At 35.0% G+C, this 245,742-nt stretch overlaps 4 protein-coding genes, 1 long non-coding RNA gene and 8 other non-coding genes across 20 annotated transcripts; 11 read left to right on the top strand and 2 right to left on the bottom strand.

Annotated features, from left to right (window-relative positions):
• The first annotated feature begins 11,040 nt into the window (after positions 1-11,040).
• shd (cytochrome P450 family 24 subfamily A member shade) lies at positions 11,041-170,991 on the top strand. Of its 3 annotated transcripts, XM_069829561.1 has the most exons (12): positions 11,041-11,386; positions 64,481-64,569; positions 94,346-94,467; positions 137,409-137,543; positions 144,542-144,740; positions 147,927-148,117; positions 149,512-149,707; positions 150,252-150,414; positions 155,574-155,740; positions 158,242-158,320; positions 162,144-162,347; positions 164,193-170,991. In XM_069829561.1, exons 2-12 carry the CDS (start codon positions 64,508-64,510, stop codon positions 164,301-164,303), a joined length of 1,629 nt encoding a protein of 542 aa, XP_069685662.1. In that variant the 5' UTR covers positions 11,041-11,386; positions 64,481-64,507; the 3' UTR covers positions 164,304-170,991. The 3 variants fall into 3 exon arrangements, with proteins under 3 accessions (XP_069685662.1, XP_069685664.1, XP_069685663.1); XM_069829563.1 differs by lacking the exon at positions 64,481-64,569; XM_069829562.1 differs by lacking the exons at positions 11,041-11,386; positions 64,481-64,569 and adding an exon at positions 90,390-90,475.
• On the top strand, positions 139,354-139,427 carry TRNAS-GCU (transfer RNA serine (anticodon GCU)). Its single transcript has one exon. It is a non-coding gene; the product is annotated as a tRNA-Ser (tRNA).
• Positions 139,651-139,724, top strand: TRNAS-GCU (transfer RNA serine (anticodon GCU)). Its single transcript has one exon. It is a non-coding gene; the product is annotated as a tRNA-Ser (tRNA).
• TRNAS-GCU (transfer RNA serine (anticodon GCU)) lies at positions 139,948-140,021 on the top strand. The gene has a single exon. It is a non-coding gene; the product is annotated as a tRNA-Ser (tRNA).
• Positions 140,245-140,318, top strand: TRNAS-GCU (transfer RNA serine (anticodon GCU)). The gene has a single exon. It is a non-coding gene; the product is annotated as a tRNA-Ser (tRNA).
• Positions 140,542-140,615, top strand: TRNAS-GCU (transfer RNA serine (anticodon GCU)). Its single transcript has one exon. It is a non-coding gene; the product is annotated as a tRNA-Ser (tRNA).
• TRNAS-GCU (transfer RNA serine (anticodon GCU)) lies at positions 140,839-140,912 on the top strand. The gene has a single exon. It is a non-coding gene; the product is annotated as a tRNA-Ser (tRNA).
• Positions 141,136-141,209, top strand: TRNAS-GCU (transfer RNA serine (anticodon GCU)). Its single transcript has one exon. It is a non-coding gene; the product is annotated as a tRNA-Ser (tRNA).
• Positions 141,433-141,506, top strand: TRNAS-GCU (transfer RNA serine (anticodon GCU)). Its single transcript has one exon. It is a non-coding gene; the product is annotated as a tRNA-Ser (tRNA).
• Positions 170,992-178,536: 7,545 nt separating the features above from the next.
• LOC138702043 (zinc finger protein 585A-like) lies at positions 178,537-195,638 on the top strand. Its single transcript, XM_069829558.1, has 3 exons — positions 178,537-178,731; positions 182,886-184,725; positions 187,284-195,638. The coding sequence occupies exons 2-3, from the start codon at positions 182,987-182,989 to the stop codon at positions 189,172-189,174; spliced, it is 3,630 nt and encodes a 1,209-aa protein (XP_069685659.1). The 5' UTR covers positions 178,537-178,731; positions 182,886-182,986; the 3' UTR covers positions 189,175-195,638.
• A 7,550-nt stretch (positions 195,639-203,188) lies between these two features.
• LOC138702044 (uncharacterized) lies at positions 203,189-206,376 on the bottom strand. Its single transcript, XM_069829560.1, has 2 exons — positions 205,421-206,376; positions 203,189-204,425 (listed from the first exon to the last, which is right to left on the bottom strand). The coding sequence occupies exons 1-2, from the start codon at positions 205,938-205,940 to the stop codon at positions 204,010-204,012; spliced, it is 936 nt and encodes a 311-aa protein (XP_069685661.1). The 5' UTR covers positions 205,941-206,376; the 3' UTR covers positions 203,189-204,009.
• Positions 206,377-207,707: 1,331 nt separating this feature from the next.
• On the top strand, positions 207,708-214,657 carry LOC138702042 (uncharacterized). The gene is made up of 3 exons (XR_011332776.1): positions 207,708-207,929; positions 208,255-208,366; positions 210,308-214,657. It is a non-coding gene; the product is annotated as an uncharacterized lncRNA (long non-coding RNA).
• A 5,158-nt stretch (positions 214,658-219,815) lies between these two features.
• LOC138702041 (uncharacterized) lies at positions 219,816-235,826 on the bottom strand. Of its 6 annotated transcripts, XM_069829554.1 has the most exons (4): positions 227,090-227,157; positions 226,821-226,907; positions 223,668-224,252; positions 219,817-220,540 (listed from the first exon to the last, which is right to left on the bottom strand). In XM_069829554.1, exons 3-4 carry the CDS (start codon positions 224,182-224,184, stop codon positions 220,122-220,124), a joined length of 936 nt encoding a protein of 311 aa, XP_069685655.1. In that variant the 5' UTR covers positions 224,185-224,252; positions 226,821-226,907; positions 227,090-227,157; the 3' UTR covers positions 219,817-220,121. The 6 variants fall into 6 exon arrangements, with proteins under 6 accessions (XP_069685653.1, XP_069685655.1, XP_069685658.1 ...); XM_069829552.1 differs by lacking the exons at positions 226,821-226,907; positions 227,090-227,157 and adding an exon at positions 235,746-235,826 and having other exon boundaries at positions 219,816-220,540; XM_069829557.1 differs by lacking the exons at positions 226,821-226,907; positions 227,090-227,157 and adding an exon at positions 227,740-227,834.
• Between the last annotated feature and the right edge of the window lie 9,916 nt (positions 235,827-245,742).

Genomic DNA, 245,742 nt, shown 5'->3' with positions numbered 1-245,742 from the left:
ACATTGCATTACATAGATTGCCATGAAAGACAAGCAATTCTAATCTCCTTTTCCCCTTTAAGCTAATATGTACGAGTAGATATCTCTAGCTTTACTCTTTCCAATCTCTTAAGTTTGTCAACATTCAGAAGAAAGACTCCCGTTTGTTTGAAGTGCTCTCCTACCAATCACGTAAAGAGCCCGCAGATGATTCGGTTCGTGTTGGTGCGTACGTATAAACTCCCGTTAAACGTTAAAGCGATTGCTGCTGTAGGATAATTATTACTTTCCGTGAAATGTCTCCTAACGAGTGGGACATCTGCTTAAGGCTGCGCTCAGGTGTGGGTTCGAATCCTGCTTATGCTGGCTTGGATTTTCGAGTGATATCAATTTCAACTTATCATATCATACTCAGTCTCTTTTTTTGGGATATAATTTTCTTTATTAATGATGTGTTTCATCCACTTAGTACAGTATAGTTGTACTATTATGGAATTTATGTGAATATTCCTTCGTAACTTTTTATTATGTTATTAACATTTAAAACACAACTGCAATATTAAGAAATTGGTGTTAGTACTTTTGTTTTACAGACAATATAGATAATATCAAACAGGAAGAAGCCATATAAAAATAACGACATAAAATTTCACTTTCCGTTTGAAGTTTGTGCACCACTGTTTTCTTAATCCATCAGGCTGCTCATTTCTCCTTTCATACCCAGCGCTTGATGTCCGCGCACGACGTCAAAGTCAGAAAAAATGCTCTTGTTTTGACATCACTATCGTAGATAATTGGTGCAGTGAGGGTCTCCAGTAACTATCACCAAGCTTCTACCAATTTCGGAAACCAGGTCTTTTGCTTCCTTACACCAGGAACCTATTGTTTCGACAGCAAAGACGATGAAGATGAAATTGTCAACTAGATGTACGTATTTATGACGGCAGATTCTGCTGCAGAGTTTGCGATTTTAGAAGTTGACGGCAAGTGTGATGGAGCTAAGGTATCCACGCATGTCGTATCCCACGTTAGCGATTTTCGTCTGCTCCACGGGACCAAGGTTAATCCATCAGGGCGCTTCCCATCCGTGAGACTAATCCCAGTGGGTTCTAAAATAGCAGGAATACCAAAAGATGTTATTAATTATAACTTGTAATTTAATAAGACGTAATTCTTAAATTTTATTGTAATCTATGATTTTGAAATGTCACGAATTACCTACAATTTGTAATAATTTTATAACTGGAAAGCTCTCCACCATACATTTCTTAACGACCTGGTCGGGGATCGAACCCGGATAGCCTAGAGAAGAGCAGTGTGCTAGTTCTTGAGGCACAGATGCGGTTGGATAAAATATTAAGGTGAAGTACTCTTTAATATTCTCCTGGCATTCCAGTCGAGTCTGTTTTCTGTCACTGGATCGTCGAGGGAGCATTGCTATGGCAACAGGACTAGAGATAAATTCACCATTGGGTCAGTGGAATAACAGCGTATAAATGGTCCGGGGTAGAGAGATAAGGAAGTTGAAGTCCTTGACTTTTTTTCTAGGTTATAATCCCTCTCGTGAAATAAAAGAAAATGAAAGATTAAAAAATAACCACAAAATTTAATAGTCTGCTGTTAGACCATATAGCAAATAATTTAATTTTGTCGTTAATAAATAGGAAGGCGTGCTGCGTGCATAGCAGGAGGTTACGTAATCAACACATGTTGAACGCCTCACGAGCGCCTGCTAGATTTATCTTGCCACTCTTAAGACACGGTACACCTCTCCTAAGAATACCTAAATTTAGATGACATTTTGGCAATTAGTGTCTAACTCCAAGGCGTCATGTTATGTACTACCGTTACGGAGCAAGTGCTAGTTCAAGTCTTCATGGGGAAAAACATTCTCTCATGAAATTTCGGCTTGTGTATTGCATGAAATTTTGTATGGTTATTGTTTATGCCACGATCTACAATATGGATTATTAATAGAAAAAAAATAAAAACATATTTTTGAGTGAAATTTTTCAGGGTAATTAAAAAAATAAAATTACTAGTTACTCTGCAAATAATTTAATGATACTGATTCACGTTGTTGACACAACCGGAAAAAAGATATTTCAAATATTTTTAAAATTGTGAAGCTAAGAGAGAAACGGTGTTTGGTTGTAAAAAAATTGTCAAAATTTCGAAAATTTAAAATACGTCAAACAAGTTTGTATATCAAAGTACTGGATCTCGTAATTAAAAATGTGAATAATAGCTTCGAATTTTTTTTTTTAATTCAGTAATGGACCCTTGAGAAAATTAAGACATTTCAAATATTTTAAAATTGTGAAACTGAGAGAGAAACGGTGTTTGGTTGTAAAAAAAATTGTCAAAATTTCGAAAATTTAAAATATGGCAAACAATTTTGTATATCAAAGTACTGGGCCTTGTAATTAAAAATGTGAATAATAGCCTCGAAAATTTTCAGTTTAATTCAGTAATGGACCCTTGAGAAAATTAAGATATTTAAAATATTTTTAAAATTGTGAAGCTAAGAGAGAAACGGTGTTTGGTTGTAAAAAAAATTGTCAAAATTTCGAAAATTTAAAATATGGCAAACAACTTTGTATATCAAAATACTGGACCTCGTAATTAAAAATGTTAATAATAGCTTCGAAATTTTTTTTTAATTCAGTAATGGACCCTTGAGAAAATTAAGACACTTCAAATATTTTTTAAAATTGTGAAGCTGAGAGAGAAACGGTGTTTGGTTGTAAAAAAAAAATTGTCAAAATTTCGAAAATTTAAAATACGTCAAACAAGTTTGTATATCAAAGTACTGGACCTCGTAATTAAAAATGTGAATAATAGCTTCCAATTTTTTTTTTAAATTCAGTAATGGACCCTTGAGAAAATTAAGACATTTCAAATATTTTAAAATTGTGAAGCTGAGAGAGAAACGGTGTTTGGTTGTAAAAAAATTGTCAAAATTTCGAAAATTTAAAATATGGCAAACAATTTTGTATATCAAAGTACTGTACCTTGTAATTAAAAATGTGAATAATAGCCTCGAAAATTTTCAATTTAATTCAGTAATGGACCCTTGAGAAAATTAAAAAAATAAAATAAATATTATTTACGTAATTTTCATCCATTTAAGCTAGATGTACCCTCCTAAATTTTCTGTGCTTTTGTATTGTTCGTTGAATGGTTTTTAGTAGGTTATTTTACGATGCTGTATCAACATCTCAGGTTATTTAGCGTCTGAATGAAGTGAGGGTGATAATGCCGGTGAAATGAGTCCGAGGTCCAGCACCGATAGCTACCCAGCATTTGCTCATATTGGGTTGAGGAAAAACCCCGGAAAAAACCTCAACCAGGTAACTTGTCCCGACTGGGATTCGAACCCGGGTCCCCTGGTTTCGTGGCCAGACGCGCTAGTCGTTACTCAACATGTGTGGACAGTTGAATGGTGAATACGTTATGAACACATGAGAGTCTTTTTCGTAATCCAGTCTGCTCTTTCATTAATAAACAATCTGATAATTTGGAAGTCTTTTAGTGATTATTTTGGATTAAACTTAATAAACTGACGTCAATAGGCATATTCCTCTATAATTATCGCAATAATGTCCTTCCCCTTTCTTAGAAATAGATACCACCAACACAATTAACCATTATTGTGGGATACATTTGCCATGCCAGCATAAGTTATATATTACGTTCAGTAATCTATGTTTGGCCTTCACATTTGAGGAGTTTATCATCTCTAAATTTATATTATCTATTCTTGGAGGAGTTTTCTGATCTTCATATCGTTTAATGCTTCTTGAAACTCTGCAAAAGTTATATAATCTATTTCATCTGCGTATTGAGACGTTACAAGATAATTAAAAGCATCCATTTCTGTAATAATAATAATAATAATAATAATAATAATAATAATAATAATAACGCTAAGAAAGGAAATAGCATACGACAGTCTGAATAAAAATATAAGTACAACGTTTTATGGACTGAAAGGGTACAACTAGACAAGGACATTTTGGAAAATAAACCAGGCACAATAATTAAAAGCAGAAGAAAAGACAAATTATTCTTATGTATGCATAAAAATCGTGTTATGAAGATGGCACATACTTACACATTGTACGTTTTACACATTTTGCGACATTTCAGTTTTTTGTATTTACTGTATTTGTCAAGTCATGCATTGCATTTGTCTAATATTTTTGCTTCAAAGTTATTTTCTTAAACTGTCTTTCAAGACATATAACTTTCCGGTACATAGCAAATTAAAGTCATATAAGCTTAGTCCATGTGAGAAGAAGCACTTTTTCTTTCTGAGTTACAAAATACATTCTTGAATAAAAAGTGAGACATCTAACTTAAATTAGAAATAGCGCATATATATATATATATATATATATATAATTAATTTTACAGATATGTTTATGTTAGAGCTATTAATATATTGCAATCGCATGCAATGTTCTTTTGCTACTTACGAAAATGGACTTTTAATATTGCCAGCAATGTTAAAAGATATTAGTTAACAGTATATTAGGAGAATTTAATTTAATTATTTACTGGTGAAGTAACCAACGTATCTATGAAAGCAAACCATTCAAGGGGAACGTTAGCTGGCGCGGTATGAAAGTGATGTTTTCAACTGATTGTGGAAAACAGTATTCTTTATTATAAAGATCGATTCGGAATGCTCATGCATGGATTTTAAATTATTTATGGTGAGCAAGAAATTCATGCACAATTTCCGTATGACTGGGGTTATGTTAATAGAATAGAATTAGAATAGAATAGACCAGAATAGAATAGAGCAAAATAGAAGGATAGAAAAGAATAGAACAAAACAAAATAGAATAGAACAGAAATGGGTACAGTATAATAGAATGCAGAACAGTATAACCTGGTTCACAGTAAAATAGAATATAAGAAAACGGAATGTAATAGAACAAAATGAGACAGAATAAAATAGAATGCAGAACAGTATAAAATAGAAGAGAGGAAAATAGAATGGAATAGAACAGAGTAGTATACAGAGTAGAATAAGACAGAACAGGAAGAATAGAACAAAACAGAATAGAATAGAGTAGAACTGAGAACAGTATAAAATAGGACAGCGTAAAATAGAATGAAATAGAAAAGAGCAGTACAGAGTAGGATAGGACAGAATAGGAAGAATAGAACAAAACAGAATAGATTAGGACAGAATAGAGTAGAATTGAGAACTGTATAAAATAGGACAGAGTAAAATAGAGTGGAATTCAACAGAGCAGTACAGAGTAGTATAGGACAGAATAGGAAGAACAGAACAAAACATAATAGAATAGGGCATAATAGAGTATAATTGAGAACGGCATAAAATAGGACAGCGTAAAATAGAATGAAATAGAAAAGAGCAGTACAGAGTAGGATAGGACAGAATAGGAAGAATAGAACAAAACAGAATAGATTAGGACAGAATAGAGTAGAATTGAGAACTGTATAAAATAGGACAGAGTAAAATAGAGTGGAATTCAACAGAGCAGTACAGAGTAGTATAGGACAGAATAGGAAGAACAGAACAAAACATAATAGAATAGGGCATAATAGAGTAGAATTGAGAACAGTATAAAATAGGACAGAGTAAAATAGAGTGGAATTCAACAGAGCAGTACAGAGTAGTATAGGACAGAATAGGAAGAACAGAACAAAACATAATAGAATAGAGCATAATAGAGTAGAATTGAGAACAGTATAAAATAGGACAGAGTAAAATAGAGTGGAATTCAACAGAGCAGTACAGAGTAGGATAGGACACAATAGGAAGAACAGAACAAAACATAATAGAATAGGGCACAATAGAGTAGAACTGAGAACTGTATAAAATAGGACAGAGTAAAATAGAGTGGAATTCAACAGAGCAGTACAGAGTAGTATAGGACAGAATAGGAAGAACAGAAAAAAACATAATAGAATAAGGCATAATAGAGTAGAATATAGCAGAATAGAATAGGACAGCGTAAAATAGAATGAAATAGAAAAGAGCAGTACAGAGTAGGATAGGACAGAATAGGAAGAATAGAATAAAACATAATGGATTAGGACAGAATAGAGTAGAATTGAGAACTGTATAAAATAGGACAGAGTAAAATAGAGTGGAATTCAACAGAGCAGTACAGAGTAGTATAGGACAGAATAGGAAGAACAGAAAAAAACATAATAGAATAAGGCATAATAGAGTAGAATATAGCAGAATAGAATAGGACAGAGCGTAACTGAATAAAACAGAACCGAATAGGACAGGACAGAGCTTTAAATTTCACGAGGGCAATGACCTCTTGTTTACTACAATTCACATGTTCGGTGAGCCATTCTTAACCTACTTACAGTATTTGAGCTAATCTTAATCCTACATGCAAATAGCTTTGAAGATAGGCGGGTATGAAGTGCTGAGCAAATCCGTTGTAATAATTATGCCGACATTGAATAGTATGAATAGTGAATTATTCAAATATGCTAGCCATAAATTTCTACAGAGATTTTTGAGATTTTAAAATTTGATATGGGAAGGACAAGGAATTCCAGAAAGTTGGACTATATCTATTGTAATCCCTATACATAAAAGATGAGATTTGAAAATTACGGATAATTATAGAGGAATAAGTTTATTGAACGCAGGATATAAAATTTATGCAAGTAATTTGAAAAACAAACTCAATGAGCATTACGACAATATTATCAGTGAGGAACAAAATGGTTTTCGTCGAGGAAGATCCTGTTGTGATGAATATTTTTGCATTGGAATTATTGGTTGAGAAACATAGAGAATTTAATCTAGAAACGCATATGGCATTCATTGACTTTAAAAAGGCTTTTGATAAAGTTAATCTGAATAAATTACTTCAGATTTTGGCGGACACCTGGTAGAGTTCACAGAGCAATTTTATGATTAATCACTGTTGAAAAGAAAGTTAGTTTTCTCTAGAACTACATTAACCAGGACAATAATTTTTTCACTGCCCGTTATGGAATGTTTTCCGAGTCCACTGCTATTAAAAGGTTTCTAGCAGTATTAATTCCATTAGTTGTACAATTGTGTTAATCTGTGCAATAATTATATGGGTATAGGCCTATATAATTACTTTCAATTATGGTTTATTTAACGACGCTCGCAATTGCCGAAGTTATATCAGCTTCGCCAGTGTGCCGGAATTTTGTGCCGCAGGAATTCGTTTACATGCCAGTAAATCTACTGACATGAGCCTGTTGCATTTAAGCACACTTAAATGCCAACGACCTTGGCAGGGATCGAATCTGCAACCTCGAGCACAGAAGGCCAGCACTATACCGGTTGCGCTACCCAGGCAGACTTTATATGTATATATATATATATATATATATGTATATATGGGAAATGCGTGTTATTATTCGGTTGAGAAGCTTTTATCATGTAATCTGCTGTCAAAAAATCTGAAAGTTAGAATTTATAAAACAGTTATATTACCGGTTGTTCTGTATGGTTGTGAAACTTGGACTCTCACTCTGAGAGAGGAACATAGGTTAAGGGTGTTTGAGAATAAGGTGCTTAGGAAAATATTTGGGGCTAAGCGGGATGAAGTTACAGGAGAATGGAGAAAGTTACACAACGCAGAACTGCACGCATTGTATTCTTCACCTGACATAATTAGGAACATTAAATCCAGACGTTTGAGATGGGCAGGACATGTAGCACGTATGGGCGAATCCAGAAATGCATATAGAGTCTTAGTTGGGAGACCGGAGGGAAAAAGACCTTTGGGGAGGCCGAGACGTAGATGGGAGGATAATATTAAAATGGATTTGAGGGAGGTGGGATATGATGATAGAGACTGGATTAATCTTGCACAGGATAGGGACCGATGGCGGGCTTATGTGAGGGCGGCAATGAACCTTCGGGTTCCTTGAAAGCCATTTGTAAGTAAGTAAGTATATATATATATATATTAGGCCTACAGTTTCCACTTTTCTCTGAAACTATATAGGCCTATCAAAACATCACAAATTTTTTTATTAATGCCTTTGATAAGCGTCTTGATAGAGCCAGTTAATCATTAGGGCACTTCAGGGCATAATTTGTGTTTTTTAATTTATATTTCTGAAAAATTGTTGTAATTTTTTATATTTAGAATTTTTTGTCATTGGGAATGGTGTATTTTTGTATCAAAATCTTTCACCTGTTTTATGTAGTTTAACGTTCTGTACGCACACAAAAATTTCAGACTTCTAAGTTGAATAGTTTTTGAGAAAAGTGTGCCTGAAATGTAAAAAATCAAACTTTCGGGAAATGGCAATAAAGGGCATTTTTTAATGCTAGCTAGAAATCTTTGATAGCAGTGGACTTAGAAAACATTCCATAATTGGCAGTGAAAAAATTGTTATTCTAGGTCATGTACTTCTAGAGAAAACTAACTTTCTTTTCAACAGTGATTAATAATAAAATTGTCCTACGAACTGTATCAGGTGTCCTGGAAGAAAATAATAAGTGAATGGATGGATAGACGGATGAATGAATGAATGATTGATTATGTAAATAATTAAATAAATAAATATTTTTTTTCATTTAACTAATTAACTTCCTTTCTGGTTCTTACATGCCAGTGTTCTTAGGGGAGGGATAATTCTTTGTCTCATTCACGGGACAAGGACAGTGTACGGACTCCCCTGGTGAGGGGTCAGTTCGACGCAGGGACCACTTTCTAAAGACAACACGAACACGTATATAGACAACGGACAGATCGTTCGAGATAGAATGTAAATTCTAATTGAGCATTCGTCTTTGCGATAGGCAGGCTTCGGGATTTGAACCTGAGCCTTCTGAATGCGAGTCCGGCACAATACCGCGTCGATCACTAGGTTAAATAAATGATACAGTATAATAAATACTTAATAATAGGGCTAGGATTTTGATGACCTATAAATCATAAAAAAAATCTTAAAAACAATGCATTTATGACCTAAAAATCTTTCAGAAATGCCCTTAAAATGCCCTAAAATTGATCTTACATAATTGGTTTAGTAGGAATGTTAATATTTAGATTAGTAATTAAATTGAATTCTAGTACCAACATTCAAGTTTATTTAATTTTACATAATTTTTCTAAGTAGTACACTTTAATTAATTATTTTGCCTGATGTAGTTCACCACAAGGCCTCTCTTATATGGAACTAGCAGGTATAGAGGAGTCTATATTGAAGGGGTGGTTGGACTGATTACATGGAGCTGTACTACGTTAAAATGACAATACTTGCGTAGAAAAACGATTAAAATAATATACAAAATAATGGATATTAATTGACAAAATATCTAGAGAAAATGTCAAAGGAAATAAATACTTTTTTTACATTATTAATGGCGATTTATGGCCAGAATGAAATGAAAATACCCCAAAAATGACCGAATAAAACAAAAAATGCTCTTATGAGTTGTAAGAGGTAAAAAATGCAAAAAATGCCCTAACAAATACGTTCTAAGTTGGAATTTTCAAGTTAAAGAAACGACAAAAAAAATCTGTTCCTCCATTCACTGTTTGAGTCGCTTGAGAAACTTTTTGCCCCAGAAACTAAAACTTACCCTTGTACAAACCCTAGTAATGCCGCACTTCGATTATTGTGACATTTTGTTAAGTGACCTAAGTTCTGAATTGTCAGTCAAGTTACAGCGAGCTCAGAATATATGCGTCAGATACGTGTGCAATATCCGACGATACGATCACATATCACCGTCCTTCGCAAGTCTCTCGTGGCTCCGATTTAAAGAACGCAGAACTTTACACTCTTTGTCTTTACTCTTTCGAATTCTGCACACCTTAACACCAAATTACCTTTCGTGTCGTTTCCCTCATCTATACTCTAACCACGACATAAATACCAGATCACTTATCTGTGGCACGCTAAGTATACCTCTTCATAGAACATCTTGTTATTCATCATCTTTTACAATATCCACCTCGCGACAATGGAATTCCTTGTCACAAAGTATTAGGGGCTGCAAGAGAACAAACACCTTTAAGAACAGCTTAAAAGATAACCTTATTAGCATTTCACTCCAATCATACTGATTTAAACTATCACTGACTACATTGTTACTTTTTTCTTTAGACATCATCCTGATTGTGCTGTATTTTCAAAATTGTCTCATAATAATCTGTTTCTATTATCTAATATTAGGGGAGAGTCGGGTAGTATCGGACAGTGCGTTTCTTTCATCTACCACCACATGGTAGTACCTGAATGACATGGTTACGTTTCTCTATGCGACATCACAGAAACGTAACCATGTCAATCAGGTACTATCATCGTGTGGTAGATGAAAGAAACTCACTGTTCGATATTACCCGATGTCCGATACTACCCGACTCTACCCCATTTGAAATATATTAACATTCTATGTATTTTAGCTTAATTCTGCTACACAGTTTATTTCAGTGTTTAATTAATAGTTCATAGTATTTTGTTGTTTAATTCGTAAATAACTCTTGTATACATGTAACTTTCATCTAAATAAAATTGTTGAATTCTTTGTAAGTTCATGCATATGTATATACACTTTTTGCTGGTTGAGTGGAAGAGAAGGCCTTACGGCCTTAACTCTGCCAGCTAAAATAAATCATTATTATTATTATTATTATTATTATTATTATTATTATTATTATTATTATTATTATTAAAACACTCATTTTATCACATAACATATAAATACTAAAGCAGCTATGTTTCTGGATTACTAGAAAAAAGATGCAATTTCAACAAAATCCTAGCCCTACTTATTAACCACCAGCAGTTAATGTTTCTACAACAAAACTCAGCGCAGAGGCAGATGGATCCATTTATATGTTGGCAGCGCTTACAAAAATCCCCTCGCGTTTCTGATCTGAACAATGCGACACGAGGAATTCGTGTTGCTGAATGAGTGAGACCTACCGCCAATAAGAGATTCGTCAATTTTTGGTAACGACCAATCAGGGTCACTGAAAGAGCCCGGCGGCAGGTAATGGGACGTGAGGAACTGCCGGCTGAAGTTTGCCGATGCGATCAGCTGACGGCGGGCGGGAGCCCTACAGCCTCGCGAGGACTACAGAGAAGCTGTTAGTTCAACACAGTCCGGCGCGGCGCGCGCATGTGTACCGGACGGTCCTACCTCGCACACGTGACCAATTAATGTCACCTTTCATCGAGATAACAGCACTTTCAGCTCGACACTCGTCACCACAATCTTGCTATTTTAAGTATTCAGTCATTTCACTGTGATAAAATAGAAGTGATTACGTAAGATTATCAGTGGTCAGTGTTGAAAACATTTTTGGAATTAAATTACTGCAAGACGTTTTTAAATTGGTTGGTTTCCTGTCGTCTTTGATCTTGGATGTAAAGTTTATCATCTGGATTTCCCAAGGTGAGAAAAATTTAATTTTTGAAAACTATAATTTTATTGAAAAAAAAAATTGTCTACTGTTTTCTTATTTATATTGTTTCATGCAAATTTTACATCACTCACCATCTTAAGATTTTTAATGAATGGATGTTATAGTACTTCTTAATTTATTTTATTTTCGTTAACTTATTACCCGTAGACATTTCAATATTTTTTTCGTCAAAATTCCTCAAATATTTCAAACCCTACACATTTATTGCAAACAGAAGCGTCATTTCAGTTTTTCCTTGGGGGGAGAGGTGGACATAATTATTTTTTAAGGAAGACCATTTAAGGAAATATCGCGTGGCGTACTTCCTCGAAATGAACTATCTTCCATACTGTAAACTGGGGTAAACATGACCATAAAAAATAAAAAGGGTTTAAATCATGGTATCAGATGCACTAATATATTTTTAAGTTATTTTTTTTCTGCATTTGTTACGTATTTTTTTATTTTGTCACAAATAGGACTGATATGTTTTAATTTATTTTGTTTTATGATCAAGTTTACCCCGCTGTACAGTACATTTCCAATTTCCGCACATAGGCCCAGTTTTAACTTCTTATCTCACTTATAAGATAGGCTTTCGTAATTTATATGCACTTACTGTTAATATGACGTAGGTACGAACAAATGAATTCACAATTTTGTTTATTAAAAATTTTAATTTCAGTCAATAAAAAATACACTATTTCCATTTAAAATAAATGACAATCACTAATGTAGCAAAGGGTAACGACTTGGTTTAATTTGAGCGAAGTCATTAACTAGCTCGTCTTTTATTTCTTAAGCTTTTATAAAAGTGGAATATAATAATATTAAGACTACAGTTCTCATATATTTTTCTTTAGTAATAGCACAATCTAGTATATACATTCACGAAGCTTGAGTTATGAGGGTGCTAGGAACAATTGAGTGTGCCGGTACTATTTCGCATTGTCTGTAATGAGGCGATATTAGCGATCCTAGTGGTTAGCAACTATCTATGGATGCATATTTACTACGTATTGAGCTTCGTGACTGCATATACTAGACTGTGCTATTACTATACAATTATTATTTTTTTAAACTTAAATTCAGAAGGGGGGAGGGAATTTGCACTCCTGCATCGTAATATGACGCCCCTGATTGCAAAATAAATAAATAAATTAATTTTTTAGCTACAAATTTCGTATTTTATGTGTTACTGCATGAAGTGGTTCCCAACCTTTCACGTGAAGAGTACGTTAAAATATTTCATAAACATGCTTGACAACGTGTGCAAATATTGTGTACAATTCAAAGGGTGGATTTCACTTCCTCTTTCAATCGGCACAGGCGTGAATATACAGGTTGAACTGTAAATAATGTCATTAATTCCAGAGGTTATTCTTTGAGACATTTCAAACAAAAAAGTTTAATATAATTTTGCTGGTTTTTGCTTCCTTTTCAAAATGAAAATTGTTTTATATTAAACATTTCATAGCGTGTTTTGAGAAACCCATCAGCCAGATAACTTGCCCCAGGTAACTACCACCACCGCTACTACTGCTACTAATACTACTACTACTATTACTACTACCACTACCATTACTACTAATACTACTACTACTACTACTATCAACACCACTACTACCACTAATACTACTACACCCCATTACTATTATTACTACCACGACTTCTACCACCACTACTACTACTACTACTACTACTACTACTACTACAAATGTTACATCAATCCCTGTCAGAACTTTATTAATCTGCACCTAAATATACAGAGTGTTAAGAAAAGTATCCAATATTTTATGAGGTGCTAGTATGCATCAAAACAAGAAAAAAATGTCTAATAAACATGGGTCCTACAACACATACTTTCTGAGATCTGAACACTTGTTTATAGGAGGTGCTCAGTGTGACGTCCATTCATGGCAATGCATTCCTCTGCCCTTCGGCATAAGGAATCACGCACTCTTTGAAATTGACCCGGTTGTTCTTGATAACCAAAAGTCTAGGGGATTTAGATTTGAGGAGCGAGCAGGCCAAGGTGTGGGGCCTCCCCAATCAATCCAGCGGTCCTGAAATGTCAGCGTCAGGTGTTCACGCTCATTGCGGAAAAAATGTGCTGGTGTGCCATCATGCATGAACCACATCTGTAGTCTTTGCTGACATGGCACATACTCCAGCAAGATAGGCAATACGTTAATAAGAAAGTCCTGATAACGAGCCCCTGTGTATCTCTAGTGGCATGTATGGCCCTATTAATCTATCGCCAAGAACGCCTGCCCATACGTTGATTGAGAATCGGTCCTGATGCCTTGTTTCTTCAAGTGCATGGGAATTTTCATCAGTACACGCATGCTGATTACGAAAATTCACAACAACATCTCTGCTGAACCCTGCTCATATCCGTAACCAGATTTTTTTTTCAGTATTCCTTGCGACGTATCACTGTATCAGGGGTGTCAACTACGGTATGATTATCTGGTAGCCTGCTGTATTGTAGGACAGAAAATGCATTGCCATAAATGGACGTCACATTGAGCACCTCCTAAGAACAAGTGTTCAGATCTCAGAAAGTATGTGTTGTAGGACCTATGTTTACTATACTTTTTTTTCTTGTTTTGATGCATACTTTCAAGTTTGTGTTCCGGGTTCAGCGCAGAGCGGTATGGCAGTCAATTGATGAATGTCATCACATTTAAGCACAGTTAGAGTTTTGCAAACGAGATTGTTCCAAGCTTGTAACCTTTAATTACCAGAGATGAACATTTCCCCTCTCGATGTGCGAACTTTACCCCTCCTACAGTTGAATCGTGGAAGGCAAGTTGCGCTGGTACAGCTCTCGGAGTGTGTAGTTACCAGCGGCGTACTAAGAAAATGTGCGCGCAGCTTAGCTTGACTGGTGAATTATTTTGAGTGTTAAATGAAAGGAAGGCTCGATTACGCATGCTCAGCTTCAGCATTAGAATCAACCAAGAAAATCTCCAGTGGTTACGTGGTGTGGACAATTATCCTGTCACGTGGGCGGTCCGGGTTCAGAGTCACGGACAGGCCTGCGGTATTTCATTAGTGGTGCTTATGGCGAACAAGTTCGCAGTTTGAGTTTTTCTCGGGGTTCTCCCATTTAACCAATTTAGGCGAAATAATTCCCTCCGATCTCCATTCCGCCATCATTCATAGTATTCCCCGATCGCCGGCTGGCGAAGCGTGAAGGAGATTGGTCTACGGATGAGCGGGTTGCTTGCTTCGAAAATAAGGATTGTCAGCGATCCTTAGCGCTGTCAACTGGCTTGGGTTGGGAATGCACCAAGCTGTGGTTCGATGTAAAAGTTTTCTCAGACGTACGTAGCGCTAGAATATCTCTCTTTTCCTTTAGGAAGCTGAGTTTGGTCTTCCATCCCGGCTTCGATCCCCGATCAGGTCGTGATGGAATTTGTGATAGACAAAGCAGATATTACTAGGGGTTTTATCGAGACATTTCCGTTTCTATCCTTCCACGAATAGGGTAGATGAGGGTAATTGTAAACAGGGGGTAATTGTAAACAAATGCTGTGAGAAATACAAAACTGTCAATATAAAAATTTTAATTCGGGGAATATTTAAATTAACATGTTGGCTAACCTACAAAGCAGTTTGGCGCCAAATAGTAGTAACTGCTTAGTTGTGAACGAATGTTTTGTAAGAGTCTACAAAAAAAAAATTTGAAAAAGAATTTTGCTTCACCTTCATTTTTGACATTGTAAGTAAACGTACAGTGCTATTTTTTAAGAATGTGTTGTTTTTTTATGACTAATGTATAGTAGTTAACATGTATTTATTACAGTGGTTTTGAGATCTCCCATAACCTCAGTTCATTAAATTATGACGTGTTTACATTTGCCCCATAGTTTTAATTGCTTGGGGTAATTGTAAACATGTTTTACTATGGTTACATTTCGTACTTTTTAGTAATCAAAATACCAAGAAATTATATTAGAAAGAGATCCCCACCCAACTACACTGTAGAGGATTTAGAGAGGGTTGTCACAGATGTGAAAAATAGTAACTACAGTTATCGTGAAGCTCAGGAGAGGTACTGAGTTCCTATATCGTCATATATCATAGGTTACAGGGATGAAATGCACCAGTGACCAAAATTGGAGTTGGAAGGAGTACAGCTCTTTCTTCTGAAACAGAACAAAAAATGTTCAGTGTCAGCCCGTGCGAAAATTGGTGTTTACAATTACCCCCTCTCAAAGGGGTAAATGTAAACAGGTGGGGTAAATATAAACTAGCAACTAAAATATAAAAAAGTCAACCTTATTATTTTAAACCCATTTTCAGGGAACAGAAATATGTAAAAATAACACAATGTTTCTTTGTCATGCTTACCGTTACTGAGGGTTGTGTAATGTTGAAATATATTTGAAATCAGTGAAAAGTGTTTACAATTACCCTGGTCTACCCTACTTCATTTGCTCCTCATTTCATCTATCATCTGCAATAGCTAAAAAGAGGCTGGGGTGAAATCTTGGAGTTAGCACTGTTTTCCGATGAACTGGCTCTGGGCCCCGGGGCTTATCTGAGCATGGGACTTGGCTGTCAGGGCTAAGGCAGGATGGCCCACCTGACAGCATCGGATAGACGAATGATGCCTAGGCCACCTGTCGGCCTTGAACAATCAACGCATATATTGGGTTCAAGTAAGATTATTTCCTAAGAAGTTAATATGGCCGTTTTTTCAATGTTGCCAATTGTTACCAGATATCACCAAAGCAGGTAAAAGTGCAATGCTATGTACTGAAATAATAATTGCTTAATTATTACTTATTTATTTATGATTGATTGATCTAATATTCAAATGTATTTTGTATGGTAACATGAAAATCATTAGTTTGATTGTACATTTTACAATTCATTAGACCGAATATAAAAAATTATTTTGACTACATGAAATCATTAGTACAAACTCCAAAAACTGATATTTTTGGCTAAGTATCGATAGTACAACTGGGCCTGATCGATTGCCACGCTATATTTTGAGCAAAGAATACAGCTACAGCAATATTATTGTAATTATTCTGTGCTCTTTGATTTACTGTTCTATAGTTAGAAGGCAACCATCGTTATAAAATTACAATCGATACAAACAATTATTAGAGAGGCGACCATTTTTTCCCTGTATACAGGGTGTTTCATAATTCCTATTACAAACATCCAGGGGTTGTAGAGGGGACTAAGTAGATAAAGTTTTGATAAGGAACTCATGTCCGGAAATGTATCGTTTCGATGCAAAATAAGTTTGAAAATCGAATCGATTTCACATCTCTCACTTCACTAGAGACAATGAGCTCTTGCAAGTGTGCACTACGAGAGTGGTTCCACGTACCGCCTAACGGATCTCAGGTACTTGACCTTCCTGCAAGAGGTACTGGTAGAGTTAAGTGAAGATTTGCCACTGGCACTACGTCATCAAATGTGGTTCCAACATGATGGCGCACCCGCGCACTTTTCACTTGCAATCCACGAACATCTCCACCAAATATTCGGGGAAAGGTGGCTAGTTAGAGGTGGTCCAACTCCTTGACCACCACGGTCGCCAGACTTAACTCCTCGACTTTTTTCTTTGGGGCCACACGAAGAACTTGTTTATGAGACTCCTGTGGAGTCGAAGTAAGATCTTCATTGTCTCTAGTGAAGTGAGAGATGTGAAATCGATTCGATCTTCAAACTTATTTTGCATCAAAACGATACATTTCCGGACATTGGTTCCTAATCAAAACTTTATCTACTTAGTCCCCCTCTACAACCTCTAGAAGTTTGTAATAGGAATTATGAAACACTCTGTATATATCATTCGTTATCTCGTGAAACCAAATCCATTTTTGCGCTGTAACTCACAGTAAGAATCCTATGGTAGGGGTAAGCGAGCTAGCTAGCTGCAAGTCGAAGCGTAGCGAGGGAGGGAAGCTTCTCTATCCACTTTTTCCTTCCCATCACGCACAGGTAGGTTTCATGAGATACTGAATGGTCTATACTACGCTTAAATATGGTTTCGTATGCATAGCCCTAGATCATATATGTAACAGACATGTCGGGCTTATAGGCTTTGAGGTTAACAACTTTTGTCAGGTTTACTACGCTGCTATCTAGTTGTTACACAAAGAGTCACGTCATAATTCCCATTTAAATTGCATTAGCGACTGTGCTGCCATTTCGTGTTCGTTTACGGCGGACGGGTGGCGATCCTGGCGGCTGTTTTCTACAAAGTGCTGCCGATTTTAACATAGCGAGGAGTTATCTGTTACATATATGATCTAGGGTATAGCTATAGCAAAGGAATTCCCATGTATACTTACACACTGCTTATACAGGAACATCATTTTATTTTTACTAACATTTTTAATATTAACCTGTCTATACCTTTAGAGAACCGGAAACACCGCTTGCTCCCCCCTCCAAGACTGGAGTTCGATGATACTGGCGTAAAACACAAATCACTCTACTAGGTATAGGAAGGAAGAAAAGTAGTTCATCCATTTACGTAAACTAGGAAATATCGCGATTTTGAGTTTGATAATTTCCATTAGGTTTTTCTTTAATCAAAGTACAGTACTGTATTAAGAACAAGTGTTTTTACTCACGAAGTGAGTTATCCATGCGAACGTATTCATTATGCAGTGTATATTATACTGTCTACAGCACATTAGCGTACAATATAGAGAAAGAAGTTAAATTGAAAAATAATCATAATATGAATATTTAAACACAATTTTGAAAATGGTGGCCGTTCATTTCGATACAGGCTTCAGTTCTTTTGTGCATATTATCGCAGTATAGACTATTGCATCTAATTCCAATTGCCAGTTTCGTCCTTCGTACTAGTAACTCATGTTGAAATAATTCTGTACCTACTCTACGTACTGTAAATTCAATCTTCACTTCTGCCCGACCCGAAAATATAAAATTACTCAGACATGCTATCTACTGTCCGTCCAAGTGGTTATGTCGCAGAATTGTAGAAAGGGAGGAAATCACGTGACAGTTAATTACTTAACGAGGCCCTTTTATTTAAGTTAAATTAAACAGCTGTATAATATTACGTAAACTTCCTATTCCTAAGAGAAATTAATGTTTTCAGAAAAGAGCTAAGACAGCCCAGCTATTACAGAGGGGCGAGCAGAAGCAGGTGGGGGAAATCGGGATGCGACGTAGGCAAACGGACAGTACCTGTGCGAAAATATGATTCAATATTGAAAGCTCTTTCGTCACTGGAAAACGCGAACATATTTCTGGAACGTACTATACTCAGTAACTCAGTACTGCTTACTATCTGCGGTCTTGGTTCTGTGTGGAGTTGGAACTTCCTTAGTAGAAGGGGTGGGAGTGAAGTACATTCAAAAACTCGGATACAATAAAAATTGAAGTAAAAATAAAATGATGTCCCTGTACATTCATGTCTTGTGCATGGTTTATTAGAAACGTTTTCTGTCCCAACTCTACATAAGTCTGGTATAAAAATTGTACATGGTTTATTAGTAAGACTGTAAATAAAGTTTTAAATTGTTACTTCAGTTCCCAGACTGCCAGCATGCATTACTTACGATAATCCATTCGAGCCTTTTATTATTTTTTCTATCCTTTGAAATGATACGTCCACACCACACAGTGTTTCTTCATGTTGCTTAGCTACTCACATATCCGATGCAAATCCCAGAGTTTGTTAGTCATCAAAGCTCCCGACAGTTTTCATGATTTTGTCACTGCGTTCCCCACGGCTACAACTGACATCTTTTGTCTTTATATTTTCTGCCGAACTCCTTATATCGTTGTGGTAATGGATAATTGGTAGATACGGTGGATAATAATCTGATTAACATGGCGCATAGTGGGAAGACGGAACTGCAACCATCGTGACTGTAAACAAAATTAATGCAATTAAAAGTAGGAATTTTAAACTACTCTTTTGGTTCAGTGTTGTATCCATAAACTTGAAACAATGCAATGTCATTAAAGATTTTATGCTCGACCATGCCGAAATGTAGTAATTATACACCTGGTAGCAGACCTTTAATACATGTCATTAAAGTACACCTACTCATTAAAGGTCAGGTCTTTCAGCCAATGATGACTCAGGTTACAACTGTTCAGCCAATGACAGGTCAGCTTTCTACCGTTATAAAACCGCAAGTATCGATTATTCTCGGATATGCAATCGAAAGAGAATTAGCGTAAAGTCACGGAGGCTGGAAATCCAATACTGTCGCAGAAGGTTATGTTCTGTTACTATAATAATTAGCGTTAATTGTAAATAATGTTCAAATAAATCCAATTTGTCATCTCGTTTTTCAATGTCAAATTTAATTTCAATGTTATCTCTGTACGTTCTTATGGCCTAGCAAGGTCAATGTGAACATCTGTTCCTCGGAAAAAATCAATACTTTCGTGTCTGCGCACATCTCACAACATACGGGACATTGGTCAAGGTCAGATACAAAGAAAATTAATAATATCAAGTTAGAAATATGGTCGAGCATAAAAAGTCGTATGAAACTCGCCTATAATGGTAATTAAGAAGCTCGTATGAAAATTATGAAACGAGCGCAAGCGCTCGTTTCATAAATATGCATACTCGCTTCTTAATTACCTTCATTATAGGCTCGTTGCATAATGTACTATAATCCTTTTATTATCAAAATTTTTATAGAAGCCAGAGGTAGGCGTCTTATCTTAAATTGTTGTTCATCATCCCAGAACAATAGGAACAAGAAGAAGAAAAAGACGTTTTTAAAATTTACAATGCATTTCATAATAAAAATCTATTATAATCTGAAGTTTGTTTCATCATTGCAATGACATGACAGAACAAGTTCAAGGTCAAGGTTTGTTAAATATAAAAGGGTCAAAAGACAGACATTTCTTAAAACTGTAAACAAAATTTAGTGGTCTTCACGAGTAATAAATACATGTGCATTTATGTTATTTTTCGTTTATCATGTCTTGTTGTGACGCGATCTCACAACGCTTCCATTTTATTGTAGTTCATGCTATTTATATTAGCGAGAGACACTAATAAATATGATGAATTAATCTTAGAAGAGGGTTTAGTTATGGCTAACATACTTCGCATTACAGGGAGTGACTATGTAGGCTACACAAAATGTATGCACGTGCTTTCGAGTTCGCAGAGGGGAATAAAATGTTACAAATGTGGTTCTCCACTCTTATCGCTTTAAAATTGACTGTCCCGGTTTCGATATTCCGCTAGGAAGTGAAGTTTAGACCTTATTTTCCGTACGTACTGGGTGCCTATTTCGATCGTAAACTAATCTCACCAGCGTAAGTTATTTAGCGTCTACCCGTACCTCTTTGTTACTAACGCCTCCAATTTTCGTCTCTTTTCTTGTTGCCGTCCTCAGTTTATGTATCATATAATAATTGTCAGACCTCTCTTTAAGTCTCACATTTTTATAAATATTTTTTTACAGGGGTTAATAATTTTTAGGTTGTTTTTAAAGTTTACAAAGTACAGGGTGTTGAAAAAGTATCCAATATTTTAGGAGGTGCTAGCATGCATCAAAACAATAAAAAAAAGCCTAATAAACATGGATCTACAACACATGGGCCTAGGCCTACTTTCTGAGATCTGAACACTTGTTCATAGGAGGTGCTCAATGTGACGTCCATTTATGGCAATTCATTCCTCTGCCCTTCGGTGTAAGGAATGGCTCACTTTTTGAAATTGACCTGGTTGTTCTTGATAACCAAAAGTCTAAGGGATTTAGATTTGAGGAACGAGCAGGCCAAGGTGTGGGGCCTCCCAAATCAATCCAGCGGTCCTGAAATGTCAGCGTCAGGTGTTCACGCTCATTGCGGAAAAAAAATGTGCTGGTGTGCCATCATGCATGAACCACATCTGTAGTCTTTGCTGACATGACACATACTCCAACAAGATAGGCAATATGTTAATAAGAAAGTCCTGATAACGAGCCACAGTTAATCTCTTTGGTAGCACGTATGGCCCTTAATAACACAATAATAATAATTATATTTCTCACGAGAACATTTTCATAAAATTGTTCACATTTACTAATACTTGCATATTTGGTATACTTTGTCCTTCAGGACAACCCTGTTTTAGGGAAAGTTTGTTTACATACATACATCACTGACATTACAACTAATTTTTAGTGCAAGTTCATCTGCAATAAGGTAAGGCAGTATATGTTCATTTTTAATATTGGCGAGTAAATCGTTGATATACAAGTATAGAATAAAAAAGAGCAGAACCCAAAATTAAACCTTGAGAGTGTTTGGAAGGTATAAAAATGGAATTTCAAGCAAAAATGTTAAAAATTTGTAGGAATAATAGCGATTTTTTAAAAATAATTTAAATTTACAAGATCTGTTAATAATTCACATATTTTTAAACCAAATTAGATTTGGATACAGACTATTTATAAGGTGTACAATAACTACAAAATTTCAGATTTCTACATTTATTTCTTTAGAAAATTGAAATTTCACCTCGGTGTATCCGTTACTACTGTCACTGCAGCGGATAAACTTGGTCCCTACAATCAAGTTGAACTATATAAACTTTTGTTGAAAAGTTTGGTATAAAAACCTTACTGAAAAAGAAATGTCTAAAGCAAGGCAAACTACGTCATCAGGGACTGCTGACGTGGGCCAGGTGTTTCAGTATTACGTGTTTGTTGCCGTAACGCCAATAAATAAAGGAGTTCTCTCGGCATCTTGTGGAAATCAAAGAGAGTTGATAGATCAAGTTGTAAATTATAGGATACTACGAACGAAGAGAGAGAGAGAGAGAGAGAGAGAGAGAGAGAGAGAGAGAGATCTACGACCGCAACACGTTCAGCGACAGTTTGCAGAGAGAGAGAAAGAAATCGCGAAGTCAACCACCGACCCGGAATTCCGTCTGCTTGCTTTAATTAATTAAGAACTAAGTCGTATAACATCTCGCTATTGTTGCGATTACGTGCTAGTCCAGCCCCCTTGTCGTCGTTCTTCCTGACCTCGCTCGTACAGGAATGTTAGCACATCTGGGGACACTGTTTTTCAAGGAATTCCCTAATTTTACTGTTTCTGGAGTTGAAATATTGGTCAACTGGAATTGTAGCCGAGTTTTTCTTTACCGTCAAGCTGCGTGTCTGGCTCAGCGCTACTGCCCTAGTCTTTCATACTACAAGGGGTTCATGTTCGATCCCCAATCTGATAGATTTGTGGTGCATAAAGCAGACGTTGTAGAGAAGTTTTCTCGGAGAATTCCTGTTTCCTTTCCACGTCCTCATTATCTATCACTCTGTCATCTGCAATAGTTAAATATAAAGCAAAGTGTTTCGTTTAATGATGAAAAAATCTGATGTTATGAATTATTATTATGGAGTTCCTCAAGGCTCCGTATTGGGCCCGGTATTGTTTTTGCTAGCTACTGATGACCTAGCCTATAACATAAATGCTGATGCAGTACTGTACGCGGATGATATTACTTTTTTAATGAACCATAGTGATATTAACTATTTGGAAAGCTTTGCTCAACATAATTTAAGAGATGCTGAAGTTTGGTTTAATGCAACTGGATTTTTGTTGAACCCAGCTAAAACTGAACGTGTGATTTTTACTCTTAAGAAGACCGGTCGTGAACAAAGTCAGTTTAATATGTTAGGAATTATTGTTGATTCCAATTTGACATGGGAGAGTCATATTGATAATATTTCTACTAAACTCTCAAGAACTTTGTTTCTCCGCAAGAGATTAAAAACTGTTGTACCTGAAAACTATATTCCTGATCCTTATTTTGCTTACTTTCAAAGTACTCTTACCTATGGAATACTGCTATGTGGCAACAGTGCCTTTATAAATAGGATCCTATTGCTTAAAAAAAGGGCCATAAGAATTTTATCAAATGCAACTTTTAATGAACATTGTAAACCATTTTGTGAAAAACAAAATCATGACTGTAATTAATTTATATATTCTAGAGTTAATTTTTTATGTTAAAGATAATCTTCCAACTTTAACATTAAGAAATGATACTCATTCCTATGACACAAGACAAGGGAATGATTTTAATATCATAACATGTAGTCTTGCTAAATAAAACTTTTTGTCAAATATCATTGAAGGTTGCAAATAAATTTCTATCCCATATTTTTAATTTAGGCAGAGCTGCTCTCAAATTTTACACTTCTAGTTGGTTAATTTTAAATCCGTTTTATAATCTTGACAAATTTTTTGATTGTACAGTCTCTTTGTAATTATCTGACCTTGTCTATACATTTTGTTTTTAGACATGTAATTTAAACTATTAAACTATATAGGCTAGGGTGAAATGTTAGGGGTAGTATTGGTTTCTGATGCTGATGTAAATTCTAAGTACAATGAATAAGGTTTTAATTTTTCAATCTTATGACTTATCAACTTAGTATTTATTAACATTTGCTAATACATGTTAAATATTAAAAAAAATTATAGGCCTAAACGTTTTCGCCTTTTACGACATCATCAGATACAATTTGCGTCTACGATATCTAAATTATCTAGTGGAATCTAAATTATCTAGTGGAATTTTTGTTTTCTCTTATAGTAAACCATCAAATTGGTGTTATACGCGCAATAAGTAGTAATGACTCATGAGTTTTATGTATTTTACTTGTTGGAAAAAATTTTAGGTTATAAATAAGTTTACATTATATCTGATTGTATTGTATTTGGTGATGCCGTAAAAGACGAAAATGTTTATATAGTATTTTAATATTTAGCATGTATTAGCAAATGTTAATATTAAATTGATAAATCATAAGACTGAAAAATTAAAAGATTTAGGCCCAGTTTCACCAAACTTCGTTAAAATAACGGTAACAGCATGTTAACTAACGTGTTGTTAAAAATTAAACATCCTGTTAGTGTAATAGTGTTTCACCAACCATTTGAGGTACTTTGGTTAGGTAGCATGATGTTAAGAGTAATGTAACAGGAATCAAAGAAGCAGTGATTGTATGAAAGTTTACTGAATATACCTATATTTGGTGTAGTCATTTGTTTTAGCGGAGAATTGTATTTTTTACATTATGGAAGTATTGGAGACTAACATAATTACAACGGAAATACATCAGTCGTCTAAGTTAATGCACAAGATGAATGGGGCACCAAAGCAAACGGCACATTCTGATGGCATTCATTTTGCATTTTATTGTTGTTATTGATTGGGAAGGTGACATTGTGATACATTTTTGAACTCGTCTTAATGTGTGTAATCAATGTAACGTGATTAAAGTATGTAGTGCTATTTGAAAAATTGTATCTTCACGTGTATCTTGTACCATAATGTAGTTACATGCACCAAATCTCTACAATCATGTTAGCCCCTCGTTCTAACATAACTCTGAAAAACAAAAATTCCAATACCTATCCAAACAAAAAATTTATAATAGGTGCACAAGATAAATGGGACACTCTGTATATTGAAATTGCTGAATTATGATATTATGCTGAAGGCTACATATAACACTTACCCAGTTAACGTAATAAAAGGAAATAAATTTAATTAGACTATTTATGTTTTACGTATTAAACCCGAAATATTATTTTTGTTATGATTCGACTAATTTAATTACACTTATGTAGGTCTGTATGTTCTACAAATATACTTTCCTCTGGGTATTAGATAAGACACACGCATATTATTACAGTCAATATTATGGCTACATGAACATTAATTTATTTTACATGATAAGGTCCAAATCACTGTATACACAAAGTGGAATTTGTTGCAGGAGGCACGGTTTGGTTGTATAGGCCTATCCATGCATTGCATTGTATACCCATTCCGACGGATCGGATGTGCCGAAAAAGGTTGAGATTTGAGTCGCTTGTAGCTTTACGACTAAAGGGTGATCCACAATAAACCGGGAAACGAGAATGAGAACGAAAACGGGAAATGAATAACGTGAACGTGAAGATTTTTGATTCACAATAAACCCGGAACGAGAACCAGAACGAAAACGGGAAACAAAGAACGTGAACGTGAAGATTTTTTGATTCACAATAAACCGGGAACTAGAACCAGAACGAAAACGGGAAACAAAGAACGTGAACGTGAAGATTTTTGATTCACAATAAACCGGAAACGAGAACCAGAACGAAAACGGAAAACGAAGTACGTGAACGTGAAGATTTTTGAATAATTTCAAGGGAAAAACTGTTCCGGGACCGGGTATCGATCCCGGGACCTCTGGTTGAACGTACCAGCGCTCTGCCAACTGAGCTACCCGGGAACTCCACCCGACATCGTCACAGCTTTTCCCTTTATATCCACACAACTCGCGTGGGCTGACGAAACGCCAGAGACCCACATCGGGTAGCTCAGTTGACAGAGCGCTGGTACGTTCAACCAGAGGTCCCGGGATCGATACCCGGCCCAGGAAACAATTTTTCCCTTGAAATTATTCAAATCTGCTTTACAGAAAGCTTTACCTGAAAGATTAGATTTGCGTGAAGATTTTTTATTCACAATAAACCGAGAACGCGAACCAGAACGAAAACGGGAAACGAAGAACGTGAACGTGAAGATTTTTGATTCACAATAAACCGGAAACGAGAACCAGAACGAAAACGGGAAACGAAGAACGTGAACGTGAACGTGAACGTGAAGATTTTTATTCACAATAAACCGGAAACGAGAACCAGAACGAAAACGGGAAACTAAGAACGTGAACGTGAAGATTTTATATTCACAATAAACCGGAAACGAGAACCAGAACGAAAACGGGAAACGAAGAACGTGAACGTGAAGATTTTTTATTCACAATAAACCGGAAACGAGAACCAGAACGAAAACGGGAAATGAAGAACGTGAACGTGAAGATTTTTTATTCACAATAAACCGGGAACGAGAACCAGAACGAAAACAGGAAACAAAGAACGTGAACGTGAATATTTTTGATTCACAATAAACCAGGAATGAGAACCAGAACGAAAACGGGAAACTAAGAACGTGAACGTGAAGATTTTTGATTCACAATAAACCGGGAACGAGAACCAGAACAAAAACAGGAAACAAAGAACGTGAACGTGAAGATTTTTGCTTCACAATAAACCGGAAACGAGAACCAGAACGAAAACGGGAAACTAAGAACGTGAACGTGAAGATTTTTTATTCACAATAAACCGGGAACGAGAACCAGAACGAAAACGGGAAACGAAGAACGTGAACGTGAAGATTTTTAATTCACAATAAACCGAGAAAGGAAACGGCTATACATATCGATATGTATGTCAATAACGATATTTAAAGTCGATAATACGCATTCTGATGTTATTTGTGTATACTGACCAATGGCGTTCTCTCAACAGTACAAGCCAGCTAAGATAAACACAGGTTAACCAACTTCGAAATTTAAGAGACGGAATATTTAAGAATTCAATTAACATGGCAATCTGGTCACATATACTCCTAGCATGTATGGAAAGTGATTCTACTGAATTTCTGCGTTAGTTACAAGCAATGAATGGACAAAATATTGTCATGGCCTCCTTGCTAAAAATATACGACGACCAAATACCTTTTTGATCAATCTAGTAAGCTGTGATCGGAAACGAGGACGGCAAAGTTAAAACTTGGTCGACTCTCCGTTCTCGTTTCCGGGCTCCGGAAAGCTTTTCATTAAGGTACTCTTTGGAGAAAAACTTGCAATTTTAATCCAATTTTTAAAAACTCTTTTTTTTTTTTCTCTCTGATTTCTTGACTCGCGAGTCAACCCCTTAATACACAAGCAGGGCGGAGAGTAAGGCATGATCTCCCTCCCCATAGCCATCACTTGTTCATTCAATGTTAAGCAGTTTGGATATTCTCCCTCTCCTAAGTTCCCCTTTGCTGTGTATTGCGGGCTGCATTGTATATGACGTAATCTTTGCCGACCACTTAGACCAAGCGGCCAAAGCGCGGGACACGCAATGCTTTAAACCTTTTGACTCCTAATGTTAACTTTAGTTGACAGTAACTCTACCATTGAAAAAATAACCGATATTACGGCATTCAGGTCTCCGTCAGTTATGTATAATAAAGGTATTTAAATTTCGGGTCAAAGGGTTAATATTGTAAAATAGTAGGCCTACATTGATATAAAAGAAATCTTTTGTCAAGTGGCAACAGGTTCAAAATAATAATAATAATAATAATAATAATAATAATAATAATAATAATAATAATAATAATAAACCGGGAACGAGAACCAGAACGAAAACAGGAAACAAAGAACGTGAACGTGAATATTTCTGACTCACAATAAACCGGGAACGAGAACAAGAACGAAAACGGGAAACTAAGAACGTGAACGTGAAGATTTTTGATTCACAATAAACCGGGAACGAGAACCAGAACGAAAACGGGAAACAAAGAACGTGAACGTGAAGATTTTTTATTCACAATGGCTGGGCGGAAGAGAAGGCCTACTGGCCTTAGCTCTGCCAGATTAAATAAATAAATTATTATTAATTATTAATAATAATAAATCGGGAATCGAACTTCGAGCGCCTGCGTGGCAGGCCGAAGGTCCGCAGGGTTCGTATGTTGCCTTTAGTAATTACCTAGAGGAGGTAGGTGGCCCAATAGACGACGTCGTCTGCATATTGTGCCAGTCCTACTACCGGATTTTGGGGAGGGGAATATCTGTCACATGATTTTACATCCCAATGTCAACTGTGATGTTTGTGAGAAAATCTCTGAATCATCATTCTGTTATAGGATTGGATTTACGTAGGGGAGGGTTCTTGAAAATCCAGCAGTTTGACCAGTGGTTCCCAAAGTGGGTGGCACCGCCCCCTGGTGGGGTGGGCGGTGAAATTACGGAGGGGCCGTAAAAATCAAGGGGGAGGTAGAGATGACGGGAATAACAGAGGGCGCTGATGTGCTGCATTGTGCTGAAATGTGCAATTAATTGCTACTGCTTTGATTATTATTATTATTATTATTATTATTATTATTATTATTATTATTATTATTATTATTATTGTCCTTGATGTTCGGATAAATCGCAATATAACGAACGCCAGTAGGAGAAGTTATCCCACCCACATGAAATGTGCATTAGACACAACACTCGCCTATCACGTAGAGTGTCTGGTGAGATAGTAGGGGAAAAGTGGAAGGGGTCGTGGGCGGAGCTTCTACGTTCGCTGTATTGCGATTTGCCCGTTGTGGATTTCTCCTGCTGTAGTTAAATACCCCTTAAATTTTGTACATTGTGTCTAGGTTTTGGTCGCATAAAGTAGGGAGGCGGTTGGATTTGTTGGTGTTCTGTAAACTTTTAGAGATGAAATTAAACTTTTGCAAAATTTACTAGCAGCGGAACACGGTTATTCAAAATTACTAACAATTACTAATTACTAAATAAATAATTCATTCTAATATGGCAGAAAAATATCCTTAAAAGCTTTGAATAAAGATTAAATTTCTTTAAGCCTTAGTAACTTAGCCTACTCTTGTCCACCTCTGTGGAGTAACGGTTAGCACGTATGATCGTGAAACGAGCGGGTCAGGGTTCAAATCCTGGTTGGGACAAGTTACCTGGTTGGAGTTTTTTTTCCGGGGTTTTTTCCTCAACAAATTGAAGCAGAAGTGCTGGGTAACTTTCGACATTGTCCCTCGGGCTTATTTCGCCATAATTAATTCACATAAAATCATCATCATTATCATCATCACCATACCAGAGCCGGATTAAGTTCACAGCTCGGCCATTCGGCTACCCAATCATTGACAAGCACAATAATCCTCAGGTTGCAATGTAAACCTTCGGGTCCCTCCTTCGTGACTATAAAAAAAAAGGTAGGGGGGCCACTGAGAATGAATGTATGGAGTTAAGAGGGCGATAATCCGAAAAATTAAGTTAGGTCATCTCTGGTCCATTGCACTAAGTCCCATCTAGGCGTATTTTTAGTCACATCGATCGACTGTGCTAAGGCACACTGTGTATCCAGAATGCATGCAGGCAACCCTACATAGACTATTTATTTATTTATTTATTTATTTACTACAAGAAAAATTATACACCAATGCAGTTAAGAAACAGTAATAACGAGTTACAGAATAAATATGACATAAAAAACAACTGAACATACAAATACAAATTGAAAATAATAAAAATTAGTCTAACATATTAAATGATGCAAAAAAAAAAAGAACAAACAAAAAGTGAAAACATATACAACAAATACAGACACAAAATAACAGTGTCACTCAGCATTATTGTTACTAATAGGGACCGGATTTTTATGTAAAATCAAGGTGTAAAATATGTACATATTTATGTAAGAAAAATAAGCTGTATATGTACCAAAATATGTAAAATCATGAAAATATTTAATATCAATATGTGGCAGGTATAGGATAAGTAAGACTCTCCAGTTGTGATTTCATAGAGCACCCGACTTTTCTACCGCACACTTGACACATTACTATTTTCCCATCTGTAGTGAAACCTTCGTCCATCGCAATCCATGATTTTATTTTTGTCGTTAGGATTAAAGATACAGAGACCTTTTTAGTTAGTTAAAAGCAGTAGATTAACTCACTTGCACTTTATACTGTAAGTACTAAAACTAGAGAACTAAGCGAAATGAATGACACAACAGTACTGCAAGCACTGTTTCGCTTTACTGGATTAGGAGAAAATAAGAGGGGATGTGGGACATATGTATTTTAGCTGCTCCCTGTAAGAAACAAAGTACCTACTAAAGCCTCAAACTATAGGCATTTAATAACTGTTTGTTTGCCTGGAACTAAGGACGTTGTGTTTCGTGCTGAAATATATCTTTTCTTGGGTAGGTAAAAAGGCCTTTTAAATCTGTGTATTTCAAATTGTAAACTTCCCTAACGGAAGTTTTTTTTTTTTTACTTTTAGAGAAGTAAAAATGAATAAAATCCCCTAAATATGTAGATTTATGTAATATCAAGCCATAATATGTAATGTGGGGTAAATATGTAAAAATATGTAGTATCAAATTTTAATATATTAATGGTAATTACAAGATTCGCAAAGATTTGTTATTTATATACGGTTAGATTGAAAGGAATATAATATGTAATTACATAAAAATCCGGTCCCTAGTTATTAACTAAGGGACAATAAGCTGTTCTAGTATCCTGGCACAAAGGCAAGAGAAAGGGTTAATCTAACAAAAGGAAATTGTTGCCAAAATTGCATAAATCTAGCAACTTCTCAGAAACAGATTTGGTGATTTATGTAACAGCCTTCAATGGAACTATGTCGATGTCTATAGTAAGGAAACGGAAGACAAAAGTCCGACACAAGTGTCCAAATGGAGTTTTCAATCACATAAATTTCCCCGGGCCTAACTGAGACTGAAACCCGGACTATCATCGTGACAGACTGATAGTCTAGACCGCGCAGCCACCAGAGACATTTTAGGATTGGAAGTAATTGTTGCGATAGCACGGTCTACTATATACAGTCGCGAAGCTCAATATGTACTAAAAATGCAAACATGAGTAGTTGCCCACCACTAGGATCGCTACTATCGCCTCATCATCGCAGATCTCTCTCCTAGTAGACGACAAAATATGTTACACTTTCGTTGTGTTCTTTTGGAAAAATTAACACCTTCCTTCCATTATTGAAATATTAAATGCATAAAGTTAATTTATTATTTTAATGAAGTATATTAAATTCCACCATAAACTCGAAGATACCTGCAAGAAATAGGTTAATATTATTTTTGTTTGTGCAAAACGAACTGAAATTTACTATAATCGCTTCACTCATTCAAGATTATAGCGATAATTAACTATGAAACCAATAAATATTAATTTTCATTTCCCTTTACAACAATAATAATGGAAATATGAATTAATGGAGAAACTTACGTGTACCGGTACTTGTAGTGTAGGCTTACGTAGTTAACAAAGTGGGATGAGCTTAAGCAATAATAATCACACCAGAATTGGAAATAAAACGTGATCAATAAATTTTATTGTAACAGACTTTCTCTACGTCTCTAGTAAAGTAAAAAATAAAAATAATAACAAAATTAACAGCTACAATTAAAAACATATCCTTTGAAAAAAAAAAGTAGGCCTAAGCAATAATAATCCCACCAGAATTGAAAATAAAACGTAATCAATAAATTTCATTAAAACAAACTTAATTTTTCTACGTCTCTAGTAAAATATTATTATTCCAATTATTGTATTTCATTACAACCAATAACGAACATTTCACAAGCATCAATGTGAAATACGCAACGAGCTAGCACTCGATGGAAATACGACACAGTCCAAAGTCGACCGTGGACAGTCTATTGTTTCTAGTTGCTAACCGCTTGGAGCGCTTTATCACGAGATTTGCAAAAAATCAGCTCAAGCTTCGCGACTGTATATAGTAGACTGTGGCGGTAGTAGCAGGTATTCATACACCGTTATCTCAGCAATTGCATGAGATTTGACATTGCTCTGTGAATGAGATTGTCGGCCTTCTCGTTTAAGAGTCTGTTCTGTCGATAACGCTCATCAGAGGAATATAAATTATTTACAAGCGAGTAATCAGCTATTTACAATTTATCTCCTGTTTTTTTGAGGTCAACTTTACAGAATGAATCAGAGCTGTCGTCTAAGCTTCACACAAATGCGCAGTGAAAAATATTCACGATACTAGAAATTCATAAACACAAACTTTCTTCCTTGTCTTTCTCTCTGCTTTCTTTTTTCATTCTTTTTTCTTCTGTCTTATCTTCGTTTTTCGCATTCATCGCTTTATTCTATTCTACCTTTTCTTTCATTTTTTCTCTAATCCTTTCTCTTTTCTTTGTGGTGAGATATAATGGTAAAGACTGGATTAAACTTGTTCAAGACAGAAACCGATGGCGAGCTTATGTGAGGGCGGCAATGAACCTCCGGGTTCTCTAAAAGCCATAAGTAACTAAGTAAGTAATTTTAATATTCGTATGCATTTTCTTTTGATTTGTTGTATACAATAGTTTATTGAGGAGTAGTTTTGTATTTTTTACTTCTATTTGCATATTTTATACATGTACCTGTATTATTATTTCGTATTGAATTTCTTTCGATTCATTGTAGATATTTTACTGACTTTTAGGTTTGTGTTTGTATTTGTAGGCCTGTATCTAGTGGCGTGGAAGAGAAGGCCTGACGGCCTCCAACAGTATTTTTAGTATGTTATTTTACGACGCTTTATCAACAGCTTAGGTTATTTAGTGTCTGAATGAGATGAAGGTAATAATGCCGGTGAAATGGGTCCGGGGTCCAGCACCGAAAGTTACCCAGCATTGCTTATATTGGGTTGAGGGAAAACCCCGGAAAAAACCTCAACCAGGTAACTTGCCGGGAATCGAACCCGGGTCACCTGGTTTCGCGGCCAGACGCTCTAACTGTTACTCCACAGGTGTGGACTCCAACAGTATAAATAAATACGTATATAATAACTGTTTTTAAATATCAAATTTCGGAAATTTTCTTGGTGATAATATGCTTTAATTACCTTCATGTCTTCCAATCTTCTACAAATTGAACTACATAATTGATACATCATTCGCATTACTATCTCTCTTTTGCACTTATTATAAAATGTTTGTGAAATCGTTTCATTATTTTTCGCGTCTTGTTTCATGAAATCATAGGTACCGTAGAATGGGGCTACTTCGATCATTTTAAAAGTATAAGTTGCGACAACTTTTTAAACATTATATTTTTTAATATTGAAAAAATTGTCGTAATATTGCACAGATTATAGCTACTCATTAATTATTTATAAGAGTGTTTTATTTAAGCTGATAATTTCGTAGAAAAAAAATCATAGTATTCAAAGTCGTGCTCTGAGTGGGACGACTTTGATACTCATGGTTTTTATACGCTGCTATCAAAGTAACCCATCAGAGAAGTACTTCATTGGAAAAAAAAATTCACTTTTTTAGTTTATTGGAGTTTAAATCTTATTATAAGTTGGGGTGATTCTGATCATATGATTATTCATACAAAATAGAAGAAACTTAATTAATATTACAGCTCAAGGCACAAATAATCACAGTAAGTGAATTAATAATTGTAATATAGATTATAATATATCTGTCTGAACCAAATTCACAGAAAAATATCTCCTTTCGTTTGTTTGAAACAGAGTACAATTGATCAAAGTCCCCCATGATTCCAAAGCCACCCCATTCTACGGTATGAATAAAGTATTAACAGCACGTTAACACATCGTGTATTTTCACTAAGGTTTATTTTTTTATTTTAGTTGGTTATTTAACGACGCTGTATCAACTACTAGGTTATTTAGCGTCGATGAGATTGGTGATAGCGAGATGATATTTGGCGAGATGAGGCCGAGGATTCGCCATAGATTACCTTGCATTCACATTACGGTTGGGGAAAACCTCGGAAAAAACCCAACCAGGTAATCAGCCCAAGCGGGGATCGAACCCGCGCCCGAACGCAACTTCAGACCGGCAGACAAGCGCCTTAACCGACTGAGCCACGCCGGTGGCCTTCACTAAGGTGATTTGCGTTATTTGTTACAGAATATTGCCATTGATGTGACACGGTTTTCATACTTACGTGCCTTTGTTGTTTCCAATTTTATTTTCAAATCTTTTTTGTTAACCCATATTTAGACCCCACTACCTATAGATGACTAGTTCGTATTTTTTTTCAAAAAGTAATTATATGCAAATATCTATTGCAACTATTGACCTTTAAGATTGGAAAAATTGTATATGAATAATTACTTTGTATGTCAATAATGATTTCCAAGCAATATGTCACACCATTTTCCATTATTATGAGGAAAACAAAATGGTAGCCCATATTTCCACCTTCTCGTCTATCATTCTTCCCTCTGCCGCTTCACCTCTCGCTCTTCATCTCGTGAGTTAACAAACAATAGTAGAGGAAGCGCAAAGAAAGCTTGCCCATTTGGCTGATGCGCAGAGAACGATATTCGGCCCTCGTGCCGTCATGCTCGTTACAGGGCTGCTATGAATCACCTAATGCTGATTACAGGGCGCATTCGAAAGCGCGGTCTTGAGCTGTTCGTATCGTGGAGTGTTGCTGTGCAGACCGGGTAGAAGCCAGCGTGTGCGTTACATATTCTGCGTTTTATCCCTGATATCAGTAGTTTTATGTAGTTCAAAGTGTGTTTGTTAAATAACAGAGTTCTGTATAACTTTCTATGTACTTAACAATGCCCTGTTTCGCTCTAAATTGGGAAGTGCTAATAAAACGTTACACAGTCAAACTAGGGAATTATTTTTAACGTTTCAAAAATTTATGAAAAACGAAAGAGGCTCCGCTCGTAACATAAGGGGTATGGACAGATTAAAATAAACCGACCATAGTACCCTAGTTATCGGAACATTTTAATAAAATCACATTATTTTATTACAACGTCAAATATCAATTATTATACGATTACATATTATTTCTTATAACATCTTTGTCATTTCATTCAGTGATTTTATGTGTAAAAAAATTCGTGCTTCTGTATTTTCAACAATGTTATGTTACTAGTTACTCTGCAACAAGGTTTAACGTTACGTTATATGCGCTGTGATAAATCTCACTCGAAACATCAAGCCAGCAGACGACTGAGAACTGCCAATCGAATCGAAGCGAGGTCGAGTGCACCCGAACGTTTCCGAAAGTTCGCGCAGCTTTCCGTGGCAAGCTCTTCTTGCGTCACTTTAAGACAAACTTGTAGTCTCCTAAATAATTTTTAACACTACGTTAAATATTAAATGTTTTGGTTGTGGCAAGGTAATGTTTTGCTTTGTAAATTTGAAACAACAGAACGTATAAGTAGTTGCAAAATTTCACAACTTCACAATTAACCATCACAGGAAGTGATACACACACGTCTGAACACGGTTTAAACACACACAGGCTGTACCTTGTGGCCCATGTATATTATTAAACATAAACAAAAACCAGTAGCTTTGTTTTCTTGAAAGTACGGGAGAGTGACGTTTGGAATGCGATAACAGGACTACCAAGGCTCGTGCACTGGGTTCCAAGGTCAAGGACAAACGCAAAAATCGGTGGCACTGTCTATAGCAGGTCTGGGCGCTAATGCCTCGACCAAGTCACTGTAGACCACCCCTTAACCCTCCACCCCACCTTACTCTCTGAGACAGTAATGTTTTGGCCAGATACGAGTAGACAGGAAAGTAAGCATTGCTCAGTGACGGATTGTACAAGGTAGGCATAATTTTTACGAACTTTCAGACTCTCGTTGTCGCCCGAAATCCTCTAGTGATCTACAGTGCCTTACTGTGCGATTGTTTGCAAGGCGTCGCAAGAGAAAAGGACTTGGGCGGGGGTTTCTCCAGTCCCTTTCACTTCCCCGTTGTGTACAAGCGTTGACTTAAAAATGTAAACGTTACGGTAAAATCAAGAACATTCACGATGGGAACATAAACATAACCGCAAAGATACTTGGTAACCATGGAAACATAGCAACGACGTGATTTCCTCATATTCTGTCGTATACTTCCACGATTGTGTAGGCCCTACTGTTTGGAAATCACGTAGGCTAAACAGCGAATAGGGATTATAAAGAATGGACACTGAGCGAATTTTCCTGTGCTTTGTTTCTCTGTGCACCGGCGTTTAATTCCACTTTCCAGCGCTAGAGGTTAGTGTAATCGAGCATTCTCTAAGATAATAATTGAGTATAGAGTTGAGACACAGGATCCACACATCGCCTACCTTATTGCATAATCCAGTAACGCTTTGCTTCAAATAAATTCAAGTTAACAGCTTTTCCTTATTTCTCAGTGACGAACTAGTTGTAATAATAATTTTTTGTATTCCAGATATAATAAATTATATTATAAAATAATATAATACATTATAAAATTAAGTATCAAATTCGTTTAATATTTGTATATAATATAATATAGGTATATGGTTTTACTTCTCACAAGAGTTTTGTTTTTCCATTTTCAGCGCTATCAAATCATTGCATATTTTAATTGTTTTTGGGGTCAACGTCTCAACTCTCATTATAAAGGAACTCTAGAGTCTAGACATTACAGTTAATGACGGATTTATTATTTTATGGATCCAATTTATTTTATTTGACTACATAATGTACCCAGATGTATTAATTATATGTGTTATATATATATATATATATATATTATTTTATTGGGTTATTTTACGAAGCTTTATCAACATCTAGGTTATTTAGCGTCTGAATGAAATGAAGGTGATAATGCCGGTGAAATGAGTCCGGGGTCCAGCACCGAAAGTTACCCAGCATTTGCTCGTGTTGGGTTGAGGGAAAACCCCGGAAAAAACCTCAACCAGATAACTTGCCCCGATCGGGAATCGAACCCGGGCCACCTGGTTTCGCGGCCAGACGTGCTAACCGTTACTCCATAGGTGTGGACTATATATGTGTTATATTTCCGCTGTGTTGACTGCTAGCTGATGTGATGTCAGCGCCAACTCTAGGGAGAAAGCAGAATCTCACGCTCTAGCTGGCTTGAAGGTCATTGAAATCAGTCCGGCTACATCAAAGGTACCGACGCGAAGTGTCCATACTTAATTACATATACGCTGGGCTAAACATAAGCATGAAAGTTTGGAGTTTGCAAACTTTCATGTTAACGTCTAACGGCAATGTTAATGTCAGTGTTTATGTTAATAAATGTGAATGATCCCATTTGGTAACCTGGGCGCAAACTTCTGTGTTTATGTTATGATTATGTTTAATTTTCATTGTGAATGGTTCTTTAGGCTGTTTATATTTGGACGTGCTCGTATCTGACTTTGAAGGACAACAATACGCCGGAATTAATAATTAATTGAAGTTGGCATAAAGACATGCACACCTTTCTTACGAGTAGAGGAGTAGAGTTAATGTTGGAAGCATTGACCCATTATATGGCAACAGATTGCTAAGAAAATTGAAGATGTAGGATCAACTAACAGAACTCAATTATGTGGCTGTACAGTCCTTGGGGTGGGGGGAGAAGCGGAGGGTGGGACGATGATGTAATGGTACCTAAACACCGACACGCCCCCCCCCCCCCGGGCCTGCGGCGAAACTGTTCAAACACGAGATCTGAAACAACTTATGATGAACCTTGATGGTTTCCGGAATCAGGACGTTTACACTACAGTCTGTTGAACATACAGTTGACTTCTAAAACGTTCTTGAATTGAACTTTCGGGTATCTGCACCGTATGATGAAGGGTAATGACTGCAGTAATTCAGAACAACTGTAAGTTTGTTTTCGATATGTTAATTGGACAGAATTTTGCAACAACAGACCAACCAGAAAAATCATTTTTTAGAAGTATTGAGGTACAGTACAAGTCCTATTCAGTATAAAATCCTTCACACAAAAGAGCCCATCTCTTTTGATTCACTAAGGTCACGTCCACACCTGTGGAGTAACGGTCAGCGCGTCTGGCTGCGAAACCAGGTGGCCCGGGTTCGAATCCCGGTCGGGGAAAGTTACCTGGGTGAGGTTTTTTTCCGGGGTTTTCCCTCAACGCAATATGAGCAAATGCTGGGTAACTTTCGGTGCTGGACCCCGGACTCATTTCACCGGCATTATCACCTTCATATCATTCAGACGCTAAATAACCTAGATGTTGATGCAGCGTCGTAAAATAACCCAAAACCCCACTAAGATCACAGCTACGGAGGCGCAATAGGAAAAGACCTATAATCACGCTAGTACCTCAAATATGTACGCACTGTTATACAGGGACACCATTTTATTTTCACTTCAATTTTTATTGTACCTGAGTTTTTTTAATGCACTTCACTTCTACCCCCTCTACTAGTAAAATTCCAACTGTCCTCCACACAGAACTAAGGCCGCGTATGCATGTAGTCAAAGTCGCTTTATGGTCCTAGTAAACAGTACTGAGTTAGTGAGTATAGAATATATGTTCGCGCTTTCCAGTGACGAAAGAGCTTTCAATATTGAATCATTTTCGCACAGGTACTGTCGTCCGTTTTCCTGCGTCGCATCCCGTTTTACCCACCCGCTTCTGCTCGCCTCTCTGTAAAGGCTAGTGGCTGGGCTGTCTTAGCTCTTTTCTGAAAACGTCAATTTCTGTTAGGAATTGGACGTCTACGTAATATTATACAACTGTTTAAAATAACTTAAATAAAAGGACCTGGTTAAGTAATTAATGGTCACGTGATTTCCCCCCTTTCTACGACCCTGCGACAAAACCACTTGGACGGACAGTAGCTAGCATGTCTGAGTAATTTTATCTTTTCGGATCGGGCAGAAGTGAAGACTGAATTTACAGTACGTAAGGTACTTTTATAGATTAGGCACAGAATTATTTCAACATGAGTTACTAGTACGAAGGACGAAACTAGTAATTGGAATTAGGTACAATAGTCTATAGTGCGATATGTACAAAAGAACGGAAGCCTGTATCGAAAATAACGGCCATCATTTTCAAAAATGTGTTTAAATATCTTTATTATGATTATTTTTCAATTTAACTTCATTCTCTATATTGTACATTAATGTGCTGTAGACAGTATAATATACACTGCATAATGAATACGTCCGAATGGATAGCTCAATTCGTGAGTAAAAACACTCATTGTTAATACTGTACTGCATTTTGATCATACAAAAGCCTAATGAAAATTACCAAACTCAATATTTCCTAATTTACGTAAATGGATGAACTACTTTTCTTCCCTCCTACACCTAGTAAAGTGATTTGTTTGTATTTTACGCCAGTATCATCGAACTCCAGTCGTGGAAGGGGGTAGCAAACGGTGTTTCCGGTTCTCAACCGTTAATACAAATGTATAGGCAGGTTAATATTATAAATGTTAGTAAAAATAAAATGATGTCCCTGTATAATGTAAATTTGCTTTAATACTAAACACAAATTACATCTTCATATATCAAATGTACAGCTTTTTTCTTTTATGAGGTGTAATATTTTTAGAGCTGAAAGAGTTCCTAACAAACTTACAGTTTTATTACGTTCTTGAAGAAAAGTAAATAATATTTTACAAACAGCTCTGATAAAAGTCATGCCTGCAGCATAATGACTTGTGGTTTTACAGAAGGTTTCTTTATTCAGAGGTGGCTCTTTACATTTCATATGTAAGTAATTTATTCCAGCATGTCTCTAAGGTTAAAATGGAAATTTTAGCCCAGCAGGCAGCATTATAAATCGCGTGGGAACTTTAATATTACAATAATAAAATTTTCGCCATTCTCAATTCGACCAAGAACTTGCCGTTTTTGTTTCGCGTTAGACGTCCGCTTGACAGACACATCTTACCATCTGTGATGGTGATAGTGCCTGAATTGAACTGGCATTATCATTGTTTAGCCTACTAAGCCACGGTATACTTACAACTATTCACAGAATTGGAGTCGCACTATATACAGGGTGATTCACGAGGATTTACCGTCCTTTACGGAGTTTATTTCCGAAGGCATTCTGAGCAAAAAATGTCATATAAACATTCTCAAAACATTCTATTCTCAATATTTACAGAGTTAGCCTACGTTTCGTTATTGGAACGCATTGCTGTGAACGCGTGATCTTGGTCAGCGTGCAGTCAGCAGCCAGCGCGAGCTCTACGGAAATCAAAGATAGCCGTACGCAGTTACGTAGAGCGACGAGTGCCGTTCACAAGCGTGCGGCCAAGTGTACTCAAGCGGACGGCGACATTTTTTAAAATGTGTTGTAAACTCTTCAAGACCGTAATTTAGGATTCAAAATTGGAATGCAAATAATTAAGTCGGTGAAACTGGTGTGATTTGTAATAATTGTTGTGATAAGTGCGTAAGAATAATGTAATTTTCTGATTAAAATAGAAAAAGATGTCTGTACGAAGCATCTAAGGAGTTCACAGCACATTTTTAGCTTCATAGTACTTGCCAATTAAAGAAATGATACTTCTGAATGGTTCATTCTCTATTTGTATTATTCTTTTACCTTCAAACTAAAGAAAAAAACGTATTTTACAAACAGCTTTAAATTAGTGTAACTCTGAAAATATTGAGAATAGCAACTATGTTTATATGACTTTTTTGCTCAAAATGTCTTCAGAAATGAGCTCCGTAAGGGACGTTAAATCCTCGTGAATCACCCTGTATAGTAGAATTTAATTATAAATTCATTGTACCAATTATGTTCAAATCCAACTGAATGAGCATTCATTCATATTCATTCATAGTATTCTGCCCAAGGGCAGGTCTTTCACTGCAAACCCAGCATTCTCCAGTCTTTTCTATTTTCTGCCTTCCTCTTTGTCTCCTCATATGATACATATATCTTAATGTTGTCTATCGTCTATCATCTGATATCTTCTTCTGCCCCGAACTCTTCTCCCGTTCACCATTCCTTCTAGTGCAGCCTTCAGAAGACAGTTTCTTCTCAGCAGAGACATAGATGGGGGATAATATTAAAATGGATTGGAGGGAAGTGGGTTATGTTGGGGACTGGATTAATCTTGCTCAGGATAGGGACCGATGGCGGGCTTATTAAGTAAGTAATTATTTGGCTTGGCGTGGCCTTTCGAGAATTGGGCGGGTCCGTACACTTGGCAAATATTCATTTCTCACACTAGTTTATTAAATCTTGTCGGACCGTAAAGAAAACAACTATCGCAATGTCCATTTTTTATATGTTGTGCAATAGGCCTAGTATAGTATCGTGAAATTTTAATTTTTCTACCAATTTTTTTTCTATTGTTATTTTACAATTATAGCATATAGCCTATTAACCTGTTGTATCCTATAGGATACTTTGTCACTTTAAGAGTTAGGCATACTTTGACCCATTATGCGCTCTATATAGGCTAAGCGATGACTGTTAAAGTCCGACAGATGGCCCGGTGTCATTCGTGAATCCGATACTGACAGATGGGTCATCCTGCTTCAGCCCGTGATAGAGCCAGATTCCGTCCGCATACAAGTAGCTTGATAAGTCCCAGGGGCCCCGAGCTCGAAGCCCTTCCTGCATCAGCATCGGAAACCCGTACTACCCCGCAGTCTTCATCCCAATCTATTTTTAATATTGCTGGTAATAGATAAAATGAAGTGGAGGTGGGAGTGTTGGGGGGACATGGAAGTACCCCGAGAAGAACCTTCTACACAAATTCCATTACGATCGGGCTGGGGAGCGAACCCTGGCCGCCTTGATGAAAGACCACCGCGACAGGAATTGAGCCATAGACGAATAACCTAATGTGCCCCATGAGTTTAATTTAAAATATAAAAAGACCTATTTACTACAAACGTTGAGAAAAATGTCTTCAAAATGCCATCTAAACTTTTCTTTTTCACATCTTTCAGTCTATTCCGAATTGTTACAGACCTTGACCGCTTCCAGTGTGAAAGTAGAAGAAAAGAATGCAGTTCACATTCAGTACTAAACAAAACAGTACAACAATGCATACAGATCAGTATGATCAAGTAGGGTGACGTCATTTCTTTTTATTTTTCCTTTTCTCTTTTTCACTACAAAGAAGGAGTAACTTACATTTCTTATTCCAGAACACTGAAACATCTCGCAATCAACTTCTGTTTTCATTCTCGTTGTCTGCGATATTTATTGACGAAGCCCCAGAAAATCGCACCTCTCTGCCATTAATAGTAGTAATAACATTACAGTCACCAGAGCACTGGCTCACGAAGACTGGGGGTTCAAATCCCAAAAAATGGTGGACGTTTTCTAGGGTTTATTTAATTTCCCTCTACCATTCTACCATTCCTCTCCATTTCTATATTCAATAGTAGGCTATCTATCAAAAATAGTGTAGCATAGTATGGTGACTGATGTGTACAGAAGGCAGGAGTCTGAGGAGGTTTAGAAGTTCTTAAGAGACTTTTGAGAATTTGCCTTCCGAAAAAAAAATTGAGTTATTTTACCTAGCAACAGTAGGCCTATAAGTTTGTAATTACGATGTATCGTAACACTTCGTTTCGCTCAAATCCTTCCATACATTAACTTCACTGTTGGTAGTCATTCCAGGATGGAGAATTCAGTGCGAGGATTGTGGCAGAAGCCTCTTGCTATGCTGGCTACGACATTGACACGCAAGCTTGAGGGAGAATAGGAAGGGGTATCGAATCGATACAACTCATTGCGAAACGTGGCTAGTCTACCGTCACAACAACAATAACATAATAATAATAATAATCCCGTGAACATTTTTTAAATCTTTTTAAAACTTAGAATTAACATCAAGTCAGTGATAGGTTGTGTAACAGATTTAAACGTTTCTGTCACACTTAGCAATAACATTTTGCGGACTGATGAGTGATCACTGCCTGCAAATTATAGCTCGAATTCAAATAATGATGCAATGATTCAGTAGAAATGCACTAATTCCCCGATATCCACTCTCCACAGTAGGCTACGGGCGTCACGTGTAGAGGCTAGCAGAGGTCTGCCCTTTGGAGGAGACAATACATGATTAATATGTGTTAACTTTGGATCATAGAAGAAGAAGGTTAAAGTAATATACTTCATGACAATTAAATGAAAATTCAACTATATTAATTATTTTGGACAAGGTAGATTATTCACCGCCCACTGAACGAATATTGCACACTTTTATCACTGTCGCTGTCAATACTTTCATCACAACCACAATACATTACAATTCTTATTGCACTATATACATATATATATATATATATATATATATATATATATATATGGAATTACTGTATTACTACATTAACACATTTAATATAGCCTATCACAAAACTTACACTGAACGAACTAAATGTAATTATTATGAAAGTCGCCATATTATCTTCCTAGAATTACGATCCATTTCCACTAGATGGCTACCGACACGAGTAGCAGGGTCAGCAATACATGCAAAGGAAATTGTACTAAACGTGAGGAATGTTACTACAGGTGTGTAGTATTATGTGACAAGTTAGGTTAGATTAGGTGTGTCGTGTGTATTGTGTGATAGGTTAGATTAGGTTTGATTAGATGTATAGTATTATGAGAGAGGTTAAGTTAGATTTGATTAGGTGTGTAGTATTACTACTACGTTGGCGACACTGAAACCCACTGTTGCATTAAAGAAATATGGCCGTATTCTTCATTCAATCGCGACGATTTTCGTATATAAGGTACGTATTTAGAGCGGGTTGGGTGGGTTTACAGCTCTCCCAGTGATCACATCAATTTCTACTAATCAATACTATAAATCAAAGGCATTTTCAAGGTATTTCATCTATTCCCTATAGTGGCTGGGACACAAGAAACCTTCACCGTTATTTTTGTGCTTTTAATTTAAGAATTGGACACTGAAAACTTAAAATGGCCAGAAATATTTATTTATTTAAATGCACCACCAACAGAAGCAAGCTTCCAATTATAGGTGGCTTACATTAATACATATGAAGAGCTCGCGGGAAAAACGATGAATGTCACATTTCTGTTAAGGATTAGATAATGATCTAATTGAGTCTGTAACTGCAAGATGTAATGCTGTTTCTATAGAAAATAAAGGAAACGATTACTGTATTCCTGGTGATAATTCTCCTTTTTACCATTTTCCATAAGAACAACATTAAATTTCGTAGTGATCCATTGAATTAGATAATGACATCAACCTTAACAAAACTGTGACATTCATCGTTTTTCCTGCAAACTCTTCATATATAAAATACATAATAAGAAAAAAACAAAACAAACAAGACAAACGAAAGAAAGAAAATACATACCGGTAATAGATGCCAGAATATAATATTGCAGTTAATATAGTAATGAAAAATCATTTAAAAACTGGAGTAAAAGACATTATAATACACTTACTGTATTCATAATTTAAATATCTAAGGAAGTACAATTCTTTCTAACATTGTATGAAATTTTTTAACTGTTAAACTGAAATCTAATTGAGAATCACAGTTTAAAGACAGACAGTTGTAAGTATTACACACAACAAACATGGAGAGTTCTCGAAGAAAACAGTTCTAGTTCTTATATGGCTAAATCATATGAGAAAAACAGCTAGGATTGCCACTAGTACCGGGAGCATTTTTTTTCCTCAAACTAGTGGCTAACTGCCATTTTAAAAATGTTAGATCTAGCCATAAAATAGCAAAGTTGGCATCACTGAGTCTATAAAAAAAAACTAACCCCTCCCACTACCATCCTGCGCAGGAACGAAGATTGGTTGACGGCTTTGGTTTTTTTGTACCTTGTACACCAATAGACCAATCCACTGCTCGCATCGCCAGTATGCGATCAGGGCATGATATCAAATAGCAATGTAATTGTCTAATTGAGATGGAACGAAATGACGTGGAGAAATGGAAGAACCTCGAGGAAAACCACAACTGCGATGTTGTCAAGTGTCACTACATCCAGACCTAACCTCACTCAATGACGCAATACAAAATCTTAACGAGGACCTTGAATCTATATCTGCATGGGCCAGAAAGTTTGGTTTGATTCTCAATGCAAGAAAATCACAAGCAATCCTAGTGGGACATCAACGTCTATTATGCAACATTACTCCTGCTCTTCCAGTCAAGTTAAGCGACACAATAATCCCTTTTGCTTCCTGTGTTAAAAACCTTGGAGTTTACTTTGATACGCATTTAAACTGGAATAACCAAGTAACCCATATTACCAAAGAAGTGCTTTCCATACTACATTCTTTAAACAGCATTCGAAAATTCCTCCCGCTATCACTCAAGAAAATACTAATGGAAACACTAGTAATGCCCCACTTCGATTATTGTGATTCTCTGCTGACTGACCTCAATGTCAACCAGTCGCAAAAATTACAACGTGTTCATAATTCTTGTGTTCGCTTCGTTTGCGATGTCCGTCGCGCTGACCACGTTACCCCATCCTTCCAAACTCTAAACTGGCTACGGCTTAACGAACGTAGAAATTTTCATTCTCTTGTTCTCCTTTTCCAAGTCCTTCACTTACCTACCTTGCTTCCCGTTTCAGTTACCTGTCATCATATCATAATTTCTTCACACGCACGCAAAATAGCCGCATACTAGCCATACCAACACATAAGACATATCGTATTCATCATCATACACAATCTCGCTCTCGCTCTTGTGGAATACCCTACCCAGTGACATCAGAGACTGTCGGAATTTAGTAGCGTTCAAAAGCAAGCTTATTAAGCATTTTCTTACTGCGTAGAGTAGGTTTAATTTTTACTTAATCAATAAAAGAAATGCTTCTCTCTTCTTAACTTTTACAATAAACTGTCTAGCTTTTATTAATCAGTTAATCTTTTAGTACATTCATTTTTATTGTATTTGTAAATTTAATATTAATTGTAATTATAATTGTAATTGTATTCTTAATATTGTAGTTGTAATCCCCTGGTAGAGGGGGAGAGAAGGCCTGATGATCTTATCTCTACCAGGTTAAAAAAATAAATAAAAATAAATAAATAATAACCGGGATTCGAACCCGGACCGCCTGGGTGACATGGTAGTCTAACTAACCACACTTTTACCGCAAGGACAACATGGAGGTACTTAAGTGAGGAATATCAGAGTGGGTTGTTGTTGGAGCTGCAGTAACGTGTTTGGGTTACGAAGGCTAGCGTGTTGTGTGTCGACAGTTGCAGTACGTGTTGTTCGTGTCGTTCTGTCCCGTTTCGTCTTCCTGGTACGGAAACCCTGACCTCGACTTCTTCCAGTCTGCCGATAATAACCCACCTTCTGTCTAGTCGCACGTTCCGAACCGTGAACATGCATTTGCCCTGGCTAGCTTGCACTGGTTGGTTTGTTTCTGAATATTATCAACCCAGGATTTGTACAGCTTTTTCAGTAGGACAGATGAGGGTAATTGTAAACAGGGGATAATTGTAAACAATGCTGTGAGAAATACAAAACTGTCAATATAAAAATTTTAATTAGGGGGGAACATTTAAATTAACATGTTGGCTAACCTACAAAGCAGTTTGGCGCCAAATAGGAGTAACTGCTTAGTTGTGAACGAATGTTTTGTAAGAGTCTACAAAAAAAGTTGAGAAAGAATTTTGCTTTACCTTCATTTTTGGCATTGTAAGTAAACGTACAGTGCTATTTTTTAAGAATATATTGTTTTTATGAGTAATGTATAGTAGTTAACATTTATTACATTGGTTTTGAGATCTCCCATAACCTCAGTTCATTAAATTATGACGTGTTTACATTTTCCCCATATTTTTAATTGCTTTGGGGGTAATTGTAAACATGTTTTACTATGGTTACATTTGAGCCGTTCAGAGCAGAAGTGGTGTAAGTCAAAATTGGGTAATGAGGTTTAAAGTAAAAATTCTGTAAAATACAGCGCAAAGTAGCAATTAATATGTTCTTCGTGCTATCCACTGACTACCAATAGTTTAAATAAATTCAATATTAATTGCTACTTTGCGCTGTATTTTACAGAATGTTTACTTTAACCCTCATTACTCACATTTGACGTACACCACTTCTGCTCTGAACGGCTCATTTCGTACTTTTCAGTAATAAAAGAGACCTCCATCCAACTACACTATGGAGGATTTAGAGAGGGTTGTCACAGATGTGAAAAATAGTAACTACAGTTATCGTGAAGCTCAGGAGAGGTATTGAGTTCCTATATCATCATATATCATAGGTTAAAGGGACGAAATGTACCAGTGACCAAAATTGGAGTTGGAAGGAGTACAGCTCTTTCTTCTGAAACAGAACAAAAAATGTTCAGTGTCTGATAGCCCGTGCGAAAATTGGTCTTTACAGTTACCCCCTCTCAAAGGGGTAAATGTAAACAGGTGGGGTAAATGTAAACTAGCAATTAAAAAAGATGAAAAAAAGTCAACATTATTATTTTAAACCCATTTTCAGGGAAAAGAAAGGTCTAAAAATAACACAATGTTTCTTTGTCATCCTTACCGTTACTGAGGGTTGTGTAATGTTGAAATATATTTGAAATCAGTGAAAAGTGTTTACAATTACCCTGCTCTACCCTACAGAAAAAGTGTAGGCTAATTATTATGTAAAAAAAAAAAACGAAAATTAAATTCGACAATGCTTTTGCAATATCAAGTAACAAGCGAGAACTACTGTGTGAGATATAAAAAGTTAACCTATATAAATAAGTCTCCTTTCTATAGTAAATTATCATGATTATTTATTCATAGTTTTCTGCCCTACGGCAGGTCTTTCACAGCAAACCCAGAATTCTCCAACTTTCCCTCTTTTCCTACTTCCTCTTAGTCTCCGCATACGATCCATATTATCTTAATGTTGTCTATCATTTGATATCTTCTGCCACGAACTTTTCTTTCGCTCACCATTCTTTCAGTAGGTAGTTTCTTCTTAGCCTGTGACCCAGCCAATTTCTTTTTCTCTTTCAGATCAGTTTCAGCATTATTCCTTCTTATGTATATATTTCTGCCCCATATAATGCCACACTCCACACAAAGCACGTCACTGGTCTCTTCCTTAGTTCTTTTTTTCCAGAGGTCCACGGAAGACGCTCCTTTTTCTATTGAAAGCTTCCTTTGCCATTGCTATCCTCCTTTTGACTTCTTAGCAGCAGCTCATGTTACTACTTATAGTACACCTCAAGTTTTTGAAGCTGTCCACTTGCTCTACTGTCTCATTTAGAATTCGCAAGTTTACCTTCTTTATTTTCCTTCCTATTACCATAGTCTTCGTCTTGTTTGGATTTATCTTCATCCCATTCTACTCACAGCTGTCGTTTAGCCCCAGTACCATATCCTTTAATATCATCTCCTCTTCTGCGAACAACGCCATATCAACAGCAAATCTTATGCACTTTATTCTTCTTTCCCCTACTGTCACTCCTCCCATGTTCTAAACAGTAACATGAACTGCTGCCAGGAAGTCAAAAGGAGAATAGCAATGGTTGACGAAGCATTTAATAGAAAACGGAGCATCTTCTTCGGAACTCTGGAAAAAGAACTAAGGAAGAGACTAGTGAAGTGCTTTGTGTAGAGTGTGGCATTGAATGGTGCAGAAACATGGACATTACGACGAAGTGAAGAGAAGCGAATAGAAACATTTGAAATGTTGATATGGAGAAGAATGGAGCGTATGAAATGCACAGACAGAATAAGAAATGAAGCTGTGTTGGAAAGAGTGGGTGAAGAAAAAATGATGCTGAAACTGATAAGAAAGAGGAAAAGAAAGTGGCTGAATCACTGGCTAAGAAGAAACTGCCTACTGAAGGATTCACTGGAAGGAATGGTGAACGGGAGAAGATAGCCTACCAGATGATAGACGACATTAAGATATTGGATCATATAAGGAGACAAAGAGGAAGGCAGAAAACAGGAAAGATTGGAGAAAGCTGGGTTTGCAGTGAAAGACCTGCCATTGGGCAGAACACTATGAATGAATGAAATTTGGTTACATATTCCTGACCCAAAACAGATACATTTCTTCGAATTATAGGGGAAATGTTTTCCTTTTCTGTGGAAACAATGGCAGTAACTTCGGCCCAAAATTAAATTTTTCTCTACTTACCACTATTTGTCCACTGCTGAAACGAGAACATAAAAGCCTAATTCTTAAGTAAACTTCGATAACATTTCTGCAATAATTGAATTTATGTATCATACCATAATATGAGCCATGTACGAGACAATATTGATGTAATTGAGATATTTCCAGTCCTCTGACCTTATTTAATTTGTTTTCTGCAGCTGCAACGCCGAGGACCAAAACAAAAGTAAAAGTCTCGACTACAGAAGAGCATGTTTAATGAATTTATAGGACGCTACTCTCAATAACACGCCCATAGACAATCAGTTCCATGACTTGAATTAATTTTTCTATCCTCCTGCCCTTGTCCAAGTATTACATACCTACTTAATTTGTTCCAAATTACGATATCATAAATTTATTAAAGGAATGCCGGGGTCACAGGTCATCTCTGTGATGTTGGTCACCCCGTTTAGTGCCAGACTCAACTGTGTTCGGAATGAGAAAGGTCATGCAGGCTACAGTCTTCATAGCGGACTCCGCGTCGAGCCTTATCGTCTTCCACATTGAGAGCTAGTCGCGACGTGGAGTGAAAACGTATCGCGTTCTGCTTGGCTTATGATTTCAGAACGAATTTTGTACCAAAATCGCCATATAGGACTCGAATTCTATGCGTAATTTTCCGGAATATACGTCCACAGCTGTGGAGTAACGGTTAGCATTCCTGATCGTGAAACGATCGGGCCCAGGTTCAAATCCTGCTTGGAGCAAGTTACCTGGTTAAGGATTTTTTCCGGGGTTTACCGTAAATTCATTAAGAGCAAATATTGGGTAACTTTAGGCGCTGAACTCTGGACTCATTTCGCCGGCATTATCACCTTCATATCATTCAGATGCTAGATAACCACAACAGTTGATAAAGCGTCGTAAAATAACCCACTAAAAAAATTAAACTAGAAGAGTATGGTTTATTTATATACCCGAAGATATATTAGGGTTGTAATTAAATCATACATATTATAGCCCTGTACAAATAGTTACATAAAATATATGCATAATTATAATGGTCATATTACATTAAATGTGTATGACAATAAAAATTACATTTATGTTATACAAATACAAAGATATAAGATAAAATAGATATAATATATAGAAATAGATACACAATATATGAAATGCAGACATATTGCATACAGTACTTTCCCAGGACATATCACACACAGACTTGTTACTTAAGAAAAAAAAAATATGTGAGCATTTCGTAGAAATATACATATTACTTTTGTGCGAGATCGTGCGTATTTGCTTGTTTTCCGCACAGAACCAATACGCGGTAAGTGTGAAATACCACATTCAGTATTCCCAACGTAACACACATAACAATTTCCCTCTTCTCACCGCTTAAGCGCGACATCCATTTTACTGCTTTAGGCTTTTAACATATTATTTTTAGAGACGTTTAACATAGTAATAATTACAAATTGGAAACTTACCACTGCAATTTCACCTAAATTTCAATGTTAATTATTGTTTTTAAATATTTGCAAAAATTAAGTAAAGTCTACTACTCCACGAAACTTATTGCATTCCTGATACAAGTAACATTAAGGAAGCCGTGAAAAAATCAACGAGATTCCAGATGCCGATGTTATTACTGCAATATGTTACATAAATAATATTGTTAAAATATTAAAATGAAAAATAAATCATTACATAACCTTACCGTTTATTTTAAGTTCGCATTTATAGACTGGGGGAAAAAAAGACAGACGTATATCACGACCTGCTGGAATATAGTAAACACAGAAAACATTTTATAGCAACAATGTTGAAGAAAGATATTTTGGTTTTCCGAAGTTGATGTCATTAAGCAGAAACCAACATGGAGATTTCATTGCAACTAATTAGAAATTCGTCTTTCAGGTATGTAACAAACGATCTTCGCACAAAATAATGTACGATACACGAGCGGTATGTTTGTTTTCATGTTCTCGGAAATTAAAAAAGCTCAACTACGTTTCGCTTTTTCAATCTTTTCCTAGACCATAAAAACGTCAACATACCGCTCTTGTAACGTATATTACTATTAAGGATGTATATGACATAAAAATGGCATGAAATAGACATGACATACTAGTGCATGTTCAACACATAGGACATAGACATATACAATACATAGAAAAGACAAATAAAAAGGAAAATTACATAAAACATATATCATATGAAACAGTGATATTATAGCTATTGTTATTATTATTATTATTATTATTATTATTATTACTATTATTATTAATAGTAAAAAAATAGTAGTAGTAGTCTTTCCTTTTATTGCAACCTGTTTTGCTCTGTTGCATGTTAGATTAATGATATAAAAAATAGACCCTGAATATATATATATATATATATATATATATATATATATATATAGAGAGAGAGAGAGAGAGAGAGAGAGAGAGAAACAAAATTAACACATTCATATACCCTTTCTAATTGCATTAACTACAACTTCTCTTACTATGGCAGAAACACATGAACTAGGTATTTATAGCGAATTGTGAATATGTGATATGAATTTCTGAAATTCTCTTGAACAGCATTTCTTTTTAAACATAAAACACAGGGGTTTTTCAAATTGCCCAGAACAAGAAAAACCCTGTTAATAAGTTGCTAGATACTAGAGATGAACAAAACTAACTGCCGCTCTCGCTCGCTGTGTTCGTTTCATTTGTCTTTCGAGTCTCGGCTCGTTCATTCCCGCTGCGCTTCGAGTCTCGCTCGTCATTCTCGAAATAGCATTTGGTCGACGTGGAAAGATTTCGTAACTTTGAATAACATACATCATTGAAGTAAATAACATTATAAATGTTTAAATGAGACAAAAAGACAAAACAGAACAGTATCTTGGATATCAAAATGTTCTGGTTTATTATATGATATTACCTATGGTTATATAAATAAAACAAAAAAATCTCAAATAAATTTGCATTGCTAAGAAACATAAAACATGACATTAATATCTTTTTACTTGAGATTGCACACTTGATCTTAAAGACATGAAAAGAAAATTTCTAGCCTTTTAATAAGGGCCTAGTAATTAAATAAAGACTGGGGAACGGATTATTATACACTGAAAGGTAGAGATGATGATTCAAATAGGCTACTTGATTGTTTATACATATATAACAGTTGTCGAAGTTTATACATATATAACAGTTGCCAAACAGTCAGGGACTTCATCACAATATCGAGTCTCGGAAGACTCACAAGCAGTCTTTACGTCAACGACGCGACGTAATACAACATTGTCGTGCGGGTTTTCGGCTTTGCGGGCGCTGTTAGTCTTGCTTTCTCGATCGTTGTTCATCTCTACTAGATACCGTCCCGTCTGTTCAAGCGACTTACATTTTCATCCACACAAAATTCATATGGTTCACTGACATTCAAAGATATCCGTCCCATGATTTTATGATCGTGTAAGCGAACTTTCCAGCCACGGGATAAGTCAGAACCAAACATATGAAAAAATGACAAACTTTGAAGGATTTCCGTTAGTTCTCAAAAGGTGACACCATTATTGGGAGCCGTTAAAAGTGTCAGAGAAAATGATTATGTAGATTAAATATAAATTATTCTTCTACTAGACAATATCAGCGGTTTCCACCCAAACTCAGTCAGTAGAATGGGATGAAAAATTGAATTCTATAACAAGGGTATATTTATCTACGATTGGCAACAGTGACTATTACTTTGCCATCTATGCATAGAAGTAATAACTAAAGAATCCACGCTTACACCACAGTCTACTATATACAGTCGCGAAGCTCAATATGTAGTAAAAATGCAAACATGGGTAGTTGCCCATCACTAGAATCGCTACTATCGCCTCATCATCGCAGATCTCTCTCCTAGTAGACGACAAAATATGTTACACTTTCGTTGTGTTCTTTTGTTAAAATTAACACCTTCCTTCCATTATTGAAATATTAAATGCATAAAGTTAATTTATTATTTTAATGAAGTATATTAAATTCCACCATAAACTCGAAGATACCTGCAAGAAATAGGTTAATATTATTTTTGTTTGTGCAAAACGAACTGAAATGTACTATAATCGCTTCACTCATTTAAGATTATAGCGATAATTAACTATGAAACCAATAAATATTAATTTTCATTTCCCTTTACAACAATAATAATGGAAATATGAATTAATGGAGTAACTTACGTGTACCGGTACTTGTAGTGTAGGCTTATGTAGTTAACAAAGTGGGATGAGGTTAAGCAATAATAATCATACCAGAATTTGAAATAAAACGTGTAACAGACTTTTTCTACGTCTCTAGTAAAGTAACAAATAAAAATAACAACAAAATTAACAACTATAAATAAAAACATATCCTTTGAAAAAAAAGTAGGCCTAAGCAATAATAATCCCACCAGAATTGAAAATAAAACGCGATCAATAAATTTCATTAAAACAAACTTAATTTTTCTACGTCTCTAGTAAAATATTATTATTCCAATTATTGCATTTTAGCCATTAACATTTTCATTACAACCAATAACGAACATTTCACAAGCATCAATGTGAAATACGCAACGAGCTAGCATTCGATGGAAATACGACACAGTCCAAAGTCGACCGTGGACAGTCTATTGTTTCTAGTTGCTAACCGCTTGGAGCGCTTTATCACGAGATTTGCAAAAAATCACCTCAAGCTTCGGGACTGTATATAGTAGACTGTGCTTACACCAACAAATTATCGATCATTATCGATTAGTAGAGTCAGATATCTTTGAACGCCAGTGTACATCAATTAAAACATTGAGGTGCTCTCAGGTAAAAGATGATTTGTGAGGAGATTTAAGTCGTATGGATGAAGATGAAGACTTTATTGATACTTTGTGGATGTCTGACGAACCATATTTCCATATCAGTTGCAGTCATTTAAAGGATGTCCTTTTCAAGAAATATAAATGGCAGACTATATTTACATTTCATACTATGTTCTGGTCACGAGACATAACCATATACTTTGTTTTTTCGGGATTTACTTCCAAACCTATATCTCATTACTTCCTTCAACTAAAATTTCCGTGTTTTCCCTAATCGTTTGTGAATTTTATCCTAACATATTCACGTCATCCGCATAGACAAGAAGCTGATGTAACTCGTTCAATTCTAAACCCTCTCTGTTATCCTGAACTTTCCTAATGGTATATTCTAGAGCAAAATTAGAAAGTAAAGGTGATAGTGCATCTCTTTGCTTTAGTCCGCTGTGAGTTGGAAAAGCGCCAGACATAAACTGACCTATACAGACTCTGCTATAGGCTACATTTCACCGAGACACATTTTAATTAAGGGGTTAGGTGTAGCTCACAGCAGTAAATTTTTTGGAAATATTCAACATTTTTTTCCTCCATTACTGTATCTTGTACACTAATATTTATATATATATTTTTTTCAAAATTCAAAGTTCACTGTGCAGTGATGAAGCGTTTCCCTCATAACTCATAAACTTGTTAACTTTTTCATGTTCTCTCTCTTTTATTTTATTGTTGAAATTCATGTTTAGAATATCATGCTCTTTCAACTATATTCCTTAATAAACATTTTTTTTTAATTTTGTGTTATATAGCCTCCTATAAAATTGAGTACCGGTACCGGGTCTTTCTCGGGGGTAAAAGGCGGTCAGAGCGTGGTGCCGATCACACCACCTCATTCTAGTGCTGAGGTCATGGAAAGCATGGGGCTTTACCTCCATGCCCCCCAAGTCCCTTCATGGCATATTACGGGGATACCTTTACTTTTTTTTTTTATTTTGTGTTAGATATTTGAGCATTTTTAAAAATGAATTTATTTTTATCAGACAATCTATCGAAGGTAGAGGAGTGATTTTTCACCATATTGTAGATATGATATGCATAAATACACACAAAACATTTCATCACAGAATGTTGGATACTTTTTGAGTTATGAGGGAAACGCTTCATCACTGCACAGTGAACTTTGAATTTTGAAAAATATATATAAATATATTTTTTTAAATCGTAAAAATATGTTTATCATATAGCAGAATGACGTGTTTTACACATACTAATTTTCATTATTGCACAAGATAGAAATGGAGGAAAAAAATGTTGAATATTTCCAAAGTTTTACTCCTTTAAGCTGTACCTAACCTCTTAATCGTATTAGCTTTTTGGGAATACCAAATTCAATAAGAATATTATATAAAACTTCTCTCTTAACCGAGTCACATGCCTTTTTAAAATCTATGAATAGTGATGTTTTGTGCCCTTATACTCCCATTTTTCTCCAATATCTGTGGAATACAAATAATAATAATAATAATAATAATAATAATAATAATAATAATAATAATAATAATAGCCGGTTCCGGCAGATAAGCTGATTAGAAGAGCAGGCGAGAACTGAGCTATCAGTCGCCATCGCGTCTCGGACTGTGACTGCAGCTGAATCTGATACATTTCGTGACCCGATTCCAGTCACGGATTCCCTTATTTATTTGTGATAGCTCCGACACTCGCACGTGTGTACTGCACACTTGTCTTTTTTTATCTGTCTAGCTCGTTAAGTCTGTAGTATGACTCCTGCTAGGCGTTACTCCGTAGACTGTAGTGCTTGCCAGTTTCTTTGTCTGTGGAGAGCCAAGGTTAACTCATTCACACACGAATTGGGTTCCGCACTCGCAGCTAAACACTCTACTCCTGATTTCCCCGGTTTTGGCAAACTACTCATCCACAAATTGAAGGGTTTTTTTTGGGAGGAGGGGGAAAACATAATCTAAAAAATGCAAATTTGAGATATTAAGTCTATTTATTTATTTATTTTGCTAATAATTGTAACATAAAATCTATATATATAATTTGAACTGGTAATGGAAATTACGGGAAAACGGCTGAACGGATTTTAATAAAAGACCCCTCATTTTGAAGTTTGGAACTCAAAGTTTTTCAGAAAAATAGTAGTTTTCAGTGAAATGTCAATTTTTCAACATAATTTTCCTATTTTCCAAAATCCATCTGTCGTCAGTTTTGAGAACTAGCTAAACTAGCTAATTGCATTTCAGAATAAAACGAAACACACACTACAGTAAACAATATTACACGAAGGCCATGATCTGCAAGAATGCTGACATATTTAGAGCTCAAATTAAATTGGTTATTAAAAACTTAACTTAATAAAAATAATTTAGAGGTTCGATTCTGTGGTGTGTAATTTTCTGGGTACAGCTGTATATTGGATATTAAAAACTACAAAACTTGAGGTGGTTTGATGACATTATTACCATTAGAAATGAAATATTATTGTAGTTAATGTCATGATGTGACTATTTTTCATTAATTATACATATTAATGCTATATTGATGATATGAAAGTGAAACGTTTTGGGATTATATAAGTAGATGTAGAGAATAACTTAAATTAGATTTTGATTTCTATATTTTACTGAGTGGCGGCTATACAGTATATATAGTATATGTTACTGAAAGCTATAAAACTTACGTAAGATAATAATATTATTAAAAATCAAATATTTTTATAGTTATTAATCAAGTGGGGTTTGGTCTTTTTAATATATTTAATGGCGGTGTGGTGTAGATATTTATATGCGTGGTTCTCTTCAGTATTGGCTCGAGAGAGAGTATCTTTCATTAGTATGGAAGCAAATAACTTTCAGAATGCCTGGTATTCTTCATTGAAAATAAGTCTGAAAAATGTTTATTTGAACGTCTAATGAACTTAGTTTGCAGCATTTTCTGCACAAGCCACTAGTACAATATACAGTAAACAGAAAAACTTTAGCTCGCCCATGAAAGAGTACAACTCGTGCTCAGGGGCGGATTCCTGAATTGAAATTAAGAAGTATGCAATACAATTTGTCTTATGTTTACTACGCAATAAGAATATATAAATTTAAATGTATAATATTTAAATTTTTATACATCCATAGATAACGTTTTAAATTTAATACTAGAACTATTAGAATTGACAAGATTAGGATATTTAAATATAAATTTGTTGTATATTCTTGGGCCTAAGTTACTACTATGATTAAATACTGTAGTAGTGTTGCATTTTGGTTCAAACAATCTTAAAGAATTCATACCTTTTGTTTCATAACTATGAGAATACAATTCAAAATTATTTCGATTTTTATATATGAATTTTATCAAGGGGTTAGGTATTCCTTACAGCAGTAAATTTTTTGGAAATATATTCAACAATTTTTCCCCCATTACTGTATCTTGTACAATACAAGGTTAATTTTTGGTCCTACCGAATTTATCTGTTATGGTAACAATGGTTATTAGGGGAGAAATATTCGCTCCGGCACCGGGGATCGAACTCGGGTCCAAGCGCTCTAAGCACTGAGCTACGCAAAAGTTTCACAGCACTGGATCGAATCCCCCTCCTCTAGTGTTTTTCCCTTTGTGGCCTGACACATATAGGCTATGTTGACTATGTTAACTGTCATTACACAAGGAGCGCACTCAATTGAGTGACTTGGTGGCCGGGATTCCACAGTATATGCACTGTTAGGCGAAGAATCTACGTAAAGATTAATTTTTAGTTCTACAGAATTTATCTGTTAGAGGAGAAAAATTCGCACCGTCGCCGGGGATCGAACCCTTGGCAGTTGACTTAATATATGTCAGTGTAATTAAGAGGTATAACTCCATCCACACTCGTGACGTCAATAAAGCACTCTGTGTAGTAAATCTGTATTCTCTCAATACGTACCCCACTTGCGCTCTTTACTGATTACCTGTCTAGATTTTTCCGAGTTTTCCTCAGTTGTAGGGCTAATGTCAGGTAATGCCTTGGCAATACAACTCATCAGAATATCTTCTCGCTATCACCCATTTACATCGACTCCAGCTGACAGCGTATTTGATAAGAATAATCGTTAAATAACGGATAAAAATAAAAAAATCATGAGGCAGAGTTGTGCTCAAGCAGTAAGGAGAAAATACGTTTACGTAACTTACTGATTTCCAGCTGATCGAAGTGAGACTGGCGCTAATTGCATAGCAGAGAATTGCTGTGCGAAATGAAACTTCCCTGCGACGACTTGTGCGGGGTCGACGAACGGCGATGAGAATCCATACACGACCGATGTTATCAGAAATGAAAGCATTGCATTATTCCTCTTACCCGTTTAGAGCCACAAACTTTAAGAACCGTGCTGAAAGTGAATGGCGATGAAAGAGATGCAATTCACACTTCCTTGGCGTGGCTGGGTCCTGGTATCAGATCTGAGAATCATCACCCGCGGTTTACACACGTGTTTCGTGTGAATTATGGCCATCATTTTTATCCTCCCCTGGGTGACTGGTTTTGTTATAACGTTTTTGTGACATTCTTTGCCAATTCTGGCTCACAAGCAAACATCCTCACGGGGGAAGATAAAAAGTTACTTTTTTTCTTCCACCATGGTTTTTTAACTGGGTTATTTAATGACGCTGTATCAACTACGAAGTTATTTAGCATCGATGGGATTGGTGATAGCGAGATGATATTTGGCGAGATGAGGCCGAGGATTCGCTATAGATTACCTGACATTTGCCTTACGGTTGGGGAAAACCTCGGGAAAAACCCAACCAGATAATCAGCTCAAGCGGAAAGCGAACCCGCGCCCGAGCGCAACTCCGGATCGGTAGGCAAGTCCCTTAACCGACTGAGCTACACCGGTGACCTCCAACATGTTAATAATATCATAACAAATGCTTACACAAATTTTGACCACTCGAGCGCAATTACGAGGGCCGTGAAGAAAGTAAGATTGCCTGGGACCGTTTACAGAAAGAAAACAATTTTAGGGAAAGATTTATTGTAACAGATACAGCAATTGTTGAGGTATTTTTCAACATATTCCCCACCGGAACTGAGGCATTTATCATACCGTGGGATTAACTTTCGTATCCCTATGTCGTAGAAGACTGCCTGGGGATCGAAACCAGCGTGTGACAGCCGTCTGCACCTCTCTGTTGATCCCACGGTATGATAGAAATGTCTCAGTTCCGGTGGGGAATATGTTGAAAAATAGCTCAACAATTGCTCTATGCTGTATCTGTTCCAATAAATCTTTTTATGAAGTTGTGTTTTCTTTCTGTAAACGGCCCCAGGAAAACTTACTTCCTGGAGCCCCTCGTAATTGAGCTCGAGTGACCAAAATTTATATAAGCACTTGTTTTGACATTATTAACGAGTTGCAAGGAGAGTAAAAAAAAAAAAAAAAAAAAAAAAAAAAAAAAAAAAAAAAAAAAAAAAAAAAAAACTTTTTATCTGCCTTCATGAGAATGTTTGCTTGTCAGTCAACGATGGGTGTGGTGTGGATTGTAGCTGTGCCAAATTTTGACAGGGCGAAAATGACCAGTAAATTTTGTCTGGAGTTCTCTCCTACAAGGATAGAGCTTTTACATATCGGAAATCCGCGGAAATCTCGATTTTTTTCTTACACAATCAAAATATGTTCTTTATGTATGTACTACATATCTTAAGTCTGATTAGCGAGCTATGTAACTAGTTAGCAATGTAGGCAATGGATGGGGAAGAAACTGGCCACCGTATCCATTATTTCCTGGCTTAGTTGCCTCATTAGTGATGCTTTATTGGTGTCACTTATGAGGTTCCAACCAGTCTTCGAACTGTTGACTAAACACATACTACATAGACCTATGAGAATGTAAAAAGTATTCCATAGTCAATTTTTCTTTTACAAAAAAATAAATAAATAAATAAATAAAAAACAAACAAAACAAATGGCCGAGTGTGCGGGGATTGTAAGCCATATGTAATTAAAAAAATTGTTGTAGCAATCTTTCTAGCTACTAATTTAGTAGCCAGTAGCAACCGGTTTTAATGTAGGCCTACACAACAGTTAGAGATCATCTACGACGCAGTTTGAAAGCCATTGCTGTTTGGACACCCAAATTCGTGATGATTACACCATAATGGCAAAAGTACGGAACGACCAAAGAAATACGTGATTGATGAAAGATAGATTGTTACAGCCAGTAGATTTCTAATGCAAAAGCAATTATTGAGACTCGAGAATAGAACTGGTTTTTTACTTGGTTATTTAACGACGCTGTATCAACTATTGGGATATTTAACTTCGATGGAATTGGTGATAGCGAGATGATATTTAGCGAGATGAGAGCGAGGATTCGTCATAGATTACCTGACATTCGCCTTTCGGTCGGGGAAAACCTCGGAAAAAACTATGTAATCAGCCCTGTCCCGCGCCGTGGCGTCGTGGTCTAAGGCATCCTGCCTAGGACTCGCGTTACGGAATGCGCGTTGGTTCGAGTCCTCGTGAGGGAAGAAATTTTCTCATGAATTTTCGGCTAGTGTAGGCCTATGGGACCCAGCATCGTGATGCACTTGGGGAGCTACGATAGGTAGCGAAATTCCGGTATCGCAAACCAGCAATAACGGCTGGGGGGATCATCGTGCTAACTACACGGTACCTCGATTCTGGTTGGATGATCGTCCACCTCTTCCGGTGGGCGTGAGGCCAGCAGCCGGCTGGTCGGTCTTGCCCCTTCATGGGCTGTAGCGCCACGGATTTACGGATGTAATCAGCCCAAGCGGGGATCGCACCCATGCCCGAGTGCAATTCCGGATCACCAGGGGAATACGCTACCGATTGAGCTACACCGATGGCTGAGAATTGAATCTCGAACTTGAAGTATAAAAAGCCATCAGTTGTACAACATCGTTCTACTCAATCACGTGTTTCAACCAACATGCGTGCATACACAAACCTCTCGAGTGTGTCTTGAGCACTTACCTTGCTGAACTGACAGATTGTTCTGACAGCCAGAATAACAAATATTACGAGGTAAAAGCCCTTAGACATACGCACGAGAATGACAGTAAATACTCATCAGTTTGTGAACGTTGGAGAAAGCAAGAAAGGTGGCGACTGCTGAGGTAGCAGATAGAGTGCGCCCGGCCCTTCAGAGTCAAACAATTTCGACGCGATTGGTGCTACAGCCACGCGTGCTGAGACTTTCAGCCCGAGACTCGGGGATCGGACCCCGGCGAGACCAAATTCAATTTGTATTAAACAAAAAATGGCGTGAATCAAGTTTGATGTGTGTGTCCTTCCTTTTCAGCTATCATTCCTTTATTTAACATCAATATTCAAACCGTAAGGCGTGAATTTAATAGGAAAATAGCATGTAAATCAGCCGTGGCGAAAATGCGACTCGGGAGCACATTGTGGCTCGCAATGATAGCTACGCATTTTTCTTGCTTCCTATCTCCCCCAACCCCCACTCTCTCACTCAATGGAGTCAAACTCCGTTCCATTTGTATTTGTCTCTGACCTGCGAGTGGCGTATCGTCGCATTATCTCTCTCGAAACCATGTACCTCTACAAAAACGAAAGTTTCAAGTAGGATGGGAGGACGCATTTTTTTGCTGCCAATATGATGAGAATATTAAATGTATGATTTGTTCACAAGTATTACGAGGAAAACGGCTGTGTAACATAAAACGGCATTATACTACATGTCACTCATGAAACATTAAAAAGGTTAAGTGTTATTGTTATTATTATTATTATTATTATTATTATTATTATTATCATCATCATCATCATCTCTGTACGTCGATCCTTTTTCAGCAGATGTACGACTAATGCGGTTAGATCTTCAATTTAAACTCACAGATTTTAAATGTAATGTTAAATGAAAGCTAGATGTAAGGACTTGACAAATGTTGAACTTTTCAAATCTTTGTCAAAAAATAAATATCCGAAGCTTCGTTCTTTCGCTTGCTCCGTTGAAGCCATGTTCGCTGCAACTTACGTTTATGAAAAATTATTTTCAACAATGAAAATAGTGAAAACCAAATTTAGATCACGACTGACAGATAAATAACTTCGTGATCAACTACGACTGGCAGTAAGTGACATAATTCCTGATTTTGAAACTCTGTCGCAGAGACATTCTGAAGATCGTTAATTTTAGGTTATGATAATGTGTCCTATGTTTTCTTATTAATTTCTTTCTTCTTTACACGTACTAAACATTAGTTTGTAGCCTTGCACTGTATAAAATTATATTTAAGTGCTTGATGTGAGGAAAATGAAAATCCGTTAATAAGTCAGACAGTTGCTCCACTTCCCCTTCGGGTGTCCGCCTCCCTCCACAGGTGCTATGCACGTTGCAGGTTACACAGTAACTCGGCGCACGATTACATTTTCGCCACGGCTGATGTAAATGCACTATAAAGTACAGCAGTCACATTTTGCTCTGTATCTCATCAAGTTTTAAAGCTATTCATTTGTAATTTTTAAGACAGATTAAGGTAATTCTGGTGTATATTACCTGTAAATTTTAATATTTTAGTAAACGCTTATAATAATTTTAGTAAAATATTTAAAAAAAAATCTGCGATATCTACATATATAATTTAATTTATGTATCTAGAAGTATTTTCCTGTATTAATCTGCGAATGAGATGCGATTTTTCTTAATTTTTAAAAATTAATGAGGCCTTAATTAATGTAACTTTTCAAATTAAAAAAAAAAAACAAAAACAAACAAAGTAAAATCCTTTGTAACTACTTTTACATGTGCTAACTATCTTTATATAATTCTTGTTTAGCTCTAAATATTCTCCGTTAAAATTATTTTCTTTACAATCAATTGAGAGGTTTGCCGGAAAAAGGGCGTATACGTCAATATAGTGAATTGAGATACATGCAATCTAAGATTTTAAAACGCACCTGAATAAAATGTAATACATCCACGCAGCCCTGTCCTGCAGGTATGTACAGTACAATCAAAACAAAATTTCGCTACTATAATTATTCACTACAGTTTAAACCGTTTTCCCGAAGAAGGGCGTATAGGTCTATCCGCCTTTCTTCCGGCAAAGCCCTCAATTGTCTCTCGCTTTATTAAATGAAAATATCTCGGTGTTGCTTATGAACACCCTGTATATGGACGCTTGGAACTGCAGAGATAATTGAGCATCGAAATTCCACGTGGAGGAAAAATAACCAACAAATTTTGTCTGCAGTACTCTGTTATGGGTCCCGCGCCGTGGCGTCGTGGTCTAAGGTATCCTGCCTAGGATTCGCGTTACGGAATGCGCGGTGGTTCGAGTCCTCATGGGGGAAGAAATTTTCTCATGAAATTTCGGCCAGTGTATGGGACCGGTGCTCACCCAGCATCGTGATGTACTTGGGGAGCTACGATAGGTAGCGAAAATCCGGTTCAGCAAACCAGTTATAACGGCTGGGGGATCATTGTGCTAACCACACGATACCTCCATTCTGGTTGGATGATCGTCCACCTCTGCTTCGGCATGTGAACGTGAGGCCAGCAGCGGTCGGACTTCGCTCTTCAGGGCTGTAGCGCCACGGATTTCCTTTTACTCTGGACGGGATTCTTTCACATGCTGTCAGTCACTGGATCAACAGCTATACTTCCCTCCAGAAGGAAGCCATGCCGAACATTTTATCGTCCTTTCAACAAAAGAAGTGTTTTATTAACAATTTTCTTTTAGTTGTGTCAAGTGTACCTTCTTCGAGTAAAGTATAATATACTTGTTAATGAAAATACTTATGATTATGTCTCGTGACCAAAATAATGTACGAAATGGAAATATAAAAATTGGAGATTTATCCTTCGAAGAGGTGGAAAAATTCAAATACCTGGGAGCAACAGTAACAAATATAAATGACACTCGGGAGGAAATTAAACGCAGAATAAATATGGGAAATGCCTGTTATTATTCGGTTGAGAAGCTTTTGTCATCTAGTCTGCTGTCAAAAAATCTGAAAGTTAGAATTTATAAAACAGTTACATTACCGGGTGTTCTGTATAGCTTTGTAACTTGGACTCTTACTTTGAGAGAGGAACAGAGATTAAGGGTGTTTGAGAATGAGGTGCTTAGGAAAATATTTGTGGCTGAGAGGGATGAAGTTACAGGAGAATGGAGAAAGTTACACAACGCAGAACTGCACACATTGTATTCTTCATCTGACATAATTAGGAACATTAAATCCAGACGTTTGAGATGGGCAGGGCATGTAGCATGTATGGGCGAATCCAGAAATGCATATAGAGTATTAGTTGGGAGACCGGAGGGAAAAAGACCTTTGGAGAGGCCGAGACGTAGATGGGAGGATAATATTAACATGGATTTGAGGGAGGTGGGATATGATGGTAGGGACTGGTTTAATCTTGCTCACGATAGGGACCGATGGCGGGCTTATGTGAGGGCGGCAATGAACTTCGGGTTCCTTAAAAGTCATTTGTAAGTAAGTAAGTACCTTCTTCGAGTACCGATAATTCGAGACGCGAGAATACAATATTTTAGCCGCATGAAAACAAAATATAAAATCTCATACAAATTTTTAAAGTTGCCGGTGTTCTTCGTTCGGGTTATGTGGTCAAATTTTTAACACTATTTTGCTCAAATTAATCGAAATTTTTCCTCAAGTAAGATCCTTTGAATTTTGCGTGTCGTAGACTCCCAGTCCTTGCCTGTTTTTACAGTCCAGTCTTTCCGCTTACACATAAGACAGACCACTCTATCATAAATAATTTATTCGGTTGGTTTTATGTTACAGTTTTACGGCTCTATGTAACGCTTGGCAATGGAAACTGGGAGACAAGGACATCTTATTCATCCCCCTACATCACAGGCCCTACAATCCTGGTGAGTAGTGCCATCGCATCGGCTTCAAGACGGGCCTCGTGTGACAGTAATATGATATCGGAGTAATAAAATTCTTTGTCCTGCTTGACGTCAAACTGACCCGGATTCAACCCAAGGTTTTATTTTTTAATTTCTTTTGTTTCTTGTGTCGAGTCCAGACAGCAAATTCGCATTATAAATGACGTATATCATCATGACACGTAGGTACTGTATAGGTTGTACAGGGACATCATTTTATTTTTACTTCAATTTTTATTGTACCTGAGTCTTTTAATGTACTTCACTCCCACCCCTTCTACTAATGAAGTTCAACACAGATCCAAGACCGCATATACAGTCATAGTAGCCATACGGTCATAGTAAACAGTACGTTCCAAAAATATGTTCGCGTTTTCCAGTGACGAAAGGACTTTCAATATTAAATTATTTTCTCAGTTACTGTCGTGCATTTGCCTACGTCGCATTCCGGTTTCCCCCACCAGCTTCTATTCGCCTCTCTGTAAAGGCTAATGGCTGGGTTGTCTTAGTTCTTTTCTGAGTACATTAATTTTTGTTAGGAATTGGACGTCTACGTAATATTATACCCATACAACTGCTTAAAATAAGTTAAATAAAAGGGCCTCGTTAAGTAACTAACTCTCACCTGGTTCCCCCCCCCCCTTTCTACGACCCTGCGACATAACCACTTGGACGGGCAATAGATAGCATGTCTGAGTAATTTTATCTTTTTGGATAGCGCAGAAGTGAAGATTGAATTTACAGTACGTAAGGTACTCTTTTATAGAGTAGGTACAGAATCATTTCAAGATGAGATACTGGTATGAAGGACGAAACTGGTAATTGGGATTAGGTACAATAGTCTATAGTGCGATAATATGCACAAAAGAACTGCAGCCTGTATCGAAATGAACGGCCACCATTTTTTTAAAATGTGTTTAAATATCCATATTATGATTATTTTTCAATTTAACTTCATTCTCTATATTGTACGCTAATGTGCTGCAGACAGTACAATATACACTGCATAATGAATACGTTCGCATGGACAACTCAGTTCGTGAGTAACAACACTTATTGTTAATACTGTACTGTATTTTGGTTAAACAAAAACTTAATGAAAATTATGAAAGTCAAAAGCGCGATATTTCATAGTTGACGTAAATGGATGAACTACTTTTCTTCCCTCCTATACCTAGTAAAGTGATTTGTTTGTATTTTACGCCAGTATCATCGAACTCCAGCCGAGGAAGGGGGTAGCAAACGGTGTTTTCGGTTCTCAACAAGGTATAGCCAGGTTAATATTAGAAATGTTAGTAAAAATAAAATGATGTCCCTGTATTAATCCTGCGGCTGGCGCCATGCCGTGATTTTCCGGTTGTGTGTGGAGGGCATAAGTTTCTATTTCTTCTGCGCGCGCTATTCCTCCATCCGAGTGTTCGCTTTGTATTAGAATATAATAATACTTACTTTGGCTTTTAAGGAACCCTCACATAAGCCCGCCATTGGTCCCTATCCTGAGCAAGATTAATCCAGTCTCTACCATCATATCCCACCTCCCTCAAATCCATTTTAATATTATCTTCCCACCTACGTCTCGGCCTCCCCAAAGGTCTTTTTCCCTCCGGCCTTCCAACTAACACTCTATATGCATTTCTGGATTCGCCCATACGTGCTACATGCCCTCCCCATCTCAAACGTCTGGATTTAACGTTCCTAATTATGTCAGGTGAAGAATACAATGCGTGCAGCTCTGCGTTGTGTAACTTTCTCCATTCTCCTGTAACTTCATACCTCTTAGCCCCAAATATTTTCATAAGAGCCTTATTCTCAAACACCCTTAATCTCTGTTCCTCTCTCAAAGTGAGAGTCCAAGTTTCACAACCATACAGAACAACCGGTAATATAACTGTTTTATAAATTCTATCTTTCAGATTTTTTTACAGCAGACTAGATGACAAAAGCTTCTCAACCGAATAATAACAGGCATTTCCCATATTTATTCTGCATTTAATTTCCTCCCGAGTGTCATTTATATTTGTTACTGTTGCTCCAAGAGATTTGAATTTTTCCACCTCTTCGAAGGATAAATCTCCAATTTTTATAGTTCCATTTCGTACAACCCATCACCGTAAAAAAACAGCTTGTTACGAAACCTAACAGTAAGAATATAATAATAATAATAATAATAATAATAATACTAATAATAATAATAATAATAATAATAATAATAATAATAATAATAATAAAGTGTATAAGAACCCTTTTGAAAATATTCAGTTAGCATTATAGAAAAGGACGTTTTTAATGAAAAATTGTGTGGCGCACAGTGTGCTCCGCGCGCCTGGTAGTGTTACCAGAAAAGACGCGCCCGCCGAAGGGTTAATAAGTTATTTTAAATGCATATCCGTGGAGCACAATTTAGTGGAGGCTCAAAGGCGATGAAATTTACAGACGATCAAATGTTTGGCATGGCTTACTTAGAAATGGTAGGGTTCCGTATTCTGCCTATCTGCTTACCTACGTAACTACCCATTTATCTACCTATTCCGCGCCGTAACGTCGTGGTCTAAAGCGTTATGTCTAGCATTCACGTTACGGAATTTGCGCTGGTTCGAGTCCTCATTGGGTAAGGAATTTTCTCACAAAATTTCGATCAGTGTATGGGTCCGGTGCTATCCAACATCGTGCTGAATTTTGGGAGCTACAAAAAGTAGCAACCTCTGTTTTGCTAACCAGTAGTAATGACTTGAGGGATGATCATGCTAATGATTAGACTTCGGATTCAGGTTTTATTTCTAGATTTGCCTAAAGGAATAAATAAAAACCATTGATGTAGGTACACGTTTCATGAAAAGTTATACCACCTGGCAGAGTTTAACTGCGCCTAAAATGCCTATGTTACTCATTAGTACCTATTTTGTGTTTTTGAGCCTAAAATTGTCTAAATTAAATATTTCCGGAGATCTTCGGAATTTTTTGATTTCCCGAAAAAAAAAAAACGAAGTTAAAATGCAATCTCAGAATTTTTTTTTTTTTAATTTATGAAATTATTTTTTTAAACAAAAACCAATATCTGACATACGAGGTGTGTTAAAGAATATCGAATCTTTGATCGACAAAAAAAAACATATTTTATTCATACACAATACATTTAGGCCTACTCTAATTATTTTGTGATAGTGACTGAGTTTGGTGAGAATGTATTTTCTACAGATGGATTGTCCTGTTATTCTGTTTGTATTTAACTATTAAAATCACGGCCATTTTTTAAATTTTAATGTCATATTTTCAGAAATTTAAGGGCGATTTATAGGTCATTTTTCTGTGATTTTTAGCTCATCAGACACCGGAATTTTGGCAGAATGCCTTTTTAAATGTGTTTAATCTATCTTCATTTTGAAAGTAAATCTGTACGAAGTATATCTTTGTGATTGAAACGTCACAGTTTTATGTTGCCCTTTTCTGCCTTTTTTAATATAAATGCCTAATTTGCAAAATAAATGCTTTTTTGCCTTTATTTGATTATTTATCTACTATTTATTAATTTATTATTAAAAATTGCCTACAGATATATTTTAATTTATTTCTATAACCGCTACAATGAAAGTGACTTCACCGAATGTATATTATTGTCTTTCAGTCAGTTCATATTCTCTTTGCAACAATGAGTGCTGCCGTGCAAAAATGTATAACAGTAAGCGTTTTAATTATCGCTTGTGTTTATTTGACAAGGCAACAATGAGTGCGGGTCTAACGTTATTTTTAACGGTTATTATTTTTTTTTTTTTTAGTTTTCATTGCGACGTTGTTGTAGCTATATATTTCATATCGCAACATATCAGTACAACCAAACATAAAAATGCACTTTTTCAAGGCTAATGGGAAGAAGATTTCTTTGCTTCCAACAGTAATTGCAACATCGAGTCGAAAAGCTCAATTGTCATTCGACTTATGTAAAGCTTTTCTTGCTGCCGAAATAAATCCCTTTGTGGAAAGTGGAAGGTAGTGGGTCTAGTGCAAGGTTTTTGTAATTGCCTTTTATTGCGTATTTTAGCTATTTATAATGCCTTTTTACCTGCCTATTTGAGTTATTTATGATGCCTTTTTGCCTGCCTATTTTAGCTATTTATAATGCCTTTTTACCTGCCTATTTTAGCTATTTATGATGCCTTTTTGCCTGCCTATTTTAGCTGTTTATGATGCCTTTTTGCCTGCCTGTTTTAGCTATTTATATTGCCTTTTTGCCTGCCTATTTTAGCTATTTATGACGCCTTTTTGCTTGCCTATTTTCGCTATTTATAATGCCTTTTTGCCTGCCTATTTTAGCTATTTATGATGCCTTTTTGCCTGCCTATTTTAGCTATTTATAATGCCTTTTTGCCTGCCTATTTTAGCTATTTATGATGCCTTTTTGCCTGCCTATTTTACCTATTTATGATGCCTCTTTGCCTGTCTATTTTAGCTATTTATAATGCCTTTTTGCCTGCCTATTTTAGCTATTTATGATGCCGTTTTGCCTGCCTATTTGAGCTATTTATAATGCCTTCTTGCATGCCTATTTTAGCTATTTATGATGCCTTTTTGCTTGCCTATTTTAGCTATTTATAATGCCTTTTTGTCTGCCTATTTGAGCTATTTATGATGCCTTTTTGCCTGCCTATTTTAGCTATTTATAATGACTTTTTGTCTGCCTATTTTAGCTATTTATAATGCCTTCTTGCCTGCCTATTTTAGCTATTTATAATGCCTTCTTGCTTGCCTATTTTAGCTATTTATGATGCCTTTTTGCCTGCCTATTTTAGCTATTTATGATGCCTCCTTGCCTGCCTATTTGAGCTATTTATGATGCCTTTTTGCCTGCCTATTTTAGTTATTTATAATGCCTTTTTTCCTGCCTATTTTAGCTATTTATGATGCCTTTTTGCCTGCCTGTTTTAGCTATTTATGATGCCTTTTTGCCTGCCTATTTTAGCTATTTATGGTGCCTTTTTGCCTGCCTATTTTAGCTATTTATGATGCCTTTTTGCCTGCCTATTTTAGCTATTTATGGTGCCTTTTTGCCTGCCTATTTTAGCTATTTATGATGCCTTTTTGCCTGCCTATTTTAATGATTCATAATGCCTAAACTTCCGGACTCTGAACATAATTAATATATTTTCGAGTCTACATATTTTTTTTTCGGATCGGTAACAGCGAGTTTTTATTTTTTACAGTACTGCGTACCGTCCCAACTACAGCACTGAGAACAGTCAATTTATTATTATGGAATGTCAAAGATTTTCTGACGGAATTTTACGGATGCTGACAAGTCTGCATGGGAGGTGTGATAAACAGACGAATAGAGTTTATTACCTCCCGAGCTCGAAATAGCTGTTACTCGCGTTTGGCAAGTACCCCCCTCCTCAAGCATTCCCGGCGTCTGAACGACTCGGTTCCGCAGAACTGACTTTATTGCGTGCGTAGAATTTATGTCGTCTGGAACTATTAAAAGACGTTCGTTCGGTTTATTGTGGGTCAAGTGCCCAAGGCCCGGCTCGAGACGCGCGCCGACCTTGACATGAAGACGGGCTGAGCGCAGCGCTTCCAACAGGTAGTTAAACTGCACAAATGTTGCAGAGCGAAGCGGATAACTGCTTCCTAGGATGTCGAGCGGACGGTAAGGCACGGGCAGCGCGGGCACAGAATCGCGACGCCTCTGTGCCACTTGCACGTGCTGCGCTGTGCTGTACTGGCCGTTGGCTCAGTAAATGCCTTTTGTTCTGTAATGGAAAAAAAAATGGTTTACTTAACGACGCTCGCAACTGCAGAGGTTATATCAGCGTCGCCGGTGTGCCGAAATTTTGTCCCGCAGGAGTTCTTTTACATGCCAGTAATTCTACTGACATGAGCCTGTCGCATTTAAACTAGTGCTGTTGATGGATCAAAATATTTAATCGATTAACTGTTTGAATTTAATCGATTAGTCGATTATACTGTAATACACAATTATTGTCAAATTTAACTTGTGTTCGATGATAAACTTAAGTATTAAATGTTGTTTACCTGTATATATTGTATAGTTATATTACAAAACAACTATTTTTATTACTTACTAACATTATTTATTATGAGGCTTATAATTTATTGTGTCAATTTCTCAGGGAATTGTTCTGTAATGGAAAAAAAATGGTTTACTTAACGGCGCTCGCTACTGCAGAGGTTATATCAGCGTCGCCGGTGTGCCGAAATTTTGTCCCGCAGGAGTTCTTTTACATGCCAGTAATTCTACTGACATGAGCTTGTCGCATTTAAACTAGTGCTGTTGATCGATCAAAATATTTAATCGATTAACTGTTTGAATTTAATCGATTAGTCGATTATACTGTAATACACAATTATTGTCAAATTTAACTTGTGTTCGATAATAAACTTAAGTATTAAATGTTGTATATCTATATATATTGTATAGTTATATTACAAAACAACTATTTTAATTACTTGGTCCGGGGTTCGATCCCAGGTGGTGACAGGATTTTTTCTCGTTGCCAAACTTTCAGAACGGCCCCGAGGTTCACTCAGCCTCCTATAAAATTGAGTACCGGGTCTTTCCCGGGGGTAAAAGGCGGTCAGAGCGTGGTGCCGACCACACCATCTCATTCTAGTGCCGAGGTCATGGAAAGCATGGGGCTCTACCTCCATGCCCCCCAAGTGCCTTCATGGCATGTTACGGGGATACCTTTACCTTTACCTTTTTACTAACATATTTATTAAGAGACTTATAATTTATTGTGAAGTAATTGTATGTAGCAACAAGGTTTTTTGATTACTGCACAGGACTCCACTATGTGAAGCAATCAAAAAACCTTGTTGCTACAAACAATTTATAGACTTGCTAAAATTTATGTTCAAAAGACTGTAGACACATATTTCACCATTATCTGTGTAAAAATTAGTAGTATAGATAAGTAGTATACAGTATAACAAAAACTAAAACCCTAGCATACCGCTTGGTGAATTAGGGTTCTTTACCGCGGATATTTAATAATAATAATAATAATAATAATAATAATAATAATAATAATAATAATATAATTTATTGTGTCAATTTCTGAGGGAATTGTTCTGTAATGGAAAAAAATATACTGTATATGGTTTACTTAACGACGCTCGCAACTGCAGAGGTTCTAATCAGCGTCGCCGGTGTGCCGGAATTTTGTCCCGCAAGAGTTCTTTTACATGCCAGTAATTCTACTAACATGAGCCTGTGGCATTTAAACTAGTGCTGTTGATCGATCGAAATATTTAATCGATTAACTATTTGAATGAAATCGATTAATCGATTATACTGTAATACACAATTATTGTCAAATTTAACTTGTGTTCGATGATAAACTTAAGTATTAAATGTTGTATACCTGTATATATATTGTATAATTATATTACAAAGCAACTATTTTAATTATTTACTAACATTTATTAAGAGACTTATAATTTATTGTGAAGTAATTGTATGTAGCAAAAAGGTTTTTTGATTCCTTCACAGGACTCCACTATGTGAAGTAATCAAAACACCTTGTTGCTACAAACAATTTATAGACTTGCTAAAATTTATGTTCAAAAGACTGTAGACACATATTTCACCATTATCTGTGTAAAAATTAGTAGTATAGATAAGTAGTATACAGTATAACAAAAACTAAAACCCTGAATTAGGGTTCTTTTCCGCGGATATTTAATAATAATAATAATAATAATAATAATAATAATAATAATAATAATAATAATAATAATATAATAATAATATAATTTATTGTGTCAATTTCTCAGAGAATTGTTCTGTAATGGAAAAAATAATATATGGCTTACTTAACGACGCTCGCAACTGCAGAGGTTATAATCAGCGTTGCTGGATGTGCCGGAATTTTGTCCCGCAGTTCTTTTACATGCCAGTAAATCTACTGACATGAGCCTGTCGCATTTAAACTAGTGCTTTGATCGATCGAAATATTTAATCGATTAACTATTTGAATTTAATCGATTTAATCCTCCATTCACTCTTTGAGTCGCTTGAGAAACTTCTTGCCCCAGCAACTAAAACTTACCCTAGTACAAACCCTAGTAATGCCGCACTTCGATTATTGTGACGTTTTGTTAAGTGACCTAAATTCTGAATTGTCAGTCAAGTTACAGCGAGCTCAGAATATGTGCGTCAGATACGTGTGCAACATCCGACGATATGATCACATATCACCGTCCTTCGCAAGTCTCTCGTGGCTCCGACTTAAAGAACGCAGAACTTTACACTCTTTGTCTTTACTCTTTCGAATTCTGCACACCTCAACACCAAATTACCTTTCGTCTCGTTTCTCTTATCTACACTCTAACCACGACGTAAATACCAGATTACTTATCTGTGGCACGCTAAATATACCTCTTCATAGAACATCTTGTTATTCCTCATCCTTTACAATATCCACCTCGCGTCAATGGAATTCCTTGCCACAAAGTATTAGGGGCTGCAAGACAACAAACACCTTTAAGAACAGCTTAAAAGATAACCTTTTTAGCATTTCACTCCAATCATACTGATTTAAACTATCACTGACTACACTGTTACTTTTTTCTTTAGACATCATCCTGATTGTGCTGTATTTTCAAAATTGTCTCATAATAATCTCTTTCTATTATCTAATATCATTTGAAATATATTAACATTCTATGTATTTTAGTTTAATTCTGCTACACAGTTTATTTCAGTGTTTAATTAATAGTTCATAGTATTTTGTTGTTTAATTCGTAAATAACTCTTGTATACATGTAGACTAACTCTCATCTAAATCAAATTGTTGAATTCTTTGTAAGTTCATGCATATGTATATACACTTTTTGCTGGTTGAGTGGAAGAGAAGGCCTTACGGCCTTAACTCTGCCAGCTAAAATAAATCATTATTATTATTATTATTATTATTATTATTATTATTATTATTATTATTATTAATCGATTATACTGTAATACACAATTATTATTAAATTTAACTTGCGTTTGGTGATAAGCATAAGTATTAAATGTTGTATACAGTCTGTATATATTGTATCGTTATATTATAAAACCACTATTTTAATTACTTACCAACATATTTATTGTGAGGCTTATAATTTACTGTGTCAATTTCTCCGGGAATTTTGGAGACAACCATAAATAACAAGAAGTTTGAAGACTCACCTAGTTAATACTGCTTCATCCATGATTTTAAACATGTGAGTGCATTCACATGCTCAGAATTAAGTGCCGCACTACCGAGTTTACCTCTAAAATTCTCATACGACAGAATGGAGTTTACAATTTTCACAAACCACAGAAAACTGATTTTTTTTTCTTTATCAAACTAAACACATAACATTCATATACAAACTCAGTACAGAAACTGCAAAAGTACAACGGTCGAAACAGAAGACTGGTCCCTATTGTAATCGAATTACCAGATTTTAGAAAGAGAAGAAGGTTTCATTTGCACACATTGTAGATATGGCTATTTTATAAGGGATGAGGGGGACGAATCCTAGAAAAGTATGTATTTCATATGCTATGAAGATGAGCTGACAACAAGGTGGAAGTTTTCTTGGAAAACCATAACACTTAATAAGGGTTTAGCATTGTGTTTCAACTTTCAATAGAGGTAGACTAGGTCACTGTCCTCATATCTCCACCTCTTTCTTAAGTGTTTGTGCAAAGATTTTTCTACGCTACCTGGTTTACAGTTAGAAAATAACAATACTATTGTGCTTTTAAGTAAGCAATTTCCGAGAGAGAAATATTTCCGGAATTTTAGTAAGAGTTTGTATTAACAAAATAATAATTAATATCAACTACAACCGATTAATTTTAACCGACTCGATTATTCGATTAAATATTTTTGATCGATTAATCTTACAACAGAAATTGTTCGATTAATCCATTAAATCCCACAAAACTAATTTAAACACACTTAAATGTCGTCTACCTGGATCGGGATCGAACGCACAACCTCGAACATAGAAGGCCAGCGCTATACCAACTACGCTACCGAGGCCGATTGCTGTAATGAACATCACGAGGCGCTGGACGTTGTGATTATTAAGATTCTGTGCAAATGCGACCTGAGTTATTTAGGGAATGGATTTTAAGGTAAAAAAAAGCGATTTTGGACTTTATAAACTTCATTTTAGGACTTTTAGGCGTTTATAATAAATTAATAACTATTAAATTTATTTGATTTTATTATTTATTAAATCGGGGAACGCCTTTTGAGCGACACCAATTTTTCATATATTTATTTTGAGTGAGTGACTTGGAAAATTTATTGCGGTAATTTTATCTATTTATTAATTTACTCATTTTTATAAACGTATTTATTTGGGTAGACCAACCAAAACAATAAATATTTTATCATGTCTTAAAAAATTGCAAATAAATTTCTTATGTTTTCAGTCTGGAAAGGAGGTCTTTTAGCAGATTTACCTCTGATTCATTGATGACCAAACCTTTTTATGACATTATTGAGTTTGGTAATGTTAACATTGTTTAGTGTTTTTGATACGATTTTTTCGTCTTTTCTGCCCTCTGCTTGTTTATTTTATATTTTATTGTATGTATCCTATTGACTTTGTCGATTGCACGTATTTGTGCTTACTGACTGTAATGATATTCAATAAATTCTATCTATCTATCTATCTGTCTGTCTGCCTGCCTGCCTGCCTGCCTATCTATCTATCTATCTATCTATCTATCTATCTATCTGTCTGTCTGTCTGTCTGTCTGTCTGTCTGCCTGCCTACCTACCTATCTATCTATCTATCTATCTATCTATCTGTCTGTCTGTCTGCATATCTATCTATCTATCTATCTATCTATCTATCTATCTATCTATCTATCTATCTATCTATCTATCTATCTATCTATCTATCTGCCTGCATATCTATCTATCTATCTAGTCTGTCTGTCTGCCTGCCTGCCTGCCTGCCTATCTATCTAGTCTGTCTATCTATCTATCTATCTATCCTGATTGAGTTAAAGCTAATAGCCCAATTAAGACCGGAAGAATTTATTACAGGTGAGTTCTTCCAATCGCCGTCAATACTTCACGACTCTCCCAACTTTTTTCCCCTTTCAGAAGAAAACAACGCTACACTTTTTTTTTTCTCGGCCGGATTTCAAACCGGGAACCTTGCATCTTGACGATAGACTATCGAGGATGATATCAGTGCCCTTGGTGGGATACGAACTCATAACCGTGGATTCTACAGGCCGTCAAGTTTGCGCTCCTTAGCGACCTCGTGCACCAGGGCCGGCGAATTCTTTCAGCGGTGCGCGACAGTCTTGTAATCTCCCTGACCTGTATTGTAAACAGCAGCGCCCACCCGAGATATAGCCTAGGCCTACGTGAACTTGCTCGCTGGAACTTCCCCTGTATTGTTGACGCTCTCTCGGAGCACCAAGGTCAAGAGCAATGAGAAACAGCACAAAGGGCGCAGCTGTGTCTGTCTTGTCGAGAGCCAACTTCCGCCTCCACAGTTCCACCCACACCAGCAGCTATCTGCAATCCGCAATTAACGCAGTGCAGCAATAGTACTCCTATCGGATTACGCTGAGAATTGGGAGACGCTGTTCTATATTGTGTTAATAGACGAGACCATGTGTCGCAGCTTTTGTGTTTTATCATTAGAGGAAGTTTTTTGATGCTCCAGAAAATCAAGTTAGAAATTTCGCGGAACTACTTTTCAGCGTGCTGATTCCGCGAAAGTGGCTGGGCATACCGTCTGTCTGTGTTTGTACAGCTATTTCTGCTTAACTATTTTTCGGATTTTTTTGACAATCAATCAATCAATCAATCAATCAATCAATCAATCAATCAATCAATCAATTCGAATTTATTATCATGGGCATGAGTATACAGGTATGGTCAAAATACAATATAAATGAATGGTGAATTTGCAAAACGACTTAAGTCCTTAGAAGTATATTATTTCAATGTACCGAAGTACATATGATATTTCCATGCAGATATTCTGCGTCATCATACGATGAAAGAAATTGAATATATGAAGAAATATATATAAGAAATAATATATGATATGCGTAAATCACGAAGTCATTTAAGATGGCGCTTATTCCGTCGGATCCCGGCCAACTAGTCACTCATAACGAGTGCACCTCAGCACATGTGTGGACTTCGGTCCTATGTTCATAGACATCTATGACGTAGTGCAGAGGGCGGCCACTAGAGGGAACCCAAGAGTTGGAACTCAATCAGAGACGATTCTGTCCGACGTCGGGGTTGTATCCGGTGTGGCTTAGTGGATAAAGCATCAGCACGTAGAGCTGAAAACCCGGGTTCAAATCCCGGCGCCGGAGAGAATTTTTCTCCGTTCCATTACTCTTTCATCCTTAGAAGTAGTTTTGAGAAAATTAAAGAAAACTGTTTTTGACCTCGCTGAATCATATATTGTTACAATATAATTTTTTTTTATGCTCGATCATGCCGAAATGTAGTAATTATACACCTGGTAGCAGTCCCTTAAGGCATGTCATTAAAGTACACCTACTCATTAAAGTACAGGTGTTCAACCAATGACAAGTCAGCTTACAGGTGTTCAGCCAATGACAAGTCAGCTTTGTACCGTTATAAAACCGCAAGTATCAATTATTCTCGGATATGCAATCGAAAGAGAATTAGCGAAAAGTCACGGAGGCTGGAAATCCGATACTGTCGCAGAAGTTTATGTTCTGTTACTATAATAATTAGAGTTAATTGTAAATAATATTCAAATAAATTCAATTTGTCATCTCGTTTTTCAATTCTAAATCAATTTTCAGGTTATATCAGAGTAATGTTCATCTTATTCTGTGCCAAGGTCAATGAAATTCGGCCTCGGAAAAAATCAATACTTTCGCGTATGCGCACATCTCACAATTCAGGTCAGTTCGCACATAACCATAATTTTGAATACTTTCAAGTTAGAAATATGGTCGAGCATAAAAAGTCGTATGAAACTTGCCTATAATGGTAATTAAGACGCTCGTATGAAAATTATGAAACTTGCTTGCGCTCGTTTCATAAACAATCATACTTGCGTCTTAATTGCTACCATTATAGGCTCGTTGCATAATGTACTAATATGTAAGAGAAATAGTTTTAGTATAAAAATTCATACTTTTGTACTCTTCTATCTATTTAATTATCTTCAGGACTTAAGTTGTTCTGCAAATTAACTTCAATCCTGCATCATAATTATTAGGTTACCGACACATAAACATCTTTAACTAAAATAACCTTATTGCAATTGTTGAACAACGTTATTTTGAACAATTTGTTAATCACAAGAGCACAGACCTCTGATGGAGAAAAGTATGATGTTGAAGAAACGTTTCTGAGCACTTATTGCCATTAAGAATTTGGTTAGTGTGTTGTTCTTATTTTGCCCCGGACAACTGTCTGCAAAACAACCACAGTTCTTTAATCTACTGGATGGGACACAGTTATTGAAGTAGTGTGCAGAGAAAATTACATACCTTATTAAGACTTTTCTTGGCCTGTCCCTCATGGTAGACACAAAAGGACATTTCGCTAGTTTTCATGTTGTGCACAGACAAAGCTGGGACGGTAAGCTGGCGATAGTAGTACATATCCTGAACTGTTGTTTAGACAACCATACATTTTTCATGTAGTCAAATGTGACAGCAAGAAAATCCTCGATGCTTAACTTGGCTCCATTTTGCAATACTTCAGCTACAAGTTTAGCACGATTACTGAGTATATTGTTTTTCATTTGCATGCTCTGTTCTTCAAACGTAATAAATTTTCTCAAATAAAGTATTACCAATAACAACAGACAAAAAACATTTTGTTTGTCAGCCGATTGTATGATTAAAATTACATATTATGTAAGTTTGTTTAATACTCGACAGGCAAAACAACTTAAGTCCAGGACTAAAGTCTTTTTACCCCTTAACCAAACATTCTACTGCTAAGAAAAACTATACAAAGTTCTGCTACTAAACGATGCTCCTTGCACACAGTAACATAATCATGCTCTCAACTCAAAACCCCCAAAATGTGGACTTAAGTCGTTTTGGAAATTCACCATTCAAATATGTGGAGTGTATAATAAAATAATGAAAACATTTAAATAGATTGAATACAACGTAAGTGCAAGTATTCTACACATAAAATAAATTAGCTTAATTAAAAATATTTACACTGCTATAAAAATACAGGGACATCATTTTATTTTTACTAACATTTTTAATATTAACTTGCCTATACCTCTGGATCAACGCCGTTTGCTATCCCCTTCCACGACTGGAGTTCGATGTTACTGACGTAATATACAAACAAATCACTTTACTAGGTATAGGAGGGAAGAAAAGTAGTTCATCCATTTATGTAAACTAGGAAATATTGCGCTTTTGAGTTTAATCATTTTCATTAGGTTTTTGTTTAATCAAAATACAGTACAGTATTAACAATGAGTGTTTTTACTCACGAACTGAGCTGTTCATGTGGACGTATTCATTATGCAGTGTATATTATACTGTCTACAACACATTAGAGTACAATATAGGGAATGAAGTTAAATTGAAAAATAATCATAATATGGATATTAAACACATTTCGATACAGGCTTCAGTTCTAATGTGCATATTATCGCACTATAGCATATTGTGCTTAATTCCAATTACCAGTTCTTCGTACTAGTAACTCATGTTGAAATAATTCTGTACCTACTCTATAAAAGAGTACCTTACGTACTGTAAATTCAATCTTCACTTCTGCCTGATCCGAAAAGATAAAATTACTCATACATACTATCTACTGTCCGTCCAAGTGGTTATGTCGTAGGGTCGTAGAAAGGAGGGATATCACGTGACAGTTAATTACTTAACGAGACCCTTTTATTTAAGTTATTTTAAACAGTTGTATAATATTACGTAGACGTCCAATTCCTAACAGAAATTAATGTTCTCAGAAAAGAGCTAAGATAGCCCAGCCACTAGCTGGCGAATAAAAGCTGGTGGGGGAAACCGGGATACGACGTAGGCAAATGGACGACAGTATCTGTGCGAAAATGATTCAATATTGAAAGCTCTTTCGTCACTGGAAAATGCGAACATATTTTTGGAACGTACTGTGGCTACTAAGACTGTATATGCGGTCTTGGATCTGTGTGGAAGACGGTTGAAGGGGTGGGAGTGAAGTACATTCAAAAACTCAGGTACAATAAAAATTGAAGTAAAAATAAAATGATGTCCCTGAATTACCTCATATTATTCTTATAGTTTGTTTGTTTCTTATATACAGGGTAAACCGTAAGTAACATCATTAATTTCAGTAGGTTATTCTTTGAGATACCCCAATCAAAAAAGTTTAATACAATTTTGTTCGTTTTTGCTTCCTTTTAGAGATAAATATTGTATTGTATGAAAAAAGAGTCCCGCGCCGTGGCGTCGCGGTCTAAGGCATCCTGCCTAGGACTCGCGTTACGGAATGCGCGCTGGTTCGAATCCTCATGGGCGAAGAAATTTTCTCATGAAATTTCGGCCAGTGTATGGGACCGGTGCCCACCCAGCATCGTGTTGCACTTGGGGAGCTACGATAGGTAGCGAAATCCGGTTGCGAATACCAGCTATAACGGCTGGGGGGATCATCGTGCTAACCACACGATACCTCCATTCTGGTTGCATGATCGTCCACCTCTGCTTCGGCATGTGAGGCCAGCAGCCGGCTGGTCGGTCTAGGCCTTTCACAGGCTGTAGCGCCACGGGTTATTATTATTATGAAAAAAGAAATCATAACGTGTTTTGCAAAAGCCAATTATTTACTTCCCGATATGTTCAACGCGCAGAGCTGAGAGGTCCCGGGTTCGATTCTCGGTGCCGGAACGAATTTTTCTCAAATGAATAGATATTTACAGTATGGCTGTATATGCTCAGTCAATTTAAGAGAGCAGTGTGTTATGATAATAAATTACTGTAAAAATTTTAGTATTGTCCTTGAAATGAACAGAAATTTTATCCGAACAAACGTAATATATATTAAAATCCCTTTTCAAAACGAAATTGACATTTGTTCAGAATACCTTGCGAACTCATTCACATGAAGTCAACTGTGTGAACTCTTTCTAGAAAATGTTCCAGGCTTACCCATACTATAATAGTACATTATGCAACGAGCCTATAATGATAGTAATTAAGACGCGAGGATGTTTATGAAACGAGAGCAAGGGAGTTTCATAATTTTCATACGAGCGTTTTAATTACCATTATAGGCAAGTTTCATACGACTTTTTATGCTCGATCATATTTCTAACTTGAAGTTATTCATAAGTATTCATGTAATTCTTATGTGACTGGGGAGCGAACTGACCTTGTGCAATCTCGTAAATTGTGAGATGTGCGCAGACGCGACAGTATTGATTTCTTCCGGGCAACGAATGTCGACGACCTTGATATAACCTAGAGAGTAAGCTAAACGTTAAACTTGAATTCGACATTGAAAAACGAGATGACAAATTGAATTTATTTGAATATTATTTACAATTAACGCTAATTATTATAGTAACAGAACATAACCTTCTGCGACAGTATTGGATTTCCAGCCTGCGTGACGTTTTGCTAGTTGTCTTTCGATTGCATATCCGAGAATAATCGAAAACCTGAACTTTAATGAATAGGTGTACTTTAATGACATGCATTAAAGGACTGCTACCAGGTGTATAATTACTACATTTCAGCATGGTCGAGCATAAAAATACAAATCGCATAATGAATGCCTATATTTAGAAATATGGCGGAGGGAAAAATACCTTTGGGGAGGCTGAGACATAGATGGGAGGATAATATTAAAATGGGATATGATGATAGAAAGTGGATTAATCTTGCACAGGATAGGGACCGATGGCGGGCTTATGTGAGGGCGGCAATGAACCTCCGGGTTTCTTAAAAGCCATTTGTAAGTAAGTAAGTAAGTATGTTCGAGAGGTGTGGAAACTCGCATTGTCTTGTAAGAGAATTCTGTTTCGATTAACTAATAGTCTACCGTTAACGATGACTTGAATTCTATATCCATATGGTCGAAAACGCACGGACTTAATCTAAATGCAAGTAAATCGCAGGCTGTCTTAATAGGACATCAAAGATCGAAGTGTGACAAACAAAATTTGCCACCGATAATTGTAAATAATACTACTATTCCATACAGCTCGACTGTGAAGAACCTTGGCATTTATATGGATTGTCACCTGGAATGGAATGAACAAGTGAATCACACTTCCAAAAAAATATTTTCTATTATTCACTCATTAAAGCGACTGAAGCACTTTCTTCCTGATAAATTAAAATTAATCCTTGTACAAACACTCGTGATGCCACACTTCTACTACTGCGATATTATATTAAGTAACCTAAATGCAAATTTGAGCAGCAGGCTACAACGTGTGCATAATGCGTGCGTCTGTTATATTTGTAATATTCGTAAGTATGATCATGTTTCCCCGTCTTTCCAAACTCTGTCTTGGCTAAGGCTAAGCGATCGACGAGCCCTGCATTCTCTTGTTCTCTTATTTCAAATTCTGCTTCTCGTTTTCAAAATTTATCCGCATATCATCAGCTAAGTACAAGATCTCATCAGAACAATTTACTCATTATACCCTACCACAAGACATCTTTATATTCTTCATCCTATACAGTTTCAGTTGCTAGAAATTGGAACTCGCTACCGAGTGATGTAAGGGGTTGTTGGACAATAACTTCATTTAGGTCAAAATTACATAAATTCTTACTTAACAAATTAATTGCTGATTGATATTTATTACATATTATAATGAAACTAACACCTGTCCATTCCTATTATTATCATTAATTTCTCTAAATAGACTTACAAAACCTCTAATGGCAATTACATTAATATTTTCTTTATATAAATATATTTTAGATTGACGTATATATATTTTTTTTTCTTTCTCCCTGTAACACAGTTCTAGTAAGCTTATATTAAATTAATTTTCATCATTTTACTAGCTATCTCAAACCACAAATTAATTATAATTGATTGAATTAAATTAGCTCATAAATTAAGTTACTACTTTACCTTATAGGTTTATCTAAATTTAAATAAATATGTAGTCTATTAGTCGTTAACTTAACTGAAGAATATTGCTGGAGAACCTTTTAAGTGTAGTGTAAAAATTCGTAATTTAAATATGTATTGTATTGATTAAGGCTGGTTGAGTGGAAGAGAAGGCCTTATGGCCAGCGAAAATAAAACATTATAATTATTATTATTATTATTATTATTATTATTATTATTATTACCGGGTATCATTTTCTTTAAAAAACATCTTGGAAATTACACCAGACACACATTACTTTGATCCGAATCGATTTTGTTTAACGACGACTTTGCCAGGGTGACGGGGATCGAGCTACTGTTCTTAGGCGTCAAGGTTGCGGTAATATACGCATTTTTCATCACATGTGACAATTCCCCTGATAAATCTATCAACTGTCAGATTAGCGATAACCTGACGACGGATATCCACTCTACGTTGAGCCTGATCAGGTGTCAATTTATGAACTACAACTTCTGTACAGGTATGATTTTTCTAAGCATCTTATTGTGGTGATATATTATTATCTTCTTCTAACAACGTACGAGTACTTTTTTGTGGATTTTCTTCCAAAACTATGCGTACATTCTCGATTTTCCTTACCTGACGTCTTCCAGACGTTATAAATCTTTAATATCTCCTTATCTATTATTGAAATACAGTTCACGCTCACTGACGACACTTTCACCCTCGACTTCAGATATTTCTTGAGCCGCTGCAGCACTTTTATGATCTTGTCTTCAGTAATGCTTTAGAAGTAATCTAACATCAAACTCTACCACCTCCATTTTATATTTTTTGTATTAAAAATTGACGCCTGTCATTTGCTCACAATACGCAATAATAATAATAATAATAATAATAATAATAATAATAATAATAATAATAATAATAATAATAATGATAATAATAATAATAATAATCCGTGGCGCCACAGCCCTTGAAGTGCCCAGACCAACCAGCCGGCTGCTGGCCTCACGTTCACATGCCGAAGCAAAAGTGGACGATCATCCAACCAGAATGGAGGTATCGTGTGCTGCACGCTCACTGACGACACTTTCACCCTCGACATCACATATTTCTTGAGCCACTGCAGCAGTTTTATGATCTTGTTTCCAGTAGTGGTTTAGAAGGAATCTAATATCAAACTCTACCACCTCCATTTTGTATTTTTTTGTATTAAAAATTGACGCCTGCCACTTGCTCACAATACACAATAGTAGTAGTAATAATAATAATAATAATAATAATAATAATAATGATAATAATAATAATACTTACTCACTGGCTTTTAAGGAACCCGGAGATTCATTGCCGCCCTCACATAAGCCCACCATTGGACCCTATCCTGAGCAAGATTAATTCAGTCTCTATCATAATATCCCACCTCCCTCAAATCCATTTTAATATTGTCCTCCCATCTACGTCTCGGCCTCCCTAAAGGTCTTTTTCCCTCCGAACTCCCAACTAACACTCTATATGCATTTCTGGATTCGCCCATACGTGCTAATAATAATAATAATAATAATAATAATAATAATAATAATGATAATAATAATACTTACTTACTGGCTTTTAAGGAACCCGGAGGTTCATTGCCGCCCTCACATAAGCCCACCATTGGACCCTATCCTGAGCAAGATTAATTTAGTCTCTATCATAATATCCCACCTCCCACAAATCCATTTTAATATTGTCCTCCCATCTACGTCTCGGCCTCCCTAAAGGTCTTTTTCCCTCCGAACTCCCAACTAACACTCTATATGCATTTCTGGATTCGCCCATACGTGCTAATAATAATAATAATAATAATAATAATAATAATAATAGTAATAATAATAATAATCCGTGGCGCCACAGCCCTTGAAGGGCCCAGACCAACCAGCCGGCTGCTGGCTTCACGTTCACATGCCGAAGCAAAAGTGGACGATCATCCAACCAGAATGGAGGTATCGTGCGGTTAGAACGATGTAAATCTTTAATATCTCCATTTATTATTATTGAAACACAGTACAAAAAGATCGTTGTGCTGCACGCTCACTAACGACACTTTCACCCTCGACTTCACATATTTCTTGACCCGCTGCAACAGTTTTATGATCTTGTTTCCAGTAGTGCTTTAGAAGGAATCTAATATCAAACTCTACCACCTCCATTTTGTATTTTTTGTATTAAAAATTGACGCCTGTCACATGCTCACAATACACAATAATAACTAGGGCTAGGATTCTTAGGTAAATAAATATTTTACTTACGCTGCAATAGAAACTCGTAATTGTGTTTTAAGATTCGGACAAGGTCACCTGAGCATATATTTTAAATTTTATTTCACGTAAAAACACATATTTTGAATTTTTTTTAAGTGTTAATACATATTTTAAATATTCACATAAAACACCTAAAAATTAAGTTTTAATCAAATAGTTTTCGACAAAAGCCCCATTTCAGATTAACCATCACCCGAATGTTCAGTGCAGTTGCTTAGACGTGACAGTTGGCAACTGTTTCTCGGAATTGCCTATTTGTGGATCTGTGGAACTGCAGTCTGCTCTTTCACCACAAGCAATATGAACTGTCACTACTAAACAATCATACTGTAACTAACACACATAAACATTGATGTGTCATTTAGGAATGCCTTGTAAGTTATCATAACGATAATTCGGGAAGCAATTATAATTTCACAAACATCAGCTGCCTCTGCTTTCGTTTCCAATCATAAACATGTCTCTAGGGAGTGCATGTTGCTTCTCAATGGCCAGGGCGCTCTTTTTTCCAGTACAAGGCAGTGTTCCACATAATCGTCAGTGATTTGTGATAGAAAATTTGAGGATGAATCTCATTATGTACTGAAATTCTTCAGCAGTTCGTGAGACAGCATAATTTATACTAGTGAGTAATGCATACTGTTTTGTGCGAGATCGTGCGTATTTGCTTGGTTTCCGCACAAAACCAAGTCGCGGAAAGCCTAAAATTCCACATTCAGTATTCCCAACCTAACACACATAACAATTTCCCTCTTCTTACCGCTTAAGTGACATATTGATTTTACTGCTTTAGGCTTTTAACATATTATTTTTAGAGACGTTCAATATAGTAATAATTATAAATTGGAAACTTACCATTGCAATTTCAGCTAAATTGCACTGTTAATTATTGTTTTTAAATATTTGCAAAAATGAAGCAAACTCTACAACTCCACTAAAGTTACTGCATTCTTGATGCAAGTAACATTAAGGAAGCCGTGAAAAAATCAACAAGATTCCAGACTCATCATAGACTGGGGGAAAAAAAGACAGACGTATATCACGGCCTGCTGGAGTATAGTAAACACAGAAAACATTTTAAAGCAACAATGTTGTAGATAGATATTTTTGTTTTGCAAATTTGCCGTCATTGAACAGAAACCAAGATGGAGATTTCATTGCAACTAATTAGAAATTCCTCTTTCAGGTATGTAATAAACGATCTTCGCACAAAATAATGTATGATACACGAGCGGTATGTTTTCTTTCAATTCTCGGAAATTAAAAAAGCTCAACTACGTTTCGCTTTTTCAAACTTTTCCTCGAACATGAAAACTTCAACATACCGCTCTTGTAACGCATATTACTATTTGTTCACATAAAATAATTGAAACATAATTAAATATTTTTCCTTTTTTGTCACATATTTTCCCGATTTTTGGCATATAAAAATGAATATTTTCCCGATTTTTAGTACCTAAAAATCAGAGTCCTAATGATAACCATAGCGGCCTGTAAAACGCATTACCCAATTAAAGAAAATCATTAAAAATCTTACAAAACACCAAATGTAAAAGACCGACATTAGCTGTCTATGATACGACCTAATCGATCGTCTAGTTCAAAAGTGCGACAACTAAAAAAAAAAAAAAAAAAAACAAGTTTTGAGATATCTTCAATTGAAATTTTCAAATAAATCACCTAGAAAGGAACAGAGTTCTGGTTCATAACCACAACACTTAGAAATGAGTCAGTATTCAGGATGAGTATATCACAATCTTCCAGTTCATTATTAATACATTTCGAAATGTATTAATAAACTCCATAGTTATAATTACTTCTAAAGCGGTTTATTTCGTTTTTCTTTTCTTTTTGGTTGTAAATATGACTTAGGGTAAACTAGGGTCTGTTGGACAGTCGGGCATGTTGGACACTCTGTACTGTAACGTGTTACCTCGCCACTTGTGGGCACCACATTCTGCTAGAAGTCAATGACGAGTGGAGCTACTTTCGTCATTGACTTCTAGCAGAATGTGGTGCCCACAAGTGGCGAGGTAACACGTTAAAGTACAGAGTGTCCAACATGCCCGACTGTCCAACAGACCCTTGTTTACCCTATCTCAATATTGAATCGGAAAGAGCTCCGAAAGGGGCTTTCAGTAGTATAAATAACTAAAAAATGGCAGTTTTTGAGTTGTCGCACTTTTGAACTGGACGATCGTAATATTTTGTTCTTGTTATATTGTATGTAATATTAGTATTTGTATTAGTATTTATTTATTTAACCTGGTAGAGATAAGGCCGTCAGGCCTTCTCTGCCCCTCTACCAGGGGATTACAACTATAACATGAACAATAAGATTACAATTAATATTAAATTTACACTTACAATTACAATAAAAATTAAAGTACGACAAGAATACCTGATTAATGAAAGCTAGACATTTTATCATAGAAGTTAAGAACAAAGAATATTTTTGTATTTACTAAATTACAAATTAAACAATAACAAAATTCTATAGTGATGAAATTACCGGATATTGAAATATTTTGTGATAGATTAAGAGAACTATTTACAAGAAACCATGTCTGAACGAGTCTCAATTACTGATCATATGTTACTAATCGTTATGATTGAGTTTGAAATTTATTCTTGCCATCAAGAAATGAGGCTAGGGACTCTGTCGCCCACTATCAATATATGGATATAAAATTTCCGTTAAATCAGTGTACCTGCTAATTATCACATACAATCATGCTATAGATGATTCCACGTTAAGAAAAAAGCATTTGTTTTATGAGCCTTGCCTAGTACATTGTACAAGCTATGTGGTAGGTAGGCGTTTCTATGGTAACTGGTCATTTAATGGAATAGCCCCATTTGCTGAATGCTTATTTCTTAACGTAAAATCCTCTATAGACAAGTATCGGAAGGAAATCTCAAACTATAGACCAGCAAGACGCGGAATCTCATGTGTGAAAATGACGACGTGCACTGCAACTCCGAACCGTGTGTTTTCTTTTTTATGGTACTCGAGGCAACGAGATCTGGATCTGATGATGATGTCAAGCTATCTTGTGTCTATGAAGAATGAAGTTAGAAACATTTTTGCGAATAATGGAAACAGTGTTACATAACACCGACGTATGCAGAATTCTATACTTGTGTTTCACTTTGTTCCAGACTTTGTATACTTCTCAATATCTCGAGAGAAAAAAAATGTCTGAATCACAGTTTCTTGTGAAAGAAGTATGAAATTTGTCTGAAAATCCGTTTTATTTTCCAACTACATAATGCGCTATCATTATTAAAATACAAAGAATAAGAAATTGTATTGTACGTTCTCACCTAAATACATTGAAGAAAGTATACATCTCAAAACTTTGCTTAGTGATTTTTCTACTCAAATCTCGTAATTTTATAAGTGTTGAAAATAATTTGTTAATAATCATGCGTTGTTATCGATTGTATTCAAACATTTCAGGACTATATATTGCGTTGTAAAGTTGCGTCAAATAAATACAATCTTCTGCAATCCATATGGACCTTCCTGTCTGTTTCTATATTTAATTTAGAATTAACTTTTTAAAGACCGCCAGTGTAGCTCAGTCGGCTAAGGCGCTTGCCTGCTAATATAGAGTTGCGTTCGGGCGTGGCTTCGATTCCCACTTGGGCTGATTATTTGGTTAAGCTTTCTTCCGAGATTTTTCCCAACCGTAAGGCAAATGTCAGGTAATCTATGGCAAATCCTCGACCTCATCTCGCCAGATACCATTTCGCTATCACCAATCCCATCGACGCTAAATAATAATAATAATAATAAAACAATAACAATAATAATAATCTTCTTCTTCTTCCCTTCATGTATTAGGCCAAATGGCCTGCTACGATCTCACAGTTGAATTTTCAATCCAGCGCTTCTTTGGACGACCGAGAGATCTCTTCCCGTTTGGACGATAGTGGAGCATAACTTTTGGGATTCTATCTCTATGCATGCGATGAAGATGATTTATCCAGTTGTTCTGATAATACTTTACGTGATTAATTACAGGTTTAATAATAATAATACTAATAATAATAATAATAATAATAATAATAATAATAATACTTTATTGCCAGAACAAAGATACATATTGATTTTGTTATATAAAACACTCTAGTACCCCCCAGAAAGAGTAAGTAACATACTCTTGCTTCGGGGGTATTCCACATAATATTAAGACATTTAATTAAATGATGAGTTAAATGTAAAGAAGAAGAAGAAACACAGATATCACAATAATTGAACTTCTAATTTTCTCTGTTAACAGCAATTTTTTAATTGATTTATTGAACTAAGGAGCATTATCAAATTGTATGTTTGGGAATAATTTAGCTATTATCATGTTATGAAGCCTTGGACCGAAGTTGCTACTGTGATTGTATGCTACAGTTGTAGTACATTTAGGAACTGTCAAGCATATGTTGTCTGATCTTTTGGTTTTATATTTATGTGAATATAAATTAAATATATTTCGGTTTTTATGTACAAAATTCAATAATACGTTGTTATAAATTTGATGGAAGCTTCAGAACACTAGCCAATTAAAGAAATGATACTTCTGAATAGTTCATTCTGCATTTGTAATATTTCTTTACCCTTAAAACTAAGGAAAAAAGGGTATTTTTACTAACAATTTCAAATTGATGTAAATTTGAAAATATTGAAATTAGGACAAATGTTTATATATTAAAATTTTTGGTCAGAATGTCTTCGGAAATAAGCTCCGTAAGGGACGGTAAATTTTCATGAGTCACCCTGTATTTATAATCACACAAATATTTGCAATAAACTAAACGGCTATTTTTCCAAAGAATTCTTTCAGACATAAGTAGAGGGATATAGTTCACTTTTATACTGAAGAAACGTGATCTGAATTGCGATTTTTTACTACCAGGATGTGCTTTTTATTACAAACGCTTACTTCCTTGCAAAAAGAGCCCGTGTATACAAGAAACTGGTAAGGATAATGAAAAGCATTGCCAACTTTGTGGGTAGAAGTTTGGGAGTTGGGTTACTATGGCAACAAATTGCAGACGACGAGATTGTCTGTACGGTACATCCAGGTGCTGGTTACCGCACATTTATCAGGAAAGAAGGTAAAAAATACAGGGGCTTCTTTCATCTAAAAACTCCGAGCCAGGAAATCCGGACAAGAAAAAGAAGACAGAAGATAATGGAAAAAATAAGAGGGAAAAGTATCAATGATTTTCCATCGCATAGTATTTGTCTGCATTTGCAGATCGCTTAGCCAATAATGGATTTACCTTAGCTACCAGCTGATCTGGACATTAACCTCAGCTGTCGGTTACGGGGGATGGCAAAAGGGTGTGGGTGGGGGGAGATAGAGGGGAGACTAGTGCTGAATATATAGCAAGGAGTAGCGAAGCATTGCAGACATTTGCAAGTTTTGCATCGTGGTGTTCAGCTGTTGTTTGTGGACTGCAACGAGTTTACCTGCGGATATCCGATCGTCTGCAGACGTCATCAAAATGACGTATGTATACAACATCGCATTACAACAAATTACCTTACTTAATTGGTTTAGCACTTTTCTTAAATCTCTGCAAGGTGACAATCACTTGTTACGTAGGAGTGTATTTAATTTGTTTTAATTATTTTACATGTGACTATAACAATATTCTGAAAAGAATTTCGTGACAATACAGTATTGTTATAAATTCGTAATAATTAGATCATTATAGCTTCGAGTAATTAAAATAACGTTGAATTTGATCTTTATATATCACAACACAAAGCTAAAATAGGTTTGAAATTGTCAACATTAATATACCATGTATATTATTAATACAGTAATGTGATAAGATTGAAAACTACTTGTATTTGAACAGTCAACAGATATAACCAGGATGTGAATAATAGTAATGATGATTGTATATAATATTCACGTAACATTAATGCTAAAACATAAATGTTAATATTAACATTAGAAAGCATTATTGTCACATTAATATTACCAATGTAATATGAGTTAAATTTAGTTTTAGCCCGTCAACAGATATACTCCGTGACGTGAATAAAAGTGACGATTATTATACAATATAATATTCGCCTATTGACGTATATATAAATGTTAATATAAAAAATTAGGAAACAGTACTGTAACGTTATATTAATAATGCAATAAGAATTAAAAGTACTTGTAGCAGAAGAGTCAACAAAATGCCACAATCCGCGATATGAATACTAGTAATGATGATATTATGTATTATTCACGTAACATTAACGTATAAACATAAATATTAATATAAAAATTAGAAAATATTACTGTAACAATAATATTAATAATGCAATAAAAATTAAAACTACCTGTAGCAAAAGAGTCAACAGATAAAATTATGATGTAAATAATAGTAATGATGATTGTATATAATATTCACGTAATTTTAACGTATAAAGATAACCTTAATATAAAACTTAGAAAATATTACATTAATATTAATAATGCAATAAAAATTAAAACTACTTGTAGCAAAAGAGTCAACAGATAAAATTATGATGTAAATAATAGTAATGATGATTGTATATAATATTCACGTAATTTTAACGTATAAAGATAACCTTAATATAAAACTTAGAAAATATTACATTAATATTAATAATGCAATAAACATTAAAACTACCTGTAGCAAAAGAGTCTACAGATAAAATTATGATGTAAATAATAGTAATGATGATTGTATATAATATTCACGTAATTTTAACGTATAAAGATAACCTTAATATAAAACTTAGAAAATATTACATTAATATTAATAATGCAATAAAAATTAAAACTACTTGTAGCAAAAGAGTCAACAGATAAAATTATGATGTAAATAATAGTAATGATGATTGTATATAATATTCACGTAATTTTAACGTATAAAGATAACCTTAATATAAAACTTAGAAAATATTACATTAATATTAATAATGCAATAAACATTAAAACTACCTGTAGCAAAAGAGTCTACAGATAAAATTATGATGTAAATAATAGTAATGATGATTGTATATAATATTCACGTAATTTTAACGTAAAAAGATAACCTTAATATAAAACTTAGAAAATATTACATTAATATTAATAATGCAATAGAAATTAAAACTACTTGTAGCAAAAGAGTCAACAGATAAAATTATGATGTAAATAATAGTAATGATGATTGTATATAATATTCACGTAATTTTAACGTATAAAGATAACCTTAATATAAAACTTAGAAAATATTACATTAATATTAATAATGCAATAAAAATTAAAACTACCTGTAGCAAAAGAGTCTACAGATAAAATTATGATGTAAATAATAGTAATGATGATTGTATATAATATTCACGTAATTTTAACGTATAAAGATAACCTTAATATAAAACTTAGAAAATATTACATTAATATTAATAATGCAATAAAAATTAAAACTACTTGTAGCAAAAGAGTCAACAGATAAAATTATGATGTAAATAATAGTAATGATGATTGTATATAATATTCACGTAATTTTAACGTATAAAGATAACCTTAATATAAAACTTAGAAAATATTACATTAATATTAATAATGCAATAAACATTAAAACTACCTGTAGCAAAAGAGTCTACAGATAAAATTATGATGTAAATAATAGTAATGATGATTGTATATAATATTCACGTAATTTTAACGTAAAAAGATAACCTTAATATAAAACTTAGAAAATATTACATTAATATTAATAATGCAATAGAAATTAAAACTACTTGTAGCAAAAGAGTCAACAGATAAAATTATGATGTAAATAATAGTAATGATGATTGTATATAATATTCACGTAATTTTAACGTATAAAGATAACCTTAATATAAAACTTAGAAAATATTACATTAATATTAATAATGCAATAAAAATTAAAACTACTTGTAGCAAAAGAGTCAACAGATAAAATTATGATGTAAATAATAGTAATGATGATTGTATATAATATTCACGTAATTTTAACGTATAAAGATAACCTTAATATAAAACTTAGAAAATATTACATTAATATTAATAATGCAATAAACATTAAAACTACCTGTAGCAAAAGAGTCTACAGATAAAATTATGATGTAAATAATAGTAATGATGATTGTATATAATATTCACGTAATTTTAACGTAAAAAGATAACCTTAATATAAAACTTAGAAAATATTACATTAATATTAATAATGCAATAGAAATTAAAACTACTTGTAGCAAAAGAGTCAACAGATAAAATTATGATGTAAATAATAGTAATGATGATTGTATATAATATTCACGTAATTTTAACGTATAAAGATAACCTTAATATAAAACTTAGAAAATATTACATTAATATTAATAATGCAATAAAAATTAAAACTACCTGTAGCAAAAGAGTCTACAGATAAAATTATGATGTAAATAATAGTAATGATGATTGTATATAATATTCACGTAATTTTAACGTAAAAAGATAACCTTAATATAAAACTTAGAAAATATTACATTAATATTAATAATGCAATAGAAATTAAAACTACTTGTAGCAAAAGAGTCAACAGATAAAATTATGATGTAAATAATAGTAATGATGATTGTATATAATATTCACGTAATTTTAACGTATAAAGATAACCTTAATATAAAACTTAGAAAATATTACATTAATATTAATAATGCAATAAACATTAAAACTACCTGTAGCAAAAGAGTCTACAGATAAAATTATGATGTAAATAATAGTAATGATGATTGTATATAATATTCTCGTAATTTTAACGTATAAAGATAACCTTAATATAAAACTTAGAAAATATTACATTAATATTAATAACGCAATAAAAATTAAAACTACTTGTAGCAAAAGAGTCAACAGATAAAATTATGATGTAAATAATAGTAATGATCATTGTATATAATATTCACGTAATTTTAACGTAAAAAGATAACCTTAATATAAAACTTAGAAAATATTACATTAATATTAATAATGCAATAGAAATTAAAACTACTTGTAGCAAAAGAGTCAACAGATAAAATTATGATGTAAATAATAGTAATGATGATTGTATATAACATTCACGTAACTTTAACGTATAAAGATAAACATTAATATAAAAATTAGTGTCGTATATCTTTATTATATAATAACTAACTCAGCCTTCATTTGAATGTAATGTTGCGTATCCGTTTCATATGTATAATTAACACAAGGTTTCAATGAATTTTGCGTTACACATTATTTTATGCAACTAAATCAGGTTTTCAATAAAGGTTGTGCTGCAGATCTGTGCTACTGCTTGCAATATATACATTGAATATTTATAGGAAATAGGCTTAGTAAATGACTTAACTTGAAATTACTTCTGCTTTGTTGCAGGATGCTGCGGTTGCTCAAACTGAGTCTCGAAGCCCTGGACGTGGCGGCGGTAATCGTACTCGCCCTCGTCATGTTCCTGACGGAGTGCCGCCCAATGTGGAAGAACAAGGCGTCTCCCCCTCGTGAGTACGAGACCAAAGCTATACTTATGCAGAAATTACCGAAAACACGATACTTTGAAAATATATCCCAGTTTGTGCATATATATATATATATATATATATATATATATATATATATATTCATATACGTTGACGTATTGTGGAGTCAAGTTTGCGTGCCATCTAACGCTTGTGCTATTTAAATCTTCTTCTAATGACATAATAGTACATTATGCAACGAGCCTATAATGGTAGTAATTAAGACGCGAGTATATTTATGAAACTCGCTTGCGCTCTTTTCATAATATTCATACGAGCGTCTTAATTACCATTATAGGCAAGTTTCATACGACTTTTTATGCTCGACCACATTTCTAACTTGAAATTATTCATAAGTATTCATGTTATTCTTATCTGACTGAGGAGCGGAACTGACCTTGTGCAATACCTCGTAAATTGTGAGATGTGCGAAGACGCGAAAGTATTGATTTTTTTCCGAGAAAGAAATGTCGACATTGACCTTGACATTGAAAAACGAGATGACAAATTGAATTTATTTGAATATTATTTACAATTAACGCTAATTATTATAGTAACAGAACTGACATTATTTCAAATATAGGTGATTTATTGATTTATTGTTGTCTTTCGATTGCATATCCGAGAATAATCGATACTTGCTCTTTCATATTGCTACAATGGTATTTTCTGATTGGTGGAACACCTGAACTTTAATGAATATGTGTAATTTATTGAGGTCCATTAAATGGCTGCTACCAAGTGTATAATTACTACATTTCGGCATTGTCGGACATAAAATTATATTATACATACAATTTATTGATACGCAATGCTTTGGAAAAGATGGTATAGTAATCTCTTAATTTAGCATGCTATTTCAATATTGGGAAAGTAGAATTACTAAAAAGAATCTAATTGCAATTAGTCCTAGAAATGATCCACTTCAATAATATTTTCAGCTAAGCGTTAAAAATCTTGCTGCTTCAAAACCAAAATAGCGATTAGATGAAACGTTAGAATTAGAATTCGAATTAGAAAAGCGCATTACATACTTAGCAGGCAAGGGCCTCCTACCATCGGTAGGGCAGCTCTACTTTTGCTCACGGGGTGCTAGTCCCTGTGGGCCTTACTCAAAGTTGAGTCACTTCACTTCACTTCACTTCACTTCACTTCACTTCACTTCACTTTACTTCATTTCACTGTTTTGTGTTCTACTGTTGCTTATTCTAAATCTAAAATTATATCTTTCCACTTTTCTCTGTCTCTCGCAATACGCATCCACTGCGGTCCTATCACGTCATCGAAATCCTGTGTCCATCTCCTTCTTGGTCTTCCCCTTCCTCTTCTTCCCCTCCTTGGGTCCCAGACTGTAGTGGCGTATGCCCATCTGTCGGTGGGTAGTCTAGCTACATGTCCTCCCCATTTCCATTTTAGTCTTCTCAGATGAAACATACAGTACGATATTAACAGCGCAGTTTTGTCTTGTAACACCGCCTGTTTTATGCAACACTTCCTACATAAATGTTTGCCGGAAAGTCTATTTTCTAAGTTGATACATTAATGATTGATGTGTTGATATTCTAAGCTTTTGTGTAATCATAAAAGACAAGAAACACGTGTGGGAAATCGTGAGAAAAGAAGTAAAGATAGAATCAATAATGAATAAAATGGGTTTCTTAAGATACAGCTGTCAATTAAATTTGTGTGATTTTTGATAACGTTTTCCCACTGACCAGTAAGTCACAGATGCCCCGGTTATTCTGTTTTCACTTCATTGAAATTCTAGCTACTGGGGCGACAGCTGAGCAAATATCAGATCATGACTAACTCAACGTCGTGTTTCAGGGTAGGGGCCATCCATGTTTACCATTGAAAGCTTTCCAATATAATAACCCTTTATAGAGTGGCTACTGTAACGACCATCTGTCTTCGACAGTCCACCACCGAAAATTTTGCAAAATTAGAGTTATTCTAATTTTCCCGTAAAAATTTATTTTTAAATCTTTGCGAAAGTTTTGAATGTTTGACATAATTGAATCGGTGAGTGGAAAAGTGGTAACATTCCAAAATCATGCTTTCGAGATAATAAAAGAAAACTGTTTTGTGACTTTATTTTTAATTTAATCAAAAAACTTATAATGGGTCACATTTACTATAAGTTACAAGTATCTCAGCCTTTATATTTGTTTGTTAACATATAAATTGTTTTTGTGCGAGATCGTGCGTATTTGCTTGTTTTCCGCACAGAACCAATAGCCTACGCGGTAAGTGTGAAATACCACATTCAGTATTCCCAACGTAACACACATAACAATTTCCCCCTTCTTACCGCTTAAGCGCGACATTCATTTTACTGCTTTAGGCTTTTAACATATTGTTTTTAGAGACGTTTAACATAGTAATAATTATAAATTGGAAACTTACCACTACAATTTCACATAAATTGCAATGTTAATTATTGTTTTTAAATATTTGCAAAAATCAAGTAAAGTCTACTACTCCACGAAACTTATTGCATTCCTGATACAAGTAACATTAAGGAAGCCGTGAAAAAATCAACGAGATTCCAGATGCCGATGTTATTACTGCAATATGTTATATAAATAATATTGTTAAAATATTAAAATGAAAAATAAATCATTACATAACCTTACCGTTTGTTTTAAGTTCGCATTTATAGACTGGGGGAAAAAAAGACAGACGTATATCACGGCCTGCTGGAGTATAGATATTTTTGTTTTCTAAAGTTGCCGTCATTAAACAGAAACCAAGATGGAGATTTCATTGCAACTGATTAGAAATTCGTCTTTTAGGTACGTAATGAACGATATTCGCACAAAATAATGTACGATACACGAGCGGTATGTTTGTTTTCATGTTCTCGGAAATTAAAAAAGCTCAACTACGTTTCGCTTTTTCAATCTTTTCCTCGAACATGAAAACGTCAACATACCGCTCTTGTAACGTATATTACTATTTTTAGATTTGATTGTTTAAAGTTTGGGAATGTTACTCTTTTTCCAGTCAAATGGAATATTGGTTAAAATGAACAGAAATATTTTGAACAATTAGTAAGTTTTCTTTATAGCGTAACTGTCGAAAAAAGTGTAGGCCTACAAATACTTTTTTCCAATGTGGAAAAAAAAAAACAATCATAAAAACGGTGTTACAATATTGTTTTTTTGGTCTCGACTAACACATCTTTGTAGGTTACAAACTCTTGTCTCCTACTCCTAGATATTTTCTCCAGTTCTTTTGTATGTGTATCCTTGTTCACCTTTCCTTTCTTTCTTCTTAGTTCATTATCTTCCTCTTCTGACATTGTTGTTTTTTACTCGAAGACACTAACTTCAAAAACTATTTTCCAAATCTTGCAGACAGAACACCGATGATCAAACAGTCCACACCTGTGGAGTAACGGCTAGCGCGTCTGGCCGGAAACCAGGTGGGCCGGGTTCAATTCCCGGTTGGAACGAGTTACCTGGTTGAGGTTTCGTCCGAGCAATTGCAATATGAGCAAATTCTGGGTAATTTTCTGTGTTGGATCCCGGACTCATTTCACCGGCATTATCACCTTCATCTCATTCAGACGCTAAATAACTTAGATGTTGATAAAGCGTCCTAAATAACCTACTAAAAAAGAATGATCAAGCATAACCTGCAACACCTGTGATAACAAAGCACTAAAACAGTTAAGAAACTAAACGATTATTACAGTGCTTGCCAGCGGTCGAAGCATACTATATGAGAACTAACACAATAGTGCTCCACTACTGAGTGGAATAAAAGTAACATTCCTGGAATGTTACCGCTCTTCTACTCAACTGCAAAACACGGGTCATACCATTGGCATTAGCATGATAGGAATATTACTCTTTTTCTGCTCAATAGGTAGGACTATGATATATGAACAATTTTGGTTCTCAGTTTATTTTCGCATTTTTTGGAATGTTACCCCAGCGAATAGGGATTATAAAGAATGGACACTTCGCGTCGGTACCTTTGATGTAGCCGGACTGATTTCAATGACCTTCAAGCCAGCTAAAGCGTCAGATTCTGCTTTCTCCCTAGAGTTGGCGCTGACATCACACCAGCTAGCAGTCGACACAGCGGAAATGTAACACATACAATTAATACATCTAGGTACATTATGTAATCAAAATAAATTGGATCCATAAAATAATAAATCCTTCATTAACTGCAATGTCTAGACTTTAGAGTTCCTTTATGATGAGAGTTGAGACGTTGAGCCCAACAACAATTAAAATATGTAATGAATTGATAGCGCTGAAAATGGAAAATCAAAACTCTTACGAGAAGTAAAACCATATACCTATATTGTATTATTGTACAAATATTAAACGAATTCGATACTTAATTTTATAATGTATTAGGCCTATATTATTTTATAATATAATGTATTATATCTGAAATATAAAATATTATTATTACAACTAGTTTGTCACTGAGAAATAAGGAAAAGCTGTTAACTTGAATTTATTTGAAGCAAAGCGTTACCGGTACTGGATTATGCAATAAGGTAGGCGATGTTTGGATCCTGTGCCTTAACTCTGTTCTCAATTATTATCTTAGCTTATGCTCGATTACACTACCTCTAGCGCTTGAAAGTGGAACTATCCGCTGGCGCACAGAGAAACAAAACACAGGAAAATTCGCTCAGTGTCCATTCTTTACAATCCCTATTCGCTGGTTACCCCTTTTCTACTCACCGATTCAAATAAAATGTTCGATACGGGTGGAAAGGACGGGCAGTCTGCGCTGGGTGACTTCTTGTTCGCCATCAGGAATGCAGCGGTGTGGGCCTATTAGTTCCTCCTCACTGCCAGCGCCACGTACAACATATAAAAGTCGTAATTATTTACAAGAGCTCCAACATGGCCTCCTGTGGCCTGCACATCCAGACTTCCAATTTACTTTTTTAGCCTGTCGTGTGATGATATCGTAATTACGTGTGCCAGCCGTAAGAGCGGGTAGGTTTATTCGCAAGCAACGTTGTACCCGCCTAACAACTGAGGCAGATACTTCCAATACATTTTTAGTACAAATATAGCCTAATTAATTAACATAATTTATATATTGTAATTAAATTTTTCCGCTCTTTGTAACAAATAAATACGATATGTATACTATTAATATTAAACACAATAATAATAAATATATAAAGTACGTTTAAAAATTCAACTTATTTCGGAAATTAGTAAAATATTCGTGATATCACCATATCAGCACCAGACATCATACCTCAGTCACTGCACATATATGTGTTGGATATAAGATCCAGATTGCATAGCTTGGAAGAATTAAACTTGAATTTGTTCTAGGAATCAGTTACCTTGGACTTTTGCCACATTCTTAAATCCTCTCTATGTTGAAGCTTGAACTTGACAGTATCTTCTCGTATAGGGATAATTTGTGGCATTTTTAAGAAGTATGGTAACAATGATAAGAATAGCACCGACAATTAATAATAATAATAATAATAATAATAATAATAATAATAATATTGGTAATAATAATGATAACAATAATAATAATAATAATAATAATAATAATAATAATAATAATAATAATAATAATAATAGTACAAATATGTCACTAAAAACAAAATAATTAAATACATTAAAAAAATAAATTGACTGTTATTCATACTTTCTACCCAAAGGCAGTTCTTACACTGCAAACCCAGCATTCTCCAATATTTCCTATATTCTGTCTTTCTTTTAGTCTCCGCATACAATCGATATATTTTTACGACGCTTTATCAACATCTTATGTTATTTAGCATCTGAATGAGATGAAGGTGATCATGCCGGTGAAATGAATCCGGAGTCCAGCACCGAATGTTACCCAGAATTCGCTCATATTGGGTTGAGGGAAAACCCCGAAAAAACCTCAACCATGTAACTTACCCGACCAAGAATCGAACCCGGGCCACCTGGTTTCGCGGCCAGACTCGCTAACCGCTACTCCACATGTGTGGACCAATCGATAAATCTTAATGTCTTCTATCATCTGATATTTTCTTCTGACCCGAACTTTTCTCCCGTTCAATATTACTTTCAGTACATCCTTCAGTATGCAGTTTCTTCTCAGCCAGTGACCCAACCAATTCCTTTTTTTCCTCCTGATCAATTTCAACATTATTCTTTCTTCACTCACTCTTTCCAGCACAGCTTCATTTCTTATTCTATCTGTCCATTTCACACGCTCCATTCTTTTCCATATTCACATTTCAAATGCTTCTAGTCGTTTCTCTTCACTTCGTCGTAATGTCCATGTTTTTGCCCTCCATACTATGCCACACTCCACACAAAGCACTTTACTAGTCTCTTTCTACTTCTTTTGCTACAGGTCCACAAAGATGCTCCTTTTCTATTAAAAGCTTTCTTTGGCATTGCTGTCCTTTTCATTTCCTGACAACAGCTCACATTACTGATTATAGCCCATCCCGAGTATTTGAAGCTGTCCAGATGCTCTACTGTCTCATTTAGAATTCACAAGTTTACCTTCTTTATTTTTCTTCCTATGACCATGGTCTTCGTCTTGTTTGCATTTATCTTCATCCCATACTGCTCACAGCTGTCATTTAGCTCCAGTAGCATATCCTTTAGTATCATCTCCTCTTCTGCTAACAATGCCATATCATCGGCAAATCTTATGCACTTTATCCTTCTTTCTGCTACTATCACTTCTCCCATGTTATGAAAACAGTTCTAAGTACATATTCTCTGTCCTCTTTTTTCGGACAATGTCCTCCTTTTTTAAACTTTGTGTCCTCTTTTTTTATCGATGTGAATCTGGCCACCCTAGCCTTAAGGGGATGCGAGATAATGACCGATCGGCAACACGAGAAGCCGTCTCAACTTTTGAAGCGACTATCCCGAAAGCAAGCCCTGAAGAAAGACGATGTCTCGCGTCTGTTAGGTAACAGAGCAGAGAGAAGGACGTTAAACCGTGGCACTGGCCTTGCAGGACCAGCGACCTGCAGATCCTGACGCCCAGTACAAGTTGGGTGACAACTATATCATAACTCAGCTGATTCTTGCGGGTTCGCCCAAACCTTCACGCCTCATGTCTGCCACCACTCGAGTCTCGGAAATGTCCATTTTATTTTTAATAATTAGCGAAACGTGGAAATGAGCAAGGCCCAGACAAATGATAAGCTTCTTATCTGCCTTCAATTCTAAATTCGTACTTCTACTACGGATACTGTCGTCCTCAACTCATCTTCTTGTGGACACGGATTAAGGCTATGGATCTGTGAAATTTCTAACTTCTATATTTTTACACCAATTAATCTGAAACTTTTACCACACATTTCTTACAATGTGGACATGCAATACACAAATTTTTACTTTGATATACCAATTAGTTTCTTATAATTAATTTTTGTTATTTTTTAAAACTGAATTATAATTGAAGGGTTCAGAGCCATAGTGGGCCAAGCGCCATTTATAAAAATGGAGAGAGCAAGGGTTAAAGTTAAGTGAATACCGTAGTTTAATGAAGATTGACATATCATTTAGTTGGAATGTGTATATTTTATATTACTTGCTATATGTTTCCATTGAATTATGGTGACTATTACACTTTTACTACGTCATAATACTTTTGACCAATAAAACGGTACGAAAGGATGTCTTTCAACCAATCATGGCTGCTTATCGCACGATTTTATCGCGTCCCTAGTATTTGTTTAATTTTATCGCTTCCCTAGCATTTGTTTATTTTTATCACTACCCTAGCATTTGTTTCTTTGTTTGCCAACATTTCAAACTGCACTGGTCTGGACGTCAAAAAACAGAAAATTACAAACTACTCCATCGATGCACAGCAGTTTCAAATATGACTCGCATTGGCATTCAAGAACAAGAATTTATAAAGATCACTCGTCATACCTATGCATCTTCCCTGAAACCCTATTTACAAATAAATGAAGAGCACCATTCGGAAATCCTGAATAAGTTGAGGAATCAACGAGGTCCACTTCTTTTACGCACACGTCCAATATAACATCAACTGAACCAGCAACCACTAAAACATTCAAATTTGAAAATTGTACTTTCAATAATTATTCCTTTTAAAATTATTCATGTTTATTTTTTATGTCATCATCGTTAATTAACACTTTTCTTGTTTATTTCATTATCTCTAATTAAAACTTTTCTAAAACTTGTTTATATTATTTAGGTTATGTTATAGCTTCTGCTATATGATATTATGGATAGTCACGTATCAGAGATTGTTTAATAGGCATATTAAGATTTATTGAAAATCATCTGTCAAGTGACGTTGATTATTGAGATCCGGATAATTGAAGAGGAATGCAACTATTTTAATAAAAATGAAATTGAATCAACAAAGCCTTCTTGACTAGTGACCGTCTACAGAGTTCAATTAATGAGATTTCTGTAGATAAATCAAAACCTCTAGTGAGATTACTGTTGATAACTTAATTTAACCCTTGTTTTCTACGGTTTTAGTAAATGGCACTTGGCCCACTATGGTTCTGAACCCTTCAATTGTCTCAATTTGCAAAGTTTATATAATGTTTCTTTAAATTTATATAATGCTGCTCTTAAAAACCTGTATTAGAACTCCCGGTGGCCATTTTGAGCACTATCTCTAGAATTATACATAGACTTTTTTGGAAAAATAAAATTGTAATAAGTAAGCATGTATAAATTTTTTTAGTACCAGTAATTAACTACAAAAGCGAAATTGACTATATATTTAAATAAACTTTTTTTAGGTCCTCTAGTCGTTGTCCAAATCTTTTTCAAATATTACTTAACTTCCTGTATAGTTTAGTGCAGAGTCGATCAGAAATATGATTGATAAAGGAAGTGAATATGGACGTCAGTTCAGACTTATTGAAATGGGTGTAACTGTCAACCATTTATGACCTTGAATTATGACCTGCAAAGGATTTTCAATGTCTGCTATACTCACACACGAAGCTCAGGAGTCAGCGCACGCAAATAGACGCGTCGATGTGCCGGAACGTCACGGTCACTTCTCATCAGCGTCGTTTGTGCTCAAGCAATTCGCATTAAGTGGATCTGGAAAATCCCCGTCGCAGATAAAAGGAAGTTCGAGGCTGGATCTGCGTGCGACGAACTCTAAAAGCTGACGGTGAAATTAAGTTAAAAATACGATCAAAAGTTACTCATCTGCGTGGATAAACAACAACACAAGCAATATAATACATAAGCCTGCCATAAATGTCTCATGAAAATACTAAATACTTTTATTAGGTCTATTGACGATTTTTGTAAGGAAATTGAAGTTAAAACTTACTGAAAAATGTATTAAGTAAGATTAAAATGAAGGGGTCAGAGCCATGGTGGGCCAAGCGCCATAAATAAAAAGCGAAGAAAACAAGGGTTAAAATTAAGTTATTATTATTATAATTTAATGAAACATATAGCAAGTAATATAAAATATACACATTCAAACTAAATTATATGTCAATCTTCATTAAACTATGGTATTCACTTAACTTTAACCCTTGCTTTCTCCATTTTTAATAAATGGCGCTTGGCCCACTATGGCTCTGAACCCATCAAATAAGGGAGTTAACAAATTATACTATTGCCTTTAAAAAATGTTTATTCATGTCTATTTACACCACTTGACTGCACTTTACTCTTATCTTTTTGTGTAACAGTACCCTACTATCCTTCATACATAGTTCATTCATGTTTGCTGATTTCAAGGTCAAATATTTGCAAATATTTATACAAATCAAAACAATAATTTCAACATTAATTTATGAAGTAAACATCAGTTAGAGAAATTATTAATTTTTACATTAGGAAATAAAGTTTGATGAAAATATGGGACTTTTACACGTCCTGACGAAAATTATGGGAACGAGGTCGGATTGTACAATGTTAAAAATTAATTCAGGTTTCAAAAAAATGTAAAGATAGTTAAGAAAAAGAATTGACATTTATGCTTTCTCTTCATATGTACTGCGGAGATATTTGGGATTTAACCCAGGCATATTGGTGCACAATCTAGTGAATTAGAAGTTGTGCACTACTAGGGTAGACCAGGGTAAATGTAAACAGAGGGTAATTGTAAACAAATGCTGTGAGAAATGCAGAATTGTCAATATAAAAATTTTAATTCGGGGGAATATTTAAATTAACATGTTGGCTAACCTACAAAGCAGTTTCGCGCCAAATAGGAATAACTGCTTAGTTGTGAACGAATGTTTTGTAAGAGTCTACAAAAAAAGTTGAGAAAGAATTTTGCTTGACCTTCATTTTTGGCATTGTAAATAAACATACAGTGCTATTTTTAAGAATATGTTGTTTTTTATGACTAATGTATAGTAGTTAACATTTATTACAATGGTTTAGAGATCTCCCATAACCTCAGTTCATTAAATTATGACGTGTTTACATTTGCCCCATAGTTTTAATTGCTTGGGGTAATTGTAAACGTGTTTTACTATGGTTAAATTTCGTACTTTTCAGTAATAAAAGAGAACCCCACTCAACTACACTGTAGAGGATTTATGGAGGGTTGTCACAGATGTGAAAAATAGTAACTACAGTTATCTTGAAGCTCAGGAGAGGTACTGAGTTGCTATATCGTCATATGTCATAGGTTAAAGGGGCGAAATGAACCAGTGATCAAAATTGGAGTTGGAAGGAGTACAGCTCTTTCTTCTGAAACAGAACAAAAAATGTTCAGTGTCTGATAGCCTGTGAGAAAATTGGTGTTTACAATTACTGCCCTCTCAAAGGGGTAAATGTAAACAGGTGGGGTAAATGTAAACTAGCAATTAAAAGATGAAAAAGTCAACCTTATTATTTTAAACCCATTTTCAGGGAAAAGAAAGATCTAAAAATAACACAATGTTTCTTTGTCATGCTTACCGTTACTGAGGGTTGTGTAATGTTGAAATATATTTGAAATCAATGAAAAGTGTTTACAATTACCCTGGTCTGCCCTACATCCCCTAGTCCAGAGATAGAAAATTACAGACCTTGCCGGAAATCAAACCTAGGTCAGCTAGTCTAAAGGCAGACACTCTACCACAGATCTAACCCGGCGGACTAATTTGAGATTGTTCAATTCTTAAATTATGTCCTTACCAGTTTGGTGTACAACTATCTAAAATGTCTAGTATAATCAGTATTTTCAACTTTTAATAAGATACAGTCATCTATGTACAGTACAAGTCTGTTTTTACATGTTAAATTCTTGTTTTTACTTGTTATATGCCTAATGTTTAATTTCGTTATTAACTCAGAGGAAGCTCTCAAAGTCTCCTAGTGTACTGTACCGTATTGTTATCGGTATTTCAGCATCGTAAACAGTTGAGCGCATATGGTCGCAACCACTGCCCTCTGCTCCAAATGTTGTTGCACTGTTATAAAAGCTTTGCTTCGGCACGAGCTCCCATGAAAGGCCGAGGTCTCTTTTGACAATTGTACGAGTAAATTGTCAGAATGAGTTCTTTTATAACGGCCCAATAACCCTTCGCCATTGTGAGGGCACGGGGGTTTCGGCTGATACAAACATGGATTCCCTTGTTTCTTGAAACAAGCCTCGACCTCGGACGAAATGCGATCGCTCCTGCCGTCCCTGTTGTTATGGTCTGACGGCGCTCCTTGTAAACAGGCTGCATATATGTAATAGCGCATTGGGTCCAACAAACAATTTAACATTTTACAGCAGGGTTACGCATCCAGGTAGGCTAAGATCTCAAATGCTGATTCCTCAAGATAAGCACACAACAGTAGTAACTCAGTTCGCAGAACCCTGGCTTTTGATGGCTGTGAATCCGAGTTCCAATCCCGGCGGTCACGGATTCGTAATTGTGTTGGACAAAGCAAAGGTTTCTGAGCGTTTTTCTCATTGTTCACCCGTTTCCCTCCATCACTCCACCGCCTCTATACTGTTTTCGCTGTAAGAAAAATCCTAATATAAACATAAGCACGTTGCTGTCATACCTGTGATTGGCTCCCAGTCGAAACACTCACATGACGCAGGAAAATATAGTTCGTATTTGGAAACCACAATCTTGTATTATTTGAAAATAAAAAATGGAATTCTAGTTGTTAAATACGATGAAACATATAACTGCACTCATGTGTAAAACGCTATGTAAAAGAAAAGCTACTTTTATATTTTGTTATGTACTATGAACGCGGATGAATACCAACAGTAATACCGAGGTAGTCTGTTCTTGTAACAAGCTGGCATCATTTGAGCTCGTAGTTGTTCACGTAAGCACGTGGTTCTGAAATATGGTTTCTGCATCTTCGGTGTGTATGGTTATTAAACATAAGAGTGGAAACCCTCTCAAAAGCAGAGAAAAACAAATAGTCTTAAAGATATATAATAAGTTATGTGATAATTTAATTACAGTAATTATAAACTAAATGTTTCCTAAGCAAACGAATGCATAGTAGTGAGGTTAGGCCTACTTGACGAGTAACGGGAAATGTTTAACATGAAACAGAATGTACAACAGTGGGCGGGAACACGTACTGAGAATCTATGGCGCCAAACAGCGGCCAATGAAGCCTCACTTCAGTCACGTGCTATTGTTTACATTAGGATTTTTCTTACAGCGAAAAGATTATAGCTATTTATTTAAACATTCATTGCTATTATTGCAATGTACTAGATTTGTTTAGATCTTATTTATCAAACCGTAACAGCGTGTATGTTTAAATGGCGTTTATTCCAATTTACTCAATGTTGGATGTGGAGTTCCTCGAGGTTCCATTTTGGGACCATTCCTATTCTTGATTATGGTGAATGACCTTCCAGAAAATGTTAGTTGTGAATCTGCATTATTTGCAGATGACACAACTCTTTATTCATCATATACTGATATAAAAATTTTATATTCTACAATGAATTAATTATAATTAAGATTAAGTAAGGACCCGAGTTCCAATCCCGGCAGTGACGGATTCGTAATTGTGTTGGACAAAGCAAAAGTTTCTGAGCGTTTTTCTCGGTGTTTACCCGTTTCCCTCCATCACTCCACCGCCTCTAGCTATTTATTTAAACATTCATTGCTATTATTGCAATGTACTAGATTTGTTTAGATCTCATTTATCAAACCGTACACAGCGTGTATGTTTAAATGGCGTTTATCCAATTTACTCAATGTTGGATGTGGCGTTCCTCGAGGTTCCATTTTGGGACCATTCCTATTCTTGATTATGGTGAATGACCTTCCAGAAGTTCACACCTGTGGAGTAACGGTCAGCGCGTCTGGCCGCGAAACCAGGTGGCCCGGGTTCGAATCCCGGTCGGGACAAGTTACCTGGTTGAGGTTTTTTCCGGGGTTTTCCCTCAACCCAATACGAGTAAATGCTGGGTAACTTTCGGTACTGGACCCCGGACTGATTTCACCGGCATTATCACCTTCATATCATTTAGACGCTAAATAACCTGGATGTTGATACAGCGTCGTAAAATAACCAAATAAAATAAAACCTTCCAGAAAATGTCAGTTGTGATTCTGTATTATTTGCAGGTGATACAACTCTTTATTCATCACATACTGATATAAGAATTTTAAATTCTACAATGAAAAAATCATATAATTAAGTAATTATAATTAAGATTATTAAGTCCAAAATTGGTTCAATTCTATTGCTATAACAATATTTAGTAAGTTACCACAAAAGGCTCATGATGCAAGTTATAGACAATTTAAATCTGTTTTGTATAACTGGTTAATCAACCATCCTTTCTACAGTATTGGTAATTTCTTGACGCCACTGTAAGTGTTTTCTAAATTTATAAGCTGGATTGCTCTTTATTATTACGATTATTATTAGTATTGGTTACTGTTATTACATATTATTACCAGTATTATATTTCATTTATATTGTAGTATTCACCTGTTTTTATATTTTGTCAAATATTATCTCTTGTAATTTAGTGTAGTTTATGTCTATTTCAACAAACTATTGTTCATGACATTAATAAACGATTGATCGATTGATTGATTGATTGATTGATTGATTGATTGATTGATTGATTGATTGATAAAAGGACGCGTACAGATGGCATCAGCCTGAGAGTGTGTATGCCTATTACACTTTTGGGGAGCGAGGTCGAAGAGAAACCTAGTGGGAGTCCACCAAAATCTTAAAATAAGCAGTCTGAATCGACAAATAACAGCACACAACTGAATTACGATATCTACAAGAGCGTGATCTTCCGAACTTAAAAAATCATTCTCAGTGTAGGACCGGTAAAGCACAATAAGCCCACTGGCGGTGCAGTGCTTGCCTTCGAACCACCATATAAAGATAAGCATATCAGTGGCATTTTCGGAAGACAATAATAATAATAATAATAATAATAATAATATATTATTATTATTATTATAATTATTATTATTATTACTAGAGGGCGGATTTTAAAGGGAATCCCTTTTTTATTTCAACACGAAACATAAAATAATTAATTACAATGTTCAAAACTATCTTCCACCGACCAAATTATGTGGTTTTGTCTTCCATTTTTTCCCTTTTTTAGTGTATATTCCTTTTTTTTCCCCTTTTTAAAAGCAGCTCTTATTTTGGTCCTTTTTTAACAGAATGTCGTAAACATTTAGATAATTTTCCTATATTTTTTTCTGATAGGCCTATAACTTACTGAGCAATCGAAAATAAATATCGTTCTTCTTCTGATTCCAGACATTGAAAAACTAATAAAGTGTGCTGATTCAGAGTTCAGGATAAAAAGAAAATTTTCACCGCTGGTTTCAGTTGATGTTGAGCGGTCATTTTCTGTTTATAAAGACATTCTGCATTCAAAGAGGCAGAATCATATTGAAACATATTGAAATGTTCAATGTGATCAAATACAACACTTTCCTTATGTTGTGAAGCGATAAATATAAGCTTGTGTGGCTATGTGTATCAATGAATGTGCTGAAATGTGTCTTCAATTAAAATAGTACCCTTTTGAGGGAGTAATGTAGCCTTTTTGAAGTCCTTTTTTGATTATATCAAATACAACACTTTCCTTATGTTATGAAGCGATAGATATAAGCTTGTGTGGCTATGTGTATCCATGAATGTGCTGAAATGTGTCTTCAATTAAAATAGTACCCTTTTGAGGGAGTAATATAGCCTTTTTGAAGTCCTTTTTTTGATTATATCAAATACAACACTTTCCTTATGTTGTGAAGCGATAAATATAAGCTTGTGTGGCTATGTGTATCCATGAATGTGCTGAAATGTGTCTTCAATTAAAATAGTACCCTTTTGAGGGAGTAATATAGCCTTTTTGAAGTCCTTTTTTGATTATATCAAATACAGCACTTTCCTTATGTTGTGAAGCGATAAATATAAGCTTGTGTGGCTATGTGTATCCATGAATGTGCTGAAATGTATCTTCAATTAAAATAGTGCCCTTTTGAGGGAGTAATATAGCCTTTTTGAAGTCCTTTTTTGATTATATCAAATACAGCACTTTCCTTATGTTGTGAAGCGATAAATATAAGCTTGTGTGGCTATGTGTATCCATGAATGTGCTGAAATGTGTCTTCAATTAAAATAGTACCCTTTTGAGGGAGTAATATAGCCTTTTTGAAGTCCTTTTTTTGATTATATCAAATACAACACTTTCCTTATGTTGTGAAGCGATAAATATAAGCTTGTGTGGCTATGTGTATCCATGAACGTGCTGAAATGTGTCTTCAATTAAAATAGTACCCTTTTGAGGGAGTAATATAGCCTTTTTGAAGTCCTTTTTTGATTATATCAAATACAGCACTTTCCTTTTGTTGTGAAGAGATAAATGTAAGATTATGTGTGCCATGTAGGATCCATGAATGTACTGAAGACTGTTTTGGGGAGTAATATAGTCCTTTTTCAAGTCCTTTTTTTTTGGCTATAACTTTCCCTTTTTTTGTCCTTTTTTGATGAAAATTTTTCCCTTTAAAATCCGGTCTCTAATCATTACCTACCAATCTACCTGTTCACTTACACACCTATCTGTCTGCCTGCTATTCCTACCTACAGTAGAGGAGGTAAGACTTCTTCTATGACCGTGCCGTGGCTATATCAGTATGGAGGGGAAGTTAGGTTTTAGTGCGAAATAAACTTTCGTGTCGGCAGATTCTTACACTCTATGAACTACAGTTAGTGGAACACGGAACTATCTGGATGCCCTCCGAATCGACTTTTTTGACTTCGCTCAAACGATACGCGAACTCTTTGATATCTTCATCAATTTTATCAGGTTTCCCACTTTTTTTTCTCGAAGAATACTACTATTCTCCATGAATTTGTTTTACAAAGCCTCAATGTTTTGTGCAAAGTGCTGGGTCCCGATGGTACATCATTTTGAAGTACTCACGGCGTTGCTATAGATGTATAGAAACTACACACATATAGCGGAGTATACAGACACTTTTTGAGTTGACAAAAACCAATGCAGAAAACCACAAGTTGCTGTCTTCAATACTTTGTGCGTTATTAATGAGTGAAAGCCGTCACAGATATTAGGAACGCGGTGTTTATCTATTATCAATTCCTTCTTTGTATACTGGATAACCTCGCAGATCTTCTACGAGTAAAAACACCTGAGATGCTGACATTACTAAAGCTATAATCAAAATAATAGCAATATTAAACCAGTTACATCATTGAAATTGTTACAGTGTATAATACTGGTAGTTACCTATGTAAAGTAGACTTGTACAAAAATTACATGGTAACTTTCTCCATTCTCCTGTATCTTCATCCCTCTTAATCCCAAATATTTTCTTAAGAACCTTATTCTCAAATACCCTAAACCTCTGTTCCTCTCTCAAAGTGAGAGTCCAAGTTTCAAAACCATAAATAACAATCGGTAATTTAACTGTTTTATAAATTCTAACTTTCAGATTTTTTGACGGCAAACTAGATGACAAAAGCTTCTCAACCGAGTAGTAACAGGCATTTCCCATATTTATTCTGCGTTTTATTTCCTCCCGAGTGTCATTTATATTTCTTACTTTTTCTCCAACATATTTTAATTTTTCCACCTCTTCGAAGAATAAATTTCCAATTTCTATATTTCCATTTCGTACAATATTCTGGTCACGAGACATAATCATATACTTTGTATTTTCGGGTTTACTTCCAAACCTATCGCTTTACTTGCTTCAAGTAAAATTCCTGTGTTTTCCCTAATCGTTTGTGGATTTTCTCTTAACATATTCACGTCATCCGCATAGACAAGAAGCTGATGTAATCCATTCAATTCCAAACCCACTCTGTTAACCTGAAATTTCCTAATGGCTATTCTAGAGCGAAGTTTAAAATTAAAGGTGATAGTGCGTCTCTTGCTGTAGCCCGCAGTGAATTGGAAAAACATCAGACAGAAACTGGCCTATACGGACTGTACTGTACGTTTCACCGAGACATATTTTAATTAATCTAACTAGTTTCTTCGAAGTACCAACGTATATAAAAATATTATATAAAACTTAGCTCTTAACAGAGTCAGACGCCTTTTTGAAATGTATGAATATAACTGATGTACTCCCATTTTTTTCTCTAATATCTGTCGAATACAAAAAAATCTTATGAATATTCGATCTATTACGCCTAAAACCACATTGATGATTCCCAATAATTTCATCTACATATGGAGTTAATCTTCTCAAAAGAATATTGGACAAAGAAAATGCAAATCAAAACCACCTGTATCTTTGAAATAAAAACTAAGTAAACTTAAGATTCCGTGAGTAACTATCAAGAGGTCTACTTTCCCTTGAACACGACTGTGTTGTTGTTTCTTTATTGCACCGTGCCACGAAATGGATTACCAATATTTAGAGGACATAGACCCTACATTCCTTTATTGCATTTAAACCTTGTAATTTGTAAATTGAGTGCTACAGGTAGCGAGCAGCTCGCAGGTCGTCCATCCATCAATTCGTCAAGTTTTATGGCGCCCCAGGTTGATGACAAGGTGCTATTGATGCTTGTCTGTTATATGACGGGCTACTAAACCCGAAAATCCGTCGGGTTGCGACAAAGAGACGAATGCCAATGTCACTTGCAAACCTGATATAAGAGATTCTGCTGCGGTTCATTCATTTCGTCCATGCTTTTTGATTGCGATTCGGTATTTCGTATCATTAAATCAGGCCACGTTGAAAGCTATTAACTTTAACCCCAATATGTTTTTCTGCAGCCTTCTGTCAGGCACAGGCTTCTGTATAATTCGATATTCTACCAATGGTAGCTTAATTTGTGATGAATTATTTGTATAATCCGATAATCTACCAAAGGTAATTTATCGTGAATTATTCTGTATAAGGTAGATTAATTTATGGTGAGTTATTCCGTATAATCCGATAATCTACCAATGGTATATTAATTTATGATAAATTATTCTGTATAATCCGATAATCTACCAGTGGTATATTAATTTACGGTGAATTATTCTGTATAATCCGATAATCGACCTATGCTATATTAATTTATGATAAATTATTCTGTATAATCCGATAATCTACCAGTGGTATATTAATTTATGGTGAATTATTCTGTATAATCCGATAATCTACCAATGGTATATTAATTTATGATAAATTATTCTGTATAATCCGATAATCTACCAGTGGTAGATTAATTTATGGTGAATTATTCTGCATAATCCGATAATCTACGAAAGGTAGATTAATTTATGGTGAATTATTCTGTATAATCCGATAATCTACCAAAGGTAGATTAATTTATGGCGAATTATTCTGTATAATTCGATAATCTACCATAGGTAGATTAATTTATGTTGAATTATTCTGTATATTCCGATAATCTACCAATGGTAGATTAATTTATGATGAATTATTCTGTATAATCCGATAATCTACCAATGGTATATTAATTTATGGTAAATTATTCTGTATAATCCGATAATCTACCAATGGTATATTAATTTATGGTGAATTATTCTGCATAAGGTAGATTAATTTATGGTGAATTACTGTGTAAAATTCAATAATCTACCAAAGGTAGATTAATTTATGGTGAATTATTCTGTATATTCCGATAATCTACCAATGGTAGATTCATTTATGGTGAATTATTCTGTATAATCCAATAATCTACCAATGGTAGATTAATTTATTTTGAATTATTCTGTATAATCCGATAACCTATCAATGGTAGATTAATTTATTTTGGATTATTCTGTATAATCCGATAATCTACCAATGGTAGATTAATTTATGGTCAATTATTCTGTATAATCCGATAATCTACCATAGGTATATTAATGTGAATTATTCTGTATAATTCGATAATGTACCAATGGTACATTAATTTATGGTGAATTATTCTGTATAATCCGATACCAATGGTAGATTAATTTATAGTGAATTACTCCGTATAATCCGATACCAATGGTAGATTAATTTATTGTGAATTATTCTGTATAATCCGATAATCTACCATAGGTATATTAATTTATGGTGAATTATTCTGCATAATTCGATAATCTACCAATGGTAGATTAATTTATGGTGAATTATTCTGTATAATTCGATAATCTATCATAGGTAGATTAATTTATGGCGAATTATTCTGTATAATCCGATAATCTACCAAAGGTAGATTCATTTATGGTGAATTATTGTGTATAATTCGATAACTTACCATCGTTAGATTAATTTATGGTGAATTATTCTGAATAATTCGATAAGCTACCAAAGGTAGATTCATTTATGGTGAATTATTGTGTATAATTCGATAATCTACCATACTTAGATTAATTTATGGTGAATTATTCTGTATAATCCGATAATCTACCAAAGGTAGATTCATTTATGGTGAATTATTGTGTATAATTCGATAACTTACCATCGTTAGATTAATTTATGGTGAATTATTCTGAATAATTCGATAAGCTACCAAAGGTAGATTCATTTATGGTGAATTATTGTGTATAATTCGATAATCTACCATACTTAGATTAATTTATGGTGAATTATTCTGTATAATTCGATAAGCTACCAAAGGTAGATTAGTTTATGATGTATTATTCTGTATAATCCGATAAACTACCAATGGTAGATTAATTTATTTTGAATTATTCTGTATAATCCGATAAACTACCAATGGTGGATTAATTTATTTTGAATTATTCTGTATAATCCGATAACCTATCAATGGTAGATTAATTAATTTTTGATTATTCTGTATAATCCGATAATCTACCAATGGTAGATTAATTTATGGTCAATTATTCTGTATAATCCGATAATCTACCATAGGTATATTAATGTGAATTATTCTGTATAATTCGATAATGTACCAATGGTACATTAATTTATGGTGAATTATTCTGGTGGAACTGCGTTGATTCCTTCTGGACAGAAGAGATATCCAATGGATACTTGTGCTGGTTGGCAATACAGAACGTTCCGTTGCCTAAATTACTGGGCGAGATAACGTGACAAGTTGCAAGTTGCAGTGCTTTCGTTTCGGCCAGATCCGGTATTGGGTTCAAGGCAGTTCAATAACCAGGGCTACGTGTAAAATGTCAGTCTCACTCTTAATGCATTATTAAAGCGATTGGTAATTACGCTTGCACTGGCCATTATATGTGGCAACTGTTGCAATAACCGTTTTTAAGCCGTATAAATTTTTATGACATCAAAATTATAATCACAGTTTCGCGAACGATGTATAGAGCAAGGAGAATGGCAAATGACTAAATCTGATTGATTTAATGAACAATACGTGGCCACATGAACAGAGACATGGTAGGGTAGGGTGGGGCAAGTAGCCTTGTGTTTAGGGGATGCGCAGGAGCGTCATTTCAGATTTTGTTTGGGAGGGGGCAAGATTATTTAGGCCCGATTGTATAAACCATTTAATCTTAGATCAGAGGTTAAATTGATCCTTGTTTCAGCTGAACTTGGAATTTTGTGTTGTATGAAGTCTAATCTGAGATTAATTTGTCTCAAACTAAAGTCAACTTTGACTGAAGAAATTTCTCCGATTAAGTTAGATGATCCAAGTTCAGTTATTTCTTTTCTGTTTGAAATATACGAGTGACAGATTGTGCAAATAAAATATCCATTATTATTAATATTAATAGATATGTTAGGTACATTTATATATATTTCTTTCAATTTCTTGCCTTAATACACAAACATTCTTATATTTTATAAGGCTCTATCGTGTTCAGCAGTATCAAATAACATAACCTATAATTATATTATGTTTATAACAACCATTAATTATTAATGGATATGATAGGTACATTCATAAATGTTCAATTAACTGTATTACTAAACGAAAATTGTGGTTTTATAAAGCTTTATTATGTTTAGCAGTATCAAACACCATAACATGATAACAACTTGGAGAACAGTCAACCTTCTTCTTATTGCCCGCCATTATTTACATTGCAAAAAAAAAAACCAGTGTCTCCAACAGAGTGTAATACGGAAAGTCGCGAAAAAGTAGTTGTAAAGTCGCCATATTTCTCATTATCAACAAAGAAAGATTAAATTTTGTCACTATGGGGTGCTAAAAAGGTCACTAAATCCCTATTTAAGCAATATAAAAGTTAAAAGGAATTGTTGAAAAAGAGTTAAAATCGCTAGATTGGCAACACTGAACAAACCTGTATAACATGGTCCGCGCATCGCGTATTTCACCTGTTTATGCGATGTTGCCAAATCCTTTTCACGTGAACTTAGATTGCATTTGAACCAAGGTAATTTGATCGCAGAAAAGTTTTATACAATAGAAGAAGTGTCTGAACTCGGTTTACTTTTCGATCTTCGATCAAAGTTGATCTTTAGTCAGGGAGTTTTATACAATTGGGCCTTAGTGAAGACCTTACGAATGAGCTATTCCATCTCAAATCGACCGAAATATAGAGAAAATTGACCTTACAATTTCTAAATACAATGAAACTTTTTTTGTACGTAGAGAACTGTGATACAACGCTTTGTGCAAAGTTTGAGGCATCAGAACGTCATAGTGTTTAAATTAAAAATATTTAAATTTATCGTATTTTCATAAAATTAGCAAGTTTAAACTGTTGTAGCTCCGAAACCCTTTCGCCCAATGATCAAAATCATGGTTTATTTTGATGCTGAGAAATTAAAGTTTATATTGACATATAAACAGATTTTCTTACTTTTTATGGAAATGGAGAAATTTAGATTTTTCCTCATTAAGACGCCTTTGCCTAGGAAAAAATATTTAAAAAATATATAGTTAGATTCCGCTTTGAAAGTACAAATAAACATATTTTTTACTGATGGTATGTTGATAAGAAAGTATTGAAAATATCAAATAAAGAAAATAAATAGTACGCGCGTGAACTAACCAGCTGACTATGAGACGGGAGGTAGCCGAGACAAGCAAGGCCAGGAGACAAACACGTGATGTGTCGTATAGCAGTCATGGCAGATTTTCATAAACACAGGAGTAAAATGACGCCCAACGCTCGCTATCTTCAGCTCTCGGCCAGTGCGTGCGGTACTGCGCCGTTCAAGTCTAGGCGTGTGAAAATAAACTATTTAATACTCTCGAAACTTATTGCCGTACCACTAAGCAAACAATGCCGAATCCCTCTTAATAATGCAAGGTTTTTTTCTCAATATTTTTTTACATTTGTACAAATGATCAAAAAGCCTAAAATCAAGTGAAATCAGATTATCTATCTCTCTGTGTACAATAAAAATAAGGATTACTTCTTAACATAACCTAATAAATGTCAACTTCAAAATAAGCTCTCGTTCAATGTTCTGCAGTAAATGGTTCCAGTGTTCTGAGCGCTGAAAGAGGCTTGTTTTTATAAAATAAGCTAAATTTGTCGCTCAATAATACGAAAACCGTTTGACTTTCGATAGTATATTTTTGAAAATGCACTTTCCTCAGCACCTTGTATAAATAGGGAAAAAAATTAGAGTATAAAAAATGCGAGGTTTTTTACTGATCGATTTCATATGGAATACCCCGAATATATATTGAGGTTCACATAAGAATAGTTCTTAAAAGGATAATTATTATTATTATTATTATTATCATCATTATCATCATGGATCAGTGGAATGAATTTTGAAAAAAAAAAATGTAAATAATTTTTTTAAATTGTAAAAATTGTTTTTTGTAAAGCAGAAGTAACTCCGTACGTAGATGAAACTATTGGGATCATCAGTGCGGTTTTAGACGTAATAGATCGACTATTGATCAGATTTTTTGTATTCGACAGATAATGGAGATAAAATGGGAGTATAAGGGTACAGTACATCAGTAATTCATAGATTTCAAAAAGGCATATGACTCGGTTAAGAGGGAAGTATTATATGATATTCTTATTGAATTTGGTATTCCCAAGAAACTAGTTCGATTAATTAAAATGTGTCTCAGTGAAACATACAGCAGAGTCCGTATAGATCAGTTTCTATCTGATGCTTTTCCAATTCACTGCGGGCTAAAGCAGGGAGATGCACTATCACCTTTACTTTTTAACTTCGCTTTAGAATATGCCATTAGGAAAGTTCAGGATAACAGGCAGGGTTTGGAATTGAACGGGTAACATCAGCTTCTTGTCTATGTGGATGACGTGAATATGTTAGGAGAAAATACACAAACGATTAGGGAAAACACAGAAATTTTATTTGAAGCAAGTAAAGCGATCGGTTTGGAAGTAAATCCCGAAAAGACAAAGTATATGATTATGTTTTGTGACCAGAATATTGTACGAAATGGAACTATAAAAATTGGAGATTTATCCTTCGAAGAGGTGGAAAAATTCAAATATCTTGGAGCAACAGTAAAGGTAAAGGTAAAGGTATCCCCGTAACATGCCATGAAGGCACTTGGGGGCATGGAGGTAGAGCCCCATGCTTTCCATGACCTCGGCACTAGAATGAGGTGGTGTGGTCGGCACCACGCTCTAACCGCCTTTTACCCCGGGAAAGACCCGGGACTCAATTTCATAGAAGGCTGAGTGAACCTTGGGGCCGTTCTGAAAGTTTGGCAACGAGAAAAAATCCTGTCACCACCTGGGATCGAACCCCGGATCTTCCAGTCCGTAGCCAGCTGCTCTCTTGGAGCAACAGTAACAAATATAAATGACATTCGGGAGGAAATTAAACGCAGAATAAATATGGGAAATGCGTGTTATTATTCGGTTGAGAAGCTTTTATCATCCAGTCTGCTTTCAAAAAATCTGAAAGTTAGAATTTATAAAACAGTTATATTACCGGTTCTTCTGTATGGCTGTGAAACTTGGACTCTCGCTCTGAGAGAGGAACATAGGTTAAGGGTGTTTGAGAATAAGGTGCTTAGGAAAATATTTGGGGCTAAGCGGGAGGAAGTTACAGGAGAATGGAGAAAGTTACACAACGCAGAACTGCACGCATTGTATTCTTCACCTGACATAATTAGGAACATTAAATCCAGACGTTTGAGATGGGCAGGGCATGTAGCACGTATGGGCGAATCGAGAAATGCATATAGAGTGTTAGTTGGGAGACCGGAGGGAAAAAGACCTTTGAGGAGGCCGAGACGTAGATGGGAAATAATATTAAAATGGATTTGAGGGAGGTGGGATATGATGATAGAGACTGGATTAATCTTGCACAGGATAGGCACCGATGACGGGCTTATGTGAGGGCGGCAATGAACCTTCGGGTTCCTTAAAAGCCATTTGTAAGTAAGTAAATAAGAAGGACAGTGTTTTACATATACTAATTTTCATTATTGTACAAGATACAGTAATGGAGGGGGAAAAGTGTTGAATACTCCCAAAATTTTACTGTTGTAAGCTGTACCTAAACCCTTAAATAACTTAAATAGTGATACAGTGAACAATAAAATCTCCTAGATGTAATTATATTTCTTTCTTTCGAAAATGTAAGAATTCACAATCTCCTATGTGACTACCACTGCCATGGAATGAATAAATGTGTTTTTCTTCCTACTGAATATATATATATATATATTGCACATAGGAGTTATTGCAGGAATACCGACGGGAGATCTGTGTATGCAGTTTGAGAGGAGGTTTGAACACCAGCTCATTACTATTTCCCTTATGTAATAAAATACGATTCACTCTCACATGTCACGCCTGATATAGAAGTGCAGGATCTCCTCTTAGAAGGCACCCGTGTGACACACAGCAGTAGCAACTTCTCAACCTGGTATCTTCTCTTCATGTCGTGACGCTCATACTATAGATTCTCATTGACATATACAGTATCAGCTTTTATGCTATCCAATTTGTTCCCCAGTAACATTCTAAGTGGAAAGAAAAGTTTTGCTGAAAATGACAATAACAACGATGATGATGATGATGATGATGATGATGATTATGATGATCAGAACTACAAACTCATACGAAAGGAAAGTTTGTAGATTCTATCCTAGCCATATATCTTGACCATAACGGGAGTAAACACCGATTCGCTTTGCAACCTTGTTTGTTATTTTTTATTTATTTATTTACTAGAGCTTCCTCAAATTTGAGGCTGCCATTAGAAAAGCATACAAAACAATACAAGAACAAATAGATTATGAAAGATAACAGAGTAAGAAAAAATTAAACAAGTACACAAACAAACAAACAATGGCAGTACACAGAATAGAAAAAAGTTACAAGTAAAGAAGCTTTGAAAGCTAATAAGAAAAAGAAAAAATGATGGTGCGTCAGTTTTTTCAGTACACTGAATTAGAGTCCATATAGGTGGTTCCGTAAACGTTTGACTGACTCTCTAATTATGAGGAGGGCCAGTTCTTTCAGAAACGATTTGTGCAGTCCTAGGGTCTTACAGAATCGAGAAGAGAAGTTAGGTATCGTTCCTCTTGCTCCAAACATCAATACCGTAACACTGATATCGTGAAGTTGGTATTTATCTTTATAATACGGGATGGTTGGAACGTAGATTGCTCGTTTCTCCTCATGTACGTCTTCAGGCTGTCCTTTACACGTTTCAAACCTGATGGTGGAGTCGATTATCATACCCTGAGACAGGGATTAGCTAATGGCGATTATGTCAATTCGTCTGTTACTGCCATTGTCGGCAGTTCCGTGGACTTCTTCATAGACGGTGTATTTTAGTTTTCTAAGGGCATCGGCCAGTTCAGTTCTAATTGCATGGTGCCTATGTATACGCAATATTTCGCCATAAGGGCAGGCTCCCAGGCCATGTCCAAGGGTTTCTATCTCACTGAGGCATCGCCTGCAGTGGTTGTCCTGAGACCTACCGGGTATGGCTCTTACAGCACTTACTTGATAGCCTCCTTCCGTTCACCGCTGGTCTTGGGACTGGGGGATGTACGATTTATTGTTGTTACATTATGCCACTTTTAAGGACCATATTTTTGATAACAGCGATACGCGTGAAATTTTCACAATTACTTTTACTTGCCCTTCTAGATATCTGAAATACCATATTTACGCAAAATAAACTCGCGAAATAACGCGAAATTAGGATATTGTGCGAAATATGTCAGTATAAACACAAAAGATACCGACCGCCTCTACCGCAAAAAGTACCAAATATGCACCTAAATTTTATTCAATATTGTTAATTTGTCAGTCACTTGATGACGCCAATATTTCTGTATTGCCCTATGAATATTGTATATACTCACTTTTACTACCTCTATGCCTATGGAGATAAGATCGATTTCTATAGTCAACTGCAGCGAAGATTAAAGAATATTGGAGAAAACGGGAGTGTCCTAAGAATATGTGTCTCAACAATGTGTTTCTTCATCGAAATTTCGTCCTCCCGGGGTCTGAACTCATGCCTCCGGCATGGAAAAACCGATGCACTAGTCATTGCATGTGTGAGTCTGTCGTCAATCAGTAATTCCGTGACTACATAATAGTAGCTTATCAGTATGATTTGTAATTCCTCTTTTTTCATTAATAAATGAAAGACAAATAAAACGATGTTAGAGAAAACGGGAGTGTCCCAAGAAAAGTGCCACAAAACCGTATTTGTTCATTGCAATTTCGTCCTCTCGAGGTTTGAAAGCATGTCTCCGACACTGAAAAGCCGATGCACTAGTCATTCCATGTGTGAGTCTGTCGTCAATCAGTAATTCCGTGACTACATAATAGTAGCTTATCAGTATAATTTGGAATTCCTCTTTTTTCATTAATAAATGAAAGACAAATAAAATGATGTTAGAGAAAACGGGAGTGTCCAAGAAAAGTGCCACAAAACCGTATTTGTTCATTGCAATTTCGTCCTCTCGGGGTTTGAAAGCATGTCTCCGACACTGAAAAGCCGATGCACTAGTCATTCCATGTGTGAGTCTGTCGTCAATCAGTAATTCCGTGACTACATAATAGTAGCTTATCAGTATGATTTGGAATTCCTCTTTTTTCATTAATAAATGAAAGACAAATAAAATGATGTTAGAGAAAACGGGAGTGTCCAACAAAAGCCACAAAACCGTATTTGTTCATTGCAATTTCGTCCTCTCGGGGTTTGAAAGCATGTCTCCGACACTGAAAAGCCGTTGCACTAGTCATTCCATGTGTGAGTCTGTCGTCAATCAGTAATTCCGTGACTACATAATAGTAGCTTATCAGTATAATTTGGAATTCCTCTTTTTTCATTAATAAATGAAAGACAAATAAAATGATGTTAGAGAAAACGGGAGTGTCCAAGAAAAGTGCCACAAAACCGTATTTGTTCATTGCAATTTCGTCCTCTCGGGGTTTGAAAGCATGTCTCCGACACTGAAAAGCCGATGCACTAGTCATTCCATGTGTGAGTCTGTCGTCAATCAGTAATTCCGTGACTACATAATAGTAGCTTATCAGTATGATTTGGAATTCCTCTTTTTTCATTAATAAATGAAAGACAAATAAAATGATGTTAGAGAAAACGGGAGTGTCCAAGAAAAGTGCCACAAAACCGTATTTGTTCATTGCAATTTTGTCCTCTCGGGGTTTGAAAGCATGTGTCCGACACTGAAAAGCCGATGCACTAGTCATTCCATGTGTGAGTCTGTCGTCAATCAGTAATTCCGTGACTACATAATAGTAGCTTATCAGTATGATTTGGAATTCCTCTTTATTCATTAATAAATGAAAGACAAATAAAATGATGTTAGAGAAAACGGGAGTGTCCAAGAAAAGTGCCACAAAACCGTATTTGTTCATTGCAATTTTGTCCTCTCGGGGTTTGAAAGCATGTCTCCGACACTGAAAAGCCGATGCACTAGTCATTCCATGTGTGAGTCTGTCGTCAATCAGTAATTCCGTGACTACATAATAGTAGCTTATCAGTATGATTTGTAATTCCTCTTTTTTCATTAATAAATGAAAGACAAATAAAATGATGTTAGAGAAAAACGGGAGTGTCCAAGAAAAGTGCCACAAAACCGTATTTGTTCATTGCAATTTCGTCCTCTCGGGGTTTGAAAGCATGTCTCCGACACTGAAAAGCCGATGCACTAGTCATTCCATGTGTGAGTCTGTCGTCAATCAGTAATTCCGTGACTACATAATAGTAGCTTATCAGTATGAATTAGAATTCCTCTTTATTCATTAATAAATGAAAGACAAATAAAATGATGTTAGAGAAAACGGGAGTGTCCAAGAAAAGTGCCACAAAACCGTATTTGTTCATTGCAATTTCGTCCTCTCGGGGTTTGAAAGCATGTCTCCGACACTGAAAAGCCGATGCACTAGTCATTCCATGTGTGAGTCTGTCGTCAATCAGTAATTCCGTGACTACATAATAGTAGCTTATCAGTATGATTTGGAATTCCTCTTTTTTCATTAATAAATGAAAGACAAATAAAACGATGTTAGAGAAAACGGGAGTGTCCAAGAAAAGTGCCACAAAACCGTATTTGTTCATTGAAATTTCGTCCTCTCGGGGTTTGAAAGCATGTCTCCGACACTGAAAAGCCGATGCACTAGTCATTCCATGTGTGAGTCTGTCGTCAATCAGTAATTCCGTGACTACATAATAGTAGCTTATCAGTATGATTTGGAATTCCTCTTTTTTCATTAATAAATGAAATACAAATAAAATGATGTTAGAGAAAACGGGAGTGTCCAAGAAAAGTGCCACAAAACCGTATTTGTTCATTGCAATTTCGTCCTCTCGGGGTTTGAAAGCATGTCTCCGACACTGAAAAGCCGATGCACTAGTCATTCCATGTGTGAGTCTGTCGTCAATCAGTAATTCCGTGACTACATAATAGTAGCTTATCAGTATAATTTGGAATTCCTCTTTTTTCATTAATAAATGAAAGACAAATAAAATGATGTTAGAGAAAACGGGAGTGTCCAAGAAAAGTGCCACAAAACCGTATTTGTTCATTGCAATTTCGTCCTCTCGGGGTTTGAAAGCATGTCTCCGACACTGAAAAGCCGATGCACTAGTCATTCCATGTGTGAGTCTGTCGTCAATCAGTAATTCCGTGACTACATAATAGTAGCTTATCAGTATAATTTGGAATTCCTCTTTTTTCATTAATAAATGAAAGACAAATAAAATGATGTTAGAGAAAACGGGAGTGTCCAAGAAAAGTGCCACAAAACCGTATTTGTTCATTGCAATTTTGTCCTCTCGGGGTTTGAAAGCATGTCTCCGTCACTGAAAAGCCGATGCACTAGTCATTCCATGTGTGAGTCTGTCGTCAATCAGTAATTCCGTGACTACATAATAGTAGCTTATCAGTATGAATTAGAATTCCTCTTTATTCATTAATAAATGAAAGACAAATAAAATGATGTTAGAGAAAACGGGAGTGTCCAAGAAAAGTGCCACAAAACCGTATTTGTTCATTGCAATTTCGTCCTCTCGGGGTTTGAAAGCATGTCTCCGACACTGAAAAGCCGATGCACTAGTCATTCCATGTGTGAGTCTGTCGTCAATCAGTAATTCCGTGACTACATAATAGTAGCTTATCAGTATGATTTGGAATTCCTCTTTTTTCATTAATAAATGAAAGACAAATAAAATGATGTTAGAGAAAACGGGAGTGTCCAAGAAAAGTGCCACAAAACCGTATTTGTTCATTGAAATTTCGTCCTCTCGGGGTTTGAAAGCATGTCTCCGACACTGAAAAGCCGATGCACTAGTCATTCCATGTGTGAGTCTGTCGTCAATCAGTAATTCCGTGACTACATAATAGTAGCTTATCAGTATGATTTGGAATTCCTCTTTTTTCATTAATAAATGAAAGACAAATAAAATGATGTTAGAGAAAACGGGAGTGTCCAAGAAAAGTGCCACAAAACCGTATTTGTTCATTGAAATTTCGTCCTCTCGGGGTTTGAAAGCATGTCTCCGACACTGAAAAGCCGATGCACTAGTCATTCCATGTGTGAGTCTGTCGTCAATCAGTAATTCCGTGACTACATAATAGTAGCTTATCAGTATGATTTGGAATTCCTCTTTTTTCATTAATAAATGAAAGACAAATAAAATGATGTTAGAGAAAACGGGAGTGTCCAAGAAAAGTGCCACAAAACCGTATTTGTTCATTGAAATTTCGTCCTCTCGGGGTTTGAAAGCATGTCTCCGACACTGAAAAGCCGATGCACTAGTCATTCCATGTGTGAGTCTGTCGTCAATCAGTAATTCCGTGACTACATAATAGTAGCTGATCAGTATGATTTGGAATTCCTCTTTTTTCATTAATAAATGAAAGACAAATAAAATGATGTTAGAGAAAACGGGAGTGTCCAAGAAAAGTGCCACAAAACCGTATTTGTTCATTGCAATTTCGTCCTCTCGGGGTTTGAAAGCATGTCTCTGACACTGAAAAGCCGATGCACTAGTCATTCCATGTGTGAGGTTGTCGTCAATCAGTAATTCCGTGACTACATAATAGTAGCTTATCAGTATAATTTGGAATTCCTCTTTTTTCATTAATAAATGAAAGACAAATAAAACGATGTTAGAGAAAACGGGAGTGTCCCAAGAAAAGTGCCACAAAACCTTATTTGTTCATTGCAATTTTGTCCTCTCGGAGTTTGAAAGCATGTCTCCGACACTGAAAAGCCGCTGCACTAGTCATTCCGAGACTCGCGCTGTGTAAACAGCACGTGCCCGTCCCGAAAGATGCATACTAAATGTGCTAAGCTTTGACAACAAAGAAACAAACGCTCTATTGAAGCTATCTTTAAGACATGTGAAAGTGTCGACAGTGCCTTGTCATTCTACCCATCACGCTGTATCAAATACCCACGGTTACGCAGAATAATCTAATATTTTATCTGTAACGCTTATTATATAATGATAGGTGACGTAAGCGTTTTGTGAATAGTGTAACGCAACACTGGCTCCATACAGTGCAGTCAAAAGAAATTAAACTGCTAATCCTGGGTAGCCCAGAGGTCATAATTTGACTTTCGCAAGGATTATCTCTGTCGCGCTTTCAGGTATGAAATCACATTTTAACATGTTCTATGCATGCGAAGTGCATAAACCTCGGTTAAAAATGTAGTAACCATGGGTCACGCAACCACGTTAAAGTAATCATGGTTAAAATTTTAGTTTACTATTTTCATAATCAACGGTTATTTACACATGATTAACTGACACGTGTTTTAACCGTAGTAAAGTCTGTGATGGTACACTATTTCTACAAAATGACAAAAGCATCCTCTAGCTCTACAAAGATGACAGTCAATGTCCAAAAACGACTGCGCTTACTCCGTTCTACATCGAAACGAACGTATCTTATTTTTTCGAATTACATTTGTTTGCCTTTGGGCGCTGTTATGCTTTCAGGTTGCATTTCTTTGTTTTTCAATGCTGTTTTCCTATTTTATTCATTAAGTCAGTCATTCATACATTTATTTATTTATTTATTTATTTATTTATTTATTTATTTATTTATTTATTTATTTATTTATTTATTTATTTATTTATTTAATCTGGTGGAGTTAATGCCATCAGGCCTTCTCTACCACACCATCAGAATGTAAATATACAAAAAAATGCATAAAAAAGAAATAAATAAGCAAAAGCAAGGAATATAAATTCTTATATGAGGACCTCGCCTTCCTCTATTGAATGTTGTGTAATCAATGAATTTATGTAGTCATTCACCTACTGTAGATACTTATTACTGGAGAAAAATTCGCTCCGTCACCGAAAATCGAACCCAGCACCCTCAGTTTGTCGCGCTGAGTGCTCTTACCATCTGAGCTATGCCGAGACCCGATACACAGTGTCGGCCGAACTCCCCAAAGTGACGATCCAAAGGAGGGGAGTTCGGCCGGCAATGTGGATCGGATCTCGGCATAGCTTTGATGGTAAGAGCACTCAGGGCGCTAAGCTGAGGGTCCTGGGTTCGATTCCCGGTGTCGGAACGAATTTTTCTCCATTAATAAGTGAAAAAGTAATTAAGACAAAGAAATAAAAATATAAATATAGGTACAAATAAGATACAAATGCAAAAAGAGGGGATGAAAAAGTACAAGTACAGTACAGGAATAAAACCACAATAGTACAGACCCGAAACAAAATTTGGGCCACCTGAATTTCCCAAGTTCCATTTATAACATACTGTACTGCCCATGCTCAAACTTAGAAAATTCAGGTGGCTCACATTTTGTTTCTGGCTCTGTACACTACTTTTTTCATACTTTTCTTAATATAATATAATATAATATAATATAATATAATATAATATAATACAACCTGGTTGGCGAGTTAGTATAGCGCTGGCCTTCTATGCCCAAGGTTGCGGGTTCGATCCCGGGCCTGGTCGATGGCATTTAAGTGTACTTAAATGCGACAGGCTCATGTCAGTAGATTTACTGGCATGTAAAACAACTCCTGCGGGACAAAATTCCGGCACATCCGGCGATGCTGATATAACCTCTGCAGTTGCGAGCGTCGTTAAACAAACCATAACATTTAACATTTATAATATAATACATTGACTGTCTAAAATATTTAGTGATTAAAGGAAATGACTAAACATCTAAAAATAAGTAATTAACTGCACAAATTTCAAAGGAAACAAAAAAGGTGCAAAATCCGAACATTTACAATAAAGTTAAAATATTCCGTTTGTTGCAATACACTCTACTCAGTAAGAAGATGTTAGGTTAGAATTTTACAAAATGGAAAATAAAAAAAAAAAAACGAAAATAATTCTATCCCAACGTGAGTCCTAAGTATTAATAGACTTAATTATCTATATATATATATATATATATATATATATATATATATATATATATATATATATAATTTGAACTGGTAATGGAAATTACGGGAAAACGGCTGAACGGATTTTAATAAATGGCCCCTCATTTTGAAGCTTGGAACCCAAAGTTTTTCGGAAAAGTAGTAGTTTTCAGTGAAATGTCAATTTTCCTACATAATTTTCCTATTTTCCAAAATCCATCTGTTGTCAGTTTTGAGAACTAATTTTATTCAATCACGGCCGACTTGATTGAATTTCAGAACAAAACACACACTACAATAAACAATAGGTATTACACGAAGGCCATGACCTGCAGGATTGCCGACATATTTAGAGCTCAATTCAATTTGTTATTAAAAACTGATTCTGCAGTGTAGGCCTATAATTTTCTGAGTACAGCTGTGTATTGGATATTCAAATCTACGAAACTTGAGGTGGTTTGATGACATTATTACCATTAGAAATTAAATATTATTATAGTTAATATCATGATGCGTCTATTTTTCATTAATTATACATAATATTGATGCTATATTGATGACATGAAAGTGAAACGTTTTGTGGTTATGTAAGTAAATGTAGAGAATATCTTAATTTAGATCTTCATTTCTATAATTTACTGAGTGGCTGCTATATATATAACTACAAAACTTAAGTAAGATAATAGTATTGTTATTAAAAATCAAATATTTTTATACTTATTAACCCAGTGGGGTTGGGTCTTTTTCATATACTTAATGGCGGTGTAGTGTAGATATTGATATGTGTCATTGTCTTCAGTATTGTCTCGAGAGAGCGCAAAAATTACAGTTCCTAAGGAAAGATCAAAAGGTATTACTTTCTGATAAAATAAGAGGCCTAGAAAATTTTGTAGTCTCCAGATCATTTCAGCAAGATCTCTTAGTAGGATAAAATGATTTTACGCTCTACATTTCAAGTTCTACACGAAAATGCTATTGTTCGAAAGCTTAGCAAACCTGACATTTTTTTTAACTTTTGCCTACAATCCACAATGACCTGAAATAGCTACTGCTATCGTCCTGACATTGATACTTGCGTTTTCGCGTTGAAACTAAAAAACTGAAGTTGGATAGGTTCAAGAAAAAGTATTTGGCATAAAAAAATCCATTCAGAGGGAGTATGTTTCATTATTATGGAAGCAAATAACTATCAAAAAGACAAGTATTCTCCATTGAAAATAAATCTGAAAAACGTTTATTTGAACGTCTAACGAACTTAGTTTGCAGCAGCATTTGCTGCACAAGCCACTAGTTAGATATAAACTTATGGACCTAATACGAGAAAAAAAGAGATGTAATATCCACAAACAAAAGGAATGAAGCTTAGACCTTCAGGATATTAATATGAATATTGCACAATCCAGGGTCACAATTACACCACGGAACCCTGCAATTACCTCTCTTCGTTCAATCTACGACATACACAGGAAAGGTGATACTGGTATATCTTGAGCCATGCAAAGCTACTACATTGCTTCTTACAGCATAAATGATTAGTACTGCATTTGTTCTATCTATGCAGTGTTCCTTCTAAAAAAATACTGAAAATATCAGTTGCACAGAATCGTAATTAGTCAAATCCACTCTCCTCACCTCACCGCAGGCCGAGTTTGATAACCAGTCAAGTATCGTAATATGAAGTTACGATAAGTATATCGTACAACGTTTTATCCACTTTGATAAAAAAATTTAAATAAAAGTAATTGTATCATTTTTATTAGTTTTAAACACCTCTTTTGCGGAGAGGTGATTGTGTTATTATGACTTTCTTCCTTCAAGAGGCGATTCGCTTATGTTTATTTTATTAGTTTTGAACACGATAGGCTTTTGTTTATAACAGAAGAACAGCTGTACTAGGAGAAATAAACAAACATGTTAAAATTAGTTCAAGCGTGATTCACATATTGAAAACTAGCCGTACCCTTGCGCTCCGCTGCACCCGTTAGAAATAAATATAAAGTAATTACATAATTAAAATAGGACATTTGATCCAGGGTACATTCGTGCTTCATAGAAGGATAAATCGTTTAATATGTTACTTAATTTAAATTGTATTTAAAATATTAAAATGCGATCATTTTGAGACCACTCATTTGGTGCAATGACAATTTCTTTAACATGTTTCTTAATTGTTATTACCAATTATTTTTGGAAAAGCGAAAATTAACAGAAAAATTTTAGCTACAGATTTATTATTATGTTTATATTATATTATATTATGAAAAAGTGTGTTGATAACGGATGTACTCGAATTAGAAAGTTTTTAATTTGTTGTGGGAGCTCTTGAATCTCAGGAGGAACAGCTTTTACAACAGCGCAACATAATCTGCTTGGCTCATTACCCAATTTTTTTGCATTGCATTTATTGCATATGTATTTTATGTATTTTAACACGATTCAATTGAGCATAGTTAAAATCTGAATTATAAAATAATGGATTGCTAAGCTAACGTACTATTACTGCATACTAAATCAATACACTCTCGTTGTTCGTTAATTCTCTGAGATAAAAATGAATATGTTCATGAACATTATTATAAGAAATACAGGAAATGAATATACAAAATAATCTATCAAGTTTTCTGTGCATAAGAAGCTATTTTAATCTTACCTGTCCTCAATTCACTCACAAGTTACTGTAATAACATTATAGCATTATGTCCATCCAGAGAAACTACACTTTCCAATGATGAAATAATAATTAATTATACCAATCGGTTAATCTTACAAACACAGAAACATTGTCTGTAGGCTATGTTTCATAGCTTTTGATTGTTGTGTCCAAGGCCCCTTATAGACGAAGTCATTTGTTTTTTATTTCAATACACCGCCTTAGATGGCAGTTATTTTAATTTTAAAACTCATTTATCTCATTAAATATCATTCCTATCAAAATTTTTCAGAGAATAAAACTTATTAGAAATCATTTTTAAAGAAACGTTTGTTATGTAACATATTTCACAAAAATCAATAATAAGCGAGATATTTCGATTTATTTAATTCAGGCCCCCTTATAACCCCCCTTTTAAATAACGTATTTTGAATGCCATATAGCCTATAATCTAAGTTACAACGAACTTAATTTATATTCCAATTTTCATCGAAATCGGTTCAGCCATTATCGCGTGAAAAAGTAACAAACATACAGACAGACAGACAGACAGACAGACAGACATACAAACAAAAATTTCAAAAAATGCGATTTTCGGTTTCAGGGTGGTTAATTATATATGTTAGGACCAATTATTTTTGGAAAATCGAAAATTACCAGAAAAATTTCGGCTACAGATTTATTATTAGTATAGATGCTGCAAATTCTGCAATTGAATGTTTAATACCAACGAAATCCCGCGAAAGATATGGAGTGGAATATAAGAAATTTGAAGATTGGTATTCCAAGAAAAATGCAGAAAGTGTGTCGAACATATTGTTAATGTTTATAAAAAATAAGATCAATTTCATTTTAATTTAATGTGTGGTTCACATTAAGCAACCAGTTAGGTAATAGCAGTATCATTACCTAACTAGTTGCGTAATAGAAGCTTCATTACTTAACTAGTTGCGTAATGAATGTGTTTACAACATTTTTATTCGTGATATAAAGTCCACATTACATAATCAAAGTGGATAAACAATTTTAAAATGTTTTCAAATTCCACATTACATAATCAAAGTGGATAAACAATTTTTAAAATGTTTTCAGCATTTATGGCAAAGTAAAAGAACAAAGAAATCTCACTCAATGCTTAATGACGCTGAAGTCTCAAATCATGCTTAATGTCACAATTTTATTTGCCACATGAAGGATACCACGTTTGAATCCTTATTTCTTCATTTTTGTTTAAATTCATGTTTTTATTGAGCTGTGTAGTAGGTAGCTGTCACTTTGTAAAACTTGAGATGTTCCTTTTACATTCCACTTTCGCTATTAAAAAAAATACTGCTGTCCACTCGTCAAAAGCAGCTGGCGGCACTTCACAAACACAATGTGGCAAGTTTTTTTGTCGGGACGCACTCCTTGCCTTGTGGAACGTGCCAGCCGTCAATTCAGCTGCGTATAGAGATGGACTCCAGCTCTAGTGTGCATCTTCCCTGTAGGAGTCAAGTTGTTGCTGACTGCGCGACAGGAGGGTGACCAAACTCGTTTGTGTGGCATCAAAATGTATTTAACAGTCTGCTTGTCTCAGGTTGTTTAAAACGTTGTTATAGCTATTAGGTAAACAAAACGTGTTAGAAATTAGTCTTCTGCTAACCTTGTTGCATGTATTTTTTTTATCGTAAAAGTTGTTTTCGCGTGCTCTTTACTTTTGTGTAACTCTTTCACACAAATAATTAGACATGTTTTCTTTACTTCATATCCAGTATTTCAGAGTCAATTTCTTCCGAAAAGTATGCACACAACGCATTAAAAGCCAAAAGCTTTCTTAGCGCTGTATCATCATAGTTTCGTTTTCCTTTCGTTATTATCGTTTTACTCATACGTGAATATATTGTATGTTTGGTAAAATTAAACTAACACATGAAAACAGAATTCTAGAAAGTAATTGTTTTGACCACGTTACTATATGACAGTGGAACCTGGATTTCAAACAAAAATTAATAAAATTCAAGAGGTATAAGTTAAATTTTTCAGGAATAGTAAAGGATGCAGAAGACATGCCAGTATTGGAAATGAAGGTATTAGTGAAGGATTAAATGCGGAAAAATTATATAGTAAATTAAAACAATGCAGAAAAAACTGGGTGGACCAACTAACAAAAATAGGAGGAGAAGGATTTTCTAGGATTTTATCGAACTACAGACCAACGAAACTGGAGATAATTAGATATGGGAAACGATGGACTGGTTTATGAAATCGGAACGGGATATACAAGTTGAATTATCATAATGAAAATTGTGATGGAAAAGAAGTTAAATATGAATATTCAAGTAAGGAACTACAAATTGAATATAGAACTTCCGAAAAAGAAGTAATGCATGAAGATTCAAACAAGGAACACTAGCCTGAATAAATTAACTTCCGGGATATAAGTTTAACATAAAGATTTAAGCAAGGAACTGTAACTTCAATATAGCAACTTCCGAAAAGAGCTGTAACTTGAATATAGTATCTAAGTTCTTGTAATACTGCCATCTCTTACTTATATGGTAGTGATTTTGTTACTAGGATACCTGTACTTTGCCAAGAATAGAGAGTAAAGAGGAATAGAGGATGAGAAGTAGGAAGAGTAAGAAAAGGAGAGATTATTATTATTATTATTACTACTATTACTACTACTACTACTACTACTACTACTACTACTACTATTACTACTACTATTTTGTGCTATATTTCGTCCAGAACTAAGCAGAGTCAAAGAAAAATGGTGTTTCTTCCAGATATTATTACAAATTTTATGAGAAATTCGAGACTGTAAGTTATCTTGAAGTATTGTTTACTTACTTACAAATGGCTTTTAAGGAACCCGAAGGTTCATTGCCGCCCTCACATAAGCCCGCCATCGGTCCCTATCCTGTGCAAGATTAATCCAGTCTCTATCATCACACCCCACCTCCCTCAAATCCATTTTAATATTATCCTCCCATCTACGTCTCGGCCTCCCTGAAGGTCTTTTTCCCTCCGGTCTCCCAACTAACACTCTATATGCATTTCTGGATTCGCCCATACGTGCTACATGCCCTGCCCATTTCAGACGTCTGGATTTTAAGTTCATAATTATGTTAGGTGAAGAATACAATGCGTGCAGTTCTGTGTTGTGTAACTTTCTCCATTCTCCTGTAACTTCATCCCGCTTAGCCCCAAATATTTTCCTAAGCACCTTATTCTCAAACACCCTTAACCTATGTCCCTCTCTCAGAATGAGAGTCCAAGTTTCATAACCATACAGAAGAACCGGTAATATAACTGTTTTATAAATTGTAACTTTCAGATTTTTTGACAGCAGACTGGATGATAAGAGCTTCTCAACCGAATAATAACACGCATTTCCCATATTTATTCTGCGTTTAATTTCCTCCCGAGTGTTATTTATATTTGTTACTGTTGCTCCAAGATATTTGAATTTTTCCACCTCTTCGAAGGATAAATCTCCAATTTTTATATTTCCATTTCGTACAATACTCTGGTCACGAGACATAATCATATACGGTACTTTGTATTTTCGGGATTTACTTCCAAACCTATCGCTTTACTTGCTTCAAGTAAAATTTCTGTGTTTTCCCTAATAGTTTGTGTATTTTCTCCTAACATATTCACGTCATCCGCATAGACAAGAAGCTGATGTAACCCGTTCAATTCCAAACCCTGCCTGTTATCCTGAACTTTCCTAATGGCATATTCTAGAGCGAAGTTAAAAAGTACTTGTAAGTTGTTTTTTTTCTCTTCGCACCTGGTACAGGTATCCTAGCATCTAATATGAAAATCACTACCATATAAGCCAGGAGTATTTGAGGAACACAAAGTAGGTCTGTACTTCTCATCTTAGAGTAAGAGTTGCATTTCGCAATATACAGGGGGAGAAACTAATCAGAACGTCGATACGGGAAATGCACGAATGTCTGCCTTAATTACCTCATCTGCAAGTTAAGTTGATATTTTTCGGTGTATCTGGGCTGAGGAGAGATAGAAACAATTGCACTAAATGGGGACAGTTTTGTGATGAGTGCGATGTAATTGAGCATAATGAAATTGTTCACATTGTTCGAAATCCAATACTCTGCACATATCTGTTCCATTGTATGAGGGAACAATGTTCAGGTGCCTCGAGATGAAGTGACCTACAATCTGCTCGTGTACGACAGTCGCCTGTCTTCGTTTTTGTGGAGTTGATTTCGTAATTGAAAATGCTATTATACAGGTAGATGCTCATGTATGGAGAACCTGTAAGCGAAACTTTAGAAAAAGCCATCATGGCTGATTCAGCTAATATTAGTGTAATCTACATAGACTACAGAGTTTTCAATTCAAAACTTCCCAGTCTAAACTATTTATTTAAAATAGAATTCAGAAAAGACCACCTATGTTAGAAGGTAAAGGTAGGCAAGAATGCAAGGCCCGGTTGATGGCTGCTTCAGTTGGTGGTGTTTGCTTCCCTGGTCTTATGGCCAGTATGCTGGCTTCGAGATCGGGAGAGCCTGGGTTCCATTCCCAAGCTTGGTTGTCGGGGAATTTTCTCTTGGAAAATGAAAGTTTCCTGGATGTCTACAGTCGGTAAATTTTTTAGAATACGATTGCGAATATGCCGGGTTGTTAAGACAACTAATCTTCAAATAAAATACATAGGCTATCAGGTCTGTCGCTGGGCAGAAATCTTTTCAACGTTACATTATTGACAAACAACGGACGTCATCAATGATCATAACCAGAAAACACTGAAGGTGCATCTACACGGCTTAACTTTTCTTTCAACTTTACGTAGATGCAAGCAGTGCATGCCTTTTTCCAATAAAAAATGATGAAATTAATTGGAAAACAAAATCTATTTCATTATTATTAGTAGCACGTCATAGTTCTACGGGTCCACCGTTTTCGAGTAACGGTTAGCATATCTGACCGTGAAACGAGCGAACCCGGGTTCAAATCCTTGTTGAGACAAGTTTACTTATTTATTTATTTATTTATTTATTTATTTATTTATTTATTTATTTATTTATTTATTTATTTATTTATTTATTTATTTATTTATTTATTTATTTATTTATTTATTTATTTATTTATTTATTTATTTATTTATTTATTTATTTATTTATTTATTTATTTATTTATTTATTTATTTATTTATTTATTTATTTATTCTTTTGCTAATAATTGTAACATAAAATATACAGAGAAACTTTAGCTCGCCCCTGAAAGAGTAGAACTCGTGCTTAGGGGCGGATTCCTGAATTGAAATTAATAATTATACAATACAATTATAATTAATAATTATACAATACAATTTGCAATTATAGTATATAAATTTAAATTTACAATTTTTCAATTTTTATAAAATCCATACATAACTTTTTAAATTTAATACTGGAACTATTCGAATTGACAAGATTAGGATATTTAAATATAAATTTGTTATATATTCTTGGGCCTAAATTACTACTATGATTAAATACTGTAACAGTATTGCATTTTGGTTCAAACAATCTTAAAGAATTCATACCTTTTATTTCATAACTATGAGAATACAATTCAACATTATTTCGATTTTTATGTATGAATTTTATTAATACAATATAATAAATTTGTCTTACGTTAAGTACATTAAAGTCTAGAAACAAATTTTGAGATGGAAAATCAATAGGTTTATGAAGACATAATTTAATTATTTTCTTTTGTAATAAATAAAGTGGATTAAAATTTGATTTAAATGAGCTACCCCATCCTATAATTCCATACATAATTACCGATTGAAATAAAGTTAAATATATTTTACGTAATAAACTTATTGACAAGTAATTCCTCAATAAAACAAAATAATATACTATTTTACGTAATTTATTACAAAGGTAATTAATGTGTTGCTTCCATTTTAAATGATTATCGAAAATTATGCCTAAATATTTAACTTCAGAGGACTCTTTAATAATCGTACATTTACACTGTATAAGACAACAATCAGAATTATGTAATTTAATACTTAATATAGATATAGGAGGTTTGTTACATTTTTCAGATAATGAGAATGGAATAATTATGGTTTTATTTTCGTTGATAGAAAGATAATTTATGTGAAACCATTTTTTTAATTAATTTAAGTCCATTATTTGAATTATTATATGCGTCATACCAGGTTTTTCCACCAAAAAGTAAAACTGTGTCATCTGCATAAGTATAGTGAACACCATTGTATTGTTGTAAGTCAATTTTTAATAAGTCATTAATATATATTAAAAATAGAATGGGACCTAGAACTGTGCCTTGGGGAACACCTATATTAATAATTAAAGGTTCACTTGAATAATTGTCAATTTTCGTTATTTGAATTCTGTCGTTAAGATACGATTTTATTAAGTTTAAAGCATTACCTTTGATTCCTAATAAGTCTAATTTCTCAATTAAGATACCATGTTTCACAGTATCAAATGCTTTTCTTATGTCCAGGAAAATACCAATACATTTGTTACCTTGATCAAATTCTCTAAAAATTTTTTTAGTAACTTGATGTATTGCATTATATGTACTGATTTTTTTTTTCGAAAACCAAATTGATTATCACTTAATATATAATGTTTATTAAGATAATTCATTAATCGAACTTTAATACATTTTTCTAGTAATTTTGAAATACATGAAAGTAATGATATTGGTCTATAATTGTTCATATTTCTTTTGTCTCCTGTTTTAAAAACAGGTTTCACAATTGCATTTTTTAATTTATTTGGGAATGTGCCATTTAGAAAACATAACATAAGTTATCTGGCTTTTTTTTTTCGGGGTTTTCCCTTAACGAAACCAATTAAAAAGTAGTTCTACGTGTAAAGGCTTGCATCATATCACAGCTATGATCCTGATGATATTGAAAGGAAAATTTGTGAAGTACATATGTAAGTATAATTAAGGGGGGGAAACAGAAAAATCCCCAGAAAACCCTCACAACTTCGGTTTTGTCGACCACAAATACAACAGCTATGCCATTGCCGCGATTTGAACTGGGTTCGTCATCGTCGTAAGCCAACTAGACGTCAGGGCGGCCTGTGTTACGTTGTAATCTGAAGTTAAACTTTTTGTCTACAGCACAATTGCAGCACAGACGCCGGTCCGTGCGTGACATCCCGGGACCCCGACCTGCCCTACCCGTGTTGGGCACACGGTGGATATACTCCGTCTTCGGCCGTTACAAAATGAACCAGATCCACGAGGCCTACAGAGGTGAGTACCACCATCACGCTCACCTACTGAACCAACTTGGAAAGATACTGTATTTCAGGGTAAGAAATGCCGATACGAAATTATATCGCTTTCCGAGGACTTAGCAAACATGGCAAGATGGAAAGTTATTTTCCTGAAATTAGTTCTTTAAAAACATGTAATAGTAATATGCGTTACAAGAGCGATATGTTGAAGTTTTCATGTTCGAGGAAAAGTTTGAAAAAGCGAAACGTAGTTGAGCTTTTTTAATTTCCGAGAATTGAAAGAAAACATACCGCTCGTGTATCTTACATTATTTTGTGCGAAGATCGTTTATTACATACCTGAAAGAGGAATTTCTAATTAGTTGCAATGAAATCTCCATCTTGGTTTCTGTTCAATGGCGGCAAATTTGCAAAACAAAAATATCTATCTTCAACATTGTTGCTTTAAAATGTTTTCTGTGTTTACTATACTCCAGCAGGCCGTGATATACGTCTGTCTTTTTTTTTCCCCCCAGTCTATGACGAGTCTGGAATCTTGTTGATTTTTTCACGGCTTGTTTAATGTTACTTGCAACACGAATGCAGTAACTTTAGTGAAGTTGTAGAGTTTACTTAATTTTTGCAAATATTTAAAAACAATAATTAAGAGGTGCAATTTAGCTGAAATTGCAGTGGTAAGTTTGCAATTTATAATTATTACTATATTGAACGTCTCTAAAAATAATATGTTAAAAGCCTAAAGCAGTAAAATCAATATGTCACTTAAGCGGTAAGAAGAGGGAAATTGTTATGTGTGTTAGGTTGGGAATACTGAATGTGGAATTTTAGACTTTCCGCTGATTGGTTTTGTGCGGAAACCAAGCAAATACGCACGATCTCGCACAAAATATAAATACGACTTTTATAACATGTTCACGTTATTATTTAATATGAATTGATTTTAAATTATTCATACCGGTATACTTTTATTTTACAACATTAATAAGAATAATACGCGAAACTGCAGTTTATATCACAGTCTAGTATATACAGTCACGAAACTCAATACGTAGTAAATAGCATCCGTAGATAGTTGCTGACCATTAGGATCGCTAATATCGCCTCATTAAAGACAATGCGAAATAGTACTGGCACAGTCTATTGTTCCTAGCACGCTCACAACTCAAGCTTCGTGTCTGTATATACCAGACTGTGGTTTATATGATATTCCACAGCCTTCTTTATTATCCATGCAAGCTGTCATTGTTACAATCGATATATAAGGTCAGTTACGTTTCATATTGTATTAACAAAAAGAATAATCAATTTTATTATAAATATAAATATAAAATTTTATTATAAATACAGATACAGAACTGAAAATTGAATGCAATGCCTTCTGCGTATCTCTATTTCTATTGTTTCCTAAACGGAGTCTTCATAACACAATAATATTTCAAATCGATAGCGACTTCGACGCAGCATTTCTTTTGCAGCTCAGTGTATGTACGTATGCGTTTGTTTTTATGCTCTACCACAGTCTAGTATTATATACAGTCGCGAAGCTTGAGTTTATGAGGTACTAGGAACAATAGACTGCGCAGATACTATTTCGGCGCCGGAACAATTTTTCCTTGAAATTATTCAAACCTGCTTTACAGGAAGCTACTACCTGAAAGCCAGATTTGTATAATACGAGTACATTCGTTACTGGAGGTACGTTAACAGAAAGCCACAAATTAAGTCACACAGTATTGTGTGCACTCATAGTTGAGTTCTGGCGTCTTGTTAGCTCATTTGAGTTGTGTGGATATAAAAGGAAAAATTGTGACGGTGTCGTATATAGTTCCTGGAGTAGCTCAGTCGGTAGAGCGTTCGCGCGCTAAGCGAAGGGTCCCGGGATCGATACCCGGCTCCGGAACAATTTTTCCTTGACATTATTCAAACCTGCTTTACAGGGAGCTACTACCTGAAAGCCAGATTTGTATAATACGAGTACATTCGTTACTGGAGGTACGTTAACAGAAAGCCACAAATTAAGTCACACAGTATTGTGTGCACTCATAGTTGAGTTCTGGCGTCTTGTTAGCTCATTTGAGTTGTGTGGATATAAAAGGAAAAATTGTGACGGTGTCGTATATAGTTCCTGGAGTAGCTCAGTCGGTAGAGCGTTCGCGCGCTAAGCGAAGGGTCCCGGGATCGATACCCGGCTCCGGAACAATTTTTCCTTGAAATTATTCAAACCTGCTTTACAGGGAGCTACTACCTGAAAGCCAGATTTGTATAATACGAGTACATTCGTTACTGGAGGTACGTTAACAGAAAGCCACAAATTAAGTCACACAGTATTGTGTGCACTCATAGTTGAGTTCTGGCGTCTTGTCAGCTCATTTGAGTTGTGTGGATATAAAAGGAAAAATTGTGACGGTGTCGTATATAGTTCCTGGAGTAGCTCAGTCGGTAGAGCGTTCGCGCGCTAAGCGAAGGGTCCCGGGATCGATACCCGGCTCCGGAACAATTTTTCCTTGAAATTATTCAAACCTGCTTTACAGGGAGCTACTACCTGAAAGCCAGATTTGTATAATACGAGTACATTCGTTACTGGAGGTACGTTAACAGAAAGCCACAAATTAAGTCACACAGTATTGTGTGCACTCATAGTTGAGTTCTGGCGTCTTGTCAGCTCATTTGAGTTGTGTGGATATAAAAGGAAAAATTGTGACGGTGTCGTATATAGTTCCTGGAGTAGCTCAGTCGGTAGAGCGTTCGCGCGCTAAGCGAAGGGTCCCGGGATCGATACCCGGCTCCGGAACAATTTTTCCTTGAAATTATTCAAACCTGCTTTACAGGGAGCTACTACCTGAAAGCCAGATTTGTATAATACGAGTACATTCGTTACTGGAGGTACGTTAACAGAAAGCCACAAATTAAGTCACACAGTATTGTGTGCACTCATAGTTGAGTTCTGGCGTCTTGTCAGCTCATTTGAGTTGTGTGGATATAAAAGGAAAAATTGTGACGGTGTCGTATATAGTTCCTGGAGTAGCTCAGTCGGTAGAGCGTTCGCGCGCTAAGCGAAGGGTCCCGGGATCGATACCCGGCTCCGGAACAATTTTTCCTTGAAATTATTCAAACCTGCTTTACAGGGAGCTACTACCTGAAAGCCAGATTTGTATAATACGAGTACATTCGTTACTGGAGGTACGTTAACAGAAAGCCACAAATTAAGTCACACAGTATTGTGTGCACTCATAGTTGAGTTCTGGCGTCTTGTCAGCTCATTTGAGTTGTGTGGATATAAAAGGAAAAATTGTGACGGTGTCGTATATAGTTCCTGGAGTAGCTCAGTCGGTAGAGCGTTCGCGCGCTAAGCGAAGGGTCCCGGGATCGATACCCGGCTCCGGAACAATTTTTCCTTGAAATTATTCAAACCTGCTTTACAGGGAGCTACTACCTGAAAGCCAGATTTGTATAATACGAGTACATTCGTTACTGGAGGTACGTTAACAGAAAGCCACAAATTAAGTCACACAGTATTGTGTGCACTCATAGTTGAGTTCTGGCGTCTTGTTAGCTCATTTGAGTTGTGTGGATATAAAAGGAAAAATTGTGACGGTGTCGTATATAGTTCCTGGAGTAGCTCAGTCGGTAGAGCGTTCGCGCGCTAAGCGAAGGGTCCCGGGATCGATACCCGGCTCCGGAACAATTTTTCCTTGACATTATTCAAACCTGCTTTACAGGGAGCTACTACCTGAAAGCCAGATTTGTATAATACGAGTACATTCGTTACTGGAGGTACGTTAACAGAAAGCCACAAATTAAGTCACACAGTATTGTGTGCACTCATAGTTGAGTTCTGGAGTCTTGTCAGCTCATTTGAGTTGTGTGGATATAAAAGGAAAAATTGTGACGGTGTCATATATAGTTCCTGGAGTAGCTCAGTCGGTAGAGCGTTCGCGCGCTAAGCGAAGGGTCCCGGGATCGATACCCGGCTCCGGAACAATTTTTCCTTGAAATTATTCGAACCTGCTTTACAGGGAGCTACTACCTGAAAGCCAGATTTGTATATTTCGCATTGTCTGTAATGAGGCGATAGTAGCGATCCTAGTGGTTAGCAACTATCTATGGATGCATATTTACTACGTATTGAACTTCGTGACTGTGTATATGAGACTGTGGCTCTACTTCAAAAATTTAAGGGTCACGAACAGAAGTTTGAAATTTTTACAATTTTAAACCGATTTCGTTCATTTTTTAACTACTTGTTAGATTCATTAAAAATAAGATGTGTGTAAATTTTCAGCTCAATCGGACAGCTAGTTTCGAAGTTATTTTTTAATTATACAGTAGATACACATTAGTGATATAATCAAATAATTGTTCTAGGAGCATTAGATTTAAATATAGGAAGTTCATATTTTTATATTGATTCTGATTCCTGGAAAATATTTTAACGTTGAAAAATTAATGGTATCTATGGTAGTTTAGACGTAACAATTTTTTATATCATACATTTATTTTTTCACATTTTTTATTTATATAATAATTTTCGAGCTCTTAATTTTCAAGATACATAAGTTTTCTCAACGTTATATCTTAGGTAATAATTACATTCACGAACAAATATCTAAATGTTCATGAAATTTGGTGAAAACTGTATGCGCCTGGAGTATTTTGAACATTATATAGTTTTGAGAAAAAGGCAAATTTGTGAACGGGAATGCAATAGTGGCGTTTGCATCAGGCCTATATAAAAATCGCTCCTGGGCCTCAAAAAATACATAGATGCAAACAAATCTTACTCTCAACTTCTCAAGTGACCAAGGAACACAATAAATAAAGTTAATCTTTTCACCATTTCTTGTAAAAACTCGTACTAGCGTCTCTTAAAAGGACGATATAGCAGAGAACAGAAGCAACTTAGAGATATTGATAATTCAGTTTGGCAGATACATACTTTAGTGTCCACTGATCAGGTTTAGGCCTATATATTTTGCGTTCTCTTAGAAAATCTTATTTACTTTGGAAAGCGAGCTAGATAGTCAAATCACTACTTGTAATTTTTATACTGTATAATATAATGGTATCGAAAATCGTACCAGTCTATAGCCAAGGATTCCGTGCACCAGTCGATGAAAAGTGAAACTCTCACATACGAAAGTTGCTGCATGCGGCAATGGATTTCTTGCACGGGCCAGGTTATGATGTAGTCCTATCACTTCAGTGACACACTTTCAGAACCCACCACTTGCAGTTTCCAGGTCTGGAGAGCAATGACTCCAGCATTCTGGTTAGTGTTGTGAAACTTTCATCCTACGTCAACTTGTTTCGTTTTCATGCACTACAACTTGTGTGGCGAAGACATCGGTTAAATCTGGCTTGATAGTGCTTTTGCTTTATCCACTGTTGGGCCATTCCATGAGAAAGTGAGTCTGCCCTCAAAATTTTAAAACATCGTATATTACATCGAATTTTGAAGATTTTGCAAGAGAAAACACCGAAGTTTTTATGTAAAAGAAGAAACATGGATATCAGTTTACCATTTATAAACAATTACTGTTTATATTATAGAGCAGTGGAAATTTGCAGGCCTGAACTGGATTTTGTACTGTAAGTTAGTATTACTGTATAAAGCCCCCCATTCCATTTGTTTGCCATTTTATTGTGCTGAATGATAGATGATAGACCACTGTTACAGCTGCAATAATATTTTGTTCTCAAGGGTAGGCTTACTTACTTACTTACTTACTTACTTATTGGCTTTTAAGGAACCCGGAGGTTCATTGCCGTCCTCACATAAGCCCGCCATTGGTCCATATCCTGAGCAAGATTAATCTAGTCTCCATCATCATATCCCACCTCCATCAAATCCATTTTAATATTATCCTCCCATGTACGTCTCGGCCTCCCCAAAGATCTTTTTCCCTCCGGCCTCCCAACTAACACTCTATATGCATTTCTGGATTCGCCCATGCGTGCTACATGCCCTGCCCATCTCAAACGTCTGGATTTAATGTTTCTAATTATGTCAGGTGAAGAATACAATGCGTGCAGTTTTGTGTTGTGTAACTTTCTCCATTCTCCTGTAACTTCATCCCTCTTAACCCCAAATATTTTCCTAAGCAATTTATTCCCAAACACCCTTAATCTATGTTCCTCTCTCAAAGTGAGAGTTCAAGTTTCACAACCATAAAGAACAACTGGTAATATAAGTGTTTTATAAATTCTAACTTTCAGATTTTTTGACAGCAGACTGGATGATAAAAGCTTCTCAACCGAATAATAACACGCATTTCCCGTATGTATTCTGTGTTTAATTTCCTCACGAGTATCATTTATATTTGTTACTGTTGCTCCCAGGTATTTGAATTTTTCCACCTCTTCAAAGGATAAATATCCAATTTTTATATTTCTATTTCGTACAATATTCACGTCACGAGACATAATCATATAGGCCTACTTTGTCTTTTCGGGATTTACTTCTTCACTTGCTTCAAGTAAAATTCCCGTATTTTCAATAATCGTTTGTGGATTTTCTCCTAACATATTCACGTCGTAGGCTTATTTGCTAAAATCTGTGCATATTATAGTGCTTGTTTCAATGTTACGCCTGTGACAAAATTACTTAAAAAAAGTTAAAGCTATGTGAGAAATTGCATTTTCTTTGAATTCAGTCAACCTCTGATTGTATTACAGGAAAGCCAGATTTGCATAATATATACGTTACTGGAGGTACGTTAACAGGAAGCCACAATTTAAGTCACACAGAATTGTGTGCACTCAAAGTTGGGTTCTCGCGTCTTGTCAGCCCATTTGAGTTATGTGGATATAAAAGGAAAAATTGTGAAGGTGTCGTATATAGTTCCTGAGGTAGCTCAGTCAGTAGAGCATTCGTGCGCTAAGTGAAGGGTCCCGGGATCGATACCCGTCCCCGAACCTGCTTTACAGGGCGCTACTACTTGAAAGCCTGATTTGCATAATACTATCATCTCTTAAAATATTGAATTCCTTTTTAACCCCCTATATATTTTGCAGATATGTTCCAGCGTTATGGCAGAATTATCCGCGAGGAGGCGTTCTGGAACTTCCCAGTCGTGAGTCTCCTGGAACGCAGAGACATCGAGGCGGTACTCAAGCAGCCAAGCAAGTATCCACTGAGGCCTCCTACGGAAGTCATCGCCTACTATCGGCAGTCCAGGCCGGATCGCTATACCACCCTCGGGATTGTCAACGAGTATGTTGAAAGAACTCAATGCAATAGCAAGAAAGCTGCTCGTAGTACTCCCACATTGTTCCTATCCCTATAATTCTCTTCTTTTCCTCTTATTCTTGTTTTGTGGAAGGCAGTCGTAAATGCACTACCTACCAAAAAGTAATTGGGCATCGTTTTTGCCCCTTTAGAACCTTGTGGTACCGCTCTTGTTGCAATAACAGCAGCCATCCTCTCAGTCATGCTCTCCACTAGTTTGTGTAGAATATCCATTGGAATGCGTCGCCATTTATCTTGTAACATGGCACTCAGTTGGCCGCATCTTCCGAGACCTCAATCGCCGGTCCAAATCGTCCCAAAGTTGTTCAATGGGATTGAGATCGGGACTCCGTGCAGGCCTGTCCAACAGGTGAGCATTATTGTCTGCATACCACTGCATAGTAGCCGCCGAAACATGCGGCCAACTTCCATTGTCCAACTGAGTGCCATGTTGCAAGAGGAATGGCGACGCATTCCAGTGGATATCCTACACAAACTAGTGGAGAGCATGCCTGACAGGGTGGCTGCTGTTATAGCAACAAGAGGTGGTACCACGAGGTTCTAAAGGGGGAAAACAGTGCCCAGTTACTTTTTGGTAGATAGTGTAGTTTGATATTAGGCCTACTTCAAATATTGTATTGTATTTATCGCTGTATACTAAAAAAAATAATACACAGAATAAACTTACCTCACACCCGTCTAAGCAACCTCGTGTTCAGGGGGAGTTCCTATATATAGCTATTTTGTACTAAAATGCAATATAATAAAAATTCAATAAAATTACAAAAGAGGAGTTATTAAGACTATTAGCTCTATACTTTTACCACGTCATACTACTTTTGACCAATAAAACGGTACAGAACGACGTGTTTCAACCAATCATCGCTGCTTGTCCTTCAATGTTCATCACCTCCCTAGCATTTGTTTCTTTGTTTGACAACATTGTACTTTCAATAATTGTACCGTTTAAAATTATTCACGTTTATTTCATCATTTAAAACTTTTCTATCATTTATCTTGTTTATATTATTTAGTTTATGTTATAGTTTCTGCTGTATAAGATTATGAATAGTCACGTATCAGAGATTGTTTAATATACCGGAGGTTTCAAAATGATTATCGGGGTTTTAAAGCTTTGTAGTATTTATTAAATTTAACATACAATCATAAATAATACACCAAATGAAAGAGCAACTCAAACAGTTTTGCTACAAGTGCTCAATGTGAGCACCATTCGTCACATCGAGTCGATAAGCGAGTTCTTCCCTAACCTTGATCAGTGTGTCTGTAGTAATTGTTGCAACAACTGCTTCAATCCTCTGTCTTCAGTCTGGTAGGTCAGCTGGTAGCGGAGGTACATACACACGATCCTTTATGAATCCCCAAGGTAAAAATCGCATGGCGTAAGATCTGGTGAACGTGGAGGCCATGCGAAATAAACTCGGTCATTCGGCCCCTTTCGGCCAATCCAGCGGTCGGGTACAACGTATCGCGTACTTCCTTAAAATTCTCCATACAGACGTAGCTGGAATTGCTAATTCATGACTAGTCTTCCGAACAGATTTCTTGGAGCTACGCGTGAGAGACTCTCAATCGTTCAACGCGATTTCTAACGGCAGACAGAGGAAACAGTGCATGCGCGTACAAAACTGTTTGAGTTGCTCTTTCATTTCATGTATTATTTATAATTGTACGTTAAATGTAATAAATACTATAAAGCCTTAAAACCCCGACATTCATTTTGAAACACCCGGTATATTGATAATTGAAGTGGAATTCAACTGTTTTAACAAAAATGAAACTGAATCAACAAAGCCTTTTTGACTACTAATCGTCCATAGAGTTTAATGAAGATTGTATAGTTGGCACAACTGATAACAAGAGAACAACTCATCATAACACACTACTGCTAAAGCGCGGAATATGTGTATGATGAGATGGTACAATAATACATTTCAAGGCAGTTTAGTGTTTTATTAAGTCAATTAATATTTTATTGTATTAGAGTACTTTATTTCTTCTAATCTGTATATACTTTCTTCTAATCGTGTAATAGTCAATTAAATCCCACTCAAGTTTTGATTTTCTCTAGATAAATCAAAATCTTTAGTGAGATTGCTGTAGATAAAAATCAGAGAACAAGAACAGAATATAAGTTTGAATGAATTAATATGTTGATAATAAGAAAAAGAAAGAAACAGTAACATGAATATTAAACAATTTGCTTAGTGTTATCCTCAAATTTATAAAAATTAAAATCACCTAGTTCTGCATTTATTATCAATATGGAATTGTATAATCTTGGCCCGTAACTCTGGCTATGATTTAGTCCAGGGGTTGTGTAACATTTAGGTTCACCTGAAGAATACGTATGTCAAAGTTCTTCTGGTAGGATGAACATGTTTTTTTCTTAATATTTCGTTAGAATTTTATGACACCATTTTTATAATTATATATCTATTTGTTCGATTAAATAAAAGCATTAAAATCGGGCTAAATCAGATTTTGTTAGAATTATGTTCTTTTGAAGTAATATCATTGGAGAAACTGTAAATGTTCTTGTTCCTTCCAATCGGATTGTACTATATTAGATGAAATATTGAACCAAACCTAAATCAACTAATCGCAGAATATTTTTGTAGGGATGTAAGAGCGAAGAATTAGAAATTTATAAATAGTTTTACGAAGCCTGTTACATAAATAAGAAACATGTTTGTCCTACCTTAAATGCTGGTCAATAATAATTCTTGAGTGGATTCCTTCAGTACAGGACATTTGCAATCACTATTAACTGATCATTCAGAGTTATGAAATATTAGATTTAATTTATCACAAGAATTTAATTGTTGTAAGCAACTGGCATTTAATACAAATGTAATCAAATTACTGTTGGAAACATTTGCGGAAGAAAATTGCTATCTAGCTATTTTTTAAATTTCATTTTTACGATTGTTGGTGTTTTGGGCTACACTAGCCCAGGTTGAACAGCTAAAAATGACAACTGTATCATCAGCATATGAATATAAAGAGTCATTAAATTTTCTTAAATTAAAATAAAACTTTAAATTACTTACAATAAGCCTATATTTCATACAAGGCAAAAATTAATAACAGTTGCATACCTACAGCTGTTTTTTTATAATACGTTAGTAATATGACACTTTCCTCCAGGCAGGGTGAAAAATGGCATATGCTTCGGAATATTCTAACCCCTGAGCTGACCAGTGCCAAAACCATTCAACGGTTTCTTCCAGAACTGAACTTGGTTGCCGAAGACTTCATATCGCTTCTGAGAACGACGCGCGATAAACAGAACATGGTGGCAGGCTTCGAGGAAATGGCGAACAGGATGGGCCTGGAGAGTAAGTGAGAGTCACTGTTCTCTTTGCGAGAGCACAAAAGGACTCGTTCTTATTTACTGGGCATATGACAGACAGAGAAAGGGCGGTAGGAAGGGAGATAGATAAGTGAATGGCTCAGTGATCTGAATGTGGAACATTATTATTATTATCATCATTATTATTATCATCATTATTATCATTATCATAGTTATCATTATTATTAGCATTTGTATTGTCATCATATTATCGTTATTGTTATTACTATTATCATTATTATCATCATTATTGTTATCATTATTATTATCATTATCATAATTATCATTATTATTAGCATTAGTATTGTCATCATTATCATATTTTCGTTGTTATTGTTATTATTACTATTATTATTATAATCGTTATTGTTATTATTATCATCCTTATTGTTATTATCGTTATTATTATCATTATCATTATCATAATTATCATTATTATTAGTATTAGTATTGTCATCGTTATCATATTATCGTTGTTTTTGTTATTATTATTATCATCATCGTTATTGTTATTATTATCATCATTATTGTTATTATCATTATTATTATCATCATTATCATAATTATCATTATTATTAGCATTAGTATTGTCACCATTATCATATTATCGTTGTTATTGTTATTATTACTGTTATTATTATTATCATCGTTATTGTTATTATTATCATCATTATTATTATTATCATTATCATAATTATCATTATTATTAGCCTTAATATTGTCATCATCATATTATCGTTGTTATTGTTATTATTACTATTATTATCATCATCGTTATTGTCATTATTATCATCATTATTGTTATTATCATTATCATTATTATTATTATTAGTATTAGTATTGTCATCATCATATTATCGTTATTATTATTACTATTATTATTATCATTATTATTACTATTATTATTATCATCATCATTATTATTATTATCATCATCATTGTTATTATTATTATCATCATTATTGTTTTTATCATTATTATTAGCATTAGTATTGTCATCATTATCATATTATCGTTGTTATTGTTATTATTACTATTATTATTATCATCATCGTTATTGTTATTATTATTATTATCATTATTATTAGCATTAGTATTGTCATCATTATATTATTATCGTTGTTATAGTAATTATTATTATTGTCATTATCATTATCATTATCATTATTATTATTATTATTATTATTATTATTATTATTATTATTATTATTGCATTACACATACCTATATTATGCCGTAATTCATTCCTCTCACAACTCATAAACTTGAACGTAATCATTTTAGAATAATTAATTATTGTGCCGCGTTATGCATGACGGCTACGCAGTCAGTAATGCATGACATTGAGTGAAAGAAACCAAGACTGCTGTGTGTATCCAGGCACGTGTACCCTGATCCTGGGCAGGCGCATGGGCTTCCTGGACAGCGAAGTGGACCCTCTCGCTGCCAGGCTGGCATCTGCCGTGAAGAACCACTTCTGTGCGTCACGTGACACTTTCTACGGGCTTCCCTTCTGGAAAGTGTTCCCCACGCGCGCCTACAAGATGCTGGTCAATAGCGAGGATCAGATTTATGAGTAAGTAGTTTGCACTATACGGAGTGGCCGATAATTGGACGTACGCAAGGTTTATTTTCAACACTATGATGGTTATGATTGAATGCTTGATATGGACACTTACCTAACGGTTTAAGAGTCCAGAATATCGGTATGGACGTCTCATTGTCGTAGTACATCTGACTTCTGTACCATGTTCTGACGTGCGCGCGCAAATTCATCTTCCACAACTGTCCGTAACTCTTCCGTTGTACGATACCGGTTATTACCTTCACTGCATGGTTACCAAGGTTACCAACAAATCATCGCGAAATAAATGGGATTACGCCCATTTCTTGACCACTCTGTACAAAATATCACTTTTACTATTTTGTTTTGAACTATTTATCTCATTTTATCTTCGTTTGGTCACAAGAATATTAATTCTATTGGCAAATTAGACTATATTATCGATTTTTGGCGTGGAGCATAATCCCTTGAATCGAAGTCCGCTTTCCACTGTCGCGGAAAATAATTTTAATGTGAAGGGAAATGTATACCTAAAATTTGGTTGCGTCCTTTGCAGCATCGTGTCCGAGCTGGTGGAGTCCGCCCTCAAGGAGGAGCGCGACACGTGTGCCCTGGATGCAGTGAGCAGCGTGTTCATGTCCGTGCTGAACGCCCCGGGACTCGACGTGCGGGAGAAAAAGTCTGCCATCATCGACTTCATAGCAGCTGGCATTCAGACAGTCAGTACATACCTACAGATTATTATTATTATTATTATTATTATTATTATTATTATTAGACTATTAATATTATTATTATTAATATTAATATTATTGTTATTATTATTGTTAATATTATTATTATTGTTATTATTATTAATAATATTATTATTAATATTGTTATTATTATTATTATTAATATTGTTATTATTATTAATATTATTATTGTTACTATTATTAATAATATTATTATTATTATTAATATTATTATTGTTAGTATTATTAATATTATTATTATTAATATTATTATTGTTATTATTATTAATATTATTATTGTTATTATTAATATTATTGTGCTAAACTGTAATTGGCCTTGTGCTGTTGTTTCGCACATTAATATTATAAATAAATAAATAAATAAATAAATAAATAAATAAATTATTGTTATTATTATTATTAATATTATTATTTTATTATTGTTATTATTATTAATATTATTATTGTTATTAATGCTATTATTATTAATATTATTATTGTTATTATTATTGTTATTATTATTATTATCATCATTATTATTATTGTTATTATTATTATTAATATTTTTATTCTTGTTAGTATTATTAATATTATTATTGTTATTAATGTTATTATTATTATTAATATTATTATTGTTATTATTATTAAATAATAAGATCCAAGCTTTAACATCTACTTATCTTCTGAAACCAGAACAAAAACTCAATGTTTTAAATATGTATATTTGGCCTATACTTGTTTATCCTCTTCAAAATGCTCCCCTTCACCAGCTTTCTGACCGGTTTCTCGAAGATGTGGATAAGTTAATTAAAAGTTCGGTGAAGGAAATTTTATGTTTGCCAGGAGACACGCCCGACGCGATGTTGTACACCGAACGTAAATATAAGGGTCTCAGCCTTTTCAAAGCTCAATGGGAAGCATATTTACAGCATCTCAATATTTGCAACACATTATTGAGAACCTCGAATCCTCTTGTCGTTTCTACAAGGAACATAGCAGCAGAAAAGAAAGTATGTTCCAGGAAGTTAAAAATTCCACCTGAAGATCTGGATATAAGTAACATCAATGTCCATAAACTACGACAAAATCTTAGGAAACAAGAGTACGACAAATGGTGTGCGCTTCCACATAAAGGAAAAGGTGTTATTTTATTTCAAGAATATACTCCCGGAAATAAATGGATTTTTTCTAAGGAAGGTCTATCTTCCTCTGAATGGCGGGACGCAATTAAGATGAATGCTAACGTAGCACCAGTGAGAAGTCTTCATGGGAGATCCTTGGACGGTTTCCGTTGCAGATACTGCAACGAGATTGAAACCTTAGCACACGTCCTAGGATCCTGTCAGCATGGAGAACTCCTGAGAAATTCACGCCATCATAACATCCGAAAACTAATAGCACAAGCCCTTAGAAACAAATCCTTCGAGGTCCATGAAGAGGTGCACTGCGTTGCGTCTGAAGGCGGCGGAATTAGAAGAGTGGACATCGTGGCTCTAGACAAGACTAATAGTAAAGGCTTTATACTGGACCCAACTGTTAGATTTGAGATGAGCCAGACCCAACCATCCGAGGTCAACAAAGAAAAACAACAAATTTATGAGCCTACTATTCCGTATTTTCGAGAAAAATATCAGATGGAAGGCACCTGGGAAGTACATGGTTTAATGGTCGGAGCGAGGGGCACCATCCCACGATCAACTGTAAACACTATCAAAACATTTGGAATCCATGACATCATTCCAAAAATAATTACTTCAACCATTAAAGGGTCTGTGGAAATTCTGAAAAATCATTTATACGGAATATCATAATACCCCCCCCCCTTTTCTATTCGTTAGTGTGTGATTGTTACAAATATATGTACAAATTTATTATTTCTTAAACTTAAGCTCCTAGTTCACATTTAAATTTGGCTCATCTATCTTACTGTAATCATTACTATTCTTATATGTGTGTTATTCTGTGTTTTTGGCAACCCAGGATGCCTGGGCAGACTATTTCTTGAAATAAATTATAGTAGTAGTAGTAGTAGTAGTAGTAGTAGTAGTAGTAGTAGTAGTAGTAGTAGATGGATTTATTGAGTAATATTATACATACAGATTTTATATTATCATAATTTTCTCTAAAATCCAATGCACGGGTCTTCTGACCGTCCGTGCTTTGTACCCAAAACAAGTCCTCCTTTGTAGATTCCCCCCCATCTATGATATATTCAACTACTCTCTAAAAGAACACACATATTAAAATGAAAATGACACAATAAAACATATTATATAATATATCATAACTTAAAAAACATAAAAGTGTACAGTTGGGTAGTTACTTCCTCAGTTCGCGTCACAAACTTCAACAGCTGAAGTTCTAATCTTTCTCGCCTTCAAGAGGAACAGCCCAGTCTTGTAGTAACAATAGCAGTAGTAATAGTAGCAGTAGAAGGAGAAGTAATATGTATGTATGTACAATATGCTCCCGCGTATCCGTGAGCGAATTATCCGATTTTCAGATTAACCGAGCATGATTTTGTAGCCCAATAATTAATATTTAATGAAAAAAATCTAGTCATGCTTTCTGATCTGCTCGTGGACATACGTAAATCTTGAAAAGAAAGAGTGACAATATGTTTTTTTTTTTTTTTTAATTTATTTGACAATTTTTGTACATTAGTACTATCAATTGTGCTTAAATAATTAATGTTACAATAATATGAGACTTGTAGAGAGGGTGACGTCCATTAACGTTCCTCAAAAACAATATGTTGTGGTAATTCTTCGGCAGACCACGATCTTCTAATTGGAAATATGATCTTTACAAATATCTACAATAAAGGAGGATTTTTAATTAATCTTTCTTCTTGATTATCCGTACACATTCATCCTTTCATTAGCAAGGACAATTGGAAGTACGCATGTTTGTATTTGTTCACACTGCATATGGGTGAACAGTGGTAATTAATTGGTCGTAAAATATAATTAAAATAAAATTAAAATAATTACAATATTTACAATAGATAACAATAATCGAATGTGAAAACTTAAAAAACTTAATGCTTAAAACAAGCATCTTTGATAAATGGAGAACATTAAGGGAAGCAAAAATAAACTGAACCAAAAATAATGTATGCAACTCAACCCAACTATTATAACTTAAACTTATTTCCAAGCTAAAACCCACAAGAGTGCAGTTAATGACCTACCGCCTTATGCAAACTAAATTAATTTCATATCAACCTAATTAACTACTGTACATTTATTTATCTATTTTATTGGGTTATTTTACGGCGCTGTATCAACATCTAGGTTATTTAGCGTCTGAATGAGATGAAGGTGATAATGCCGGTGAAATGAGTCCGGGGTCCAGCACCGAAAGTTACCTAGCATTTGTTCATATTGGGTTGAAGGAAAACCCCGGAAAAAACCTCACCCAGGTAACTTGCCCCGACCGGGATTCGAACCCGGGCCACCTGGTTTCGTGGCCAGACGCGCTGTCCGTTACTCCACAGGTGTGGACAGTACTGTACATATCAACTTAATTGTTTATATGTGAACTTAATAATAAAATTACATATCGACTCATTTACACATTTAATTATACATCAACTTAACTAATTACAGTCAACTTAATTAACCACACATAAACTTAATTAACGTATTAACTTAACTAATTCCAGTCAACTAAATTAATTGAACATCATTTAATTATGTATCAAATTAATTAATAACACGTTAAGTTAATCATTCACATATCAGTTTAATTACATCTGAACATGAAAACCTGAAAAATCACTCTTTCCGTACCACAGGTCCAAGACGTGATGCCTTAGATCACGCAGCTACGGCGCGAGGCAATCAGTGCGGGATGGAGTATGTATTGTGTAGCTACAGTACGTACGGATGTAACGCCTTGCATGGCAGGCAACTCCTCCGACATTAGTGTATGGAGGTGTGAAGCGTCAGGCGTTATCTGTATTAATGTATTCATTGAAATAAATCGATTGTTGGCGCTTAACAAAGAAAGATTTAATTTGAATTTTTTTTATTTTGACTTTTAGAATTCAAAAAGTTACTTTTTGAAATCAATTATTGTACATTATATGCTGAATGTTTTAAAGTAATGGCGGTACTTGGCTGTCAGTCATTCACCCATATGACTTCGGAACGTAGATCAGCTATGGGGAACAGCCTCTCTCAGAGAGCTGAGCTTCTCCCGCTACTTTAGTTGCTGTTGTATGTACGTACTAATGATGACTGGTCTGTTTACAAGAAATTCCCCGTCCCTGATGTAGACCGATTTACCAACAGAGTCGTTGTCGAGGGTGAGACATAGGAGGCTGGTCTAGGCTATATACGCGATGAGATGAGATGAGATGAGATGAGATGAGATGAGATGAGATGAGATGAGACGAGACGAGACGAGACGAGATGAGATATGAGATGAGATTTATTGGGATGCCACAGGGGAACCGGAAGTCCCGGAGAAAACCCCTGTGTTACCCGGGCCACGAGCTTGCTCAAGACAAATTATAAACCGGAGGTAGGTCGGAGATCGAACCCGGGTACACAGGCGCGACCGTTCGGCTGCCCAGTCATTCACAGAATAGGAGTGGTAAGCACAATAAGCCTCAGGCTGCAGTGTAAGCCTTCGGGTTCTTCCTCCGTACAAGAGAAAAAAAAACTTTCTCCATTCTCCTGTAATTTCATCCCTTTTAGCTTCAAATATTTTCCTAAGCACCTCATTCTCGAACATCCTTGGCCTCTTTCCTCTCTCAAAGTGAGAGTCAAAGTTTCACAACCGTACAGAACAGCCGGTAATATAACTGTTTTATAAATTTCAACTTTTAGTTTAAAAAAAACAGACTGGATGACAAAACCGAATAATAGCAGGAATTGCTCATATTTATTCTGTGTTTAATTTCCTCTCTAGTGCCATTTATATTTGTTACTGTTGCTCCAGTATATTTGAATTTTTCCACCTCTTCAAAGGATAAATTTCCAATTTTTATATTTTCATTTGGTACAATATTCTGGTCACGAGACATAATCGTAGACATATGCTTTTTTTTTAGATTTACTTCCAAACCTATTTCATTATTTAAAATGGATTTCCTTTATAAATTTTCCTGCAGTTTAATATGCATATTTTTTCAGCTCGGAAACACGGTGGTATTCGTGCTGTACCTCATAGCCAAGCACCCCCGTGTTCAGGAGCGCCTGTACGAAGAAATGCATCAACTTGCCCCCGGACGTTGCCCGTTGAGGGCAGAGACCCTAAGAAGTGCCACCTACCTGCAGGCCTGCATCATGGAAGCGTTCAGGTGAGTTCAAACAGACTGCTTAAAGCAGAATACAAACTTGAACGACCAAGTCGACTTGTGATTTATGCCTTCACGTATGACGGGAATCGAACTCCGGTGCCGTTGTGACAAGAAGATATACAAGGGAGCAATCAATAAGTTTCCGGACTGCCCTGAATGTAGGCAACACACAGGACATAGGAAATGAAGAAATTATCTAGAATCAGGGAAACGCCTGGAATCTATACTAAATGTACCGCTTAAAAGGCAGAGAAGAAGACTAGGAATAAGGCGTATATGGAGAGATTCTAAGAAAAATCGCAAAAAGTCCTTGATATGTTTGTCCAAAACGACGTATAGAAGCTCAGTTTTTAAAGACAATCTGACGCTATTTGATAGACCGACTCAACAGGCATGGAAGCAATGATCTTCAGTAACACGCGCATGTATGTTTAACGGTACAATAAATACAAGTGCAGTTCGGAAATATATTGATTGCACCTTGTATCACTGAGCTGGCTTAGGATTATGATACGATTGTATCTCATTTGTTACATCTTTTGGAGCAAATGTTTAGGGATGGACAATTAAGACAATCTATTTTATGCTTTCCATAAAAATATTAACTCCAATCTTGAGGAAATTGAAAGGTGATAAATAGGGTGCGGATGTTGATGAAAAGTCATCTTATTTTCCACATTAGGACGATGCCTATTAATATAGAAATTCTTTCTATGTTAATATCAACGCAAAAAGAAATAATTTCTTATATTGCATTTCTTGCATTTTTTGACGTTTATGAACTAATAGGTCATTTTTATATTTTTTTTTCGGCATTTTTTGGTCATTTTTAATACTTCGAACAACTTTTAGATCATTTGGAATGCATTTTACTTTCTTCTTTATCGATAGGTCTGTTAAATCATTTTCTAACCAAATAGGTCAGTAGTAATTAGCTACTGAATAAGTGAATAACAGTGAAGTTTGAGTTTTATAGTTTGGAACAGACTCTAAAGTCCATCCCTCATTCCACTGAAGGCTTCACTTCACACAACGGAAGTAATATAAAATGCTTGACAACAGCTTAGTTTAAGTGAGGACTTTGACCGCTACTGATATTTTGTTGGTACGAGGGTGTCTTTAGAATTTATGTTTAAAAAAGGGGGGAAGCTTTCACCATATCCTGAACAGGACGTTGTGTCCCCAACATGGTTCGGAAGGAATGTCTACTGTAGTAGACAGTATTTTTAACACAAAGATTGCAAGAATGCACGCTGCGCCCACAATTTGTTTTGTCGTTCACATTCCCTCATCTGGAAGATCTGATAACAAAAGTGAAGGGCGGAAGGAGACGAAGAATGAAGGCACTGACATGGACCTTCCCTGATTGAAACACATTGTAAACCCTCATTAAAATCTATAGTTTTCCCTTAAAACTTTTATTTTGTTGCATGTTATTTTCCTTTATCTTAGTTAAATTCCAGGGCGTTGTCTCCTCTCTCCGAGATTTGCAGGGCAGTCATTGAAACAAGGTGACTGATTTTTAAGAAGTTGTGGTGCGAGTAGGTGAATAATATTTTTATGCTCGACCATGCCGAAATGTAGTAATTATACACCTGGTAGTAGCCCTTTAATGGGCCTCATTGAAGTACACCTATTCATTATAATTCAGCTGTTCAGCCAATGACAAATCACCTTTGTACTGATTGTACCATTATAAAACCGCAAGTATCGATTATTCTCGGATATGCAATCGAAAGACAATTAACGAAAAGTCACGGAGGCTGGATAATCCAATACTGTAGCAGAAGGTTATGTTCTGTTACTATAATAATTAGCGTTAATTGTAAATAATATTCAAATAAATTCAATTTGTCATCTCGTTTTTTTTCAATTCTAAATCAATTTCCAGGTTATATCAAGCCTAATCTCCATGTTATTCTCTAGATTATATCAAGGTCAACGACATTCGTGTTTCGGAAAAAATCAATACTTTCGCGTCTGCGCACATCTCACAATTCAGGTCAGTTCCACTCCTCACTTACATAACATAACATGAAGACTTCTGAATAATTTCAAGTTAGAAATATGGTCGAGCATAAAAAGTCGTATGAAACTTGCCTATAATGGTAATTTTCATACGAGCGTCTTAATTACTACCATTATAGGCTCGTTGCATAATGTACTAAAATGTCATTTTATTTTATTTTTATGTTACTTTTCCGTTAGTTTTAGGGCATTTTAATGATCATTTTAAGTAGATTTTTAGGTCATCAACATCCGTCCCCTAGACTGATAAAACATTAAACTTCCAAATACGATTGATTCCGATATGAAACACAAAATCCTCAGTAAGATAAGGAAAAGCCAATGGAAATGAATACATTTCAAACCGTCTTTAAGGTGTCTTGTTAAACCCCATACACACTTCATTTAATGGCCTGGAGGCGGTCTAAGGATTTCCCAATGGCTGCCAGAGAAAAGCTCATACATAAAATAATTGTCTATGTTCTCTATTCCAGGGTTCTTCCGACTGCGACCTGTGTAGCCAGAATACTCGAGACGGAGATGGAGCTCAGCGGGTATCAGCTGTCACCAGGGGTAAGTTTCATAAATAAACCACAAGCATATTTCCAAGAAAATCACACGAAGATTAGTAATATTTGTTACAAGAGCGGTATGTTGAAGTTTTCATGTTCGAGGAAAAATTTGAAAAAGCGAAACGTAGTTGAGCTTTTTTAATTTCCGAGAATTGAAAGAAAACATACCGCTCGTGTATCGTACATTATTTTGTGCGAAGATCGTTTATTACATACCTGAAAGAGGAATTTCTAATTAGTTGCAATGAAATCTCCATCTTGGTTTCTGTTCAATGACGGCAACTTTAGAAAACAAAAATATCTATCTTCAACATTGTTGCTTTAAAATGTTTTCTGTGTTTACTATACTCCAGCAGGCCGTGATATACGTCTGTCTTTTTTTTTTCCCCAGTCTATGATGAGTCTGGAATCTTGTTGATTTTTTCACGGCTTCCTTAATGTTACTTGCATCACGAATGCAGTAACTTTAGTGGAGTTGTAGAGTTTACTTAATTTTTGCAAATGTTTAAAAACAATGGAACAACTGGATAATACGCACGGCAGACCAATATCGATAGTCGACTCTACTCGCTGGCCACTAGTCACCGGGCCGTACCGAGCCGTATCAAACAAAATATAATCGAAATTGTGGTAGTCAAATTCGCGACTATATTCTTAAATAATTCACTCCATTAGTCAAGTTCAAGGTTTTATGTAGTACAACGGCGGTTTTTTGAATGCATTAAAAGAAAATGAAGATGTAATAAGATAATAAACTAGGTTATCACAAGGAAATTAACAGGAAAAAAGGTGTCTTTCACGGAATACAATTAAAATGACGGAAATTAAATTTCCGGTTAATGTTCGCCAAAGCGTAAAGTACGTAATTACGACGGCGTTGCTGTTTTATTTCTGGCCTATAGAAAAATACCTAGCCTTTTACGAAAAAAAATTTAAGGACCATGAAATTATTCACCGCTTTCATTATAGGCCTATTATTTTTTAACAATATTACGAATCAAAAACTGTCATATTATATAATTTTAACTACTACATGGACGAATCAAATCAAGCTAACCTAACCAAAGCTAACCTAACCTAACCAAAGCTAACATAACCTAACCTAACCTAACATAACCTAATCTAACCAAAGCTAAGCTAACCTAACCAAAACTAATCTAACCTAACCAAAGCTAATCTAACCTAACCTAAGCTAACCTAACCTAAGCTAAGCTAATCTAAGCTAACCTAACATAACATAACCTTCGTAAATGCAAGGCCTGTAACCGGAGCAAGAAGGGATCTCAATCATTTAATCTGCAAGTACACGCAAAAATAAATTCAAGTAAGGATCACGTTCCCACTGCATGAGAGGTCCGCGCATGCGCTACAGCAAAACTGTTTCTGTCCCGAGCCTCTCATCTAAGGCACTCGTCATAATTTACTCGCAATATTTACGCAAATACACATTGTCGCTAACAGTGGTGCTATCTCTCAATAATGTTCAGAACGAAGGAGGTAGACAGAGAGAGAAAAAATTTCTCCCGCCAACTACGCGACACACCAACGTCATGTTCTTATGTTGGTGACATTGTGTATTTACTTAAATTTGGTGGTAAACGTAACGGCACGGTTCAAAGTGACCGTGCTTATTCTCCAGTATAGCGAAAACGATAATTAACAGTGCAATTTAGGTGAAATTGCAGTGGTAAGTTTCCAATTTATAATTGTTACTATATTGAACGTCTCTAAAAATAATATGTTAAAAGCCTAAAGCAGTAAAATCAATATGTCGCTTAAGCGGTAAGAAGAGGGAAATTGTTATGTGTGTTAGGTTGGGAATACTGAATGTGGAATTTTAGACTTTCCGCGGATTGGTTTTGTGCGGAAACCAAGCAAATACGCATGATCTCGCACAATAGTTATTTACAATACCTGTGTTAAAAATTACATTTTATTTTGTGAACAGGAATGTTTACGAAACTAGTATAGGTAACACCTACCAACAAAATAAAATTAGTTTTGTACGATAGTGCGCAAAGTTGCATTTTACCCACTGTTATCAGTGCGTAAAGTGAGCCTTTAAAACACTAGTGCGTAAAAAAGTAACTAATCTCTTTACACGCTGTAATTAATTTTGTGCGAGAACCGCTACCACTTGAGCTCACAAGCAAACGTTCTGATGGGGGCAGATAAAAAAGTTAAATTTTTTTCTTCCACCATGTTAATAATGTCAAAAGAAGTGCTTATACAAATTTTGGCCACTCGACCGCAATTACGAGGGCCGTAAAAAATAAATTCTCCAGGGGCCGTTAACAGAAAGAAAACACAATTTCATTGGACAAATTTATTGAAACATATACAGCAATTGTTGAGCTATTTTTCATCGGAATTGAGACATTTCTCACATCATGGGATCGACAGAGAGAGGTGCAGACGCAGTAACACGCTGGTTCCGATCTGAGGCTGCTGACTTCTACGACACAAAAATTAATCCTATGGTATGAAAAAGTCTCAATTCCAGTGGGGGATATGTTGACAAATAGCGCAACAATTGCTGTATCTGTTCCAATAAATATTTCCATGCAATTGTGCTTTTTTCTATACACGGCCTCAGCGAAAATCACTTTGTGGACGGCCTCGTAATTGCGGTCGAGTGGCCAAAATTTGTATAAGCACTTCTTTTGACATTATTAACATGGTGGAAGAAAAAAATTTAACATTTTTATCTGCCCCCATCAGAATGATTGCTCGCAAGTGGACAATTATAATGTAATATAATCTATACTGATAATAAATCTGTAGCCGAAATTTTTCTGGTAATTTTCGATTTTCCAAAAATAATTGGTTCTAACATATACAATTAACCACCCTGAAACCGAAAATCGCTTTTTTGAAATTTTTGTTTGTATGTCTTTCTGTCTGTCTGTCTGTCTGTCTGTCTGTATGTATGTATGTTTGTTACCTTTTCACGCGATAATGGCTGAACGGATTTCGATGAAAATTGGAATATAAATTAAATTCGTTGTAACTTAGATTTTAGGCTATATGGCATTCAAAATACATTATTTAAAAGGGGGGTTATAAGGGAGTCTGAATTAAATAAATCGAAATATCTCGCTTATTGTTGATTTTTGTGAAAAATGTTACATAACAAAAGTTTCTTTGAAAATAATATCCGATAAGTTTTATTCCTTCAAAAATTTTGATAGGACTGATATTTAATGAGATAAATGAGTTTTAAAATTAAAATAATTGCCATCTAAGGCCGTGTAATGAATTAAAAAACAAATGACTTCGTCTATAAGGGGCCTTGGACAGCAACAATCGAAAGCTATGAAAGATAGCCTACAGATAATGTTTCTGTGTTTGTATGAAGTAATATCAGAAGCTAAATTAACCGATTTGTATAATTAATTAATAATTCACCATTGGAAAGTGTAGTTTCTCTAGATGGACATAATGCTATAATGTTATTACAGTAACTTCTGAGTGAATCGAGGGCAGGTAAGATTAAAATAGATTCTTATGCACAGAAAACTTGATAGGCTATTCTGTACATTCGTTTCCTGTATTTCCTAAAATAATTTTTATGACCAAATGAATGTCTCTGGATCAAAATGATCGCATTTTAATTATGCAAATACAATTTAAATTAAGTAACATAAAGAACGATTTATCCTTATATCAAACACGAATGTTCCCTGGATCAAATGTCCTATTTTAATTATGTAATTACTTTATATTTATTTCTAACGGGTGCAGCGGAGCGCACGGGTACGGCTAGTAGAATATAAAACCATTTACAATTTCATTGAGTAGATATATGGTTTCTCTGTGTGCAGACTGTAGTGCTATGCCACACGTGGTTGGCGTGTCAGGAAGAGGCCAACTTCACGAGTGCCAGCGAGTTCTTGCCCGAACGCTGGCTGCATGACGGGGAACTCATGCGGACGAGTCCCTTCCTGGTCGTCCCTTTCGGCTGTGGGAGACGCATTTGTCCAGGAAAACGTTTTGTGGAGCAGGAGCTACATTTGGTATTGGCCAAGGTGAGAACGACACTACTTTGAAACTTTTCTGTGCGTTCAATTCAGTATTACAGCCTACTACTACTACTCACAAGAAAAATATTAACGAACTCATGTCGAAACCTCCCTTCAAACTAGCTGTAATACAGCGTAAAAGTTCTTTCATATGGACGTAGAGATAGGGTCTGAACTTTCCTTTCAGGATAAAATAAGTTAGTTTTTACAATTTTAGCTTCAGTAAGGGTAACTAATTTTCATATACTTGTTTATCTTTTGTGGAGATTTGTATGCTTGGTTTGGTGGAAGTGGGTGAAGATATTATGATTGATTTCATCACCATATTCTTCTACTTTCACTGCCGCTATATTCGTCAAAAATCTGGTCTAGCAAAACTGTAATAAGTTTGAGACAAACATACTCAAGGGCTTGAAATGCCCAATACAACTTTTACAATATACAGAGTGATTCATGACTAACGATCCGCTCTTTAGAAATCAGTTCTATATGTCATTTTGAGTATAAAATGTCATAATATGAACATGAGCCTGATTATCAACCATTAAGGAGTTACAGCTGATTGAATTCTACGAAACGACGAGTGGTTTTCAACAGAACTAAATATTATTCACTTAAGAGGTTAGGTACAGCTTACAGCAGTAAAATTTTGGAAATATTCAACATTTTTTCTTTCCTTCATTACTGTATCCTGTACAATAATGGAAATTAGTATGTGTAAAACACTGTCCTTCTGCTATATGGAAAAAAATTTACGATTTAAAAAAATTATTTAATTTTTTTTTTAATTCAGTTCACTGTGCAGTGATGAAGCGTTTCCCACATAACTAAAAAACTATCCAACATTCTGTGATGAAATTTCATGTGTGTATTAATGCATGTCATATCTACAATATGATGCAAGATCACTTCTCTATCTTTGATAGATTGTCTGATAAAAAATAAATTCATTTCAAAAGGTCAAATATCAGTATTTTCTTCTAACACAAAATAAAAAAGTATAATTTATTAAGGAATGTAGTTGAAAGAGCATGATATTGTAAACATGAGTTTCAGCAATAAAATAAAAGAGAGAGAACATGAAAAGTTAACAAGTTTATGAGTTATGAGGGAAACGCTTCATCACTGCACAGTGAAATGCACATTTTGAATTTTGAAAAAAAATATATATATATATATATATATATATATATATATATATATATAACTTTTTTAATCGTAAAAATATTTTTTTCATATAGCAGAAGGACAATGTTTTACACATACCAATTTTCATTATTGTACAAGATACAATAAGTTAATGGAGGAAAAAAAATGTTGAATATTTCCAAAAATTTTAACCCCTTAAAATAGACAAAAATATTAATTCAAAATACTGTATTAATAATAAAATAAATATTCCTCAGTTTGGAAGCAGATTTTTAAATATCTCTCTTTCCACTTCAATGCACTTGGCCGTATGGGTGTGAATGGCACTTAGAAATCCATACCTGGGCACTGTCCCTGATAAGTGCAGCTGATAATTACAAAGTCACAGCGCAACCCTCCATTTAGTTTACGTTCCAATGTTTGCATTACGATGCAAGCAACTTCAAAGCCTAATTCACAGCGTAACGTTTGAATTTTTACCAATAACTTTCAAACTAATGATAACTGGACCCATGTTCATATGGTATTTTATGCTCAAAATGACCCTAAAACGCATGTCATTAGTCGTGCGTGAATCACCCTGTATATCACGGTAATCTACTTTTCAAATGCTTACCGTAATTATTTAATTGGTATATTAATTAATTAACTTTTCATATAAACACAACATTTAATAACTTGAACTGCTTATGCTCGTCACAGATTGTTCGAGAATTCCACGTGGACTTTGAAGGGGAGCTTGACCTCCAGTTCGAATTCCTCCTCGCTCCGCAAGCCCCAACAAACTTCATCTTCCGTGATCGAAACGAGTGACTGCATTTCGAAACTGCAGATTTCATCACAGAACGTTCTACCTCTCCAACGGCTATGATCAGCAGACGATCGATATAATAGCCTGCATCACTTCTTCAGGGGGCCACGAGTACTGTCCAGTGCCAGCAGTATTATTGGTCCGGTTGTCCTCGTCAAATGCCAACGAGCTCAGTGAATTGTGATTGTTGTTTAATTTTTTTTTAAGTACAGCGACTAAGAATAGCATACGAAAAGCTTAATTTCTGAGTCAAACGTTGTTTGTTAGATTGAGTGTACGTTTTTGGTATTTACATGCTGACGAAAAGGAAATTGTTTTACATTTTGAAACGCTTTTCTTGCCATTTTAGGTAGATATTTTCTACTATTTTATAAAAGAGGAGCTTGCTATACTTTACAGTGTGGCCATAGATAGCGTGAGTATTCCACATCCTGGTCTACATTTTCCAAGCAGTTCCGCGCCATAGCATTATGGCCTAAGGCAGCGTTTCTCAAACTTTTCTGAAGTGGGGACCACTTTTTTAAGTGAGAACAGTTCCACCGACCGCCTTACTCTTGTTCCCTTCGAAAGCAAATTTACAATTTACGTAGCATATTTTAATACCAGCATACTTACATTTTAATGTAGAAATAATTAATTAAAATTAATTTAATTCAATTAATTTTATATTGATATTAACTAATTAAGTTAATGTTAATAGAAGAAAATTTCTTATATCGTCATTTGCGAAAAACAGAAATAAAAAAAAAATGAATGCAGAAACATGCCCGATTTTCAACAAGTAAAGATGCAATTTTGCATGTTCTATCATTGGTATATGACGTACAGTACGTGACCATTTGAATGTGCAGACTGGGTATCAGCAAAACTATTAAGAAAGTCATCAATACAGGAAAAGGTCCGGTACTTCGGTCCTGTTATGAATTCGGGTGGTCCCTAGCTGGGTAACATGCACAGCGCCAGATGTGCAGGGAAAAGATGGCGAGAAACACCACGTTCATAGTGCTTTAAATCCCTCTTTTGTTGCTGAGAGTAGAGTGGGAAGGGGATAGATGGGTAGGTAAATAAATTTCATAAAATGTCAGTACTGGGAGAAAAAGTGAAAGGCGATTGCCATGTGTCATTTACAAACTCTGAGACTTTCAGCTATAGTGTGATACGCAATTCGACTGAATTTTATTTTTTCTTCTGTCTTTTTTGAAGGACCACAAGGACAGACCTCGAGGACCACAGGTGGTCCCCGGACCATACTTTGAGAAATGCTGGCCTAAGGCATCATGCCTGACTCGTGTTATGGAATGCGCGTTGATTACAGTCTTCATGGGGGAAGAAATTGTCTCATAAAATTTCGGCCAGTGTATGGAACCACTCAACTAAATTTGGGAGCTATAATAAATAGCAAACACCCATTTCTGTAAATTAGCATTAACAGCTGGGGATCATTGTGCTGATCACAAAATTCCTCTGTACTGGTTGGATGACGTTCACCTCTGCTGAGACATGTGGACGTGAAGCTAGCAGTCGGCTGGTCGGCCTTGGCTCTTCGTGGGCTATCGCACTCATATGTTTTTATTTGTTCAGTTTTAACAATGACTATTAGTATTTTATCTCAAAACAACTTACAGTATTTTTGCATTCAATCACGATATGCCATTAATTTTTTTAATAATAATGAAAACTAGATTTTGACGGGGCAGTTCAAAAGGGAAGTAACTCAAAATTTAAAATTTTGAGAAAACTGCGTTTTAAAGTTTCGTATTGCTGTGGAAAATCAAAGAAACATTGAAATTGCTCAAAATTCTATTAAAGTTCCAATTATAATGATGTTAATTGGATTTTTCACAGCAATTATGAAACTTTAAAATGTAGTTAACTCAAAACTTTAAAATTTGAGTTGTTTTCCGTTTGAACTTGTCCGTCGATATACATATTTACAAATAATTGAAAGTAAGATTTAAGAAAATTGTTAGTGACAAAAATATTGAGGTACCTACTGAAAAATTAGGAAAATTAAAACTGTGTGAAAAAGCTGTATCAATCACAGTTTCTGCATTTCAACAAATGGTCATGAAATATAGGTCTATAGCGTGTGGTTTCCAGTGACTGGAATCTTTAAAATATCAGTTCTATATAAACTGAACTAAAATTGAGACAATCTATTGCCACACTATTCTACCTATAGAGGCTCTATACATTCTAGGAAGCATTTTGTTACATTCAAGTGAAAAAAGTGACAAATACAAATGTTCAGAGTATATAGAAATGTTTTCTTTATTTTTCAAATAAGTGTATCATGTTTTACAGGACACAATTTCTTTTTCGACAAAGTATAGATACCGGTACCAAAAATGTTAACTCAGTGACATAAACTAACTGAAAAGTGTGAAAGATCAGATTAATAATAATAATAATAATAATAATAATAATAATAATAATAATAATAGTAACCAATAATAATAATAATAATAATAATAATAATAATAATAATACACTATTTAATTTTAAGAAATGGCAGCTGTATGCATTGTAACATGTGAAGGAGTAAATTTCCCTCTACGAGTTCCAAGTTTGAAGCTTCATTTTTTTTTTTTCGTCTATTGTAATGCTAATTATAACTAAATATGTAGCATAAAAATGTGAAGTCGTTAAGACGTTACCCTTAGCATTTTTCGCATATTTAATTTCTTACTCTAATTTGTTTATAAAGTTCGCATAAAATTAGCAGTATTATGAAAGATAGAGTACGGAATTACTTGAAAATAAATTAGATTTAAAAAAAGATTGGTGAGTTTAATACTGTCAATGAAACTAAGCAGTAAATTTAACTTAAACAGATTCTGATTTAGAAGAGGTTTCAAGTGATTTTTGATTTAGCTCTTGAGATAAATTTCTGGGTTTTTACGAAAAATGTTAAAAAGGTATTAAATACTGTCAATTCATTATAGATATTCAGTTGTAAAGAGTTTCCCCCTCCCCTCAACAATATGTATGCCGGAAAATACAGTAAGATGTGTTTAAGAGGCTTGGAATACCTACATCTATTATTCCGATTGTAACTTTAGCTGCATTGAAAGGATCAATTGCTCTCCTGAAGCATCACCTATATTCGAAATGAAACCAAGTTCATTAGCATTCTTTACCTTTTTGTAACACTTGCCTCTCTAAAACTAGGTATATTTCCACCAATCTCAAAATGTATTTGCAGCTATGTACTTGTAGGAGTTTCATTGTCAAAACAAAATTAATGGTTCACTGAACTTGTAAACATTTATATGGTTAAGTACTCTTTGTCCCTTGTGGCAGCTCACGAAAAGTGACATTTCTAAATTTTCCTAGAACCTACAAGTCACAATTGCTTCTTTTCCTTATCTGATACTTTAAGAAGAGAAGAGAAACTGTTCCTGTATATCAGTCGATCAGTTGGAACATATGGCTGTAAATTAATTCTGAGTACCTGTGAATATATTCACAAATTATTATTGATATGATCTACACTCTTTCCTGAATTTGTACTAAGTGTTGGAAATGAAGTTGTAAGATGGTGTTGATTTGTAAGTAGTATCTGTGTATTGTACCTGAATTACTCTGTTGAAGAGAAACCAAATGAAGTGCATAGTTTATAGTGTTATTTACATGAACTTTACACGTGATTTACCATTTAATTTTATTGCATATAGAATAATATAAGTTTGACATTATTCCTTTAAATGTTGAAAGTTAGAATAATATACTATTTTATACATATAGGTGTAAACTGTCAAATATATATTTAGTTTCCGAAATGCAATAATTTTAGGGACAGTACTTATAAAGTATTTTTTTAGATATAAGAATTAAAATATCTTCATTCAAAGTGTCTCATTAGGATAGGGTCATAGAGGAACTGCAGAATATGTGAGAATGCTGGGAAATGAAGAAAGGGAAAGTAATTGAAAGTAAAACACGTCCAAGCTTGTGTTACGAGGGGGATCCAGGAAATAACGACCGTTTTGTTGTAATAATTAAAAAAAAAAAATTATTTGAAAAAACAAAGTCTGTTACATAACAGAAGCTTCCTTTACTTCTCTACATAATCACCACCTACATTTAAACATTTGTCGTATCTGTTCATTAGCTTTAGAATTCCCGTGTTATACTCCTCTGCCGCCAGTTCATTAAGCCAGGTGTTCACTGTCTTCTTCAACTCTTCATCACTTCCAAAACGCGTACCACCCAGAAAGTCTTTCAGCTTAGTGAAAAGGTGAAAATCGCTAGGAGCAAGGTCTGGACTATAGGGCGGATGATCAAAGATTTCCCAACCGAATTGATCCAGCAATTCTCGACTTGAAGCAGCAGTGTGTGGGCGGGCGTTGTCGTGAAGAAGCACAACTCCTCTCGAAAACATTCCTTGCCTCTTATTTTGGATGGCTCGCCGTAGTTTTCGTAAAGTCTCACAATAACGATTTGCATTGATCGTAATGCCTTTTGGCATGAAATCCAGCAAAAGAACACCTTTGCGATCCCAAAAGACAGTAGCCATGACTTTTTGTGTTGAGAGAGTCTGTTTGAATTTTCTCGGTTTCTTGGGTGATGAGGGATGATGCCACTGACGTGGTTGGCGCTTGGTCTCTGGGGTGTTGTGAGACACCCAGGTCTCATCACCAGTCACAATTTGATCAAGAAAGGCGTCTCCATCTGTGTGATATCGCATCAAGAATGTCAATGCTGAGGCCATTCTCTGAGTTTTGTGTTGGTCACTCAGTTGCCGTGGAACCCATCTTGCACAGATTTTGTGTAGCCAAGATGTTGCGACACAATTTCACCAAGCAAAGAACGAGAAATGTCAGGAAAGGCAATATGCAATTCGTCGAGTGATGTGCGCCTGTCTTGCAAGATTCTGTCGTTCACTTTAGTCTTCAGGTCTTCTGTGATGAGTGATGGGCGTCCGGGTCGAGTTTCATCGTGGACATTTGTTCGCCCATTGTTGAACATTTCGCACCATTTTCTCACATTTCTTTCATTCATTACAGTATCACTATACACTTCTTTCAATTGCCGGTAAATTTCTGCAGGTTTCAAATGTCGGGCATTCAAAAATCGAATCACACTCCTCACCTCACAGTCGGCGGGATTATCAATCACGTCGTTCATTTTGAAGTAACACAAAATGCACAATGGCGACTTGTTGCAGCCAGTACTCACAACGTTATGAGAACACATGTTAAGGAAGCCAGTTGACCTTCAAACAAGGAAGGGGAGTCAGCTGCGAGGCGGGTATGCGCGAACGGTCGTTATTTCCTGGATCCCCCTCGTACATATTTATTTATTGTCTGCCAGCACATACTGGTACCAGTACTTTAACAACAATAAATGAAAATTACGTAATATAAATTGCTTAGTAAACAAAGGTGTTTACTTCTGAACGCAGGAAAAGTTATTTCCATGAAAAAATTAAATACTGTACAAACATTTAAGCATTCGTTTATGCAAATAGCATAAATAGTTGAAATCTATATATATATATATATATATATATATATATATATATATATATATATATATATAATTTGAATTGGTAATGGAAATTACGGGAAAATGGCTGAACGGATTTTAATAAATAACCCCTCAATTTGAAGCTTGGAACCCATATTTTTTTTTAGAAAAATAGTAGTTTTCAGTGAAATGTCAGTTTTCCTATATCATTTTCCTATTTTCCAAAATCCATCTGTCGTCAATTTTGAGTAATAATAGCTTTTCAGAATAAAACAAAACACACACTACGATAAACAATATCACACGAAGGCTACAACCTGCAGGATTGCTGACATACTTAGAGTTCAGATGGCTCAGATTCTCTGACATCATAATGCCAAAATGTCGATCTTGATTTGTGTAACTTTTTCAGAACGTTTCTGTAAGATCGTTTTTTTTTGTGATATAAATATGAATCCACAAAATTTTTCTGTTGTTTCGTATGCTGACAATTGAAAGAATTATAAGTTATTCATATTTTGTAATTAAAGGGGATTAAACAAATTCATGACATATCAGTTTTTACAACATAAATATAGAAACAGTTCTAAAGAAAATGCTGAATAGTTACAGTATTATTTCAACATAAACCTATAAATTGATTATTGTTGCGAAAACAGACTTAAATTGAATCACAATATTGAGAAACGCCACATCTCCATTTTTTACGAAACTGAGTTATACATGATTTCGTATCCTAACATGTAGACTCATGATGTTATGAAGAGAAACCTCACATATTCCCATCAACATTCATTTTAGCTAAAGTGTTAAGAAAAAAATAATTTGAGCACAAATCTAGGATCTGAGACTTTTTTGTATTTCCTGAAACGTTTAGTTTATCTAGACATGTTAACTTTCTCAACATTTTTTTTCTATGACCCATGGCGTTTATTATGATTTGTGAGTATCATAAACATGATCATTGGATAATTTTCGAGTTTTACGGTGATCGGCTTCACTGTCAAACAATTTAGTGGGCCTATAAAATATATATTGAAATAGCCTCGCATATAAGTTAAAAAAAATTGTAATATATAGTGGGGTAGTTATATTTTAGCCTTAGAAATGAAGTATTTATATTGCATATTGATTGCATTTTATCATACATATCAACACAAAGTGAATGAAACATTGTACATGTTTTTGAACGAAACAAATACAGATTCATTATTTCCATATTGTGCTGTTGTGTTATATATTCCTACCATTATCCAGTAGCGGCCGGTGATCGAAATCCTCGGTGAGGCCAGATGCAACTAGTTTAAGTGCCTCCGATAGGAAATGTTTATTTATGATATTAATTATTGTTATATTATTAATATCATGATTACTGTATTATTATCATTATTATTATTATTATTATTATTATTATTATTATTATTATTATTAGTCTATTATTATTAGCCTACTATTGATGAAAAATAATGTCACTCACCAAATAAGCTGTTATGCTGTGAGTTTCAGTGATTGTTTCAGTGTGCTGAAGCAACCCATATTATGTGTTGAAAATCCCCTCCTTTCTGTTCTTTTTATTTTTTTCCCTTGACAGCAACGAACAAGGCCAACAGAGAAGTTTATTTTGCACCACATTACCACATAACCATTTATGTGGCCCATACCAGGATGCAATAGAAACTCACGTTTTAAGATTATCTGTCAGAAAAATTATCAGCGATGTCGTAGGTATCTCGGTAGTCTCACTCTTTATTTAAAACTTCCTTTATTTCAGTATTATTTCTTCTCGAAAAAGGACACTCTAACAATGAATTAACTGCACCAGCATTATTTCTGGCAATTTGTTTCTGTTTATATTTTCCCGAAATATATAACAACATTGACCCAGATTCACTACTATACTACGAATTACAATAGTACAACACCCTCACTTAAGTCATAAACTGAGACATAAGGGGAGGGAATAGTGTGGTTCTCTGCCTGCCAAAGAGCTGGAATTTGTGTTATTTATGACCTATTTAGGAAGACAAGTCACCATTGCTATTCCCACCCCACTCTACCCTTGAGGCCGGCCCATGGATGGGAGGAGTGAAACCTGACCAGGCCAGACGAATTGTGCCTCGGCTACAACGTTTTAAGCGCAAGCTCAAACCCCGCGAAAATACAGGAAATTCAGAAGACAGACCCGGCACTAACGATTCTGGCCTCAGGAACAAATTTTACTGTAAAACAGGTCTATATACATCACAAAGTTTTAAAATGCTTCTACAGCAATGCTTCATTCAAATAACTAATACATTATATAAAAACACAAAATTTGATTTCTGTTAAGCCAAGTGACTGAGGCCCGGCCTCACTTGCCTCAGTCAATCAGCTGCCACTGCCATTATCCCTGCTTATATAAACATAATGAGTGTGCTATTGACAATTGAAGACCTTCCTCAAAGAAGGTTGTAGGTCACATTTTGACAATGTTCAGTTTCTGGTGGTATAAGATTGTACATCAAAGAACTGACAATTTTTTCTATTTTCTGTAAAATCATAAAAATGTGATGTACAACCTTCTTTGAGGGAGGTCTTCAATTGATTCCAGTCTAATCACTTCAATCACTAGATGATACTACAATCTAGTATATACAGTCACGAAGCTCAATACATAGTAAATATGCATCATTCATTCATTCATTCATTTATTTTATTCCATATATCTTACATGAGCAATGAAGCTTTAAGATGTGGAACATGTCAACCTTTTACAATATTAAAATTACAATTTTTACAAATTTTTATAGTTTTACAATTTAGTAATTTCTACAATTTTTACAATTTTATACAATTATTTTACATTTTTTTTTTATATTTTGGCGAGATGTAGTGAGATGAGATGAGGTCCGAGGATTCGCCAAAATATTACCCGGCATTTGCCTTTTCGGTGGGGGAAACCTCGGAAAAACCCAACCAGGTAATCAAATCAAAGGGGATAATCAAATCAAAGGGGTTGATGCCAAGGACTCGCCATAGACCATCCGGCTTCAGTCCCACGGCTGGGGAAAACCTCCGAAGAAACCAAAGTCCAAAGGGGGATCCAACCCAAGTCCGAACGCAGCTCCGGATCAGCAGCCCAGCGAGTCTGCCGACTGAGCTACATCGATGGCTCTACTAAAAGTATACAATACATAGCCAATCAGATTATTAAATTTACAAACGCAAACGATCATTCATAAGTTGAGCTATATTATAATACAAAACAATTTAATTAAATTTAAGACATAAACAATTCAACCAGTTGTGATATACAGAAATTGATAATACATATCATGTAAACTACTTCAAATTACAAACACAAACAATTTATCAGTAGAGCTATATAGATAGATAGTTGCTAATAAATTTTAATTATCTAGGTTGTGAACTGTCTTCTGGATATGCAACAAGAAATGATATTGATAACAAATTATCAAAATTCCAAATGATATGTGGCACCATTCATAGAACATTAAAACAGAAAACAAGGAAAGATAAAAGATTGAAGTTTTACAAGACAATGGCGGTACCGATGCTTCTGTATGGTAGCGAGTCCTGGGTAATAAATAAGAACAACTCGAGTAGAATACTAAGTGTGGAAATGAACTTTCTAAGAAGGACCAAAGGTTGCACAAAATTAAACCACATAAGAAATGAGGAAATTAGAAGAGAATTAGAAATATACTCAATAAATTATAGAATTCAACAACACCGCATTGGTTGGGAACAGCATGTCCAGAGAATGGAAGAAATAAGATTGCCCAAAGTAGCATATCAATATAAACCAAGAGGACTAAGGGATGTAGGAAGACAGGGAGGGAATCATTGTGAATTCAGAACAGGCGGTTCACCTAATCCTTGAAGTGAAGAAGAAGAAGAAGATAATTACTAACCACTAGGATCGCTAATATCGCCTCATTACAGACAATGCAAAATAGTACCGGCACAGTCTATTGATCCTAGCAACCTGACAACTCAAGCTTCGTGACTGTATATACTAGACTCTGATAATACTATTTACTCCTCGGTCATGATAAAAAAAAAAAGGCCAGAGTGGTCAAGAAACTTCCTTCACTCGTGCTGTGGGCCCCATGTTCAGTGTGTATCTCAGCATTTATTCAAGGGCTCCAAATAACATGAAATATGCAGCAATAAATGAAAGAGCAAATCCAGATTTTAACTAAATTAAGTTCTCTGATGACCAGGTCAATACTAGATGATTGATGAGTAATTATTTTCTTCCTGGCAGCTTGTGAATTGAATTATTCTACTTAAATGACATGTACAATTTTATATAGCTCAACTAAAATATGTTTTTATATTGACTTAATCTGTTTACTATGTATTGTATTTTTTGTTTAGCATAACTGATGAATTGTATGTACTGTATACGTCAACTGATGAATTGTTTAAGCTTATAAATTGAATTAATCTACTTCATATGAATTGTATAGCTTAACGAAAATAAGTTTGTAAATTGAACTAATTTGATTGTATATGTTTGTATAGTTTGGCTGATGAATTGTATACCGTATGTTCTTAAAATGATTACTAGTCTGTGTAGCTCTACTGATGAATTGTATATAGACCTACTGTAAATTGAATGGTAATATGTATAGCTCAACTGATGAATTGTTTATGATTATAAATTGAATTAATCTACTTGATATTAATTGCACAAATTTGTATAGCTTAATGAAAGTATGCTACTTTGTATTGTATATATTTGTATAGTTTTGGCCGATGAATTGTATATGCTTTAAATTGAATAGTAATCTATATAGCTCTACTGATAAACTGTTTGTGTTTGTAATTTGAAGTAGTTTGCATGATATGTATTATCAATTTCTGTATATCACAACTGGTTGAATTGTTTATACCTTAAATTTAATTAAATTGTTTTGTATTATAATATAGCTCAACTTATGAATGATCGTTTGCGTTTGTAAATTTAATAATCTGATTGGCTATGTATTGTATACTTTTAGTAGAGCCATCGATGTAGCTCAGTCGGCAGACTCGCTGGGCTGCTGTTCCGGAGCTGCGTTCGGGCTTGGGTTGGATCCCCCTTTGGACTTTGGTTTCTTCCGAGGTTTTCCACAGCCGTGGGACTGAAGCCGGATGGTCTATGGCGAGTCCTTGGCATCAACACCTTTGATTGATTACCCCCTTTGATTTGATTACCTGGTTGGGTTTTTCCGAGGTTTCCCCCACCGAAAAGGCAAATGCCGGGTAATATTTTGGCGAATCCTCGGACCTCATTTCATCTCACTACATCTCGCCAAAATGTAAAAAAAAAAAAAAAAAAATTGTACAACATTGTAAAAATTTTAGAAAATTACTAAATTGTAAAACTATAAAACTTTGTAAAAATTGTAATTGTAATATTGTAAAATGTTGACATGTTCCACATCTTAAAGTTCATTGCTCATGTAAGATCTATGGAATAAAATAAATGAATGAATGAATGAATGATCCCTGGTTTGTGAACATCGCTAATGATTAGAGCCCCGATTTGTATGCGCAATCAAATTGTAAAATACGCATGAACGAAAAATGTAAAAAATATGCACCATAATATGCAATTAAAAAAAAATCAAATAAACTATTTGTTTTGTAGGCAGGGTGTGAATTAATGGGAGTATGGGGGGATTTCCCCCCCTGTTGGAAAGTTGTACCCCTCTCATAAATTCATATTAACATCCCTGTCATCCCCCTCACAAAATATAATTGTTTCATATATACCATAGGGTTCCCAGACATATTGGAAAAAAATACGGGACACATCAGTTTTCATTGAGTAAGTTTAGTATGCGCACCAGGGGCGGCTTTCGAAGAGGGGCTGCGGAGCTGCAGCACCCCCAGACATTTGTGGCTCTTGTATCGTTTTATGTTATGAAATACAGTTATTATACAGTCTCTATTTAGCGACTCGAATTTTTTAAAATTTCGCTCTCTTTGACATGCACGCAATCGTTAGTGAAGTCACTTTCTCCCCTGGAGCTGCCAGAGCGAAACCAGAGACAAAGACTATGGGTGAAGCCACTTCCTCCCCTGGAGCTGCCAGTCTCGTCTCGGATGCTTTGCGCGTTAGTTTTACCCCTCCCCCTGCTGCCCCTGGCCATGAATCCACAGTTTCCAGGGGCTGCAAAATTTGCAGCAGTTTGTCAGTAGCACGCAGTTTTAAATACATTTTCTTTAATGTTGTGAGTATAACAAGTGCGACAATGTTTAATTCTGTACAATATTTACAGTCTATTCAGTTCAGAACCTTAACAATTCAGGAGAAATGTGAAATTAAGTGCCCATCAGTTGAATCTCATAATGGAAAGAGCCGCTAAACAAAATACAAAGGCTCGCATATTTTTGATAATTTATCCAGTATCCCTGCTTTATTCTCTAGATCTCCACTCAGTCTGTATTAGATTAATGTGTTTCAAAGACAATCCCATCAGCTGGGGCAGCAAGATGGAGTTTTAAAATAAGAACAGTGAATGTTGTTCATGAGAAGAAGGAGCCATTGCTAGAATGTTTTCAAACCATAATGGAATCTGAAACATCTAACAACATCGTAATAAATGAGACAAGCGCCCTGGTGAGTGCTCTTGAAGATCCTGAATTCAATTTCTGGCTCAGATTTTTTTTTCATTTATTGATGTATCATGTAGATATATTATACAACCAACTACAACATCGCCAGTTGATATTTCTAAGGTTCAAATCTGTATATAAAAAAATTAAATTATGGTTTATTTGACACTCGCAACTGCAGGAGTTATATCAGCATCGCCGGTGTACCAGAATTTTGTCCTGCAGGATTCTTTTAAATGCCAGTAAATCTACTGACATGAGCCTGTCTCATTTAAACACACTTAAATGCCATCTACATCGGCCTGGATCGAACCCGCAACAACTATGCTACAGAGGCCGACTCTGCATATCAAGCTTTGTTAATGCCATACAGACAATACGAAACAGTGCACAGTTCAGCAGCGAGATCTGTGAAAATGAAAACCCTAAAAAAGCGTCGTAAGGTCAAAGGGATTCAGACAAGGGTTCCGGCAGCCAAGGAAGTGTGTGACCTCATTATCACATAAGCTAACACCCGATTCCAGTTCATAGATCATCTGATATTATCTTCTCTTCTGTGTCAAGAAAAATTTGAATGCTACAAAAGCTCATTTCCTGAAAATGACCTAAATGTATGTGTGAAGCTTTTTCTAATGCTCGATAAAGACAAACTAAAAACGGAAATCACTGTGTTATATCAGAGACAAGAATTCAGAAATATCAGTGACGCAGTCAAGCTCTTGCAGTTTCTTCTATCTGAGAACTTGCAGGCCTCATTTTCAGAAGTTGTGAAACTACTACGCATAGCTATCACCATACCAATGACAACTTCCGAACCAGGACATTGCTTTTCGTGTTTGAAGAGAGTAAGATCCTATCTCAGAAATACGATGAGAGAAGAGAGACTGACCGCATTAGCTATGTTTTCCATTGTAAACTATGTTAAACGACATATCGGATTTTAATAAGAAGATGATTCAAAAGTTGCAACCTACAAGACAAGGCGCATGGAACTAATCTTTAAATAAGGTAAGTTGCATGGTTTATTTTTGTATACAGCACCCTGAATTCAATACCCACGAGCCGCCACTGATGCGTACCCATCAAAATGCCAATCTTTCAGAGTGTGTGTGTAGTAAAGTTTACTACACAAACACTTTACTAACTAAGGGTAAGTAAACAAATAGTAAAAAAAAAAAAAAATTGTTAGGGATCATATTTGCATTAAGATTAAGCTTCTTTATGTAAGTTGCCTATAAGTTGTTTTTACTAAGTTATTACAGAAATAGCTACAAAATAGACTACTCACGTAATAATATCTTATAAATCAATCTGCCTTGCAATATTCCTCTGAAGAATTAATTTCACTTAACAATTGTTTATTTTGAAGAATCATCACAGAGGAATAATTCTGCGACAAGCATTGATTTTACAGACAATTTATTTTTCTCATCAGTCCATAGAGCATTCATGCGAGAAAATAATCTTTCGACATACGCATTTGTTCCAGGGATACACATTGTGAACTCCACTACCCTCTTCAAATTTGAGAGTTCTCCTTCAGTACTTTTAAAATAATCCACCCAGACCTCATCTAAACATTTGGTGTTGCCATCACTCGCCTTGAGAAATTAATAACTCACAATAATTGTTTCATAATAGTCCATCTACAGTCATCTGCAATGATGAAGTGCGATGTTTGTAATTTGTAATGTAGAATAGACATTGTAACTTTTACATTTTTTCTCAGTTTAGAACTCTAAAATATGGGACGGATAACTGTCCCGAAGACTTTTGTCGGGACAACGTGACATAGTAGCGAAAAACGGGACGATCCCGTATTTTATGGGATGTCTGGGAACCCTATAAAAGATATGGGCTGAAACTTACGGAAAATTCAGGGGCCCCAAGTTTTGTTTCTAGGTCTGTATAATCTCACTAGCATTTGGGCCATTATCTCCAAATTTTGGCGTTGGTGTAAAATATCCCGTAAAATTATTATTATTATTATTATTATTATTATTATTATTATTATTATTATTATTATTATTATTATTACAAGCACTTTCTGTTCGTTCTCCACTTGTCCAATAGATGCCAGAATTAATTTACTGTTACGTGCTGCCACCTAGTGTCAGTTTAGAGAACCCCTTCTCGATCGTATTTTGTAGTTTAAAAATCTAAACCTAAAAATGTCATCTTTGGTGCACACAATGTGTATTGTGTATGTAATTATTTTTTAATTCGAGTAGAGACCAGGTCGAAAATGAATTATAATTGAAGTATTCCTTATTGTTAGCGAATGGTTATGTTGTTATTTCAGTGAAGACCGTGACAAGATGAAGTAACTGAGATCGTCATTAAAAGGTTGAATTGGACAGCAAAACATTTACTATTATTCCTCACAATTTTTATATTTGAGGTCATATCTGTTAGTAATTTTCATTTAATATAATTGCAATAGGTGTACGAATACTTTTAAGTGAACTAGGAGTTGTATATTAGGTGTTTTGAGTAGGTATATATTCCATACATAACCTATAAATGTAAATAATTTATGCAGGCCTACTTCAAGTTTGAATCATTCTACTCAATTATGAGTGATAATATTAAGAGTTACGAAGTGATTCGGGGTTAATATATCAGCTTAACTGTATGTAATGTTAGGTTAGAATTTTGTAAATTGGAAAATGACAGCACCTCACTGACAACAATTATCTTAAAATACTTAAAAGAGTATATTTGTCTGTATTTGTTGAATGCACATCATCATGCTTACGCAAAGACACTTTCCAGTGCCAGTAATTTATTTTGTATGCAAAAGATTGGAATTTTTGAGTAAGGAAAAGGAAGATATCCGTGTTCTGAAATTTATCCAAACTAACCAAACCTGTCACAGATTCGTATATGTAAGGTGTATGAGCGGAGTACGAAGGGAGCTACCTCAGTCTAGTTTAGCTGGATTTGATGTGCCTTGCATATGCTAAGTGAAGTTTTAACATTAGCACATTGTATAATTTACGAGAGACATTCCAAAAATAAGTGTACAAGACTTATTTCTACAATGTGCATTTTTAATTGTAATATTGTAAAATGTTGCTTGCACTGTTACTAGAATAAGTTTCCAGATTACCATGATAATGTGGTTGGGTTAAATGTTTGTTTCTATGTCTGTATTTATTCATTAAATTTAATTATGGTTTTAAAAGTATATATCAGAGCAAGCGAAGTTTACTGCATGATTACCTAAGCATCTGCCTACACGTGAGAGTGTTTTTCGATTTCCTCGCAGAATTCGGTGTCCTGCAAATTCAAATCTCTATTTTAAACTATCTACGCCTTCATCACTTTCAAATCTATGGGCACAATGATGATCCTAAAAGTATGAAACATGGTTGACATTTGGCATTAGATCAACTGACTATATATGGCAGATGTTCCAAGATCCTTACCATAAGTAATGCAAGACATGATTCACAGCTGTATTGTGCAGCTGAGAGTTGTTATGAAGAAGCAAAACACCTTTTATTAGCAGTGTAGGGCATTTCTGTTTAAAGGAAGGTCTTATATTTTTTACACCATATGCGACTTATTAATTAAGTGTTGTTTTCTGTTACATGAAATCAACCAAGTAGATGTCCAGGGGTGTAATTTCAGTTTTTGTTTTGGAGAAGGGGGGGGGGGAGCAAGATTCTTTAGGGAAAACCTTATAGGTATGGTATACTGCTTGGTGTACCAGTACTTACCCCCTATTTTCTCAGAAATGAACTACATTCCATACCGTAAACTGGAGTAAATGACCATTAAAAAAAAAAATGATTTGAACCGTGATATCAGATGGTTATAGTTTTTAAAGAACCTGGAGGTTCATTGCTGCCCTCACATAAGCCCGTCATCATTTCCTATCCTGAGCAAGATTAATCCTAGTATCATATCCCACTTCCCTTAAATCCGTTTTAATATTATACTCCCCTCTACTTCTCGGCCTCCCCAAAGGTCTTTTTCCATCAGGTCTTCCAACTAACACTCTCTATGCATTTCTGGTTTCACGGTTTTGTGCTACATGCCCTGTCCATCTCAAACATCAGGATTTAATGTTCATAAGTATTAGAGCTTGGATTTTATGTAATATGAAAATAAAAAATATGTAGCTAAAAATGGCAAAATATATACAGTAGATAAATATGTACTTACTTACAAAAGGCTTTTAGAGAACCCGGAGGTTCATTGTCGTCTCACATAAGCCAGTCGTAAGTCCCTATCCAATCTGGAAATTGATTTTATGCAGCATCAATATGCTTTCGCTTTTATAGTTAGTACAATAAAAAAAAAAAAAATAAAAAGAAGGAGAATGGCATATATCTCTCTTTGGCTCACTGCTCTGGTCAATTTGCCATCTTTAACTGGCAGCTGTTGCCAGATTGGTGGTGTAAGATATTATTATAGTCCCGTCGCTCTGATTTCCGGCAACCAATCACGTTGCAGGTCGGCTACATTTAAACGTGTGCGTCTTGTGATTCGCTGATGAAGACGTTATGCATTTCCTAAAGCTCGATAAGTACTTAATATAATCCCCCGCCATTTTGACTCTTTCGTTGGCGTTCACAGAAAGCACATGAGGACGTTATTTGCCGCTCAGTTATTTGCTGAATTACAGTGCATTTGATTTATTATCATAAGAGCTACGACATGATAATATTTAACGGTGTGGCAAATAGATTCCTCGTCTGGCAGCTAGGCAACGAAAGAACAAAAATGGCGAATGATACTACCTACCTAGATTTTATAGAGCCTTCACTTCCTAAGACGTAAGCAAAGAGGAGGAGTCATGCCGGGAATAACAGCGTCGCGACTATAACTGTCAGCACGAATTGCACTGCTACAACTCCCATCAGTGTAGTCTCAATTTTAGCCACCCCTCATGACTTGTAAATTTATGTTCTTAAATACCCTTCATAATTTCTTAAAGGGAACCATATGTTAAAGTTTCTCAGTTTTTCATAAAATAAGAATCCTCATTAAATTCTGAACAGTTCCATATTTGGATTATATATATTCCTACATTTTAAAATGCCTCTGGTTGCCTTTGAATGACCTCTTGCCATGAATATTTAAATGGCATGCCAGGTTATGAAATGCTTGTTTCTCAGAACTATATTTCCTGTACTTTAGGTACACTTATGTCGGAAAATATTAAGTCTGTCATTGTGAAATTTTCTACAGGCATATGCTAGTAATTGGAGAAAAATGTAATGCATGATGATTGTATTTTCATGGATAATTATTATGTCAATATTAAAAGAAAACTTTATGCAAATTAGCCTGCATGAAAGAAAATTAATATGTTAGGTTTTTTGTTGCACAGAAACTTCAAACTGCAGTGATTTATTACTAAGTGTGTTGTTATATGTACGGTATCTAGAAGTTTCAAGCCCATTGTTTTAGTATTTTCAGAGATATTGGTTATTTAATATATTAATTGTGCATAGCTGTTTATTTGATATTTTTGACTGAATTAGCATTCTAAAACAAATAAAGGTAATTGTATATAATTTTGACCACTGCTGCTGTTATACAGTGAAACCTCTCATTTACAGTCATCGAAGGGACGTAACAATCTGTCTGCATCTAGGAGGTGTCTTTATTGGGAGGGAGTGTATCCCATCACGCTTTAAATGAAATGCATTACTGTAGTTTAATTCTAAATACAGTATATTACAGTAAATTCTTTGCAACTTTGAACAGTAGATAAGCTCGAAAAAAGGAAAATACAGTACTGTGCCATGCAATTTTATTCTAGGTCTACAGTTATGTAGCACTGTAATTTACAGTTTTCAACTTAACCTTTACGTTCAGGTGCCATGTCTCTCGAAACCGAACAACTGATTGAAGTGAAGAGAATAATCCTACTAACTCTATCATGTGTCGAATACAATTTCACGATCGCAGAAACCTTGGACCCATCAGACAGATTAAATTTTATGACTTTGTTTATCCACCCGCTTCCAGCTAACAAGGGGTAGCCGGCTGGGCTAGTGGTAGCCTACGAGACCCTTATTGTCTTCTTTCATGTTAAGGAATTTCTGTACAGTTCTCAAAACTAAATTTTCTATTTTTGTAACACATTAGGTCTTGAAATCCAAGTTCTGTCCGCAGTCAGGAGGTAAAGCAAGCTTTAGGACTGTGAAACAGCTGTCCATGTCCTTGTCTGAGAGTGTCCGTAAACGAGAGTTAAATTTATCATTATTTCTATATTATTTCAGTTGGGACATAAAAATCCGTCTTTATATGAGGAGTGTCCGTATCTTGAAGGTGTCCGTAAGTAGAGGTTTCACTGTATTTGAAGATTTTCAGTTTCAAATCTTTTAATTTCATTATATTTGGCTGAGATACATTCATATTTGTAGCCCCTAAAATTCAGTAATTTTAGCAAATGGGTTCTCTTTGACACATAATGTTTTTTGTTTACTGTTTCATAACAGCAGGAGGAAAATTTTATAACACTCTTTTGTTTCTTTCAGCTCATTACAAATATGCTGGCATATTCATGAAGTGATTAATAAAAGTGATGTGGGGAGAATGACGATGCCGGAGGACTCTGATGGGATTATTTTAAAAGAGAATGACATCAGTTTGCATTAGCGGAAGAATAGAAAAGAATGGCATTGGATATGAAGCTGAAAATACAGATAATTCAGATTTCCTTCCAACCTCGTTTTTAAGTGTTACTTACGATGAAAATGCAAGTGAAGTATCAACATGCAAAAATGCTTCATTTCCTGCGGGTTCCCTTTCTGAGGATGATGTTCATTTCACCATTCTGGAAAATGATGACAATGATAATGATGATAATCATGAATGTTACTCTGAAAATAAATTTAAGGAAAGGAATAAAAGGCTGGCTACATTTACGGCATCAGTGCGTGAGAAACGTGGGGACATAGAATTGGATAAGTATCAATTAAAGACAGAACAGCCCAAGTATTATAGTTGCACCTTTTTTGATAAATTTTCGGCCGAGAAGCATCTGAGGAGACCATCGAGATTACACGGTTCAGCTGGACGTAATCGAACGAATACGTCTGGAAAGGAGGAGGAATTTCAGATGGATGATCCGAAGGTTGATACTCTTAAGGATTCATCCCAAAATTATGAGACTGACAGTTTGAATTCTAAGAACAATTCATTAAATATAAAATGTAAGGAAACTACTAAGACAAAAGAGAAAAAAATATTGTCTTGTCATTTATGTAGCAAAGAATTCAAATTTAATTCTTTATTATTGCACCACATTGAAAGTCATAAGCCGAAATCAAAAACTAAAAAATCTTTATCGTGCTATACCTGCGGAAAAAAATATACTAAGAGTGGCAGCTTAACCAAACATGAGCTCCAGCATGAAGGCAAGGGAAGTTTTCGATGTCGCCCGTGTGGAGAAGTCTTTGCAACAGAAGCCGAAAGAACAAAACATCGCGATGAGAAACATGAGAAGCCCTGGAAATGCTCAATTTGTAATCACTTATTTGCAACCGAAGAGAAACTTGAGTCTCACGTTAAATGGCATGAAAGCAAAGAGACAGAAGTCTTTGTTTGTAATGTGTGTGGCAAAGAATTCAAACTGAAAGTAAATCTTAAAGTCCATGTTGAGAGTAGATGTGGTACGGATCCACAACATGTCTGCAAAGTGTGTGGCAAAGCATTCATGACTAGAGGAACCCTTGTTACTCATTCGCTTCTTCACACTGGAGAAAAAACATTTCTGTGTCGATTCTGTGGGAAGAGCTTCCGTCTCAAAGTGGAAATGCAGAGGCATGAAAGATCTCATACAGGTGAAAAACCTTTTGTCTGCAAAGTTTGTAATAAAGCGTTTGCTCACAGAGAAAGTCTTGTCACACACAACACCATTCACACAGGAATCAGGCCCTACATGTGTGAGGCCTGTGGTTCCACTTTCTCATGTATTGGGAACCTCATTAAGCACAAAAAAACCCATCGTAACAGATGTGCTCTAGTCACCCCTGCCTTGAATTCCAGTAAACCCAAAGTGAAATCTAACTTGAATCAATTAAAAAGGAACGAGAAGATTAGCACAACAAGAAATAAAATGCTTGTGGACCATTCAGTCAATCCACTACCTTTTGACATACAGAGGCCTAATAACATTGCAGCATCGCGTGAAATTGCACCTGTTGTGTCTGGCACCTGTTGTACTTACAGAAATTCAAACTATGAAGAGAATCGTGATTGGATGCCACAGTCTTTTAGCACCAGTGAGCATACATCAGAACGAATTGCAGCAGTTGGTGATAGATTTCATCCGGTTGGAGATCATATCAATAGCATGGATCGGAATATCAAAGGGTAAAGTATACAGTTAATGTTATACAGTTACGGTCTTACTAATAAACCGTGTATAGTTTTTATACGAGACTTATGCAGAGTTGAGGCAGAAAACGTTACTAATAAACCATTCATAAGCGATGGATGTATAAACAGTCTGTAACTATAAAATGGGAATTGCTTTGCAGTAGTTATATGCATGAAACCCCTTGTTTAAGCGTTGTATATAAAGATAAAATGGCCGCCCCTCTAACAGCTGTTCATATCGACTGTCACTTTATGATGATGGTTTCCTTGTAACCACAGAAGAACAAACCAAAGAGCACACAATAATTAGAATAATATTGCTGTAGCTTGTACTCTTTGACCAAAATATAGTGTGGTAATCGATCAGAGCCAGTTGCACTATCGATACTTAGCGCGGCACACCAGAGCGCTCTACTGGATGCAATAGAGAACCTCAGATATTCTATTACCTTTCGTAACGAAGTAATGACGAAACTATGACGTAGCTGTGTAACAGTTATACTGTTATACACGACGTACGTAGTGATTATTAGTAAGGAATTTACACACGACTTATAAACGAGCTACTCATTGTATAAGTATAAGACAGTTAAACGTCTGTATATAGAGTTTTTATTAGTAAGACCGTTAAGTTATAGTAGAATTTATAGAGCAACTGGCCATGGACTGGAAGGTTCTGGGTTCAATCCTGTGCAGTGATGGGATTTTCTCGTTGCTGAAATTCTAGAATGGTTCCAAAGTTCACTCAGCCTCCTGGCACTACTCAAGACAAAATAGCTTCAGCCGCCACTGGATAGAAATGGATCAGAATCATATGTTGTCCAGCCCTTTCCTCTATTGTGAGAAATATTAGCGAACAAGCTAGTTAATGGCTTTATTGCCAAGAACTCAGAATTAGTTAATGCCAGTGACGACGACAACAACAACAACAACAACACATTTTAAAAACGTACTGTTTTATGGCACTGTTTAAAACAAAAAAAAAAAAAAAACATGTTTTTTGATTTAAATTTTTTTTCCAACCCTGACTAGGATTGACATTAATTGTCTAAATAACATATTATTTAATAAACATATTTTTCCACCTTGCAAGTACATAGCCTAAATGTAAATGAAGATCAGTGGCGATTCGTGATATTTTTTGTATGTAGGATATGAGATTGACAACTGATGACCAAGACAGAAACTAATATTAATAATAATATAATATTAGTAAAACCAATATTAATAATAATAACGATAAAAAAAAGGTAAAGGTATTCCCGTAACATGCCATCAAGGTGCTTGGGGGGGCATGGAGGTAGAGCCCCATGCTTTCCATGACCTCGGCACTAGAATGAGGTGGTGCGGTCGGCACCACACTCTGACCGCCTTTTACCCCCGGAAAAGACCCAGTACTCAATTTTATAGGAGGCTGAGTGAACCTCGGGGCCGTTCTGAAAGTTTGGCAACGAGAAAAAATCCTGTCACCACCTGGGATCGAACCCTGGACCTTTCAGTCCGTAGCCAGCTGCTCTACCAACTGAGCTACCCGGCCACCCAATAATAATAATAATAATAATAATAATAACAACAACAACAGAGCATGCAAAATCAATACAAGTAGGCCTATGTTAGTCTTTGACTCACCATTCTGGAACTGGCAATTTATTAGTAGTGAAGTTCGGTTCTCCTCCCCGTTTTACTTGCGAATATGGCTCCTAAGCCATTGTACTGCCCGATATTTACCGATGTTCTGTCGTACATTAGCGCAATTAATTTCTTGCTACAGCTAAATTCTTCTAAATGATCAAATACAACTTCAGATATTCTTTCGGTTGTCCTGTCATCTGAAAGTCCTGTTAATTTTTGTATTTATTATAGCTTATTTTATTTATTTTTATGTAATTTTGTTTTTTATATTATATCATTTTAAATTATTTATTATTTAATTTATTCTGTTCTTTTAAAATAACCAATGAACTGCATTTAAGGAGGCTAAGGGCACTTGAAAATTCTTATTGTAGTCTCTGACAGGGTCTCCATCACCCAGAAAGAAGGGTCGTAGTATTAGGATACGCGGTCATATCCTCAAACACGGCTAAACTCAAGCCATATTCCGCACTCCCCCCTGCAACTAACTTCACTGTTAGAAATACCGTTTGCTGTAAGATATTTGGATGCTTCCTCGGAAATTATTTCTGAGCTGTGCTGTGGTGACAACTCACACAGAAAGTGGAAGCTTAAAGGAAATTAGTATGTCGGGATGCATTGAAAATCAAAATCTGTAATTAAAATGTTTTCTACCCTCAGAGGCACGAAATTAAACTGTAGGATCATCCTCATATCCTTCGTGGAGGAATCGCCACTGATGAAAATAAACAATACGAACTACTGTAGATACAGTCACAGTAGTAATATAAGTCGTGTGAAATTCCCTTTGGGAAGATTGTTGATCACGTCCAGTTCAAACGAGTCCAGATATTTTTTGAGTAGTTGAAATTCTGATGTAAAAGAAACCGAAATTCATCCAATGCAATTGTTTTCCATAATGTGTGTTATTTCTTTTCCAGTTCACAATATTTCTGGGGATCTGGAAATATTATGGGACTCCATCCTGAAGCAGTACAATCCTTAGGAGTGTATACCACAGTTCCCAAGGACATAAAGCCTGATTCAACATCAAGAAGTCTTCCATATTCTTGTGCTACAGATGGGTTACTTGTTAGTAATGGCAAGCCAGTACTGGGCAGCTTCTTCCAACATTTAGACAATCATAGACTTCAAACTTATGGTCCAGAAAAGTATCCTCATGAGTATCGTATTCAAAATGTGGTGGATCATAATACATTTTCGTACAGTAGCAAAATAGCAACTGAAATTTTTCAACACAATAATTTTAAGTCATCAGATAATCTCAATTCAAATATAGAGTCTAATCAGAAGAGAGAAGGATTTGAGGCAAGCTCTGGGTGTGGAAATGAGACAGAAGCTGTGGTTACTCTTCCAGAAAGCCATACTACGTGCAATAGTATTATAGATAATGAAAATGATAGATTTGTGAATCATTCTTTTAAAGTTGAAAGCTCCACCAACAATGCAGAATCAGAGACCGTGGAAAATAAATGTAACAGTGACCTGGCAGGTTCCATACCTGAAAATAAAATGCATGAAACAGACGATCTGTCGAATTTAGGATCTCCTCTTAATTGTTCAGATAGTGAACTATCAGAATCAGAACAAATTGATACGTCTACCTCAAAAGTACAAATAGTTTGTAGTGAATCAGTCAAAGAACAAGTTGAAGAAGGTGAGAAAGATGATACACCAGAAACTGAACCAGTAACAAAAACGCAGCGGGAAAGAAAACAAAAGTATCCTGTAAAATGTGATGTTAAAGATGAACATGTAGAAGAAATTACTCCTCCAAAAATTGAAGCTGAATTGTCAGAAATTCAGGTGACATGTGTTTTTTGCGGTTTACATTTTGCTCAAGAACAATTATTAAATGATCATATGCAGTCTCACGGTGAAGAAAAGCACAAAAATTTAGATACAAATAGAGAAATTGAAGACATGAAAGTGCTCTGCTCAGATGAGGATGAACCACTTGATAAACGTTTAGAACGCTATCTGAACAAGGTAGAAAGTGTTAACACAGATATGGTGCCAAAAAGATTTCTTTGCCAATATTGTAATAAGTACTTTGATTTTGTGTCGCAATTAAATCGTCACAGGAAGAGTCACTCCGCAGAAGAGAAAGAAGCAACGCCTTGTCGCCACTGCGGGAAGAAGTACACAAACAAAGCATGTTTACTTAAGCACGAGTCTCAACATACCGGGACAGGGGTCTTTAAGTGTAGACAGTGCGGTGATGGCTTCAACTCAAAACAGGAATATCGATCTCACCGAGCTAAACAACACGGAAAACAGTGGAGCTGCTCAGAGTGTCAGCGTTCTTTCTCAAACTCTAGTAACCTGAAGAACCACTATAACAACAAACACCTCGGCCGAGAGGCGAAGTCATACGCGTGTAATATCTGTGGCAAGCTGTTCAAACAGAAAGGAAATCTCAAAGTGCATGTGGACAGCCGATGTGGTTCAGAACCACGGCACGTGTGCAATATATGTGGCAAAGCGTTCATGAGTGGCGGTTCCCTAGGAACTCACTTACTTCTTCACACAGGTGAGAAAACTTTTCTTTGTAGGTTCTGTGGCAAGAGTTACCGACTTAAAGTGGAGATGCAGCGGCATGAAAGATCTCATACAGGTGAAAAACCATTTGTCTGCAAAGTCTGTAATAAAGCGTTTGCTCACAGAGAAAGTCTTGTCACACACAACACCATTCACACAGGGATCCGGCCCTACATGTGTGAGGCCTGTGGTTCCACTTTCTCGTGTATTGGGAACCTCATTAAGCATAGGCAGACACATAACAGAAGATGTGATATTGCCAGAGTATGATAGCGATTTTTATTTATATTTCTGTGTAAAGGAATTTGGGTATATGCCTTGTATTATGAAAAGGACATCTATACAGCTTTTCATGTGACTTACTTCATACATCTCGTCTTTGAGGCTAGAATATTTCTTTGGTTGGTGGGAAAAGGCACATTAGTAAAAAAAGTCGATTTTTCTGTTCTACCTAATCACATAAGTCTAGTATTTTTTTATTTTTATTTTACTTGGTTATTTTACGACGCTGTATCAACATCTAGGTTATTTAGCGTCTGAATGAAATGAAGGTGATAATGCCGGTGAAATGAGTCCGGGGTCCAGCACCGAAAGTTACCCAGCATTTGCTCGTATTGGGTTGAGGGAAAACCCCGGAAAAAACCTCAACCAGGTAACTTGTCCCGACCGGGATTCGAACCCGGGCCACCTGGATTCGTGGCCAGACACGCTGACCATTACTCCACAGGTGTGGACTGTGTTTTAAATTGAAAAGGGTCTTACTTTAACCAACATACATGAATTTCATTATTATACTTATATTCAGTTAAGAATAAATTAAAAAGAAAATCTCTCCTGAAATATTAATTTTTTTTTACTTGTGTGCCTCTTCCCGCCGACCAAAGATTTCGTCTTGGCGCATGTAATATTTAACTTACCATAACTAACAGCAACTGAGTCATAACATTACAACGGGTCTAGGGCATTTCGTCACCGTTACAGTATGTCACCTGTTTTTCGTCATTAGTTTTTTAGTCATCAGATACATTTTGTCATCATGTTTTTTTGTCACCGAAGATATTTCGTCATCATATACATTTTGTCATCATTTTTTAATACTGAGAGGATTTTGTCACAAAAATAATGCGGAAAATTACATTTAGCCTGTTTTCATTATAAGGCCAAAACCATCACTGTATTTATTTTAATGCTCTGTATTAACATGGATTTTGAAGTTGCATACATTCATCCTGTTTTATAGAGTTTCAACCAAAATTTCCACTGAAGTTGTGATATATGACACGTAAGTAACCAAGGATGTTATTTTCTGTTCTATAGACTTCATACCTATTGACAGTTCGTGCAATTCCGTTATCTAAGGACGTGTATTTCTTATTTTTCCTGCGTGGAGACTGACCTGCTTCTAATTTCTCAATGTCCTGATGTAGGCCTATCCTTGCAGTCTTCTCCTGTAGCAACTGAAGGACATGGTAAAAGGAGGGATGTGCTTTGCCCATTAAAGTATTGAGACATCTATGGCACGCTTCGCAAGTATTTGTTCTGTGTACGAATGTAATAATTCCATGTATTTGGAGGGAACATAGGCTGCTGCCTACCTCTGCCACGTCTACGATCCATGACATAATTATCCTCAAAGTAATCGAAGTTTGGGGTTAGCTCATCCATAACATTTTGTATAGGTATCAACAAGGGAAGTGACATGAAGGGAGGAAAAATTGTGGTGGCAAATAGTGATGAGGAAATTAAATTGGTGACAAAATATGGTGGTGACAAAAGTGAATCAGTGACAAAATGTTGCAGTGGCAAAATGTAATATGTGACAAAAATTGCCGGGTAACAAAAAATCAGTGACGAAAATTCCGAATTCCCATTACAACTAGGCATCGTTGCTCAAGCTAGAATGGCTCGTCTTGTCCTGGGCAGCTAAAAAACCGCGACCTCCAAGAAGCAAGTCGCATGAAAAGGAATATCACAGTTGGTAGTATGGAAGAGAGAAATGGGGTTATAGCCAAGTCATCGTAACTATCGGTGCATTTTTTTTTTAAACCAAGACGTAAAGTGCCGCAGCAAGACCGTTCTTTTATTACATTTGCTTCACCGTCGCTGTAGCAAGCGTGCAGCAAATCAAAACTTCGCTTTACGAGTTTGCTGCACAATCCATCATGGCGGAATGTGTGTTTTGGTCTTTTGCAACGTTTATTATTGTCAAAATCGTCTAGTAATAATAATTCCATGTCGTTATCATGGAAGTCGAAATTATTTAACATGTTTGGTTCTTTTAGGGTTAAATTTATTACGGCAGAAATAGAAGCCAGTATTAATTGTCCACTATTTTGCAGTCAGTTGACCTACTTACGTTTTTTTCGACCCTCATTTTGCTGCAGCAAAGGCCTGAAACGCTTTAAAAAAAAACGCACGGTATGCACTTGACAGTTGTTATTTGCGTTGACCACCCTTCCATGAAAAAAATGAACTCTATGCAGTAGCCTTCTGAACCAATCAAAATGTAGCATTTTCTATCAGCTCCTGTGTTGTCAGTTTGCTACATGCTATGTTTCATGAAGTTATTACCATGTGCGAAATTTGTGTTTTAGTATTATAAACAATTCGTAGCATTGCTGGGAAATGCTGTAAAAAAGCTCTTCAGAGAATGATATCTCATAGAGTGAGAATCCTATGTGTTAAGGCATAGCATTAGTCAGGTGTCAGAATTGCTGCGAAGGAATAGTCAGCTGTTTTGTAGTGGTTGCTGTGGCAACTTCACATCTCTCGCTACCAACATTATGCAAAGCTGTCAGGTGCAGAGTTACAGCAACTTGGGTATAGTGGCCAGGCAAGTCAATGAACAGAGGTAATAGGGCATCTTAGCACACTATCAGCTTTGCAAATGGAATGTGTCTTTCATAATACAAGCATAGGATGTGCAGTCACCAATGTCGACCCTTGATTAATTCTCATCACATTAAAAAAATCAGTGTTTTTGCCAACTTATTATTTATTGGCTATTGTAAAATAATATTACAAGTTTTCACCAATAGTGATGTGGACCTAAGGTGACAGTTCCACGTCGTAAATTTGTTTAGAAGTTCAAGGAGACGCAGCTAAAATGTGTGTGGTTGGTATATACCATAACTGCACGGAAAGAAATTGTAGTAAACCAGTAGAAAAGGGTTTAGATTGAACATACTCCAACTTCAGCTGCAACATCATGAGTTAGCTCCATGGTTTCCAACATTTTGTAACTGGACCCCATTTCTAAGTCCCACAAATTCCACACCTATCCCCCCTATTTTTCTTATAAATCTTTTCTTCTCAGAAATCTAATAATCAGAGGTGTGTCATTTGGAGCAAGAGGTTCCCTCCCACCAGTCTACCTACCAACTATTAGTGAAATTAAAATTCGAAGGCTTTGAAATGCAAAACATTGTTTTACAGATTTTTAGGGAATCCTTACACATTATCCAATATCATTTATATTTTCAAAAAAGATAATTTCTTTTCAGCATGGTAATTTTGCAAGAACTGAATTCCAATTTTTTTTATCAACTTTTGATTTTTCTTTTTAAACATAGCTGTTCTCTATTTAGGGTCCTTGTGGTCACTTTCTCTGGAGAGCTGATGATTTAATAAATCTTTCTTATTGTAGAACTAGCCGTACCCGTGCGCTCCGCTGCACCTGTTAGAAATAAATATAAAGTAATTACATAATTAAAATAGGACGTTTGATCTAGGGAACAACTTTTACAACAGCACAAGATAATCTGCTTCGCTCATTACCCAATTTTTTTTGCATTGCATTTATTGCATATATATTTTATGTATTTTAACACGATTCAATTGAGCATAGTTAAAATTTGAATTATAAAATAATGGATTGCTAAGCTAACGTACTATTACTGCATACTAAATCAATACACTCTCGTTGTTCGTTAATTCTCTGAGATTAAAATGAGTGTACATAAATATTATTTTAAGAAATACAGAAAACGAATGTACAAAATAGCCTATCAAATTTTCTGTGCATAAGAAGCTATTTTAATCTTACCTGTCCTCTATTTACTCAGACGTTACTGTAATAACATTATAGCATTATGTCCATCTAGAGAAACTACACTTTCCAATGGTGAAATAATAATTAATTATACAAATCGGTTAATTTAGCTTCTGATATTATTTCATACAAACACAGAAACATTTTCTGTAGGCTATGTTTAATAGCTTTCGATTGTTGATGTCCAAGGCCCCTGTTTCGATTGTTGTTGTCCAAGGCCCCTTATAGACGAAGTCATTTGTTCCTAATTCACTGCACCGTCTTAGATAGTGTTATTTTAATTTTAAAACTCATTTATCTCATTAAATATCAGTCCTATCAAAATTTTGTAAAGAATAAAACTTATCAGAAATCATTTTTAAAGAAACTTTTGTTATGTAACATTTTTCACAAAAATCAATAATAAGCGAGATATTTCGATTTATTTAATTCAAGCCCCCTTATAACCCCCCTTTTAAATAAAGTATTTTGAATGCCATATAGCCTAAAATCTAAGTTACAACGAACTTAATTTATATTCCAATTTTCATATAAATCGGTTCAGCCATTATCGCGTGAAAAGGTAACAAACATACAGACAGACAGATATACAAACAAAAATTTCAAAAATGCGATTTTCGGTTTCAGGGTGGTTAATTATATATGTTAGGACCAATTATTTTTGAAAAATCGAAAAATACCAGAAAAATTTCGGCTACAGATTTATTATTAGTATAGATAAATGAGAAAATTGCAAAATTCACATTACATAGTACAGTAACTAATTTTAACAAAAGTTCAGTATTTGAAAGGATATGTTTCTTAAACATGAACATACATAATAATTTGTGCATTGAGTCTTCTTTCTGCTGTAGAAGGGGCAAACATCTTTCCCAATGTCTGCTGTTTCGTTCCTAAAATTCTATACATATTCCTAACTGCCACCATGATAAACTCATCTATTCTTCCTTGGAATTAACTCTTGTATCTACTTCTTGACTACAAAATTTTCATTTCCATATAATTAATTAATGACGGTAACTTAAATCACTATAAAGTTCGTGTCTAGCTATCTCATCGCTCCTCTTCTATATGTTTTTGCATTATAAAGTTATATTCATTTTCTCTATTTCTTTTCATACTCAATTTATGCCTAATCTGTTAACATCATATTCTAATTCTTTTAGCCAATTCTATTTTATTTTCGTCGAGCACAAAAATGTTACGCATGTTTGCATATTATTATTGTCCTATTTCTTTGATATGTATCCAAAAAATAGTTAATTTTCCTTACTAAAATAATTCCCATGCTACTATCTGTACCCATTTCATAACTATAGTTGCGTCGCTGTAATTTCTGGCATGATACCTTCTTTGCTTACGCCTTAGGAAGTGAAGGCGCTATAAAGTCTAGGTAGGTAGTATCATTCGCTATTTTTGTTCTTTCGTTGCCAGCTACCATACGAGGAATCTATTTGCCGCATCATTAAACATTATCGTGTCGTAGCTCCTATGATAATAAATCAAATGCACCGTAATTAAGCAAATAATTGAGCGGCAAATAACGTCCTTGTGTGCTTTCTGCAAATGCCAACGAAAGAGCAAAAATAGCGGGCGATTATATTAAGTATTTATCGAGCCTTAGGAAGTGCATAACGTCATGACCAGCGAATCACGATGCAGACATTTAAATGTGATTGGCTGCCAGAAATAAGAGCCTTGGGACTATAGCTACTATATTTGGGAAATTCCAAGGAACTCCTAAATATTTTTTACAAAATTTGGCTCTTACTCATTTTATCAATGTAATTTGAAGGTTTAACTAGAGAGACAAAAAAATCATCTTTATTATGGGACATCAAAGGAGAAATGGTGTAAATTCACAACAGTTGTGATTTTGTTGGGGTAAGAAATGCTTTAGTTTCATTATTCTGGTCTTCACATTGTACTATAAAGTAATAGATCTTAGTATGTTGCCAGAAACACTGAATTTTTAAAAGTGATGAAATGTTGTACACTTGTATTATCTGTAATATTTCAGTAATATTTTAAATCAATTTACTCTTAATTCCTACATTCAGAATAGGAATTCCAGAGAAAATTACAACATACTGCCAAGTTGCTTAAGGGCATAAGATTAGAATAGCATAAGTTTGTTAACATTTTTAATGATATTATTCTGTTTTATAGATATTTTATTCATTCTTACAGACAGTATATTTGAGACGAAAAAACTGCTTTCAGTAAAGTTTTCTGCTCTCAGGATGCTAAACAGAGAATTTGGGAACACCTTTCAAGTGCTAAAATATAGAAGTGCTTTTTATATGTGCTAAAAATCTTTAAAATATTTAGTAAAAAAGAATGGTCTTCTTTCTTTTAATATGATTATGAACTTCATATGAATACAAAAATCCTTTATTAACCAGTCTGCATTAGCAGATTTTGACAGGGAACGCTGTGGAATTTTAATAATGATTTAACTTCGTGCAACCTAGCAGTTGGTACAGCATCGAAAAAAAAATAAGTATCCTGAGAGTGGAAACTTCTACTCATTCTAATGAGACAGACTGTTATTGTTACTATAAATTAATTTATCTGCATTACAAAATGCATACACATTTTTGTTAGTGCAATCTAATATGCAAGTCATGTACCTCAGTAAAGTCTAATGCTTGTTGTTTCTAGATATATTTTAAAAGTTTCTTAAAACCAGTATTCATTATTATAAAATAATAGTGCTTATTTCTCCATGCTTTGCATTTATATTTCTTTAAACCTCTGACAGAAATTTATTCTTTTGTTTTCTTTCCTTTCTGTGCAATCTATAGTATTATTTTTGGAGAAAGAAAATTTATGCCCATTGTTTTCTTTGTAGTTACGATTTTATAGTTCTTTTTATATTGTATTTTATACTTTTGTACAAGATTTCCTATTTTTTTTTAAATTCTGTAACCTTATTTATTTTAATGTGGCATGGAACAGATGAATAATTTTATTCTGGGTTGTTATTTTCGTATTATTTGCCTCTGACGTTTTTATTGATTTTAATATCGTTTTTGAAAGGCTTACAGTGTAAATTTCATGACAGAATCATTATTAAAAGTATATGAACGTAATATAAACACATCAAAATTTTCTAAGGAACACCTTGGTTTGGTTTTTACTTAGTTCTCAATTAAAAACTGCAATACATACATACATATATTGTAAGTAATGTTTATGTAATGAGGATTCTAACGGGTGTTAAACGGGATATTTGCTGCAACAATAGCTTGGCATAGTTCAGCATGAAATTCGTTTTTGTTCGAAGAATTATTTAATCTGTGAGTTAGTAGAAACTGGTACTTTTTTTTTTGTAGCACCTTCTACATGTTGACTGGATACCTTCACACAGAAAACGAAAAGATTAACAGCTTAGGTAAATATTTTCATATTTTAAATAATTAGACCTAATTTTAAATACTTTGTAATAATTATTGAACATTTCGGATTTCAAATAAGATTTTAGTAAAGGAGATTTTAAATTAAAGTCTCAGGAAACACTGTTGCTTCATTTGTAATATGCCACTCTATGACAAAACTAGTTAAAAATTTAAAGGAGAAAATTATGCCATTTATCCCAGCAAAGAGCGAAAAAATAAATACACCAACGGGAATAAAACTTTCTTCTGGCTTGTAATCATTCTTTTACTTTTAAAATAAAAATTCAAAAGTTACAAACATTCTTGCTGTAAATATGTTAATCACACAACAAAATCCAGAACAATTCTTAATTGTCAAAGTTTGTAGTAATTACTGACCAAATTTGAGTAAAATAAATAAATAAATAAAATAAAAAATTTCAATGCAAGGAGCAGTATACATTATAAGGTATATATACTATATGTGATGATAAAAATTAATAGAATAATTTTAATAAATAAAAACCTCTTTGACCTATGAATTTCAAATTTGGTATGATAGCCTGCATATGTTAACTGTGTGAGTGTATAATAAAAATTTGAAGATTGCTTCAGCAATATAGGAGTTGAAAAAACGTAGAAATCTGTCCTTTGCAGCATTTGTAATACTTGGTTTACCCAGCTGTTGTTTTTCTGAACTCCCAAATTCTTGATAGCGACTCCACAGTCATGCTATGATATCTCGTTTGGTGTTCAAAATTCTATTCAGCTTGAATTCTATCACTTTCAACTATTCCAATGTCCTAAACATGTCATCATGATATGTGTGTCTATGACCAGCATTTATTTCAATTATTTAAGTTTTTTTTCTCTTGAAGTTCGTATTTCACACTATTCAAACTCAGAAAATTCCTCTGTTTAAAACGCAATGTCATGCTAACGTATATTGCAGCATTGCAAACAAAATCGGAAGTTGTCATGGTAACAGCACAGTCTAGTATATACAGTCACGAAGCTTAAGTTGATGAGGGTACTAGGAACAATAGACTACACAGGTACTGTTTCACATTGTATGTGATGAGGTGATAGTAGCGATCCTAGTGGTTAGCAACTATCTATGGATGCATATTTCCTATGTATTGAGCTTCGTGATTGTGTATACTAGACTGTGGTAACAGTAAAAAACAGACCAATCAATTGCCGTCCCATATTTACTCAGTATTAATTTTAATTTGAGTGTAGATTTTTCTTAAAAATAAGTTTTGTATTCATTAGACAATTTTGATGTGTGTATTTTCATACATGAAATTATGTACTCTTATTTGCTATCGACAGTTGCTCTCTTGCTAACAAGGGAACTGTTAATGAGCTCATGTCGAAACTTCCCCATAAACTGCATACATTATTAGATGTCAACACCAGATGAACAAAAACATGTTGAGTGGAGGAGCTTATTTCACATGTCACGTGACTGGGTGGTTATTTACAAGGACAGCATCTGAACTACTCTCTCTAAGTAGAAGTCGTTAATTTTTATAAACATTCAAAATATAGTATTTTATATTTGTCTGAAGATGTTTGCAGTTTAAGGGGAGATTTCGACATGGGGTCATTAATAGTTTCATTGTAAGAAATATTTATGAAATATTATTGTATATGCACGTCTGTATTAAGTCATATGTTTTTAGTAGGTTAAGTTATTTTGGTTACAATTGTAGTTTTTGTGCCATACATGTACTATTTGAGAGTTTTTTTTTAATATTTAAGTGGATCTGTACACTGAAATCATAAGCATCACAGACTTTATAATGAAGATTGTAAACCATTTTTAAATTTATGGTAATTAGAATTTTGCCATTGTTAACAACAAAGAAACATAAGAATTTTTATTATTATTTTATTGTGATAAAAATATACGTAAAATGCCTGGCATAAGTATTTAATAAAATGTTTAATGAAGAGGAATTGTATTGGGGAACAGAACTATTTCTACTTAAACATGTTATTTTGTGAAAGAAATTAATTTACTTGCGTTTTCTGTTAGTGTGTATTTAATATACACTGAAAGTTACATTATAATTTGAGTTCATTGACACACATTTTTTAGTCTTTTTCAGTTCTTTCAAAAATCGAATGTAGGACAACAGACTTTTACCGCAATTAGATCTGTATATTAGAAGTATATATATACATATTTTTTTTAATATCAGTATAATTTTGAAAGAATGATTAGTGGTGCTTATTAACCTTTTTGCTGCTTAGACCATCAGAGTAACGGTAGACAAATTCATTAAATATCCTTGTGCCATCCGTTACTCTGATGGCACGGGTGATGCAATAGAAACAAGGCTTCAAAAGCATAGAATGGACACATCTTAAAATGGCAATTTCTGAAAATGTGGATCATCTGCAGTGATGTACATCATTATTGGTTAAAGTATCTCTGCAAGGAGGGTTTGGCAGGTTGCAAAAAATCAGCAGTTAAAAGGTTAAAAAGTCATTAAATTTGTTAACAACTACACTGCCTAGTGAATGTTTTATAATATTAATTGAATTTTAGAGTACATAATGAAGATAATGCTTATGGTGATACAGTAAGTGAATTAACTAAATTAAATTGTGGTTAAGTTAATTTTAAAAATATCAGTCATTGTTGTGATTAAAGTGCTCAAAATTTAGGGCTAGATCTTAAGGTAATAATTATGCTTAATATTGCAAATTGGAGTTTACTTTTATTATTATTATTGTTATTGTTATTATTATTATTATTATTATTATTATTATTATTATTATATCTTGGAGTTATTTTCGATAGTAAGTTAACATGGAGCAACTATTTGAAATACATTTCTCAAAAAGCTCGTAGAAGATTCTCCCTTCTAAAAAGACTAGCAGGAAAGAAATGGGGATGCTCTAGGAATACTTTGAACACTACATACAAAATGTTTATACAGCCAGTGCTGACATACTGCGGAGAAATTTTAATTACTTCACCTTTCATAAACGACATAGAATATGTTCAAAACCAAGCTCTCAGATTCATTACTGGTGGAATCAAAACAACTCCAATAGATTCTATGAGATTCCTCACTAATATTAACAGTATCAAAATGACAATAGAAGAAAAAGCACTGATTCAATATGAAAAACTTATCAGATTACCAGGAAACAATTGGCATTCATACAGTCCTCTCTGTAGATTGAAAACTCAAAAAAGTTTCATATCCATTGTTCAAGAATTAAAACAGAAAATCAATATCCCCAATTTAAAAGAAAACTTACAAATTAAACCAAACCCTTTAACTCTATTAAATATAGAATATAATCTAAATTTAACAGAAGAAATACTGAAATCAGAAGTAAACACTGAAATACTGAAACAATTGTCTTTAGAGACAATTAATATTAGGTACCCTCCACAAAACTGGCTTCATTTATACACCGACGGATCCTTGATCTCCAGAGAACAAGGTGCCAGTGCAGGTGTTACGTGCTGTCTCTTCTCACTTTATAGATCTCTTGGATATGGAACAAGTTTTGATGGTGAAATCATTGCAATAAGGGAATGTCTCAGGAATCTTCTATGCCACATCAATAAATTTAGGAATGCAGTTATATTGTCAGACTCCAAAGCAGCTATTCTATCAATCGTCTCTAAACACACACCTTCATCTCAAACAGCAGAAATAACTAAAATGCTCTCTCAATTAATATCACTCAATAAAAGAATTGTATTCCAATGGATACCATCCCATTGTGGAATCCTGGGAAATGAGAATGCGGATGCTTTAGCAAAGAAGGGCAGCACTGTTACTTACAAACCTGTTACTAAATCTATGTATTACTTTGTGAAGAGATTTATTAAATCTACATACTTAGACTTCAACAAACAAAATTTGATAACACAATCCAAAGGGAAAAAATGGAACTCTCTGCATCAAAATCCACAGTTAATTCCCGATTTACCACGAAAATCGTCTGTAGCTGTATTTAGATTGGCAACAGGCCATGATTGTTTGGCTAAACACCTGCATAGAATTGGAATATATCAGTCCCCTAACTGCCCATTGTGCAACTCAAACCAAGAAATGGATTCAGAACACCTCAAAATCTGTGCTTCATTGGCTGGTCATGATAATATCTTTGAAAAATATTGGAGTGCAAGAGGTCAAATGACTTTATTGTCAAACGCCTGGCATTAGAAAACAACAACATTTAGTTTATTTCCATCCTTCAGTTGTTTCTGTACTCTCAAACCCCCTCTGTTATGTACTCCACCAATTTCTCGTAACCAAGTAAGTTTAGACCTACCTTGTTCCCGTCTTCCTGGTAGAGACAATTCCACAACTTCTTTTGGTAACCTGCCTCTTCCATGCTCTTGACATGTCCATACCATTTCAGTTTTTTGTTTTAATATAATCCAAAAAGGACTTGGTTACGTTCATTTTTGCTTAATTACTATATTCTTAATTTTGGCTTTCCTAGATATCCTAGCAGACTGTCATCAAAAGTCCATTTCTGTGGAGTTTAATTTTGATACCTTTCTTGATTTTAAATTTCATGTTTCTGCCACGTATGTAATTGTATGTTTCACTATTTCATCGTATTTATTCTGAATTTTATTCAGCTTCCTCCAAGTGAAGGCTGCCTAGAAGAAAAAGCTTACCAAAAAATTGTTGTTTTTTTTTTTTGAGTAAATGGTAGGTACACAATTATAATGAAAAAAACAATGGAGAAGGAAAAGAAAAAGAAATAACACAATTATAAATAATTGAAGACGACTAAACAAAAGATCATTAATTCCAGAAGAAACATAAAATTTCCTAGTACGGTATCTATTTGCTATCAGGTGATCACAGTCGTCTATTTAGCACTAGTTGCAAGACCCAACTTAAGTGAGCAGATCGCCATAGGAAAATATCAATCTATTTACGTGTAGAGATGGTTTCTTAGGATTTTTATAGATCCCTTCACTGCAGACAGAGATACTTCAGTGACAAGAGTTTGTCCTAGACCAAACTGCTTGCAAAAATGCGCGAATCTTTTTGTGATGGTCCCTCTAGTCCCAATCAGTAATCCAATAACATTGATCGATGTTAGATGATATTTTTCCTTATAATATGGTATAGTTATGAAGATTATTTTGGATTTTGCGATCGTATGTCGAAATTGTATAGCTGTGATGTTAAAATACAGGTTCTTTCCATAAAGCTATATTGCTCGTGATTTGAAAAGATTGCCTATTATACTATTTTTTTTTGTCTGTAATCTTGACTAGTTCAGTTGTTTGAGACTGTTCCAGATTTTGAGCAGTGTAACACTGAGAGTGAAATCTTGAAATATTAACATGATTGCAAACCCAAAATTCTCACAACCCAATGCCGCAAAAGCTTGAAATCTCATAATTTAAGCTGTTATTTGCTATGTACGCCATAACATTATCTTCATAAGGAGGTAGTAGATTGTATTTAAAGTCACTTTAAGACGAAGTACATAAATGATTCATAATGTGCTTTTAATTCAAAACAAATTTTAAAAGAGGAAAGTTATAATGTAGTTCTAATTACTCATGAGACTGTCTTAATAGTAATATAAGGTGTAGTGTTTGTATTTACTTGTGAAACCTTTGATATTATTTAAGGCCATGGAGATTCGTGAATGATATTTAATCAAACAACAAAAAGGTGCCATAAAAAGTGAAGACTTATTAGTACTCGTGATTTTCTTAAGAAAAATTTTATGCCATATAATACTCCTTCCTCTGCTTTGTAATTACGAGTTATTTTTAGTGTCAAATATTTTTTATGTAATTTAAGTATCTGGGTTAAAAATTCATTAATGCTGTTATTTTTTGTATATTTTTTATAATGTGCTTCAAGCTTTTTGCTTGTTCTCCTCACTACAGGCACCGATTCTGAAGTTGAAGACTAAGATGTGCAAAAAATTGCTTTTAGCATAGACTGCATAATGAACATACTTGTATAAAATGTAAGGTGCAAGCATTACCTCTGCTTAACATTGTCAGCTTTTAAGGGGACATTCCACTAAAAATTACTCCTTTCTTAATCATTTTTTTCAACCAAATTTTGAGAGCATGTTTACTATGTAAAGGACTAACAAAATCCAAATTTTCAACTCCCAAATGTTTTTGGCTTTTTATTTTTTTGTCAATTTCTTTTTTAAATTCTGTACTTTCAAACGCAAGCTTTAGTAGAATATCTAAATTTTTAAGCTTCCTATTTTTTTTGTTACATTCACAAGACATAGAGAAACATTTCTATGCATTCATTTTATGTAATTTCTCATTTATTCACTTTGAACATTTTTTTTTGAAATGTTGAAAATATCTTTTTTGCTATAATTCATAAAAAAAATACATTGATAAAATAAACTACTTACAAAATAAATACATACAACATGCAGCTATCTCATAAATACTTGCAATAAAAATTTCATCCAGATTGATTAATATTTGGAGTAAAAAAAGTTGGTGTTGAATCAAGAAACCCATTAAAATTCTCCTTCACTACATTCATCCAGAAACTTCAGAGAGCCAACTTTAGAACAAAAAGTTACTAGATTTGATAATCAGAAATATGCAAAGAATTCTTTAATGAAAAAATAATTTTGACAGCTCTTTATTTAAGTGCCACGCCCCCTTACAGCATTAATAAAAAAGATAAACACATTTTTAATCAGAATTGAACTAAATCCATTTGAGGTATGAAAATATACATTTTAAAGAAGAAAATAGCCAATAATTTTTTTTGGAAAATTTTCATTATTTTCAGTGGAGTCTCCCCTTAAATTTGGGTAATATTTTGTTTATTATACACATCAACAAACCGAATACTACAAAATAAAATGCCATTTCTATCCCAAATGTATTTTGATTTTATTCTCATACAAAGTATTGCTATACAATAGTGAAATGACACTATAAGAATTCTGTAGGTAACACAATTACTTCATTACACTGAAACTGCTACAGCAAAAAATAATGTATGGTAATTAAATTAAAGATTAAGACGCAGTTGAAGGACAGTTTATAAAAGAGACAAAGGTTTTGTCGCTAGAAAGCTTTGTGACATTTTCATTCGCTTTCTGGCAGTAAGAAAATTTTTTTCGAGGTATTTAAATTTCTCCTGGCATTCTGAACATTAGCACAAAAAGTTATGGCAAAAATGAAGACTTGTTAATCAACTTCAGTCTTAGATTTGTATGTTTAATGGAATTTTAATCTCTATTCATTAGGTAATAGCTAGAAAAGTAACAAAGAATGTATTAATAATTATAAAAGTGAATGATATACCTGCCATATATTTCAGATAATTGTGTATGTGAAGTTTGTGTGTGAAAATAATGTATATAAATATTTAGTTATTTTTATAGTATTTTCTTTCTTTTATTGATATAAAAAATACTGTAAGCATGTCAGAAATAGAAAATTTCTTTACGTGATTTGTTCAAAGGAGGAAGTTTTATAAAAGTGCAAATATAAAACTTGTACGTAATCTGTAACTGTATTTTATAAAACTTTTTATTTACATGTTGGTTTAAAAATATCCATAATTAAAAATGGATGAAATAATATATCTGAACTTAAATAGACTATGAACTACATGTATCTTACTTCATTCCATTTACTTTTAAATGTTAGAATCAGGTCCAGAATCAAATGCACTTTATCTTTTCCTCAAATTCTTTTTCTTTAATCTTATCTCTGCGACTAACAGATGAGTTTCCCAGCAAATAAAATCGAAGAGGCTTTGAAGCCCATTTAATGCCAACTGAATCAATTCCAATTCGTTGTGATACAACTATGTGATTAGAATTTAGCGATTTTTGTCCTGATTTGTCTTCCTCAATCCACATTCCATCCCACGAACAGAGATCTTGTTCATTTGATGTTGATTTAGTAATATTGAAACTAATACATAATTTAGCTGGGCCATTGCAAAGATCATGCAGTTCTAATTCTTTTGATTTTTCAGGAGTTGTATTCTTTTTTCTTTTCCCTCTTTCCTGCTGCATGTATTCAACTCCTTCCAAAGGATCCACAGCTCGTAAAAGGACTGCTGCACCTGGTCCTGTAAATAAATATATATTTTCTACGTTAACACTATCCCTTTTCTAGTTGAAGTATGTGAAAAGAGAGGAGCCATAAGAAAGTTAAAAAAATGTTCTTCTCCTCTGAAATGTATAGATACAGAAATAAAATTTCGAGCTACTTTTGATCATGTTTACAGCGAAAGGTGCACATTATTACGTTTGCTGTCCATTTAATACTGGAACTGGACCATCGTCAAGAGATCGACACACCACGCAGAATGACAGAGTTTGTCTTGTCTGAGCGACCTGCAAAAAATCATGAGTTTGGTCCCCATAGACGAAAAATTTTTTTGTCTTAACATAAAACTGTTTCGGACAACTGTGACGAATGTTTCAGTTTTTTATGTGGAATAAATTATTTCCTGCATCCCATGGGATTGTAGTTGCTTCACCCCATAAAAAGAACAGTACAAAAAATATATATCAGAAGATCCATTTTGTCTTTCTAGTGAAAAAATAAAAAAAAAAAGTTAATCCTAATAAAGAAAAAAAAAATAAAAAAAAAACCACTGGAGGTTCTAATACTTCGGCCATCATCCATCCGCTTCCACTGGTGAGGCATGGAATCAACAAGGCTGCTCAATCAATGGCAATGCCATGTAGCTACCGCTTTGGAGAACTGGTGTATTGTAAGCGAACTTCTACAATAAGGTAGCTCCAAATTTTATTTCCATATCTGCACAAATCGATTTTTTCATGATTACTTTAACATATTAAGCTGTTACGCAATTTTTTTTTACTATCCAGATGGGCAACAAAAATAGTATCTTTGTTCCTAGCTATAAACCAAAGGTCAAGCATTTTGTATCATTTCTTTATCTTGTTTTCCTGGTTCAGAGAAGTACACCAAAGAGTTTTCTGCATTTAGGCCTCCTTCCAGAATGTGGAGCAGAATAATTTGATTTAATTAAAAAGTTCATAATTATGTTACCAATTAAATAAACGTTCTGCGCAATAAAAAATTAAAGCTCACCCTGACTGGATATATTGAAGCAGTGGTACATGCCGTACGTTACATACACGTACATTGTTCCTGGTTTCATGTACACAGCTCTAATTTTTTCTGTAATCCTTCCATCGTGTGACACAGAGGCTTTGTCATCCCCTCCGGGGTAGCATTCTGTTTCTACAATACGACCTTTTACAATAGTTCCATCATCTAATCTTCTTACAAGAACTGTACCAAGAAGTTTTTTTGCCAGATCTTCACATGGCACATCAAAAAAGCTATATCCAAGTCTCTTCAAACCATACTTTGGAGTTTTATTGCTAGTAGCATATGATGAACGTAATACCTCTTCTGCATTTAATGATTCGGTAAGTTTAATTTTTTTTGGAGTACTAGCAGCCTTCCTTGGTTCACGTTTTCTATCGTTAATTATATTTTCAGTTGAATGCGTTAAAGTAGAAATTCTGGGAGACTTTCTGATTGGTCTGTTCCTGGAAGCTGGCACTTCACTCGAATTGTCATTAGTAATAGTCACTTTATTCATTTTGGATAATATTTGAATATACAATACACGCGGTACACGGCATCAGAGCTGCAATGCACTTTTAATCCTGAGAAGATAAAAAATTTTAATCTCATTGCGCATTAGAGATGGGTAAAAAATAACACAACAGTTATTTTGGAACTGTTCCGGTCTCGGAACTGTTGCAAAAATGAACAGTAGGTCGGAACCTCCTGTTCCGAAATAACAGTGTTCCGACTCCGAGCTGCTCACTTGCCCAGCTGTTGCGGGCTCGCAGTACCGCGTTGCACAAGGTATGTTCCGACTCCCTCGGAACTGTTGCAAAAATGAACAGTAGGTCGGAACCTCCTGTTCCGAAATAACAGTGTTCCGACTCCGAGCTGCTCACTTGCCCAGCTGTTGCGGGCTCGCAGTACCGCGTTGCACAAGGTATGTTCCGACTCCGAGATAACAGTCGGAACGTCGGAGCTTGTTCCGATGAACCAACGACAGCTGCAGTTACACTGTTCTCGTTGTTCTTTATGTTATACTTGGAACTTCGTTAGATGAAGTTGGTACTTGAAACTCTCACGTGGTTGGAGGGGGGCGCATGGAAATTGAAATCCTTGCGGTGGCGTGAACTTTAATATCAACATTTGTAAGACTGGCCAATCATCTGTAATGTTATAGTAAGTATTTAATAATCTGTAATATTCATTCCCGCTTTATGGTTTATTTCACCATTAGTTGACTAATTCTGTTTTATAAACATTCTACAAAGTCATAAAGTACGCATACTATTATTAATTCATTGATCAGCTGATTTTATACAAAGGTTAAAGTCGTAAATGGTAATGAGTGGTTTAGTTACAATGTCTGTATGTCGTTTGTTGAGGTTAAGTCTGACAAGCACAAATTTTTGTGCTATCTTCTCTGTTATCAAAGAACGACAAAAATGTTGTAGCATTATTTGTTGGAAACTACCCATATAAGTACTGATTTGGAGAGCGAGGTTTAATGCGAAGTTTAAATTACACTTTGGTAAAGATGCGATTCCAACATTTTACTAACCCACTGCGGGGTTTCCAGGTTTCAGTACTGCCAATATATATCTTTTTTATTTATGAAATTGTAATATATATTATTATTATTATTATTATTATTATTATTATTATTATTATTATTATTATTATTATAACTGTGCATTAAGAAAAGTAAAAATAAAAATTAATGATTTGTTTTTTTTTTTATTATGTAATAGAGAGAACAGAAATTACATACCATATGTTTTAAATGTTATGTTATTTTTTTTTTTTAGTCGGCTACCATGTCTTTATAACTTTATGTACGAAAACAAAGTGTTGTATTCTGTCCTTATAGTCAACAGCTGTGTAATTACTAACATTAAGCTTTTGAGTTCTGTCCACATGCACAGCAATTTTCCAAAATCGATTCGAATGTGCATTGCAGTGCCATCTATAGATAAGAATGTGAACTATGTCATGCCTATGCGTGCTCCAGTGTGAGCAGCATGGTGAAGAGGGAAGGTACTGTACCGTTCGTTTGAACGACTCAACGACTCCGACTCATCACCACTGGTGACTGTTATTTCGGAACTGTTATTTGGAACATAGTATTTTTTCGGAACCGGAACAGTCGGAACTGTTCCGGGAAAAGAACAACTTCGCCCATCACTATTGCGCATTTCAATATTTCTCTTTTTTACAATCAGGAGAGCAAACAGAGTCGCCAACCGAGTTTGTGAAAAGTTGCTAAATTACTATTATCAATGGAAAACATTTTATTCCTTTAGCTAACGACATTTGAAAACAGTCGTTAAATTATACTTAATACAGCAGTTTTATTAATTTTGTCGCTGAAATATTGTTAAAAGTAATTAATCGATCTTATCATTTGTGACATGTTGCAATTATTGGCGAGAAATTGTCAGCCTGCCATTTCTGGCGCCATGATTGCAAACCATGAGTAGCTGTCGAGAGCAGCAAGTTATTTCTATAAATTGATTTTCAGGTATTTATAATATTCTTAGATATAAATCTGTGACGTACAGTATATCACCTGGGTGTTATTTTTATTTTCGAGTAATTTTTTTGTGGAATGTCATTTTCATTATACACAGTCAATTACATTTACATTTTATCTCTTTTAAGCATTTTTGTGAGGAAAATTAACAGACAGATTATGTCGTTACTTGTGTCTGTGTTTGATATATAGAGCTAAACGACAACAGTACAATATATACTGTCATTTTTCGGGTGTGAACGAAATTTATTGTGTAAGCAATATTTCATGGCCAAAGTTTATACATAATTTCTTCAAGACACTGGCATTACAGATAAGCCCAAGATGCTCGTTTGTGTGACCATATTCATAAAAGAGAAATTCTGAGGAGACGACCTTAAAGAGGGGAAAAACCCAGTCATGGGAGCTCACAATGCGCATACGCTGTAAGTAAATAATTAATATTAGTGCAACATAACCAAGAAGTTGAGTATTCATTGCGGTATTTTAAAGCATAGACAAGTCACCTTCCACTCGGTAATGAGTTTTGGAATAATATTCTGGGGAAATTCCACAGGTAGTAACAGTATATTCCTATTATAAAAAAGAGCAATTAGAATAATAGTAGATGCCAAATCTAGGGAATCTTGTAGGACTATTTAAAAAAAACTACAAATAATGCCCATGGCTTGTCAGTATAGCTTTTCATTAATAATCTTCCTCGTATGTAACCGTGAAAACTTTGTAACTAATTCAACAGTTCATAGCATAAATACACGTCAAAAAATGACTTTCATACTCCATCGGCAAGTCTATCGTGCTATCAAAAAGGAGTGCGTTATAAGGCAGTAAAAATTTTTAATAGCCTCCCTATCGATAGGCTATAAAAAATGAAACTCAAAACATAAAATTATTTAGAGCCAAATTAAAGAAGTACCTAATTTCTCACGCCTTCTATTCTGTAGGTGAATTCATGACATTCAATAACACTTCATGAAATTGATACTAAAACTATGTGTTGTACTAGTAGACTATATTGTAAATCTCGTCTATATATATTTCATCTAGACTGTGACTATAAATTAAGATTTTATAATAGTATTAAGTTTTTTGACTTGTTCCATATTCTAGCTGTAAGCAATGTATGAATGCCATGGACTGTTAATAAATACAATACAATACAATACCGCCATCGTGATGGCCTTCTAGATCATGATGGCAGTGAGACTTACATTAGGTTTAAAATGCCCGACCATGTGACCTAATATAATAATTTATTTTATGACACAGCGAAAATAAACATTAATTATTACTGATTCATTTTCCTGGTAATTCCCTAGAATATGTCGGTTTTGTACTCGACTACGAGATATAAATAATTTAAAAAGCCGTTCTGAAACTCTGAGCATTCTGAGACCAGTTTCGACTTATCCAAGGGAGCTTCAAGTGCCTTAAGTCTTTCTTGACTATCTGAAAGTATAAGAATGTGTCTACGATTGTAGTCTTTCCTAATACTCTCCTGACACTAGCTAAGATAGCAAAAATCTCAGCCTGAAAGACTGTGGCATATTGATCCAAGCTAAAAGAAAGCTCGGTGCCATTTCCGAATAATGCAGCACCAGTTCTTGCTTTGGTTTTGGAACCATCAGTGTACCAGACTGGACCCTTATTGTTCTCAGGTTTAACATGACTCTCCTATTCACTGCACTCTGGTTCCAAGATGTCAATTCTCATGTTGAGAAATTAAAATTCATTCATGAAATCTGTGCCTAACTACAGGATCATCAAATCATAGTTCTTGCACCATGCAAATTTATATGCTTTTAACCTAGACAACTTTGTAGCAGTTCTCACAGAACTGTAAGATAAATCAGCTTTCTGCCAAAAAAGAAAAGGAATTTTCCTAGTGATGTCCAAATATTCCTCAGTGAGGACAGTACAGTATGCCTTCTGCGTTTCTTCTCTATAGTACTTCCTGTTACCCAGAATTTATTTACGAAGTCATGCATAAATGGGTGATTTGGCAAGTTAATACAGTCAAATGTCGTTTTAAATTATTTCTGGGGATATTTAAATTATTTTCGTTGAACTGAAATTTTGTTAAATTGGTCAATTAATTAACAATTTTAGTTTGAAAGAATGATTTTCACATATTTTTTAATTTAATATGGTATCTACTTAAAAGAGTTGAATATTATATTTTGGGGATGCATATGGAAGACCAGAATAAAATTCTAAATGAGTTGTAAAAACAAGAGCAATCAGTTATTTTAAATTTAAGAAATGTTAAAAGGCATGCAATAACACAATAATACAGACTACATTGTCATTCTGTCACTACACTTGATATCTTTTACACAAATGTCATAACTCTTTCCTCTTTGCAGGTCTCCGCCAACTTTTCCACACACAGTGCGATGAATAATCTCTCAATAGATGTCCATCTGTTGCTGCCATTGAAGTTGGTTACGTTAAATGTTGGTGTGAAAGATCTAGCTTCAGCACATGTAAATGATCCATCGACTTCAACTTCCTTCTCATGCATTTTCCTTCTTTTCTCATCACGTGAGACATCAGTATGCAGGTGGAAACCATTAGATGGTTGGGGATGAACAAACCACTCATTGAATTAGGAAACATTACTGTACTATTTGTGAAGTAGAGTAACGAAACTACACAAAACAAATTCGTTGATTCAGTCCTATATTCATGAAGAGGAAGATTTTATTCTCGTTGTACTGAGATTTTCGTAACATTGACATACTGATATTCGTACAATTGAACTAATTTAACATAGATCCTTATGGAGGTAAGGAAGGGGAATACAATTTTTTTTTCGTTGAAATGAAGTATTCGTTAAAGTAACGTTTGTTAAAACATCTGATTTTAAGTTATCTGGGAATTTTTCCTGATATCGTCTTTGAACTTCACTTGCTGGGTATTATGTCATTTTAAGCCAAAATTATATTTGCGTCTTGGGTTCCACTCATGATTCCCATGAGCTGTGACCTTTTCCAGCACTGCTAATGCCGGGTGCACACAGAATCAGATGTGGCGCGGCGCGGCACGACACGACATTTTGTCTTATTGTACTTGTCTCCCATTGATTTCTTATTATGTGGTGCACACAAAATCAGATGCGGCGAGATGGTCGCGAGCAAACACAAGGAGACAACATCGAATGACTGCTAAAAGTTCGTCGCGAGGAGACTATCTGATAGCTGCAGTGTACTGCGCATGCGTTAGTAATGGCTATGATTGCACGCTTTTACTATAGTCGCGACGCTGTTATTCCCGGCGTGACTTCTCCTCTTTGCTTACGTCTTAGGAAGTCAAGGCTCTATAAAGTCTAGGTAGGCAGTATTGTGCGCTATTTTTGTTCTTTCGTTGCCGAGCTACCAGACAAGGGATCTATTTGCCACACCGTTACATATTATCATGTCATAGCTCCGAAGTCTCAAAGCTCCTAACCATTACTGGTAACTCGACTAGGGACTGGAATGCTTTACCTGCAGACTTACTAAAGGCTTTACCAACAACCAAAAATGTATTTAAAAATAGGCTTAAGGACCTTACTAATAGACGGTAATTATACACAGTACTTAAAGGGTGTAAATGATATGTTGTTATTGAAGTGTTGTATCAGTGAAGAATTATGTTGTGTCAGTGAAGTGTGTCGTATCAGTGAAGAAGTATGTCGTGTCAGTGAAGTGTGCTGTGTAAGTGAAACGTGTTCCTGTCAGTGAAGCTTTATAGTTTATAGTGACAGTGCAAAGTATTTGAACAGTGAAATGTTTTTGAAGTGTTAGTGAAATCAGGATAGAATCAGTGAAATGTGTCGTAGTTTCAGTGCAGTGAGTGAGTTGACAGCGAAATGAGTGTAATGTTGAAAGGTACTTGTGCAGATATGAACATATACTCGTGGGTTTTAGTTCGATCTTAGTTTTAAGATAGAAATTAGAATATTTCAAATGTTATTTTAAGTGATTGTTTCATTTAATTTAGTATATTCCCTGTTGTTGTTGTTATTATTATTATTATTATTATTATTATTATTATTATTAGTATTAATTATTAGTATTATCATTAATTGTATTTTTAATTAATAAGTTTATTATTGTCATTATTGAGTGTAATTAGTTACCACTGCCACCGGGTATATACCTATTGCAGTGTGAATAAATACATACATACATACATACATGATAATAAATCAAACGCACTGTAATTCAGCAAATAACGTCCTCGTGTCCTTTCTGCGAATGCTAACGAAAGAGCCAAAATGGTGGGCGATTATATTAAGTATTCATCGAGCCTTAGGAAATGCTTAACATCTTCATCAGCAAATCACAAGACGCACACATTTAAATGTAGCCGACCTGCAACGTGACTGGCTGCCAGAAATTAGAGTGACGGGACTATATCTACGAATATTATGTCGTGTAGTGCAAATTATTCATAATGGAGCTCGATGCGGATAAATTAGTTGTTTTAGTACAGGAAATATACGTTCTGTAAAATCTTTGAAACAATAATGGGGTTTCTAAAAATATGTGATAAATTGCAAATGAGATGAAAGCACCAGGTGAATAATAATATTGATAATAATAATTTGTAGTAGGTCTACTTCTCTGCTCTATACTATCACTCATTATTGATTTAATATATTATTTTTCTTTATTGTGAGTCGTGAAGTAGCCATAAACATAGAAAATGACATTTGTGCACTAAATTAGTAGTATTTAATTTTAGGACACTTTCAATCTTATAGATTTTTAGGCGTATTAGGCATCCTTAGGAAATAATAACCAAATAAGTTACAATAGAATTTCTCATATAGACAGTCCTCTTTCTTTGACGCCATTTTCTAGCCTAGGCCAGTTTTCCAAATCCACACAGCCAGCAAAGCAGTTGTCGCGAGCAGATCGTGTTAAGCTGTTGCGAGGCGTTGTAAAGCAAAACATCGCATCTCGCCTCGCCGCGTCACGTCTGATTCTGTGTGCACCCGGCCTAATGGATCGGCAATGGATTCTATGCCAGCAATGTTGCTGCTTGCCTGTAATACTCATTGAATTCTGAGAGGTATTTGGTGGACCCACTAGCCATGGGGCAGATTTTCTCCAAGTATTCAATATTCTCTGCTACTGTGAACATGAAACAAAAAATTGTGGAAAAATCAAGATGCACTGTCAGCTTGTCTTTGCTTTGTACTGTTGTGTTTAGATAGTTTGGCTGGTCATAACATTATGTGTAGTAAACCAGGCAAGTTCATTTTATACTAATAAGGGAAAAAAAGGGGTGTATGGGTTAGTCGCTGTGCAGTTCCTGTAGAGTTCATCTTTTCCTTGTGCAAATTGTAGTATACTAACTATTGCAAAAACATTAATATTGTAATGGAACCAATGAAGATATTATACCCGTACTTTATTTTATTGTGAATGGAAGAGTGGAAAGGGAGGACTGCGTTAAGTATGAGTGTTTGTATAGCAGTGAGTGGAAAAACTGTGATTGTCCATGGAGTGCAGGTACATGACCAATGTTTTTCAACATATCTATAACTTAAAAGTCAGCATGCATAAATTTCTCCTCCTTTCCCTCTGAATATGCTGAGAAACTAAGTCATTTCACATCACCTCTACTCAAATGTTGGCATATAACACCGACCAAATGATCTAAATACAACAGTATACAGTATGTATATTAATTTTTTTTATCATCTTTTATTCTTTTGAATATCTAGAAAAATAACTAACAGAGAATGTGTTGATAATATTTGTAAAAATGATTGACAATACTGGCTTCATATGTGAAATTTCTTTGTGAGAATAAAAAAAAAAAAATATTTTGTTTCCACGATCGTGTTTTTTGTTGTACTTAACTACTATTGTTGACAGGTGTTGTAAGTTGGATTTAAAACACGTGGACTGATAGCTAGAGAAACATTACTGTTACAACTCATAACAACACCAGTATATATTACATCCAGTTTTCCGTAACTCTTCAATATTTATGTCCACAGATACGAGAATCTTCACTTTCAATTATCTCAGCTGCTATGATATATTGGATGTATTATAACACCAACATTTACTAATCTTTTTAATCTTGAATGTAAATTAGTTACTTATTTACTTTTAAGGAACCCGGAGGTTCATTGCCACCCTCACATAAGCCCGCCATCGGTCCCTATCCTGAGCAAGATTATCCAGTCTCTACCATCATACCCCACCTCCCTCAAATCCATTTTAATATTATCTTCCCACCTATGTCTCGGCCTCCCTAAAGGTCTTTTTCCCTCCGGCCTCCCAACTAACACTCTATATGCATTTCCGGATTCGCCCATACGTGCTACATGTCCTGCCCATCTCAAACGTCTGGATTTTATGTTCCTAATTATGTCAGGTGAAGAATACAATGCGTGCAGTTCTGTGTTGTGTAACTTTCTCCATTCTCCTGTAACTTCATCCCTCTTAGCCCCAAATATTTTCCTAAGCACCTTATTCTCAAACACCCTTAATCTCTGTGCCTCTCTCAAAGTGAGAGTCCAAGTTTCACAACCATACAGAACAACTGGTAATATAACTGTTTTATAAATTCTAACTTTCATGTAAATTAGTTACATTGACTAAAAATGGGGCATCATCAACAAACTCATTCTTGGAGTTACTTAGTTACCTATTGGCCTGTAATGAGATAACATGTAAAACTCGAACAATAAAAAAAATGTATTCAATCTTTATGATATCTTTTGCATTGAAAATACAAGGTGGAAACGAAATAATCCTACAGATTGGAAGGGACGATAGGGTACACTTAAATGAATAGAAAACCTATATTACGTTTTATGATTAAATACACGGTTAATTGGAAAATTGAGTTGGAAGTTTCAGCAGTATGGCAACATTGCCGTTAACACAGTCCTCTTTCATCTCGTAATACAAATGTAAGAGGTCAACGAACTCAGATCTGTCTCCCTATGTGAACTACATCCCTCTCTGACTATAGGCTCCGTGCGTATAGCACTTTGCTGCTACAGGCGGACACTACGAGAACTACTTGTAGGCTTGTCTTCAACAGCTGTGTGTGATCTGTGTTGACAGCCGACTGCTGGAAGATTCGAGTAGGAGTGATTTTATACGCATTTATTTAATCTTTCATAAAGTGTTGCCTTATATTGCTATTTTAAAAATGTCAAAGCGGTCCAGCAAAATTATGTGCTGTGTTTTTAGCTGTAATAATAGATATTGTAATACAGAGCAAAATGTGAAGTTTTATAGTTTTCCATCACGACCCCACGAAATGGATTTGAAAAGACGGTGGATAATAGCAGTAAATCGGAAAGAGTGAGTTTAAATTAAGTATTTGGGATTTAAGTATTTTAATTAATACCTAATTAAGTTTTTACAGAACTTATCGTAATCGAGGATTTTACAATAAACCTACAGTAACTATTGCATGCAAATAATCACGTTAATGTTATACTTACAAAATAAGCAGCTGTAGGCCATATTTGTAAACACATCATAATAGTAGGGCGCATTATATTCAGTAATTGTAGCAAAGTCTTTATGATAGCCTGTATTATATAATTACAGAAATAGGCCTATATGAGAAATACGGAAAAATAGTATCATTACATACATACTTTACAATTACAGAATCATATTATGAATATAGAAGGAATTACAAATACAGAAAAATAATATAAATAAAAGTACATTACAATATTGTAATAGTCCTAAAGATATATCATTACGAAGACATATAACAAAAAATAATTTATACTCATTACAACAGAAATTACAAAACATTTAATAGAAACCAAAGCTACATTTTATGAAATCTATTTGAAGTGATTTTCTAAATATCATCTGCCTTTATAGTTTTGTCAAACATTAAACAATATGTTTACATTAATATGTCACATTTACACGAATTATTTTTATAGGGCAGACGGCACTTTATGGACACCTTCCAAATCATCTAGAATCTGTAGCGAACATTTCATAGGAGGGTGTAAATCTCAAAATCCTGCTAGTCCAGCATATGTTCCAAGCATCTTTCCTGAATGTTACAAAAGGGAGTCAACAGGAACAGACTCTCTCAACAGATTTAAAAGACTGAAGAAAAGAACTGAAATAATTTCACAGCCGGATACATCAGACCCTTTGGAAGATAGTGCGTCTATCCTAGTGACCACCAAAACTGATGCCCAAACTCAGACAGATAGAAATTATGACAAAGAAAGCAAGTTTGAATTCAGTTGTGTGGTGGATGGAAACAATGTCAGCACACAAGCATGCATATCAGCCTTCCACGCATTGTATGCCAAACCTAAGTGTTCCAGTAAACTGTCTGGGTCTGACTCCCCATATGAAAAAAAGAGGATTTTTAGGTTATAGTTCAATTTCTGATGAATCACAATTAAATGTCCTGGCTGGTGTTAACACAGAAATTTTTAATTTATTTTTGAACTTACTGTCAGACAGTACCCAGCGTAAAATTAGTAAAGAAAATAAACTTTTAATATTCTTAATGAAAATGAAGTTAGCCTTGCCATTTGCTGCCCTTGCTGTAATTTTCAATGTTCACCGTAGTACTATTTCTAGAATATTCCAATCTGTTTTACCTACACTTGCACAAGCAACTAAATACTTTGTTTTCTGGCCTAGCAAAGATACTGTTAATGCAACATTGCCTACTGTGTTTAAAGATAATTATCCAAATTGTAGAGCTATTATTGACTGCACTGAAATTAAAACAGAACAACCTCCTGAAATCAGTCAGCGTGTATATATGTACTCTAACTATAAGTCTGCATATACTGCAAAAGTTCTTATTGGAATTGCGCCTTGTGGTATGGTAACATTTATTTCCAAATGTTATGGAGGTAGAGCCAGTGACAGTTTTATCACAAATGACTGTGGAATTTTGAAACTGATAGAACCAGGAGATCAAATTATGGCAGATAAAGGTTTTCCCGGAATAAAAACTGTATTGGAGGAGAGCAATGCAATTTTGGTAATGCCACCCTTTATGAATGAAGGTCACTTAACACCTGATCAAGTTGATGATACTTATAATATTGCTAGTGTGCGGATCCACGTTGAACGCTGCATTCAAAGAGTGAAAGTGTATAATATACTTCAAAAATGTTCAAGTCAACTATTACATTGTATTGATGACATTGTGCACATGTGTTGTGTTATGACTAATGTACAGCCTCCATTGATTTCTGAAGATCATTGTTAGAACGGTATGCCAGTTCTTTTAAATAGTGTGTGAAGTAAAACTGTTGCAACTTTTCAATACAGCCCTTCAGGAACATATCATTTCTTTGAATTTCTATGAGAATGGAAATATGATTCTCTGTATAAATGAAAAAATCACAGAAATCAACGCCACAACAGTACATCAGCAGTTGACACTGAGTGAAATATGTATGACTTTGTTTTAGTTCCAAATTTCCTCGTGAATTTTTTATAATATAGGATACATTAATGTCCCCAATCTCACCGACAATGGGTTTTTCCTTACATGAAATAGGACATTTAATTTCTAATACTCTTTCTGGCTTACCATTCATCATTACTATCCCATCAGGACTAGCACACAACCAAGGTTGGGTTAAGTGAATGATAAGACCACAACCAGCAACTGTTCTGTCATATGAATTTGTGTATTTGTCAAGTGCAGTTTTTTCTAATTTACTTCCAAAAGTTACATTCCTAAGACCCCTACCATGAAGCAATTTTGGGTTCATGAGGGTATTTACCAGCTTCTCATGATCTTTTTTTCTAGTTTTAATTGAATGTGCCCTACTCGCAGAAATCCTTATTTTTCTTTCTTTAAACCATAAGTCTGATTTTGATTGATGCAAGGTTTTTACACAAATTTCAGTTGCTCTGGTCTTATCAATTAGGACATGATTATCATAAAAATCATTTTCTAATGCAGAAATGTTGCTACTACATTCATTAATTATTATAGGCCTAGTTTCTTGTTTCATTAATAATGTTGTGATTAGCCCTTTACATGCATTATTCTCAACAATAGCTGTGATATCTGTTATTAAATGTCCCAGCAGTTCATTGACAACTTTAAGTGATTCTGATTTTTTCTCTTCGTTTAAAATTTTTGTCAGTATACATGGGGTTTTCAGTGCAGGAATTTCAATTGCTTCAACTTAAAGCCTCTGCTTTTTTTTGGGAAAAAGTTCTTCTAATCTCTTCCCCTTGCTATATTTCTCTTTCCCCGCATTTGAGATATGGGGTCGAGACCATTCGCAGGGCTGATCAGTTCGCGAAGTGATGCGTTCGGAGTTAACTGCATAAACAACAGCGGAAATGTGTTTACACTTTCCTGACGATCCAGCAGGACATTCGCAGGAACTATTAGTCGCTTCTCTAGCAGCATTAACCTATGATAACATGAGGTCGTCTTTTTAAGTCAGCATCGTTTAATGTATAAATTAACATCAATCACAAATAGTAATAATACATAAATAACTACGTTACCTCTATGGTGACATGATAAGGTTTCAGGCTAACTGATGTCTGTCTTATTACATTTGCAGTTATTACACTCTTGCAAATTCCAGCGAAATATTTTTCTTGTAAATTTAATACATGACCACTTTCTGCAAGTAAACGACCTTTCTTAGAAGAATTTGGCCGATTATTGTCATAGAAAATACTTTGAAATCCCACTGTTATTATTAAATCTGCCATGGCAATACACTGTGAGATGACAGCTGATGCTCGCGCGGTAGTACGCAAGAACTTACAATTTTCGCCACTCAGAACGCGGCGGTGCATTTCTCCCTGCAACGCACGGAGCCTATAACGTTGCAATCTGGCTGTATCATTCAGTGACTTGAAATTAGTGGTTTTTAAATTAAATTTACATGAAAACCGTCCACACTATTGAAATACGCCAGAGGGATAAGTGATTATTAGATTTTCTATCGATATGGACAAAAATCACGATCCTATTCGCAAAAGTTACCGAATAAGAGGTTGTTAAACATTTGGAGAAAAACATTTTTTCTGAGAAAACTATGAACTTTCCACTAATATGGTATTACACTTTTTTTGTTATATACAACATGAGCTATTTGATCTGAAAATCTGCCGGGTTTTTTCACTTCCACCCTGTATAAACTCGGAAATAGAAAAGACTTGACTTCGTCTCATCTTTTCTAACTTTTGCTTGATTGTGTTATATACATGTACTTCTCTTGCATTGCAATATACTACAGTATTTAGTGTGTTGTTGTTTTCTAATGCCAGGTGTTTGACAATAAAATCATTTGACCTCTTGGACTCCAATATTTTTCAAAGATATTATCATGGTCAGCCACTGAAGCATAGATTTTGAGGTGTTCCGAATCCATTTCTTGGTTTGAGTTGCACAATGGGCAGTTAGGGGACTGATATATTCCAATTCTATGCAGGTGTTTGGCCAAACAATCATGGCCTGTTGCCAATCTAAATGCAGCTATAGACGATTTTCGTTGTAAATCGGGAATTAACTGTGGATTATGATGCAGAGAGTTCCATTTTTTCCCTTGAGATTGTGTTATAAAATTTTGTTTGTTGAAGTCTAAGTATGTAGATTTAGAGTGCAAGCCAATCACTATTTGAGTGTCCATGGCAAGAAAGTGAATTACTCTTGTCATGCAATCAAATTTCGTGATAAGCAGGTACATCAACATAAACAAGATTCACTCATTGGGATCAAGAGATAAGCTGCTGCTAAGCTAATTCCCCAGTGAGTCACGTGGAGTCTTTATATTTGTGTAATTGTATCAGCCAATCCTTCACCAAGTCTCCATCCTCCACAATACCTGTACAGTGGCCATACATACAACACTAACGTCACTGCAACAAGAAGCAATCAAATGATACATGACGTTTATTTTATTTTACTATTTATATACAAACAGAATGTAAGCATATCAGACATAGAAAATATCATTACAAGACCTGTTCATAGGAGAAAAAAAAGTAGGCTAAAAATATAAATCTTGCACATAATCTACTTCTGTATTTTGTACATTTTTACTTAAATATTCATTGAAAACATTTAAAAATCACTATAAATGCACTAGGTAATGCAATGCGAAAGAATATTTAAATTTAAAATCAATTATAAAAGACACACACGTAACTTTTACTTGATATACATTAGTTCTGAATATTAAGAAAGGTATTTCATAATTTCCTCGAGTTCTTTTTCCTTAGTCTTATCTCTGCGACTAACAGATGAGCTTCCCAGCAAATAGAAACGGAGAGGTTTTGAAGCCCATTCAAAACCAGCTGAACCAATTCCAATTCGTTGTGAAACAACTATGCGATTTGAGTTAAGTGATTTTTGTTCAGATTCATCTTCCTCAATCCACATTCCTTCCCATGAACAAAGATCATGTTCATTTGATGTTGATTTAGTAATGTTGAAGCTAATACACAATTTAGCTGGGCCATTGCAGAGATCATGTAGTTTCAGTTCTTTTAATTTTGTAGATGATGTATTCTTTTTTCTCTTCCCTCTTTCCTGCTGCATGTATTCAAATCCTTGGAGAGGCTCCACTGCTCGTAACAAAACCACTGCGCCTGGTCCTGTAAATAAACATTTTTGTTGTTAATTTTCTATGACCGTAAAAAAAAGTTTCCACTGCACATAATCAAAGTTAAGGGAGAAACATCTTTGCTTTATCCATCATTTCCCAAAATGTTCCCAGAAATCTTGCTTGCCCTATCAGCAGAAATTTCAAAACTGTTAATTGATGACATGTGGCAAACTGTCTATAGGAAATGATCCTTATGGAACACTCTCCACTATCCAAGGAATGGTAGGAGTGGATTCCAGGATACTTCCTAAAGTAAGCATATCTCTAAAATGTTTTATGTTTGTTTATGTACAGTTCAAAAGTAGTTGTTGTTTTCTAATGCCAGGCATTTGACAATAAAGTCATTTGACCTCTTGCACTCCAATATTTTTCAAAGATATTATCATGACCAGCCACTGAAGCACAGATTTTGAGGTGTTCCGAATCCATTTCTTGGTTTGAGTTGCGCAATGGGCAGTTAGGGGACTGATATATTCCAATTCTATGCAGGTGTTTGGCCAAACAATCATGGCCTGCTGCCAATCTAAATGCAGCTACAGACGATTTTCGTGGTAAATCGGGAATTAACTGTGGATTTTGATGCAGAGAGTTCCATTTTTTCCCATGGGATTGTGTTATCAAATTTTGTTTGTTGAAGTCTAAGTATGTAGATTTAATAAATCTTTTCACAGAGTAATACGTAGATTTAGTAACAGGTCTGTAAGTAGCAGTGCTGCCCTTCTTTGCTAAAGCATCCACATTCTCGTTTCCCAGGATTCCACAGTGGGATGGTATCCATTGGAATACAATTCTTTTATTGAGTGATATTAATTGAGAGAGCATTTTATTTATTTCTGCTGTTTGAGATGAAGGTGTGTGTTTAGAGACTATTGATAGAATAGCTGCTTTGGAGTCTGACAATATAACTGCATTTTTAAATTTACTGATGTGGCATAGAAGATTCCTGAGACTTTCACTTATTGCAATGATTTCTCCATCAAAACTTGTTGTTCCATACCCAAGAGATCTATAAAGTGAGAAGAGACAGCACGTAACACCTGCACCAGCATCTTGTTCCCTGGAGATCAAGGATCCGTCAGTGTATAAATGAAGCCAGTTTTGTGGAGGGTATCTAATATTAATTGTCTCTAAAGACAATTGGTGACATGTGGCAAACTGTCTGTAGGAAATGATCCTTATGGAACACTCTCCACTATCCAAGGAATGGTAGGAGTGGATTCCAGGATACTTCCTAAAGTAAGCATATCTCTAAAATGTTTTATGTTTGTTTATGTACAGTTCAAAAGTAGTTGTTTTCTAATGCCAGGCATTTGACAATAAAGTCATTTGACCTCTTGCACTCCAATATTTTTCAAAGATATTGTCATGGTTAGCCACTGACGCACAGATTTTGAGATGTTCTGAATCCATTTCTTGATTTGAGTTGCACAATGGGCAGTTAGGGGACTGATATATTCCAATTCTATGCAGATGCTTGGCCAAACAGTCATGGCCTGTTGCCAATCTAAATGCAGCTACAGACGATTTGCGTGATAAATCGGGAATCAACTGTGGATTATGATGCAGAGAATTCCATTTTTTCCCTTGAGATTGTGTTATCAAATTTTGTTATAGTTCAAAAGTAAGAAAATACATAAAACATGTTACGGTGACTTCAGAGTTTGAACTTTCTTATAAAGTTTTATTTTTTTATTGAAATATGAGCTAATTTTTTTGTAACAAATATTATAATTTTACTAATATAGTTACCACACATCTGCTTTTATTGTAAAATAAATCAAAAGTTATGAATTATTTTACAATAAAAGCAGATGTGTGGTAACTTCTATCGATAATTAAATCTATTAAGTCTGTGGTATTACAAATTTAAACACCAACATTTTAATATTATACAGAGTGATTCACAAATAAGTTTATATATTGGATGGAAGTAAAAAAAAAAAACAGACTAAAATACCTTTTAAAACTTTTTTCTGAAAGTACTTTAAAACTATTTTTCTCCACTGTAATATTTTGTGTATTTCTCTTCGTCCAAATCACTAAGGCTGCTACAATTTTGTTTTTAAAAGAGAACTTTGAATAATTCTGTTTATCAAGTATCCTTCCATTAGCATAATTAGGCTGTATAACGAAATATGCTTCTGTCAGTATCTTTAAAACACCTTTTTTATTTGAGATAAGCTGTCAAAGTGATAACAGAGCTCTGTAATACATACATAGGCTATATAATTTTTATAAGTTTGAAATAATTAGGCGCATTTCCATTAAACTCTTTGTAAAGATATGAATATTTTCAAAAGTGTATTGAATAAGATACATTATGCTCGACCATGCCGAAATGTAGTAATTATACACCTGGTAGCAGCCCTTTAATGGACCTCATTACAGAACACCTATTCATTAAAGTTCAGGTGTTCCACCAATCAGAAAACACCATTGTAGCAATATGAAAGCGCAAGTATAGATTATTCTCGGATATGCAATCGAAAGACAACTAGCGAAACGTCACTGAGGCTGGAAATTCAATACTGTTGCAGAAGGTTATGTTCTGTTACTATAATAATTAGCGTTAATTGTAAATAATATTCAAATAAATTCAATTTGTCATCTTGTTTTTCAATGTCTAAATCAATTTCAAAGTTATATCAAGATTAATGTTTATTTTATTCTCTAGATTATATCAAGGTCAATAACATTTCTTTCTCGGAAAAAATCAATACTTTCGCGTCTGCGCACATCTCACAATTTACGAGGTCAGTTCCGCTCCCCAGTCAGATAAGAATAACATGAATACTTATGAATAATTTCAAGTTAGAAATATGGTCGAGCATAAAAAGTCGTATGAAACTTGCCTATAATGGTAATTAAGACGCTCATATGAAAATTATGAAACTCGCTTGCGCTCGTTTCATAAACATACTCGCGTCTTAATTACTACCATTATAGGCTCGTTGCATAATGTACTATTTCATTTTTCAGATTCATACAGGCATATCAGAATGCTTCCTGCATCTATGTCAAGCAAGTGAAGCAGAATAATATTAAATTAATTTGAAAATTCACGGCAACATTACTAATTAAATAAAAGTTCTGGGCGACCCAAAAGTGAAGCTCACCTTGACTGGAAACGTTGAAGCAGTGATACATGCCATATGTGAAGTACACGTACGTTGTTCCTGGCTTCATGTACATGGGTCTACTCCTCTCTGTAATCCTCCCATTGTAAGAATGAGAAGCTTTGTCTTCTCCTCCAAGGTAGCATTCTGTTTCCACGATCCGACCTTTCAGAATAGTCCCATCATCTAATCGTCTTACAAGAACTGTACCAAGAAGTTTTTTAGCCAAATCTTCACATGGAACATCAAAAAAGCTCTCTCTGAATCTTTTCAAACCATAATTTGGAGTCTTATTATCAGTATATGACGAACGTAATATATCTTCTGCATTTAAAGGTGTAGTCAGCCTTATTTTTTTCTGTGCACTGGCCCTATTTGTTTTACGTTTTTCATTATAACTTGTTATAGTTTCGCTTGCATATGTTGATATAGAAATTCTGGGAGATTTTTTATTTGTATTTTTGGAAGATGACGCATCACTTGAAAAGTAGTCACTTGTAGTAAGTACATTGTTCATTTTGCCTAAAGCTGACCAGATGTTTAATGAAGTAGATGATGTTGACAGTGTCAATCCATGTGGACGACCTGCAAGAAAATTATGCAATGTTAGGGAATTTGAACATAACTGTAGTAATGGTGGTTGTGGTAGTAAGTAATAGTCTTCAAGGAATTACGGAAAAATAACTTACGACGTGGAAATAAATATTTTAGGTCTGAAATGTTTTCATTTTTTGTGGGAAATGTCCAGTTCAGGATAAAGTATGTTTAAACAATAAATTGTTGGAGATTTTAAACACCTTTACATATTAGCAAGGTTAATGACTAGGTATTGTTTAAGAAATTAAATTTAGTATCTAGACAAAATTCTTAAATATATACATAAAAAAGTTTGGAATCAACAGAGTTGTATAATTATTATATTTTCTTTCTTTAAGGGGTTAGGTACAGCTTACAGCAGTAAAATTTTGGAAATAATCAACATTTTTTTCCTCCATTACTATTTCTTGTATGATAATGAAAATTGGTATGTGTAATACACTGTTCTTCTGCTACATGTATGTATGTATGTATTTATTTATTAACACTACAAGGGTATACATCCGGTGGCAGTGATATATAATATACAATAATACCATTACAATAATATAATAATTACAGCAATAAAAAAATAAAATAAACGTTGTTGTTTTCTAATGCCAGGCATTTGACAATAAAGTCATTTGACTTCTTGCACTCCAATATTTTTCAAAGATATTGTCATGGTTAGTCACTGACGCACAGATTGTGAGATGTTCTGAATCCATTTCTTGATTTGAGTATAAAATAAACGTAAATTTACTTCTAACTATAAATAAATAGACGCAATAAACCTAGGACTATAAATAAAAAACTATGCTATAGTGACGTAAGCAAAAGTAAATTTAACTTCTAAGTACTTCTATTTCACCCAACTATTACCAACTTAAGTAATTACATATTACCTTAATTAATTACATATGATCTTAATTAATTACATATCAACTTAATTAGATATCATCTTAATTAATTACATATCAACTTAATTAATTACATGACACAACTTGTGAACTGCCACAATTTTGAATTTTGAAAAAAGATATCTTAATTAATTACATATAAACTTAATTAATTACATGACACAACTTGTGAATTGCCACAATTTTGAATTTTGAAAAAGCAAAATATAAATAATTTTTTTTAAATCGTAAAATTTTTTTTTTTTCATATAGCAGGACAGTGTTTTACACATACCAATTTTCATTATTGTACAAGATACAGTGCCGAGGTCATGGAAAGCATGGGGCTCTACCTCCATGCCCCCCAAGTGCCTTCATGGCATGTTATGGGGATACCTTTACCTTTTTTTTTTTTTTTTTTACAAGATACAGTAATTGAGGAAAAAAAATGTTGACTATTTCCAAAAATTTTACTGCTGTAAGCTGTACCTAATCCCTTAAAAGAAATTCGTGTTATCCCACTGATTGTATAAAATATCTTTCCACTCTATTAAAATTAATCATGTTACTATGGTTACCAAATTTTAATAAATAAACTTTTGTTTTGCAGGATTATGTATAACATTGCATAATTTAATCCTACATATACACGATATTAAACAGTTTTCCCTTAAAATAAAGGATATTGAAGGGATTCTGACAACAAGATTAGTATGCCTGAACACATAACGGTAAATGATTGTGTAAGCATTATCACCTTATGTGAAGAAGGGCTAACACATAGGCAGATTGCCCTGCATGTTGGCATTAGTTATAATGCTGCTGGAAAGACCTTAATCGTTATCTGGACACAAATGGAGTAGCAGATAGGCCCTGAGAAGGTTGCCTTAAAAAACCAAGGGTTCTGAATTTTCCACAAATAACAGCACGACAATGTAATACAGTATGCTTCTTTACATCCCCAGAATCTACACTTTTTTTTAGTCCTATATTAAACAAATCAGATTCACAGATTGTGTGACCTATTAATAGCTGCGTTATCATTCTAATGCTTCTACCGGTATCTTTCAAACATTCACTTAGTTGTCTCAACCTGGGGCATGCGCCAGGATGTTATTTCAATGATTTTGAACCCATTACTGAACTATATATTTACAGTTACAGATACAACATATAAATTTACAGTAACTGTCAAATTGTAAACAAGTGAAAACAGATTGGGAACTACTATGACATATTAGAACTTGGAGTGAAGACAGACTTTTCACTTGGCTAGGTTCTCCTGTCTCAAGTAGTATCTGTATCCCTGCCAGACTGTCTGCAATTTTGTCTGGTCTCTGCTAATGCTCCCCATAGCCACATTGAGGTTGACTTGTTGGATATCTATTAACTAGAGGTAATGGTAATTTAGTAGTTGTCTCGGCAACTGTTGCTAGTGCTGTAGATGTGAATCTTCTCCTTTGCAATATTTTTGACAGACAAGTTCCGTAAAGTTTGCACGGTGAAATATGAATAGGCGGGAACAACATCGCGGCATACGAGAAATGTCAAATCTGGGCTATATCACAAACCTGGTGCCTGTCAAAATCTTGGGGTGTCACTTTGCTAACCGCTCATCAAACCTTCTCTAACCTTATCACAAACTTCGGCGTAGAACTACCAGTAAAGAGGTGCTTACCCGTATTCAAGTTTGGCAGTTGCCAATAAAATTATTCCACCTATTGTTATCGTTCAAGAGCATTATATATACGCATCATTGATCCATCTGTGAATCAGAAGTTCACATAAGGATCCGTTATTTTAGTTGGAACATTTCACTTCATAATGTCTGTATCCATGCCTTTAACAGTAATATGTAAAATTATAAAATATTCTGAACCAGTTCAGTAAAAGTTTAGGCTCAACTACAATATATGTCCACCTGTGCTATAATATATGAAGGCGTACCAAGATAATGCCAATACTAATAACAATGCAGGGTAGTTTGTAATGTAAACACTAGAAAGTTTGGTTATGTTAATATAAATACACACTGACATTTATAAATTTTTTGCGTAAAGCCTTGCCGCTATTCTGTCGTATCCAGCTCAGTGTCGCCAATTCGACTGTTGAAAACTCGCTACAAAACAGTGTAGAAATCGCTAAATTGATATGTTATCAATGTACAAAAACAATTTTTACTGCTTTGAGGGATTAAAAGAGACCTCTTAAATTTATAGATCAACAAAAAAAATTGAGAAATGTTATCCGCTAAACTTACATAGAAAAATATCACATGAGCGGAAAAATCACTGTATTGGCGACATCGATTCAGTGTCGCCACATTCAATACGTAATTGTTACAGGTCTATTATGAATATTTCATGTTAGAAAACTAGTCCATTAATTATTAATCTGATAATCATACACATTTTATTAATATAAATTGCCCCAGTTATGTGATCAATATTTAATAGAAAATTATACTTTGTTGCAAAATAATGTCATGATGGATGTACGGGTTAAGAACTGTGTGTGTGTGTGTGTGTGTGTGATTCACGCATGCATGAGAATTGACATAGCGACAATAATGGAAAAAAGTATCTTATTATGATTACTTAAAAACGTGTTGCTATTCAAGTAACAGGGGTTTTCTACGGGAGCTCCGGCTCCTCCTATGGCATTCCGACATCTCCGTAGTGAAGAACAGCCTCCTATGGTTCACCCTGGGCAATGACTCTGTCGGTAAATTGGTCTACGGAATTGGCTTCATATGGGTGAACGACGAAGAGTCAATTTCTTATATATATAGGAATTTATTATGTTGGCAATGCACACTGTAACCAAAGAGTTCCCGCAATTTTTTTTCAAGTAATTGGTGCACTTACTAACCGTGTGTTTGCATTCTAAATATCGTGATTTTGCATTCTTTTAATTGCTATCTGCCACCGTCTGCTGAATCTTTTAATTTCAATCGCATTCAATATTTTCTGTCCGCGTCGGTGCGTCACTTCGTTTGCATTCGTTCACGGAATATTAATTTTTACTTGACCGTAACCTCTTCTTTTCTCCCAGGAAAAAGCCTTGTTCATGAACAACAAAAGGTAAGCCTATTCAATACATTTATTCTTACGTCCGTTTTGATGAAGTGTGAACATCAGCAGTGTAAATAATCATATTTTTACATTCGAGGGGTGCTCTGCAATAACAAGGTATGTACACATATAGTCGCCACAATTAATGTATCACAGTCACAAATTCAATGACGAGATTTTGAGGACTAATGCATGAAACTATTAATAATAGCCTACTAATTCAAAAACGCAGATTTTCAAAGATCTTTCTTTGTTAATGAAAATGATGTTACTTTACTTACGGTACTGCCAAACATCCACTTCCTACTCATACAGTACCAGGTACTGAGTACCTGGTTATTGCAGAGCTGAGAGCACCCCTCATTTGTGATATCGGTACAGTAGTTATTTTTACATGCCAGTAACTTTATATTTAACAGGATTATTAGTAATTTGTACTGGTATATAAATTTACAGAATATCTGGTTTCTTAGTTTAAATCAACACAGACGTTAAAATTCTGACCTGGATATTGTTCACATTCAGGATGTTCGAGCCACCGCCATAGATCAGGCGGTAGCGCGTTTGTCTACTGTTCTGTAGTTGCGTTCGAGTGTGGATTCGCTTACGGCTTGGGCTGATTACATAGTTTGTTTTCTCCTAGGTTTTCCCCAACCATAAGGCGAATGTTAGGTAATTATGGAGAATCCTCGGCCTCATCTCGCTATCACCAATTCCATCGACGCTAAATAACCGAGTAGTTGATACAGCGTCATTAATTAACAAAACTAAAAAAATACTGTAGTTAATGTTTTCCTTTTCTTTCCCATGTTTCGGGCTTGGTTTGATGTAGAGTCAGCTGCGGGCTGCCACCGAACTTGGACCCTGTGGATATGTGGTCATTAGTTGCGGGTGGTAGTACTATGTACCGTGGGCTCTCCTCTGGGTTCATGGTAGCTTGTGGAACCAAGTTAATTATTTTGGTCAATGTAGAGTATCCACCGCCCACTGAACGAATATTTTACACTTTTATCACTGCCAATGCTGCGCTATAAACCAATTTTCGGCAATCTAATGTAAAATACTGCCTATAGATATTTGGAAAGTTTCAGACAAAGTACACAAATTCAATCTTGTAACACGATTTTTTTTGTTTTTATGAATTAAGTAATTTGCTGGGAGACATCGTTAGATATAGACCACTCTTACACTAAACCTGGAGTAATTTAAGCTTATTAATCAGATATGATTCTACTTACTGATTTGTATATGCTCACCTGTATGTAATTTCTATTTTATACATAATTTCATTGTTATTTTCCATCCAAAGATCATTAAGAACGCTGAATATTACTTCATATCTCCTATCTTTCTTCAAATTGTGTTTATATACCATGTTAATTTTCATTTGTTTTCATAAGTTAACAATGAGACACATTGGGAGCAACATATAAGAAATTATTTTCCTACACAATCCACGCTATATTCACGTTGTTTTTAAATGATTAATTGAAGATGGTTTGCTTATTGTTTATTACACTCACATGAATTGTATGTAATTTCTATTCCATACGTTTTTTTTTCTATCCCAAGATCATTGAGAATGGTGAATAATATTCTTGCTTGTTTCCTGTATTTCTTAAAATATGTGGCATGCTAGTTTTTATTTGTCGTTATTTACGTAAAAATGATGCGCCAAAAATAATAATAATTTCATACTCACTCCACATCCCTATTCACATTTCTTTTCAGTGATTTATTAAAGAATGTACCGGTATTTAAAAGACTAATAATTTAGAACATGTTACATAAATCATCCTTGTGCCAAAAGAGAATGCTCCCTGGACCAAATTATAGTAAAGAATGTACCGGTATTTAAAAGATTAATAATTTAGAAACATGTTACATAAATCATTCTTGTGCCAAAAGAGAATGATCCCTGGACCAAATTATATTAAAGAATGTACCGGTATTTAAAAGACTAATTTAGAAACATGATACATAAATCATCCTTGTGCCAAAAGAGAATGCTCCCTGGACCAAATTGTCGTATTTTGTAGTAGTCGTCAGTACTCGCTGAAATGGGTAATAATATAATTATGTTGTAGGTAGCAAGATCGATTATTTAATTGATAGGATATTTTATGAGGTTGTCATGACTGAGATATCTATTGTCAATTGCTTTTATTTGTCAGAAGGCCTTGACTGACAGGTATATAAGGACTGGCGCTCTTAGGGATGGAGGTCGGGGTTTGGGATGCCCCACAAGCAACAAGTTATACTAAATATGTTTAGGATTAGTGTAAAACTGGCCTATGTCTCCTATAGTAATAATAATAATAATAATAATAATAATAATAATAATAATAATAATGGTTTATTTTAACTGGCAGAGTTAAAGCCATTCGGCCTTCTCAACCAGTATGGTAGAAAATTACTACAATGCTATGAATATAATATAGTGGGCGGGATATAAGTAACATTCACCGAATTTTCTTTTCCCTTGTACGGAAGAGGGACCCGAAGACTTACACTGCAGCCTGATATTTATTGTGCTTACCACTCCTATTCTGTGAATGATTGGGTAGCAGAACGGCCGCGCTCTTATCCAAGTACAGCATACCGCACCGTGCACTTAACCTGGACTGTTGGTTGGATGATGAATTGATGACGATATGTGAATTAATGATGGCGAAATGAGTCCGAGGTCCAACGCCGAAAGTAACACAGCAATTCTGCTTTAATTGGTTAAGGAAAAACCTCGGAAAAACCCCAACCAAGTAACTTGTCCCAACCAGGATTTGAACCCGGGTCGGCTCGTTTCAAGGTAAGACGTGCTAACTGTTACTCTACAGCGGTGGACAAGTATGTGTTAAATTCGTGACAATATTTCCTTTTATTATTATTATCATCTTCGTAATGGCAGGCATTCTTTTCGGTAATGTAATGCAACACGGTCATGGTTTTTAACTTTGTGTCGGAGAGAGATACAGTACATGTTTGCTTTCTGTGATAGTGGTCAATGAAGTTAGATCGAATACATCAAAGCAATGTAACGCCGGGTGAAACAGGCCTTCACTGTCTGGACTCTATCAACTGTACATCTTACAAATATGCCTTTCACCGCGGTGAAACAGACTGCAAACTCCCTCCACCCTACAACACATTAATTAATACTGCAGAACTCATCATTTTTTATAACATTTATATTTTAATTTTAACCTTTTGACATATAGTGTAAGTTCATTACTTGACTGCACAAGTTTTTAACATTAGGCCATAAATGCCAATAGTTTCATATACACGCAAATGAGAGATTTCAGTTATCTATGTAAATAAGTGTTTTATTTTGTATGTGAACCATTCATTCATTTCATTCATTCATTTATTTTATTCCATAGATCTTACATGAGCAATGAAGCTTTAAGATGTGGAATATGTCAACATTTTACAGTATTACAATTACAATTTTTACAAATTTTTATAGTTTTACAATTTAGTAATTTTCTACAATTTTTAAAATTTTGTACAATTTTTTTTACATTTTTTTACATTTTGGCGAGATGTAGTGAGATGAGATGAGGTCCGAGGATTCGCCAAAATATTACCCGGCATTTGCCTTTTCGGTGGGGGAAACCTCGGAAAAACCCAACCAGGCAATCAAATCAAAGGGGGTAATCAAATCAAAGGGTTGATGCCAAGGACTCGCCTTAGACCATCCGGCTTCAGTCCCACGGCTGAAATTTAACCTCAGAGTCATGACAACTATATATGTGTAATATGCCTGCATGTGCATTCAACTACTAGATCAAAATGTACCTGATTAGTCCCTCACTTAATTTCAAACTTGTTTGCTTAAGGATTCACCTGAAGATGACTTTTTATATAAGTCGAAAATATTTGTGACCTTTAAATTATAATATGATGTAACAGAATTATTTTCTGACTTCACATACTGATAAGTGTTTTGACTGAAAATATAAACTATTATTGAATTATACATCAAAGCAGCTTTAGATGTTATAAATACACAATAAAAGTAATGTAGTGGCTATTCTCGAAAATAATTCATGCAGTATTTTCATTTTACACTGTCGGAAATTTATGGACGTTAGGAAACTTTGAGAATTTTATATCACATGTTTTAACAATAAAAGAAAATACTGAAGTTTGAGTGGTATATTTGGCGATGTTCTTGTTTTAACAATAGTCCGAAGACAGTCTGAACCTCACAAACGGTATCAAGAAGGCGCCATTTATGAGGCAACTAGGCCAGGAGATACTGGGGTAGGGTGGCCAGTTCCTTTCCCTCTCCATTGCATACATCGCCGATTAGCTACATATTACACTAGTCAGACTTCAGATGTATACAAATAATTGTTCTTCCTTTGACACATATCGCACTGCCTGATAATAGATGTACAGTAGTGGCAAAAAAAAAAAAACCGGACCGACCCTTGTAGCTGATTTCAGAGCCTTGTTCACTCCAGAGCACGATAGACTGGTAACTAAGACTTTCGTGGTTCGAATCCTGCCTGGTAAGGAAACTTTTTTGTTCCTTATTCAAATTTATTTCGAATACTTTTCTATTGCAACGACATTTTACTACTTAACTTATTATTCCCAGAACATGAATTTTACCAGCAATCGAAAAGTATTGGGAATAAATTTGAATAAGGAACAAAAAAAAAAGTTTCCTTCCCAGACAGGATTCGAACCACGAAAGTCTTAGTTACCAGTCTATCGTGCTCTGGAGTGAACAAGGCTCTAAAATCAGCTACAAGGGTCGGTCTGGTTTTTTTGCCACTACTGTACATATCAGCCAGAACCTCAGTCAGAGGAGAGGTAGGCCTATTTGGTGATATTCCTTTCAAATTTGTCATGTTTAGTTTAAGAGTTGTAGGACCTGAATCCATGTGATATATTATATAATATATTTATTGCTGCCAAACTATGAAGGATATAAATATAATATTGCGTGAAATTCATATTTAGGGCATGCAGAATAACCTGCTACAATATTTTTAACTTTTGAGACATCATGGTTCAAAAACATACTTTTTTTTTTTGCATGGACTGATCTGCGCATGCGCGGACTTCTCATGCACTGCCAGCTGGATTTATTTTCGCGTGTACATTCAAGAATTTCCCTTCACACTCCTATTATACAGCTTGCATATACCTGTGACAGGTTTTGGCTATTGTAGGTTTATTAATATATGAAGAGAAAAATTCGCTCCGGCGCCGGGGATCGAACCCGGGTCCTTGGTTCTACGTACCAAGCGCTCTGACCACTGAGCTACGCCGAATTCAATCCACAGCACCGGACCGAACCTTCCTCCTTGAATGTTTCCCTTTTGGCCTGAATTGGCCCTGTGGACCCGGGTTCGATCCCCGTCGCCGGAGCGAATTTTTCTCCTCAAATATTAATTGTCAATATTACAGATATTATTCTGTAGGACAAATTAATAAAATATGTATGTATGTATTTATTCACACTGCAATGGGTATATACCCGGTGGCAGTGGTAACTAATTACACTCAATAATGACAATAATAAACTTATTAATTAAAAATACAATTAATAATAATACTAATAATTAATAATAATAATAATAATAACAACAGGGAATATACTAAATTAAATAATATACTTAAAATAACATTTGAAATATTCTAATTTGTATCTTAAAACTAAGACCGAACTAAAACCCACGAGTATATGTTCATATCTGCACACGTACCTTTCAACATTACACTCATTTCGCTGTCAACTCACTCACTGCACTGGAACTACGACACATTTCACTGATTCTATCCTGATTTCACTAACACTTCAAAAACATTTCACTGTTCAAATTCTTTGCACTGCCACTATAAACTATAAAGCTTCACTGACAGGAACACGTTTCACTTACACAGCACACTTCACTGACACGACATACTTCTTCACTGATACAACACACTTCACTGACACAACATAATTCTTCACTGATACAACACTTCAATAACAACACATTATTTACACCCTTTAAATACTGTGTATAATTACCGTCTATTAGTAAGGTCCTTAAGCCTATTTTTAAATGCATTTTTGGTTGTTGGTAAAGCCTTTAGTAAGTCTGCAGGTAAAGCATTCCAGTCCCTGATAGTACGATTGAGAAAAGAAAACTTTCCAGTGTCCGTCCTCTGCCTTCTTTTCCTCAATTCATATGAGTGGTCGTTCCTTGAAGAGTAATTTGGCGGCTGCAACCTATTTTTTATTTCTCTCCAGGCAGGCTCACCTCTGTATGTTTTGAACAGTGCGCATAATCGAATTCGCGTTCTCCTGTCCGTGAGTGTGTCCCATTTTAATGGTGAATTTTTCCGACAACACTTAAGAGCCCGTTTTTGAATCTTTCCCAGTGTCTTAATATGTTCTAATCTATAAGGATCCCAACATGCAGCACCATATTCCATTACTGGACGTACTAGTGATTTATATGCAATCTCTTTGGATTTATCAGAGCCTTTTCTTAGTACCCTCATCACAAAGTGTAACGCTCTCCATGCTTTTCCCGCTGTGTCTGTAACGTGTTCCCCCCAGCCGAGATCGCTGCTAAATGTTATTCCGAGGCATTTACATTTGTTAACTTCCGGAATGGTTTCACCCCCTAACGTATACGATGCGACTATTTTATTTCTTTTCCTTGTAAAGCTGATGGCTTTGCTCTTTAGAGAATTTATTTTCATTTTGTTGGCTATTGCCCAATCGTTTAATATTCTCATAGCTAGCAGTGCATATTTCTGTACAGATTACTGTGCACTTAACTGCGGAATCCCGGCCAAACAAGTCACTCAGCTGAGTGCGCTCCTAGTATAATGGCAGTTGACATTGGACATATACGTCAACATATATGCCTAACTTGGAGTCAGGCCACAAAGGGAAAAATTCAAGGAGGAAGGTTCGGTCCGGTGCTGTGGATTGAATTCGGCGTAGCTCAGTGGTCAGAGCGCTTGGTACGTAGAACCAAGGACCCGGGTTCGATCCCCGGCGCCTGAGCGAATTTTTCTCCTCAAATATTAATTGTCAATATTACAGATATTATTCTCTAGGACAAATTAATAAAATATCTTTAATATTGTAGGTTTGTATTAACCAAGTCCACGCATGCGCAGTTTTGATCTCAGAGCCAAGCTCGTCCTGTCGTGAGCCGCACGTAAATTATCCTAGTGACGTGTATTCAAACTTTATTACGTTTTGTTTGTCTGCCGCATTGCCACATTAGTTATCAATGTAGGCTAATTATGAATGTTGAAATCATTTTACGCACTGAAATATGTTAGGCCAACATTATCTCTTTCATTGATGTACAAAATTAGATGATTAAAACTGTACAAAATTTGATTTGATTTGATTTTTAACGATTATAATACGTATTTTTGTTGTTATCTGCCCTTTTATAAAGCTGTAAGATACAGCTACACTAGTTATTTGAGCCAAAGAATTTTATTTTTTATACGAGTAGTTTATTTAGAATTATAAATATAATAATTATTTTTTTACTTACAGTATACATTATATAATGGATGCAGTATACGAAACATTTCACTGTTGATATATTTCGCCCATTTAACACATTAAATAACACATATCAATCTTCTTACATTATGACGTGATGTGGTATCTAAGGAAAACAAATTGTCAACAATATTGAAAATTGTAGTCTTTACTTGAAAGGAGAATGTATTATTTGTGTGTGTTTTCGTCTTTAAATTTTATTGTCCATTGAAAAGTGATAGGTGTACAATTTTTATAACATATTTCCATTAATTAACTTTCTATAATACCACAACGGAGCTCTCAAATTTAGTTCACAGAAATCTTAATAACGCTATTTGCATTATATTCCTACTGTTTGTACGAATCATTTCAGTAGGCCTACTCGATACTTTTATTTACAGAAAATGTGGGTCAGAAACCAGCTTAGTAGGCAGAGAGCTGGTTTATTTTCTGAGTGGTCACACAAATAGGTCTTCCAAATGATCTGCGTTTTTACTGCAGCGTATAGGTAATTAAGTATGGACACTTCGCGTCGGTACCTTTGATGTAGCCGGACTGATTTCAATGACCTTCAAGCCAGCTAGAGCGTGAGATTCTGCTTTCTCCCTAGAGTTGGAGCTGTCATCACACCAGCTAGCAGTCGACACAGCGGAAGTATAACACATATAATTAATACATCTAGGTACATTATGTACTCAAAATAAATTGGATCCATAAAATAATAAATCCGTCATTAACTGTAATGTCTAGACTCTAGAGTTCCTTTATAATGAGAATTGAGATCTTGGCACCAACAACAATTAAAATCAGTGTTGCCAACTCAGAATTCCATTTACCGCTGAACAAGCTTAGAAAAACCGCTAAACTGTAGTTGAAAAACTCCAGATTTTTCTTAACACATCACTTTCAAATTTTAAATACAAACAATACAGTTTTAGGAACTGGAGAATTTTATAAAAATGTAGACTAAATTATGGAAAGTGTGTACTACTTTGTAGGCTCTATGTTTCATACAAAATCGTATGAACAATTAAATCTGAATATTTTTCATTCAATATATCACCTTACACCGTTTACACCGAGCTTTCCAACTATCACCGGCACCTTCTTCCACCCAGTCTTTCAACACATTATGTTTTTTTCACACGTCTCTAAACTTTAGAACGTATGGAGTTTTACGCGGCATATTTCTTCAAGATTGAATGAAGTAGCTCAAGAATATACTGGACACTTCGGAAACAATCACATTCACAATCACACCATTCGATTCGTAATCTGATTTTACATTGAGCTGGAGACGTACCTGCCAACAATGAGTCTGGTTTTAAGTTTTTAAGTATGTCTGTGTTACATAAACTATAATCCGGAATGATAAATTAAATAATATATCATAATATACTTACTTACTTACTTACAAATGGCTTTTATGGAACCCGAAGGTTCATTGCCGCCCTCACATAAGCCCGCCATCGGTCCCTATCCTGTGCAAGATTAATCCAGTCTCTATCATCATACCCCACCTCCCTCAAATCCATTTTAATATTATCCTCCCATCTACGTCTCGGCCTCCCTAAAGGTCTTTTTCCCTCCGGTCTCCCAACTAACACTCTATATGCATTTCTGGATTCGCCCATACGTGCTACATGCCCTGCCCATCTCAAACGTCTGGATTTTAAGTTCCTAATTATGTCAGGTGAAGAAGACAATGCGTGCAGTTCTGTGTAACTTTCTCCATTACTTCATCCCGCTTAGCCCCAAATATTTTCCTAAGCACCTTATTCTCAAACACCCTTAACCTATGTTCCTCTCTCAGAGTGAGAGTCCAAGTTTCACAACCATACAGAAGAACCGGTAATATAACTGTTTTATAAATTCTAACTTTCAGATTTTTGGACAGCGGAGTGGATGATAAGAGCTTCTCAACCGAATAATAACACGCATTTCCCATATTTATTCTGCGTTTAATTTCCTCCCGAGTGTCATTTATATTTGTTACTGTTGCTCCAAGATATTTAAATTTTTCCACCTCTTCGAAGGATAAATCTCCAATTTTTGTATTTCCATTTCGTACAATATTCTGGTCATGAGACATAATCATATACTTTGTCTTTTCGGGATTTACCATAATATAAGCTATCATAAATGAAAATAATAACTCAGTTCATTATCTACCCCTTATGATTAAACATATCAATTCACTTACAAAAACAATGCCTACATAATTAAACTAAGAGTTTAACAAATGTGGCATACCTTATTTGTACAGCAATGGATGAGGCAAGAAATGAACGTGGTTGTACCAAATCGAGTTAACATAAAACGTTGATATTTTATACTCGCACAATGAAAAATTGTGATAATATCATATTAAACTTTGGTGGTTTATGATTAATTAATATTATTATACAAATCTGGCTTTCAGGTAGTAGCTCCCTGTAAAGCAGGTTTGAATAATTTCAAGGAAAAATTGTTCCGGGGCCGGGTATAGATCCCGGGACCCTTCGCTTAGCACGCGAAAAATTGTGACCCGGCCCCGGAACAATTTTTCCTTGAAATTATTCAATTAATATTATTATCCACAAGAATATATATAAAACAATTATATCTTTACAGAAAAAAACTTAAAAATATCGTCTTCTTCTGCTGGAATCATCAAAAACGCCAAATAAATAGCTAGCCGCTGACGGTAAAATTCTGTAGCTGACCATAGTCCTGAAAACACCAGATTTAGCTACAAAACCGCTGACTTGGCAACACTGATTAAAATATGTAATGATTTGATAGCACTGAAAATGGAAAAACAAAACTCTTATGAGAAGTAAAACCATATACCGTAATTTCCCATAACTATGGTCCAGGCACCCAACTATGGTCCAAAACGCATTATGTACTACTTAGTCCCCCATGAGTTCGGTGTTTGCCATTTAAGGCGCCACTGTGATGGAATTATGTTCCCCATAGATGCTTCTATCTACCATTACACGTGGCAATGATATGGATGCTTAACAAGGTCAGTGTGCATCGTTCTATTGAATGTGTGAAGACACGAAATCATTCAGTTTGTGATTTTCTGTTTTATTAAGCTCTCCTCTGTAGAATTGGTACGTTATAAATATACGATTTTTTGTACAATTAAACCTGCTATGTAGTGTTTACTTTCACGTAATAATTAGACTGGCAGAGGTTAAGGACTCTGCGTGAAAAATGTTTAACCTCAAGGCTACAAGTCAGTCCTCAACTATGTATCACAATTTTTCGTGGACCATAGTTGTATTTCATTTTGAAATATTTGTTTTAATGAAATGTGAACAATTTGATTATTTACTTCTGCAAATACGGCATCTCAGTATATTCTAAAACACCATTTAACATTATAGTCCAGTAAATAAAGAAACAGGCTGTTCCAGGATCAATGGTACTAGCACGAATAATGGTCCGGTAAAACGAAAACTATAGGGTAGAAGGATCACAACCGTCCCTGTAAGTGACTATGAGAGCGATGAAATTGAATTGGATACAGATTATGATGTTTCCGGTGTACTCTCCATATTTACAGACAATGAGTCAGATGTGGAAAAGAAAATGAAATCTGTTAAAATAATGCTAAAGGCACATAGTTATGTGGTACCGGTAGTTACTTATGAGGAAGAATTGTAGCCATGGAAAGTTTTGGAAATGAAGAACAATGGAGCTGTTGTTTCATGTATAGTAAGAAGCGGCAATTACTGAGGGGAGGTAATATCCGCTATTAGTAACATCTGGGTGGCCACAAAATCAGTTGAACATTTGGAAGAAAATTGAAACAATTTGTAAGTTTTTACACCTTTTAATTATATCCACTGTTTAGCGTTGAAAATAATAGCGCAAGTGTTAATAAAAAAGAGTTTTTTTTTTCTGGGAAACAATGTTTTCTTCATTTCATAATGGGTTTTCTGATTCTCACCTCATAAAAAAAATTGAGAAACTTTAGGTGGCCCGGTATTTTTGCCGGTGAGTGTAGTTGTTCATTATTGCAGGAAAATGACTTTCAGATTTCACTTGTTTATTGTGTGTTTATGCAATGTGTACTAATAAAAAGAATCCATGTACTTTTCATTTATTTTTAATATTTCTGTGCTAGATTATGTTTCTACCCTTAAATTAGAAACTCAATTTATTGATTTACGAATAATTACAGATCCAGTTATAGTCCATTCATGTTTTCAAGCATGAATATATGAGTGGACAATAGTTGGGCAACTCAGAATACAACTATGTACCAATGCTTATTATTTTTTCAACACTTGTAAATAAATAATTTCAAACACATATGTCAATTTTTATGTAATATACACTTACAAGTCGACCTGGTTGGCGAGTTGGTATAGCGCTGGCCTTCTATGCCCAAGGTTGCGGGTTCGATCCCGGGCCAGGTCGATGGCATTTAAGTGTGCTTAAATGCGACAGGCTCATGTCAGTAGATTTACTGGCATGTAAAAGAACTCCTGCGGGACAAAATTCCGGCACATCCGGCGACGCTGATATAACCTCTGCAGTTACGAGCGTCGTTAAATAAAACATAACATTTACACTTACAAGAGTCCGAAGCCAAAATTTCACTTAATCTGGATGAATAGTATTGAATATACAAAGAAAAATGTGACAAATGTGGACCATAGTTAGGGGAAACTACGGTACCTATATTATATTATATACAAATATTAAACGAATTTGATACTTAATTTTATAATGTATTATATTATTTTATTACTTACTTACAAATGGCTTTTAAGGAACCCGAAGGTTCATTGCAGCCCTCACATAAGCCCGCCATCGGTCCCTATCCTGTGCAAGATTAAGCCAGTCTCTATCATCATACCCCACCTCCCTCAAATCCATTTTAATATTATCCTCCCATCTACGTCTCGGCCTCCCTAAAGGTCTTTTTCCCTCCGGTCTCCCAACTAACACTCTATATGCATTTCTGGATTCGCCCATACGTGCTACATGCCCTGCCCATCTCAAACGTCTGGATTTCAAGTTCATAATTATGTCAGGTGAAGAATACAATGCGTGCAGTTCTGTGTTGTGTAACTTTCTCCATTCTCCTGTAACTTCATCCCGCTTAGCCCCAAATATTTTCCTAAGCACCTTATTCTCAAAAACCCTTAACCTATGTTCCTCTCTCAGAGTGAGAGTCCAAGTTTCACAGCCATATAGAAGAACCGGTAATATAACTGTTTTATAAATTCTAACTTTCAGATTTTTGGACAGCAGACTGGATGATAAGAGCTTCTCAACCGAATAATAACACGCATTTCCCATATTTATTCTGCGTTTAATTTCCTCCCGAGTGTCATTTATATTTGTTACTGTTGCTCCAAGATATTTGAATTTTTCCACCTCTTCGAAGGATAAATCTCCAATATTTATATTTCCATTTCGTACAATATTCCCGTCACGAGACATAATCATATACTTTGTCTTTTCGGGATTTACTTCCAAACCGATCGCTTTACTTGCTTCAAGTAAAATTTCCGTGTATTATTTTATAATATAATTTATTATATCTGAAATATAAAAAATTATTATTACAACTAGTTCGTCACTGAGAAATAAGGAAAAGCTGTTAACTTGAATTTATTTGAAGCAAAGCGTTGCTGGATTATGCAATAAGGTAGCCGATGTTTGGATCCTGTGTCTCAACTCAGTTATTATCTTAGCCTATGCTCGATTACACTAACCTCTAGCGCTTGAAAGTAGAACTAAACGTTGGCGCACAGAGAAACAAAACACAGGAAAATTCGCTCAGTGTCCATTCTTTATAATCCCTTTTCGCTGATCTTAATAGCATTCATTTTTTTTTTTTGTGCATGTAAAGCTGTAGCAGCGGCAGCGTGTTACTAAGTTACCAACCACAGCCCTCTATATCGTGCCGATATAAGGAAAGTTGGGAACTATACCTCTCTGCCTCCATCCTCCTTCATACAGTGAAGACGGGGAACTTCAATGTCTATAGGTGTGTGTGTGTGTGTGTGTGTGTGTGTGAAGGGCATTCACTTTGAAATTTCGACGAATAAGTTTGGATAATCATGGAATTGATCACGAGAGTATTCTAAGAAATGGAGCTGAGAAGAGAGGCTGTACATTAAACCGGAAGATGGTAGGAAGTTGATTATAATGGCGGTATAATACAGAAAAGGGTGCACAAGCCTCGGCAGCTCTCAGCCATTGCTTTCTGAATGGACTTACATATATACGTTTTAGATCTTTCAGTGCATGGAAGAACAAAAGCGTTAGGAAGAATGGACATAGAAAATGGGAACCCTTAGCTTGAAAGGAGATTTTTGTGAAATGGCAGCAGTAGTAGTATAAAAATATCAAGAATAAAACGGGAGATCTCAGAAAGAGATAAGTGAAATGGTATATAATTGAAAGAAGACATACATGCTGAAGGGAAATAAAAATGATATATACTCTTAGGGAAGAGAGAGGGCAGTGTGGGCAGAACAAAGCTAGAAACTGCTTTCAACTGTTAGCCGAGAAATATTTGTGCTTTTTAACTGGACTCCATTACTGGCCAATAAGAATGGCCACGCAATGATCTAATGCAAGGGGCGTAGTCATGGAGATAGAAGTAATAGCTTTCATTTATTTACTTAATATCCATATACTTCCATATATTTAATATCCAAGGGGAAATAGCGTAATTAATGTGATAGTTTTTCCTGCTATGATCATCATACTGTTAAATATTTTAATAGTATAAGGAAGTTAAAGGGTTAGGTACAGCTTACAGCAGTGAAATTTTGGAAATATTCAACATTTTTTCCTCCATTACTGTATCTTGTACAATAATGAAAATTAGTCTGTGAGAGAAAGACAGTTTGTCAGCTGTCCTTCTGCTATATGAAAAACAGTATGTATTTACTTTTTTTTTTTTTCAAAATTCAGTTCACTGTGCAGTGATGAAGCGATTCCCACATAATTAAAAAACTATCCAACATTCTATGATGAAATTTCTTGTGTGTATTAATACATGTCGTATCTACAATATGATGCAAGATCACTTCTCTATCTTTGATAGATTGTCTGATAAAAAATAAATTCATTTTACAAAATGGTCAAATATCAGTATTTTCTTCTAACACAAAATCAAAAAATATTTATTAAGGCATGTAGTTGAAAGAGCATGATATTGTAAACATGAGTTTCAGCAATAAAATAAAAGAGAGAGCACATGAAAAAGTTAACAAGTTTATGAGTTATGAGGGAAACGCTTTATCACCGCACAGTGAACTGCCACCATTTTGAATTTTGAAAAAAAAAAATCTTTTTTAATGGTAAAAATGTTTTTTTTTTCCATATAGCAGAAGGACAGTATTTTACACATACAAATTTTCATTATTCCACAAAATACAATAATAGAGGAAAAAATGTTGAATATTTCCAAAAAATTTTACTGCTATAATCTGTACCAAACCCCTTAATACATAAACAATGTGGTTATTAAAAAAAAGGGGCCAATTTGTTATTTTGAAATTTTACAGAAAGCAAAAAACTGAATATCTCTTTATCAAATACCGACACAAAATCAATTCTTTAACATCATACTATACAGTATTTAAAGTATTTTCAAGAAGATATGATATAAATTTATTCTTTCTGTGACTGAAAAGGGTTTAATTATAATGAAAATAATAGAATTGGCCCCTTCTTCTATAATACTACTCTTTTAGAAATAAAATTACTTTTCAATCCTTAATATGAACATAATTTGAACACAAATCAAATTCTAAGTTATTATATTAAGTAAATTCAAATAGATACTAAGAAAACTGGAACACCAAACTACAAAATATACCATAATGTGAACTTAGTGAGTTATATTAATGAAATAACAGTCTTATAAATAGAAACTGGTACTATGCTTGACTATGAATGACAGGGCCATTCTTCTACAAACGTAGTAGAGACATGAGTAGAGACATGAGTACTGGATGTTCGGCGAATTTATATCATTGCCATTAAGAACAACTCGGCATACATTCTCGATCCCACCATCAGATTTGAGACACATGCAGATCAACCGTATGAGGTGGACAGTGAAAAGAAACTGATCTATGAACCAACAATCCCGTTCTATAAAGATAAATATAACCTGTCCCACATTGATGTGATAGGTTTGATGGTGGGAGCACGAGGTACCATACCCTCCTTCTTTGCCAACAAATGTAAAAACCTGGGGCTAACACACAGCATTGTGAAGGAAATAGCCATTAGTGCCCTCAAAGGATCGGTTCAGATATTGAGAAATCATTTGTATGGGAGTGATAATGGAAATTTCAAGTCATCTTAACCGATGGCTGTTGATTGGTTTAGATATCAATGCCAATAAATCCGTACTATTATTTTTCTCGCGGTATATGGCATTCAAATCATTCTAACCTATCTGATGATATTCCCCCCCCCCCCTTTCTTAACTGTAAATGAGCAGAAACGCTGCTTAGGTGTAAATTTTTCTGACATTTTACATATTCGATTCCCTAACCGTTTCAAATGTATATAATTTTACCTTTTAGGTGTGTTTCCAAATTGTATGTAATACGCTTTGTGAAATCTGGCTACCTTTTCATAAGGGAAGCTAAATTTATATTTTTTTATATTGCATGGTTGCTAAGTAACAGTTTCTAAGATAATGTTATTTTTTGTTTTGAAGCTTTTTTTACTTTACTTAAAGGTACGTTGTATAAAATTGTGTTGTGGAGGCTGTGATGACGTCATGGAATACTAGTTGCTAGGTAACCTTAGAATTAAGCCAATTGTGCACTATTTATAGCGTCATAACAAGCGTGTTTTAATGCTAGGGTTGTATAAATGATATTTACGTAATATATCATGTCATTGTTGCATCATATGCTTCTATTTTGGACGTTTTTAGGTGATATCCACTGGTTTTCAGTGAAATTATCATTTTGGATTTTATAGGCATTTGTATTTTTCGAATGGGATTAAGTACCGGTACGGTAGTGAGGAGTTGCAAACAAAAGTCTCACCTAAAAGTGGGTCCCGCCTTCAAAATTTTGGTAAGATATTAGCTGTCTATTGAGACTAACTTCATTCTTACAGCTTATATACTTTTCGAAATAAACCGTATTAAAATCGGAACAAACATTTTTGGAACATGTTGTGCTTTCGATTCGCCAGACTTAAGTGAGGGGGTGCTACATATTTCTGAATCCATTAGTCATGGATGTGAAAGTTACAGAGTTGCAGAATAAACGATCCGCTTATAATGGCCAGGTAACTGTGCTGTGTTACATATTCATAAAAGAAAAAATACACATTAAATATCTAACACTAACCGCTACAAAACCATAACATGAGGTCGATTATTAATTATTATCATCTTCTTCGTAAAATAAAGATTTTCTTTACTGCAAAACACAACATTTCGGAGTTGGCTACTTCGATGAATTGTATATTCGTCGGTAAACAATACCGTGCTTCGAGAAGGAAGTGTGGAAAGCGTCTGAAGCAAATTCTGACAGTCTTGTCTCTTTCTATCTAAATCTTCATCATACAACTCATTCAGAAGTCGTCGGAGGTAGGGATGGAGTTTAAAATCTCTCTCAAAGTGTCTGTGTAAAGCTTGATTTTGCTAATCCCAGTTCAGTAGAACGTTTTCGCACACATTTTTTGGGCGAACGCACAATTGATTTCTTCTCTTCTTCTAGTTCGTGTTATAATTCTACAACGCAGGGAATCCGTAATGCTTCCTGAGGCAAATAACTTTCTTTCCCAAGCAAGAACTGTTACTTGGTTGGATATTCTATGTTGAAAAGTTGTTGAAACTGCGTCCAGTGTGATGGCGATGATACACCTCTACACTGCCAAATATTTATCTTCTTCAATAATGAATTATGAAACGACTCTCATCAGGACCGATGTTCTTTTATTAATAACAAACAATTGCAGTGCGTTGCTGTGTTACAGCTTGACTCTTATATTGTTTATTTGTTTCA

This window comes from Periplaneta americana, chromosome 6 (assembly GCF_040183065.1).
Source record: "Periplaneta americana isolate PAMFEO1 chromosome 6, P.americana_PAMFEO1_priV1, whole genome shotgun sequence".
Classification (NCBI taxonomy): Eukaryota; Metazoa; Arthropoda; class Insecta; order Blattodea; family Blattidae; genus Periplaneta; species Periplaneta americana.
The sequence above is the reverse complement of the archived record's forward strand: the minus strand, read 5'-3'. Positions and strand labels throughout refer to the sequence as shown.

Coding starts and splice junctions, on each gene's coding strand:
- LOC138702041 (XM_069829552.1), bottom strand. CDS start 235,782: ATGTTTCGTATACTGCATCCATTATATAATGTATACT. Junction 224,253..235,745: donor TCCATTATATAATGTATACT/GTAAGTAAAAAA, acceptor ATTTTCTTGCAG/GTCGTCCACATGGATTGACA. Junction 220,541..223,667: donor CTTCAACGTTTCCAGTCAAG/GTGAGCTTCACT, acceptor GTTTATTTACAG/GACCAGGCGCAGTGGTTTTG.
- LOC138702043 (XM_069829558.1), top strand. CDS start 182,987: ATGACATCAGTTTGCATTAGCGGAAGAATAGAAAAGAATGGCATTGGA. Junction 184,726..187,283: donor ATGGATCGGAATATCAAAGG/GTAAAGTATACA, acceptor TTTCTTTTCCAG/TTCACAATATTTCTGGGGAT.
- LOC138702044 (XM_069829560.1), bottom strand. CDS start 205,940: ATGAATAAAGTGACTATTACTAATGACAATTCGAGTGAAGTGCCAGCT. Junction 204,426..205,420: donor CTTCAATATATCCAGTCAGG/GTGAGCTTTAAT, acceptor ATTTATTTACAG/GACCAGGTGCAGCAGTCCTT.
- shd (XM_069829561.1), top strand. CDS start 64,508: ATGGAAACTGGGAGACAAGGACATCTTATTCATCCCCCTACATCACAG. Junction 64,570..94,345: donor TCACAGGCCCTACAATCCTG/GTGAGTAGTGCC, acceptor GCTTTGTTGCAG/GATGCTGCGGTTGCTCAAAC. Junction 155,741..158,241: donor TGCATCATGGAAGCGTTCAG/GTGAGTTCAAAC, acceptor TCTCTATTCCAG/GGTTCTTCCGACTGCGACCT.